This window comes from Chiloscyllium plagiosum, unplaced genomic scaffold, assembly GCF_037043375.1.
Source record: "Chiloscyllium plagiosum isolate Xiang-an unplaced genomic scaffold, Cpla_swu_hap1 HiC_scaffold_31, whole genome shotgun sequence".
NCBI classification, from domain to species: Eukaryota; Metazoa; Chordata; class Chondrichthyes; order Orectolobiformes; family Hemiscylliidae; genus Chiloscyllium; species Chiloscyllium plagiosum.
This window is the reverse complement of record NW_028270169.1, coordinates 47520875-47809232: the sequence shown is the minus strand read 5'-3', so window position 1 is coordinate 47809232 and position 288358 is coordinate 47520875. Positions and strand designations below refer to the sequence as shown.

The window sequence follows — 288358 nt, the reverse complement described above, 5'->3', positions numbered from 1 at the left end:
GTTATTGCAGTGGCGACAAGAGGAAAGCACGTTCCTGAAGAAACGCACTCACAGCAGTTGTTTTTGTGTTGGGATGAGCAGTTCTTATGTCATGCTTTTGTTTGGAAAGCTTGACGTGTTCAATCCTGCCGTTGAGGACTTGGACCAGTATATGGAAAGAATATGTTATTTTTTCTGGGCAAATGACATTGTAAAAGACAAAAAACAACGAGTTATTCTCTTGCCAGTCTGTGGAGCGCAGTATTTTTTATCATTTGGAGTCTAACTAAATCCTTTCAAGAATTCATAGAATCCCTACAGTGTGGAAACAGGCTATTCAACACATTGAGTCAGCACTGAACATCTGAACAGCATCACATCCTGATCAACCCTATCCTTGTAACGCTGCATTTCCTGTCGCTAATCCTCCTAGGCTACAAATCCCTAGACACTATGGACAATTTAACACGGCTGAACCACCTAACCTGCATACATTTAGAATGTGGAAATCCACGCAGACACTGGGAGAGCGTGCAGACTCTACACAGCAGTCGCCCGAGGGTGGAATCAAACCTGGGACCCTGGTGCTGTGAGGCAGCAATGCTAATCACTCAGCTACCATGCTGTCCTTTGACAGACATATGAAGGAATATTACAACCCCAAACCTCCTCTAATTCTGAAATACTATTGTTTTTACTTGGCAAGTTGAGAACCAGCAAAATCCGTATCAGAATTTCCGACTAGGTTAAGACAAGTGGCAGAAGACTGTGACTTCTATTTAACTCTTAATGAGATGCTGAGAGACCGTTTGGTATGTGGAATTAATTATGTAAGTATGCAAAAATGCCTACTACCTGAACCACTCCAAACAGGCCTACAACTCACTTTATCATTAGAAAATGCGGCAAGGTGAGCATATGAGAATGCATGGTATTTTGATGGAAGTGGACACTCTCACCAGTCTGACTGAGCTTGGGGATCATCATTTGAGCGCAATAGAACAATACAGTGCAGAACAGGCCCTTCAGCCCTCGGCAGGCAATTGCATAGCCTCACTCAAGACATACCCTGATCTGAGGGACTCTAGGTCAGCCCACAGCAATACCTTGCCTCAACCAAATGGTTAAAATTTTCTTCAGGATCCTGGCTGGCAAGCAATTGTACTTGCTGCCAGTATGTGGACTCAAGACAGAAAAGTGTCCTACTCAACCTAAAAGGAGTAAGATACCTCATTGGCCAGTATCCAGAAGGGTAACCAGGTGAGTTCATACCCTGGCAAGTCCACCTACATTTGGTTTGTATCAGTTAAATTGTTTAGCAACATCAAAATCAGAAACAATCAAAATAAATGGCTGGTTAAATGGTCACCCGGTTCCAATGGAGTTCGATACTGGCATGGCTGTTTCAGTGATTGCAAAGCCAAATTTTAACAAAATTTGCTCTGGACTCCAGTTCTTAACTTTGTGCAAGAACTCGGCTAGGCAGAGAACCTATACAGAGAGACTTTACAGATTAAGGGTACAATTTTGGTTCCGGTGTCTTATGAAAGCAACTTGTTCAGTTACCAGCTGAATTGTAATAAAAGGCTTGGGCCCAAGCTTGTTGGGGTGAAATTGTTTGTGAGAGATTCACCTTGATTGGCTCAATAGTTTTTCATAAGAAAATGGCTGTCTGAGCGAAGTCCTAATTAAACACACGGATATCTTCAGGGAAGGTTGAGGGACTATCAGAGGAGCCAAGCCTTGCATGTTGACCAGGAAGCAATTCCATGAGTGTGTAAGATCCACCCAGTGCCATTTGCTTTACGGGCAAAAGTAGAGGCAGAAATCAGAACGCTGTAAAATGAAGAGATCATCAAACCTAGTCCAACTTGTGGAATGGGCAGCACCAGCCAATCTGATAGTGAAGCCCAACGACTTGGTTTGCCTTTGTGGGGATTTTAAACAAATAATAGACCACTTTTCACAGCTGAATAAATATCTAGTCCCTCGAATAGAGGATTTATACACAAAGCTAGTAAGGGGGCTGTCCTTCATGAAGCTGGACATGAACCAGGTTTACTTGCAATTGTATTTAGACAAGGATTCCCAGAAGTGTGCCATAAGGGTTTGTACCAATATACGAGGCAGCCATTTGGGATATTGTCAGCCTGTTCAATTCTTCGGTGGACGATGGAGAACATTTTGCAAGGTTTACCTCAGGTCACCATTTACTTGGATGATGATGTCCTGATAACAGAGAAAACTAATAAAGAACACTTAGAGTACTTGGATATAGTCCTAAGGTGTTTTTCCAAGGCCAGCATATGTATAAAAATGTGTATTCCCTGGCCCCCAAATTACTTACTTGGGATACAAAGCCAACAAGTCTGGGTTAGACCTGTTGGAAGATAAAGTGAGCGTGATCAAAGACTTCCACATCTGTCCAGAAGCTTAGGTCATTTCTTGGGCTGGTAAATTATTATGGAAAGTTCATCATCACTTGGCCTCCATCCTGGCACCTTTGCATCCACTCCTAAATAAAGGGTCAGCCTTGAAAATATCTGCATAGACAAGCCTTAACTTTCAGTGAAGTAAAGAAACAGCTATCATTCTCTAAGGTATTGACACTCTATGATCCCAAGAAAGATCTGGTATTGACTTGTAATGCCTCCCTGTATGGCATCAGGGTGGCATTAGCTCATAGGTGGACCGATGGAGAGGAATGCCAATAGTATATGCATTTAGGACTTTGGCTAATGCAGTGCATAAATACACCCACATAGAGATAGAAGGATTGGCGATGATATTTGAAATCGGAAGTTCCACCAATACCTTTATGGATGAAACCCCTACTTGGTCTGCATAAGGAGGACAAGGCAGTGCTGCCCATTGCTTCAGGCCACGTTCAGCAATGGGCTCTAATGCCATGTGCTTACAATTACAAGTTGGAACACTATCCAGAGGCCAAGTAGTGAATGCAGATGAATTGAGCTGCCTCACATTAGCAGACACACCACCAATTGAAGAGTCTGTAATGATATCAAATCTTCTGGACACGCTCCCAATCACAGCTGACAATATAAGACTTTTGATGCAAAATTTCCAGTCCTTCCAAAACTGAAACAACTCGTGGTGATGGGGGAAACCAAAAGGCAATCACAACTAGAATTGAAACCTTTTTAGACTAAGAGACACCAGCTCACAGTAGAGGACAGCATATTATTATGGGGAGTAAGAGTGATTGTCCCAAGCAAAGATCACTGCTAAGTACTGGTTGACCTCTACCAGGGCCATCCAGAGATCTCCAAAATGAAGATGTAGGTGAGAAATTATGTCTGGTGGTAAGGTCTGGATGCAGTCACATCCGCATTGGTGGGGTAGTGCCCAGAGTGCCAACAAGGACAAATATTACTGCCAGCAGCTCTCCCACATCTATAGGAATGGCCAGGAAAATCTTTGACTCGGTTGTGTGTCAACCCTTTTATGGTTTCAACGTTCTTAGACATAGTAGGTATGATTGGGCTCATGCATTGTGTCCATTCGTCAAGCATGGAGATAACAAAGGCAAAAGCTTCATACACATTTTTCAATACAGTCAGTCCTGGAAGTGTTGGTCATAGATAATGGGCCATCGTTTACCCGCAGAGAGTTTGGGCATTTCCTAAAGTAGAAGGTATTAGACATATAAGGACAGCTCTATCCAATGGCCAATCAGAGAGAGCAGTCCAAACTTTGAAGTCTAGCTTGAAGAAACAGCCTACAGCCTCTGTAGATACCAAGCTGTCACAGTTCTTATTTGATTCTAGGACTACCCCTCATGCAACTACAGGGATAGCTCTGGCAGAGTTGCTAGTGGATAGAAGACACTGATCATCCTGAACTTGGTAGGGAGAGGGTGAAACGACTTCAGGAATGTCAACACCGGACACCCAACTCTGCCAAGGAAGAAAGATAGTTTGGTACAGGGGATGAAGTGACCATGTGTAAGAGGCATGGTCAACGCAAGATCAAGATCGGTGATGTATAAAGTTCGATTGGTGCAATGATCTGCAACAAGAATGTGGACCAAATGAAAGCTGTGAATTCACAAACAGTGTGGTGGCAAAACATGCTCTGCTCTTTGGAACAGTTAGAAAGGCTCTGGATCAGTGGTGCTGGAAGAGCACAGCAATTCAGGCAGCATCCGAGGACAGGCAAAATCAACGTTTCGGGCAAAAGCCCATCATCAGCATCTGCAGTCATTGTTTTTACCTAGTTAGAAAGGCTGCTGAGTTTACCCTCTCCATCAAGCATTGACGAGTCCTGAGAATCAGAGACGGACATTACAGATGTTACCACCTTAATGCCTTTGCTGCTGAAAAAAGACAGTGAAATTCTACTGAGATGCAGCTTAGCACGAGAGGCGAGCCCCCTTGCATTACACACCGCCTGTATTGGACATATAGTCAGCGGAACCTGACACAGTGCTAAAACACCCCAGGAGGCTTTCCATGAAAAAGAGCCAGCCTATGATTTTGAACTCAAAGGGGGAGGAATGTAGTGATTGTAATAGAATGTGAGTTAACTGATTGGGGCCGTTAATCTAGTCCAATCAGGGAGCCCTGGCTGACTGATAAAAAGGGAGTGTCATAGAAACTGAGGCTCTGAGAGCTGAATCTGAAGAGGCAGTACTAAAGTCATGCCAGTCTCTGTGGAGTTTCTTCACTTATCGTGTCAATAAAACATAGCATGGTCTGCTTTTAACTGAAGACATTCCAAATTTAATAAGACCGAATTACTGAGAAGTGTTAAAGTCTAGAGACAATATTTAGGACATACACACATTTATTTAACATACAGAGTGTCCCCACTGCATTTGGTGCCTCTTTTGGATGTTGAAGATTCACTTCCCTGTTAAGTTGATCTCCCTGAAGAAATGCAGCCTTAACACAATTGATCTAGACTCTCAAAATGTATTACTAAGAAAGCCAGGAAATCTTTCAAAGTTGTCTTTTCCTCCTATCAGTAAAGATATTGTTATATTTTTATCACCCAGTTTCATCTTAAAAATCCCATCAGGGAACATATATTTGGTGCCTAACCACATTTGGTAGGGCTAGTTGTCCCCTATCTGTCACTTCGATGTGCACCCCAAATTCTCTCAAGTTCTGTTTATTGCCATTGTTGAACTTTTATGAACTTGTCTTACAGTTTGTTAATGTTCATGAAGATTTTGTCATTTATATAAATGATTTGGATGTGAATATAGGAAATGTGGTTAGTGAGTTTGTGGATGACACCAAAATAGATGGTGGAGTGAACAATGAAGAAGGTTGTCTCAGAGTACAATGGGGTCTTGATCAAATCAGCTGATGGGCTGAGCAGTGGCAGATGCAGTTTAATTTAAATATTTGTGAGGTGTTGCATTTTTATAAGGCAAGTCAGGTTAGGACTTACACAGTTAATGGAAGAGTCCTGGAGTGTGTTGCCGAACAGAGAGAGACCTTGGGGTATAGGTTCATAGTTCCTTGAAGATGGTGTCACAGGCAGATAAGGTAGTGACAAAGGCATTTGGCTTGCTTACTTTTATTGGTCAGTGCATTGAGTGTAAGAGTTGGAAGGTGATGTTACAACTCGGCACGACATTGGTTAGGCTACCTTTAGAATATTGCATTCATTTTGCCCCACCCCCAGCTATAGGAAACATGTTGTGAAACTTGAAAGAATTCAGAAAAGATTTACAAGCATGTTGCTGAGGTTGGAGGGTTTGAGCTATTCGGAGAGGCAGAATTGGCTGGGACTGTTTTTCCTGTAACATCAGAGGCTGAAAGGGTGACCTTACAGAGGTTTATAAAATCATGAGGGGCATGGATAAGGTGAATGACAAAAAGTGTAGCGCTGGAAAAGCAGGTCAGGCAGCATCTGAGGAGCAGGAGACTCGACATTTCAGGCATAAGCCCTTCATCAGGGTGAATGGCCAAGGCCTATTTCCCAGGGTAGGGGAGCATACATCTAGAGGGCATAGGTTTACTTTTAGCGGGCAAAGATTTAAAGGGATCGAAGGGGCAAAATTTTCACGCAGAAGGTAGTGTGTATATGGAATGAGCAGCCAGAGGAAGTGGTAGAGGCTGGTACAATTGCAACATTTAAAAGTCACCTGGATGGATATATGAATAGGTAGGGTTTAGAGGGATAAGGGCTAAATGCTGGTAAATGGCACTAGATTAATTTAGGATAGCTGGTTGGCATGGACAAGCTGGACCAAAGCTGTACAACTCTATGATTCCAAATGGACTTTGCTCCTGGTGGTATTCCTGGTTTATAATATATTTCTTGTCCTAGTTAAACTAAATACTCTATCTGGCTTTCTGTCTCTTTCTGGACTGCTATTGTTTTGACCTCCCATTCCTATTAATAGGATTCCCTTTGATGATTTATGATTGCTTCCTGGGGCATGTTCATTCCTGGATCCATTGATGGAGCTTACACTGTGTTTTCTTAATATCTATCGATGTACTCCAAGTTCCCAATCAATGGGCAACTCCTCCTGCTCCTCCACCTCTGCATACATTCAGCATTTATATTTTCCAGTTGTTATGGACCAGGCCAGACCCCCTCAAAACATTTCAAGAAAGTAGCCCAGGCCTAAACTTTGCTGGTTGTTCTAAACAGGTGTGACACGGATATTCCAGGAGGGCTGCAACTGGTCAAACCACTTCGTTTTAAACAAATTTACAAGATTACCAAATGAAACACAAACAAAAGAGAACAGAATACTGAATAATTCCTGATGAAGGGCTTATGCTCGAAATATCAATTCTCCTGCTCCTCGGATGCTGCCTGACCTGCTGTACTTTTCCAGCGCCACACTTTTCAACTCTGATCGCTACCATCTGCAGTCCTCACTTTCTCCTATGGAGTAACTTAACCTATCCAAAAACTCAACAGACTATCCCAATTTGATGATATTGTTCCCAATACATGAAACAATCCCCATAAACAGCCCTTGGCCCAAAAGGTAAAATCAATCACAGGGTCTTACAGGAGAGAAGTCAGAGAGAGGGAGGGTCAACATGGACCTGTTTCTCTTGGGTCCAGCAGCTTCACAACTGTCTGACTGCTTTCAGTGACTAGCCAAACCAAACCAGAGAAAAGCTGAGCTGGAGAACTGGTCACTCCCTTTTCATTGTACAAGTGTTTTTTTTTTAACCTGAAAAGCCTTTTGTCTGAGGCAGTATCTTTTAGCTGAAATCAAATTGGCCCTAAAGCCCATCCAAGCTCAGATGTTTCAGAACCTGTGTTTTTAAGACCTCCTGGAAAAAAAACCAAGGACACCATAACCTTGTTAAAGGAGCAGCACCATCACACAGGAGACTTCCCTGCTCTACTTATAATAGTCACATTTCTCCATTGACTAGCTCCTTCTGGTAAATATTTGACTTTAGTACCCACTTTTGGCAGTTGTCCTTTGGGACCAATGGCTTCATCCGAACCATCAGAACTGATTTTTCCAGCAGCAGAGAAACTATCAATTGTGGTATAGCTCTGCAATATTTGGGCATGTAAGGTACCTGGCTCTTCATTATTTTCTATAACTTTTACAGAAATCTGCAAATTTGTAACCCATGTCAGGCAACCTTGAACTGCCCCCATAACTTGTGTTCAGTTGCTGATTAAAAATGTATCTATCTCAACCTTGAATATGTTTAATGACCCAGTATTAACAGCCCTCTAGGATGAAAAGTGTAAAACAAACTGACTATCTTCTGAAAGAAAAACGTTCCTCAACTTGATTGAGTTTTTGAAGAAGTAACAAAATGGATTGATGAGGGCAGAGCGGTAGATGTGATCGATATGGACTTCAGTAAGGCATTCGATAAGGCTCCCCATAGGAGACTGGTTAGCAAGGTTAGATCTCACGGAATTCGGGAGAACTAACCACTTGGATACAGAACTGGCTCAAAGGTAGAAGACAGAGGGTGGTGGTGGAGGGTTGCTTTTCAGACTGGAGGCCTGTGACCAGTGGAGTGTCACAAGGATCGGTGCTGGGTCCACTACTTTTCATCATTTATATAAATGATTTGGATGTGAGCATAAGAAGTACAGTTAGTAAGTTTGCAGATGACACCAAAATTGGAGGTGTAGTGGCCAGTGAAGAAGGTTACCTCAGATTACAATGGGATCTTGATTAGATGGGCCAATGGGCTGAGAAGTGGCAGATGGAGTTTAATTTAGATAAATGAGAGGTGTTGCATTTTGGGAAAGCAAATCTTAGCAAGGCATATACACTTCATGGTAAGGTCCTAGGGAGTGCTCCAAAGAGACCTTGGAGTGCAGATTCATAGCTCCTTGAAAGCGGAGTTGCAAGTAGATAGGTTAGTGAAGAAGGTATGCTTTCCTTTATTGGTCAGAGTATTAAGTACAGGAGTTGGGAGATCATGTTGTGGCTATACAGGGCATTGGGTTAGGCTACTGTTGGAATATTGCGTGCAATTCTGGTCTCCTTCCTATCAGAAAGATGTTGTGAAACTTGAAAGGGTTCAGAAAAGATTTACAAGGATGTTGCCAGAGTTGGAGGATTTGAATTATAGGGAGAGGTTGAATAGGCTAGGGCTGTTTTCCCTGGAGCATCGGAGGCTGAGGAGTGACCTTATAGAGGTGTATAAAATCATGAGGGGCATGGATAGGGTAAATAGACAAGGTCTTTTCCCTGGGGTGGGGGAGTCCAGAACTAGAAGGCATAGGTTTAAGGTGAGAGGAGAAAGATATAAAAGAGACCTAAGGGGCAACTTTTTCATGCAGAGGGATGTACGTGTATGGAATGAGCTGCCAGAGAAAGTGGTGGAGGCTGGTACAAATGCAACATTTAAAAGGTATCTGGATGGGTATATGAATAGGAAGGGTTTGGAGGGATATAGCTGGCAGGTGGGACTAGATTAGGTTGGGATATATGGTCGGCATGGACAAGTTGGACTGAAGGGTCTGTTTCCGTGATGTACATCTCTATGACTCTATGACTCTGACTTAAATGTGTGACCATTTCCTCTCAGATAATACCTGTGGTCCCAGACTCTTTCACAAGGCGTCAAAGTCTCATAAGAATAGAACATGGAAAATAGAACTGTATTGCACAGGAACAGGGCCTTCAGTGCACCATGTCTGTGCTCACTCTGATGCTATTCTAAACTGGTCTCCTCTGCCTCCATATGGTCTGTGTTCTTCCATTTCCTATCACTTCATGTGTCTGTCTAAATGCCTCTTCAACATTGCTATCATCTCTTTTTCTACTGACTCTATGGTGGTGCATCCCAGGCAGTTCATCCTCCGTGTAAAAACCTGCCTCACACATGCCCTTTACACTTCTCTCTCAACATAAAATTGTATTTGATACTCCATCTTTTGACTATTCACCCTGTCTATGCTTCTCACAACTTTATGTACTGCTGTCAGGTTGCCCTTCACCCTCCGACACTCTAAAACGAAACACCCAAGTTTGTCCAACCGTTCCTTATAGCTACAACATTCCAAACCAGTCAACATGCTGGTAAATCTCTTTTGCACCTTCTCCAAAATCTCCACATCCTTCTATGGTGTGGTGACCAGAACTGCATACAATACTCCAAATGTGGCCAAACTAAACTTTTATATAGCTCATCATGACTTACCAGCTTTGTTCTCAATTCCCCGATAGATGAAGGCAAGCATGCTGTACACCTTCTTTGTCATGTTATCCACTTGTGTTGCCACTTTTCAGGAAGTTGTGAACATGCACTCCAAGGGTCCCTTGCATACTCTTCTCTTGCATTTGACCTTCCAAAATGCAACACCTCACACTTGTCCAAATTAAACTCAATCTGCCATTTGTCCTCCCAATTTTCCAACTGATCTATATCCTGGCGTATCCATTGACAACCTTCCTCACTATCCACAACTCCACCAATTTTCATGTCATCTCCAAACTTACTAATCAGACCAGTTACATTTTCATCCAAATCATTGATATATATACAACACAACCTACACGTCCCAACACTGAATGCTGACCTTCATTTGGAACTGCTCTAACTGCTTTCCTTTTTGAAACAAAACAGAAAGAGTGGGAGAAACACAGCAGGTCTGATGGCATCAGTTCTGATGAAGGATCACTGGACTCAAACCATCAGCTCGGTCTTTCTCTTCACAGGTGTTGCCACACCTGGTGAGTTTCTTCAGCTCTTTCTGCATTTGTTTCTGATCTGCAGGCTTTAATTGAGTGATTTATTTGCTGTGCTCATTTTTCTGTATCATCTGTTCCATATCTATCCTCCACTCTTGTATGTCCGGGTTCTGTCTGACCGGAATACATCTGTTTTGACTGTTTCCATTGTGTTCTAATCTTTATAGACATGTTTTTTGTCATTTGCTTACTACCGGGTCAAAAGATGTAATTTTGACCACTTTACCACTGTGGACATTAACAAGCTGCATCAGGTATTTCCCATGAGCTCAATGTTCCCTGCCATGGGTTCCTTTTTCTTGTACCAGTTGTCCTATTTGAGGAGGCCAGGCTTTAATAAATAATTGTTTCTGTCATTGCTGTTCTCTTTATTTCTGCTCAAGTTTCATTTATCATTTTACTTCTAGTTGTACCAATCTATCCCATGCAATTTCAAAACTCTGTCAGAAGTGTTTTAAATCTTACCAAACAACAATGAATGCGAAGACACTGGAGATACTGTAAATTTGACCATAATGAATGATCGTTTAAAGCATCGTGTTTATCTTGTAGTATGTTCCTCCACAAGCCACTGCATACCAAAAGAAGTTCTGACTTTTCATTACTTCCTTGCTTTCTCTTCCCACCATTCCTATTGCTTCAGGATGCTAAAGTGTACTCTGCTCTGGGGAGATCCTTTTTTCTTTCCTTTCATGTCTATCAGAGTGCAATGCCCTCAACATCCCAACAGTAAGAAATTACTCTCCATCAAAAATTTTGCACTCTGCATTTTGGAAAGGCAAATCAGGATAGCACTTATACACTTAATGATAAGGTCCTTAGGAGTGTTGCTGAACAAAAAGACCTTGGAGTGCAAGTTCATAGCTCCTTGAAAGTGGAGTCTCAGGTAGGTAGGAAAGTGAAGAAGGCATTTGGTATGCTTGCCTTTATTGGTCAGAGTATTGAGTATAGGAGTTGGGAGAAAATGTTGCAGCTGTATTGATTAGACCACTTTTGGAATAGTGCGAGAAATTCCCTGCTTTAGGGAGGATGTTGTGAAACTTGAAATGGTTCAGAAAAGATTTACAAGGATGTTGCTAGGGTTGGAGGGTTTGTGCTAAAGGGAGAGGCTGAATAGGCTGGGGTTATTTTCCCTCAGCTGGATAAAGACTTATAAAATCATGAGGTGCATGGATAGGGTGAATAACCAAGGTTTTTTCCCAGATTGGGGGAGTCTAAAACTAAAGGGCGTAGGGTTAAGGTGAGAGGAGAACAATTTAAAAGGGACCTATGATGATGCTGCTCATTTAACAAGGTTGTGTTGGCCTTGGTTTTTTTACAGGAGATCATAGGGACACAGGTTTCAAAATGTCTGGGGTAATCTATTTGAAGAAGCTTTTAAGTTTAAAAAAAACTTGTACAATGAAAGGGGAGTGCCCAGTTCTCCCAGCTCAGCTTTTCTCTGGTTTGGTTTGGTTAGGTTTGGCTTTAGCAGTCTGATAGTTTAGAGTAAGTAGTCAATCAGTTTTGAGGCTGCTGGTCCAAGAAACAGCTGCATGGAAGAAGGTTTTCCATGCTGAAGCTCTCTGACATCTCTGTTGTAAGAGCCTGTGTTGGATTTTTCCTTTTTTGCCAAGGGGTGTTTATGGGGATTGTTGCAAGTAGTTGGCACAGTATCATTAAGTTGGGATAATCTGTTGGGATTTTGTATATGTTAAGTTATTCTGTAATCTGTTCTCTTTGTGTTTCATTCGGTAATCTTGCAAATAAATTGTTTTGTTTAAAACTAAGTAGTTTGACTAGCTGCATTACTCCTGGAAAATCCATGTTACACCTGCTTAAACCAACTAGCAAAGTAAGGGTCCAGGCTAATTTCTTGAAATGTTTTGAGGGGGTCTGGCCTGGTCCATAACAGACCTAAGGGAGAATCTTTTCACTCAGAGATCGGTCTGTGTGTGTATATATGTGTGTGGAACGAGCTGCCAGAGGAAGTGGTGGAGGCTCGTATAAAACAACATTTAAAAGGCATCTGGGTGGGTATATGAATAGGAAAGGTTTAGAGGGAGATGGGCCAAATGTTGGCAAATTGGACTAGATTAATTCAGGATATCTGATCGGCATGGGTGAGTTAGACCGACAAGTCTGTGCTGCACAACTCAATGACTCGATGAACTCCAATAAGTGCATGTTCTGTTACACCTTTGGGAATACACAATACAAAAAGATATAATGATCATCAGAAATGATCATATATAAAGGTTCAATGTAGTCTTTTTGATTAATATTGGTGTTTTATTTTGTCGAACATTTGTTTGCCTGATTATAGATTGTGGTTTTTGCAATGTTTGTCTTAGAATGCTTCAGCATTTTGGCCCACAATTGTTTTGTTAATCCACAAAATATTCCTCCACCTTCTGGGCATGGTATTTCCCACTTTGGATAGTTCTATCATTGTTTTGTCTTCCAGATTTTGATCATGCCAATATTTGTTTGGATCTGCTGGTGGGTTTGGCCACAAGAAAGACAATACTTGTTATTATCTACCTGTGCCTATGCTTTCTACAGGTTTTACTCTTGTAACAACCAGAATTTTGTTTTTCATCTGGGGACTTACCTAGCCACCAGGACTGCGATGTTTTTTTAAAATTCACTTGTGAGATGTGGGATTTGGATGTAGCTGGCTGGGTCAGCATTGATTGCCTGTCCTAAGTTACCTTTGAGAAGGTGGTGGTGAGCTGCCTTTTTGAACTACTGAAGTCCATGTTTTGTAGGTAGACCCATACTGTCATTAGGGTGAGAGTTCTGGAATTTTGACTCAGCGACAGTGAAGGAACAGAAGTATATTTCCAAGTCAGGATTGTGAGTGGCTTGGATGGAAACTTGTAGGTGGTGGTGTTCCCATGTGTCTGCTGCCCTGGTCCCTCTAGATCGTAGCTGTCATAGATTTGTGCTGTGTAAGGATCTTTGGTGAATTTCTGGAGTGCATCTAGTATTTGGTACACAGTGCTATGTTGCTCCCCAAATAATGTAAACCATCCTTTTCTATGTCCTTTGTTATATTTGAAATGTGAAGAGTGCACTCTCTACTAGTGTAATCACACAATTCCGTGGGTTAGCACATAAAATTAAACTTTATTGATAAGGGATGGTGTCTGTGCTTTGGACTCTTCGACCAGTTTCAATGTAAACTCATTTTATTAAGGTACAATACTTGTGCGATGAACAAAGGGGTCAACTTGTAACAACACAATATTGTTCACAAAATACCTTAAAGATACAAAAGGGGCCGTATAGCTGAATATTATCTAAAACTCTGCTCTTTTGCTATAAAACTCCCAATTCTTACATTAATTAATCTACCAATTACAACATTAAATCTTTGTTGCTGTCTTTATCTAAAGTACTACTGGCTCCCAGATCAGGAGCAGATACTACCCATGTTGTTGAATTGGCCAGGCTGTGTAGTCGGCTCTGATGAACTTGGGCAAAAATTGATCTCCCACGTGGTCATCTTCTCTCTCTACCTCCCTCTCTGTTTATCCCTCTCCAGACTGTCAGAGCTCCACTATGGGCCAAGTTGAGATATCACTGAGGGAATGGCCACTAAGTGTACCTTCTTAACCCTCCCAAATGCATCCTTCCAGAATGTTCTCTGGCCTTCCAGGTCAAGGTCCTGGCATCCAAAGGGATCCCAGGAAGACTCTGGGGCTGCTGTCAGTGTCCATCCGCTATGTGATAAGGGCACATTCCTCTCTCCATGCATGGTTACAATAGGAACCTGGGGCTCTGGCGAGTCTGCTTCAATACACAAACTAGTCTCATTTCCTGGGGCAGTTCCAGGTTTGTCTTTGCCTGCCTTTGTCTTATGCAGATGTTTTGTGCTTGACTTGTCCTTAAAAGTTGGAGATAGTGAGGACTGCAGGTGCTGGAGAGTCAGAGTGGGTAAAGAGTGGAGCTGGAAAAACCACAGCAGGCCAGGCAGCATCAGAGGGGTGGGGGAGTCGACGTTTCAGGTCAGAACCTTTCGTCAGGACTGATGAAAAGTTCCAACCTGAAATGTCGACTTGTCCCCTCCTCTGATGCTGCTTGACTTGTGCTTTTTCCAACTCCACTTTTTTTCCTCTCTGCCCTTACAAGTCCCCATCGAGACTGGCTGCTGAAAAGTTAATCATTCCAGTTTCTAGCTATTCAGGCCCTGGACTAACACAGGCAATTAGACCTATGTCTGTATCTATATCTATGTTAGGTTTAGAACAAAAAGATCCTTTACCAAGTTTATTTAATAACTAACAAAATTATTGATTGATAACAAGAATTTTTTGGCAAACGTAACCATGTTTGAAATATCAAACTATGAATGACTATTTAGCTTTGCCTAAATAGCATTCACACGGTAAAGAATGTTCTTGATGGCAAAATAAATGTGGGATGTTCAGATGGTTGGCATTCTGGCACATGTCTACTGTTCACTAGATACATACATTTGTCACTTGCAATTTGCAGATGCAGTCATTCAAGAAATATTGAGATGAAATTCAAAGGCTTCTCATGAAAACAGCACAACTAATGTTGCTGGTACCATTCTGGGAGCACAACATTTTCCAGAGACAGGACAGCTGAGCTGGTAAGCTTCTTTTCTTTTAGTGGGCTGGGTACAAACTCCCACATATCCAAAACGCTGTTCAAACAAAAACTAGCTCTCTGGCAATCATAAAACCCTGACAGATGACTACCTAACAAGTCTAGCGATTAGCTGGAACCAAGTTGTTGTTTTAAAAAGAGAAAGAGAACATTCCAACACCCAAAATGGTTGTTTTGGAACAAAAATCAGTTATCCCTAAACCTTGAATTAAATCAATTTTTTCCACAATGCGCCAAACCTCAAATCCTCAAAAAATATTAAATATACAACGTTTCTAATATCTTTGACAAGTTTTACCTTTGACAATCCAGTTAAGCTTTCTTAAGACTGGCTGCTGTGTAAGACTGGATTCTTACATGGTGTAATGGTTTATTTCCACGGTTTCTAAAGTCATTTATTTCCCAGAAGGAACTATCATGATTATGGCCACTAGAATGATAATAACTGTGTATACAAATAAGTGTCGGTCGATCCAAAGCTCCTATAAAAGTGGCCATTCTAAGATTGCCACTTCAGCATATTGTGCATTATATGAGCTTAGTTTCAGTAAAAAAAGGTCTGCTTCATTCATAACTTGTCTTTTTAAATTGCCTAATCCTGTCATAGCTTTTCATTCTGAGTTTTTGATCTGATCCAACTCATAACTTCTAGGGATTGATTTAAAGATATTTCCCATTTGTGTTTTATTTAATCTTCTGGATCATTGTCCTCCCACTGTGGTAAATGTCCTTAAGCAATTTTTGGATCTTATTAAATTCTAGTTATTAAATAATAGTTTTCTTTCCTTTATCAAGCTATCCCATCTTTCATATCTGGCTCTGGTTGTCTTTCTTTCAGGAATTGTCATTTGCATCAAGCTTATATGTTTGATATTTTAATCCAGATTTCAATTCTAATTTCCCTCATAAGGGTCTTATTTTAGCAAGAGTTTGAAGAACCATTGTCATAATGCTTTCTATACTCGTACCTCATTGTTATGTGGGTGGAAAATCATGCAAGTGAAATTGCATAGGAATAATTGCTCCTTTGTTGTAAAAAGCTGCTTTAGTATCTTTGTATCTAGCTTTGATATGAATTACTAAGCCAGTTTCTGGATCTCTTTGTTCTAAATCTTTTTGAACCTATTTTATGAATAGTTTTAAAATTCATAATCTTTTGCAGTAGTGACATGGCCTGCTCACTCATAGAGCTTTTCTGCTGTAAAAATGAATCCCAAATTTAAATTACCTAAAGGTAGGGCTTTCAGTTTTTTTTGGAAAGGCAACTTATCACATCTTTTTTCTGGAATCATCTAACAAACCTCTATCTCAGATTGTATTTCTCAAACCTAGGAAATGCACTTCCCTTCTTATAAAGTCTTAACTTTTAAAAAATGATTCATGGGTATCTCACTTTGTCCAGCACAAGTTCTACAATATTTAAAGGTTTTGCCAATTCAGTGCAGGAGATGTAAGTAAGGCTTCTTTGGAGAAGTCGAATCCAATAATATCAATGTTGATTAGAAGCTATCATTACTGTCTTTTTCCCATCATTTGGGTGTAAAGGATGTGACCACAAAGTATTTGCTAAATTTGTATGTTCTTGTGTAACCCTTGTAGCATCTGGGCTGACTTCTGGATTTGGGTTGCAGAAGGTTTTATTGGCTTGTTTAAAGCTGATGTGGGATTGAGCACAGATAACGACTGAAATCGGTGAGTGGCAAAAATAGCCTCGTTATTCAGCAATCACAGCACAAGTTTGAGGCGGCAATAGAATTGTAACAAAAGCCCCTTTATACACAGTTTTTACGTATCATTGCAATAGTGTTACATTTTTCATCTATAGTACATAAAGGTTTGAAGCTGAAAATGTGTTGCTGGAAAAGCGCAGCAGGTCAGGCAGCAGCCAAGGAACCGGAGAATCGACGTTTCGGGCATCAGCCCTTCTTCAGGAATGAGGAAAGTGTGTCCAGCAGGCTAAGACAAAAGGTAGGGAGGAGGGACTTGGGGGAGGGGCGTCGGAATTGCGATAGGTGGAGGGAGGTCAAGGTGAGGGTGATAGGCCGGAGTGGGGTGGGGGCGGAGAGGTCAGGAAGAAGATTGCAGGTTAGGAAGGCGGTGCTGAGTTCGAGGGATTTGACTGAGACAAGGTGGGGGGAGGGGAAATGAGGAAACTGGAGAAATCTGAGTTCATCCCTTGTGGTTGGAGGGTTCCCAGGCAGAAGATGAGGCGCTCTTCCTCCAACCGTCATGTTGCCATGGTCTGGCAATGGAGGAGTCCAAGGACCTGCATGTCCTTGGTGGAGTGGGAGGGGGAGTTAAAGTGTTGGGCTACGGGGTGGTTGGGTTGGTTGGTCCGGGTGTCCCAGAGGTGTTCTCTGAAACGTTCCGCAAGTAGGCGGCCTGTCTCCCCAATACAGAGGAGGCCACATCGGGTGCAGCGGATGCAACTCGAACTCAGCACCGCCTTCCTAACCTGCAATCTTCTTCCTGACCTCTCCGCCCCCACCCCACTCCGGCCTATCACCCTCACCTTGACCTCCCTCCACCTATCGCAATTCCAACGCCCCTCCCCCAAATCCCTCCTCCCTACCTTTTATCTTAGCCTGCTGGACAAACTTTCCTCATTCCTGAAGAAAGGCTTATGCCCGAAACGTCGATTCTCCTGTTCCTTGGATGCTGCCTGACCTGCTGCGCTTTTCCAGCAACACATTTTTCAGCTCTGATCTCCAGCATCTGCAGAGCTCACTTTCTCCATAAAGGTTTGAAGGGCTTCTGGCCTGGGAGACAGGAGATGGGTTAAAAATATGCTAACTGCTGGCTGCTACTTCTGATGGGATATCTGTCCGGTCTGCTTGCATAGTTAGAGTTGTCAGTTCTTTTGTCTTTGAAATTAGTAAATGTTTGTAAAAATTACTAGGCCTTTTTCTCTAGATAAGTGAGATATTGTAACGAAAGAATAAAGGATATTAAACTGATTACTGCAGCCGTATGGTGAGATTTGTTTACTATTTGCTATTTTGTCAGTTAATTTCTTAAAGGGATAATGGCCCATTTAAAAGGTATTTAACAGGTTCTTCTGATTAATATTATAAAGTTTCAGGGAGACGTGATAGGGGTGGCATTGTTTTGTATGCTGAATGCAGCAATGGTTTAAATTTGGAAACTACACAACCGGGGTTTTATGAACGAATGGATGAAACCATGTTATAGTAAATAGTAGGTTAGTAAAGGGTTATGAATGAATAAACGGGAACCCAGTATTAATGAATATAGCGGGCTGGTGAGTGAGTTAGTAAAGATAGCTTATAATACAATATCCCACAATGTATAGCCTGTTATTAGTCTCCCATCTTTAGTAACTCCAAACAAAGTGAAATTAGTTCAGGAATTTTGTTTTATTTGTATTCCTCAGTTCTTCAAGTTTTCTAATAGCTTCAGTTAGGAATAATTTGCCATTAGCCCATTGTTTTATGAGAGGTGCACATAATGTAAATAGCAAAGGGTATGGGAATTCAAAACTAGGGGGTTTTAAGGTGAGAAGGGTAAAATTTAAAATTTAAAAGGAACTCGAAGGACATCTTTTTCACACAGAGTGTGGTGAGTATATGGAATAAACTGCCAGAAGTGGTAGAGGCCGTTACAATTACAAAATTTAAAAGACATTTCTTTATCTGGTGGTTGAGCGGCGCTCCAAAAGCTAGTGTTTCCAACTAAACCGGTTGGACTATAACCTGGTGTTGTGTAATTTTTAACTTTGTACACCCCAGTCCAACAGCGGCGTCTCCAAATCATAAAAGACTTTTGATCAGGAATAGGAACGATTTAGAGGGATATGAGCCAAAAGCAGGCAAAAGGGACCCGTTTGGTTTGGGAAACTTGGTCAGCATGGACGAGTTGGACCGAACGGTCTGTTTCCGAGCTCTATGACTCTAAATCCTCTCTCTATTCGGTGCAGTTGACTAAATATACATGCGCGCAATGATTTGAGAATTGCAGTAGTCCTTGTGTGTTCTTATGAGGGTTTTGTTTTCATTTTGTTTTGTTTGCTTTTGGCATAATCTCATTAAATTTATCTGTTTATGTGCTTCTCTGTTATTGACTTTTGTCTTTAGTAAAAGATTGATAAAATGTTTGATAGCTGACTGTCCTGTTAACAAGACAAGAGTGGTGCTGGAAAAGCACAGCAGGCCTGGCAGCATCCGAGGAGCAGGAAAATCAACATTTCGGGTAAAAGCCCTTCATCAGGAATGCTTATGCCCGAAACGTCGATTTTCCTGCTCCTTGGATGATGCCTAGCCTGCTGTGCTTTTCCAGCACCACTCTAACCTTGACTCTGATCTCCAACATCTGCAGTCCTCACTTCCGCCCTGTCCTGTTAACAAATCTACTGAGAGGTTCTTCATCACAGCTTATGTAAACATTTAGTCTTTGTTGCGATAGTAAGCTGCAGGTTTACAATAAGGACTTGAGTGATTTTAGTTTGCTCACACCCTAACAGGTTGACATATTTTGATTATTCGGTATAATCTGTTATATTGGCTAAAATAAGTTATTTGATAACAGAGAAATCAGATGCAGTGTCATAAAGTATATTATAGGGTGCTTGCTTGTCTATATAACCCTCTGTTCAGGGGAATTTTTCTCTTGTCCATAGACATTAGATTCTTTTTTACTATATTCATCTCTGAAGGTGTAATCCCTGGAATGCTTCTGCAGTGCAATTTTGTAAGCAGTTGGGCTACTATAATCCCATATCTCCCCTACTATCATCTTGTGCAGGATTTCTCTGTTGCTTCAGTGGAGGCTGCTGATCTTAACTTTCTCTAACGATGAAATCATTCCCATATGGATTACAGAGTCCTTTTTCCCTCAAGTGGTCCATCTGTTCTAAGGGAAGTATCTTCCCTGGCTTTTGAAGCTTATATTGTCATGGATGTATCTGCCTTGTTTGTCCTGATTTTCAGGTTGAGGGTGGGGATGTAAGTAGTCTTGAAGGATTATTACTTTCTGATCTTATTCCCTCGGCTTATTGTTGTTTAGAGGATCAATTCTGTTACGACACAAGGTAACCCTCCTGCTTAATTTAAAACCAGCAACATAGAAAAGATTTATCCCGTGCAGTAATCTGTAAAAATTCGAGTGGCCAAGAACTATTTAAAGTAAAAGTTAACAACTTTTTATTTCTTAAAGCATACCAGAGAATAATTAACTAACAACTATTTACCATTTCCTCCTCTAACTTATCTTTTATCTTCCCTTCTATAATACTAGTCCAATAAAACTCCCAATTCAGATTTACAAGACTTCTTCTCTCAAAACCAGGCAGCTTTTAATCTTCTATTCAGATCTTCCTGTGTATTTTTTTCTTTTTCTTAGGAATTTCTGCATCACAGGTTACTGATCAAAAAGGTACCTTTTCAAGAGAGCTATTTCTCAGGCAGTCTGTTTACATGCTGAACTTGTCAGTTCTCCTCTCAACACTTCAATTTTCCCAGGTCTTATACCTCCAAAGCACCAGATTATGTCATTGGCGTTGAAGATTGTCAATATGCTCAATTCAAACTATATTGGAGTTGATATTTTTCAGGGTATAATTTAAACTGATTGGCTGAATTCAATTTGTTCTTGTCTCCAGGCAATGAGCTAATCAAGTTGTTTGACCAAGTGTTACATTGTTGCCTTATTAGGAACATTTGGTGCTTGTCTGGTGGTTCTGCTGCTTTGAACTCTCTTCACAACAATCCATTTGTGTTTTTTTTCTCTTTTACGTGAGAGCATATGCATTTTCAATAATTATTTGGACTTGTATGCAATTCGACTGACTATTTTGTGTATTGGTTAAAGCTTAATGTAGCGACAGCACTTCAGTTAGTATCTGTGCACTATGTGCTAATTACTGCTTTTAAGAATTTGATGGAGGCAGTAGGAGATCCATGTTCTTATTTATGTTATTTCTGCTAACATTAGAGGTAATTCAGAAATGAATGGTTAAGCATATGTTTTTTAATAGACATGGATGTTATTGCCTCCTTTGTGCTACAAATACCTACAAATGGAACTGTTGAAAGGCTTAATTTTTGGACGGCTATAGTATCCATTTCAGAACATCAGTTACCATTGATGGACAAGGCTCAGTCTTTGTACTAGATTATTCTACATCCATTCTAATTTTGTTTTGGTATTTGCCTTATTTTTTAATTTTCCTTAAGTATGCTAAATACTTTTTTTCCTCTAGCGGTTGGACCATAACTGGTATTAGCAGACCATCTGGAGCAGCTGGTTTGTTCTAAGCCCTCTCAGTAAATAAAACATTTCTGCAGACATTGAAATTATCTCTCAGGATCCAATAGGACTGTAAGGTTGTATTTATGTCACAGTTTCCGCCGACATTATCTCTAGTTGAAAGCCAGGGTGCTGAGTGTTTATACTTGTCATGTGAACAGCATATTGGTCTAATGGTTGTAAAACAACATTATTTTGCCAGTGTGTTTTTCCTATTCCTGCTTTGTCAGGTACAACTCAACCTAGAGTTTTGCTGGTACCTCGACTGGTTCTGCCTCCTTCAATAGCAAGGTACAGATAGAACATGGAATCACATCTGGATTCAAGCAAAAATGTTTGCTGGGCACCTAAGTGTTGTAAAAATTCTTAGCCTGATTATGCTATAGCTTATTTTTCACAGCCTTATCTCAACAAGAACTTTTATTTAAACAACAGATTTGAAGGAATCTCTTGTATGCAAGAGGGTAACATTATTTTGAATGTTATTTTTAAATAGTATTTGACTTATGCCCCACTGTTTTTGGGCACCAACTGTAATCATTCCACTATGTTTAACCCTGGTAAGTCTAAACGTTGCTGTGTCGCCATAGTCTTACCAGACCATAGGGGCTACTCTCTTATTAGAGAGCAGCAACTGGTGTTGATTTAACTTGAGGGTCACCAGACCTCAGGCAAGGTAAGAGATTGAGAAGGAGCATCCTTCATGGTAACCTCAAACCAGTGATGGTAAACCAACAATCCGGCCAACTGAGCTAAACCAATTCCCAAGTGACAAAATCACTCGGTTGAACCTACTCTTACTTAAGTCCTCAACTAGATGTGATGTTAAAACATTAGATTCTTACCATTATTATCTATAGACTAGGTCCTAAAATGAAATATTCCCACTCCAGGAGTATATAAGCTACCAAAGCTAGCTCAAAGTAATACTCACAAGGTATTTTGTAGCAGAGAAAGTTCCTCTGTATTAACCAATCTTAGTACATTGAATTCCTCATTGAAAAATTTAATTGACTTTTGTTGTGTCTTGAATTAAAGGCATGAGTCTATAGTTTTTAAAATGATTACTTAATCATTTATTATAAAGACCAACCTTAGAATACAATATAGAAACTGTTTCAATATTATGGTGTTTATGGTGGTTTAAGACAGCCACTTAGAGTCTTTGGCATAGTTATTACAGTCTTTATTCAGTATAGTTAAAAATCACACAACACCAGGTTATAGTCCAACAGGTTTAATTGGAAGCACACTAGCTTTCGGAGCGACGCTCCTTCATCAGATGATAGTGGAGGGCTCAATCCTAACACACAGAATTTATAGCAAAAACTTACAGTGTGATGTAACTGAAATTATACATTGAAAAATTGATTGTCTGTTGAGTCTTTCATCTGTTTGAATACCATGATAGTTTCACTTCTTTCATGCGTAAATCACAAAACTTTTTTTTAAAAGTTGCATTCTGGCATCTCCAAATCATTTATTCACGTGGTGGTGACACATTTGGTTAAAAAGTCCACCAAAGTCTCTCCCCATAACAGCATGACAATTTGTAATCTTAACTCTCACATTTCATTGCAATGTTTTACTGTCCACTTGTCATTAACTCTCGGAGTACTTATATTACATATCCTTATCAATAAACATGACTATTTTGCAAATATCCCTTTCATGTTCTCATTAACCCTGTGGGGTGTCCTTAGCACTATCGCTCTACATCCTCTCTGTCTGCTCCTTTAGCACCTTAAGGGTGTTATTCATCCTTGTGAAGGTTGTTCAGTATTGCAACTTACATTCTTAGCTAGGTTCCCACAGAATTACCTTCATATTTCATCATGCCTACAGTATTGGCTATATTTCCACTTCAAGAAAGTGCTCATAACAATTTTGTCTATTCTAAGCAGTTAGCGTGCATATAGAATAATTATAATAGCCAACGCACCATGAGTGAGATATTGGAATAATAACTCCATGCAGAAAAAATGCACAGTAACAAATCCACTTAAAATTAAGTGTGAAGTATTCACATCCATTTAAAAATAAGTGCAGGATGTACTTATAAAAAAAAATACACCATGATTATATTCACAAAGTAATACTAATTAAAGTGTCTTGCCTCAACTCAAAAGGAGTTTTTTTTTTAAACACCTTGACTTGTGTTTGTGCTCAAGATGGCAGGTCTCATTGGATGATTTCCTTTTAAACTAACCTTAGGGAAAAAAAATCTGTGGCTTTCATTGTTCTTTATTCTGTTAAAGATTTCTTGTAGGATTAAAGCAAAGTTTGAGAGTGTGTGCGCTTCTTGTAGCTTATCTCACTGATCCTCTCATGCTGGGTGTGTTTTTTGGCTAGGAGGGCATGGAATATAGGTCAGATGGTTAGCCCAGCAAGTCCCCACCCCTGAGCACACCCCCATTTACAGAATTAAGAACCTTGTTTGAAGCTCAGTTAACTCCCAATGTTATGCTACCCCATAGAATAGTTGGCACGGGCAAGTAGGCAAGAATACATTTTTTTTTAAATGTTTACAATGTGGGAAGTAAAGGGGGAGTTACAATTTTTGAGAGGTTCCCTTTGCCTCCCAAAGAAGGTGGTACCCTGTTTCATCCAGACCCCACTCCTTCCTTAAGTTGCCATTGACCTTTCTGCCTAAAAGCTCCTGAGTTATCTCACCCCAGAATCCATTGAGCCTTCTGCATTGGTCTGTCTGCAGTTCTAGCAAAAACCTCTATGTGGTTCTTTTTGCTGCCAGGAAGGCTGATTGCCGGCAGCTCCAGACAATGGCAACTTTTCCCTCTGAGTGACTGGTCTCCCACATCAGCTTAGCCCACCTGCAGAACTTTATGGCAGTGGGGAAGACTTGTTGGCTTGTCACATCACTGATGACTTTTCATACGAAATGGGGGAGTCATCTGTTTCCAAAATTTTCTATACCTGGTCTCAAAACAACGAGCTGCAAGGCTTGCATATTATTCTGCTTTTTACAAATAATCAAATCCTGCAGTTTTTATTTAAATTGTAATACTTCAAATTCACACTAATTGCATTCATTGCTTTAATGTTTCAAAAGTGGGATATTGGAGGGACAATGCTGGCTGTTCATTCATTCATAGGTGCTCTGCCCTAAGCCAGGTAGGTCCTTGGCTTATTGTCAATTGGTTCTTCATCCTGACCTGTTCCTTTGACAGTTTTTGTCAGTGGTCCATTGCTTTCCACTCTCAAGGGCACAGAAATGGGGCAAGTCCCAAATTTGCTTCAGCTACAACAGGAATAAAATCCACTCAATCTGTGTAATTCTAAATCATATGCTAACCTGACCTAAGGCTCCTCAATTTGTGGGCAGCATCATGGCACAGTGGTTAGCACTGTTGCCTCACAGCGCCAGAGACCCAGGTTCAATTCCTGCCTCAGGCGACTCTCTGTGTGGAGTTTGCACATTCTCCCCACCCTCCCACAATCCAAAAATGTGCAGGTTAGGTGAATTGGCCATGCTAAATTGCCTGTTAGGTGAAGGGGTAAATGTAGGGGATTGGGTCTGGGTGGTTTGCGCGTCAGGCCGAAGGGCCTGTTTCCACACTGTAAGTAATCTAATCTAATTAATGTTCACTCTACAAACCCAGTAATGCTGGTTTCTTGCAATCGACATCGGCTCCTCAATTTAAAGTGTAGGTTCCTTCAAGTCTTCAGAGGACTTTTAAAATATTGCCATAGCAGAGTTTAACCTTGAACCCGGAGACGTTTGCAGGCATTAGGCTAGATATTGAAGTATGGTTTTGGTAGACCAGTGATCTGTTTGGTGAATGTTAAGCCCTAAGCAATGGTTTCATGGATAATTGTTTCACTATTATTGCTACCATTTCTGAAATATCCCCACCATGATAGAGTAGTTCTCCTTAAGCAGTGCACAAAATGCCATTGGCACTTTACTGTCTCTGGTCTCATTTTGCAACCTTTTGTCATTTCAGTGGGGATTTTCTGAAATTCTAGAAACACAATGTGGAAAATTTTAAGTTGCATTGTGTTTTTCAACCTAACCCAAATGAGGGTGACATACTCTCAAAGGATTTCTAAATGCAATCCAGCATTAACAGTCATATAATTATCATGGTATTTTTAGCTCCTTTCCTCCAGGTATTATTTGTCTGTCACACCCTGCTCTCAGACACACTCTGTGTTTACATCAGGTGGCTCTGATATTTTTTACACATTTGAGCTTGATGATAAATTCTCATGGGGTGATATTTCTCCTGGGAAGGAGTCACTTGGCAGCTGTCAGGGGGTAGAGATCAATCAGGAGTGTACCATTTCAGATGTCGTCAACCTTATTCTTTGCTTCTTCTAATCTAATTTAGAAAAATTTAGGTACTAATTTAGAAAAGATACAACTGTAAGGGAATTGTCACCTCCCATTTTTGTGTCCAAGTGACCATTCTTTCATATACATTGCTATGATCAAGTCAGGAGGGGTAAACTGACTTCTCTTTTCATTTCTCCCCTGAAGTAGTGTCAAGAGAGTTTGAATTTAAAAGAAAGGTAATATTAGCAATTTTATTCATGAATACTTCACTACATATAAATTGGTGCAAGAAGTAAAAAAGCTAGTTTACTTTATTTAACAAATAAATAGTTTAACTTTTAAAACTCGCTCAAGTGAAATTGTTAACCAGAAATTTAAGAAGTGTCAGTATATCTAAATACTCACTAATGGAAAAAAAGATAATCCCCCTGAAGCAGGCAAAAAGAGAGAACTTGGTAGAGTATCATATCTTAAAAGTTAGCCAAGTAACATTTAGAGCCAGTAAAACATTATCCATGGAATGTCTACTGCTGAAGATCTGGAGGAATTGGTGTTGGACTGGGGTGGACAAAATTAAAAATCACACAGCACCAGGTTATAGTCCAACAGGGTTATTTGGAAGCACTAGCTTTCAGAGCACTGCTCCTTCATCAGGTAGCTGTGGAGCAGGACCATAAGACACAGAATTTATAGCAAAAGATTATAGTGTTGTGTAATTGAAATGATATATTGAACAAACCTAGATTGCTGTTAAGTCTTTCATCTTTTAGAATGGGTTGCAGGTTTCAGTTCATTAATATGTAAATCCCAGAACTTCTTTTGAGTCACATTCTCGAGATAACTTAAGGTTTAATTTTTGAAAAAACCTGTTGGACTATAATGCTTTGTGTGATTTTTAACTACTGAAGGGCCACTTTTTCTGTTGCTCCTGGAGTTTCTCACTGGAGCAGTTGCAGCTGTTTAATTCTTCTTTCCTACCTTCAGACAGTGGTGTTAACTCAGAGTTCTCCCATTGAGAACTCTTCACTTCGAGCAATTAAATTTTCAAGTAAAATCTACTCACACCTTAAATGACATGGGCAATGCCGTATCAATTGGGAAAAAATGGTGAGATTGTAAAAACTCGATTCTTAATGTCAGGAAGAAAGACCCAGTTTTCCATCCAAGGTTTTAACAGCTAGATGATAATCTCAGCATGTGCAGTGGGAGGACCTATTTACACACAGTACATTATTACTTAATTACACTTTCTATACAATTTGCTATTTCCCTGGGCAGTGGAGATACACTAGACAGTGACAATTCACAACATGGAAGTCAGAGCAGGTACCTGATGGACCCAGTTCACCTTTTGCTCTTCTGGGCCTTCATCATGGCCAGCATACTCCAACATCTCAGGGTGTGCTCCATGGACAGTGCTTTCGTGCGTTCTTCACCCACACAGGTTAGCATTGGACACGTACCAGCCTCACCACATCATCATGGCACATCTTTGACCCACTCAGAATACCGTTTACCATTTTAATGGTGCATGTTGAAGCTCACTAGCATCTTAGGACTCACTAACTTTGCGTCTATTTGGATACTCATCGCATCCCACTTTGCCTTACCATTTTGTTCATTGTTGCTTCATTCAGAAATACAGCCCCATACTACTTCTGTGTTGCCTTGTCTTTCAGCACAGACACAAAGTTAGGTGATTATCATTGTTGTCAGCAGTGATCAGTCAAGGCTGCAAACATGTTGTATGGCAATGTGCTACATCAATGTCATACATGCTGAATGTGCCAGCAGCTTCACTGGTAACCACATTCTGCTTTTGCCAAATGGCCGTGACCCAAAGTTGAGGGGAACTGTTGGCAATCAGGAGGTCCAACATAGTCAGTTGAAGACATCATCCAGTCTCAGTCCAGAGACTGGAGCATGGTCAGTTATTTACTTGGGGTTGGGATTCTGGATCATTACAATGTAAGTGGGCCAGAGTTAGTCCAGGTAGGTCCTGTGCAACTAGTCCAGGGATTAACAATAAGTTAATTGGGGAACTGCACAGATGTCAGTCAGGGATCTGGCCACTCGTCAGGCAAAAGTTTGACTGCAGATGCTTGAGATTAGACTCAAGAGTGTGGTGCTGGAAAAGCACAGGTCAGGCAGCATCCGAGGAGCAGGAAAATTGACGTTTCGGGCAAAAGACCTTCATCAGGAAAAGTCACTCATCAGCCAGGCCCTTCTTTCTGATTTTGCAAAGTGGATGAGCCTCAGTCAATCCTCAGGATCCACTCTCTGAAAGTCAAGGAGGTTATCAGGGGCTATCTCTGTAGTAGGGAATTTGAGAAGTCAGTTGTGGAGATCAGAGGTGGCATGCAGTGATGTGAAGGAATATAAAAGGGTGGGAGTCAATAGCACATTGAAGGAAAGAGATTGCCGCCAGAGGAATGTAATCAGCTGTCACCACTACCCTGGCTTCAATGGGGGAACAGTGTGTTATAATGATTGGCATAAATAAACTATATGCCTAGAGCTTGGGATAAAGTTGGGAGATGAAAACTTAAATGGAAAATCTGGATGGGAAAGTATAGAAGTTCAGAACTGATAGGTTGACTTAATATGTGAATAAAGAAACATGAATGTTTGGGAGATGTGAGTCACCCCCATTAACAGGCTGGGCCTATACCTCACCTTGCAAAGCATAAAACTGTGTTACCTTCCATACCCAACCAAACCGCAAACAGATAATAGAAACAAAAATTAGCTGATACTACACCTGGAGTGGATGGAGTGAGTTTGTCTGTGTGAGGAAGCAGCTGTGCTTGTGTGTGATGAGAGGCTCTACAAGGAGCAATTACATTCATCTGATATTTCGTACACATTTCAGACATCTGTGATCACAGAATTCTGCATATGAAGTGCACGCAGCAATCAACTATATTGAACACAAACCCTGGTCACAAATGATCTTTACCATGTCATTTGTCATTACAAACTGATCATAATCATCTCTGTTAAGCTGTAAGTCATCTTAGGCAATTAAAAGTATCACCTGAGGATTACAATTCACAAAAACAATCCAAGGTCTCATAGGCAGCACAGGGACATAGAACTGATTTCTCTATTTCAAACTGCAAGTACTTGCCAACATGCTCATTTGTAGTGCTGCCTTTCTAAGGTGATGTTGTGATGGGAGGAGGAGGTGTCAGAAATTATACAGCACTTAACAATCTCCCATTGTGTTCATTGGAATAAGTTTCCTTTGTCAAAGGTCCATTCCACAACTCTCCTGTTGGAGTCCTCTATGTCCCACTGTACTGAGGATTTTATAAACTGTCACTTGTGTGTGAAGTGAATGCTAACTGCTCACATTTCCAAGAATCCATTCTATTTCTGATATTCCCCACCCAGGTTAATTGGAACCATGATCATCCAACCACAGCAGGGATTATATCACTGTAGCCACAGTACAACAAAGGTGCAGAGAAGTTGAGGAACAAATGCTTCAGCAATCTCAGGACCAGCAGCAACCTCCAACAGTTGCCGTACAGCCTTCAACTGCAGGAGTCACGAGAAGATTCCCTCAGGAGACCCAGAGTTCATCATCTATCATGCTATTTTCCTCCAGATGAGGGTGGCATAGTACTACCATTGAATAAGAAAGACCCAGGGCACTGTCACAGAACTGTGTCATCTGCTGTACTTGTGACATGAAGGGATGAACGACCATCAAAGTGACAGCCCCACCAATGTTATGCAAATAGCTGCTTCTAAGGATTCACTGGGGATTGTGTGGGATCTCTTACATCTAAACCCAGAGATGTATCAAGGCTGTTACTAATGGCAATTTGTATCAGATCACACCACTCCACTTCATCATTTCCCTGGATTGAGGTCAATGCTAAGCCTGGGCAGAAGGCTTTGCAACATAGCTAGCTTCACCCAGGTCAGGGCATTAAAGACTATACATACATTGTGTTGAAAGGGCCACATCATAATTTCATCCAATCAATATAAAAGTCATCTGTGATAATTGGTACCATATCCTAAAGGTCTGTGCCAGCTACCATGGAAACTGCCATGATGCCTATACCCTTGCTAACTCTCAGGTCCTGCTTTATTTCAAGGGCCAGGTACCAGACAAGGATGGCTACTGTGAGACAGGCAAAGAGGGAATGCGGTAGAGATTGAAGAATTGAGAAAGGAGCAGCAGTCTTCTGAGGAGAAAAAAAAGGACATTGATCAGAAACATCATCTTCAGCATAGATCCAAAATTGAAGGATTCTGAAGGGTCACTGGACCTGAAACATTAACCCTGATTTCTCTTCACAGATGCTGCTAGACATGCTGCATTTCTCCCGCAATTTATATTTTTGTTTCAGGTTTTCAGCATCGACAGTTCTTTGATTTATCCAAAATTGGCTTATTGGCAAGAAGTGAATGGTGTTGGCCTAAGGCCTCAACTGCACATAAAGTGGAGCTTGCCTGATCTTAATCTGGAGGTGAGCAGGGAGTGGTCAGAGATTGGGATAGAAAACACAGAGAGAAAGAAAGTCCAACTGGTCAGCCTGCTCGGACCATGGGGAGTAAGAGAAAGCCAATCCCTGAGTTGGGAACTCCTCCTGAATGAGAGTCAAAATCTCCTGCATGGCTATGGGGCTGTTAGCATTGGTGGATTCTTCAGATGGTGTGGAGGGATAAATCCTGTCCTGTGTATCAGGATTTGAAGAACTATTTTTTGGGTCCCACTGCCTGAAGGAGTAGTCATTGCAGGAACCCTCATGATATTTAAAAAACATTTAGTTGAGCATTTGAAATACCATAGCACAGAAGGCTAAAGACAAAGTGCTGGAAAATTGGGTTAGAATAGATGCTTGATGACTGGTGAGCTGAAGGGCTTCTTTCCATTCTATCAATCCCTATTACTCTAGGATTTTTGGAAGTTTTCTATGACAAGCTACCTGATCTCTCCTAGTTCTGAAAAGAAAACCGTCAACATCGTTCAAGGAATGGATCAAACATCAGAAGATTGCATTTCCTGAGCAAGCTGTGTCTGCCAGACTTCAGAGACAATGGTGCATGATTGTTGACTTGACACCATGCATGAAAATCAGAGCAACAGATTCCAGAGCATGCTATGTTTTATCCTTTTACGTTCAAGAAATAAACCATTGACTTTCTTTAAAAATACTCTGGCCAATCATTACAAAAAAGTCTGTTTATTCTCTTTTTTCTGAAAATTCGTTGTGCTCATGTGAGGGATTTGAGGATATTTAGAGGGATATGCACTTATAATTCTGCACACTTATACTAACCATGTGCATTAACAAGGTATTGAATTGGTATTCAATACGTTTTCTTTTGATAATGAAACCACATCACTGTGTGTTTATTGAGAGATCTGGTTGGGATATCTTATTTAACTAGGAGAAAGTGAGGACTGCAGATGCTGGAGATCAGAGTTGAGAATGCGTTGCTGGGAAAGCAGAGCAGGTCAGGCAGCATCCAAGAAGCAGGAGAATCGACGTTTCGGGCATAAGCCCTTCATCAGGAATGAGACTTGTGGGCTAGAGCTGAGAGATAAATGGGAGAGGGGTGGGGTGGGTAGCTGAGAAAGCGATAGGTGGGTGAAGGTGAGGGAGAAGATGATAGGTCGGAGAGGGGAGGTGATGGACAGGTCTGGAGGATGGCACTGCGTTGGAGGCTTGGGACTGGGATAACGTCAGGGGAAGGGAAATGAGGAAGCTGATGAAATCCACATTTATCCCATGTGGTTGCAGGGTCCCAAGGCGGAATATGAGGCATTGTTCCTCCAGCTGTTGGGTGGTAACGGTTTGGCAGAGGAGGAGGCCCAGGACCTACATGTCCTTGATGGAGTGGGACATCTATTTAACATCTGATTCAGATAAGTTACTTAATTGGTTATTGTAATAACTGGAAAAAGTATTTTTATTTTCCGTTTTACATGGATTCGAGGAATGAGTGCAACAGTGCACTCTTCCATGCTTAGTCATAACAACTGCTTTTTAGCTTTTGAAATGACCTTTTCTTTCCTTGGTGAAAATGACCAGATGTGCTCTCCATATAAGCTGGCAAGCTGGTGTACTTCCAAAAATTGCTGCAATTGCTTCAACTTTTCAGCATTGACACCTTCTGCCCCCTGCCTTCTTCCTTTGTCTTTCAGTAGCACAATGGCTTTCAAAATAATGCTGATGTCATCTCAGATTATTCTGAGCAGGGGTTAAATTGTTTCTCTCTTTGCCAATTCTATCCCAAAGTCCTCTGAATAATCTTGTGTTACACTTACAAAAATTGCTAGAATAACTCAGCAGATCTAGCAGCATCTGTGGAGAGAAAGCAGAACTTGTACAGTTACTCCAGGCAAATGACCATTACTAATGATGAGAATCATTTATCTAATTTAATTGCTCTGGTATTTTACAGTGGTCAATAGCAAACATAACAGGCAGATTAACAATTGTACTTTTTTAAGGAAAAAACGTTCCTGAGTATTCCCTTTTCTGTCCAGTTCCTAAGTGATATCAGGAAATGAATCAACTTTAAAATGATAGGTTCAAGAAGTGAAATGAAAGCAAGTGCATTCGAATTCCAGAGGTTTGAGCACATACAGAAGCTTTACATTACAGTACTGAAGAGGTGTTGCATTGTTTGGAAGTGTCAACTTTAAGATTAAATGTTAGATGAGGCCCTGTCCGCCTGTTCAATGGACATAAAAATATCCCAGCACCTAAATCTAAGAAGAAAAGGAAGCTTTCTCAGCATTTTAGCCAACATTTTTCCTTCCATCAGCATCATAAAGAAAGTTTAACTCCACATTTATTTCAATACTGTTGATTGATGTTTTCTGTACAGAAATTGGTTGCTTCATTTCCTGTTTTACAACTGTACTCCAATGAAAGTATTTCATTGGTTGCAAAACACTTTGACACACCCCTTTCTTATAAAAAGTGCTGCATAAATATGAATGTTTACACTGAATCAAACAAGAATTTGATATTGGAGCTATTGTAGCAATTAACTTCTAACAGAATTCCCTTGCATTTATTTCCATTTTCTAATTATCCTAGATAATCAATATAAAGAGTATAGGAGCATCCTTAAGGAAGAAATCAGGAAGGCAAAGTGGGGATAAGAGATAGCATTGGCAGATAAGGTTAAGGATAATTCAAAGAGATTCAATTAGTACATTAAGAGCAAGGGAATAACTAGAGAGGGTAGGGTCTCTATAGGATCAAAGAGGTCATCTTTGTGTTGAACCGCAGGAGATGGGAGAGCTACTAAATGAACATTTCAGGTCAGGTTTTACGGTGGAGAAAAAAATGGAGTGTAGAGAATGTAGAGACATGAACTTTGATGTTTTAAAAACAGTTCACAAATCAGAAGAGGAAGTTCGGGAGCTCTTAAAGAATATAAAGGTGGATAAATCTTCGGGATCTGATCTAATGTATCCCTGAACATTGTGGGAAGGGAGGAAATGATGAGACCTCTTGCAGAAATATTTACATCATCTATAACTACCGGTGAAGAGCCTGATGACTGGAGGGTAGCTAATCTTGTACCTTTGTTTAAGAAAGATTGTATGGAGAAACCGGGGAACTATAGACTGTGAATCTGACTTCAGTTGTTGGTAAATTGTTGGAAGGGATTATAAAAGATAGGATTTCTGGACATTTAGAGAGGCAAAAATTGATTAGGGATAGTCAGCATGGTTTTGTGCAAGGAAAATTATGTCTCACAAACTTGATTGAGGTTTTTTTGAGGAAATTACCAAAATATTGCTATGGTGGTGCAATAGACATTGTTTGTTTGGATATTAGTAAACCTTTGATAAGGTTCTGCATGGTAGACTAATTGGTAAAGTTAGGTCACATGGGATTGAGTGTGTTTGCCAGGCAGATGCGTAATTGGCTTAATGGCAGGAGACAGAGAGTAACATTGTAGGGTTGCTTTTCAGATTGGAGGCTTGAGTTCTGGAGCCTCTTTTGTCTGTCAATTATATAAATGATTTGGATGAGAACTAAGAAGGCATGATTAGTAAGTTTGTGGGTGATACCAAAATTGGTGGCTTGGTAGACAATGAAGAAGGTTTTCTAAGATTACAAAAGAAACGTGATCAAATGGGTTGATGGGCTGAAAAACAGCAGATGGAGTTCAATCTGGATAAATGCAAGATATTGCATTTTAATTCAATTAATGGTAGGGCCTTGGATAATGTTGTAGAACAGTAGGACTTAGGGGTATGGGTACATAAGTCTTTGAAGTTTGCATCACATATAGAAGGAGATGTTAAAAAGGCATTTGGCTGTCCTTTGATTACATGAGTTAGGAAGTCATATTGAGGTTGTACACAACATTGGTGAGGCCTCATCTGGAATAGTGTGTCCAGTTACAGAAAGAATATTGTCAAGTTGGAGAGGGAAATTTACCAGGATGCTGCAGAGTACAGGGCATTAAAGAAAAGCTGGATATGCAGGTAGTTTTTTCGCTGGAGCGTAGGAGGTTGAGAGGCAACCTGAAAGAAGTTTATAAAATAATGAGAGGTATAGACAGAGTTAATGGTAGCTATCTTTTCCTTAGGTTGAGGTATTTCAAGACTAGGGGCCACGTTTTTAAGGTGAGTGGAGAGAGATTTAAAGAAGATATGAGAGATTATTTTTAACACAGAGTGGTTTGCATGTGGAATGAACTTTCTTTGGAAGTGATGAATGTGGTTACAATTACAGTGTTTAAAAGACATTTGGTTGTATACATGAATAGGAAAGGTTTGGAAAGATATGCGCTAGGAGCAAGCAAATGGGACTAGTTTAGTTTGGGATTATGTTTGGTATGGACTGGTTGGACCGAAGGGTCTGTTTCAGTGCTGTAGGACTCATAGAGTCATAGAGTCCTAAAGCACAGAAACAGGCCCTTTGGTTCAAACTAGTCCATGCTGACCAAAATGCCCATCCACACTAACCCCATTTCCCTGCACTTGGCCCATATCCTTCTAAAACTTTCCTATCCATGTATTTGTCCAAATGCTTATTAAATGTTGTTAATGTACCTGCCTCAACCACTTCTGCTCATTCCATATGCATAGCACCATCTGTGTCAAAAAACGTTGACCCTTCAGGTTCCCTTTTATTCTTTCCCCTCTAACCTTAAACTGATGCCCTCTAGTCCTTGATTCCCCAACCCTGGGAAAAAGATTGTGTGCATTCACCCTATCTATGCCTCTCATGATCTTATACAAGATTCCCCCCCCCACCCACTCCCCGAGTCTCCTATGCTTTAAAGAAAAAAGTCCTGGCTTGTCCAAATTCTCCCTATACCTCAGAGCATTGAGTCCAGACAACATCCTTGTAAATTTCTTCTGCACATTTTCCAGTTTAATAACATTAAAAATTATACAACACCAGGTTTTAGTCCAACAGGTTTATTTGGAATTAGTAGCTTTCGGAGCGCTGCAGGTAGTTGTAGAGCAGGATCATACGACATAGAATCTATAGCAAATTACGGTGTCATGCAACTGATATGATATTGAACAAACCTAGATTGCTGTTAAGTCTTTCATCTTTCAGAATGTGTTGCAGATTTCAGTTCTTAAAGATGTAATTCCCAGAAAATCTTTCATGTCACATTCTCAAGATAACTTAAGATTTTATAAAAAAAAGTGACATCTCAACTCAGATATTACAATTCTGCAATTGTAATTGCAGATACATACTATTTTTTTCAAAAAGCACACAATCTACAGGCAGTTAAACTGTGTAACATTTTATAAATTCCTACTTTGGAAATAGAACAAGTCTGACTCAAGGTTGGGATATAGACAGACTCTAACCTCACCCCTTTAATGCATCGTCTGAGCTGAGACGTCACTTTTTTTTTAACAAAACCATACGTTATCTCGAGAATGTGACTTGAAAGAATTTCTGGGATTTATATATTAATGAACCGAAACCTACAACCCATTCTAAAAGATGAAAGACTTAACAGCAATCTAGGTTTGTTCAATATATCATTTCAGTTGCATGGCACTGTGATCTTTTGCTATAAATTCTGTCTCTTATGATCCTGCTCTACAGTTACCTGAAGGAGTAAGCGCTCCAAAAGCCTGTACTGCCAAATAAACCTGTTGGACTATAACCTAGTGTTGTGTAATTTTTAACTTTGTTCACCCCAGTCCAACACTGGCACCTCCACATTAGTTTAATGACATCCTTCCTCTAGCAAGGTGACCAAAACTGAACATGATACTCCATGTGTGGCCTCACCAATGTCCTGTACAGCTGCAGCACAACTTCCTAAATTCTATACTCAGTGCCCTGACTGATGAAGGCCAGTGTGCCAAAAGCCTTCTTCACTGCCCTGTCTACCTGTGACTCCACTTTCAGAGAACTGTGCACCTGAACTCCAAGGTCCCTCTGTTCCACTACACTCTTAAGGCCCTACCATTCGCCATGAAACTCCTACTTTGATTTGACTTTCCAAAACGCAAGACTTCACACTTATCTGTATCAAACTCCATTTGACTCTATGACTCTGTAACCAAAGTTATGTTATGATTATCTCAGAAGAAAAAAACAATAAAGTTGACAAATGAAATATGATTCTAATTCTTCACTCTCAAAGATCTAGCTTCAGAGTTCTCACACAAGCCACACTGTCATGGACTTCCTCAAAACTGTTCACTTCCAGGTAGTTCAATCTCTTCTCAAGATGAAATTCCATTGGATATACAAGGCTGCACCCCAGCACCTACTCATGGACACAAGTCCAGTTCTTTGGCAGAGAGTAGACTTCACTAAACTGATATTATCCTTGGGGTGTCTGAGTTCCAGTATTTGTCAGGTTCATCAAGAACATTCTTCTTCTGGTTTTCTTTCTACTCTGAGCGCAGCGAACTATTAATGGTTTTCTGCTCCCTAATTTCCTTGAATAGAAGGTCAATGATCTTTCAACACTTTGGGGCTTCTTAGGAATTCCCTGGATCCTGACTGTCTGGATACTGCTAACACCAGCATTTCTGCTACCTGCAGCTTTTTTCATCTAGTTCAAAACACCTGAATGACAAGCCTCTCAACTGCCTCTAATCAATACGGAGTTAATTTCTCTGACTCTTTCTTACATTAACAAAGACTAACTCTAATCCTTGAACTGCTCGTCATTAACACTTGAACTGATCTGGGTAACGAATCAAAACTCTCCAAAAAAAAAAACAACCCCGTACTATCAGATAGGAATAAATGTTTCCAGCACTGGAATACTTGGTGCTTAAATGTTACAATCTTGACAGGCTGCCAGCCCACATAGCACAAACGGATAAAAATGAATTTCATCACAATTTTCTTTAAATGCAGGTCAATAAGTATCTTTGCAATGCAGTTTATACTACGCGTTTTTGACAGATTATTTTACTTTGATGAATTGTCTTCTTGAAACATTGGTGAAGGTGGTCCCACAATGCTGCTAACAAGGGAGTTCAATGTTTTTGACTCATCAACATTGAGGGAATCACTAAATAGTTCTAAATCAGGATAATGAGTGGCTTAGAAATGATCTAGTAAGCGCACTCTCATGCGCTGCACCATTGTCCTTGTAGGTGGTAGGGGTTCTGAGTTTGGAAGATGCAGTTGAGTTATTTTATTAAGTTACATTAATGAGTTGCTGCTGTGCACATTAGTACCATTGTGTATCATGATTGGAGGGAGTTAATGTATAAGGCGGTATTTTATACTAGATGGTGTTGAACTCAGTGAAGCTGGAGCTGCCCTCATCCAGGCAAGGGGAAAATATTCCAGCACACTCCTAACTTGTGCCTTGTAGTTGATGGACAAGCTTTGGAGAGTTAGGAAGTGAGATATTCAATCTAGAACTCCTAGTCTCTTTGATTTTGGTTTTATTGTCACATATACTCAAGTACAAAAGTACAGGAATACAGTGAAAAGTGTACAATATCGCTATACAAGGTGCCATATTAGGTACAAGTACCTAGGTACAGACTCTTAAGAATAAGGTAGAAATAAAAAACAAAATTAAAAGTTAAAGAGTAATTATGGGATAGTGACACCTTCTTAGTTTTAAATGGAAAATAAAGCTGCAAGTTCAAACACTACAGTCTTAAGTGCTTAGTGCAGTAAGACTGCACTTTATGGAATCACCTCAAGACTGGAAACCCATGCTGAAGCAACATCAGGCCAAAGGACCTCCACGCTGGGCCAGAGAGATTGCTATGCTAGACGGAGAGACCATCATGCCAGGTCAAGAGTCTGCCACACTGAGCTGGGATGCCACTGCGCCAGGGCAGGAGCCCACCTCGCCAGGTTTGCGTTGAGTCAGAGGCTTGGAGAAGAGAAAAGGAAAAAAGAAAGAGAAAAAGAAGGAAATGAAACTGATGGAGCAGACAAGCTCAGTCTGACCCTGCCGCCATCTTGACCTGTCTCTTGTGACGAATGTATCCCCATCCTCAATGATGGGAGAGCCCAACACATTGATGCAAAAGATAAAGCTGAAGCATTTATAACAATTTTCAGAGAGCAACGTTGAGTGGGTGATTCATCTTGGCCTTCTCTGAAGATACCCATCATGACCAATAGTCTTCAGCCAATTCAGTTGACTCCACATGATATCAAGAAAAGGCTGAAGGAACTGGATACTGCAAAAGATTTGGGCCCTGACATTATACTGGCGACAGTACTAAAGCCTGTGATCCCGGCGATCAAGTGGCAGCGGCAGTGGCTGCAACTGAGGTGATCGGTACAGCATAGCCCAGGAGGCAGCCGACTGAAACTGCAGGCCGGGGCTAGGCCCTGGGATATAAGACTTTAAAATCTGGACTTTTTCCTTTAGTTTTGGATATGGACTTTAACATGTGGACATTTTTTCTCTTGGCTCTGTTTTTTTTCCTCATCTTCTTTATTTGTAAATTTCAGGGTTTTTTAAAGATGGTGCCTTAAAATAGCAACTTTGTATACTTTTCACTGTACTCCTGCATTCCTGTACTTGAGAGCATATGACTTCATATATAATACATAATTCAAAGAATGCCACACCCCTCGCCAAGCTGTTCCAGCACAGCTGCAATGCCGGCAGATTGGAAAATTGCCAAGGTATATTTTGTAAACAAAATGTACAGCAAATCCAATCCAGCCAATTATCACCTCATCAGTCTACTCACGACCATCAGTAAAGTGATGGAATCAAATAATCAACAATGCTGTCAGTCAGCACTTGCTCAGTAATAACCTGCTCACTGATGCCCAGTTTGGCTGCTGCCAGGACCACTTAATGCTTGACCTCGTTACAACTTTGGTTCAAACATAGATAAAAGAACTGAATTTCAAAGGTAAGATATGAGTGAATCAGATTTGCATTTGATTGAGTGTGGCATCATGGATCCCTAGCAAAAAGAGAGTCTTTGGGAATCAGAAGGAAAACTCTCCAGAGATTGGAGTTGTTGGGGGTCAGCCGTCTTGATTCCAGTAGATCTCTGCAGGAGTTTCTCAGGGTGGTGTCCTCGGTCCAACTAACGTCAGCTGTTACACTAATGAACTTATCTCTATCGTAAGGTCGTGGAAGAGGATGTTTGTTCGTGATTGTGCAATGTTCAGCACAATTCACAACTCCTCCGATACCAAAGCAGGCCATGTTCAAATGCAGGAAGACATAGGCACCATGCAGGCTTGGGCTGGCAACTGGCAAGTAGCATTCATGTCACACAAGTGCCAGCTACTGACAGTCTGCAACAGTAGGCAATCTAATTGCAATGACGTTCAATGCCATTACAATCTCTGAATCCTACTGTGATTGTGTTAACTTCGGAACTTTTATACTTGTTCAGAAATTGAAAGAATCAGCAGTAACTCTTTCTGGAATAAACTCTTGAGGGACAAGGAGAAAATGGTACAAAGGAATTAAAAGCAACGTGCTAATTAGCCGTCCCGGGGAAGAAAGCATTGAAGCAACATAAACAAGCTGTTCTGAGGAAGGGTCACTGGACCCAAAACCTTAACTCTGATCTCTCGGCCCAGATGTTGCAAGACCTGCTGAGTTTTTCCAGCAACTTCTGTTTCTGGTTTACAGCATCTGCAAATCTTTCAGTTTTTATAAACAAACTGCATACTGGGAGAGGGGAGGTAACACTGCTCGATAACCTGCTGCCTCATGATAAATGGCCAATGAAAACTGACTGCAGATGGAAGTTCTTGAACTAAAAGGGTAAATTGTGAGATAGACTGTCAGACAGAGAGGCTGTGCTGAATTTAACAAGGAAAAGGGGAGCTACTGCTGATAAGAAAACAAGCTGCAGACTTGAGGACTCCAGAAGTATAATCAATATTGGGGATGAAAGAAGCTAAAGGATCATCAATAATGCCACATCACAAACTTAAACTCAGAAGACTATATAACAATTCACCTCCAGGATTCCTCTCCAGCAGAACTTCGAAGAACAACACTACACAAGTATTGAACTGTGGATACATCCTAAGACAGACACTCTTGGTTGGAATCAAAGCTAAATTCCACCATTAATTGGGTAATATCTAAGTTGGGTTGTGAGGCTTAACTTGCTTACTTGAGGGGTCTTATTTTGGTTGCTACATGTAATAAAGTTTAAGTCATAGATTTAATGTTTGATTGTAAGATTTCTGCATAAGTAGCCAAAATAAAGGTAGCTTATGATAGTTTACCTACAACACCACTTTCAACTGAGGGTTTGCCATTCACCCAAAACTGAACTGAACCAGCCATATAAATACAGTGGCTATAACAGAAGGTCAGAGGTTAGAGATGCTGCAGAAAGTAACTCACCTCCTGACTCCCAAATCTGTAAGGTACAAGTCAGGAGTGTAATGGAGTACTCCCCACAAGTCTGTTTGAGTGGAGCTCCAACAACATTCAAGAAATGTGATACCTTTCAGAACAGAGCAGCCTACTTGATTGGCACCACAGTCACAAACTTTCACTTCCTCAGGAGTAAGCAGTGTGTACCATTTATGAGCTGCACGGCAGAAATTCATCAAGGCTCCTTAGACTGCACTTCCAAACCCACAAATTCCACCATCTGGGTAAAGGATAGAGATATACAGGAACACCACCGCCTACAAATTCCCCTACTACCATCTTGACTTGAAAATATCTTCAGTGTTGCTGGGTAAAACTCCTGGAATTCACACCCTCACAGAATTAAGAGTTTACCTCCAACAAATGGTCTGGAGTGTTTCAAGAAGGCAGCTCACCACCTCCTTTTTGAGGGCAATTAGGGACGTGCAATAAATGCATGCCTCGCCAAAGACACCCACACCCCCATATGAATTTCTTAAAAAACATTTCCTGTTAAAGGCAGGAAATTTTGAAAATGTATACTTTTGTAAAACAGCCCAGCACAAGAAAATACGTTTGTAGTAGAAAGTACTACAAGGTATAACACAGCCAAGCTGAATGTCTGTCCAGTGGCATTTCAATGAGGAATCGTAAACATTCCTTGTGACCTAGACAAGTACATGTGCAGAAGCTCGAGCTACAGGGCTTGGAGCTCCATCAGCAGTTGGAGTTACCATGGTGCATCTGTCAGACAGGGAACTAAGTGGATCACACGTTCGAGAGCTGGTCACACCACAGGATAGAGATAAGGAGATAGGTAGGAAATGGGAGACCACAAAACAGTCAGAGCCAAGCAGATAGAGCAGGAGAAATGAGAACATGTGTCCTAACTTATTGAGTTTCCCATTCTTTGTACTAAAGGTGATGGTTCCTCAGAGAAGTGCAGCAAGGCCTGTGGCAACACTATACAGGAGGGAAGGTTGATGAGTGGGAGAACAGTAGTGTTACAGTATTCATTTCGGGAATAGACAGGAGAGAAACAACCGGAGGTTGTGGTCTATGTTGGTGCCAATGATAGAGGTAGGAAGGCGGATGTGGTCCTCCAGTCAAAATTTAAAAAGCTTAAGAGAAAAATTGCTAAACAGGACTCAACTTTAATAATCTCTGAAGACAGACGAACATTGGCTGAAAGGATGATGCAGGAGGGAGGGCTTTATATTGCAATGACACTGGATCATCTCTGGGGAAGGTAGTATCTGTACAAGCCAGACCAGTTGTACCTGAACAGAGCTGGGACTGGGTTCCCTGTAAGATATTTAGTTAATGCCAATGGGAGGGCTTTAAACTAACTTGGCAGGAGTGAGCAAACCAGAGATTAATAGAGAATAATACCCGATGCACAAAACACAGGGAGTGGCAGATAGCATTAGAACTGAGCTAATGAGTGAAAAATAAATGTAGGAAAACAAAACAAAAGGAAGGTAGTTCAGGAGAGCAAGCTACAAAATGAGGATGTTCCAAAGGATTCAAGGACAATTGAGTTGGCTAGAACAAAGGAACAAAAATGGGTGCAATTACATTGTGAATTGTAGTCTATACCTCAGCAAGTAGGGGGAAGGATGTAATTGAATAAATGTGCAAAGAAATTCCAGTGAGGTAGAATAGTTTTAGTTATCCAAATATAAACAGGGATAACAGTAGTGTAGAGTAGCTAGGGGCAAGTATTTCTAGATGGTAAACACTTGAGGTGGTTTCATCATATCCCACATTACTGTTTGCCATTAGGCATGCCCTAAATGAGTCCACATAATTCATTTCTTTTCAACACAGACATGAGGTGAGAGGCCTCCTTAAATTATGCATCAAAGCTCAGAGATTATACTTCCAACCTGTGTGCCAAGTTTCAGAGAGAAACATAACCAAAGTATGAAGATCTGCAAAAAAGAAATTGAAAAGCACTCAAAGTGCAATGAAAACTAGAGTAGATTAAAAAGCTCAGAATATTGTTGCCAGTCTAAGGTACTAGATTGTTACCTTTTTTCTGGTGAACCAGTTAAAGTGGTGTTCATTGTACTGTAGCAAAGCAAAAAGAAACTAAATTATGTGAATTACATAGGGAGCAATGTAGTCAGGAGAAAACAAAATCAAGTGTGTTATGTTAATATATTATCTTCCACAAAAATCAAAGTAATTAATGAAATATATTATAGTCTCAAATTGATTAGTGTAAGATTGTATTTATTGCCATCACCACCAGTATGTGATGCTGTGACCATAAGAAATAGGGATAGGAGTAGGTCATTTGGCCCCTCAAGCCTGCTCCACCATTCAATAGAAGCATGATGTTCTTCACAACCTTCTGCCCTTTCTCAATAACCCTCAAATACTCTACTGATCAAGAATCTATCTCAGCCTGAAATATAGACAAAGATGCTGCCCCACAGCTCTATGTGGAAAGAAATTCCAAAGACAATGAACCGTGAGAGAAAAAATTCCTCCTCATCGCAGTCTTAAATTGGCACCCCTTTATTCTAAGGAAAAATGGAGGACTGGAGATGCTGGAGATCAGAGTCAAAAAGTGTGGCACTGTAAAACACAGAAGGTCAGACAGCATCCGGGAGCAGGAGAGTCGATGTTTTGGCATAAGCTGTGGCTTATGTCTGAAGCATTGATTCTCCTCCTCCTCGGATGCTGTCTGACCTGCTGTGATTTTCCAGCACCACACACTTTGATCCCTTTATTGTAAGTCTATGCCTTTGGTCCGAGACTCTCCCATGTAGGGAACCATCCTCTCAGGATTTACCCTGTCCACTCAAAGAATCCTATGTATTTCAACGAGATCATGTCACATTCATCCAGTATACTCAGAAAGTGTATGTATGTAATGTATGTTATGAATTATACTGACAACCAGTTTAGGTTTGTCAGGTTGGAAACATGGTGTTGTTATACATGGTGGATAACAATTCACAACTCCTCCGATACCAAAGCAGTCCATGTTCAAATGCAGGAAGACATAGGCACCATGCAGGCGTGGGCTGGCAACTGGCAAGTAGCAATCACCTCACACAAGTGCCAGCTACTGACAGTCTGCAACAGTAGGCAATCTAATTGTAATGACGTTCAATGCCATTACAATCTCTGAATCCTACTGTGATTGTGTTAACTACAGAACTTTTATACTTGTTCAGAAATTGAAATAATCAGCAGTAACTCTTTCTGGAATAAACTCTTGAGGGACAAGGAGAAAATGGTACAAAGGAAATAAAAGCAACGTGCTAATTAGCCGTCCCAGGGAAGAAAGCATCGAAGCAACATAAACAAGCTGTTCTGAGGAAGGGTCACTGGACCCAAAACCTTAACTCTGATCTCTCTGCCCAGATGTTGCAAGACCTGCTGAGTTTTTCCAGCAACTTCTGTTTCTGGTTTACAGCATCTGCAATTCTTTCAGTTTTTATAAACAAACTGCATACTGGGAGAGGGGAGGTAACACTGATTAGATTAGATTAGATTAGATTACTTACAGTGTGGAAACAGGCCCTTCGGCCCAACAAGTCCACACCGACCCGCCGAAGCGCAACCCACCCATACCCCTACATCCACCCCTTTAACCTAACACTACGGGCAATTTAGCATGGCCAATTCACCTGACCCGCACATCTTTTGGACTGTGGGAGGAAACCGGAGCACCCGGAGGAAACCCACGCAGACACGGGGAGAATGTGCAAACTCCACACAGTCAGTCGCCTGAGTCGGGAATTGAACCCGGGTCTACAGGCGCTGTGAGGCAGCAGTGCTAACCACTGGGCCACCGATAACCTGCTGCCTCATGATAAATGGCCAATGAAGACTGACTGCAGATGGAAGTTCTTGAACTAAAAGGGTAAATTGTGAGATAGACTGTCAGACAGAGAGGCCGTGCTGAATTTAACAAGGAAAAGGGGAGCTACTGCTGATAAGAAAACAAGCTGCAGACTTGAGGACTCCAGAAGTATAATCAATATTGGGAATGAAAGAAGCTAAAGGATCATCAATAATGCCACATCACAAACTTAACAATTCACCTCCAGGAATCCTCTCCAGCAGAACTTCGAAGAACAACACTACACAAGTATTGAACTGTGGATACATCCTAAGACAGACACTCTTGGTTTGAATCAAAGCTAAATTCCACCATTAATTGGGTAATATCTAAGTTGGGTTGTGAGGCTTAACTTGCTTACTTGGGAGGTCTTATTTTGGTTGCTACATGCAATAAAGTTTAAGTCATAGATTTAATATTTAATTGTAAGATTTCTGCATAAGTAGCCAAAATAAAGGTAGCTTATGATAGTTTACCTACAACACCACCTTCAACTGAGGGGTCGCCATTCACCCAAAACTGAACTGAACCAGCCATATAAATACAGTGGCTATAACAGAAGGTCAGATGCTAGAGATGCTGCAGAAAGTAACTCACCTCCTGACTCCCAAATCTGTAAGGTACAAGTCAGGAGTGTAATGGAGTACTCCCCACAAGTCTGTTTGAGTGGAGCTCCAACAACATTCAAGAAATGTGATACCTTTCAGGACAGAGCAGCCTACTTGATTGGCACCACAGTCACAAACTTTCACTTCCTCAGGAGTAAGCAGTGTGTACCATTTATGAGCTGCACGGCAGAAATTCATCAAGGCTCCTTAGACTGCACTTCCAAACCCACAAATTCCACCATCTGGGTAAAGGATAGAGATACACAGGAACACCACCACCTACAAATTCCCCTACGACCATCTTGACTTGAAATATCTTTAGTGTTGCTGGGTAAAACTCCAGGAATTCACACCCTCACAGAATTAAGAGTTTACCTCCAACAAATGGTCTGGAGTGTTTCAAGAAGGCAGCTCACCACCACCTTTTTGAGGGCAATTAGGGACGTGCAATAAATGCATGCCTCGCCAAAGACACCCACACCCCCATATGAATTTCTTAAAAAACATTTCCTGTTAAAGGCAGGAAATTTTGAAAATGTATACTTTTGTAAAACAGCCCAGCACAAGAAAATAAGTTTGTAGTAGAAAGTACTACAAGGTATAACACAGCCAAGCTGAATGCCTGTCCAGTGGCATTTCAATGAGGAATCGTAAACATTCCTTGTGACCTAGACAAGTACATGTGCAGAAGCTCGAGCTACAGGGCTTGGAGCTCCATCAGCAGTTGGAGTTACCCTGGTGCATCTGTCAGACAGGGAACTAAGTGGATCACACGTTCGAGAGCTGGTCACACCACAGGATAGAGATAAGGAGATAGGTAGGAAATGGGAGACCACAAAACAGTCAGAGCCAAGCAGATAGAGCAGGAGAAATGAGAACATGTGTCCTAACTTATTGAGTTTCCCATTCTTTGTACTAAAGGTGATGGTTCCTCAGAGAAGTGCAGCAAGGCCTGTGGCAACACTATACAGGAGGGAAGGGAGATGAGTGGGAGAACAGTAGTGTTACAGTATTCATTTAGGGAATAGACAGGAGAGAAACAACCGGAGGTTGTGGTCTATGTTGGTGCCAACGATTTAGCTCGGAAGGCGGATGTGGTCCTCCAGTTAAAATTTAAAAAGCTTAAGAGAAAAATTGCTAAACAGGACTCAACTTTAATAATCTCTGAAGACAGACGAACATTGGCTGAAAGGATGATGCAGGAGGGAGGGCTTTATATTGCAATGACACTGGATCATCTCTGGGGAAGGTAGTATCTGTACAAGCTAGACCAGTTGTACCTGAACAGAGCTGGGACTGGGTTCCCTGTGAGATATTTAATTAATGCCAATGGGAGGGCTTTAAACTAACTTGGCAGGAGTGAGCAAACCAGAGATTAATAGAGAATAATACCCGATGCACAAAACACAGGGAGTGGCAGATAGCATTAGAACTGAGCTAATGAGTGAAAAATAAATGTAGGAAAACAAAACAAAAGGAAGGTAGTTCAGGAGAGCAAGCTACAAAATGAGGATGTTCCAAAGGATTCAAGGACAATTGAGTTGGCTAGAACAAAGGAACAAAAATGGGTGCAATTACATTGTGAATTGTAGTCTATACCTCAGCATCCTCTCAGGATTTACCCTGTCCACTTAAAGATTCCTATGTATTTCAATGAGATCATGTCACATTCATCCAGTATACTCTGAAAGTGTATGTTATGAATTATACTGACAACCAGTTTAGGTTTGTCAGGTTGGAAACGTGGTGTTGTTATACATGGTGGAATTTACATATAGTTATACACAGGGCCCTTTTTTTGCAGACAGAAAGAATGTGCATGTACCTTGCATCTGTTTCAAGTATTAGGGAATGACGCCAGCAGGAGAGCACAAATGGGATGTGGGCAGGGACCAACACATCAGATATGGATGAAGGGCTTTTGCCCGAAACGTCAATTTCGCTGCTCCTTGGATGCTGCCTGAACTGCTGTGCTCTTCCAGCACCACTAATCCAGAATCTGGTTTCCAGCATCTGCAGTCATTGTTTTTACCTCTTTTTACATCAGATATAGGACTAGCAGAAGGGTCTGTCACAATAATGTGATATCATCATCCGTACCTGCATATGCAGAGGTGACTCATGCTGTCGTGGTGCTGGCAACGCATTCCCATTTGTGTAAATACTCAAGAAAAACATCTTTGACTACACATGATGTTAAAGTAGGAAATGCATTAATGATAAAATAGCATCGTTACAGACTTGACCCAGAGAGGTTAGCTCAAGCTAGGAATGTTCATGATGAACAAATACATTATTGAACTGAGTCATAGTAGCTGCAGCTCACATTTCTGACACATCCAAAACTGGATGGATCAGAAAGCATTAGTATTATTATTACAAGTCAACTTAGTAAGATAGGCAGATTGGTTATATTAAGAGGATAGAACAAGCATTCTTTGTTACAAAATTTTAAAGGTTCCCCACGGGAGACTGGTTAGCAAGGATGGATCTCATGGAATACTGGGTGAACTCGCCATTTGGATACAAAACTGGCTTAAAGGTAGAAGACAGAGGGTGGTGGTGGAGGGTTGCTTTTCAGACTGGAGGCCTGTAACCAGTGGTGTGCCACAAGGATCCACTGCTTTTTGTCATTTATATAAATGATTTGGATGTGAACATTGAGGAGGTATATTAGTAAGTTTGCAGATGACACCAAAATTGGAGGTGTAGTGGACAGCAAAGAAGGTTACCTCAGAATACAACGGAATCTTGATGAAATGGGCCAATGGACTGAGGAGCGGAAGATGGAGCTTAATATGGATAAATATAGGTGCTGCATTTTTGAAAGGGAAATCAGAGCAGGACTTAGAGACTTAATGGTAAGGTCCTGGGAAGTGTTGCTGAACAAAGAGACTTTGGAGTGCAGGTTCATGGTTCCTTGAAAGTGGAGTCGCAGGTAGATAGGATAATGAAGAAGGCATTTGGTATGCTTTCCATTATTGGTCAGAGCATTGAGAATAGGAGTTGGGAGGTCAAATTTCAGCTGTATAGGACATTGGTTAGGCCATTTTTGGAATATTGTGTGTAATTCTGGTTTCCCTCCTATCGGAAGGGTGTTGTGAAACTTGAAAGGGTTCAGAAAAGATTTCCAAGAATGTTGTCAGGGTTGGAGGGTTTGAGCTATAGGGAGAGGTTAAATAGGCTGAGGCTGTTTTCTCTGGATTGTTAGAGATTGAGGTGTGACTTTATAGAGGTTTCTCAAATCATGAGGGGCATAGATGGGGCAAATAGATTTTTTTCCCTGGGGTGGGAGAGTCCAGAACTAAAGTGCATAGGTTTAGGGTGAGAGGGGAAAGATTTAAAAGGGACCTAAGGGGCAACGTTTTCATGCAGAAGGTAGTGTATGTATGGAATGAGCTGCCAGAGGAATGGTGGAGGCCTGTACAATTATAGCATTGAAAAGGCATCTGGATGGGTATATGAATAGGAAGGGTTTAGAACGATGTGGGCTAAGTGCTCATAAATGGGACTAGATTAGTTTAGGATATCTGGTTGGCATGGATGAGTTGGACCGAAGGGTCTGTTTCCGTGCAGTACATCTCTATCACTCTATGGCATTGGCAAGTTCAATACAGCCAAAGAAATAACAGCTTTCATAACACAGGATGGACCTTATCTATGTAAATCAGTGACAAATGCAAAGTTGCACTGTTCTTTCTTATAGTTTTCAACTGGAATTACATTAGTGAACAGCAAATTGTTAATGTACAAAGTAAACCACAAAGTAACCAGGAACATTCAATTGTAAATTAATGGAACCAGTGACCTTCGGACCAATCTTGGTCATTAACTACTTCTTATGTGTATTCAGAGTGAGTACTGATTGTGTTAGCACATGAATTGCACAAGGTGAAACTTATCACATAATGTACAGTAAACAGAATCTCTACAACTAAACAGAACTCATCCACAATCATATCAGAGTCTATTGATAAAAGTAGAATTATGTCTTTGTTGAGATGTATTGATTAGAAGATAGTTACAAAGTATAAATTGCATGTAAAATTAGAGTCATTGATGTCTACAGCACAGAAAAAGGCCCTTCAGCCAAAAACAGCCAACTATTATAATCCTATTTTCCAGCACTTGGCATCACAAGTGGATATCTAACTACTTCTTAAACATTATGAGGGTTTCTGCTTCTACCACCTTTACAGGCAGGGAGTTCCAGATCCTCACTGTGCTCTGAGTGAAAAATGTTTTCTTCACATCCCCTCTAAATCTCCTGGCCCTCGCCTTAAATGTCTGCCCTTGGTCATTGATCTCTCCACTGAGAGGCAAAGCTCCTTTGAAGCACTCGATCAATAAGAGGCTAGGTCATTTTACTGCAGTGGTGTATTTTTTAAAAAATTGTTATTGGAGTTCCAGTTGCAGGAAAAGGCTTTAGGACCATTTGGATTACAGAATGACCCTCGTGCTATCTTCTGCAAAACGCAGCCAGTTTCAGGATAGACAACATAAAGCAACAATATATTAACACAAGATCAACAAGTTTACTGGGCACACCATTCCTGTATTCCCTTTGCCACTGTTGGCTTGTGCTGAATGCAGAATGAATAAAGAAGAGCATTAATCTCTTACATTCTGGATTAGTGGTGCTGGAAGAGCACAGCAGTTCAGGCAGCATCCAAGGAGTGCCTGAACTGAAATCGACGTTTCGGGCAAAAGCCCTTCATCAGGAATAAAGGCAGTGAGCCTGGAGCGTGGAGAGATAAGCTAGAGGAGGGTGGGGGTGGGGAGAAAGTAGCATAGAGTACAATGGGTGAGTGGGGGAGGGGATGAAGGTGATAGGTCAGGGAGGAGAGGGTGGAGTGGATGGAGTGGATAGGTGGAAAAGGAGATAGGCAGGTAGGACAAGTCCGGACAAGTCATGGAGACAGTGCTGAGCTGGAAGTTTAGAACTAGGGTGAGGTGGGGGAAGGGGAAATGAGGAAACTGTTGAAGTCCACATTGATGCCCTGGGGTTGAAGTGTTCTGAGGCGGAAGATGAGGCGTTCTTCCTCCAGACGTCTGGTGGTGAGGGAGCGGCGGTGAAGGAGGCCCAGGACCTCCATGTCCTCGGCAGAGTGGGAGGGGGATTTGAAAATGTTGGGCCACGGGGCGGTGTGGCTGATTGGTGCGGGTGTCTCGGAGATGTTCCCTAAAGCGCTCTGCTAGGAGGCGCCCAGTCTCCCCAATGTAGAGGAGACCGCATCGGGAGCAACGGATACAATAAATGATATTAGTGGATGTGCAAGTAATACTTTGACGGATGTGGAAGGCTCCTTTAGGGCCTTGGATAGAGGTGAGGGAGGAGGTGTGGGCGCAGGTTTTACAGTTCCTGCGGTGGCAGGGGAAAGTGCCAGGATGGGAGGGTGGGTTGTGGGGGGGGGGGGGGGTGGACCTGACCAGGTAGTCACGGAGGGAACGGTCTTTGCGGAAGGCGGAAAGGGGTGGGGAGGGAAATATATCACTGGTGGTGGGGTCTGTTTGGAGGTGGCGGAAATGTCGGCGGATGATTTGGTCATTAATCTCTTACAGTCTGTGCTGGAAGTAATGAGTGAACATGAAGAGATAAAGGAATTCGTCAAAAACAGATAAAGTGCTTCCTTGGGCACTAGCTGTAATTGCAACTTCCAATTTCAAACCTTGGGGTAGTAATTTTGCAATTAGCTACAAGTTAAAACCTGATAAGACAAAGAATGTATAAAACACCTTTCATGATCTCAGGATTTCCCAATGCAATTAACTTTGTCTTTTGTTATTTTATGGTGATAATAAATGTATGTTCTTTAATTAGTAATTTGCCAGCCAGATTTTCTTGATTTACCTTATCAGAAAACTCTGAATTGCCCTGTCATATTTCCTCTTAATCCTTGTTCTAGGGAAAGTAGCCGCATTTCTTTCTCATAACTCATGCTCCTCATCTAGAGAATCTATGTGAATCTCTCAATACTCTGTCCCTGACCTTGACCTGATAAGGTGCTATCTCAGTGCAAGTTCTTAGTTCCTGTGTATGTAGATTTACATTGTACCATCTCTTTCAAATAGAAAGCTGTGCCAGCAGTTCTATACCCATATCCATAGCTTTATAATCTCAATGTCCACATGTTCTTTTCCCTGAAAGCCAAGAGAGTGTGCTGACAATTTTTATTTCATTCTGCCACTCTCCATTATAATCTTCATTCCTGATGAAGGGCTTCTGCCCAAGACGTTGGCTCACCTGCTCCTTGGATGCTGTCTGATCTGCAGTGCTTTTCCAGCACTACACTCTCGACTCTGATCTCCAGCAACTGCTGTCCTCACTTTCTCCTCCTGCATTATAATCTTGCCTAAATTTGACTATCCCCTTTGGTATTGACGTGCTTGTATTTGTTTTTGCTGTTTTTCTCGTATTTTCAGAGAGCCTTGAAATTTACCTTGTAATTTTCCCTTTTTTCCCACTTTTGCTTTGGATATTCTTCTACAGAAGCTTATAACACCAGGAAAAAATCCAGGGCAAAAGCAGAAAAAAAGGAAAATTACAAAAAGGTAAATTTATGGAGGCTTATATGTTTTAAAGTTTGAAGTTTGATCTAATCTCCCTTTAAATTGATTAAACCTCTGCCTCAATTAGATTCCTATTATCCTTCTAGAATATATTTGCAGTCTCTCAATTTTTATATGGGAGCAGTGTCTATACATTCATCACATATAGAAAATATTGCCTTTGCATATTCAGCATATTCTGCAAATACTTTTTGTATTGTCACATTTTTACCATAATATTTCCCTGAAATCAAAATCCAAGGGAAGAGGGAACACATAAATGAAATATCAGGGAATAAGCTAGAAAACTATGAATAAGAAACAAAGAAACTTAGGAAACAACAAACCATAGATTAATGCTCAGGAGAACTTTATAATTAACAAAATTAGAGCTAATTGAAGAACTCAAAATATTTCCTAAAAACATTTTAATCAATTACTTTGTTCCTCAGCAAGTTAAATTTCAAATTTGCAAAATAAGGTCTGAGACCTTTAACAGTGTTTCAGAATTACATATTTCACAATGTTGTGATGTTAAAGTTGTCTTTTGTGTTTTTGAATATCTTTGGTAATCTGTTTACTTGAAGGTCTTGGGCTCTCTTCATAACATGGGGTTAGGTTGGATACCTTTAAATAGAGCTGTGATTGTTAGCTGAAGGAAGTTCCTGCAGTCCAAACACCTGTCCAACTGCCCGAGATGAATGAGTTATATTTACAATCTCTACTGAAACAACTGCTTCTCTTTGGCCTCAACATTTAATATATTTTAGTTATTTATTTAATTTAAAAATTAAAATTATTTAAGGGAAAACCGCACCCAAAAAATTGATCATCCCTAACATTCCTATAGTTCAAAAATTGATCTCAGCCTTGAATAAAATGCAACAGCCTCCACAGTTCTCTGGTATAATTCCAAGGGATTTGTTACTTGACGAGAGAAGAAATTCCTCCTTACATCCATGAGGAGGACTCTTAGTCTGAAACTATGCCATATCAGCTAATTCAAAACAGAAATTGCTGGAGAAACTCAGCAGGTCTGGCAGCATCTGTGGAGAGAACAGTTAACGTTTCCAGTCCAGTGACCATATGTATCAGCTAATTTGAGCTTGCCCTAAAAGAGGAAACATTCTCAGCTTCGAACCCATCAAACTCTTATATGACATTTAATGTCACTCATAAGTATTACCCTTCTCACATGCCCCCTATTATTATTTGATCTTTACTTTGTCTTACAAGGTAGTCCTTGTTCTGGTTTACATCTGCTTCTTTATTTATGTTACCTTACTATGTCATGAAACCATAAGCTATTCCCACTAATTTTCTTTTCTTTGTTATTTCTACCCAAACTGATTCTACATATTAATCTTTCAAATCACAATCATTTCATAGCGGTACTGATCTCATCTTTTAAGAATTACCCTGCCTTTATTCTTTCTGTCTATCCTTCCAAAATGTTATGTACCCCAAATACTCAGTTCCCAGTCTTTGTAACCTTGCAACCATATCATCTTATATCCATTTATTTCTATTTGAGCCATTAATTCATCTTATTAGATAAGTTGTGTGCAGGAAGCCTTTAATTCAGTCTTTGTACCATTTTTCTTACTTTGACCCTATTTGCTGATGCTGTCTTATTTTTGTATGTTTATCCCACAAGAGAGGTACAACAGGAGCTATATTAGTACCAGGCTGACATTGGAGCAAGCTTATTCAAACTTAGGTGTCATTGCCTTGATAGATTTGAAGGACACCTTCAAGTCAACCCAGTACAGTTGTCCAGGAAACTGTTGCACTCACTTCAACATGACTCTGTAGGAATGGCGCCTGAGGAAGGTGAAGAATGTCAGACATCCTAGAAGAATCATCCTGTACATTGTAAAGTACCTATAGGCACAGACCTGCCTGTCAGAGAAACCTTCATTCAGGTGTGCTTCACTCCTGGTGCTTGCAACAACGAATGCTGACTGTTACAGTTGCTGAGCAGGGATGGAAAAAGAGTTGAGTATGTCTCATTACCCTTTCCTTTACCATATCAATCTCCCCCTTAAATGCCCTGACCTTCCATCACATACCAACATTCCCAAATTCATTACTCCCCTTCAACCACCATCTACTCCCCATCCTCCCAATATACCCCAATCCTCCAGTTCTTAAACTCCGTCCCTTTCACTCCTGATTCCCAATCCTTCTCCCCTCAATCACCGTACCTCTCCCTTCTCCCCACCTTTCCATTCTGCCTCCGATACCTTTAGCTTCCAATCCCCCTTCACCCCACTTCCCTCCCAATATCCCAGTCACTTTTTCTCCTCTCTCTTGCAAGGAGTTAATGAAATTTAAGCAGGGTTAATCAAAAATCACTTAAATACCCAATTACTCATGAGGGCTTTTGTTGCTGCTGCTGGAGGCAGTCTCTTAGGGTACATCCAATGACCAAAACTCTGAGAATTTAAAGAGGCCTTGGAGTTTGGAAGAAATCAATCCAAGATTCACTGTGGCCTCAGAACCTGCAACCCCCAAAATAGTTCAGTTCATGACATACCCAGTGTAGGAAGCACTGAATTAGATGATTTTCTTAATTAAATTCATCTCCTGTGATAGCAGATTCCACAATTCTCCAGTCACAAAGTAAAGAGCTTTCCCTTACTTCCCTCTGGATTTTACTAGTAACTGTATCATATGGGCTGTATACTTTCACCACATGCATATTGACTAACACATTTCCCACTGAGTTTTCCTCTTCTCTCAAGATAAAAGGTCCAATAAGTTCACTTTCTTAATAGTCATATGCTCAGTGCTGGTGCAATTCTTGTAAACCTGTTTTGCTCTTTCTTAAGTGCTCCTTTGTATTTTTTTATAGAATGGAAACCTGACCTCTACACAATGTTTCAAATGCAGTCTTCATGATCCTTTTACAGATTTACTATACATTCCCCACTTTTAAATTCCGTACTCTTGGAAATAAATCCAGGTGTTAGAATTCTTTTTATTGTTTTGCTGACCTAGGATGCTGCTTTTAATGATTTTTCCATCTATATCACAAAATCCCTTTGGTATTCTACCTGATTTAAGCTCCTTATTTTCTCAGGCATGGATATTGCTTCTTATTCTCCCAAAGTGCATCTCTTCACATTTATCTTAAAGTAATTTGACATTTAATGGTCAGCAGCTAATGGCTGTTCTTAGGAGTTTAGAAAGGTTCCCTGAATTCAGCAGCTGGACTAGTGTCTGTGAATATTCTGCACATTGTTATATCTCTAAATTGATATTCTCTGTGCCTATTTGAACCTGAAAGCTGGGCAAAACACACACCAATTACTATCTCGTCATCTCTGAAACCAAAACTGCTCTGTAATTAACTTCCAGATGGTCTCAAAGTGCTGTTCAGACAGGATAGATGAAACTTCCCTCACTATTTCCCTTTTGGATGAAACTCAGAATTTCAAAAAGACTATCCTCACCAATTCTGCAGAGGGGTTTGTGCATTGGTGCAACCGAAGTAGAATCTAGGATTCCCAAAACGAAAGGCCTAAAATTTCATGGTTATACAAGCTTCATGAACATGTCTTTATTACAAATAATTTAGCCAATACGTGCGAAAGCAAGGCAGCACATTTATTTAAAGCCCTTGGTCACATGGAGACAGTGTAAAAATCAGGATGTGTTCTAGAAGGAAATATTAAAGTTCATACTATACGGTTATGGTACATAATTACATGTGTCTTTTTTCAAAAAACATGCTTGTTCTTGAGCAAGTTGTTAATTAGAAATTTACAGGCCCTTGGATCTGCATGTTGACTGCACCATAGTCTACCAGGTACATCGGCCATTGCTGTAAAGAGAGGAAGATGTGACAGCATCATTGTATGGAACAGGCAGGGCATTGAGTTGAAGATTAAAACAAATCCACATTTACTCCTTCGAGTTGAGTTGAATTTATTAAATGCGTAAAGCTGAACAATAGAGTGAACTTTACAACTTACCATAGAGAGTTATGTCTTAGAAGTACATATCTGAGTTAAGAATGTAGAATAGCAAAATCCTACCTTCACCCACTGAATATATATTAAAAAGATCTACCACCTTCACTCTCCAATATGAAAATTTTCTAAGCCCTGGCCCCACTACAGAAATACACTCCCCTCACCCATGACATTGCAAGGCAAAAGTGGCTTCACCTCCATTTCAGTTCATTTAATGGCTTCTTTTGAAATTATTGCTAAGATTCTCAGATTTCAGTATTTTTCTACATTTGCTTACGTAACATAACTAAGGATAAAGAATGCCTTTCAGTCTACCTTACTTCATCCAAATCATTCTTCAATGAACAGAATTTTTGCTTCCATCGCTGTTATCAAGAAGTTAGTTCCAGGTTCCAAATGCTGTTACTGAGAAGAACTTGGTGATATTAATCTTAAATTTAATTTTTATTAATTTAACTCTAGCTCTGTTTGAAACAAACAGTTAGCTCCTTTAATACCATTCATGTCTACTATCTGTTGTATCTTTCCTTAATATACATTTTACATTTCTTAGCAGTAAATTTTGTCTGCTATGATTCTCACATAAACCACAAATTGAACAGAATAGAATTGTTGGAGTACAGTCATCTCAGCTCCAGGTCATCTCTGCAGGAGTTCCTCAGAGTAGTGACCTAGGCCCAACCATTTTCAGCTGTTTCATCAATGACCTTCCGTTCATCATAAAGTCAGAGTGGGGATGTTTGCAGATGACAAAATAATATTTAGCACCGTTCATGTTATTAGATAGCAAAGTAATTATGTCCATTTGTAGCAAGTCCTAACAATTTCTAGGTTTGTTGAGTGGCAAGTAACATTCATGTCACACAAGTGCCAGGCAATGACCATCTCTAATTAAAGCAAATTTAACCAACATTCTTGACATAATCATTGCTGAATCCCTCACTACTAACATCTGGTGGGGTTACTAAATTATGGGGCAAAACATCAGCAAATGGGATTATAATGAAAGAAAATGTGAAGTTGTCAAAGAAAACAAAAGTATTGTTTAAATACAGAAAAACTGCAGAAAGCTGTATAACAAAGGGACTTGGGGGAACTTCTGCACTAAACACAGAAAGCTAGCACACAGGGCAGTAGGTAATCAGGAAGGCTAATGGAATATTAGTCCTTATTTCAGGGAGATTGGAGTACAAGAGTAGGGAATCCTTCTGAAACTGTACAAGGTGCTAGTGAGAACATACCTGGAGTAGTGTGAGCAGTTTTTGATTCCCTTATTTAAGAAAATATATTATTTCATTAGCAGCAGTTCAGAGAAGGTTCATTAGGATGGACCCAGGTATAGAAAGATTATCTAACAGACAAAGGCTAAACAGGTTGGACTCTACTCATTGGAATGTAGAAGAATGAGAGGTGATCTCATTGAAACATATTGGATTCTTAAGGGGCTTGGACAGGATAAATACTGAAAGGATGCTTTCCCTTATGGGAGAGTCTAGGACCAGAAAGCATAGTCTAAGAATTAAGGGTCTCCATTTAAGACTGAGATGAAGAGGAATTTCTTCTCTCAGAGGGTTGAGAGACTAATGATTGGAACAAGGTCAGCCAGATGGACATCACAGAACATGAATTCCCTCTTTGGGGCTGTTACCCTGGTCCAATCAGGGTGTCCTGACTGGTAGATATAAACTGGAGTGGTGTGTCTCCCACCTGCACACACACATCATGGGTGCTGGGGAAAAAATAACCCCAACGCACTTAGGTGGTAGTGTGGGGGTTTAAAAAAAAATAAAAATAAAAAAAAATATACAGGAGTGTTATCTTCCTGGTAAAAAAAAAGAAAGAAAAAGAAAAAAATAAAAAAAAAATAAACTGGAGTGGTTACGTTAGGGCCCGGGTGTCCTTGGAGAAGGAGCACGCGGTGTCGACCAACACCCTGGAGTTGTTCAGGGAGAGGTGGGCATGGGTGCTGGGGAAAAATGAGCATTACCGCAGTTAGGCGGTAGTGTGGGGGTTAAAAAGAATAAAAAGAAAAAAAAGAAAAATAAACTGGAGTGAAGGGCACTGCTTGTCACTGGCCACTTGGGTGTTTTCTTTCTTCCTGGTGGTGGAAATTGAATAAAGATTTGTACACCTTGTGTCTCTCACTGTAAAAAAAAAGGAAAAAAATCTGGAGTCACTGTTCACTGTGAGAGCTGGTTCAGTGTCACGGACTCTCCACTATAAATAAAGGGTGACTTGGTGAGGGATTACCAGTCTCAGAGTTATTTCAGCGACAAGAGTAGGATTAATGATGTAACTATAGAAACGCGCCTTCCAGCTGAACCCCAACTGAACTTCAAACAGGCACTACAACTGGCTTTATCGTTGGAAAATGCGGAAAGTGGAGCACATGATGGAAGTGGGCACCCTCGCAGGTCTGTCTGAGCTTGGGGAACATCATTTATGTGAAGGCAACTGCATAGCCTCAGTCAAGACATACCCTGAACAAAGGGAGTCTAGGTCAGCCCACAGGAAAGCCCGAAAACAAAGCCAAACCTTGGCCAAATGATTACAATTTTCTTCAGGATCCGGGCCAGCAAGCAATTGTAGTTGCTGCCAGTGTCCTACCATGCCTGAATTGAGTAAGAAAACTCATATCTGGTATCCAGGGGAATGCACACCCTGGAAAGTCCACCAACATCGGATTTGGAACATTTACATTTCTCAGCACCACACAAATCAAAAGCAATCCAAGAACATGTCAAGTTAAATGTTCACCTGGTTCTAATGGAGGTCAATACTGGTATGGCCATGTCAATGATCGCAGAACCAGTTGTGAACCTTTTCAGATTAAGGGTATAATGTCTGGTCTAGTCTCTAATGAGTACTCTTCCAGGAAGGTCTGGGGACTATCAAAGGAGTCAAGACCACCTTGCATGTTGACCAGGAAACAATTGCATGATTCTGTAAGGCCCACTCAGTGCCAATTGCCTTCTGGTAAAAGTAGAGACAGAAATCAGAAGGCTGGAAAGTGAAGAAATGATCAAAAACTGCCCAGCTTGTGGAATGGGCTGCCCCAGTTGTCCCAACTGTGAAGCCTGACAGGTCAGTTTGCCTTTGTGGGGATTTTAAACAAATGGTAAACAGCTTTTTACACCTGGATAAATACCTGATCCCTTGCAAAGAGGATTTATATGCAAACCTGGCAGGGCGGGGCAGGGAGGGTGGAGACTATCTATCACAAAACTGGACATGAGCCATGCATATTTACAAATGTAGTTAGATAAGGATTCCCAGGTGCATGCTACAATTAAAATCTATGAGGGTTTGTACAAGATTTAGGGTATCAGCCTGTTTTCAGCAGACTATGGAGAACATTTTACAAGATCTACCTCAGGTTGCCTGTGCTAATAACAGGGAAAATCAATAAGCTGCACTTAGAGGACCTGGACACAATTCTTAGATATCTCTCCCAAGCAGGCGTAAGCCTTAGAATGGAAAGGTGTGTGTGCCAGGCACCCCAAGTAACCTACTTGGGCGACAGAACCAACAAGACTTTCTGGTATCTGTTGGAAAAAGTGAGGGTGATCAAAGGTGCCCCGGCTCCCATGTCAGTACTGGAGCTTAGATCTTTACAGAAAGTTCATACATAACCGTGCTCCACCCTGGCACCTTTGCATCAACCCTTAGGAAAGGGTGAGCTTTGGAAATTGTCACGTAGCCAAGCCATAATCTTCAGGAAAGTGAAAAAACAGCTATCAACCTCTCAGGCGTTGGCACATTATGATCCCAAATGGGATCTGATATTGACATGCGATGCCTCCCCGTATGGTAATGGGGTAGTATTAGCTCATAGATGGCCCAATGGAGAGGAATGCCCAGTAGCACATGCTCCAGGGCTCTGGCTAATGCAGAGAATCAATACGCCAGATAGAGAAGGAAGATAGAGAAGATAGATATTTGGAGTCAGGAAGTTCCACCAATACTTTTACGGACATAAACGTGTAAAAATAATAGATCACAAACTCCTGCTATGTTCACTTGAAGAGGATAAGGCAGTGCCGCCCATAGCTTCAGACGGAAGTCAGCGGTGTGCTCTAATACTAAGTGTGTATAATTACAAACTGGAACACCGTCTGGGAGGCCAATTAACAAATGCGGATGCATTGAGCTGCCTCCTGCTGGCAGACACCCCCCCCCGGTGATGGCACCATGGAAGAGTCCGTAATGGGTTTAAATTTTCTGGACACTCTTCCAATCACAGCTGGAATATCAAGACTCTGGGTGCAGAAAGATCCAGTCCTGGCAAAACTGAAACAGCTGGTGGTGATGATGTAATCCAAAGGGCCATCACAACCAGAACGGAAACCCTTTTGGACCCGAACAGACCGTAGAGGATGGCATCTTATTATGGGGAGCAAGACGGATTGTCCCAAGCAAAGATACCGCCAGACACAGGTTAAATTCCACCAGGATCATCCAGGGGTTTCCAAAATGAAGATGTTGGTGAGAAGTTATGTCTGGTAGCCAGGAGTGGATGCAGACAAAACCACATTGGTGGGGCAGTGCCCAGAACGCCAAACAAGGACAGCAATTACTGCCAGCTGCTGTCCACATTCGTGGGAATCGCTGGATAAACCTTGGATTCTATTACACGTCGATTATGCAGGTCCTTTAATGGACTCAATGTTCTTAGGCATTTTTAATGCCCACCCAAAATAGCTGGACGTGCACAGAATTCATTTGTCAAAACAGGGACATAATAGAAAAACTGCATGCATCTTTTGTGAAACATGGACTCCCTGAAATGCTGGTCACAGTTACCAGGCATCGATTACCAGTCGGGAATTTGAGTATTTTCAAAAGTTAAATGGTATTCTTCACACAAGGACTGCTCCATACTATCCATCGTCCAATGGTTTTGCAGAAAGAACAGTCCAAACTTTGGAGGCAGGCTTCACTAGGTAACAAACAGCCCTGGTTCCTATTTGGTTGTAGGACCACCTTTCATACAACTGCAGGGATAGCTCCAGCAGAGTTGCTAATGGGAGAAGACCATATAGCGTTACCAGGTTAAATCTGATTGGCCCAGACCTGAGGAGGAATTGTGTGAAACAGTATCAGGAATGCCAATGCTAAGTGAGAGAGACAGTTACTTCTGGGAACAAAGTGTAGGACCCATGAGATTGGCCCTGCATGGGTAAGGCGCATGGTTGACGCGAGGTCGGGTCCAGTAATGTATAAAGTTTGGGTAGATGAGACAGTCCTGAAAAAGCATGTGGACCATTTGAAAGCTACAAGTTTACCAACGGGGCAGGAGCAGAATGTGCCCAGCTCTTAGACTGCCTTTTGACTGTTCCGGCACATTTTGGTTCTCCCTCTTTGTCAAGCATTGAAGATACCTCCGAGTTGGAGATGGTCACAGCAGATGTCGCTGCCTTGATGCCTCTGCCACTTGAAAAGAAGTGAATTTCTTCTGAGCATCTACTGCCCTTGTCCTTCTAGATGGTAGAGGTCACAGGTTTTGAAAGTGCTGTCGAAGCAGCCTTAGTGATTTGCTTCAAGGCACAAGAGGTGAGCTACTATGTGTTACATGATGCCCATATAAGAGGCAGAGCTGGAGGAACCTGATCCTGTGCTAAAATGCCCCAGGAGGTGCTACAAAAAAACAACAGTTTATCCCCTTAGAATCAGGGAGGACAGCCAGGTGGACCCTCATTCAATATGAGTTTCCTGATTGGAGTGGGTAACCTAGTCCAATCAGGGAGCCCTCACTGACAGACAGGAGTGTCAGAGATTCTGTTCACTCTGAGAGCTGGCTCTGAGGAAGTTGGATCAGTGTCAAGAATTCTCCACATGTAAATAAAGGGGGACTTGGTTGCGGGATACCAGCCTCTGTGGAATGATTTCAGACTTGTCTTGGAACTCCTTGCCATACAGAGCTGTTGGGAGTAAGTCTTTGTGTATATTTAAGGCTGAGAGATGTACCGTACATACACTTGTAAAAGTTGAATTATTTTAGACTTTTTAATGGTTAAATTCATGGGGTCAACTTTTACATGGATACTGCTTATGAGTGGCTGAAATTCATGCTACAGTTGAAAATACCATATCATTAGCAGAAACCCAACTGATCTCTAAACGAATAAAGAAAAAAACCACAATGAATTACGGTAAGCTGAGTTGCACACAAAGGGAGGTTGTCACCGGACTCTGACCTGATGCACCTTGAACTTTCACGCCAAATTGGTGTGAATTGTACATCAAAACACATAATAGCATGGAACAAAAATCTCATTTCGTCATCGTAACATTTATGTGCAGGATAATACCTTGACTTTAAATGTTGTTTTGTTATCGGTGACAAACTGGGGTTGACTTTTACACAAGATATATGGAAAACTCCAGATTTTTTGGCCAAAAATAGGAGGTCAACTTTTACCCGAGTATTTTTGGAAAATAACTGATCGGTAGGGGAATCAAAGGTTACAGGGAAAGGGCAGGAAAGTGAACCTAAGGAATGCTGGATCATCTATGGATCCAACTGAATGGCACAGCAAGCTCAAGGGGCTGAACGGCCAACTTCTGTTCCTATTTCATGTGGTCTTATCGACCAGAAACTGAAATGGGGTCATATACGTGGTGCAGGTCAGAGGCTTGGAAATGTGAAGTGAGTAATTTGTTTCTTGTCTATCATCTACAATTACAACTCAGGAATGTGAAGGAATACTCCACTCAAGAAACCCATCACCGTCTAAGGCAAAAGCAGCCCCATCCATCACTTTCAACACTTACTCCCTCATCACAGAAGAACAGTAGCAGAATGTGTACCACCTACAAGGTGCAGTGTAGCAAATCACTCCGGCACCTTCACCAGCACCTTCTAAAACCCATAGCCTTTACCACTTAGAAGGGTAGCAGATGCTAAGGAGTACTCCCACATCCCTCCAAGTTACACATCATCCCACTTGGAACTATACTGCCATTCCTCTACTGTTGTAGGGTCTCAACACTCTGATGATTCTAAGCAGTTTCAAGTTGGCAGCTCACCATGATCTTCTCCAAGGCAATTAGCAGGTGGCCTTGCCAGTGAAGTCCACATATGAACGAATGATTAAAAAAAAAAATCAGGCAGTGATCTTGATGCAGCAGCCCAATCAGAAATTATGCCATCTAATTATGCAGGAAAACTCAGTAAATTTCTACCCAAACTAATGCAGTGTTATAGGTTATTGGAGACGTCCAACTCTTTGGCTCCTCACCAAGTGTCCAGTAGCTAAGTCAAGAAGAGTTTGTGAATTGTGTCACCCTCCATCTGATAGTAAGGGTCACTGCAAAGGAAACCAGGAACCTTTAGCTATGAGCAATTTCACTTTTTTCTTCACAAGAGAGGTTAAAGCCAATGGCTGCACTCTGAAAGCCACATTGGCCAAGATTGGTTAACCAGCTAATATCAGGCAATGCTCCTGGAATCTGGGCCTAGCTTGCTCAATGTCACGAGTGCAGCAATTACTCAGTCAGCCACTTTGTGAACCGCTCCTGCAAATCATTAAACAGTTCTTACACACAGAAGCACTGACAGAGGCTGGGGCAACAGTATCTGCATTCAGATTTGTCGCCTGTTATTAGTGTTGAATGTAAAAGTCATAGGTGGAAGAATGTCAGCACAGGAAATCAAAATCCCCTACTTAATGTATATTTAATTTTCAAAATTAATTACCACAAGAGGGACTGGATTTGGTGATACGCCTGCTTCCATGTTCGAGGATGACGGCACAATACTCCCCTCTGAAACTCTTCTTCGCTTCCGTTTGTGTACTGCATCTTGTTTGGATGCTAAACCGGATTAAAAGGTAACATACACAATATTCCAAATGTTACTATTATTCCACAGAAGTGCATTGTCAAGTTGTAAGAATCAACAACAGTTTCCTATAACATAAGCTGACACTGTGCACCTTATTCCCTTATCAGTGATCCTCCCTCCCATTCCTGAGTGTGCAGAATCATGGTGGGACCACTGGGGATTTCTTGATGTATTTTTTGTAAATTGATAAACGTCAGCCATTCTTTATTAGAACTGGATTGTAATTTCCCCCAGAGAACGCAAGTTCAAATCCCACCATAGCACCTTGAGAGTTTGAATTGAATTAAAAGTAAAATCAAGAAACAAAAAGCTGTGAGCCATGGAAGTGAGAAAATCTGACAAACAACAACTTCAGTTTGTACGGCACCTAATTATATGAAATGTCCTATGGCTGCTCATTGCAGCGTGATAAAACAAAATATGAAACGAAGACACTTTTGACGATTCTAGGTCAGATAACTCGAGACTTGTCCGAATCGGTGTAAGATTTGAGGCATATTTTGAGGAAGAAAGCAAGACCGGGAGGTGAAGACATGTAAGGAGGGAGATCCAGAGCTTGGGAACTAGGCAAATGAAAGCACAACCACCAGTGGAGGTGGGATAAAAATCTGGGCTGAGCAAGGGACAAGAATTAGTAGCGAGTGCCAATATGTTAGAGAGTTGTGGCATTGGAGGAGATAACAGAGACAGGGTGGAAGGAGTTGATAACAAGGATGAGAATTTTAAAATCAGCATGTGCTGACTAGCTGCCAGATGAATGGGACTTGACAAGACCCACTAGTTCAACAATGCCCTTCTATGAAGGAGACCTGCCACTCTTACTTCACACATATGTGACTCCAATCCCACACCAACGTGGTTCAGCCTTAACTGTCTCATGAGCACCTGCCCCCCCCCCACATGAAAACAATATGCATAAATCCAAGTACACCCACAAGTAGACAATACACTTAGACTTACATGTACATATGGAAACGCACAATTGCACCAGCTCAGCTGGTCATTGGGCAACCCTGGGAACCCTGTGCTCAGTATCGATTAGTGATTCAATAAGGCAGAAGAGTAGCCCCTGACACTACCAGATTATTCCACTGGAGCCAGACTATTTTCCAGCAGTCAATAGATAACATTTGGGAGCAGAACTCAATTATCCTTCCCCACAAACAATCTCAGCACTAGTACTGTCTCTGGGTGTAAATCAGGGATCCAAGACATGCATAATGTTGGTTTATTTGGGTAGATAATCTACCAACATCTCCATTAGGGGAGCCTGTGTGGGAACATTATGAATGTATTGATTGGAGGATTAGATAACACTTTCTCACCTGATTTTGACGCTTCATTACAAATCTCTGCAAAAGGCCTGTAAAAGATTAAAAAATGAAAACAAGTCATCACCTGCCAGTTTACAATGACTAAGGTGAATCCACTACTGACATTTACTTGAAAAGGTAGGCTTGGTGATGTGCTTCTCTTCTTCATTAGCTACTGCTGCGGTGAATTACTGGCATCCGCTCGCCGACTTCAAAAAGCAGCAACCAGGAAGACTGATGTTGCCACTCATTGGAAGTCAAGTTATAGAAACATGTGACTTAGGAGCAGGGAGATGCCATTTGGTCCTTCAAGCCTGCTCCACCATTCAATAATATCATGGTTAGTCTGCTTGTAATCTCAGCTCTTGTCTTGTCTGTCCCCATACCTCTCTTGACTCCCTTGGCTATCAAAAACCTATCAGCCTAGAAAAACTTAAAGACCCACCTCCACTATTTCAAGAGAAGAGAACAACCTCTTAAAAGAAAACAATTCTCCTAATTTCTGTCTAAAAAGGGCAACCTCCTATTTTTAATCTACCTCCCCTAATTTTAGTCCCTTCTATTACAGGAAACACTCTCAGTATGCATCCTGTGGATCACCTGCCAGTCTGCTAAATTCCAATGAATACAGGTTCTATCCGTTCAACACTTCCTCATCAGATAAGCCCTTCATTCGAGGAACGGGTGAACTTTGTGAACTGCTTCTGAAGCAATAGGTTTTTTCAAGTAAGGAGATCAAAATTACTCCAGGCGTGGTGTCAAAAAGTGTTCTGCACAGCAGCAGTAAAACCTACCTATTTTTATATTGCATAGCCCCCCAAATAAAGAACAATATTCCATCCAACTTCCCAATCACTTGCTGTATCTCCATTCCAACCTCATGTGGTTTATGTACCCGAACATCCAGATCCTTCTGCACCACCGAGTTTTGCAAGCTTTCCCTATTTAAATAGTTTACTGCTTATTTAAATAAATGTGGCTGCTAATTTGCGTACAGCAACTGCTCGGAGTCACGAAGTGGATAAATAACCAGATGTTGTATTTTGGTAGAGAAGCTAATGCAATCAGGAAATCAAGAGAATTAGGTGAAAACATCAAATGTGAGGAGGATGTAAAGAGGCTACTGGGTAATTTAGATAAGTTGAGTGAGTGGGCAAATATGTGGCAGATGCAGTGTGACCCGGATAAATGTGAAGTTGCCCATTTCAGCAGGAAAGCCAGAATGGCCGGTATAGTGAATGGAACCAGGTTGACCTTGTTGGCTACGAAATTCTTGTTTGGGTTTGTTAACCCTGGGCCAATCAGAAAGCCCTGGATGACCAATATTAACAGGGGAGAGTCACACAGCACTGCCCTTTGATGTGAAGGGCAGTGCTTGTCACTGGCCACCCGGGTGTTTTCCTATCTTCCTGGTGGTGGAAATTGAATAAAGATTGGTGCACTTTGTGTCTTTCACTGTGTCTCACACCTGCACACACACACCATGGGTGCTGGGGATAAAATAAGCACTACCGCACTTAGGTGGTAGTGTGGGGGTTAAAAAAAAAGAAACAGGAGATTTGGCGACTTGGGTGTTTTCCCTTTTGAGAAAAAGAATAAAAAAAAAGAAAAAAAAAAGAATTAACAGGGGAGAGTCACACAGCACTGCCCTTTGATGTGAAGGGCAGTGTTGGTCACTGGCCACCCGGGTGTTTTCCTATCTTCCTGGTGGTGGAAATTGAATAAAGATTGGTGCACTTTGTGTCTTTCACTGTGTCTCACACCTGCACACACACACACCATGGGTGCTGGGGATAAAATAAGCACTACCGCACTTAGGTGGTAGTGTGGGGGTTAAAAAAGAAAAAAAATAAAAAGAAGAAAAAAAAAACAGAAAAAAAAACAGGAGGTGCTGCACGCAGCAGTCCCCTGCAACCGCAGATTGCGGTGGTTCACGGACCCCCAGCCCAACTGCTTGTGCTGTGGAGTCCATGGACCACGTCTATATTGGGTGTGGGCGAAAAAATAAAAAAATAAAAACAGGAGGTGCTGCACGCAGCAGTCCCCTGCAACCGCAGGTTGCGGTGGTTCACGGACTCCCAACCCAACTGCTTGTTCTGTGGTGCTGTGGAGTCCGTGGACCACGTCTATAAAAAAAAAATTAACAGGGGAGAGTCACACAGCACTGCCCTTTGATGTGAAGGGCAGTGTTGGTCACTGGCCACCCGGGTGTTTTCCTATCTTCCTGGTGGTGGAAATTGAATAAAGATTCGTGCACTTTGTCTTTCACTGTGTCTCACACCTGCACACACACACCATGGGTTCTGGGGATAAAATAAGCACTACCGCACTTAGGTGGTAGTGTGGGGGTTAAAATAAAAAAAAAATAAAAAATAAACAGGAGAATTTCCTGGTGAAAAAAGAAAAAAAAAGATTAACAGGGGAGAGTCACACAGCACTGCCCTTTGATGTGAAGGGCAGTGTTTGTCACTGGCCACCCGGGTGTTTTCCTATCTTCCTGGTGGTGGAATTTGAATAAAGATTCGTGCACTTTGTGTCTTTCACTGTGTCTCACACCTGCACACACACACCATGGGTGCTGGGGGTAAAATAAGCACTACCGCAGTTAGGCGGTAGTGTGGGCGTTAAAAAAGAAAAAAAAAAGAAAAAAAAGAAAAAAGGGAGAAAAAAATAAACAGGAGAAAAGAAAAAAGAAAAAAAAAATTAACAGGGGAGAGTCACACAGCATTGCCCTTTGATGTGAAGGGCACTGCTGGTCACTGGCCACTCGGGTGTTTCCTTTCTTCCTGGTGGTGGAAATTGAATAAAGATTCGTGCACCTTGTGTCTCTCACTGTGTGTCACACCTGCACACACACAACATGGGTGCTGGGGAAAAAAAAGCACTACCGCAGTTAGGCAGCAGTGTGGGGGTTAAACAAAAAAGAAAAAAAAACCAGGAGTGTCAGGGGTTCTGTTCACTCAGAGAGAAAAAAAAAATTACCAGGGGAGAGATCCTAGAATCCATCAAAAAGGATGAGATTTCTGTATACTTGGAAGTATATGATAAACTGGGGCAAAGTCAGCATGGTTTCATCAAGGGGAGGTCATGCCTGACAAATCCACCAGAATTCTTTGAGGAAGTAACAAGCAGTTTAGACCAAGAAGAACCAATGGACGTTATCTACCTAGACTTCAAGAAGGCCTTTGACAAGGTGTTGCACCAGGAGTAAGATAAAGTGCTCATGGTATCAGAGACCATGGATAGAAGCTTGGCTGTTTGGCAGAAAACAGAGAGTGGGGATAAAAGGGTCTTTCTCAGGATGGCAGCCGGTGACAAGTGCTATTCCACAAGGCTCACTTTATACATTAACGATCTAGACGAAGGAACTTGAGGGCATTCTGGCTAAGTTTGGAGATGATACAATGATAGGTAGAAGGACAGGTAGCACTGAGGTGGTGGGGAGGCTGCAGAAGGATTTGGACAGATTAGGGAAGTGGGCAAAGAAGTGGCAGATGGAGTAATTTGGGAAAGGGTGAGGCCATACACTTTAGTAGGAAGAATAGAGGCATGGACTATTTTCTAAATGGGGAGAAAATTCAGACGTCTTAAGTGCAAAGAGAGTTGGGATTTCTAGTCCGGGTTTCTTTCAAGGTAAAGTTACAGGTTGAGTCAGTAGTTATGAAGACAAATGCAATGATAGCATTTATTTTGAGCTGACTTGAATATAAAGGCAAGGATGTTCTCCTGGGGTTTTATAAAGCTCTGATCAGACCACATTTGGAGTATTCTGCAAAATTTTGGGCTCCTTATCTCAGAAAGGATGTACTGGCCCTGATTGTGTTCAGAAGAGGTTCACGAGAATGGTCCCAGGAACGAACAGCTTAACATACTAAGAACATTTGAGGACTTTGGGTCTATACTCGATGGAATTTAGAATGATGAGGAGGGATTTAATTGAAACATACAGAATACTGAATGGCCTGGACAGAGATGATGTTGGGAAGATATTTCCATTGGTAGGAGAGACTAAGACTTGAGGGCATAGCCTTAGAGTAAATGGAAGACCTTTTAGAACAGAGATAAGGAGAAACTTCTTCAGCCAAAGAGTGGTGAATCTATGGCATTCATTCCCTGTGGAGGCCAGGTCATTCAGTATACTTAAGACTGAGATAAATGGTTCTTGAGTATCAAGGGGATCAAGGATTATGGGAGAAAGGAGGAGAATAGGGTTAAGAAACCTATCAGCCATGATTGAATGGTGGAGCAGACTCGATGGGCTGAATGGCCTAATTTCTGCTCCTCTGCTTTATGGTCTTATTTAGAATCTCCTCAGTTCAAGGGATTGACTCTGAGCTGGCAATCACAGCCAATGTACTGTGAACAAATAAACAAAGGGTGACTTGGTATGAGATACCAGTCTCTGTGCAGTTATTTCAGTGGTGACAGGAGAAAACAGGAAGTACCTGAAGAACATTCGCTCGCAACAGTCATTCTGGAGTAGGGGTGAGCATTTCTGGCATCATGCCTTTATTTGAGAAGCTTGACTCATTCGATCCTGTTGGCAAAGACTGGGCCCATTAGATGGAAAAATTATTATTTTTTTCCCAGGCAAATGACACTGGGGCAGATGAAAGCAATGGATAATCCTTCTGACTGCTTGCGGACCTGCAGCTTTCTCGGTTATAAAAGGCTTAACTTTCCCAGAGAGACCAGACACTAAAACCTTTCAAGAGTTGACGAATATCATGACTCCAAACCTCCTCCAATTCTGAGATGCTATCGGTTTTATTTGGCTGTTAGAGAACTGCAGGGGTCCATATTGGGATTTTTGATGAGGTTAAGATGGCCGACAGAGACATGTGATTTTGGGTTAACCCTAAATGAGATGCTGAGACACTGTTTGGTATGTGGGATTAATGATGTAACCATGCAGAAACGCCTACTAGCTGAAGACCAACTGGACTTCAAGCAGGCACAACAACCAGCTTTGTCATTAGAGAATGCGGCAGTTGGAGCATGGGAACTATACAGCATCCCAATGGAAGTGGATACCCTCACCATGGGGAACATCACTTGAGTGGAGGCAATCACAGAGCCTCAAGAAGGGCATATCCTGAGTAGAGGGACCCTGGTCAAGCCCACAGCAAAATCTCACAACAATGTTGAGCTAAATGGTTAAAAGTTCTTCAGGATCTGAGCGGGCAGGCCATTGTAATTGCTGCTGGTGTATGGACTCGAGACAGCAACGGTGTCCTATAAGGCCTGACTTGAGTAAGAAAACCTGTACCGAGAAGAATGCACATCCTGAAATGTCCCCCTACACGTGGGTTGGAATAATTAAACTGCCACTGGCGGCAGCCCCATGAGTGGGATTGGCCGGGTAAACGCAGGACTCGGTTACATAGTCACACAGCATGGATACAGACCCTTCGGTCCAACCAGTCCATGCCGAACGTGATCCCAAACTAAACTAGCCTCACCGGCCTGCTCCTGGCCCATATCCCTTCAAACCTTTCCTTTTCATGTATTTATCCAAATGTTCTTTAAACGTTGTAACTGTATCCACATCCATAACTTCCTCAGGAAGTTCATTCCACACATGAACCACCCTGTGTAAAAAAAAAATCGCCTCTCGTTCTTTTTAAATCTTTCTCCTCTCACCTTAAAAATGTGCCCCCTAGTCTTGAAATACCCCAATACTAGGGAAAAGACAATTACCATTAACTCTATCTATACCTTTCATTATTTTATAAACTATCAGGCTACCTCTTAAACTCCTACGCTCAAATGAAAAATGTCCCAACTTATCCAGCCTTTCTTTACAAGTTAAACCCTCCATACCTGGCAACATACTGGTACACCTTTTCTGAACCCTCTCCAGTAATATCCTTCCTAAAATGGGGCAATCAGAACTGGACACAATATTCCAGAAGAGGCGTCACCAATGTCCTGTACAACTTCAGCATGACTTCCCAACTCCTATACTCAAAGGACTGAGCAATGAAGGCAAGTATGATGTTGACTATGCCAGTCCTTTAATGGGCTCAATATTCCTGGTCATTGTGCATTCCAATTCGAAGTGGTTGGATGTGCATAAAGTTCATTTGGCAAACTCAGGGACGACAACTGAGAAGCTGCAGCATCACTCATGATACATGGACTCCTGGAAGTATTGTTAATTGACAATGGGATGTCTTTTACCAGCAGGGAATTTGAATATTTCCTAAAGTCGAATGGCATTCAGCATATAAGGACAGCTCCATATCATCCATTGTCCAATGATTTGGTGGAAAGAGCAGTCCAAATGCTGAAGGCAGACTCAAAGAATCAGCGTTTAGAATTAATTAGTACCAAGCTGTCCCAGTTCATGTTCGATTGTAGGACAACCTCTCAGGCAACAACATGGATAGCTCCAGCAGAGTTGCTGATGGGGAGAAGACTCTGCACCAGGTTAAACCAGATATTCACAGACTCTGGGACGGGATTTCAAACAGCAGGAACACCAATGCCGGCCAAATTCCTCCTCTAAACAAGAGAGACTATTTAATCCAGGGGACAAAGTTCAGTGGAGGAACCATGGAAATGACCCTGTATGGATACGAGGTGAGGTTAACATAAGATCAGGTCCTGGATTTACAAAGTTTAAGTTGGTGAGATGGTCCTGAGCAAACAAGTAGATCACCTGAAAGCTGTTACCTTGCAAACAGGGCAGGAGTAAAACTGTTCTGGCCCCTCAGAACAGCCAGAAGACCTGTCAGAAACTAGATTCTCCCCCTCCATCTAGTGTCAAGGAAACTTCAGAGTCGAGATGGATACAGCCTCGTTACTGTTACCACTGAAAGAGGAGGCTGGCTATGGTCTGGCACACACCACCTGTGTCAGACTCCAAATCAGAGGAACCGGATCTGGGGTAAAAACATCATGGCTACAAGAGAAAGCCCACATCTACATCCCCGGCCTTAGGGGGAGAAGTATGTAGTAATTGGAACCAGGTGGACCTCTGACTATGAGATTCTTGATTGGCCCAAATTAACAACCCCCAATCAGGAAGCCCTGGCTGACCAATATAATCAGGGAATTTAAAATCTCCAGGGGATTGACTTGGCTGGCCCACAGCCTGTGTATTGTGACTTGGTAATGGATACCAGCCTCTGTATAGTCATTTCAGCAGGATATTACTTAAATTGTGATAGATGGGACAGATTGTTGATATGCAAAGGGATCTGGGTGTCCTTGTGGACCAGCCATTAGAAAGGGTTGAATACAGGAACTCGGATGTTATTGCAGCTATACACGACCTCAGTTATACACCTGAATTATTGTGTGTAGTTTTGGTCTCCTTCTCAAAGAAAAAAAATATACCTGCCATAGAGAGAGTGCAATGAAAGTTTACCAGACTGATTTCTGGGATGGCAGATTTGTCAGAGGAGAATAGATTGGGAACTAGGCCAGTATACACCAGAGTTCAAAAGGAGATCACATTAAAACAATGTTCTGACAGGGCAGGATAGACTAAGTGCAGGGACAATGTTTCCACTGGTTGGGGCCCTAGGATGAAAGGGTCACAGTCTCAAGATTTGCAAAAGGTCATTTTGGACTGAGATTCGGAAAAATGTCTTCACTCAAGGGGTGGTAAGTCTCTGGACTTCACTACAACAGAAGACTAAGGAGATAAAGTCACTGAATATAACAAAGAAAGGAATGGATGGATTTCTGGAAGTTACATGTGTCAAGGAGGTACGGGAGAGAGCAGGGGCATGGTGTCGAGACAAAGGTCACCCATGATCATGCTGAATGGTGGATGGGCTCAATGGTTTGAATGGCCTACCCCTGCTCCTATTTCTATGTTTCTAATTTTCAAACATTTTAAAATTGGAATCATGTTATGGCCTCTCGTGTAGTCCGAAGTGAACCATGGAATCATGAAACTATTCAGCAGTCCATCTGGGCTGCTTTGAAGTTTCATTTCGAGTTAAGCCCTTTCAGTGGTGGGTGGAATGTGAAATATGCTGCCATCTGGACTACCCAAAGATAACAACACAGATGGCATCTAGGGGAAGCTAGTCACATATTGGCAAATTAAAAGAGACATTGATTTGTTGTCAATATAAACATAATTTCTGCGACAATTGGTTAGGATCTGGAACGCTCTGAGAATGTGAGGAGGCATATTCTATTCAAGGATTTTGGAAGAAAATTGGGTCATTATTCAAAAACACAAAAAAAAAATGAACAGAGCAATGGAGAAAAGCAGGAGTGTGACTTTAAGGGAATTCCTCTTGGAGAGGGGCCCAATGGCCTGTTTTTGTCCTGTATCTATTCTATGATTCTAAACACATGAGGGCAAAAAGAATAAAAGGATATACTGCTTGGTTTAAATAACTGTGTGCACAGAGTGCAGTTCTATTCACTATATAGGAGGGATGTGATTGGACAAGATAGGGTGCAGAGGAGATTCACCAGGATGTAGCTTGGGGTGGAGCATTTCAGCTGTGAACCTCCCAATCCATACAGTACAGAAGCAGATTTAGCCCACCACGGCAGCACAAGACTAGGGGTTGGAGTTGTTTATCTGTGAGCAGAGACGGCTGAGGAGGGGATTCTGATTGAGGTATACAAAATTCCAAGGGGTATAGAGTAGATGGGAAGAAAATTCTCCCTTAGTAGAAGGGTCAATAATCAAGTGGATACATTTAAAGTAAGGGGCACGATGTTTCAAACAGATTAAACAAAGAATATTTTTGACCAGGGGATGGTGGATATTTTTAACTCATTGCCTGAAAAGGTGGTAGATGAGCAATCCATCATAACATTGAAGTAGTGCTCAGATTATCAACTGAAACGTCTCAGTGTAAAAGGCTACGGGTCAAATACTAGAAAATGAGACTAAAATAGTCCACTGAAGACACAATGGGCTGAAGGGCCTATTTCTGTGGTAAAGAACATGATGACTGAACGTGAGGGAGCTTGAAACAAGCAGTAACACAAACTGATCAATTGAGCCTGCTTATCGGTGCTAGGTTAGTTGAGTTGGCTGGATGGCTGATTTGCAATGCAGAGCAATGCCAACAACGTGGGTTCAATTCTCGCACCAGCTGAGGTTACCATGAACGACTCTCCTTCTCAACCTCTCCCCCTTGTCTGAGGCATAGTGACGCTCAGGATAAACCAGCACAAATGATCTCTCTCTAATGATGGGGCAATACTGCACTCTGGTAAGATTATGGAAACTTTATATATAGATTCTTCCTTGATTCTTTGTAATACTAAGTAATTTTCACAGGTATCTACTATTGAGCTTTGGGGTAATGGTTTAAGTTATTATTTTACTGGTTACCATGACTGTTAATTCAATTAAGGCACAAAAAAAAGCACAAATGTTCAAAAATGCTCAACTAACACATGCATTCACTGATTAAAAAAACAAATAAAGATCAAATTGAAATCCCTCTTTGTGAAAACAGATAATTATCACTTCTTACAAATTGAGTTTTTCCAAAAATATGGTCTTGAGAAGTTCAGTTTTAACCAGGTGCTCAAATAAAATCAGGGCAGCCAGTAAATTTATCCCAGTAAATTCATCCAATTATTTTTAGCTATGAGCGACACCCACGTGAAGGTGATGGGGCTCCTTTAATTATGCGGAGCAATTGCCAATCATGACATCAGGACCAAATTGCAATTTTAATCTCAGGCCTGCACATGGGTGACATTATGTCAGTTAGACGGTACAGGGGTTGGAGCCAGAACCTGGTGCTAGTTGTTTTAATTTTATGTTTGTGAGCTAAGAGAGCAGGGAGTGCTCCTCTAGAAATGATGTACACCCCCCATTTTCTCTGTCCCTTCCCTGGCTGTCAGCCAGCTTGTTCCAAAACTCTGGAATTTGTTCCCTTAACCTGTGCCACTCTTTCCTGCATTAAGACACTCCTTAAAACCCACTTCTTTTGGTCACCTCCCTCTTATGTTTGGTTTATAATTACATTCCTGTAATTAATCCCGTAATTTGGGGTGATTGTGATGATGCTGAGAGATTTACAAATGTGTAATGTTGCTTACTGCAAGCTTGGGTTCTGGGAATTCTAAGTTGAACATGGATTTGTCTGTGTGTTTAGAATTAACAATCAACTTCTCAAAACTACAATACCCATAATTCCTAGCAAGGACAAGTTACCCAGAGTTCCTGAAGAACTACCCATAGAGCTTAGTGGAAGAACTTTCCAAACTTTTGGTATTTTTCGGTTTGTTCTGTGAAGTCGAGAGAAAGTGAAACATGTATCAAGCTCCAAACTGCTTCCTTTTAAAGGAGTAACATGCTAAGCAACATTCCTCATGAAATTATCCTGGAATAAAATGTTATTATTAGTCCCAAATCAGAGCTTTGAGATGCTGTCAGTGGAAAAGAAGAGACGTTAAAGTTTTGAAGCTTTCAAAATAAAAAGAAGGAATCAAAGCTGCATCAGGAACTGTATAACGCAGGAACAAAATAATAAGTTAAGAAAGAATTATCTCTAGTTCAGGCAGATGAGATTATATTTAATAATTTCAAGCCCATAAAGGTACTTTAAAAAAAAGTTTTTTTCTCCCTTTTTAAGCTGAACTAAGTCTTTCATGGGTATAGCACGAGATATTCCTAGAATTGCAACAGCATTTGGCAGCTGAACGAGAGCATACTGATTCTAATATAAAGCTGTTGTTTCTGATCAATCTATAAACAGTGCTTGGGTTATTCTTGATATGTGTTCAAAATTCTGTGAATCTGTGTTCTAAGGGAATAGAGTGGGATTTGTTTATCTTCTTGATTGTTGTTAATAAACTTCTGTTGTATTGTTAAAACAAAGACTGCAACATTGTATCCTTATGTTTTAATAAAAGTTGACTTCAGTAAAATTTATCTATCCAGCCAGGTTTGTGTCGGGGGTCTAATTTGTCTTTAACCAGACATTACCCCATAATAACTGGAGGCACTAGATCATAATAATACTTTGTATTTTAAAGGTTTGTGTAAATACGAGTTGTTATAATTGTGGTACTTTCAATTGCACTGGACAACCTGCTTTGTGCATCTCTTCAGCACCACTGGAGCAGAGGTGGCTGTAGTTGTTAGCTGGTCAGAGAAATGTAGTATCGGCAACCATCATCACATTGTTCTTCAGTAAGACACATTACATCAACCAATGACAAGAATTCATTACCCATCTGCCACTGAAGGTAGGTGAGATAATGAGATCTGGATCTTTGAACTTTTCAAATACGCTATTAAAATTGGGAGAAAGAATAAATTGAAAATAAATCTTGAAAAAGAAAGTGCTGGATTGTTTCAGAAGGTGGTAGATAGTCTGGGCTGCCAAGGCACAGTTTGTTCCAATTGTCAAGATGTGAGCAGAAGTTCTCAGACGAGGTTCTTGGACTTGGATTTACCTGAAGCCTTCTCAAAGACAGGGTATATGCTATTAAAATCATCTATTTAAAATTTGTAGCTACAGAGCCATAACCAAACAGGGAAAATACTTGAAGGAATAGCTGCGCAAATGTTATAATCTTGAGTTAACACAGCATGGTGAAGGTATACATTCTACTGAGTGCCATTTTCATTTATTTTCAAAGTAATTACATTATAGATGAAGTCTGTCACAAAGATATGCATCTATTTTTCCATCCCAAATGGTGGCAAAATTGCACAGCATTTTAGCTCCCCTCCTTATTGTGAGGAACCAACCTTTATTCACTCAACAAAATAATTATGCAACAAAGTTAGTTAATTCTTATTACATCTTATTAATGTTAGACAATGGGTTCCTACCTAAAACACAGATTCTACTTTAATAACTTAGTTCTCTATCTGCCAGCCTTCCACATTTAAAAAAAAACAGTTCCTCTGCTGATCTTTGCAGAGTTCCCGTAAACAAACTGCTCGTTACTGCACTTCCTTTTTTGAGCTGATTTTGCAGTGCTGTGAGAACCTCACGATTAACAATGACCCTGACTTGCAGTTATCTTTTTACAGCACTAAATGTAGCCTCACACTTCAAGTGATGGACATTAAACGTCCATAGACAGATTGTAAATAAACATGAACTATGAAAGAAAGCACAAACATATTCAGCAAAAAAAGCTATTCAAACAAAATGAACAGAAAACAAACACCCACATGTTAATCATTCTTTGTAAGAAATATGTAAAAACTAAAAGGTATGTCCTTTAAAGACAAAGTAATGGATAGTGACAAAAAAACTGAGAATCAGTCTGCACAGGAGGCAGCCACTACTTACATCCAGTCTTTGAAACAGCTACCCAGTTAGTCCCATTCCCCTGCTCCTTCCTCATACTTCTTCAAATTACTCCTTTTCAAGCTAATTCATCTTTGAAAGTGACAAGTGAAACTGCTTCTACTGCCCTTAAAGGCTGTGCATACCAGTAAGAACTCCCTGAAAAAGAAATCCTCTTCATCTTCCCTCCCCCATCTCTCCTTGTTTTCTTTCTGCCAATTATTGCAAATTTGTGTTCTTCGGTTAGTGACCCTCCTGCCAATGAAAAAAAGGCTTTGATTTCATCACAGCCTAACACAAGTTGAAATGCCTCCCTCAAGAAGAGAGCTCAAAGCAAACCTTTCATCTGCTCAAACTTTTTTGTATCCTGTCCTTAACCACCCAGTTAGGCCGAGCCATACAATTTAATGGGAATGTAATTCAGAGTCTTCAAAGCCGCAATGTAAAAATATCCACACGCAAGTGAAGCTCAGCTGGATAATGTAAACTAAAGGAAAATACTGTTTGCCCCTTGCACTTTTTTAGGATGCACATATTTCAGGACAGTCTCAATGATTTCTGGAAATCTCTGCCCTGGTGCAGCCATTAGCCATTTAATTAGTGAACGGCAGTTTTCTTTAGGGACAAAGTTTATTATTTGGATTCTGACCGTGAAACAAATTTCATACCTCTGAGACTCGGCTGAACAATACTGCCATACAATAGTGAACTATGAAATTTTGTTAATGATAAGGATCTGCATACTTACTGTAACTGACTCTTAATGGTCATCCTGATTCGGTCTCGGACTGTTAGAATTTTTTCCAATCTGCTAAGATCGTAGGTGGTCGGGTTCCGGAAAAGGATGTCATCTGGTAACCCAGTCACTTCAATCGCATCAGGGTTATCTCGGATTAATTTGTATGGCACCAAAACAGGCCGGTTCAGTCCCAGGGCCTCTCCTGAAAGATAACATATCATAAGTATAAACTTATCCCACTGCAGGATATGTACTTAGTTGGATGACACACATTATCCCTTCCCTCTGATATATCTACATCATGAGCAGTTTTGATTTTCTTTCACTTCTGTCCATACACTGGTTAAATGGGAGGTCATGTTGCAGCTCTACAGGACATTGGTTAGACCACTGTTGGAATATTGCGTGCAATTCTGGTCTCCTTCCTATCGGAAAGATGTTGTGAAACTTGAAAGGGTTCAGAAAAGATTTACAAGGATGTTGCCAGGGTTGGAGGATTTGAGATATAGGGAGAGGCTGAACAGGCTGGGGCTGTTTTCCCTGGAGCGTCGGAGGCTGAGGGGTGACCTTTTTAGAGGTTTACAAAATTATGAGGGGCATGGATAGGGTAAATAGGCAAAGTCTTTTCCCTGGGTCGGGGAGTCCAGAACTAGAGGGCATAGATTTAGGGTGAGGGGGGAAAGATATAAAAGAGACCTAAGGGGCAACTTTTTCACACAGAGGGTGGTACGTGTATGGAATGAGCTGCCAGAGAAAGTGGTGGAGGCTGGTACAATTGCAACATTTAAGAGAAATTTGAATGGGAATATTAAAAGGAAGAGTTTGGAGGGATATGGGCCGGATGCTGGCAGGTGGCACTAGATTGGGTTGGGATATCTGGTCGGCATGGACGGGATGGACCGAAGGGTCTGTTTCCGTGCTGTACATCTCTATGACTCTATAAACTGATGATGGCAGTAGTTGCACAGCACGTTGAGCTGCTCTCCATACGACTGGTGAAAAGCTCCTGATACTTGCTGTCTACCTTGAATGGTCTCAGCGATTATGCGTTGGCTGAGAGCTGACTAATGTTTTAGAAAAGTTAGGAGAAAGTGAGGAGAAAGAAGGGCTTATGCCCGAAACGTCGATTCTCCTGCTCCTCGGATGCTGCCTGGCCTGCTGTGTTTTTCCAGCACATTTTTCAACTAATGTTTTAGAAAAGAAAATCTCCCTGAATCCATGACTGACATGCGTTAATGATCAATGGTTGCCGTCAAATTAGCTCTTTGTGACCAGACTGATTGCTGACCAATCAACGGCAATTCACGTTTGTATAATGCCTTTGATACAGTAGAATGACTCAAAGATCTTCACAGAAAATGCTACGACACAAAATTAGACAATGACTTAAATAAGGCAGTACTAGAACAAATAAAAAGTTTGATCATAAGTTTTAAGGAGCACCTTCAAGGAGCAAAGAGGCATCAAGTTGGAGAAGCTTCATTAGAGGAATTGGGAGGGTTCAACTTCTCCTTGGGAGACAGGAGAGAAATTAGAAATCCAACAGTATGGAAACAGGCCCTTCAGCCCAACAAGTCCACATTGACCCTCCGAAGAGTAACCCCCTCCCCTAATATCCTATATTCACCCCTGAACTAATGCACCTATCCTACACATCCCCGAACACTATGGGCAATTTAGCATGGCCGATTCACCTAAACTGCACATCTTTGGATTGTGGGAGGAAATCCAAGCACTCAGAGGAAACCCACGCAGACACGGGGAGTGTGTGCAAACTCCACACAGACAGTCAGCTGAGGCTGGAATCGAACCTGGGACCCTGGCACTGTGAGGCAGCAATGCTAACCACTGAGCCACCATGCCACCCTGGGTTGATTGGGTGGGTGGGTATCCTCTTACCTGCTTCCAGATAACCAATTTAGATAATGCCTAAATATAGAATGGCTGGACAAGAGTAAGAAACCACTAGTTCACTGCAAGAGGTTAGCTGGTTAAAAACCGACAGTAGTGCCTCAGCACATTTACTTCTTGTTAGATGTACAGACCATTGACTCCCTAAAAGAAATTTGAACTTCCTGTTAATGACTGAAAGGTTGACATGACAAGATTTCACATCATAAGATTTTTACTGGAACAGTTTACCCTTATAGACAACTTGTACTTTAAATGGAAAACATTGCTGTACTTTACACTGCTCTTTAAGTCAACATTCAATTCCATCAGATCCAGTCCAAACCTATTCTTTTCTTTTCCAAGCCTGAGAGCTTTTAATCTCAAAACCATCTCTTTCACAGTAAGGGATTTTCCCTTGAGATTTGCCTTATTTGAAATTCAAAATCCCTTTTAACAACCACACGGGTGGGGTGCTGCGGGGTGGCTGACTCTCAGATAACCATTATCTGGGAATGATTCTCCACCTCAGGCAAGGCAAGGAAGCAAAAACTGTAGTCAGACATTAAGAACAGAAGTCAGCCATTCAGTCCCTCAAGTCAGCTGTCATTCAGTCAGATCATGGCTGATCATCAATCCATCCCCACTTGATCTTCCCAACTTTGATCAATAATTCTTTGAAACTTTACCTCAACAAAATCAGTCAATCACAGTCTTGGATAGTTTGATGATCCCAGCATTCAAAGCCTTTAAGGTGAGTTTTCCAGATGTGGAAAATAAGCATGGTGCTAATGACTAAAAACTTGTTAACTGCTATTATAGAACTAACATGAAGTTACAAATTATATGTCTTCAGAATTTTACTGTAATATTCACAGTGGAGTAATCAAAGATACAAATAAAACTAGATTAAAAGCATAAACAAGATTTCAAAAGGTCACTAAAACAATAATTATAACATTACCAAACACTGGAACTGGAAAACGGATTTCAGACAGGGAAAGATGTTTAACTCAATACTGAATGCTGAGGAAACATACCGTATTTCTCATTGAATAATTCCTTCACTTGCTCTCTGAGTATAACTTTCTCTCCAAGTCTGTTTGCCTCTTCATCCTCTAAATTGTGAAAAGTAACCAAAATATTAAAACAACAAATAAAGTGGTCACTAGACAAAGTGTAAGCATTCATCACACTGTGTCAACTCAATAGGGTTACAATTACAAAGCTCTATCTTGAGACTTCTGTCTGCCTGATTGAGACCCTGTAACTATAAACTTGGAAAAAGGAGATATTTTTAAATTTCCCATCTCACAGAACATTAAAGAAACCCACAAAGTTCTTCCAGTGAAAGATAATTTGCCCTATCTCCCAATGTTAACAATCCTTTAAAAACATTTCAGGATTTGGATCTGTCTGCCTTGTTACTCCTGTGTCAAGTCCTTTCTGCGTACTACGTGTTGTTGAAATGTGTTAAACTTTAAAATATATCATTTACAGACAAATTAATTAACAAACATGGAGAGAAAACATTAGATTGGAGGCAGTAATCATACCAAATGCACTTGCATAGTTGTGGTATCAAAAATGCTGTACATACCTAATATTTAGTCCCAGAGCAGAAGAATAGACCCAAAGTTATTTCAAACTTTCAATATCTGAGATACCTAACTACAAATTCCTCACTGCATTTTCACATCAATTATCCCTCTGTGCTCTTTATACACCAATAATCCCCTGACACAGTCTACATAAAGGGTTAAAATATATTTTATTTTCCCCAAAGACATTCCTGACATAAAAGGACTACTGCTTGTTTTTTTGGGAGCAATGTTTCGGCTTTCAGAGCTTCCATTTTCTTGATCACTTATTGGATAATGCAGTCACGGAGCATTTGTATTTTCTTTTCGGAGTTCCTTCTTTCAACACATAAGATAGGACAAAAGATTCCTGTCTGCTCTCAGAAATTCTACCCTCCTTAATTTTGAGGTAATCCAAATCTTTGCTGCTGTCTAAACTTGCTGTGTCCCCCTTTCCCCTGCTATCCCTGCCCTAGCTTCTCTATGTTGGTTCCCAATTAGGTATTAAACTTCTCATCTATGGTGAACATTTACAGAGCTCTGAGATGCAGAGGGGTCTGGGTGTCTTAGTGCATGAATCATAAATAGTTTGTAATTAGGAAAGCTAATGGACTGAACATATATTGTTAAGGGGAATTGAATACAAAAGTACGAAGTTATGCTTCAGTTTTGAAGGGCACTGGTACAATCACATCTGTTGTACTGTGTACAGTATTGGTCACCCTATCTAAGGAAGGATATCAATGTGTTGGAAGCAGTTCAAAGGTTTACCAGATTCATACCCGAATTGGACATCATCCTATGAGAAAAGGTTGGACAGACTCAGCTTATATCTGCTGGAATTTGCACAGAAGGAAATGACTTGATTGAAACATGTAAGATTCCATGGGGTCTTGACAACATGGTGTAGAGATCATGTTTGTTTCCACTTATGGAACAATCTAGAACTACGGGTCACTGTTTAAAACAAGGGTGTCACTCATTTAAAACAGATTAAGCAAAATGCTTTCTGTCAGAGGGTCTTGGGAACTCTCCTCCTGAAAAGTGCTGGGAGCAGATTCCTTGAATATTTTAAGGTAGATGTAGATAGATTCTTATTAAACAAGGGGTTGAAAGGTTATCAGAGTAGGCAGAAATGTGAACTTGAGGTTATAATCAGATTAGCCATAAGATTATTGAATGGCAGAGCAGGGTTGAGGGACTTAATGGCTCTTAATTCATGTATGTGTATGTTTTCAAATGCCCCATGCTCTCCCCACCCCCCACCCTAACCCTAATCCTATGTCAACCTCATCCAGTCCCACAGCTTTCAAGGTTACTTTGTTGTAGCCTCCTGTATACCAATTTTAATTGCTCTACCATTGGTGGCTGTGTCTTCAGTTGCTATCTCTCTCTGCACCCTTCTCTCTTTGACCAGTGACTTGATCTACCATTTTCTTCTTCTGTCGTTTGTATTCTAACCTACTCTATAATGCTTCTGTGAACTAGCATGGCATGGCTCACTGTTAAAGACGTTATATAGATTTTAAATTGCAATATTGGACTTCATTGACCTAAATCTAAATGTTGCTTTGTTATCCAAGGCTTTGTGTCCTTCAGACTTATTTTGCACCCCTCTCACTCCCATGTTTAGTTCACCAGCACTATAACTCAGTTCAGGTTAAGATCAGATATTGTTGGTAAAAATTTCTGGGGCGCTTGACTTTTTCATCCTCACCCCCAGATTTGGAGATGGTCTTTGACTGCAGAATATTGTACGCCATGTCTTGCGATGTCATGTGACTGCTCATATTTGCTTTTGGTTTAGAAAGAGAAAATCGTAAAACCTAAACATGGAACATGCTGGAAGAACAGTTGGAATTGTGGGGATTTTGAGAACACTGTAAGAAGCAGCCATAAATAAACAGAACAGCAGCCTGTCGCTGTGAACTGCTGGGTGGGTCAGATTGACTTTGAATTTTCCTGTCCCTTTTGCTGTGGAAATGAAAGGTGATATGAGACAGAATTGGAACCTCTTCCAATCTCAATGGCAAAACTATGAGCTGGTTGCAGAACTGAATAGAAAACCCGAACAAATGAGTATTGATTCTGTAATCCGTGCTGGGGGGGCGGAGGGTGCTATAAACTGTATTGCATCCGACAGTCTGAAGAGCAGAAAAGTCAGACTGGAGAAATATTGACAACCTTAAAGATCCATTCAAACCGTTAACTAAATGTTATTTATGAACAATATCTTTTCAGAATCAGAGCTCAGGGAGAGTGAAGAACACTGGTCAGCTTGAAACACTGCACAAAAGCTGACTCTTGTGAAGGTGATCTCATCAGAGATGGAATGGTCTTAAGAATAAAGGATTCCACCACAACAGCACATTCGCTAAGAGAAAAGAAACGCACTCAAGAAAACTAATGACATGTGCAAAAGCTCAGGAGGTTGTTGATGATCAGTTGGGGAGTATTAGATTAGATTAGATTACATTACAGATTAGATTAGATTACATTACATTAATGGGAGAACGCATAAGGCCTTAGTGGCAGTCCAGGCCTAACAAAGTAACACAATGGAAAAAATGAGGAAATATTTGCAGTACAGACATAAGATCGAACAAGGCTGGAACACAGGATGGAAACGTTGCAGAGGACACAACAGAAAATAAAACAAAGAAACACACCAAGTGTGGGGCAAACAATGTTTAAACTACCACAAGCTGAATCACTTTCTATGCAAGCATTTTGCTTTAAAGAAGTAAAGCAAGACTATGAAGATTGTTGCTGGAGAGATGTTGAATGAGGATTCTGATTAATCATTCTAGATTGACACCATCTAGCTTAATGATGATAAATGGTGGCTGCAGAAGGACAGCATCAATGATAGACATTGGTGCTACGTGCAAAATCATGAACTTCATAGACTTGTGAGAATTGCCTCCAGACGGTAATCTAAACTCAAAGGCTTCAAAGATAAAGTTGAGGCTTTATGATAGAATGATTCTCATCCCAAGAAGATATCAAAGTAGAATGGTCAGAGCAATGGAAAGATCGAAGATGGAATATCTGAGTTTCCAGATAGTATGCAAACTTTAAGTCTTCTTACCAAAAACAAGTCTAAAACTTGGACTGCTAATCTTACATGTGCCTAAAGAAATTTGTAACACTTTTCAAGCATCTAAGTCGTTGACTGCTGAACAGATGCTAAAAGATTATAAAGATGTTTGCATACGTTTTGGATATCTCCTGGGTGATTATCACATTGAAGTAGATGAGAGCATGAAACCAACTCAGCGTCCGCTGAGGAAAGTTCCAGCTGCCCTCAACTCCATTCTGAAAGGCAAGGCAGGGGAAGTAATCACGAAAGTGACAGCTTCTACAACCTGGAAGTGTAACACAAGCAGTGTAACAGGGAGAAAGTGAGGACTGCAGATGCTGGAGATCAGAGTCAAGAGTGTGGTGCTGAAAAAGCACAGCAGGTCAGACAGCGTCCGAGGAGCAGGAGAATTGATGTTTCTATGCCCGAAACATTGATTCTCTTGCTCCTTGGATGCTACCCGACCTGCTGCGCTTTTCCAGCAACCCACACTCGACAAGCAGTGTGACAACCTGGAAAGTTGAGTGTGTGTAGATCCAAAAGGATTTCACCTTTTCAAGGTCTCACTACCCTGGAAAACCTTTGAAGAAATTTTGTGAAGGAGGCCAAGGCAAAGGTGCTTGCTTTCCTAGCTGCAAGGGATGGTGACTGAATGGATGCAAATTCAAAATAATATTTCGATAGAAATCATTACGCCGGTCCCAGATTATGCCTCAGGTATGGTATAGACCACAAAATGGAAATAATTTCTTCCATTTTCAAGGTTTCACATTGAGTAATATGTTGAATCACTGTGTGAAATTCATCAATAGATGCTATAGAACCTTCATCTTCTTCGTAGAGGATTTCTTTGAAATTTTTGCACCATATTACAACTATCAGGACAGCAACAGACCCATTCAGGACAGATAATTAGAAGTCACAGTTGAGTTAACTGTAAAGGACAGTTCAGCCTCACTTAGCCTGGCTTCCCTTTAGGCAAAGTGCATAGGCCTCCACTCTGTCTTCTCCTGGTTGCTTAGCTACCATCTAAAATTTGCTGTACCAAGCGATAGTGCACCCCTCAAATCATCCATTTCCAATAAATGCTAGCCTGCCTTCCAGCTGGTTGTGCAATGCAAGTTATTGAGAGATAGACCTCATTTCCAAAGAGGAGGAAGGATTTCATACTGAAAGTACTGTACCCATATAATTAGCTTCTCTAATGATTTCAAAATCTAAGCCTGCATTAGCGCTGTAAATGGAATAGTGTAAGAAATGGAATGAATTTTAACTGTTTATTTCTTTTAAATCTGAAACTTATTGAATTAAAACACAATAAAGATGGCAGGAGAGATGCTGTGTTGCAGCTGCAGCATGAGGATACTACTGAGTACCTTTATGATCCAGTGCAACCAAATCTGTAATAACAGTCTGCAGCTCAAGGAATTTTGCCACAGAGTTGACGAGCTCAAATCTGAATTTGGGACAATGCAATGCATCAGGGAACGGGAGGTTGCCTGGATGTTATCTTCCAGGAAACAGTCAGATCTCTTAGTTTGGTACAGGTACATCATCGTAAATCCCACTATTGAAAACTTGGACACGCAAGACTGCAGAGCATGAATTTTAATTATTATTAAATCAGTAAAATACATTTGCATTCATGTTTAGCTCAGTGTTGCATTGGTGCAGTGGCATTCCGTACGAGCTATTAGGGTTCATGCGTCTATTTTCACCCACACTTTGAGTGGTGTGACTGACCTTCAACTCCACCCAACCCGGCTCGAACCGATCCGACTGTGGACTCAGTCCTGAGGTTGCTGGTCGGAGACACTGTACCTATACTTTTGATATGACCAGTGTTTGGGGCAGGAGGGTGTAGACAGGTATGACAATCAAGAAGGTATCAATGAGGGAGCCTCAGCCTTTGTACGTATGGAATAGTTTTGATGGTTTTTGTAGCTTGTTTGGACAAAGCAAGAAGGTTGAGCAAATTGACACTAGCTCCTTAGTGCCGGGGGCCATTCAAACGGGCAGAGTAACACAATGTAATTTATAATCGGGGATAGTATAATTCAGGAGATAGATACCATTCTCTGCAGGTGAGGGTGAGAGCCTGTGTCCTATCACTTGGAGCATTCATAATGAAGTGGATGAATTCATGGTGCAAAGATAAAAGATGTTAAGAATATAATAGCCATTACAGAGACATGGTTACAAGGTGACCACAGCCAGGACCTGAATATTAAAGTATCTGACATTTTGAAAGGACTGCAGGAATGGAAGAAGGTGGTGAGGTAGTTCTATTAATAAAAGAGTGAAACTATTTTGGTTCAGAGGAACAAGATGCAGAATCAGTTTGGAGGTAAGACACAATGGTAAAAGGAAGTTGCTGGTGATGTGGGTCGACAAACACTCTCGCACAAAGTATAAATGACAAAAAAAAAGCTTGTAAGAAAGGTACTGCAATAACCTTGGAAGATTTAACCTTTGTACGGAAGATGTGGGCTTTGATGGCTGGACCAGCAATTATTGCCAATCCCTAGTTGACCTTGAGTAGGTGGCTGTTGTAGTCCATTTCATTTCAGTAGACCCACAGTGATTGCTAAAGCAACACTGAACTAATAGTGATATATTTCTCAGTCTGGATGGTGAGTAGATTAGAGGGAAACTTCTAGATGATTGTGTTCCCATGTATCTGTGCCCCCAGTGAGTGTGGTTATGGTTATGGAAGGTGGTCTCTTTAGAAACTTGGTGAATGTTTGCAGTACATCTGGTAGGTGGTACATATGCTACTACCGAGTACAGTATTGGCAGTAGAAGGACTGAATGTTTGTGGATGTAATGCCAATCAAGCAGGCTGGTTGTTCTGGATGAGGTTGAGCTACATGTGTGCTGTTGGAGCTGCTCCCTCCAGGAAATTGGGGAATATTCCATCATACCCTTGAATTAGACCTTGCAGATGGTAAAGAGTTCAGTTTCTGATCAATGGCAAACACCTGAATGCTGATAGTGGAAATTCAATGATGGTGATGCCATTGAATATCAAAGAGCGATGGTTCGATTCTCTCTTGTCGGCAACTGTCATAGCTTGGCACTTATGTAACTTAAATATTGTTTGACACTTGTCAGCCTAAACTTGAATGTTGTCCAGGGCTTGCTGTATTTGAACATGGACTGCTTCATTATCTGAAGAGTCATGAATGGTGCAGAACATTATTCAACTGCCAGCAAACATCCCCACTCCTGACCTTACTATGGAGAGAAGGTCAATGATGAAGCAGCTGAAGTTGGTTGGTTCTTAGGCACCATCCTGAGGAGATATCCTGAGGCTGAGATGGCTGACCTCCAACAACCACTACCATCTTCCTTCGTGTTAGGTATGACTCCAGTCTGTGGCCAGTCTTCCCACAATTCCATTTTTACTAGGGCTCCATAATGCTACACTCAGGCTAATGTGGCCTTGATGTCAAAGGCTGTTACTCTTACCTCTCCTCTGGAATTTAGCTCTTTGGTCCATGTTTGAACCAAGGCTAGATAGACAACAAGACTTGAGTGGGCCTAGCGGAACTAAAACTGGATGTCAGAGATTGTTACTGCTAAGCAAGTCAAGCGTGATAGTATTGTTGATGACCCTGCTTTCATTTATTGATGATCGAGAGTGGACAATAGGGTGGTAATTGGGCATGTTGCGTGCACTGCTTTTGTGTCAAGAACATACCTGGTCAATTTTCCACATTGTCTGGTAGAAGCCAGTTGTACTGGAATGGCTTTTCTTGGGCTGCACATTCTGGAACAGAATTCCTCAGTACTATTGCCAGAATGTCATAAGGGCCCACATTATTTGCAGAATCCCAAGCCTTTATCACAGAGTGAATCTAATTGGCTGAAAACTGACATCTGTGATAGTAAGGACGTCTGGAGGAGGTTGAGCTGGATCACTCACTCACCATTTCTGGCTGAAGATTGTTGCAAATGCTCAGCCTTATTTGTTTACACTGTTGTGCTGGGCTCCCCCGTCACTGAGGATGTGGACATTTGTGGAGCCTTGTCCTCCTGTTTTAACTGTCCTCCACCAATTCACAACTGGATGTGGCAGGATTGCTGAGCTGAGATCTGATCCATTACTTCTGGAATCACTCAGATCTGTTTAGCACTTGGACATGTAGTCCTGTTTTTTAGCTGCACTAAATGCCTGGTGCTGCTTCTCACAGACTCTTTTATGCTCTTCATTGAACTAGGGTTGACCACTTGTCTCAAAAGGTAATTGTTGATGGAGAATATGACGGGCCATGAGGTTGCAGATTGGGTTAAAGTGCAATTTGGCTGCTGATGTCATCGCCCAGTACCTCATAGGTGTCCCGTCTTGAGTTGCAAGATCAATGGAAAAGCCACAGAGCACATTGGAGGGTATCCTCAATTAAAGTTGGAATTTTATCTCCATGAGCATTGTGCAATGACCACTCTTACTGATAGTGTCATAGACAGAAGCAGCCTGACTAGCAGACTGGGAAGGATGAAATTAAGTATGTTGTTTTTCTGTCTTGTTGGTTCCTTCACCACCTGCTGCAGACCCAGTCATGTCCTTTAGAACTGAACCAGGTGGGCCAGTAATGGTCTTGTTGGGCGTAACACAGTCAAATGTGGCAACGATACAAAACCATTGGGAAAGTAATTTGTGAGGAGGATACAAAGAGTTCCCAAAGGAATACAGATAGGTTAAATGAGGGGACAAGAATTTGGCAGATGTAATATAATGTGGGAAAATGTAAGATTGCCCACATTGGAAACAAGAATAGAATATTACTTCAATAAAAAGAGGCTGCAGAATGCTACAGTACAGAGTGATCTAGGTGTCCTTGTACATATTAACAAGCAGGTACAACAAGCAATTAGGAAATCAAATTGAATGTTGGCTTTTATTGTTCGGGGAATGTTACTGGTGATGGGAGGGTGGGGTGCAGGAGCCAAGGTAGGAAAAAGTGGACATTACAATCACAGTTAGATCAGCTACGAGCTTCATGAAAGGCAGAGTAGGTTTGAGGTACCTAATGGCTGACTGTCGCTCCTATTTTTCATGATCATGCTATCTTACCCCCATTGCATGCATTCACTGTTGTAATGACTGACAGAAGTACTACAGAATATCTGCAAAGAGAAAAAGATTATTTCACACTGTAAAAAAATGACCCATCCTGCTCAATGACAGGTAAGCACATTCCTAAGTCTTTGAGCAGTTTATCCACAGAACCCCCATCCAAATCCCCAAACACAAACACACATACATGAAACCGTGTACCCTGAAACTAAATTCTGGAGCTCAGACACTCTCTGCTTCACTGGCTGAAATAAAACTCAATGCAAAACTCAAACTCAATGCAAGTGACAAAACTGCTTCAATATTGTTTACAGATCACTAGAAAGACTGTGATCATTCATCAGTGATGATAAATTGAACCTTTGGCTTTAGGATTGTGAAAGGCAACAAGATTGTGTGTGTTGTACCAGACAGTGCAATCCTTAGCCCATATGGAGAGACCTTTGTGCTGTCAATGAAAGGAGCCAGCAGAAATATGATGCAATGCCCCATGTACATTGGATGACTGCAAGTGTTGCTCTCAAAATACAATAAAGAGAATAAAGAGAATAAAGATCTTACCCTGTAAAGCAGCATATGCTTTTTCCAATGATGTTATTCTTCTAGGTGCTTGAATTTGGAGAAAGCAGAAAATAAAAAAAAATGCAAGAATCAATTTCAGTTACAAGTTACAAGCAGACCTCTATCAGAAAAACAATAAAATATGCAGCTCCTGTTATTTTACTTTGACATTTCTGGTTTCCCTCCGATCGAAAGGATGTTATGAAACTTGAAAGGGTTCAGAAAAGATTTACAAGGATGTTGCCGGGATTGGAGGATTTCAATTACTGGGAGAGGCTGAATAGGCTGGGGCCATTTTCCCTGGAGTGTCAGACGCTGAGGGGTGACCTTATAGAGGTTTAGAAAATCATAAGGGGCATGGATAGGGTAAATAGACAAGGTCTTTTCCCTGGGGTGGGCGAGTCCAGAACTAGAGGGCATAGGTTTATGGTGACAGGGGAAAGATATAAAAGAGACCTAAGGGACAACTTTTTCATGCAGAGGGTGGTACATGTATGGAATGAGCTGCCAGAGGAAGTGGTGGAGACAGGTACAGTTACAGCATTTAAAAGGCAGCTGGATGGGTATATGAATATGAAGGGTTTGGAGGGATGTGGGCCAGATGCTGGCAAGTGGGACTAGATTAGGTTGGGATATCTGGTTGGCATGGATGAGTTGGACCGAAGGGTCTGTTTTCGCGCTGTACATCTCTATGACACTATATGGGATCGATCCATTTATTCAAACTCCATGTCATAGTAAAGTGAGAGCCAGTCTCACTCAGTGGATTATTATGCACCATACAATGATATTTAATCATCTTCAAGGTGAACCTGATTAGACACTTCATCAATCAAACCAATGTAATGATGGCTGGTTTAGTCAGTTTTCCAGTTCATCTCTGCTGAGCCGCCATGCAATGTTCCATGTGTGGTTCAACTCACCCAACTCGGATAAGCAATTTGCAGTGATTTACAATCACGACTTCCCAGGGGTGTCACATTAACTGGGGCTAATCACACTCAGATTGTGCCTCTTTCAGATTGAGGCAGAAACAGCTTTGACCTCAGACTATGATCGCTGAGTTTTTGTTCAAGGAACTTACTGGAAATAAAACAAGGTCCAAACGAATCCTGTTCCAGAGAACGTTCACACAACTAAGTGAAGTTTTATTCCATTCTGGTTTCATTCCCTATTAGATACTGAAAGATTTCATGACCTGAGGAGCACTGGCAAGCTTTTGGAATTTGCTTCAGTCAAAGGTGCCCACAATTGGATTAAAGAAACCCCACCTGACAGTGACTTATTGTTAGAAATGCACTGAGCAACATGCTTGTGAGGATGGAATACCTTTTAGTTAAATTTAGTTTATTGCGTAAGCATCTATGCAATTTCAGTCGGGTAGGAATTAGGACTTGGTGCAGGAAAGGGCACAAACTGTGGTGAGTTAAACAAACTGAAGTTCTGAAGTTGAAAGTAAGGAGATTGTCTTGGAGACATTGAGAAAAGTCAAATTAAAGGCATGGATGAGACTACCAGCACTGGTGAGGTTTGGGAGGAGTCAGAATGAAAGTAGATAAGACAACCCCCAAATTCTTGTGTAGTTCTTGTAGGATGAACGGACACTACAAATATTTAATGGCAACCAAACCTCTCAAGATTTGTAATGGACAAAGGAATGGGATTAGTGCTATCACTACAAGCCATGGCATTTTGGAATACCGCATTCAATTCTGGTCTCCCTGCTGTAGGGAGGAGGTTGTGAAATTTGAAAGGGTTCAGAAAAGATTTACAAGGATGTTGCTGGTGTTGGCGGAATTGAGCTATAGGGAGAGGCTGAATAGGCTGGGGCATTTTTCCCTGGAGTGTTCGACACTGAGGAGTGACATTATAGAGGCTTGTAAAATCATGCGGGGCATGGATGGGGTAAATAGCCAAGGTCTTTTCCCAGAAGTGTGGGAGTTCAAAATTAGACATCATAGGTTTAAGGTGAGGCAGAGGATGGTGCATGTATGGAATGAGCTGTCAGAGGAAGTAGTGGAGGCTGGTACAATTACAACATTTAAAAGGCATCTGGATGGGTATATGAATAGGAAGGATTTAGAAGGATATGGGCTGAATGCTGGCAAATGGGACTAGATTTAGGATATCTTGAAGGGTCTGTTTCTATGCTGTACATCTCTATGACTCTATGCCATATTTTCATTGGACAATGGAAAACAGATACACGTCATGTTAACAAGGAGAGTGTAGTGCTGGAAAAGCACAGCAGGTCAGGCAGCATTCAGGAAGCAGGAGAATTGATGTTTCGGGCATAAGTCCTTCATTAGGAATCTGATGAAGTGCTTATTCCCAAAACATCAATTCTCATTCTCCTCGGATGCTGCCTGACCTGCTGTGCTTTTCCAGCACCACACTCCCGACTCTGATCTCCAAGCATCTGCAGTCCTCACTTTCTCCTATGTTAATAAGGATGCTGATTGGCTAATTGAGCATACATGGGATTTGAGGATGGGTACTAAAACATGCTTCAGGTCTGGGACAATTAGTCGGCAATAAAATAAGGCCCAAAGAAATTCTCAAAACTATTGTGAAATATTCCACAAAGACAAGAGAATACAGAATCGCAAAGTGCACAGGGTTCACCCAATGTCAGTGCCAGCTCCTTGCTCTGCAACCCATTCCATTCTCCTGGCTTTTCAGTACAGTCCTGTCAATTTCCTTTTACAAGTTATCTTTGAAACTGTTCCCACCATCCTTTCAGGCAACCCATTGCAAATCATCATAACTCATTCAGTAATAGCAAAAGAATTGTGGTGAGAATTTTGTTAATTCCTTGAAATCTGTATTCTCTTGTTATTAACTGTCACTGGGAATAGTTGCTCGTTGGAACAACTAGTCATTTCAACAGTTTCCCCAAGATCTCATAGCCAAATCAGCTCATTCTTAGTGTCTAAACAAATAATAACAAAGAACTGAGTATGCTGGAAATCAGAAACAAAGTCAGAAATTGCTGGAAGACCCCAGCAGGTCTGACAGCATGTGTGGAGAGAAAGCAAGAGTTAATGTTTCAGAACTGAAGTTCTGAAAGAAGGGTTACTGAACCTGAAACATTAACTCTGCTTTCTCTCCACAGATGCTGCCAGACCTGCTGAGCTTTTCCAGCAATTTCTGATTTTGTTTCATTTTTACCATTTATTGGGCTTGTATTCAGAGTCAGGAAACTGCGAGTTGCTCTGCCTGGTTTTTTTTAAACAAAGAAATAAGTTCTGTTAAATGCATTTTTTTTAACAATGTTGCCTTCTGCAGTAGATACATGGGATCTGAAATCCAGAGGCACCCGCACCTGTGCTGCAGCACATTCTTCAGGTATCGACTCACAAGACGACTTTGCAGACTACATCAATATCAGGACCACTGAAATCAGGTCGTGGCTGCAAAGTCTCAAGGTATATAATAATCTAAGTAGAGTTGAGGTGAGGATATTGTTTCACAGGCTTGTCCTGAAGAAGGGCTTATGCCCGAAACGTCGATTCTCCTGTTCCTTTGATGCTGCCTGACCTGCTGCGCTTTTCCAGCAACACATTTTTAAGCTCTGATCTCCAGCATCTGCAGTCCTCACTTTCTCCTTGTGAACAGCAACATTGACAGGACTAAAAACTTACCTCACCCACTTTTTTTTCCAATCACCAACAATTACTACATCACATTTCATTAAAGTTTAACCACACTGCACTACCCACCTCACATACTATTAGCTGTCTACTTCAACCACTATAATCTCCGGGTAGCTTGAAAGCCTCTCACTAACATACACTACCTACCTTGCAAGAGAAGATGGCATGGAATTCAGAGTAGCAGCTTAACTGTGCAAGAGGGAGATTCTCACTTCCTGAAAGAAAGACTGCTTGCCAATTCTACAGGCTAGGGCTGAGTTGCACCAATGACTATGCAACAGCATCGTGTGTTAGTAAAACATGACATAAAAGCCTCCAAGACTTTTATAAATGGCAAACGTAACCATGATTGGGAATGCCTGATCCCACTTCTGTCATATTCCATTTCCATTGTAGGAACAGCCTTCACCTTCAGGGAGAGAGTTACAAGTTTATGCAGTAACGATAAAGGCCACGAAGGGAAGAGATGGTCTAGAACTGTCAAGTTGTATGGTTAGTTAAATTGTTAGCCCTTTACGAATTAGATAAAATGCCTACCCAGATCAGTGAGGATTGGAAAAAAATCTGTTCTGAAGTAGTTGCAATAACTATTTCTTGACACTGTCACAAGGGCCACCATGAGACCATTATTAATATTCAGCTGCTTTCAACAACCTACAATTACCCTAGCAGGGGATCATACATTTATAGATTGAGTGACAGCTTAAAGAGGCTGTTAAAAGATTAGCTGCCTTTGATCTGGGTTTCTGAATACAAGTCCGTTTATTTTATAAGAAATTAAGTACTTGAGGGTCTTTAGATGTGTTGAATAGGCTTTCACGAATGGAGGTTTTAACACTGAAATGAAGGCTGTTATGCATATTTAAACATTTTATTTCACCTCCACGTGGTTCTTTTTGTCTGCTTTTGGTACCTAGTTGTAGAGTTTGCACAGAAGATTTATAGGGCAAAGGGTGGCGGGTAGGGGATAGGCTGGCATACATGAAGCATGGGACTATTAGTAAAGGGTAGAGGTCTATTTGACAAAACAACTGGGACAAAATCCCAGGAATTAATGTGGGTGTTTTAAACAGTCCAACTCAACACTTGGAAGCCCTGGTGGTCACCCCTTGTCTGTGCCTGGGGCAGGCAGCTCTGACAATATCCCACAAACCCCCCTTCCCAACTAAAACAAGGCATTTCTCCTTGGACACATGTAGCAAATCAGGAACTTTCCCGATTCAGACAATTCACCTCAGTAGCAAAAATCTACTGCACTAAAGTAAAAGAGGTCTTAAGAAATGTGTTACAGGAGGAAAGAGAGGCAGGGAAGTGAAGAGATTCAGGGAGGAAATTCTACAACTTCGGACCTTGGCAACAAAAGGTGCAGCGCCAACAGTGGAGTCGTAAAACTGGAAATGCTGAAGAGACCAGAACTGATAGTGTGGATGTTTCAGAGGATTATGGGATTGGAGGAGATTTAAATTGAGTGATGGTAGGTCAGCAATTAGAGGTGCGAAAGGTAACTGGTTGTGATGTCCCAGGATAACAATCCAGAATCCACTTCTTCCTACCATAGGCTAACTCTTGTTCCTTTCAGCACTGAGAATGCGGAAGACCTTGTACCACCTGAAAAAGTGTAGGCAAGTCTTCAGAAAGAAGTACTGTCACCCAACCAGATTCTCAGAACCAGCCCAGACAGTGGCACACTTTCTGCACAGTATGATTTACTGGACCTACGTTTACAGGAACTGGGCAAGGGCGATGGGATGGCATAGGTACTAGCACACCAGTGGGCAAGGCTACATGCTGACTTCACTCTGCCGGACGTGGTCAAAGGGTCCAGGCTACCAAAGGGGCTGGTGGAGGTCAAGCTGGAAATGACAGAAGCATTGGGCAGGCCACTAAACAAAACCTCACGCACAATCTCCTGGGGTAGGAAGGAGTTCAGCTCCAAATTCTCGCAAGACTTCAGACAAATCATGGAGCTAATACTTCACAATATGGACTGAGTCGTCAGCTCCATTAGTACCACAGTGGAAGCCACTGTTATGCTGCCTGCTCAGACAACCTCCTCACTCAGAAGGGAGGAAAGAGTAAAGAACTTCAATATTTATATTGTGCTGCTCACAATCATAGGGCAAAATGTTTCGTAGCCAATGGATTGCAATGAGTAGTCACTGTTGGAATGTAGGAAACAGTTCAGACAGTTTTGACGAAGCGTCATAGATCTGAAAGTGTGACCCTACCTTCTTCATTTCGTTGAGTATTTCCAGCATTTTCTGTTTTTATTTCAGATTTCCAGCAGCATTTTGCCTTCTGAGGATCTTGAAGTTCTTTTGCAGGGACACAGGCAGCCAGCGGCACTGGGTGAGGATAAGGTTGATGAGTGTGCAGGCCTTGTGGGAAATGCAGAGTTGTGGATTAGCTGAATGCGTAGAGGGTGGAAGCAGAGAGGCCAGTGAGGAGGGCTTTAAAGAAATCACTCTTCACGATGAAGATAAAGTGGGCCTGTCAGGTGGTCCATAACATCAGGGAGCACTGAAGGCCTGGCACCTTGCATTCTTGGGCATGGTTCACTAAGGTCTGCTCCATGCCCAACAATGCTCCTTACACATGGCAGTGACAACCCGAAAGATTCAGCCCCACAAATGCCCAGAAAAATTCAATCATACAGGTGGCCAGTAGTAGACCCCATGAATAGAATGGACAGAATCTGTGGGGAGCTGACTTTCCAGTCACAGGCTCTTTCCCTCTTGCACTTGTTGCTCGTAGGCCCACAGTAAGCAAATAAGAGAAGCAGCCTGCAACTGGAAGTGGTGGACGGCAGCAGTGAATGAGATTGCCATGTCCCCGGCGGTGGGCGAGAAGCAAAGGGACCCTTGGGGTGGGGACATGACGCTGCGAAGGGGAGTGAACAGCTGCAAACAGGGGAGAGCAGCTGCCAACAGGAAAGATGGGCTGCCAATAAATGTCAGAGAGGGTGCTGTAAAGAGGCTGTAACAAGGGAGGAAAACAAGGAACTGGCAAGGGATTGTGGGATTGTACCAGGGTGGGGGAGGTGATGGACAGATAATGGGAGACAGGAAGAGAGTCCTTAAAGGGGAGAGAACAGAATTAAACCTTTTAACTGTAGAATATTCAGCTATCTGGGAACCAGGAAAATTTGAATTCACTAAAGTAATGAATGTCTTACAAATGACTGGAGTCTCTAGCTTATGCCTGAAGTAGTTCCAGGTCTACTATATGGGGGAAATATAGCAAATGCTATTGGAATGAACAATTAAATTGGATAATTTAATATTAAACAGTTTTATAATCAGAAAAATTTGCACCAAGTATTATCTATCACATCTCAAAACATTTCACATATTGTGAATTACTTAATAGAGTGACCATATTAGAGAAATATGCATCCATTTAGCTGTGACCTCACAGTTCACACAAACCATGTCCATAGCCTTTTTGTGTGTAGAAGTGTGTGTCAGTGTCACATCCACAAGACATGGAGAGAGATCTTCACAGCTTTTCAAAGCGCTATTTTATTGTTTACATTCTAAAGTAGACGTCTCTGGAATAAACATGGCTTCCGCCAATCACATGATTCAAGTTGACGACAATTTCTGGAAGGTTATAATCAGCAGTTACCAGGACAGAGCTCAGACTTCATTATTCTTGCAGCCAGCAAACACAAAAGAACAGTAGAGGCTGCACTCCCCAGTAGTGACTGAGAATGAAAGCTGTCTACCAAAATCCAAAATACCTGAAGTGGCACCAAGAAACTAACATCTCTCTCATAAGAAGTCCAATAGGTTTTGACTTGGCTTGGAAGCTTAACCAAGTTATGTTGTGAAGGTGCTAAAAGCCACATTCATCACTCAACTTGAATACTGAACCCCAGGCCAGAGGGATAGAGACAAATATTTAAACTGGAATTGATTGCTTCATGGAATCATCACACGTCTAAAGCCCCTCTGCTCTTTGAAAGAAAAACTTTAATAATGCATTTGCCTCAGTCTGGTTTAAAAAAATCCAGTCCTTCATTAACAACAGTTTGCTAACAATCTAATCAGTGACACCATAATCAAACATCAGGCTTAGCTAAGCTTAGTTCTCATCCAAATCCCCTTCAAAACCTCGTTTCAGAAGAAAATGTCTTTGCCTAAAAAGTAGACAAAACCTGTACACCAGCAACTATTGTGCTGTACCTTCATCAACTATACAGTGAATTCCGTAACTTCAGCCAACTGCACCCACCTGAATCTGAGCTCTTTCCTGAAAAGACCTTGACTGGACAGATTTTTGGGACTCAGACAAAAAATCATGTCAAATAACCTTATTCAAATTATTCTTAGCTGGAAACGTTTTCCTTTCTTTGCCACCCCCCTCCCCCCTTACTTCCTTGTATGCTTCTATATGCACATGTTGTGACAATCAACTCCCAAGATTGAATGCGTAATTAAAACATACTTCAGTCTTCAGGCTAAAAGAGAATTTGTTGTGGGTCTTTTTTAAATTGAACTTAACATAGATAGAGTTGGGGAAATATATCATAGCCCAATTCCAAAAGAAAAGGAAGAGATATTAAAAAAAAACACACACAACCTCTGGACAGAGGATGGGGAAAAATAAAATAAATTATCTCCATTTCCCATTCATAGCAGTTAAGTTTAAAAATAATTCTTGCTAACATATCCTTATGGTTTTGTGCCAATTTCAGTACTGTAGTATCTAGGAAATGAGTGCATCCCTTGTGTGTGTTGTGGTTTCAAATTTAATAGATTGAAGATGATTACTGAGGATAATGATGACTTATTCTAGTTCTACATCTGTGCAGGTGCAAATATCTTTCAATACAAATGCAGCAGGTAATGTTACTATATGCTTGCATTCCCTCATGAAAGAATGAGTGGGATTGAAAAAGGAACTCTTCAAAACTAAATCTTAGCCATGGAGGAAATCAAAAGTAGCCCTCGAGAAAATCTCAGGAAGAACCCTCAGAGGAAAATACTTTGACCCCTGATAGCCAATGTGCATTGTGTCTGAAATTGTAGTCGAGCACAGAGCATAAAGGCAGATTTGTGTGTTAGACTGATTTGATGCTTCATACAAATTATGGAAAGCTCTGAATGGCCTTTTAATGGTTCTTATCAAATTTGCTTTAAGTACTCTCTCATTTAAAAAAATCGACTTGTCTTCCTCCTTGAAAATCCTGTAGAGCTTTGAGTTGTTTCTTAGACCAAAAGAGCTTTAAGTATTTCTTTAAAACTATTTCCATCTACTACATCACTTTCTTGATCCAGGGATATTTCATGCTATGATATGTATATATGGGCATTGCTGTGTTTTAACAATGTTATGGAGACGGTGACAGAGGGAGAGGTTCAGAGGTGGTGATGAGGAGAGGTCCAAAGAAAACATGCAACCAGGTTAAGATGGTTTTTGTGCTGATTTAGGATTTGTCCTCATCTTGCCTATCCAAACAGGCCCCGATACCTTGAACCTGGAAATAATGGAAGATGCTTCCAAGTGGTAGAACATATTCCTGGCGCAATTATCACAGAATAAGGATCAGTCCTGCAGCCATACTGACAAAGCAAATCATAGCTGATAGGGTAACCTTTGAACTCTGATTTCACCATGTCCTTCCAAGCCATATCAGATAAATTTCCATCCAAACTTGCCATATTTGCACACGCTATTCAAGCCTTTCATTTCCACACAAACAGCACAACATGGCCCTGTAGTAAAACCCTCACTGAGAACAAGATGACATAACCAGACTTTCTGCCAACAAGTAATGTGAATGGTTCAAGCACCAAATAATCTGGTCCAACAAATGACATTGGCCATTTCCCATGGTTTTAACACACTGATGATGTACACAGCAGCCTTTTCCACTAACAACATGTGGGATTTTCCCAGATGACCACGCCTGGTTACTTTTTGGTATGTGCCAACTCTGCCAGCTTGTGGTGCTCAGTAAGGATTTTATGAGGTAGGTCACTGTCACCAATCCGCCTTTGTCTTGGGCTTATCAAGTGATTGGTAGTGAAGGATACACAACTGGACAGTTTCTACAAACTAGATACTGTTGGATAACAAGACGTTTATTCCACAATAGCAATAAATAGAACTACATTTGATCAGATATAACTATAAGGACCTTAGGAAGCTCTTAGAAATCCACAAGATGGAGTATGGCTCCCATACACTGTGTGAGATATTAATAAAACAAGTGGAGCCAATGTAACATGAGCATTAACTCCTTTAGAACCATTCCCTTACACAATGCTTCATGCTATCCAATCTCAAATTAGTGAGCACACTGCATTTCTAATTAGACCAAGTATTAGTGTTCATCAGAGATGTTGAATGCATGAACCTCAATTTCTTCTTTTTGTGAAGATATATTTTGCATGTTTTCTAATTGCTAAATAGGTTCTGCTTCCAAGTGGGGAATGTGAGATAGTGCTCACTATCCCTAGGGACAGAGGTGCTCCAGTGCTTACTTTGTAGGGTCAGTAGATGGCCCAGCGGCTACAAGTGCTAGCTTCTTTAAATTAATCCTCGCTGCATTACTTGGAGCAAGTCAGTGATCGACAGTGGATGGTGCACCAGCTCCTTCATACAGATAAGTCCCTGCCATGCAGCTGTTGCTGGGCTCAATCTGCATATCCACAGAAGAACAGCCCAGTGAGAGACAGTGCCCAGCTATGCAGTGAAGCACAGCCCATAATAATTCCAGCAAATCATGCTGAAGTTTTATTTCTGAGCTTTATTGCTGTCCACTTCGTACAGTAGAAGACTTAGTCTTTCATTGGTCAGGTCTCCAGCACACAATCCTTTATGTGAGGATCAGATATATTGTCAGCTCCCTCTGTCTCATGTCTCACTCAAAGAGAAGGTCAATCTTGTGAATGTGCGCTCTCAATGGAAATCTTCACCCACCACAAGTGCACATTGGGAATATGGGCTTGGAAATTTGTGACCTTCTGTGTTTCTAGGATTTGTTTCTTGACCTCATCTACACCAACGAGGGAGAACTGGCAGTGTAAGGGATCTGCAATCACCTTCTTGGATCCCATTCCTGAACACCAAGGATCCCTCTTTACCACAGTCCCTCAGAGATGGCAATGTTATGGATTTACGATGACCACTATGATTTACTATGATTTCAATACAATGGAAGGTGATAGTAACTTTGTGTCCTTACCAGGTTTGGGGATGAGTCCTTGGAAAGGCCTGTAAAATGACAAAAGCATACAAGTTTTACAAGATTGTGAGACCATTCATCAGAATGTAGTGTGACTGAACCTGTTAGGACATCAAGAAAATAAGTCTAAACGCTACTTGACTCTTCAATCCTGGTCAAAAACTCATTAAGATCACAGTCAATTTGCTGTCTCAATGCCACCTTCCCACAGTATCCACGTTATTCTTTGACTCACTTACACTATCCCAATTTTTTCTTAAGACAAGGAATTTTGGGTAGAATTATAATCACTGCAACTACACTGATGCCTGGAGTGCGGTGTGCTATTTTTGTCATGTTACTAAGGAAGGATATACCTGTCCTAAAGGAAGTGCAAATATGAACAGATTGGTTCCTGGGTTGAGTGCATTGCCTGACGAGGAGAGAGCAAGTCGACCATTCCTTGGATATTAAAACAATGAGAGATAATCTCATAGAAATAAATAAATCTATCATCTCTGTATCAATACATTCAATGACTGGGCATCTACCACTGTCTAGGTTGAAGACTTACAACCCCTCTGAGTAAAGTAATTTCACCACGTCTTGGTTCTAAATGGGTGGCCCCTTATTCTGAGTCTGCGACTGTCAGTTCCAGACTCCAGTGCCAGGGGATATATCCTCCAGCATCCACCTTTAGGTTTCTTGCAGATTTTATATGTTTCTGGTGAATCAGTGGAAGAGTGGAGGCACTGGACAGCCCAGGTTCATAAACCATTTCAAGCCATGACAAAAGTGGATACGGCACCAAAAACTAATTCAAAGAGTATGCAATCTAGAGATCAAAACGTAATTCTGAATCTATGTAAAATGTTAATGAGACTCAGGTTGGGATAGTGTATATAATTCTGGTTTTTACACCATCAAATGTTGTAACAGTGGGGAAAGTGCAATGCACGTTCACTTGGATGGATGGAGAAATACTGATACAATGAAATATTTGGTAAATTGTGTTTTTTTTTTGTCAGAGGGTTATTTTGATAGAGATTACCTGGTTATGGTGAACTTGATTTTGTCAGCCACGGCCAAGATCCTCTCCAGGTTCTGGGATCCGAATGTGCAGGGTTTGCGAAATGGAATGCCAGGTGGAAGCCCTTCGATTATAACAGAGCCTGGGTTGCTTTTTATCCGTTTATATGGAACTTGCACGGGATATTTTATACCTAAAGCTTCACCTATAAATAACAAGAAGCAGGGCTATCACACTTACAGCTCTGCAATGTTTATAGAGTGTACAAACCAACAGAAACAAGGTTTGGCACAGATGACTGGGACACAGAATGATGTCACACACGATGCATTACCAAACTCAACTGCTGTGTTGAAGGGAGCACCAAGCAACAGTTAGGTAATTCTCTACCTCCTTATTCAATGCTCAACAGTGAGGAAATAAAAGCACAGCTTTAACATTACTAGAGCTGAGACAGTCTAGCTTTATGATTAATTAATAAGCATCTGCAAAGTAACAATTAACTTTGAGTGGTCTTAATCAAGGATATGGAATTTGTAGCACTGTTGAGAAACATATTGAAATATGAGCTTAGAAATTATTACTGCGATGCTAGCAGTTTAATATGCAACTTCATTGCTCTGTCCATTTTGTTAGCAGAGACATTGGGTGTGTTTTCTGCTTGGAGAGACACTGCTGCAGTTACAACAGTACAAACCAACTACATTTCAAAAGTACTGGGGTGACAGTGATGCGCTTTAAAACATTCTGAGGTTGTGACAGGTGCTATACAAATACAGGATTTTATTCTGCCTTCCTTCCTTTGGCTAAGTCTGAGTCTCAGTCTCAGTTGAGAGTGTGGTGCTGGAAAAGCAAAGCAAGTCAGACAGCACCTGAGGAGCAGGAGAATCGACATTTCAGGCAAATGCCCTTCAATGAGGCTTGTGAACCTCGAGGGTGGAGAGATAAATGGGAGGGGAAGGTAGCTGAGAGTGCAATAGGTGGATGGAGGTGGGGGTAAGGTGAGGTCGGAGAGGAGGGTGGTGCAGATAGGTGGGAAAGAAGATGGACATGTAGGACAGTTCATGAGGGTGGTGCTGAGTTGGAAAGTGGGAACTGGGATAAGGTGGGGAGAGGGGAAATGAGGAAACTGGTGAAATTCACATTGATGCCATGGGGTTGAAGGGTCCTGAGGCGGAAGATGAGGTGTTCTTCTTCCAGGTGTTGGTTGGTAGGGAGTGGTGATGGAGGAGGCCCGGGACCTGCATGTCCCTGGCAGAGTGGGAGGGAGAGTTGAAGTGTTTGGCCACAGGGCGGTGGGGTTGATTGGTGCGTATGTCCTGGAGATGTTCTCTGAAGCACTCTGCAAGTAGGCCTCCTGTCTCCCCAGTGTAGAGGGGACCATGTCGGGAGCAACGGATACAGTAAATGACATGTGTGGAAATGCAGGTAAAACTCTGATGGCTGTGAAAAGCTCGTTTGGGGCCTTGGATGGAGTTGAGGGGGGAGGTGTTGGCGCATGTTTTTCAATTCCTGTGGTGACAGGGGAAGGTGAGAGAGGGATTAACATATTATAACTCAATCCCACTGATTTGAAACGACTAACAGGTCTGCTGTTCTTATTTAAATTCATTCTCCAACAACATAACAGTGCTGAATGCAATCCTTCCCAAGTCTCCATTACCATATTTGCGATTAAACAGGTCCTGGACTTGCTCCCGTAGATTATTGGCAATGTCCACTCTTGTGAGCTTTGCATCATAATTTTCTGCAAAATAAAATGTTCCAGAACTAGAGTTGCTCCACAGATCATAGAATCCAAAATACAGATACCCACCAGGAACCAACATCCCTATAAGTCACTGTATAAGATCCTCGAGCAAGATCACACTGATTATTGACTTGAGTTTTACCTGGTCATAACAAAGAAGATGGGGTTACTGGTACTTGCACCACCCTAGTCAGAGGCCTAGAGCACTGGATTTCGATAATACATTTGACAGGAGTTTATTGACTCGTTTCTGGGACACTTTATTTCTTTGGTGCTTAACAATTGCCACAAGCTCAAAGCGTAAGTACTGGAGCAAACAGCAATTCAAATTGCCTTCAGCAAGATCCCAGGGCAGTGCTTCCCAAACTTTCTCTCAGTATGATCCCACCTTAATTCCTTAGATCTTGGGTAATCCCAGAATCACTGGGAGCGATGAGAGCTGTTCAGCAATTTGTAGGGTAGAGTTTCAGTTGATGAGTGGAGGGAGGGGTTGGGGCATTGACTGACAAGTTGGAAGTAGGGAAACAAGAATTCAGCTTGGTGGTGGGGAGGGGGTGGGGGATGGAAATTGATGCATTCAGATAGGGTTTTGATGCACAAGCAACAATCAGGCCCGACAGCAGTTCATTAGGGAAGGCTCAGACCAAACAAAAACCCAAGGATTGCAAAGGGCCCCCCCGCTTGAGGGGAAAGGAAGGCACATTTTCCATTAGTAGAAGAGTCGATGACCAGGGACCATAGATTTAAGTTGAGAGATAACAGGCCAAAATAAGAGTTGCGGAGGATGTTGGAAACACACTGCCTGGAAGGATGATTCAGTCAGAAACTCTTGTAAGATTTAACCTCCATTTAGACAGCCTCCAGGCTGTGTGTGAAAACCTGAAAAATGGGATTAGTGGAGTCAGGTCTTTGCAAACTCACATGGACATGATTAATGGCCTCTCACTGAGCTGTAAACCTCTACGAGTCCTGCCAGATATCACTCTGAGTTCCACGTGAATGCAGTGCTGCATTACAGCTCACAACCAAAACTCTCAACCTCCCAACCCCCAACACAGAGTTTGGGAAGCCCTATCCTAGAGGCTAGATGGACTTTCAAGTCAAACCCAGCCTTGGATAATGGATACAGTTTTATTCTCAAAAGGAAACGGCTGCAAGCATACTAATTCGATCAATCATGTTGTGTGGTTAACTTTCAGCAATAGCTATTACCAACCTGCCTGTCTGGATATCTACTGAATATCAGCTGGTATCAAAGTCCCTAACCCTTCCAACCCCCTCTGAGCTTGCAGTGGTTTCAGGCGACAAGCTGCACTGGGATGCCTAGGCTGCAGCTTACTCAAATCCCAAGTATAACAAACCCCTCAAAAGCATTCACCATTTCATGCATTTCTGGATTAAACACCACTTTGACACCCAGCTGAACCATCCCTAAGCCCCATGTATAGGTAAAATGTCATCACAATCAAAGAGAAAATGAAATCATTCTTGTGCTAAAAGGACACAGTTTCGCACTGTGGGTGTGCAGCCAGCTGACAACTGTGATATGAGCCTTCCCCAAACCCAAATCACACGTGGAAGCCCCAGCATTAGCAAACCTACCAACGCACTCGTTTTTAAATAAACTTTGATGGCACTGTACCAGAAATCCCCTCTGTGCTTTTAACATATCTATGAATACATTCACCTCCCAATCAGTAAAGCCCAACCCTTGCGTCTGTTCTACAGGAGCGATAACTGCAGAGAGGGGCAGGGAAATGTGCAGAAAAAATCAGTTCAGAATTAGGATCTGCGCTTTTGCTGAGTTCATTCAGGTAACCCCCAAATACAGGCCAGCACTTGCTTACCTGGGATTGTCACTTCAATAATGTTGAGGGAATTGTTCACCTTATTTCCATCTGAATTTGTCAGGTACTTTACTGTCGTCTTGTCTGGTGTTTCTAGCATAAATAAAAACTGACATTAGACAGGAGGGTCAGATTGTGTCACCTGTGAAATATCAACTCTTCGTTTCTCCTCTCCCCATTAACTTACATTTTTTCCCCACCAAAAGTTTCCATCTTGTCTTTACCTGTCACTAATGGTGGTTTTTATGAGAAGGCGAGAAAGGTACATGAGAGAGGAAGAAAAATAGAAAGATCCAGGCCTGCAGTGTCATTCTATGTGTATAAGACTGAATATACAGCAATCATTTAGTCTCAGTAGTAGCTGAATTAACTCTGAAAATTCTGAACAATGCATGATTCTTTGAGCAGTTTTAGCAAAGCAACACCTGAAAGCCATACGTCTTCAAGATGTGGAGTTAAAAGAGCAAAATACAGCTTTTCTAATTGCCTGATTTTCAAGTATTTTGCGGAGAACAATGTGGAGTGTGTTACCAGGGTGATTCACGTAACAGTAGCCAGCTAATAATCAAATATCCCGTTGCTTTAAAACATTTCGGCGTTATCATCACTTTACTCAAGTTTCAGTCATGCTGTGAATATCAAGTTTTAATTCTTCTATTTCAGAATACAAAATTGTAGTTTTAGGAATTACATTATTATTTTTTATGTATAAATGGAAACACCTAATTAAGAAATTGGTATGCACCTTAAGTGAGTGCAAATCAAACAGACATGAAGTTAATTACAGTTAAAATCTTACTTATGTTTATCAGTAAGGTTAAGTGTTCGAAGTGTGAGCACCAAAGAAAGGGTGACCCATTTCTGAAACTAGACTGTCTATCACCATCGACATAAAAGCAGCTAAAAGTAGCAATTCTGAGAAAGAGGGTCACGAGACTCCATTAGAGATACATATCTGAGTGTTGAATGGAAGATAACTATAATTAGTGTGCATTTCTGTTTTAGAGTATCTTAAAGCATAGTAGGTTGTCATGGAGATAGGCTGTGGTGGTTAGATATTCCACTGTTTGATCATTGCATCCCTGGCTACTGCACTGGAACAGGAAGTCGGTGCCAGCAATATCGTCAACATTTGCCTGGAACTGAGCACCCACTTCACCCACAGACAAGCATGGTCCTACTGATGCTGGCCACTCAACTGAACATTCACCCTCACCATCTTCAGTTGCCACTCTGTTTGGTGCCCTACTCATTGCTCCACATAGCACTACACTCACTTGCGTGACAGCTGCTTTGCTCACCACTCCCTTGGCCATCCCATTCCCTCATTCTTGAGGAATGGTAAACAGTCAAGCAGTGGGTCATGAATGAAAAAGGTGGCTCTGAGGAGCTGGGAGTAGGATAACCAGAGAGATAGTGAGTGGGGCAGCCAAGTGTTGCCAATAGGGCAGTAAAAACATCACAATCACAGGATTTGAACTGAATCGATTTGAAATATTCAAATACATTTTGTTGGCACTGTAATTGTTAAAACATCTTTGCATTGTTCAATGTTACAGATGGTCCCATTCTTTGATGCAGGCAACCAACTAACAATGAAGTCATAGCCCCTTGAGCTTCATGTGTGCATTTGTAGCGGTAGCAAATACAGGTGGTTTAATGTATCTACATGTTTTTACTGATGGGAACAGGCAGCTCAGTTTGGAAAATGACAAGAAGCAGTTTCTAATTTGATCCTGCGTAAGCTATAACTCTGAGTTATGACAGCAAAAGGAAATTTACATAAGTCAGGCAAACATTTAAGCCAAGAAAACACAGTCTATTGCTCACAATGTGGAATATGGTGGGGATTCAAATTCAGTTTGGAATTCGTGAGGACGACAAATGTTGAAGTTTGCCTAAGTTGAGGCCGTAGGAAGAAATCTGCAGTGGTCCTCAAGGCCTTGGTGCAGAAAGCAGTGAGCAGAATTAGTTTGGAAGGATTTGAGAAGGTGGCTGTATTTCTTCCAACAATCAGGACAAGGAGCTGATGTCTTTTGGGAGAAGTTGAGGGCTCACTTGGCCAAAGGCTAATGTACAGTTCCTTGCAAATCTTGTACCTTGGTGCAGGCTAGAACATGGAGGTGAATTAACATGCATTCTAGAGGGCTGTGGCATACTTTTGGATTGGTCCCTAAAAGATGAAAATGAGCTTTCTTGATTTTATTTGATAATGGAAATCTTGATGAGTGGAAAGGAACAAATAGAACTGAGCAAATACTATAAGCTAGCGAGTTTTGACAAAATTTGTAGCTCAGATTGCGGTTCTGGGTGTAAGTTTGCTCACTGAGCTGGAAGGTTTGGTTTCAGATGTTTCGTCACCATGCTAGGTAACATCGTCAGTGAGCCACTGGTGAAACATTGGTGGTATGGCCTGCTTTTTATTTATGTGTTTAGATGACCTTGGGTTGCTGATGTCATTTCCTGCTCTTTTTCTCAGGGGTGGTAAATGGGATCCAAGTCAATGTGTTTTGTAGATAGAGTTCCAGTTGGAGTGCCATGCTCCTAGGAATTCTCGTGCATGTCTCAGTTCGGCTTGTCCTAGGACGAATGTGTTGTCCCAGTCAATGTGGTGTCCTTCCTCATCTGTATGCAAAGATACTAGTGGGAGTGGGTCATATTGTTCATGTATCCTGGTGGCTAGTTTTCTGCCTGTTTGTCCAATGTAGTGTTTGTTACAGTTCTTGCAACGTACTTTGTAAATGACATTAGTTTTGCTTGCTGTCTGTATGGGGTCTTTCAAGTTCATTAGCTGCTGTTTTATGGTGTTGGTGGGTTTGTGGGCTACCATGATGCCAAGAGGTCTGAGTAGTCTGGCAGTCATTTCCGAGATGTCTTTGATGTAGGGGAGAGTGGCTAGGGTTTCTGGATATGTTGTGTCTGCCTGTTTGTGTTTGTTGCTGAGAATTCAGCAGACTGTGTTCATACACTACATGTAACAAACACTATATTGGACAAACAGGCAGAAAACTAGCCACCAGAATACATGAACTTCAACTAGCCACAAAAAGACATGACCCACTCTCACTAGTATCTTTACATACAAATGAGGAAGGACACCACTTTGACTGGGACAACACATTCATCCTAGGACAAGCCAAACCGAGACATGCGCGAAAATTCCTAGAAGCATGGCACTCCAGTCGGAACTCTATCAATCAACACATTGACTTGGATCCCATTTACCACCACCTGAGAAAAAGAACAGGAAATGATATCACCAATGCAAGGAAACCTACACACAAATAAAAAGAGGACCATACCACCAGTGCTTCACCAGAGGCTCACTGATGTTGCCTAGTATGGTGATGAAACATCTGAAAACGAACCTTCCAGCTCAGCAAGCAAACTTACGTCCATATACGATAAGCCTTTAGAAACTATAGTGTCAAATTCATAGTGCTTACTTTGCTGAATTCTTTTCACGGTCAATAAAGATTGTTTTTGACTAGAAATGTAAAATCTTGTGACATAGCACTGTCATTTAATCACAGTGTTGGATTTCTTTTTAAACATTAATATTATCTGATAAGATCATAACAGTAATTTCATATGTATTGTTTTGTTTATTCCAGGTCTGCAAAGAGAAGTGATTTTAGAAAGACTCTCCAATATTTATTGCATGTTGTGTGCATTCCCTTTTAATCTTTCCTTCACTGAATTTTAAAAGAAACTGAGTTGTTGGTTACTCTCTTGTTAATTGGTCGCTAGTGAATTTCTGCACATCGCTACAGCTGTATCAAAGAGGTTTCTTGCAGGAAAGGACTTCTCTGTCCATTTAACCACTTAAGTGGAAAGCAAGAGATTTCCAATGAATTATTTATTTCAATGTGCAAAAATGTAAGTTAATGGGCCTAAGAGGATGGTGTTCTGCTTGAGGTTACAAGCTGCACAGTAATAGATAGAAATAGGTTTTCATAAAATAATGGTGATTGGGAATGTGTTTCCAGCCAGAAGCTCCTGTTTAGTTCCACATAAAAAGACACATAGTGGGAGTGACTACGTGTTGAAATCTCAATTGGCACCTTCCAACGATTTATGTATACAGGAATGGATACTTGGGGTGAATTACAGGCTGAAATCCAAACAAGGGATTCAGATGGTATTCAAATGTCAAAAACACAAGTACAGAAAATAATAAAAAGAAGCTGGTAATGAAATACGTTTTTCATAAGAAGATTAAAATCTGAGTGTGTAGAAGGCAGTGTTTCAGCTATATAAAACCCTGGTTAGGTCACACTTGCATTATTGTGAATACCAGACTTTGGAATCTATTTCAAGGCCATGGAGAGTCTAGAATGAGATCTAGACTCCAAGGGCTAAATTACCAGTAGACATTGCCCAAATTAGATTTGTATTCCCTGCAAGTTGGACAGTTATTAAAGGATTAGCTCAAGGTTCTCAAGTTATTAAGGGCAGCAGCTGGTGAGAAACTATTTCTCCCAGTTAGGTAGATTAGGACTCGTCTCGAAAATAGGGTCAGACCAATCAGAAGTGAAATTCAGAAGCACTCCTTCACCGCTTTTACATACGACAATTAATGCTAGATGAATGATTAATTCGAAGCCACAACTGATCCACTGTCATGATCTCGGTGACTGGTGGAACAAGCTCATAGAGTTAAATGGCCTACTCTGGTCTGGGAATTAGCAAGAGGTTAGTCTACTTGCCCAACTATGAACGGTATTGCACAAACCTGCTTGGATCTGCCTTTTTAGCTGTGTTGCATCTCCTTTCACATAGTCACGAGGTTCTTGTGCTGTTGCTGGAATAAACACAATGATGGTTACAATGATCCTGAAATCTAAATGATTCAAGCCACCAGTGGTACAGCAATACTTGGAAAAACAGGAGAATGTTTTCCACTCAACAACCTTTTCATCTAGAATTTCTCAGTGGGAGTAGAGCCCAGCAGATACACCATTCTCCTCCACTTATAGCACGGACTCCCATAGCTTTGCACTTGCACGATTGCCTGCCCTCTACCCATGATCTCTGCATTATGATCCCATAACTGAATGCCAAACTTGTGTTAAGAGCTGGCTAGGGACCAGTAACCTTTATTTTTAAAGCAAAGTATAGATCCAGGGGATTTGCTAAGAGCCTAAGGTCACAGGTTTCCAGTTTTAAACCAGAAACTATAAACTTCATAATAACTAGAACAGTAACTAATTGTGTGCGTATTGTAGATTGTGTTTCTAACACCCCGAATTAACATGTGATAAATGTGGATAATAAACTATTATCAGATGCCCCACAGTGCACATCAAATGCAATCAAGGCAGATCCCATGGACTTTCCAGCATTTCCACCCAGATGTTAACATCTCAGTGAATCATCAAATTTCATCGTAAACTTCACAAGGGATTACAAATTCTTCACTTTTGTCAGTCCAATCTCTGAACTCCCTTGCAAAAACTGCTCTGTCATTCAGTACCTCAATCAGTGCCCCTCTTCTGGTCCTCCTTTACCCTTGTTTCCTGGGTTTGTACTCTCTTAGACTCTAAAACTACACTCTCGTCCTCATTCAGAAGCATCTCCCCAGCTCGTCACTGACAGCGAGCTTCATCAAGCCCTAGGTTTCTGCTGGAGGGCCATTCTCACTTAGCTGCATCAAGCAGATACTGCTGATGGGCTGTTCAACCCCATCCTCTCACCTGCTCTTACCTATCAACGCCTGCAGGCTCTAAACCCCTAACTGCTTCCTCCAACAGAAAAACCAGTGACTTTTCCATTTAGTCAGCTTCCCAGGTCTTACTCACAGCTGACTCCGATACTTAGCTGCAAACTAATTCCAAGAACCTCTTCCAAAGTTCAAACAGCACACAGCCATTCAACTACTTCTCCTGAGTCTCCTCCACAGAATCTGTGTTCACTGCCTGTAGCACTCCAAAGGTGGGAGGTTCTTCTGTCTCTGTTTGTTTCTGCAACTAACATCATTCTAGGGGTGGCAGCACAGTGGCTCAGTGGTTAGCACTGCTGTCTCCCAGCACCAGAGACATGAGTTTGATTCCACCCTCGGGCGACTATGTGTGTGGAGCTTGCAAATTCTCTCCATGTCTGGATGGGTGCTCTGGGCTTCTCGCACGTCAAAAGATGTGCAGGATCGGCCATTCTAAATTGCCCATAGTGTCCAGGGATAGGCAAGCTAGGTGGCTTAGCCATGAGAAATGCAGAGTTACAGAGATAGCATCGGGTGGGGAGTTGGTCTGGGTGAGTGCTCTTCAGAAGGTCGATATTAACTCGATGGGCTGAATGGCCTGCTTCCACACTGGAGATCCTATACTTCATTAGTAATTCTGAAATGGTCATGAATGACTTAGTGAAAACCTTGCATTAAGTCCCCTCCCTGCTGCTGGATAGATTTGATTGGACCTAACATTTTCAAAACTGTCCAATGTAACACCCTGAAGGTTATGTTCTCTCAGAGGGCTGGAAATGGATTTCATCATATCTGCCTGACAGAAACGAAAGGATATTTGTGCAAGGACTCCTGCCAGGATAAGAAGAGTTGACACTGGGTGGGTCACTGCATTCAGGATGGCAACAAAGGAGCTCACCAACCTAACTAGTTAAACTGGAAATAAGGCGTTCCTGTGCATTTCAAAGCATTCTTGCACATTAGGGCAGTAGACATTATAAAGCTAATTGTAGCCTCTTTCTGAGCATATTTTAATACTTCCTCCATTTTTTTCTCTTTCCACAAGTTCAAAAGGCTTTTGTCCTTAACTTTCTTTTAAGTTTGCCTTCCCATTCATTCACTCCCTCCCGCCCCCGAATGCTGTAAACACACTTTATCCCCTAATCTGTGGAGCAGTGTGGGAGCTCTGTTTGGGTACATGCTGTTTCTAAGGAATGGTCCGGTTATATACACCAGTGCATCCCCAAACACCAACATTTGTCTAAGAGTATATTATGGAACTGAAGAGCTCTGCTGAAACAGACATATCATCTTGTTTAAATTAACACAAGAACGTGGAGGCTGGGCTCAAAATAAATCTAGCCAACAAAAGATAACCCTCCTGATTTTCCTTCAGGTTTTGTTTAGGTTTCAAAGACTCCTTTTTCAGTCTCATTCACTCACTTAATTTGATCTGCGTTTGTGTCGGTATTTGGATTGGACGTGCACAGAAGCAGAATGGATCGTGTCTTCAGTGGAAATGCCACCCATTACATTTTCCTCTTCAGACTGTACCTGAACACCTGCAGTATTCATTTACACATGAATTTGCCAAAAATTCTCCTGCTTCCAATGAGGTACAGTATTCCTCAAAACGATCTTTCTCCACTTTCAGACCCGCACCTGCCCACTTTACGAACTGACACCTCCCTATGCAGCTCCTAACCCCCCCTCTTAAGGTAGCTCTTCTCTCCCACTTTGTAGCCACAATCCCCCCCGCCCCGCCCCAACCCCCCCCCCCTCCTGCCCTTTCTTCCAGGTCACGAAAACCAGCCTTTGGTTGGAGAAGGCTCCTCACCATTTGGGGTGGCACAGTGCCTCAGTGGTTAGCACTGCTGCCTCACAGCACAAGGGAGCCATGTTCAATTCCACCTTCGGGTCACTATTTGTGTGGAGTTTGCACATTCTCCCAGTGTCTGCACCTGGGTTTCCTCCGGGTGCTCTGGTTTCCTCCCACAGTCCAAAGATGTGCATGTTAGGTGGGTTGGCCATGCTAAGTTGCCTCAGTGTCCTGGGATGTGCAGGCTGGGTGGATTATCCATGGGAAATATAGGGTTACAGGGTTAAGGTGGTGGATTGAGTCTGGGTGAGATGCTCTTTATGGGGGAGGGTTCAGTGTCGACTTGATGGGCTGAATGGCCTGCATTCACTCTGTCGGCTCTTTTGCTATTATTCCCTTCCATCCTAATTATGGGGGTGACTTCTCTGTAATTGGTCATCCCCATGGATGGACGCTCTCAGGAGATTTAAGGATTTCAGCCGCGGATTCGGTTGCCACCCCCATACATTTTGAGTGTCAGCCTGAGGTCAGGTTAGAGCAAACCTACCTGTTCTTGTGCTGCACGTAATATAGTGACTGTGACATCTCACAGCAGAAGGCAAAACTGGCATAGCATGTCAGCTATCAATTGCCAACACACCCATGAGGTTCATTAACATCCTGCAGGGAAGGAAATCTGCCATTTTTACCCAGGCCCAGGGCAACATGACTGACTCTTACCTTCCCTCTGAAGTGGCTCAACATGCTGCTCTGTTCCAGGGTAATTACAGAAAGACACAAGTGCTGGCTGCATCAGCAATGCCATTATCCCGAAAAAGAATGAAAAGGAATCTGACTTGGAGTGCGGAGACGGATGAGATGTGCAGTGACATCTCGTTCACGCGTTTCCATTGCTTTTGAAACGCACTTTACAAACAAGTCAAAAAAGGTTCAATGCTGATGCATCCAGGATTATTTGCACACCACTTCTGCTTGACCTATAGCTGAGGCTTAATCACATGACACAGCAAAATACAAGCTGCCAGAAGATTAAGACCATAAGACATAGGAACAGAAATTAGGCCATTCAGACCATCGAGTCTGCTCCACCATTCAATCACAGCTGATAACTTTCCTAACATCATTCTCCTGCTTTCTCCCTGTAACCCTTGATCCTCAAGGACCTATTTATCTCAGTCTTAAATATACTCAATGACCTGGCCTCCACAGCCTTCTGTGGCAATGAATTCCATAGATTCACCACTCTCTGGCTGAAGAAGTTTCTCCTTATCTCCATTCTAAAAGGTCTTCCCTTTACTCTAAGGCTGTGTCCTCAGGTCCTAGTCTCTTCACAACATCTACTCTGAGCAGGCCATTCAGTATTCTGTACGTTTCAATTACATCCCCCCCCCCCCCATCCTTCTAAACTCCATTAAGTGTAGACCCAGAGTCCTCAAATGTTCCTCATATGTTAAGCTTTTCATTCTTGGGACCATTCTTGTGAAAGTCCTCTGAACCTGCTCCAGGGCCCGTACATCCTTCCTGAGACACGGAGCCCAAAACTGTGCACAATAATCCAAACGTGGTCTGACCAGATCCTTATAGAGCCTCAGAAGTATGTCCCTACTTTTATATTCAAAAGAAATGCCATCATTGCATTTGGCTTCCGAACTACTGGCTCAATCTGCAAGTTTATCTTGAGAAAACTCCCAAGTTTCTTTGCACATGACTTCTGAATTTTCTCCCCATTTAGAAAACAGTCCAGGTCTCTACTCTTCCTACCAAAATGCATGGCCTCATACCTTCCCATGTTATACTCCATCTGCCATTTCTTTGTCCACTGTCCTAACATGTCCAAATCCTTCTGCAGCTTCTCCGCCATCTCAATGTTACCTCTCCCTCTACCTATCTTTGTATGCTGGGTTTAATGTGTATTCACAGCCTCGTTCAATCAATCCTTTGTCCCTGGTTAGTTGAGTCGAGTAGACAGCTGGTCTTTAGATTCAATGCCTGCACTAACTGAGGTTACCATGAAGGTCCTGCCTTCTCAGTGTTGGCCCTTGCCTGAGGTGTGGTGACCCTCAGGTCACACTCACTACCAGTCATCTCTCTCTGTTGAGAGAGGTAAGATCATCTGGGACTATGTGAGACTTTTTCAGCAGATGTGCCTGACCCATTCAAAAGAACAGAAGCATGAACAGTCAGAGGGAGATGGCTGGTAAAGTAATGCCAATGGGAGGTTTGCCAGGGTAAAGTCACTTTCATCTTCCACTACATCATCCCAGTCACCCTGTGTGAACTTTGGCAGTCAATGTGAAATTGTGCCAATCCCTTTAAGTGTCACTGTTCTCTTTCCAGTTTGCAGCTTTCACTTTAACCTCCAGGCAGTCGTTTCCTGTCATTGTGTCTCTCACTTCAACCTGTCCCATCTTTGGCTAATCTGCTCATTCAAGACTCTAACCCCATCCCGGAGACCGTCCCATTTTCCAGTGCCATCTGAGGTTGCAGTCCCTCAATTAGCCTGGCGTGATGTTGTCTTCTAGCAGGGTGCTTGACCTGAGGTGGCACTCCTGATACACTGTTCTACAATATGCCAATAACTACTTTAACCACACACGTACTGCCAAGTCTGCGTATGCTTCTGCCAAAAGCACTCACTATTGCAAAATCACCCCAGGCTGATCCCAGGTTTCTATTCTCCATGACAAAGAGTCTTTCTAAAGCTCCATAAAAAACAAAACATTCGCGGATGCTGTAAATCAGGGACAAAAATTTTCCAGCAATTTCTGTTTTCATTTCTAAAACCCCACTCCACTGCATCCTCCACCCTAATGTTCAGGGAACTCTGGGATCTGTTTGTCATCAAGATTGAGACGTCTGATCAGCTGCCTCTCCCTTTTCCCTCACTTCCATTGGCTGAAATTTCACAACAGGTTCTGATCTAGCCTTGAACTTGACGTATTTCCCAAACCTCCCTCCAATTTCCCATCATAAAGTAAAGCCTTGCATTTATATATGACCTTTCACAACCTCAGGGTATCCCGAAGTGCTGTATCGTATCTTCCATCGGCTCTGTATGTCTACAGGACCCTACCTCCTGATCCAACACACAGTTCCCCTTTTTTAGCAGATAATATTAATAGTTTCCACCACACCCCCTCAAATAATTCAACCCACCCTCCTTTCTTATCCATGTGGTATTTCAGCAACAGCTTTTTTTCACGAGGGGTTGTAAAAGACAGAGGTTCCGATTCGTCTGGTAAGGGTCTTTGCTAATGGTTAACAGATACTACCTTGGGCAACAATCAGGGAAAAGGTATTTAGGTTTTTTAAAAAAATACTTGTACAATGAAAGGGGAGTGGTCAGTTCTCCCAGTTCAGGGTTTTTTTTTCCCCTGGTTTGGTTTGGTTTGGTTGTGTTTTGGTTTTAGCAAGCAGTCTATGCAAAGCTACTCATCAAAACTACTGGGGAAAAAAGGTCCCCTTGATTCAACAGATCTCCTCGGCTGATTCCCTCGATCATCTCTCTAACATCACTCCTACAACAACCTGTGCTTGAATTTACCTTTTCTGCCAAGGAATGCGTTTATGGGATGTTGCAAGAATTGGAACAGCTTGGTTAAGTTGTGAGAGTCAGTTAGGTTTTGAAACAAGTTGTTATTCTAAATTCTATTTTTTTTTGTTTGTGTTTCATCCGGAGTGTTTAAATAAGTTCTGTTTCGCTTCAAGCCAAAAGGTTTGACCAGCTGCATCACTCCTGGGATATCTGCTCAATATCTGCCTAAAGCAACTGAAAATGTTAGGGTCTGGGCTACTTTTTGAAATATTTTGAAGGGGTCTGGCCTGGCTCATAACAGATTGGGGGCTCGTCCAGGATTTATTCTACAGTTCCAATTTGAGGTTGGGATTGCCGGATTCGAAGGGAGCAAGTGATAGGTGTTAGTCTCTACTGTTCAGGGTGCTGAATTTGGCTGGTTTAAACAGTGCTTGGTGGTGATGGCTCTGTCAGTCACAAAGCACTTTCTGGGGCTGGAAGAAGTGATAGGGGGTTTTACAAAAGGTGAACAAGGAAAAGCTGCTGCAATTGGTAAACAATCTGGAGTTGAAATGCTAGAGTCTCTGAAAAGAAGTTGTGGTTATTCCAGCAATCGCTCAGCATTTACATTTGCTGGAAACGCCGTCAGAATCTTTGGGGATGGCTAAACTTCAATTGAAAATGAAGCATCTTGAGTTAGAGGCAAAAGGAAAAGAAAAAGAAACGAAACCATTTGAATTATGATCAAAAGCAGAAGAGAGAGAAAATGAGCGTAAGGCTCTAGCAGAACTAAAGGAAAAGGAGAGAGAGTTTGAACTTCAGGAATTGGTACTTAGACAGGAAAGTCAGCTTAAAAGGATGGAGATGAAGGCAGAAGATAAGATTAGTGAGGAAGAGCAATCCCATCGTGGCCAAAGGCCTGGTGGGAATCGGTTTAAATATATTGCTGAAATTTGGTGAGAAGGATGTCACAGAGTCATAGAGATGTACAGCATGGAAACTGACCCTTTGGTCCAACTCGTCCATGCCGACCAGATATCCCAACCCAATCTAGTCCCACCTGCCAGCACCCGGCCCATATCCCTCTAAACCCTTCCTATTCATACCTATCCAGATGCCTTTTAAATGTTGTAATTGTACTAGTCTCTGCCACTTCCCCAGGCAGCTCATTCCATACATGCGCCACCCTCTGCATGAAAAGGTTGCCCCATAGGACCCTTCTCAATTTTTCCCTCTCACCTAAACCTCATTCTGGGTTCTCCCACCCCAGGGAGAAGACCTTGTCTATTTACCCTATCCATGCCTCTCATAATTTTATAAACCTCTATAAGGTCACCCCTCAACCTCCAACGCTCCAGGGAAAACAGCCCCAGCCTATTCAGCCTCTCCCTGTAGCTCAAACCCTCCAACCCTAGCAACATCCTTGTAGATCTTATCTGAACCCTTTCAAGTTTCACACGTTAAACCAAATGAAGTGGTCAGTGACCTTGCAGGTTTTGGTGATCTAAACAAAGCCTGTAGTTAGAACTAGGGAGGTACTTGCGTCACTATCAGAGGAGGAATCTGGGGCCTATGAGGAGGTAAAGAAAGACATCTTAAGTGCACATGAGCTTGTGCCAGAAGCCTACAGACAGCGTTTCAACAATCTAAGGAGGGACATTGTCAAACTTCATTGAGTTTGAAAGGATCAAACAAAGTAATTTTGATAGGTGAATAAGGGCATTAAAAATAGAGCAAACCTATGATGCTCTTAGACAATTTAGAGGAGTTCAAGAATTCACTTCTTGAGGCAGTGAGAACTCATGTGGAAGAGCAGAGAGTAAAAAGGCAAGGTGAGCAGCTGAAATGGCCGATGGTTATGAATTGGTCCATAAATCAAAGTTTGGCTTCCAAAATCAATTTCAATCCATGAGGGTTCCTGTGAGGGAAAAGAGAAATCCTCATGTGGAAAGAGAAAGGTAAATCTTGGTGAAGATCACAAGGATAAGTTACCACAAGGGTTAAAAGGAAACCTTAGCAAGTTTTGAGAAGATTTATAGCTCAGGTTGACTGTTTGGATGTAGGTTAGTTTTGCTCATTGTCTGTGTAGGGTCTTTCAAGCTAATTAGCTGCTGTTTTAGTGTGTTGGTGGGTTTGTGGGCTACCACGATGCCAAGGGGTCTGAGTAGTCTGGCAGTCATTTCCGAGGTGTCTTTGATGTAAGGGGAGATTGGCTAGGGTTTCTGGACGTGTTTTGTCTGCTCGTTTGGGTTTGTTGGTGAGAAATCGGCGGACTGTGTTCATTGGGTACCCATTCTTTTTGAATACACGGTAAAGGTGATCTTCCTCTGCTCTGCGTAGTTCAAAACTAATGTCATTTACAAAATATCGTGCAAGGATCCTAATAAACACTACATTGGACAAACAGACAGAAAACCAGCCACCAGGATACATGAACACCAACTAGCCACAAAACGACATGACCCTCTCTCACTAGTATCCTCACATACGAATGAGGAAGGACACCACTTCGACTGGGACAACACATCCATACTAGGACAAGCCAACCAAAGACATGCATGAGAATTCATAGAAGCATGGCATTCCAACCGGAACTCTATCAACAAACACATCGAGTTAGATCCCATCTAGCACCTCCTGAGAAAATGAAACAGGAAGTGACTTCACCACAGGAAATAACATGACCAACCGAAAGAAACCCAAACATATAAATAGAAAGCAGGAATTTTCAGCATTGTTTCGCATGAGGCCCACTGAAGATGTTACCTAGTAAGGTAACGAAACGTCTGGAAATGAACCTTTCAGCTCAGCCAGCAAACCTACATCCAAAAAGGAAACCCTTGAAGGGAAAGAGATGTTAAAAAGCTCTGGTGTTTTTACAGCAATAAAGTAGGCCACATAAAATTACAGTGTTGATTGGTTAGGAAAAGCACTGGGAAACCAGATGTAGGAAAACAGGATAAGCCAGTTAATTTTGTTGGAGTGGTAATGGAAGGTACAGTGAAAAAAGCTGCGCCAGATCATACCAACTAGTCAGAGGTTGATTCAGGAGGAAATGTCAGATCTTCTTAAACCATATGCTTGAAAAGGTAAAGATTACTCACATTGGCCAGCAGCAGTAGGCGAAGAGGTTACAATATTGAGAGATACAGGATCCTCTCAATCTTTGATGTTGAAAGAGGAGGAGATATGAACTTCCGAAGGAGTATTGCCGGGAAAGTTATGAGTAAGTGGAATTCATGGTGAGACAAAAGGTGCTCAATTATGTAGAGTGAGGTTAGAGACTGTCCGTGAAAAGTGGAGAAGTGAGTACTGGAAAAACGTTTAACTCCAGGAAAACGATTTGTCCTTGCTAATGATATAGCTAGTGTGCTGCCTACTGTGGATGAAAAGCCAATGGAAAATCAGGCAACTGAGCTATTACAGGAAGAATATCCTGGGATTTTTCCTGACTGTGTGGTAATGAGGTCACAAAGTCATCAGTTAAAATGGGAGAGTTACAGCAGAAAGATGAAAAACTGAAGTAATTGTATCAAAAGGCAGATACAGAAAAAGAATCTGAATGCACCCCTGTATGTTAGTCTCTTAAAAATGATGCCTTAATGAGGAAATGGAGCCCATCACATATTCAGGCAGATGAGAAGTGGGCAGAAGTTCATCAAGTTGTATTGCTAGTGGGTTATAGAAAGAAGGTGTTGCACGTGGTGTATGAAACAGGTGTACCCAAGAACTCTGTGGGAAGCTAGAGAAGTGATTGTTGGGCCTCTTGCTGAGATATTTGTATCATCGATAGTCACAGATGAGGTGCCGGAAGACTGGAGGTTGGCAAACGTGGTGCCACTGTTTAAGAAGGGCGGTAAAGACAAGCCAGGGAACTATAGACTGGTGAGCCTGACCTCGGTGGTGGGGAAGTTGTTGGAGGGAATCCTGAGGGACGGGATGTACATGTATTTGGAAAGGCAAGGACTGATTCGGGATAGTCAACATGGCTTTGTACGTGGGAAATAATGTCTCTCAAACTTGATTGAGTTTTTTGAAGAAGTAACAAAGAAGATTGATGAGGGCAGAGCAGTAGATGTGATCTATATGGACTTCAGTAAGGCGTTCAACAAGGTTCCCCATGGGAGACTGATTAGCAAGCTTAGATCTCATGGAATACAGGGAGAACTAGCCATTTGGAAAGATATTGTGAAACTTGAAAGGGTTCAGAAAAGATTTACAAGGATGTTGCCAGGGTTGGAGGATCTGAGCTACAGGGAGAGGCTGAACAGACTTGGGCTGTTTTCCCTGGAGCGTCGGAGGCTGAGGGGAGACCTTATAGAGGTTTACAAAATTATGAGGGGCATGGATAGGATAAATCGGCAAAGTCTTTTCCCTGGGACCGGAGAGTCCAGAACGAGAGGGCATAGATTTAGGGTGAGGGGTTAAAGATATAAAAGAGACCTAAGGGGCAAGTTTTTCACGCAGAGGGTGGTACGTGTATGGAATGAGCTGCCAGAGGATGTGGTGGAGGCTGGTACAATTGCAACACTTAAGAGGCATTTGGATGGGTATATGAATAGGAAGGGTTTGGAGGGATATGGGCCGGGTGCTGGCAGGTGGGACTAGATTGGGTTGGGATATCTGGTTGGCATGGACGGGTTGGACCAACGGGTCTCTTTCCATGCTGTACATCTCTATGATCTAAGTCATTTAGGGGAACGACAAACTCAAGCTAAAATACAAAAACATTTTTACTGGCCTGGACTGCACAAGGATGTAGTTGAATTTTGCCGACATAATGTACATTACTGCAGTCAGTAACAAAACCTGTTAGCACTGCTGCCTCACAGCACCAGGGACCAAAGGTCAACTCTAGCCTCGGGCGACAGTCTGTGTGGAGTTTGCACATTCTCCCTGTGTCTGCGTGGGTTTTCTCTGGGTGCTCCAGTTTCCTCTCACAGTCCAAAGATGTGCAGGTCAGGTGAACTGGCCACACTAAATTGCCCATAGTGTTAGGTGCATTAGTCAGAGGGAAATAGATCTGGGTGGGTTACTCTTCAGAGGGTCGGTATGGACTTGTTGGGCTGAAGGGCCTGCTTTCACAGTGTAGGGAATCTAAAGTAACCTTTAACAACCATTCTTACATTTTAGGAACCTTTTACAAAAGTCTCAATTGATTGTGTAGGACCCCTACCTAAAGGGAAAAGTGGAAATCAGTATTTGTTAACAATAATGGATGTGTCCATGAGATTTCCAGAGGCCGTTCCATTATACAATATTACAGCTAAAAGGATTGTAGAAAGGTTACTCAAATTTTTCACCAGACTACCCACACAGATACAATTAGAACAAGGGTCAAACTTTGCATCAAAATTACTCGAGGTGTTTATGGACAGCTTAGGAATAAAACAATTCTAATCTACTGCGTACCATCCAGAATCTCAGGGAGCACTAGGAAGGTGGCATCAGACATTAAAGACCAAGTTGAGGGCTTATAGTCAGGACTATCCGGATAATTAGGAGAAAGGAATTCCGTTTGTACTTTTTGCTATCAGAGATGCACCAAATGAATCAACCAAATTCAGTCCATTTGAATTAGTTTTTGGGCATGAAGTGAGAGGACAGCTGAAAACTGATTAAGGAGAAATTGTTAAGTCAGAATTCAGAGACCACATATTTGGACTGTGTGTCAAATTTTCGGGCACGATTAAATAGAGTAGTGCAGTTGGCTAGACAGCATTTGAAAGTATCACAGCATACAATGGAACAGGAAGCAGACAAGAAATCAAAAACTTGCAATTTTACTATCGGAGATAAGGTGTTAGTGTTACTTCCAGCGATAGGTGAACCTTTCAAAGCAAGGTTTAGTGAACCTTATCAAGTCAAAAGGAAATTGAATGAAGTGAACTATTTAATAAGTACTCCAGACAGAAAGAAATCTCACAGAGTATGTCATGTGAATATGCTCAATAGGTATTTTGACAGGGAAGGAAATCCAAAGGAGACTGTGTTGGTGTTTACAATAGAGAGTGAGAAACCAAGTTCAGAGGATTCTGAATTGGACATTCCTCAAATTAAATTGGACAATGAGGAAGTTGTCAAAAATTATTGAGTTTCCTTCCAGAGAAAAATTGAAATGACCTGAAAGAGTTATTAATATCATACGGGGAGATATGTGGAAATAAGCTGGGAAGTACTAATCGAATTATGCATGATGTAGATATAGGAAATGCTGTTCCAATTAAGCAACATCCTTGTAGGCATAACCCTCTAAAGTTGGCACAGGTTCAAAAGGAGATTGAACGCACGCTCCAAGACAACTTTACTGAAGTGAGTTACAGTTACTGGACTATCGCAAAGTCAATGCAGTTACAAAAACTGATGCACATTCAAACCCATGTTTGGAAGACTGTATTGAAAAGGTGGGACAAGCCACTTATATTTCTAAGTTGGACTTGCTCAAAAGGATACTGGCAGGTACCTTTGTCAGAAAGGGCGAAGGCAACTTTGACTTTTGTAACACCGAATGGACTGTATCAGTTTAAAGTCGTGCTGTTTGGTATAAAAAATATGCCAGCCACATTTCAGAGATTAACCAATAAGGTCATTGCCAGACAACCCAACTCTGTCATATATTGATGACCTGGTGATTTTTAGTCTCAAATGGAAAGGGCATTTGCAATATTTATCGGACTTGTTTGATCGACTTCGGAAGGCAGGCTTGTTGGTAAACCTAGCTGAAAATGAATTTGCGAAAGCTTAAGTCACCTTCCTGCGCCATGTTATTGGATATGGACAAATGCCCCACAGGATGCAAAAACAAAAGGTAATTTGGGAGTTTTCCATACCATTGACAATAAGAGCAGTTCTACAGTTCCTGGGATTGAATTTTATCGAAAACTCGTACCAAATTTTAGCAGTGTGGCTGCTCCACTCACTGAATTGCTAAAGAAGGGCAAGAAGTTTCAGTGGACAGCCGACTGTCAGAAGGCATTTGACAGTCAGAAAGCTGTGTTAACCACTGCCTCGGTATTAGCCACACCTAGCTATACAAAGCCATTCAAGGTGGCTATCGATGCGAGTGATGTGGGTGTCGGTGCTGTGCTCTTGCAAGAAGACGAAGAGAAGATAGAAAGACCTATAGAAAGACCCGGGTATTTCTCCAGGAAACGGAATATTCATCAGCAGAAATATTCAACAGTTGAGAAGGAGACTTTGAACTTGGTGTTGACAATACATTTCAGTGTTTATATTACCAATAATGTATCTGAGACAATCATATATACTGACCCTAACCCAGTGACGATCGGGGAGAAATTTAATGTCAAATATTCCAGACTGTTGTTCCAGTGATTGAATTTGAAAATTATGCATGTGGCAGGCTGACTAAACGTGATTGCTGATGCATTGTCGAGACTTGAATGAGAAACCGAGGCGTTTGGTGGCAGGAGTAAATGGACTGAAACAGAATGGGGTAGTGCATGATTATTGTCAATGTAGTGTATATACGTAATGTAGTGCACAAACAGTTTAAGATTAAAGGGTTTTAAAATGAAGCCATCTTTGGATATTGATGGTTAATTTTGTTTAAAGGGGGAGGTGTGATGCTGCTGCTCTTTTAACAAGGTTATGTTGTCCTTGGTCATTTTTCAGGATGTTATAAAGTCACAGGCTCTAAAATGTCTAGGTTTCAATGGGTTTTAGGGCCAATTTGATTATAGCTAACAGATACTGCCTCAGATGAAATGCTCTTAAGTTTTAAAAAACACTTGTACAATGAAAGGTGAGTGACCAGTTCTCCAGCTCAGCTTTTCTCTGGTTTGGTCTGGCTATTCACTGAAAGCAGTCAGACAGTTGTGAAGCTGCTGGACCCAAGAGAAGCAGGTCTAGGCTGACCCTCCCTCTCTCTGACTTCTCTCCGTAACACCGTGTTTGATTTTACCAACCAGGTTCTAAAGATTGCACCCCTCTGACCTTAAACCTATGCCCTCTAGATTTGGACTCCCCTACCCTGGGGAAAAGGCCTTGACTATTCATACTATCCATGTCGCCTCATGATTTTATAAGGTCACCCCTCAAGCCTTTAACGCTCCAGGGAAAATAGCCCCAGCCTATTCAGCCTCTCGTTTTCGCTATCTCCATTTCATCAGATTGTCTATCCAGCAGTAAATGAGCAGCAATCTTCCCCAATTAAATACCAGGAAGACTGAAGCCTCTTCAAACTGTTCCACAAGCTCCACTCATTAACTGTTGTAAAGGGTCTGAAAGCTTGGAACAGTTAACGCTGAGGAATGGATTAAACCTTACCAGATGATGATATCATATTGACATGGGCGTGGGAGCAGTTTTCTCTCTCTGGGGTCTCTCTCGTAGTTTCAGTGACAATGTGCATGAGCCAGACCCTTGTTTCTTTCAGAAATAACCTACATATTGTTTAAGATGAGAACATCTTCTCATTAGACTAACAAATGGTTTTCCTCATCTACACTGGTCCAACCAGGTTCTAAAAATTGCAGCAGTAAATCTGCCATCTTACACCAGGACAAGCAGTGGTAAGAATTCATCTTCCAACAGAACAATTGCCTTCAGGCAATTCACAGAGGCTCAGCCAGACTGTTCACTACCTTGATGCCACATCAGACGAGGAAAGCAGTTTCCAACATCCCAAGCTTCCCATCATCAAGACTGCCTGCATTTCATCACCTGATTCGACCTGTGCCTCAGCTCACTTGATGCTGAAACCTTCAGCATTCACTACTCAAATAATCCCTTGGCTAAACTCCAAACTGTTCACATTTCAAATTTCACTGCCTACCTCTCAACTTACACGGAGTCTCGTTTACCCATTACTGATCACCTCAACATGCCAAGAGCTATCTTATATAGGTTCCGGTTTAGCAACGCCTCAATATTAATTTTTGTGCCATCCTCCAACTCTGGTCTCTTTAGTAATCTGATTCACGCCACCACTGGTGGCCGTTTCTACAATTGTCAAGGTCTTAATCTGGGAATTCTCTGCATAAACCTCTTTGCCTCTTCTCTGCTTTAAGTTGCTCCTTAAAAGCTACCACTCCATCCCAGCCTTGGGTCAATTAATCTCAATTATCTTTCTTCATGTAACGTACGGTTGAATAACATGCAAATGAGCACATTGGGACTTATCTCTTCAGTAAAACATCTCTCCACACATTGTTATTTTCTCAGGTTGATTTTGGAGGCCACACCACCATCCAGTGGTGAAAGTGAATATAGCATGTGCAAGGACTCAAATGGAGTGTGCCATATAGACCTATATCGTCAAGAAGTTTAGATATAGATATGGATGTGACTGAGTTTATCAATCTCTTTGTAACTTCTTTAAAAAAAATTAGCAAACTTAGTATCTCACTACATTTCTAACTTCTGTTCTTCAATCAGGCATTCTGATCTGAAACATTGCTGCAGTGTTCCATTCCAGGATTAAAAGACCCTTAAAACTTTACACAATTTTTTATTGTGCAGAGTAAAATAAAAACACAGAAATGTAATCTCCCTGCTCATTAAGGTGCACAGTACTCGACTCCGATTGTATGTGAGTCTTTTGCCAGAGAATGCGAGGGAGAACAAATCAGAAAACAAACAAAAAAAGATGGAAGTATACAGTGATGCCTGACCATTTAGATTTGAAAGAGATAATGCAGGCCTGACCAATTAATCACACATTGGGCACATTTCATACCAGGATATTCCTTCAGAGATTTCAGAGCTCACTGTTATTTACCGTCTGACACCATTGCTGCGGACCACAATGGATCCACACCATCACCCTCTTAGTTCATGTATGATCTAAATCCCTAGGTGGAGATCATTTCACATGTGAGCAAGACAGGGACGGATTCATTGTAGACTGCCTAAGATAGGCCCAGGCAGCAGAGCAAGATCCAGGAACTGGGAGCAGATCCTTGGTATCACCTTTTAACCCAAGCACTGGAGTCAAGAAAAATAAACAAAGAAATTAGAAGCATTTTAAATTTAAAAAGCACCAATTGCACTCAAAGCTGGTATTTCTCAAGAACATGCTCTCAGAATGGGGACATTTCGAATACGGCCTTCATTTATGGTCCTTCCTAGTTTCATAGAGTTGGATCAAAATGGAGTTTGTCTCCTCATCAGGGAGGTTAGGAGCTAATGTTATTGATATGTGACTGCAGTCACAATTGGGTCATTAAAGGAAAAATCAGATTTCTCTCCATGAGGAGGGATGAGTGAATCTGTTGGATATTTACAATTACTATATCCTTGTGGCCACTTTTGCTGATATTACATTTTAATTTCCAGAAATTTATTTTAAAAGTCTGAACTCAAATTCTCCAACTGCCAGAACTGGATCTGACGGTTTGCTCCACCTGAGCTGCTGCATTCTACTTTCTTACCTACTGCATTCTTTTTCTCCTTACACGATTCTTGTCCTTCAAGTAGAAGTTGTGGTCTGCAAGCATAATTTCAGCATATTAATGAGAAACCTAACTTCAATCAAATAAAAAGCATCGAGTTATTTTCAAACCAAAAGCATCAAGGGAAGAAAAATCTCCACAAAAAGCCTGCGATGAGGAGGCTGATTTCAAAATTACGACCAATGTCCCACTGCTGGTAGGGTTTTACAGCATTTCCTGTCAGGAGTGCCTGATGGGAAGGATGCCATTACTACGAACTGTTAGAGTTTAATCATTCCATTCAGAATCCTGGATCCCAAATAAGGGAGGTGTTCGTTAGTTTTCCCACAAGTAGAAACTTGGAGGAATGTTCTTGAACGATATCAAAAGTATAGATGTCACAAGCTAATCTATAACCTCGTCAACTGGAAAGAGAAGATGGAGGCAATGAGGAGGGAGTAGGGGTGGATAATTTTATATTGCCAATGGATAGAAAGGAGATCTTCTCCTCCAGGCAAGAGATGACAAGGGGACATGATTTTTGAATTCGTGACTGGGTTCTTTCTTTTTGGGAATTCCTAATTTAGCAAAATAATGGAAAGCGGTCAGCTTTTACTTTTACCATGATTGATTCCTTGGCTAACTAGGCATTTAGTTGCTTCCAAGTGACTTTCAAATGGCATATATTCCTGAAGTAACATTCACATGCACAACCCTTTCTACTTGACACTCTGCAGCATACCCTAAATTCAACATCTTCTAACCTTTTATCAGTTTTCTCTTTGAAAGCAGCTGCTGGTATAGCAGAACAGGCTCATTAACCAGGGACGAGGGAGGGCATGAGAAGTTGTTCAAATGGTGAAAATTGATTTTTTGTTTCACATGCACTGTCCTAATGAAGGTGTGGGGCTGGGAGCATTTTTTCTATCTCAAGGCTTGCTCCAGCATCATCAAGCAGTTACTCATTCACCGCGTTTCTGACAATTCTTACTTTTTGATGATAAACTGAATGCCCTCGCTCGCTTCTAAAATCTTCTGGAGTTTCGAAATTCCAAAGCAATTGGGTCTCCTGAATGGGATACCCTCTGGCAAACCGTCCACAAGCAATTCCTCAGGATGGGACTGGAATTTCAAATAGGGGATCTTCACTGGATCAGAAAGCCCCATTGCTTCACCTGAAATAGAAATGGCAGTGGTAACACCTTTAAAGGCTGAATGAGGGCGGCATGATGGCTCAGTGGTTAGCACTGCTGCCTCACAGCACCAGAGACACGGATTCGATTCCAGCCATGGACGACTGCCTGTGTGGAGTTTGCACATACTCTCCCTGTATCTGCGTGGGTTTCCTCCAGGTGCTCCAGTTTCCTCCCACAGTCCAAAAGATGTGCAGGTTAGGTGGATTGGTCACGCTAAACTGCCCATTGTGTTCAGGGATGTTTTGGTTAGGTGCATTAATCAGGGGTAAATGTAGGGGAATGGGTCTTGGTGGGTTACTCGTCGATGGGTCAGCGTGGACTTGTTGGGCTAAATGGCCTATTTCCACACTGTAGGGATTCTATAATTCTTTATTGTGAGGAGAAGAAAGAACTCCAACAGTGCAGTCATTTCCAAGCTAAGTTTAATAATCAAGGCCTCAAGTCTCTAGTGTAGTTCTACCTGGTAAATGATATGCAATATTAACAATGCCTTCTAACTCACCGTACTTTCTGTCGAAAAGGATTTCAACCTGCTTCCTCAGTTGCGTTATCTTTTCATTCCATTCTTCTGAAGGAAAGTACAGTATCAGAAAAGTCATATAATAGCTGGGACATCAGTCAGAAAGCAAGATTAGTATCAAGGTAATTTAGTGACAGTTAGACATCAAGATCATAAAACACAGGAGCAGAAGTAAGCTATTCGGCCTATCAAGTCTTCTCCACCATTCAATGTGATCATGGCCGATTTGATAATCCTCAATTCCACTTTCCCGCCTTTTCCCCCATAACCCTCGATTTCCTCACTGATTAAAAATCTATCTCAGCCTTGAATATGCTTGATGATCGAGACTCAACAGCCCCTGTGAAAAAGAAAGCCACAGATTCAACATCCTCTGACAGAAGAAATTCCTCCTCACCATTTCCTGTACGGGCTGCCCCTTATTCTGAGATTATGCTCTCTGGTCTTGGACTCCCCAAGAAGGGGAAACAATCTTGCTGCACCCACCCTGTCAAGTCCCTAAGAACCTTTAGTTTCAACAAGGGTGTCTCATCTTCTAAACTCTAATGTGTATAAGCCCAACTGACTCAACATCTTCTGACAAAAATTCCCTTCCATATCCACGATCAACAGAGTGAACCTTCCCTGGGCTGCCTCCCTTATTTTGGTAAGGGAACTAAAATTGTCCACAGTATGCCAGCCAGTGCCTTGGATAGTTCGAGCAAACCTTCCCTCTGCGTCATTTTTAACACTTGCCATGCACAATACCAGACACCTTTGTCCTTCATTACGCCTTCATGGCTGGGTGTTCTATGACTCTCTCACTGTAGGGCTATGCTATCTCACAATGCTATTTGCTGTCATTGTCCACATTAAACAGAGGAAGAGGACAGGGCCTGTTCAGTCCAGTGTGGTAGAGAGCAGCCACCTTTCCAGTCTAACTACAGAAGTCTCTTGTAGTTAACAAGGTCTAGTTTATTGCATTGCAGCAGTTCATTACAGGTTACAAATATGATTGTCTAGGTTACAGAGACCTGATATTAGGTCTCACTCTTTCGAGATTTATATGGATTGGAGCACAGAACTATCACATCAGGTGATGTTTATGGCACCCCACAGCATTAACCCTTTCACTAACTACTAAGTCACATCTCTCAGTATCTTTGAACAGATAATTAATGCAAAACCTGAGGCAACAGCCTCAGTCAACTGGTAACATTCACATCAGAGTTAGAAGTTTGTGAATTCATGACCAACTGCAGATCGGAACTCAAAAGTTAAAACAGAAAACCGAGGGAGTGCTGCCCTGTCAGCGGTGTCACCTTTACAGAGAAGCACAACAATCTGTCTCACCTCTTGGGTGGACATAAACACCTTGCAGCAAAAAAGAGAATGCTTCCTACTATCAAGGTGAAGATCTCTCTCAACCAGCATCACTGCAAACAGATGAACTGTTCATTCTCTGTGGGATCTTGCTGTGGTTGCAGCTGCTGTGAGATTGGGACACCTTGAAACCACAAGCAGCGTTACAGAAAGACACATTCTTCTTTCTTTCAACAGATTCTTCTCCTCCTTTTGTTTTTGGGTTGCTCTCTGTGCTAAGTTCCGATACCATAATCACAAGATCATTCTCCAGGGGACTTCCTACCAGCAGCATCTTATCAGCCTCAAATGGCAGTTAAGAGTCACAAATTACTGACCTTTCACCAGTACATGTTGATCTTCATGATTAGAAGCATTGTCCTGTGCAGCATCTGAGGTCAGAAACAGGAAACAGGTCAGGGCTGCAGTTAGTCACAGATATTTTGCAGGACATTTTCAGTGATCCAGAGACAGAAAACTTTCTCTGACTGAACAATTTGGAGTATATTTGGGCTTATCTCCATGCCAATCGTTAGCTTCCAGGACTGTCCCCATGGTGTTATGAGTTAAAATGTGGCTTGTACAAAGCAGCATGACAAAATTGGAGTCACCGCGTTCAGCTATCATAAGCTAGTCATTAAATAGAGAAACTCACACTCAGCTTTCATAAGGCCAGTTGGCTTCAGTTGTAACAAAACACAAGTGCACAGGATGATCTATAATTAAAGGCAAGGGGTACGACCAAAAAGTTTCACAGTGGGTGGCACGGTGGCACAGTGGTTAGCACTGCTGCCTTGCAACGCCAGAGACCCGGGTTCAATTCCCGCCTCAGGCGACTGACTGTGTGGAGTTTGCACGTTCTCCCTGTGTCTGCGTGGGTTTCCTCCGGGTGCTCCGGTTTCCTCCCACAGTCCAAAGATGTGCAGGTCAGGTGAATTGGCCATGCTAAATTGCCCATAGTGTTAGGTAAGTGGTAAATGTAGGGGTATGGGTGGGTTACGCTTCGGCGGGTCGGTGTGGACTTGTTGGGCCGAAGGGCCTGTTTCCACACTGTAAAGTAATCTAATCTAATCTAATCTAATAACATGACCACAGGGTGGTAAATCTTGAAGAGAATAGCTGTAAATTGCAGAAAGACATCAACAGATTGGTCAGCTGGGCAGAGCAGTGGCAAAGCAGAATTAAACGTGTGAGGCAGAGAAGATTTACTCAGATGTTACCTGAAGGTTGAGTTATAAGGAGAGGTTGCATAAGCTGGGACTTGGTTTCTTTGAGTGTAGGAGACTGAGGAATGATCTTATAGAGATTTCTAAAATCATGAGAGCCATAGGTAAAATAGATAGGTGATACTTTCTCCCTGCAGTAGGGGATTCTAAAACTAGACAGCATAGGTTTAAGATGAGAGGGGATTTACACAAAAGAGTCCAGAGGGGCAATTTTTTTCACACAGATGGGTGGTAAGTGTGAACGATCTGCCAGAGGTAGTGGTGGAAGTGAGTGCAATTTTGTCATTTAGACTGGTACATGGATAGGCTAGGTATGGAGAGATATGACCAAACACAGGCAAATGGGACTAGTTTAAACTGTATGGGCAAGTTGGGCCGAAGGGCCTGTTTCCATGCTGTAGACCTCTGCAACTAAATCCATGGGGAGAGCTAACAAGGGATTTCACTATGAATGACAGGACCTTGGAAAATACTGAAGATCGAAAAGATCCTGGTGTGCATATTCACAGATCGCGTAAGGTAGCAGGACAGGTAGATAACTTGGTTAAGAAGGCATATGGTATACGTAGACTTTATTAGTTGAGGCACAGAATACAAGTGCAGGGAGGTTATGGTGGAACATTCTAAGATGCAATCAGGCCACAATTGGAGTGCAGTTCTGGTCACTACATGATAGAAAGGATCTGACTGCACAGGAGGGAGCTTTATGGGGATGGTGATGGAGTTGAAGGATTTGAGCTGTGAGGGTAGATTGGAATAGGCAGGAGTTGCTTTCCCAACAGCAGTGAAGGTTGAGAAGGGACCTGATAGATGCATATAAGATTATAAGAGGCAGAGATGGGGGGGGGGGGGGGATAGAAAAGCACTTTTCCATTAGTAGAGGGGTCAGTAATCAAGATTTAAAGTAAGGTGAAAGGGAGAGTGGAGGAGCAATGTATTTTCACCAAGAGGGTGGGTGAAGTCTTGAACACACTATCTGAAAGAGCGGTCAAGCCAGAAACCTTTGTAACATTCTAAGCAGTATTTAAATAGTCACATATTTCCATAATGTCCAGGAATAGGGACCAAAAGCTGAAAAATGGAATTAATGTAGCCAGATTTTTGTTGACCAGCATTGACACAGTGGGCTGAATGGCCTCCTTCTGTGCTACAAACATCTATGAAACTCAAGTCCACAGCACATACAGGTGCTGGGACAGCTTAGCAGTGGTTAGGAGTAGATCTCAAACCAAATCAGACGGTCTGTGCCAGCTGGAACTGTTTCCAAAAGGCCCACCTGCCAGGTTCATCCACCAACAGAGCAGCCCAATAGTGAACTATTGGGATGGAGTTGGGGCCGGTACAGCAGAAGTATAATCTTTATTTTTGAAGAATTCAATGTAAAGTCAGCTGTGGCTCAAATGGCAGCAAATGTACCTCTTAATCAACAGTTTGAGAGTTCAAGTCCTGCTCCAGAGTTGAAACACAAAAATTTTTTTTAGATTAGATTACTTTAGATTACTTTACAGTGTGGAAACAGGCCCTTCGGCCCAACAAGTCCACACCGATCCGCCGAAGCGTAACCCACCCATACCCCTACATTTACCCCTTACCCAATACTACGGGCAATTTAGCATGGCCAATTCACCTGACCTGCACATCTTTGGATTGTGGGAGGAAACCGGAGCACCCGGAGGAAACCCACGCAGACACGGGGAGAACGTGCAAACTCCACACAGTCAGTCGCCTGAGGCGGGAATTGAACCCGGGTCTCTGGCGCTGCGAGGTAGCAGTGCTAACCACTGTGCCACCGTGCCGCCCAAAAATCAAGGCTGAAATTCCAGTGCCCATACCAGCAGAGTGCTACACAGTTGGAGTTGCTATCTTTCTGATGAAATGTTAAACCGAGTCCTCGGTTTATGTAAAAGATGCAAGAGATCCAAAGACATTACTCTGTGGTTTTGGTCAATATTTTACCCTCAGTCATCATCTCTTCACAAACTATGTAGACCTTATAGCCTCATTGTTTCATTGAGGAAGTTTGCTGAGCATCTACTGATGGCCATGTTTCCTAGAATAGAGCTACACTTCACAAAAAATGTACTTCATTGGCTTTAAGGCACTTGGAGATGGCTGGTGGTCAGGAAAAGTGGTATCTGAAAGCAAGTCTCTTTTTGAATCTATCGTCACTAAGTTACAAGGAGAGGTCAGGCACCTGACGGCGATTCCAGCAATATGCTGGGTTCCTCAGAGGGGGACTTAGCCGACAGGTTTTCACTGATGTCTTCCGAGGTCGTATGTGGATCTGTCGGGAGAAGCAGAAGAACAGGTTACTCCGTGAGAGTGAACCGGCTGGGACAGTGGATGATCTACAGCTTTGTGTAATCCCACTCTCTCACTTTTTCTCTCACACACATATATTTGGTAAAATAAACAGCAAAGAAAAATGACCAATCCCTCATGTCCACTCATGAGTGTTTCACTCAGGGCTGCCACTTTAATAGCACAGCAGCATTATTTATATTTATTCACACACTGCTTGACCAATTCACTGCAGCATTCACTCCCCTCTATCAGGCTGCAGTAACTACCATACTTCCCTGCTCCTCACTGTCAGCTCCTGGCTTTTAACAAAAGTAGGACATTAATCAGCAGCAATCTCCATCAGGTGACTATTGCAATCCTCTGAAAATGTTCCTACCTGCTGTCTAATGTCACCTTTACCAATAAAAAAAAGTGCAAAATGTGGAGGAATGCTCTGAACATACAAAATGATACAGAAAATATCTGGTTATGTATGGTTTTTAAAATATGCATAGATAAGTAACATGATTGCAAAGTGCAATAAGAACAAGGACAAAAATCTGGCTGACTCAGCTCTTGCATCTGGTTCATTTTGTCCCTGAACTCGAACAACGAATAGAGAAGCAGGATGACAGTTTGGTGTCAGTACTTCCTCACAGACATCCTTGACTGCTACAGGATGCTATTTTACAGAAGCAACATGTATCTTTGACATCAACAATTTGTCTTTAACCTTTATTTACTCCTCTGCTGCTCAGTCATAATCTTGCAGAGAACATACATTCAATTCACACCTCTCTAGCAGAAGCAGAGATCCACATTTTAGGAAGCATTTTCAGAATTCACTGCACCATTGGAGACCATTCTGCCTATCATACCAGTGCTGGCCCTCTGAAAGATGTATTAGATTAGATTCCCTACAGTGTGGAAACAGGCCCTTTGGTCCAACCCACACCAACCCTCCGAAAAGTAACCCACCCAAACCCATTTCCCTCTGACTAATGCATCTAATACTATGGGCAATTTAGCAAGTCCTATTCACCTGACCTGCACATCTTTGGATTGTGGGAGGAAACTGGAGCAAACCCACACAGACCCGGGGAGAATGTGCAAACTTCACATAGCCAATCGCCCGAGGCTGGAATCGAACCTGGGACTGTGGTGTTGTGAGGCAGCAGTGCTAACCACTAAGCCACCGTGTTCCGCTTAGTATTCTGCTCCTGCCTTTCCCTCAATACCAATACTGGTTTGAAAAAGATTTATCCATTTCCTTTTCAATGACTATTCGACATTTTGTTTCCATCATGGTTTCTGGTCAACTGATCCACACCCTAAAAACCTGCACACAACGAAAAATAAATTCCCTTTATCTTTAATTGATGTCCCGATTTGTTGTTCAGTGGAAGTACTTATTGCTGATTTACCTCATCAAGAGCTTCCATAACATTGATCACTTCCACCAGAAGGGAATGAGTTTCATTCTAATTTTGTTTAAACCTCTCATTGTTGCTCCATTGCAGTAAGGTACTCTGCCTCCTCTCCACTGCCTTCACGTTCATTATAAAATGGGGCTGTCAAAATAGCGCCACTGACTGATGGCTTAAACAGACTGGCTCTGAATTTCAGACCTTTCCCCATTTTTACACCCAGCTGCCCGTTTGGAGCACCTGGCTGGTCAATATGGAAATTTGTCCCGAATTGGTACACATCCTGCCCAGGAGTCAATGACGATCAAACAGAAAAGGGGTCAGACAACGTGAATTGATGCCGGAGACAAGCAATGACAAATTTTTGTTTTTAGCAAAGATACCAATTTATTTGCAATATTGTTGCGGTGCAGAGGAGACTAGTCAGCCCATCATGCTTGCACCAGAATTTTCTGCCGTCGCCATTAATGTGGGAGCTTCAAATGTGTCTCTAACTGCATTTCAAAAGATAATCAAATCATGCAGTCAAATCTGTTCAATTGTTACTCCCCCCCCCCCCCCCAAGGTAGGGTTTATTTACTTTTTACCTTGAACAGTAATTTGAATGATTTCTGAATCTTCCGGCTCTGTCTTCACTTTTTTCATTGTTGACAGATCAATGGAGGCACCTGTGGGTGGAAGTGGAAGAGGAAATTGATCATCAGAAAGCCATTAGCTTTGTGGGCAGCATGCTCACAAACGGGTGAACAAACTCGCTGGTACAGGACGCCATGCTTTGCCACAGAATGTGTCTCATATCATTCTTTCAAGGGACGTATGTTTAAGAATCAGCTGCATTTAGAGTCAGAGAGTTACTGTGGAGTTACTGAAGCTGCAATGTTTAGACAACAATCAACGATGGTTTCACAGCCACCATTGCTGAGACTCATTTCATATTTATAAATTTATGATTTACAAATTGAATTTAAGTTTCACCAACAGCCATGGTGGGATCTGAACCCTTGTCCCCAAAGCATTAGTTTAGGCTGTGGGCTAACTAGCCAAATGACATAGCCACAATGCCATCATCTCTGCGACTCGTGGTTCCTTCCCAGTGACTTGTCACAGCTGCCTAAGTGAGGAAATGAGCCAGGCACAAGCTGGGAGGGAGAGAGGGAAGAAAAGGCAAGAGCATTTGAAAGTCTCCCTCTTGTACATCTGCCAGAAGCCCACTAGTCACCCTGAATTACTTGTGGATCCTAGGATTAGACTTTTGCCTTCCTTCTACCCTGGAAGTTGCCAGAAAAATTGAAACAAGTAGCTGAAACGATCACTAAACTGCTCCTTCCAGCAAAACCCATCATGGACTTTCCTCAAGTTATTCCAACTTCTAATAAGACCATAAGCTACAGAAGGAGAAGATGGCCATTCAGCCCATTGAGTCTGCTCCACCATAAAAACAGTGCAAAAAAGTACTCCGTTTTCAAGCATGAGTCAACAGCGAGTTTTGAGACAATAGGACTCCAGAATATAATATCAATCTTCCCCCTCCCACCTGTCAAATCTCCCCCGGTAAGCAATTTCCCCAAATGGTGTTGTAAGGTCCTATTCCTATTGATTCCACCTATCACCTATGTCAGATTTGATCTTTTGATAACCTTAACCTCTCTTTCAGTAGATGATAGAATTGAATAGATACCACATTGGGTATGGCTCACCAATGTACTTTTGCCTGGAAAGGCTAATTTCTATTAAGCTCTCAGCCTAAGGCTGTTATTACACTGATGTTCCTTAGATCTAGCACTGTCAGACTCAATTAAACAAACTTCAAGCCAGCAATGCCACATTTTAGCATACAGATAGGAATTACTAGGGTGTTATTATTAAAATCCTGTGTTTAATGCCCTGTCCTAAAAGTAGTAGAGTGATCAATACGTGTAAAAGGTGTTCGGTATGCTTGCCTTTATTGGTCAGTACATTGAGTATAGGAGTTGGGAAACATGTCGCAGCTGTACAGAACATTAGGCCACCTTTGGAATACTTCATTCATTAATGGTCTCCTTACAAGAGGAAAGATGTTGTGAAACTTGAAAGGGTCCAGAAAAGAATTAAAAGGATGTTGCCAGGGTTGGAGGATTGGAGCTATAGGGAGAGGCTGAATGGGTTGGTGCTATTTTTCCTAGAGTGTCAGGGGCTGAGGGGTGATCTTATACAGGCTTATAAAATCATGAGGAGCAGGGATAGGATAAATAGACAAGGTCTTTTCCCAAAGTCCAAAACTAGAGAGGAAAGTTTAGGGTGAGACAGGAAAGATTTAACAGGGACCCAAGAGGCAACTTTTTCCACGCAGAGGGTGGCGCATGTATGGAATGAGCTGCCACAGGAAGTGGTGGAAACTGGTACAATTGCAACATTTAAAAGGAATCTGGATAGGCATATGAATAGGAAGGGTTTAGAGGCATATGGGCCAAGTGCTGGCAAATGGGACTAGATTAATTTAGGATATCTGGTTGGCATGGACAAGTTGGACTGAAGGGTCTGTTTCTGTGCTGTACATCACTTTGATTCTAAATGGACTCATGTTAAATTAACAAAAAGAGAAGGAACGAGTTAGTTGTTTGAAGAACATTATCATGTGCAATGCCAAAATCACTAAAAGATTTTATTGACCATTAAAAGAAAGATCTTGAAACAAAACCACAGCAAAGGAAATGCAACTTGTTTTTGTATATTTAAAAATACAGAATGAGTAACAATGTATCCTCAGCTGCAGACACTTCATAGTGAGAAACAGCACCACTAAAACAGGGAGGAGCCGTTTTCCTGCACCAGACTGGCCTCGAGGATGCTCCTGTTTTTGCAGTAAGTGTCAGAGGCTGGGAATTCCGTGGCAGGTAACTTACCTCCAGTTTCCCCAAAGCCTGCCTGCTTTTTACCAGACATACAACAGTAATACTATCCATTTGTATGCAGGGGTGTATCTCCACATTGACATTATCCAGAACAAAGCAGCCCACTTAATAGGCACCCCATTCATCACCTTCACCATTCACTCTCTTCACCACAAACACACAGTATCAGTTGCGTGCACCATCTACAAGATGGACCGCAACAACTCGCCAAGACTCCTTCAACAGCACCCTACAAATGTGTGACCTCTACCAACTAGAATTGGACCAAGGGATAGAAGACACATAGGAGCATCAGCCCCTGCACAGTCTCCTCCAAGCCACACACCACCCAGACCTGGAAACATATTGCTGTTCCTTTACCATATATACTTGAGTAATTGTCAATCTCATGTAAAAGTTGACCCCCTATTTTTGGCCAATAATCTGGAATTTTCCATGTATCTTGTGTAAAAGTCGACCCTAGTTTTCACAGATCAACATTACTGAGTCAGTGTGCCGGCCGTCACGTTCCCGCTCCAGCTTTCCAGTCTGCCAGTTGTTCTGCTCCACTCCCAGTCTTCCGGTCCGCTATCTGTTGTGTTCCACTCTGGGTTTTCAGAATTACCATAAATCATTTTCTTTCCTTTGTTTAGAGAAAATTTGGGCTTCTGCTAAAGGTACAGTATGAATTTCGACAGGCATGAGTTCCAGCCCCTCAAAAGCAGTATCCATGTAATAGTCGACCCCATAAATTTAACCTTAAAAAGTAGTCAAAACTATTTGACTATTAATCGAGTATATATGATATATTGCCGTTCCTTTAAATGCCAGAGCCAAAATTCTGGAATTACCTTCCTGACAGCATTGTGGGGATTATCGACTGCCCAAGACAACAACGGCTCATCACTATCTCCTGAAGGTGAATTCTGAAGGGACGAGTGACAAATGCTGGCCTAGCCAGCTATGCCCACATCCATGAACAAATTTAAAAAGAGTAGGTGGCTGTGTGTTGGGACAGGAATTTGCTCTCATTCTGGGGCTCTCCTAACCTCGGCACTTCCAATACACTTTAATTTAAGAACAATTCAATCTCGACTGGAACATGCAGAAACAGAAACACTTGCAAATAACTTTTAAAAACTTCTTGGAAGACCGGACTTGCAACTTTCAAACAGAGGGTAAAACAGAAACGAGTTACTCACCCGTTTCACCTTCTTTCATCTTCACTGACCTGATAAGGAAAAAAAAAACACTTTTCAAATTCCAAAATGTCACTATAGAGGGTATGAGTTCATAGATGAAATAAGCAGCTAGAATTTGTCCGTGTGACGAAGATTGGATAGGGTCTGCACCATCTTCATAGTAAGCACCAGATTATATTTCTAACAATTAGACCACTTAAAACAGCACAGAAATATACCATTCAGCATAATTCACCCACTCTGGTCTCCTCCACACCATTTACTTCATCTCATTCTTTCAACATTTCTTTCTCTAATGCACTTTTCTAATTTCCTTCTGAAAAAAAAATCCATAAAATTTGGCTCAACAACTTTTTGGGGTAAAGTTCCATATTTAGCTGAGTCAGGAAATTCCTCTTCATATCCCTATTGGATTTATTAGTACAGAGGAACCTCGATTATCCGGCATTCGATTATCCGAATTTCGGATTATCCGGACAAGGTCGTAAGATCCAGATGCTTGGCTAAACTGTGTTATCCGGCATTCAATTATCTGAACATTCAATCATCTAAACAAAATACTCCTCGCCCTAGGCATTCAGATAATCAAGGTTACTCTGTAAATACCCTAACATTTTTATCCTAGTCTTGAATTCTCCCATTAGCGGAACTCTCTTTTTGACTCTTCTGCTCAACCTATTCGTAATTACATGAACTTCAATCAGAGATCCTCTAGTCCTTTTCAAAAGATTTCCCCACTTGTCCAATGCTTGCTCTAGTACAGAATCAGTAAAGCCTGTCTGTGTTAGGTAAAAATGGTACCCAGCGCTGATGGTTGTGGAACATGGACTGCAGCGGTTTGAGAAGGCAGCTCACCACCAACTCCTCCAGGGCAATAAAGGATGGGCAATAAATGCTGACCCAGCCAGTGACACCCACAATCTATGAATGAAAAAAAAAACTGCAAGGGGTGCAATCATACAACATTAAAGGGAACATATAACAGTTAAATAATTGGAGGCCCATCACAAAACTGATTGCGAATTATGTGAACGTGGTGGGAATAATGTGGAGGAGGTGACGCTGCAGATAGTTTCTACCTCTCCATCCATTTAGCCTCAATCCAAGAGGTGTTAGATCTCATTGAAGGGGGAAGAGAGAGGGGCATGTGTTAAAGAGAAACCCTTCAATAGGAGATCCCATCAGTGTTTCTGTTGTTTTCAGGAAAAAAATTGTTATCAAGCATATTAGGATTCTGTTTTCCGTTCAAACATTTTTTGGTGCAATGTGGGATCACAGGCTGAGACAGCCCAAAAGAGATGATTTGCCCCTTCATTCCTATTCTATCCAATCAGGCTCACTCTCCAACTCCGTCCCCATTGTTTTCCCTTCAGTGATATTCAACGGCCATTTCAAAGTTATTAAGTACCATCCTTTCAGACAACATATTCCAGATTGCATGTCTTTGCTCTGCAAAATGAAACATTCACGTTGCCTTTAGTCCTTCTGCCAATTACCCAAAAACATTTTTTTTTTGGGCACCGATCCTACTGCCGTTGGAAACGTATTCTCCTGAATTATATGAAAAAAACAGTGCCTGATTTTAAATACCTCTGTCAAATCTCCTCTGAACCTTCTATGCGACTTAGAGAACAACCTCAATGTTCCCATTCTCTTCACTTAACTGCTCTGCTTAATCCCCTGTTTACGTCAGGCATCAGAGCTTCCAACGGTATCATAGAAATTGTAGAATCCCTACGATGTGAAAACAAGCCATTTGGTCCAACATGTCTATACTAACCCTCCGAAGAGTATCCCACCCAGACCCATTCCCCCTACCCTGTTACTCTACATTTCCCATGACTAATGCACCTAACCTACACATCCCTGAACACTATTGGCAATTTAGCATGGCCAGTTCACCTGACCTGCACATCTTTGGACTGTGGGAGGACACCGGAGCACCCGGAGGAAACCCACGCAGACACAGGGAGAATGTGCAAACTGCACACAGTCAGTCACCTGAGGCTGGAATCGAACCCGGGTCCCTGTCACTGTGAGGCACCAGTGCTAACTACTGAGCCACCGTGCTGTATCTTCTGTTTGCTGTACTCGCCCCTGAAATTTTCAAGGTGAAAACACTTTTCACAATCAGTTACTGAAATCTGATAGTGGTATAGTTGGGGAAATGGAATCTTGGACCTGAATGGACAGGCCTAGAAATGGGGACTATCTTTAACTTATCCAATTGAAGGACTGTGAAATTACCAGGGCAGGACCCAAGGAGGAAATACACATTAGAGTGGATAATTCAATTTTGAATCAGCAACAGAAAAAGAAAAAAACTGATTATTTTTCTATTCTGTCTTTGCGCTTGACTAAAGGTATTTTTAAAAAACGTTCACATAACAATTGAAAAAGGCAACAATTAATACTCTACTGAAGGAGATTTTACCTACAATTGTTTGAAAGGGTAATTTCTAGTTCTAGAAAGGTTAATTGGCAATAATTAACACTTAGCATGTGGTTAATAGGATGTTTATGCTGGAGATAACAAACCTCTATATTCTGTGGTGAGTCTAGTCCCAATCTACCAAGTAAATTAAGCACCTACACTGCATTCAGTGTATTTCCATTGTGAGGTTTTCATTAGGCTAATGATGAAGAGGCAAAACTTGGATAAATCCAACTGTCCAAAAGTTGCTAATCACGCGTTTGCAGAAACAATGCGTTATTTATCTACAAATAACAGCAAGCACCAGTACTATCACCATTGTATTAAGACTGTAACCTCCACAACATACTGGACGAAAAGATTTGAATTGAAGGAGGGTTGACCATGTGTTTGGTACATCTCCCTTCTCTATTGGGAGGGGAAAAAATAGTCCAATAATTGTGCATTATGTTAGTTGCCTTGGCACCAAACCAGATGGCGACGCATTCAGATGGGAATAAATTACCAGGCTGTGTGCGTTTAGAAGGAAAATTGGGACAGGGAGTTTACTTAAAGCTTGAACGGTCTTGCTTTGACAGAAACAGGCAATTAATATGCAGACAAATTGCTGTGTTTACATTCACTAGGAAGTTTTTTTTGTCAGAGATGCATTAGAAATGCGAAGGAAAGGTTTTTTTACTGGGTGGGGCAGGCAACTTGGGGATGAGCAACAGGCAAAAATCCAAAATGATTCTAAACCAAGTATTCACCAAGCACTTTCTCAAAGATTCCTTTCATTCTGGCATGAATGGCTGAATGTTCGTAATAACTGGAGAAAGGCTATGCCAGGTTTGCATTAGTACAGACCACTGTGTACAAGCATCTGCCCTTTCACTGAGAAGTTGGGGCCAGGTATCACAGTTGTTCTCAGGAGCTTGGGCTGTGAGAGGGGTTAACAATCAGAACCCCAATCCCTCTTCATTATTCAATAACCCTCAGCATGAATGCACAGTGAGATCAGAATTGAGCTCTTCTCCAACTGAAGACAACTCTCATATATGAGCACCAGCAACTTGGGTAAAATACTAGAGCCTGTTAACCAGCCCCCTTTGGTTGGGCTACTAGTCACATTAGTGAAGTAGTAATCCAGAGATTCTGACTGATATTCCCAAGAATATGAGCTCAAATCCTAACATAAGAAGCTGAATTCAATTTCAGAATTGGACGGCATGGTGGTTCAGAGATTAGCACTGCTGCCTCACAGCACCAGGGACCCAGGTTCGATCCCAGCATTGGGTGACTGTGTGGGGTTTGTACATTTTCCCAGTGTCTGCGCGGGTGTCCTGCGGGCGCTCTGGTTTCCTTCCATGGTCCAAAGATGTGCAGGTTAGATGAATTGGCAGTACTAAATTGCCCATAGTGTTCAGAGATGTGTAGGTTAAGTGCATCAGTCAGGGGTTAAACGTAGAGGAATGGGTTCGGGTGGATTACTCTTTGGAGGGTCTGTATGGACTTGTTGGGCCGAAGGGCCTATTTCCACACTGTAGGGATTCCATGATTAAATTTGGAAATAACCAGTTAGTGTCAGTAAAAATGAACAGAAACCCATAAGAGCTGAACTGGTATATTCAGGTCTTTTAGGAGAAGAAAGCTGCTGTTCCGGCTGGTCTAGTCTATCCATGATTACAGTCCCACACCAATCTGACACAATCCTGTGCAGTGCTCCAGCACCTCGTCACACTGGAAGGCCACTATCACTTCCTCAGGACAGCAGGAAATGGATAATAACATCTGGTACTGCCCCTAATATCCACACTGTGAGAAGAAATGAACATATATTCAAGAAATAGAAGGCACCGTCTTCATTTTTGCTATGCCAGGAATTATTCTGGGAACACTATGAACAAAGGACATACTATGTAGTCTGGGGAAAAAACAAAATCTTTGCGATTTTGAACTAAAAGCAGAGAAACTTTTCAGCAAACTTAACTTCAGCGCTTGCTCCTGATTAAAGCCATTAGCTAGAACCAAAGAATCAAAAGGTGCTTGTGGAGCAGTGGTAGCGTCCCTACCTCTGGACCAAGAGGACTTGGTTCAGGTTCGACCTGCTCCAGAGGTATGTGATAACATCTCAGAACAGGTTGATTAGAAAAATACATTACTTTTTTTTTTAAAAAGGCCAAAGAATCAAGAACACTTGTAGCAGAGTGGTAGTGTCTCTGCCTCTGGGCCAGGAGGTCTGGGCACAAGACCAACCAGCGTCAGAGGTGAGTAATAACATCTTTGAACAACTATCTATAAATTGGCTAATGTGTTATAAAAAGTCTTTGTGACCAATGGTGTGCCATAAGGATTGGCACTGGGTTCACTGCTTTTCATCATCTATATAAATGATTTGGAATGTGAACATAGGAAGAGGTATAGTTAGTAAGTTTGAAGATGACACCAAAATTGGACATGTAGTGGACAGCAAAGAAGGCTACCTCAGAGTACAATAGGATCTTGATCAGATAGGCCAATGGACCAAAGATTGGCAAGTGGAGTTTAATTTAGACAAATGTGAGGTGCTGCACTTTTGAAAGGCAAATCAGGGCAAGACTTACACACTTTATGGTAAGGTCCTGGGGACTGTTGGAGTTCAGGTTGACAGTTCCTTGAAAGTGGAGTCTCAGGGAGAAGAAAGTGTTTAGTATGCTTTCCTTTATTGGTCAGAGTATTGAGTATAGGAGTTGGGAGGTCATGTGAATATACAGGACATTGGTTAGGCCACTTCTGGAATATTGCGTGCAATTCTGGTCTCCTTCCTATCGGAAGGATGTTGTGAAACTTGAAAGGGTTCAGAAACGATTTAAAGGATGTTGCCAGGGTTGGAGGATTTGAGCTATAGGGAGAGGCTGAATTGGCTGAGGCTGTTTTCCCTGGGCTGAGGGGTGACCTTAATAGAGGTTTATAAAATTATGAGGGGCATGGATAGGGTAAATAGACAAGGTCTTTTCCCTGGGGTTGGGGAGCCCAGAACTAAAGGGCATGGGTTTAGAGTGAAAGGGGAAAGATTTCAAAAGGGAGCTAAGGGGCAACTTTTTCACGCAAAGGGTGGTGCGTGTATGGAAGGAGCTGCCAGAGGAAATGGTGGAGGCTGGTACAATTACAACTTTTAAAAGGCATCGGGATGGGTATATGAATAGTAAGGGTTTAGAGGGATATGGGCCAAGTGCTGGCAAATGGGACTAGATTACTTTAGGATATCTGGGCAGCATGGATGAGTTGGACCGAAGGGTCTGGTTCTATACAGTTCATTTCTATGATTCTATAACTATTGATATCACAATTTATGCAGCCAAAGGGAAGGAACAACTGAATCCTGACCTTTGTCTAATTAATCAAGTCCTCTATTAGAGCTTCTTACACATCTCAGTGAAATGTTACCTTGAGAAAGCATTGAATGATTGTATTTGTAGGCATCAATGGGTTCTGCCTCATTTTAGATGGGACTTCTTTGTTAATAAAATAATTAAAGCCATTCTTAACTTCAGCTAAATCAGAATGTTTCTGTGTAAGTTTAATGACTAACTGGGGAGAAAATAGGGCCCCTCAAAGATCAGCAAGGTGGCCTTTGTGTGGAGCCGAAAGAGAAGGGGGAGATACTAAATGAGTATTTTGCATCAGTGTTAATTGTGGAGAGGGACATGGAAGATACAGAGTGTAGGGAAATGGATGGTGACATCTTGAAAAATGTCCATATTACAGAAGAGGAAGTGCTGGATATCTTGAAGTGCATAAAGTGGATAAATCCCCAGGACCTGATCAGGTGTACCCAAGAACTCTGTGGGAAGATAGGGAAGTGATTGCTGGGCCCCTTGCTGATATTATTGTATTAATGATAATCACAGCTGAGGTGCCAGAAGACTGGAGGTTGGCTAACGTGGTGCCACTATTGAACAAAGATGGTAAAGACAAGCCAGGGAACTATAGACTGGTGAGCCTGACGTCAATGGTGGGCAAGTTGTTACATGTATTTGGAAAGGCAAGGACTGATTAGAGATAGTCAACATGGCTTTGTGTGTGGGAAATCATATCTCACGAACTTGATTAAGTTTTTTGAAGAAGTAACAAAGAGGATTGATGAGGGCAGAGCGGTGGATGTGATCTGTATGGACTTCGGTAAGGCGTTCGACAAGGTTCCTATGGCAGATTAGTTAACAAGGTTAGATCTCATGGAATACAGAATCAACTAGCCATTTGGATACAGAACTGGCTCGAAGGTAGAAGACAGAGGGTGGTGGTGAAAGGTTGTCTTTCAGACTGGAGGCCTGTGACCAGTGGATTGCCACAAGGATTGGTGCTGGGTCCACTACTTTTCATCATTTACATAAATGATTTGGATGTGAGCATAAGAGGTACAGTTAGTAAGTTCACAGATGACACCAAAATTGGAGGTGTAGTGGACAGCGAAGAAGGTTAGCTCAGATTATAACAGGATCTTGATCAGATGGGCCAATGGGCTGATGAGTGGCAGATGGAGTTTAATTCAGATAAATGCGAGGTGCTGCATTTTGGGAAAGCAAATCTTAGCAGGACCTATACACTTAATAGTAAGGTCCTAGGGAGTGTTGCTTAACAGAGAGACCTTGGAGTGCGGGTTCATAGCTCCTTGAAAGTGGAGTCGTAGGTAGATAGGATAGTGAAGAAGGTGTTTGGTATGTTTTCCTTTATTGGTCAGAGTATTGAGTACAGGAGTTGGGAAGACATGTTGCGGCTGTAAAGAACATTGGTTCGGCCACTTTTGGAATATTGCGTGCAATTCTGGTCTCCTTCCTATTGGAAGGATGTTGTGAAACTTGAAAGGGTTCAGAAAAGATTTAAAGAATGTTGCCAGGGTTGGAGGATTTAAGCTATGGGGAGAGACTGAATAGGCTGGGGCTGTTTTCCCTGGAGCGTCAGAGGCTGAGGGGTGACCTTATAGAGGTTTATAACATCATGAGGGGCATGGATAGGGTGATTAGTCAAGGTCTTTTCAGCACGGTGGGGGAGTCCAAAAGTAGAGGGCATAGGTTTAAGATGAGAGAGGAAAGATTTAAAAGGAACCCAAAGGGCAACCTATTCACGCAGGGGGTGTTGCGTGTATGGAATGAGCTGCCAGATGAAGTGGCTGAGGCTGGTACAATTACAATATTTAAAAAACAGCTGGATGGGTATATGAACAGGAAAGGTTTAAAGTGATATGGGCCAAGTGCTGGCAAATGGGACTGGATTACTTTCGGACATCTAGTCAGCATGGATGCGTTGGACTAAAGGGTCTGTTTCTGTGCTGTACAGATCCATGATTCTATGTACAGACATTCAATTCACAGACACTTAAGTGTCTGGACTAATATGAAGGTATTAGATGACAGCAGAGTAGCACGTTTTCAATAGCATGTCATGCTTCAAACAATCTCAGGGTAAGGAGGAGCATGAGATTGATATATCCTTAGGTCAGATAATACCATGTAGTGACAATATCATGAGCATTTCTCATGAGATAGAACATGACAAAAAGGTAGAGTGGTACCTTTTAAATCCATGTCACAAATAGATAGCCTGCTTGTGGAGAGATATGTGTGACACTTTACCTATAATTGTAAAGCTAATCTTATTAAAAGCTGTACTGCAAATGTGGCCATTACCAAGCTGTACTGCAACCTTGGACCTTGGGATAAACTCATCACTCAACAAAGCCAGCTCATGCTGAGACTCAGATGGACCATGCTCATGTTAATAGGATTTTGATGAATTATAGAAACATATTATAGAATCCCTACAATCGTGCATCTGAAAGGAATCCTCAATCATTAACTGCCTGGTAGGAATAATGGGATCACAGAGTTTTGTCAAATAAAGTAATGTTAGGTTGATGGAATTTTGTGTTCAATGTCATATTTCACTACACTTCAGCTGGTTAACACTATGGTCTTTTTGTGATTTGTTGGCTTGGTTAAGCATCATATAATTTGGATTGCACTTTTTCAGATAGTCCGGAGGTGAACTAATTCAGGCAGTTTTATAACTCTCTCAAATATGCATGGCAGATTCAATCTTTTGCTATGAGCTTGCTATAGAGCAGGAAAGATTGGTTTGATCATCTTTAAACTCATGAAGAGTAGATACTGAAATTGCCCGTAGTGTTAGCTGAAGGGGTAAATGTAGGAGAATGGTCTGGGTGGATTGCTCTTTGGAGGGTCATTCTTCGGAGGGTCGGTGTGGACTTGTTGGGCCGAAGGGCCTGTTTCCACACTGTAAGTAATCTAATCTAATCTAAATATTACTTGTATATTGTACTAAAGTTAATATTCATCTGTGATAAGTCACATCTTTGTGGAAAATTATTTCCGCAACTCTTAATATTTTGTACCAATTTTAAAGTGCTACAAGTGTGAAAAAATATCGATAGTAGCCTATAAAGGTAATTTTGTTTAGTACAGAGTGCACTTTCGAAACATTGAGTTGTTGTGAGAGATTGGAGGCAGTTGCTAGACCTGAAAATAGACCATTTATGACACAGGAGACCATTCTGCTGACCATGTCTTTGCTAGCCATGTCTAATACTCAGCCTAATCCCATTTCCAACCCTTGCTCTTTGTGTACCTGAAGGCTGCAGCATTGAATGCAGATCTAAGATTTAATGAAAAATGTTGAGAGTTTCTGCCTCTGCCACCCTATCAGGCAGTGAATTCCTGATCCTCCCCCATGCTCTGGGCGAAAAAGAAACCTCCTCGCACTCCACCTTTTAACCCCCTACCATGAATTTAAATCATGCCTCCGAGCTACTGACCTCTCTATTCTTCCTGTCCATTTTACACAGGCTCTTCAATTTTAAACACCTCAGATAAATCTTCAGACTTATCTCTTGCAAGGAAAGTAACTCTCATCTCTTCCAACTTTTTTTAAAGCTGAAATTCTCACTTTCTAGCAACACTCCCACAAATATCCTCAGCATGTGCTGCAGTCCTGTCACATCCATCTGTAACATGATAACCAAAACTGGCCTAACTCATCTTTTATGCAGTTCTCGCATAGCTTCCTTTACCTTATTTCTCTGTTCAGACTAATATAGGAAAGTATTACACTTTCCTTCTTAAGTGCATTATACACATGCCCTGGGGCACAAGTTAGCTTGATGGCTTAGCACAGGTTCAGGAAAATCTCCAACTGCGCAGGTTCAATTTCTGTTCTGGCTGAGGCAGCCTGCTCCCCCTATCCCTGTGAAAGACATTGAAACCACCCACCAACAAAACTTGCCAAGAAAAAACAACTCATGATAAAGCACCAGCAGACAATCCTTTCTCTGGGGCAGACCACACATAAACTACTACCTGTTTTGCTACCTTCAGGGTTCTGCAGTCACATATTCAAAAGGTCCTGCTGTTTCTCTGCAATTCTCAGGATCCCACTGTTTATTGTGCATGTCACTGTCATGTTTGCCTTTCCCAAAGACATTAACTCTCACTTCTGCAAATTGCCACTTTTCTGCCTACTTGACCAGTCCATTGATACCTCCCAGGAGAAAGTGAGGACAGCAGATGCAGCAGACCAGAGTCGAGCGTGCCCTCAGATGCTGCCTGACCTGCTGTGCTTTTCCAGCAACACAATCTCGACATTGATAACTCCCGACAATCAACAGCTTTCTTCCTCATTATCAACCACAAAATCAATTTTTGCATCATTGGCAATTTTTTTTTTCCTGAGTTTAAGGCTCAGATTTTTAACCTAAAATCAAGTCATTGCACTCTGTGGAACCCCACTACAAATAACCAAGTCAAGAAACATGCACTGAACAAAACCTTTTGCTTCCATTTAACTTATTTTGGATCCAACCCTTGTCATTTACCACTGGATCTCATGTTTTGGGCTTGTCCTCCATGGACCGCCTTGCCAAAAGTCTTTCTAAAATCCATGCTACCCTCATTAATGTAAAAACGTTCAAGCAAGTTAGTTAAACAGCACCTACCCTTCACAAATCTGTGCTTTGCTAAACTGTGTCTCTCGAAATGACAGTTTGAAGTGTCCCTTAGAGGTTTTTCCAATGGTTTTGTGCAGTACTGAGATTAGGCTGACTGACCTTTAATTACACAAAAGATCTCTTCCTCCCTTTTAAGCCACAGCATTACATTAACAGCACTGTGCCTGTAGCCAGAAAGAATTGTGCAACGATGGTCAGGGTCTGTTCTTTCCTCTCTTGTTCATCTCATCAGCTTGGAATTCATGTAATCCAGGCCTGGCAATTTATTCACTCTCAAGGATGCTAACCTCTTTATCCTCCATTCAATATTTCACACTCTTCATCCTGAATGCCTGTGTTGCTCCCTTCTTAGAAACATAGAAAAAAAACAGCGCAGTACAGGCTCTTTGGCCCTCGATGTTGCGCCGATCCAAGCCCACCTAACCTACACTAGCCCACTATCCTCCATAAACCTATCCAATGTCCATTTAAATGCCCATAAAGAGGGAGAGTCCACCACTGCTACTGGCAGTGCATTCCATGAACTCACGACTCGCTGAGTAAAGAACCTACCCCTAACATCTGTCCTATACCTACCACTCCTTAATTTAAAGCTATGCCCCCTCCATACGTGGAAAAAGCTGACTCCATACGTGGAAAAAGGTTCTCATGGTCAACCCTATCTAAACCCCTAATCATCTTGTACACCTCTATCAAGTCACCCCTAAACCTTCTTTTCTCCAATGAAAACAGCCCCAAGTGCCTCAGCCTTTCCTCATACGATCTTCCTACCATACCAGGCAATATCCTGGTAAACCTCCTCTGCACCCGTTCCAGTGCCTCCACATCCTTCCTATAGTATGGCGACCAAAACTGCACACAATGCTCCAGATGCAGCCGCACCAGAATCTTATACAACTGCAACATGACCTCAGGGCTCCGGAACTCAATTCCTCTACCAATAATAGCCAGTACGCCATATGCCTTCTTCACCGCACTATTTACCTGGGTGGCAACTTTCAGAGATCTGTGTACATGGACACCAAGATCCCTCTGCTCATCCACACTACCAAGTATCTGACCATTAGCCCAGTACCCAATCTTTTTGTTACTCTTACCAAAGTGAATCACCTCACACTTACCTACATTGAACTCCATCTTCTTGAAGAACAATGGAAAGTATTCATTAAGACTCATGTCTGCTTCTACAAATTACCATGTGGACTCCAATCAGCCTTACTCGCATTCCATCAGCGTGGGAGCCTTGTACAATTAGGATAACAAAGCAAAGAGAAAGGCTGATTGGAGTCCACATGGTAATTTGTAGAAGCAGACATGATTTAGAAGCAAACCAATGTGCATTAAATTAGCCTGGGTGGCTATAATACAGGTGATATGAAAAAACTTTTACAATATAAAAGTGCTCTAATACATTTTTGGATCATTTGCTTGGTGATCGATGTTACATTAATGAATGACAAGAGGATAAGATTATCGATGGTGGGACTTCAATCATAAGAAGAAGTGATTAATTAGCTATCAGCCACAGTTTTCGTGGGAGCAGTAAAGTAAGGATTCACACCAGTGGCTTGAAAATCAAGGCTGGCTGGTACAGGACTGAGGAAGTGCTGCACTGTCAGAGGTACCATCTTTTGATGAAATGGGCAAGCTGAAGCTCTCAGGCGGATAAACAAAAATTCCACAACACTACTCAAATACATGAAAAGCTCTGGGAATTCACTACTAAATGAATTAAATGTCCTCATTAAAAACAAATCTCATTATGAATCATTGAGTTGCACTGTTTAATGGATTGGATCAGTATTTTGCCCAATAAATGATGAATACACTTCAAAGAGTAGCTCAATGGTAATATATTGCTTTGGATGTCCTGAAGTTGTTACATAAAGGCAAGTTCCATCTTTGTTAATGATTGCTCACATTAGAAGTTGATAAAGTTAGCCATTTCCTACCTGCAAATGTGGTTCTTTGGGGTCATGTCCAATGCTATTGTTCTGTGGGACTCCTCATCCAACGGAGAATGGCTGTCTGGTTTGGAACCATCCCGTATGTACTTGTTTCCTAGAACAAACAGAACATTCATATTCTTAAGCTGCCTTTGCAAGAGCTGCTTGGTTATGAGATTCCCAACGAGAGAAAACAATTGAACAAAGCAGATAGGAGAGCATTTTCTCAAAGGTTTGCTAAGTTTTGAAGAATTAATTTTAACAATGTTTTTCTGCACAGGTTGCAAGAAAGCACAACATTTAAATAAAATATTGATTCTAATTTGGTCATTAAACTGCACTAAAATCAGTGGGCAATGAGGAGAGAAGTGGACCTATTTACATTGTACTGACATTGTCAATTCAAACAAAATGATGTAATTTTGAGCCATTAGTATTAGATAAATCAGAGAAACTGACTGGCAATACTCTGTATGTGGGGACACGGGCAGATTGAGAGAGGTGGCAAATGGAGTATTATGCAGAAAATGTGAACTTGTCCATTTTAGCAGAATAAAAAAGAAACATATTATTTAAATAGTGAAAGCTTACAGCGATCAGAGGTGCAGAAGGAGCCACATATCATGAATTGTAAAAAGTTAATATACAGGCACAGTAAATAATTTGGAAAGCTATTAGAATGTTATCATTTGCTTCAATGAGAATTGAATATAAAAATCAAATGATTATGCTTCAGTTATACAGGCCATTAATGAGACCAGATCGGATAATACTGTGTACTGTATTAACAACTCCTTAAAAAAGAATAACAATACATTGGCAGCAGTTCAAAGAATATTTACTAGGCTAATATCTGGAATTGGCTAGTTGCTTTATGAGGGAAAATTAGATAGGCTAAACTGATGGAATGAGCTTCTAGAGGAAGTGGTGGATGCAGATTCAGTTACAATGTTTAAAAGACATTTGGATAAGAACATGAATAAGAAATATTCGGAGGATATGGGCCAAGCGCAAGCAGGTTGGACTAGTTTAGTTTAGGATTATGGATTGGTTGGATCAAAGGGTCTGTTTCCATGCTGCATGACTCTTATTGTATCTGCTGGGGTTAGGGAGGTGATTAACTGAAACAGGTGTGATTTTGAGGGGCTTTTCGAGGCTGATGTTGAAAAGATGTTTCCTTTTGAGGAAATATGTAGAGCAAATGGTCACTGCTTCAAAAAAGGATTGTCCGTTTAAAACACAAATGGCTCTGCCATTGTTTGGAGCCTCTCCCTTGGCTTAGTTAATTAATTTAGGAGAACGTGAGGACTGCAGATGCTGGAGATCAGAACTGAAAATGTGTTGCTGGAAAAGCGCAGCAGGTCAGGCAGCATCCAAGGAGCAGGAGAATCGACATTTTGGGCATGAGCCCTTCTTCAGGAAGGGCTTAGTTAATTAATTGCCCACCACAATTCATGACTGGATGTAGCAGGACTGTAGAGTCTTGGTCTGTTCAGTGCTTATAGGGTCACTTACCTCTGTCTAAGGCATGTTGTTTCTGCTGTTCAAGAAGCATGTATCCTGTGTTTATTTTTACTGGGTTGGCAACTCATTTCTAGGTCTGTCTGGTGCTGCTTCCCCACAATCTCCTGCATGCCTCATTGAACCAGGTTGGTTCCCAACTTGATGGTAATAATTGAGTGAGGGATAAGCTGGGCCATGGGGTTACAGCCTGTAGTTGAACAATTCAGCTGTTGTTGATAACCCACTTCCCCTCATGGTTAATGTCCAGGTTTGAACTGCTAGACTTGTTCTGAAACTATTCCATTTCACACAATATTAGTGCCAAACAACGTAATGGAGCATGTCCTCAGTATGAAGATGCGACTTTGTTGCCACAAGGACAACGAGGTGGTCATCCTGACCAAAACTGGCATAGGGTAGGATACACTTTTGGCAGGTAGATGGGTGAGAATGAGGTCAAATAGGTTTTCCCACCACCTACTGCATGCGGAGACTGGGGCTAGATTCCTATCGAAATGGGGAGCTTAGACAGGCCCATTTTCTCTATGTCTACCCTATTGAGATCCTGATATAGACAAAAAGCGTTGATCTGTTCGTTTGTTCCTCATAGTTAAAGCCTCTCAGTTAGTGTTACGATCTGCACAAAACTTCTTTGCATTTCAGCTCCAGCTAACTCTACCCTGTTTGAAAAGAACGAGACCCAAAAGGTCCATCAATTGTGTGTGAACAGAGTTAGACGCAAACTTAGTAGAACTGCTTTGTTTCCAAATTCTACCACAGAGAAAGAAACCTAGTCCTTTGTTGGCATCCTCATGCCCCTGTTAACCTGTTACCACTTCTAATGATGGAGAACCTGTATCCCAGAAAGCTCTATGACTCTTTGCCTCACTATCCAATTTAGACCCCTATTTTCAGAATATGCACCCCATATTCCTGCTACCAAAATGCACCGTTTATTTACATTTAACTTCATTATCAATAACATGTTCAAACTGCAAGTAATTTGTTGCAATTGTCTTCAATATTAACAATAGCTAGAAATTGGCATCATCCATATATTTTGAAATTTTACTTCCAGTTTCAAAACGTGAATCGTTTGTAAATTGTGAATGACATTGTTTCCCGCATTAATTCCTGTGGAACAAACCACCCTCACCTTCCAGCAACTGGAGTATTATTTATTTTAGTTTGTAACTGGGTTTTTGTTTAGAGGAGAGATTGAGTAGACCAGGACGATGTTCAGTGGAATTTAGAAGGAGGGGGGGTTGTAAAAACTTATAAAGCTATGAAGGGAATAGATAGGAGAGAAGCAGGGAGACTGTTTCCACTGACAGATGAAACTACAACTAGGGGGCATACCCTCAAAATAAAGGGGAGTAGATTTAGGACTGAGTTGAGGAGGAACTTCTTCACCCAGAGGGTTGAGTGTCTGTGGAATTCCCTGCCCATTGAAGTATTTGAGGCTACCTCGTTGAATGATTTTAAGGCAAAAGATAGATTTTTGAACAGTGAAGGAATTAAGGGTTACGATGAGCGGGTGGGTAAGCGAAGCTGAGTCTGCTATAAGATCAGCTGTGACCTTACTGAATGGTGGAGCAGGCTCCAGGGCCAGATGGCCTGCTCCTGCCCCTGTTTATGTTCTTATTGACTGCTTGATTTGACCATATGGTACCTCATTAAAGGCCTTTTTATAATCTAAGCATTTTACATTTCCCTCATTACCGTTAACTTCTCAAAAGAATACATATTTGTTTAACCATGACCTTCACTTTTGAAGTACTTGTTGACTATTCTTAATGATATACTTTTGATTTCTAAATGTTTTCTATTACATTTTGAAGTGAAGCTTCCATTATCATTCCTACTGTTAAGCTGACCTGTCTGTAGTTCCCTAGAGTATCAGAATAACATTAGCTGCCCACCAGTTCTCTGGTTCTAATGAAATTTTATATTTTTTATAAATATGTAAAGGTGTCTCTATGATGATATCCAGAGGATGCATTATCCCTAACTTAAAACAGTTTGAATATTGCTGAAAAAATTCAATGCTTTTCATCTTGCACTCATCCAGACAATTTGAAAGAATAACAATTTAATGGAAAGACAAACATTTATACAACTTGAGAGGAGTGCGCTGACTGGTTGGCAAGTGGACTTTGATTGGTAGAGGCATTTCAATGGAGAATGCAGCAATTAATGATGATTGACACTTAACTGCCATGCTTTGAATTTTAAATCAGGCAGATTGATTCTGGTTGGACAGGACATTGCCTGAAGAATTGAATTAGTGAATGATGGTTGCCTGTTTGGTTGAGTTGAAACAGGTGCAACATATATACATGTTTTTTCTGTCTACAATGAACAACGTTCTGTGTATTCTAATATGGAGCTTCTATTACACAAAGAATGTTACACCACACAGCCAATTAAACCAATTTGTCAATGAAATTAAGTTTGCATCATGGTGTCATACCTAGTTATATTGTCAATAAGAAATTATAACTCAAATATCATTAAATCATAGAAAGGTGCAATATAGCAGGGTGCTGTTTGGCCATTGGTTTTACACTGGCTCCTTTGGACAACATTCTCATTATGTTCTTGACAAATAATTCATTTCACTTGAAGGCTTCTCTTGAATTCTTTAGAACATTAGCATGGCATGGAATGCCTCACGTCTGATGTTGGCTTGACATAAACATGGGTTATATTTGAAAATCTCTTTCACAATGAATGATCAAATTACAGAACATGAAAGCATTGCCACAGCAGGTTTAACAAGATTAAAAGGGTTGTATAAACTGTGCAAGTATCAAGTTATGCTGTTTATCTGTTGTAAACCTCAGGGCGTCACACCGTTCCCTTCCACGCCTGAAATACAGCCACACCCTCAAGGGATATGAAATGACACAGAGAAAACAATTAAAGCAGCTGCCTTTTTGTGGCTGCCTGCAGGCTTGTGGAGTGAATTCGAACACGGTGCTTTTAGTGTGCCCATACCCCTGGAGTAAGGAGGCCAACTCAGCCCTTTCGAGGAGGGGAGGTCATGTCTTTCTCTGCGTCATAGTTGACCAGCAGCTTGTCATTTATTTCATTTGCTGGATAGATTTGCGATTAGATGCTCTCTTTCCCAGATTAATGCTACACAACTCTGAAGCCAGGGAGATGATTTTTGTTTTTCAGGGGACATCCAAGGAGAGTAGCAAAAAGCATCATAATGGCAAGATGCTGCTCTCATTTTCTGGAGGTCACCATCTCAGATGTTCAAGGAGCTTGGCACAACTACTTCGCAAATGAGACAATTCTAAGATCACACCTTGGGCAAGAATGTGATAAGACTCCAGGGAGATCCAAACTTAATGTTCTAAAGGATTCAAGAGAAGCCTTCAAGTGAAATGAATTATTTGTCAAGAGCATAGTGAGGATGTTGTCCAAAGGAGCCAGTGTAAAATCAAGGTTGATCTTTGTTCTCGGCCACTTGATTGATGGCTGAAGAACAATTTCCAAGAATCTCTCATACACACATATATTTCCCTCTAACTGATTCAATACAAGCCTAACCACTAACATTGACACTAACATGGGATTCCCCATCAATTCCATCTGTCAAATGTGATCGCTGAAGGGAGGCTGAGCTGAGAATTTTGATGAGGCCCGTGTCAGCAGCGCAGATCAAAAGGTCAGGGTAAGCAAAAGGCCTGAGTTTACAAGGAGACAGTTGTCTACCATCCACCTCCAGCTTACCTGTCAGAACTCGCTCATCAAACATCCTGCAGAAAAGAGAGACAAATTTACAAAAGCAAACAGATAAATTTGGCGTTTACAAAACGTACACGCAGCACAAACCTTCTGGTTTAGCAACTGGAATTCTTATGATGAGCAGCAGGCCAACAACAGAGAGGCTGCGTGTGAACTTAATGATCACAGGTTCCAGGTTAACAGCAACTGCATCTCAGGTAGGCGACCTACATTATTGTACCTGAGCACCCCAGCAACCAGAAAACAACCACTTGAGGAAAAGGAAAACTTCGGGTTTGAACTTCCTTTAGTGGCACTGATCTTCTGATGCCCCCCCTCCTCTGACTCACTGCAATAAGAGGGCAAGGTCAATCCACTGGTGGCTCAGACCTTCTGCAGGAGTCACTTCAGTCTTTACTTGGAAAGGGCTAAGCCACTGCTCAAGAACACAGACGTGAGATTATACACAAGTCCATTATAAATCAATCCTCCTCACTCTGTGACATTCAAGGTTTGTAAAATGTACTTGGATATGACAATAGCTCCTGCCCCACAATGTGCCTTGTGACTCTATGAAGGAAAAACAGCAGTACCTCTTGGTTCAGCCTGCACAGTGGGTGCTCTGTGGCTGAAGTGTTAATATTTTGACTGTTCAGTTTTAAGGTTGATGAGTGCACCTCTAAATCCAACCACCATAGGTGGGTCTTTGTCCCCACTGGGGCTCAGTATGCACACAACAATGCGAACATTCACACTGCTTCTCAGTGTGCCAGTTTGGTGACTCTACCCCACCATCAGATCACTTTTTCTGGAGATGGGATTGGAGGCAACATGTCCTCACAATAAGCAAGTAGCCAATGACAGGGTGATTTGAAGACCACCAGAAGACGATCATCATTCAGGGACCCTTGAGAGGTGCCAGGAGGTGCCCTCCCGAAGGTGTGCCTTACGGCCAGTACTCTGGATATGATTCCCTGCCACAGTGGTCGAATACTGTGGCACCAGAAAAGCACAGCAGGTCAGGCAGCATCTCAGGAACAGGAGAGTCAATGTTTTGGGCATAAGCCCTTCATCAGGAATGTGGCTGATTCCTAATGAAGGGGTTATGCCTGACATGTCGAGTCTCCTGCCCCTCGGATGCCGCCTGACTGGCTGTGCTTTTCCAGCACCGTACATTTTGACTCTGATCTCCAACATTTGCAGTCCTCATTTTCTCCCTGCCACTAACTGCAGCCAAACAGTACCCTCCACAATGGTGCCCTCAAAGCTCTGTCCCTTACCTGAACCACTGCTCCTTTGGGCTGGTGAGGCTACTATTGGACACTAATTGGTCAATACAGGGAAAATTCTTGTAGGGGACTGTATCCTACACAGTGCCAGGAATACCCCATTTACGTCACTTGGCTCCAAAATCAGAGGAAATCCAGCTTCATGTGAGCAGTTTAAAAAAGAACTGCAATTCACATTTTTAGATTTAGATTTAGATTACTTACAGTGTGGAAACAGGCCCTTCGGCAATAGGTCCACGCCGACCCATTCATTTACCCCTTCACTTAACACTATGGACAATTTAGCATGGCCAATTCACCTAAACTGCACATTTTTGGACTGTGGGAGGAAACCGGAGCACCCGGAGAAAACCCACGCAGATATGGGGAGAATGTGCAAACTCCACACAGACAGTTGCCTGAGGCTGGAATTGAACCCGGGTCTCTGGCACTGTGAGGCAGCAGTGCTAACCACTGAGCCACCGTGCCATCCACTATCTTGGGCTTGGCTCAATGCATTTGTCAGGTTTGAAGAATTCCATGACTGCTGGCAGCCAATACATTGTTGAACATCACATAGAGATTAATTTAGAGCATGAATTTGTACTGCAGTTGGTTTTTGATTAGCTCTGGCTGGATTTAAATGGACAGCTAAGAAACCAAAACTATGCTGACAGAAGTATGACATTTTTATCAAATAGTACAGCTCCCTCTGTTAACGCTAACATGGCGACTCATCTGTATTCAAGCAGAGAGAATCCCAGAGCAGCAGGGCAAAAGTGTGTGCCTGGAATGCTGCATCCGTGTGAATTCTCAATGGAACAGTGATGAGCACAGGCTCACTGCTTCAGCACAAGGTGTTAGGGAAAATTGTTCGGTTGCTGTTGAGTGCTTCCTTGTAGACTGTTGCACAGCAGAATTGATCATGACCGGGATAGAGACACCCAAGAACCACAGTCTGGTTTGCAGAAAAGTACATACAGTTTGAAAAGATAGCAATTCCGCCAGCACCTGTGAGGATCTGTCGAATAAAGGGGACTGTGGCATTCTATCTGCACAATGCAGTATGTTTTGCTTGGAATTTATTTCCACAATTAATTACCTCAGAGTGAAAGGTACCATCCAGCTTGAAACTGTAGCTTAAAAGGCAGAGGTTCTTGGTTTGAATCAGAGACTAATTATAACCAGACACACCCATTGACAATTGACGAGATTGTGCGCTTTGACATCTCAGTCAATGAAGTCAACGGACAGTAATATTTATCTGGGTATAAAACCAACATTTCCCGCCCAATGAGTTTGATTAAAGTGACCCTATGACCTCTCCTGAAATATTTTACTGCAGCTTGGATGTCAGCTGGGCAAATACAATTGGCATTGCCAACATAGAAGTGAAAACCAGCCAGGAATCTAACTCCTGATCTGTAACCCTAGAATGACTCATGCATGCTGCAATAGACTTGGCTGTGATGCCACCTGCAATTGAATAGCTTACTGGCCACACCTCTTGAACCCAGCTTACCTTTTAATAACAAACCGAACTTTGTGCCTTGCTTCCAAGATGCGTTTCAATTTGGGAACTCCATAGGTGCAAGGTCGCTTGAAGGGAATTCCTTCTGGAATCCCTATGATTTCCACTGCCTCTGGGTCACAGGCAATCTTCCTGTATGGAACAGGAACCATATGATCCAAACCTAAGGCCTCAGCTACAGGAAACACAGATGACAACAGGTTAAAATGTATTACCATTTCCCAGCTTTCTGAGCAACGCTTGGGCATTTGTAACATACAGCACAAAATCAAGTCAATCAGCTCAGCCATTCTATCCTAGTATTTACATTCCACTCAATCTATTTTTCCTCTTCTGGATCAATCAACATTACTCTATAATTCCTGATTCCCTCATGTGCCAACCTTGCTTTTCCTTAAAGTATATCTTTACTAGTCTCTTTAATCGCTTCCTGTAGGAGTGAATTCCACCTTCTCACCGCCAGTCTTGTCAGAGCGGTTTCTCCTGAATTCCCAATTGGGATTTCTTGATGATTAAATTATATTAATGTGACACTAGATTTGCTCTTCCCCACTGCTGAAAACACACTGGCTGTGTCCATCAAAACCTTCCGCAATTTTAAAAGTCAGTATTTGTTCCAGTCAAGAATGGCTGTGTGAAGAAATCACTAAGACATACAGGCACAATGACAAAGTGTAAATCAGGCAGTAAAATGGACACCTGGCTGCTGACGAGATGGTAAGATTTCAAAGCATTCCTGATGAAGGACTTTTACCAGAAATGTCGATTTTCCTGCTCCTCGGATGCTGCCTGACCTGCTGTGCTTTTCCAGCACCACTCTAATCTCGATTCTGGGCAAGATTTCAATGGCAGGCAAATTAGAGGCAGTAGGTCTTTATAATGATCTTGAATAGCCTTCTCCCCAGGGCAACCCGGCAGCATCACCAAACAGACTTACCGTCTTTTGTACCTTGCTGCACGTTTCTGGAATCTTCTTCACTTAGCCACACCTCCCCAAGATCTAGCTTCACAAATAGGTGACTTTAATCTCATTGGGTTGGGGGGGGGGGGGGGGGGGGGGAGAAATGAGTGGAGCAGAGAGAATTAATGAAACTAAAAATTTTAAAAGGAATGCAAATTCTGCACATCTGGAATGTTCCGAAATTGCTGTCAGACTTCCCCTGGCGTTCATCACATTTGGCTGGCAAATCTAGCAGGCCCCCTGAAGGGCGCTGCTCCAAGTCAAAACATCACAGGAAGTTGCTATGGCATTTTATCTGCTGAAGTCAGTCTGAGGGCAAGTGTAACTAAAGTTGCAGGTTCCAGCTCAATGGCTTAATTGTTTTTTAAAAAAACTGCTTTGCAGCACCAACAAAAACTGACACTTAGAAGCGTAGCATGTGTTGTCTGAGGAAGGTGCACATTTCAAATTATTGTTCATTTTGAATCCATGAACCTGAAAGAGATATCATTGCTGGGGAAACAGAGCTTTTTGTTCTGAGACTAGATTAAGTGCTTTCAGGTTAGTCACAAGATGAATTCATGGAGGGTCCTGCAGTGTGCAGATGAAAATAGCCTGTACTTTGTCTATTTCCCCAGGGATTCGATTTTCTGTCCTACTTTGTGAATAAACATTTTTGGGAGAAATTTTAAGTGTGTTTATTTTAACTCATTGCTTTTAATGAATGTGATGTGTGAGACAAAGAAACAGTCAATGTTTTGGAACCTATACAGTCACAATCTTTTAACATATAGTTATATTATAATCTATTTCAAGATTAAATATATACAATACATTCACAAAATATATACCAACCTTCATCTGAAACATTTTGTAAACTTCCCATTTAGTGAACAGAACTAAATAATGCTTCTTTAATTCCATATTGTGAAAAAAGGACAATGCTACACTTATCAATATGAAAGGAGGAATACTGCAGGTCTGTGGAGGGAGAAACAGATTTAATGTTTCGAGTCGATGTGATTTTTCTTCAGTTCTTCACTTCTGAAGTCATATAGGATTTGAAATGTTAAGTCTGTTTTTCCACCCACAGATGCTGCTAGACCTGCTGAGTTCCTCCAGCTGTTTCTGCTTATATTTCAATTCCCAGTGACCACGATATTTTGCTTTCATTAGAGCCCTTTATTGACTAAACTGTGTCATGACGAACACCTCACCTGACACAATCGGTGACTTGAAAAGGGTGAAGAGAAGACAGAAGGAGGATCTCAGATATGAACAGTGCTGCTGCATACAAAGATAACCAGCTGGCAGAAATAGATTGTGATATTGGTTGGGAACTATTTTTGGACGATGAATCAACATCCTTACAGCACTCGGAGCCAAAGCCTGCTGACCAATGCCCAGTGGATAATGCTTTTATATCAGTGCAAAACACACACTGGAGAAGGAGCTAGTTAATTCTATCCTGAACCTATTTAAACCAAACTGACTGTAACGAGCTCGTCTGAGCAGTCCTGCTGGGATCCTGCAGCCAGGGTGACTAAATACTGCGGCAAAAATATTTTAGATTTAATGTTCTTCTTTTTCTTGGACAATGTCAGCAAATTTCAAGACAGATAGTCATTTTAACACATTGTGCTTATTTCATTTTATACTGACTAACAGTACCACTTTCCTCCCTATCCATGGATTTGGTGGGGGGGTGGGGGGAATTACTCAGTGGAGCGTGTGGAGTAACATTGTTAAATATGTTTAAAAGAAACTTCCACTCTGTATACACAGACTGGAAAATTTCAGATAAATGGATGGTTAGACAGGGTAGTTATCATACACAGAGACTGATGATGGCAACTTATGCGCTAATTTAGAAAAGTTCAATAGGAAACTGGGGGAGAAAGGGCAGGCCAGTGTCTTCCAGAATGAATCCTTCCCCAATCTAATCTCTCATTTCCATACACTTTGGCCGGATGAGCAGAACCAGATTTTAACTCAACAGTACAATCCTGACAAAATGACATCGTGTGAAACCCAGATTATAACTGCACCAGCATTAAAGATCAGGACTGTATGTGAAAAACTGCAAAGTTGTAATCTGGGGATCCATCAGACATTTTCACATTTTCCTGGCAGCCACGTCATTTTGAAATCCTTTCCCTAAACAGCAGTATTCTCAAACAGACCAGAAACGCAACAACCAAAATTGCTGAGTCTTAAACAGCTGAAGAAGACATTCAACAGCCTCATGTCTGCATGACATAGCAATGATAGCTTTATTGGTCCCATTCCTGTTTCTCTCTGTGGTATCATCTAAGATGATCACGACTAGTATCTTGTAGATTTGGTCATCTTTTCCAGTACGTGGTGTTGGGTAAGGGTTGTTTGAGGTAATTCTCATTTGTCTTTGCTTTGTCTTTGGAATAATTAATGAATACCTATGGAAAGGGGAACATTTCTTGGATAGCAAAAAGTGTTATTACATTATAGCAACAAATACAATTACATTTGGTCAGGCATGATTATAAAGGGAACTGGTGCAGAAACATCTCAGTCATGATTGAATGGTGGAGCAGGGTCAGAGGGCTGAATGGCCTAATTCTGCTCTCCTACCATACGGTCTTATTAACATTTCCACTGAAGCTTGTGACGACAGCCTCTATATTGACAATGGTAAATAATGTTTTACACACACATATTTACAAAGTTTGAAAGCAATATTTTTAACCACACAGCCAGTAATACAATTTCAAACTTTATTGCAGAATTCAATGCTGTGCCATATTACAGAAATCGTGTTAAACAATGTGAATGGATATAGGAATACAAGCTTTAAAAAAGGTAATCCCCCCGGATTGTTTTGTCTAGTTCTGTCTTGATCCTGGGAGGCCCTACAGGACCTTCTGCTGGATTTCCCCTTTACAGGGTGGTTAATAATGGTTTGATCCTGAATCAGTATTTGGAAAGCTGCTTGCTTCTGGACCAGTTGAGTTCAGAGGCTGTCAATCTCTTCCAACTCTTTCTGATAGAGTTGAGGTGAGATGTATATAGGCTCAGAAGTGAAGTTGTTTGATTGCAAAAAGCATACATGTTATCAACACCATTTATGGGCATTGCATTCTAGTGTATCTTGAAGTATCCAAAGCTTTTGATAGTTATTTGACAAGATTCACCTTTAAAAAGTGACCAACAGTTTGCCACAGTAGCATTCCTTTGTGATGAGTGGATATTATCTGGCCTATGTGCCCTTCATGACCAGATGTTCGGCTTGTTCTGGTGTATAGGGCTCTCAGGTGCCTCGCTTGAGTGTGTCCAGACCTTACAAGATGAATAAAATCTATCGTCACTTTGATGTGGTGTTGGCCTTCCATCAGGACCAAGGAGTCACTGTGGTTTCTGCTTCTTGTACAATTTCAATAGATTTCTCAAGTTAAATCTTGGACTGTTTGAAATCTGACAAAGCTTCATCAAGAGTTCCAACAAAAATCTCTTATGACTGAGATGTTTCTGCACCAGTTCCCTTTATAATCATGCCTGATCAAATGTAATTGTATTTATTGCTATAATGTAATAACTCTTTTTGCTATCCAAGAAATGTTTCCCTTCCATAGGTATTCATTAATTATTCCAGAGACAAATGAGAATTACCTCAAACATCTCATGAATTCTCATTTCAAATCTTCATATTCATAATTTTCCACTCACCTATTGAAGTCATTGTCCGAGTGTTTTCCTGGTAGCTGAACTTTTCTGAATTCCTCCTTTTGATGAATTTTATTTAAAAGATACCTGCACTCTTTTTGATACTTTGTCTGTTAATTTCAACCACATTATGATCCCTCGACATAATAATGTACTACCTTGCTCAATTTTGTATTTAATCTTAAGAATTTTTGTCTCCATGAAGTTCAGTCTCATGTTCAGTGATATCTTTGAATCCGCTGAGTTCTTTTTTTCTATTTTCTCCTTAGTCTGCCTACTAATTTTGTGACTCTAAAAGATATCTTATATCTGTATTATTTCAATATTATTTTAAATCTGCTTTTCTTAAAGCTTGTATTCCTATATTCATTGACACTGTTTAACACGATTTCTGTAATATGGCACAGTATTGAATTCTGCAATAAAGTTTGAAATTGTATTACTGGCTGTGTGGTTAAAAGTATTGCTTTCAAACTTTGTAAATGTGTGTGTAAAACATTATCTCTGTACTCCTTCCTGTATTTTTCTGCCTTCTCCACATGTTCCCTACCTTTGAAAATGATTAAACTAGTTATTCATTTCTTCCAGAGTTTCACTTCAGCCAAGTTGAGGTTCTCCTATATCTCCAGGATAAAGTGGATGTCTTTCCACCTTTCACAGTCTGAAAAACAAACTCTCTTCCCTAAACAAAATTAAGTAACTTTTACTGGTTCTGATCTTTATAAGTAGAAAGTGAGGACTGCAGATGCTGGAGATCAGAGTCGAGAGTGTGGCGCTGGAAAAGCACAGCAGCTCAGGTAGCATCCGAGGAGCAGGAGAGTCAACAATTCGGGTACAAGGAAGGGCATAAGGAAACGTCGATTCTCCTGCTCCTTGGAAGCTGCCTGAGCTGCTGTGCTTTTCCAGCGCCACACTCTCGACTGTGATCTTTCTAAGTCTTTTTGCTGCAATTGCAGCTTAATAACCGATTCCTGGTCCGTTCGAAGCTTTCATTTTCCCTGAATTTTCTTCTACTAGCTTCTTTCACCTAATTACTTGGTTTTAGCTTAAATAAATGATGAGGCCTTTTCATTCTGTAGTTGTGTCTAAATTTATTTCTCGGCCGTTTCATTATTTTGCGCAGCTATGCCGTGTGGTTCCTAATGTTGATGATGGCAATGCTTGTTGCGGGAAGTCAGAACTCTCTCTTACAATCCCTTGCCTTCCCTTTGCACCATGTTTCACTCCCTTTTCCCTTCAGCTTCTCTAACTTTGCCTCCTGGAACCTTTAGTTGTTCATTATGGAGCCTCCTCCTCCTCCTCCTCTAAGGCTTCTGTATTTTCTCAGGATGATTGGCTTTTCTCCCATTGCCTTGCCAACACTCATCCCCCAGCACTTCTATTAACCACCTTCTGAATGAAGTTTTGCCTTCGCAGTATTGAGCTTGCCTTTTTGATGCTGGCTGATTGTCAGTGGCTTCTTAAAGTGGCAAATGCTTTTAAAGTGGTGAACACACTTCAATTTTTTTTTAAAAAGAGAAACTCAGGAGGTCTGGCAGTATCTGCAGAGAGAAAGCAGAGTTAACATTTTGAGTCCAGTGACCCTCCTTCAGAACTCTGTTGTTTTCTCTCCACTGATGTTGAGTTTCTCCAGCAATTTGTTTTTTGTCTGATTTCCAGCATCTGTCGTTCTTCATTTTTATGCTTGTGTTTTTTGTTGTTGTGAATTTCTTTCTCCTCATGCTGGGGGTCTGATTTCAACCACCACAACCATGTGGGAATTTCCCAGATGATCAGTCCCCACACTGTACCAGTATGAGATACTGGGTAAAGGTTGTTTGAGGTAACGTGCTACTCCCAGCATTCCTTTGTCTTGGCCCTGTCTAATGATTAAAGTAGAGTACACCACCAGAGACTTTGTACAGGACACACACTGCTCTGGATAACACAACGATTTATTGCATGATCACAACAAGTTCAACCACATTTGGTGAAGCAGACTTATTCAGATCTTAGGGAGCTGCTATAGATATATCTACTCCCTCCAAAAGCTGGAGTCCCTGTCTCTACCCACGGGCTGCACGGGACAAATACAACATGAATATTAACCCCTTCAGGACCATTACCTAATTCAATACTTTCAGTCAGTCTGAGTTATAAACACTATGAAATGCAAACTGAATTCAAGTAATATCGGAAAGCAATGACTCACCATATCTGCTGTTGAAAAGGATCTGCACACATTCCCTCAGAATATTGATGTCTTCTGTCTCTTTAATATACAAGTTCCATTTTTCTGTGAAATAAGATCAGAGATACTGTAAATCTCTCCCACTCAGGAAGCCTAAAGAGTAGTGGCCTGTGGGTGTTCAGGGATTCTGCCTGGATAGTGCTCCCTATGTAAGTGCTCCCTGTGCCCTTGCTTTTTGGGGCATGGGACAGGGGTGTGGGTAGCTTCATATGTCTCATTACACCTATGATGCTTGGCAGAGTTTCTTCACCATGTCTTGCCTCCAAACAGGGCCTGCCCCAGTGTGGGGCATCTGGAAAGGTGGGACCCCCCACAGTTTGCCACCATGCTCTCCAGCTGACATAGGTTAAAGGGCTCATTGTAAAACTGCAGGAGTGTCAGCTTCCATTGAAAAGTCTAGCCCTGAGGGCTGTTACTCCTGCTTAATCTCCCCTCTCAATAATCTCCCTTCAATAATCAGCTGGGAATGGCAGAACGAGAAGAGGGAATTCACAGCTTACAGAATCAGCAGCAAAAAAATGCATTCCATCACTTCATGTTGCAGCAATTAGATTAGATCTTAATTAAGACACTGTTTGGAATTATAAGCCTGGACAAAACAAAACTGAACACAGGTTAAAGCCCTTCAACGAACAAGCAGGACATCACTGTACTTGGAGAAAAGACAGGTCCCACAGAAGAATTTACATTTATATATCACCCTTCAGATCCCCAGAAAATGCCTTGATACACTACAGCAAATGGACTGTCTTTGGCTGTAGTTACTGTGCAGGAGCACAGCAAGGTTTCACAAACAGCAATGAGATAACGACCAGTTTAAGTGATGTTCGTTGAGGTACGAATGCGGACCAGGACATCAGGAGAACTCTCCCTCACCCATCTTCAAATAACATTGTCGACTCTTTTCTGGACATGCAAGAGGGCAAATGGAGCTTTTGTTTGACACTGTTTCTGAAAGGCAGCACCTCTGACAGGGCGGCACTCTTGCAACATTATGCTGAGGTGCCATGTTTGGTCCTGGTCTGGAGTCTGAATCCAGAGCTCCTCCTATCTCAGTAACAAATGGTACCTCTGAATCAAACTAACAAAGGTTCCCAATAACTGCAGGGTGTATCTAATCCCCACATGTGGGTGCTTTAAGTTGTAGGGAGTAGTCGCTCACTGCCCACTCTGTTTCTATGACAACCATAAACAGAAAGTTGATATTGGGAAGATGACTTTATTTGAGACTGCTTTTATTTCTGCCAGTAATTGTTCAAATATTTCCATATGCCATAATACAACATCTATCTTAACTCTCGCCTGGGGCTGCCTCTGTCATTTGGAAAATCCTGTGAACAGCGATGATGGAAAAAGAGCAGCCATCTTCACATCCTTAAACTAAAAGTACTCATGGACATGAGGAACTCAGGATTGTAACCCAGTACCTGAACCAACTACTCTGGGACTTTGGATAGCCTGCCAGTATAAAGCTCACTCTGCTATGTCCCGAACAACCTCCATCAGAACAGTACATAATATTTCCGATAACAGCCCATCCTGTGGTTGCTCTAAATGAAACTGCCAACTGGGAGCCAGTTTGTCTCCGTAGCATCACCAAAGCCCTGATCAGGACTAAACACAGTCTCAGTTCTAATGTTATATAATTCATTAGAAATTTCACCCCCTAAACAAAATCACACCGGCACAAACCAGCCAAGGGGCTATGCCTGTAACAGTGTTTAATAAACCTATTATAAGTGAACACAAAATGCTGGAAAAACTCCGTGTTAGCAGCTGCTGAGAGGAAAACAGAATTAATATTTGGTGTCAAGGACCTTTCTTCAGAATTGAAAGTCAGCAGAAATGCGTGGGATTTAGGCTGTGGCAAGGGGAGTAAGGAGGATGAAGGACAAACAGAATATAGGATGGAGGGTGCAAGAGACTAAGTAATAAAAGATTGAATGGAACTAAAGGCAGAGGGAGTAGTAATTTTGTAGGCTCAGAAACAACAAATTTGTCTAGAGTGGGTGGGGATGGCAGAATAACAAACAGCTCTGTCAAAAGAAAAAACATGCAAGAGTAAAATTAAGATCAGTTCATACAGAAAAAGAAACAGCAACAAAAAGCTTGTGGTATGAAATTGTTGAACTTAATGTAGAGTCCAGAGGGCTGTAGATCACTTCATCGAAAAAGAAGGTGCTGTTTGCTTGCCAGTTATCTCACCAAGTCCTATACGGATGTCTACAGATCCTGCGCTTATTATAAATCACAGCATGTAATCAATGAGAGACATCCTCGCTCAACCTATGCCAGCAACAGCATGGATCTTGTGGTGCACTGGTAGTGCCCCTATCTTTGAACCAGGATGATCCCATCTGCTCCACAGGTGTGCAACAACATCCCTGACCAGGTGTATTACAAACAAAACATTGACACCAGTAACAGAGAAATTGTTCACAAAGTAACTAAACATCATTTAAACAGATGGCACAATATCCAAAGAAAAATGCATGGACCTGTCTTTGTTAATTCTGTCAAAGGAAATCACGAGTAGCTTGCGCTGGATCCCCAGTCCGATTGACAACCCAGATCGATAACGGTACTACTCCAAAATCACTTGAAGACATTCTAAGAAAGCAACTTCTTCAAATGAGGATTTCGGGCCTGCATTTCTGGAAGGGTTTGTTTTTATTCATTCATGGGATGAGGGTGTTCCTGGCTAGGCCAGTGTTTACTAAACCAGTATGTCCCACAGCATAAGAGTCAACCACAACGTGTGTCATAGGTAGTCCAGACCAGGCAGATTTCCTGAAGGACATTCGTGAACGAGATGGGTTTGCTCTAACAATCAGATTCATGGAATTCATTAGACTCTTAATTCCAGACTTTTATTGAAATCAAATGCCACCATCTGCTGTGCCAGGATTTGAACCCAGGTCCCCAGAACATTACCTGGGTCTCTGGATTAACTGTCCAGTAATGGTACCACTAAGACCTCACCTCCCCAAGATGTTTCTTATAAAATAAAGATCCAACACACTTTGATATGAAGTACTGGGGACAGAAACATGGCATCACAGTCACAGAATACTCCAAAGTGTTTCATGGCTAATGAATTACTTTTGAAATGTAATCACTACTGGGAAACTGGCCATACTTTGTCGAGGCAGTAGGTAAATACAATAGCCAATGTGCACACTGCAAGGTCCCACTTAAGGCAACGAGATCAATAAGCAGTGCACTTCATCCAGTCAGACTACAATGATTTTTTTTGGCCAGACTTCAGGGTGAACAGCCACTTGTTTGAAAAGGTGCTGTGCAGAGTTTAATGTCTAGAAGACAGATAGGACCTGGGTTTAACAGCACCTTTGTTATAACAGACGCACTCCATCAGTGCAGCAGTGAAGCATCAACCCACATTACATCCACAAGTCTAAAGATGCAGCTACATGCACCATATTTCTAGTTCAGGAGGGGGTGTCTGATCCTCTCAGCAATTCCTTCTTTTGACTACAATGTGTAGAACTGACTAATCTCCATTTGCTCCAAACGCTGAAATGAATATTTGCAAGTTTGATTTGATTGTGGTAGAGGATGTGGCTTTGAAAGATCCGATTTCGACTCTTCAGTCCTTGCTCTATTTATTTATTGATTCTCTTTCAGATGTTGCAAAGCCTCCTGCTGTCAGATTGGTGCAGCAGCCTGTCCAGTACTCATTCATGGAGCGGTGCCAGACCATTTACCCAGACAGCAGGAACCCAGGCAGAGAGTGTTCCTTGCTTCTGGTAACACTGGTAGCTGGAACACTGGCTGATGCTTCACTCACCTCAGGTCAAAGGCATTGGGCCCCACTGTAATCTCTCAGCAGCAAGTGCTAACACAGGCCAGGTAGGGAGTGGCCCTGCATCTTACAGGCTGATCAGTGACTGACTCAGGCTCCGGGAGCACCCAGAGAGATATTCTCAGTAAACTTTCAGTGACAATCTTTGTCTTGTGATACTATTTGTCTGACAAAGTATCCCAGCTGTCACTTTTACCTCATGCACAAATAAAGTAATAATTTAGAGGAATTGACTGAACCGACTCTAACCAAACAGTACTAAAAGCTGTAGTTGCTGGAGATCTGGAACAGAAACAGAAAGTGCTGGAAGAACTCAGCAGGTCTTGGCAGCATCTGTGGAGAGAAAAACAGAGTTAATGATTCAAGCATGATGTGACTCTTCTTCGCACTGAAGGAGGCTCTGAAAAGGAGCTTTTTTTAAATGCTGTTGACAAGAGGAGCACGTGGAACAGATGGTGAACATAGTAGGAGCAAAAGATCAAGGGAACGCTAACGGTGGTAGAAGAGATTGCAATGAAGAATGTGTTAATAGCAACAAAGAGGTTATATGAACAGATGAAATCAGGAGTAGGCCATTCAGGCCCTCAAGCCTGCTCCACCGTTCAGGAGGATCGTGGCTAATCTGACTGTCACCTCAAATCCACAATCTGACCTGATGACCTTTCAACCCTTTGCTTAACAAAGACCCTACCTACCTCAGCCTTAAAAATATTCCAAGGGCAGCTCTGCTGAGAGCAAACCCATTCAAGCAAAGCACTGGGAAACAGCAGGGGAGGGCAGATATTCACAACGGAGGACTGAAGTTGTCGAATTCAGTGTCGACTCCTGAATGTTGTAAAGTGCCTAAGTGGAAAACAGGTTACTGTTCCTTTAGCAAATTAAATGGTGGCCACTTCATTTTCGGGCTTCTGTGCTCGAGGCCCGGTAATGAAGGCAGAATGAGAGAGTTTTAAGAAGAAAAAAAAAAGATGCTGTTCCTTTGGCATTGTGTGCCTGCTTTCTGAGAGAGGTTCCATTCAAACCCCATTCCCCGTCATACTAAAAAACTCCCATCTGACACGGTTACAGGATCAGCTTCCACCTATTTCCTGTAGCATCCCCGTCCTCAAAAAAAAGCACATCCTTGCATCTCTCCCTTTGCTTTTTTGGGCAGATTTTAGGGTTAGTTTGCTAAAACAGCATTTAGGAGAGTTGAGAATTTATCGAAAATAACGCTGCCCGGATCCTTATTTATTTGCAGGGGGCCCTGTTTAAAATCTGGTGTGTTCCTGTTGTGGGAGCGGGATGAAATACAGCAGCAACCCAACTGATGGACCAGTGAAACAAATTTCTCTGCAAAGAGCACGGTGAGCCAAGCAGTGTCACAGATTAGACACGTACAGAGGGGCAGGGGCTGACACACCATACTCACTAACATCCCACTGTCCTCAGGTCAGTTATTAGCTGCATCTCAAGGAAGATTTAGAACATAGAACGTGACAGCACAGTACAGGCCCTTCAGCCCTCAATGTTGCACTGACCTGTGAAATTAATCTGATGCCCATCTGAAGAAGGGCTTATGCCCGAAACGTCGATTCTCCTGCTCCTTGGATGCTGCCTGACCTGCTGCGCTTTTCCAGCAACACATTTTCAGCTCTGATGCCCATCTAATCTACACTATTCCATTATTATCCATAAGTTTGTGCAATGCCCATTTAAATGCCCTTAATATCGGTGAGTCTACTACTGTTGCAGGCAGACTGTTCCATGCCCCTCCTACTCTCTCTGAGTAGAGAAACTAGATTTTCAGAATTTGTACAATGGCAGGAGGCTGCCATTCAGCACTAGGAACAGAACTAATCTCCTGCCTTTCCACCATATCCCTGTACATCATCCCCATGCAAATAATTATCTAATGCCCTCTTCAATGCCTCAATTGAACCTGCCTCCACTATATTTCCAAACAGTGCTTTCCAGATCTTAACAATAATGGTCTTGGTTCCCTGCCAACCTTGTATCTGTAAGATCAGATTTGTTCAAACATGTATACCTGTAGAGATATCAGCTTTAGTAATATTTGTTATTTGAAGGAGTTGGCAATGGACTGAAAGCCCCATCTTCCATTACCCCTGCTGCAGACTGCGCAATGTTGCCTGGAAATAGTCCGTGGAGGAAAGAGACACTTTTGGTTGGAATGAGTCAGAAGCAAAATGAACTCTTCAAAAGTGAACACACTCCCACAAGTGAAAACGTCTTTGGGGAGATCACCTTTGCTTCGTTTGCACATCACTTTAAATCTATGCCGTGTCGTTCTCTCATTCTGGGAACAGCTCCCCTCTATCTAATCTGTCCAGTCCTCATCAGTGCTTAAGGAGGAAGATAATTCTGGAGATTGAAAAAAACAAGAACCTAAGGTGCATTCCACCTTCTGCACTATGTCACACAGCGTGGTTTAAAAAGTACCTGGAGTTGTGCCTGGGATAGGGTGAGCATTACAGGGCCGCACATGACTATTCTTGCCATCGTCCGTAATCCAGATCAGATACCACTGAGACTGCCAAATAGTCAAGGGCAGAGTGTTACACAGGGTCCTCAGGTCTAACCCTGCAGAGCAAGTCGGAGTGGTAGAACAAGCTCATGGTAAGAATTGCTGTGACAAATGCCGAGCCTTCTTACACCGTCTCTGCAAAACCCTGAGCCAGCGATTCTCAGCCGTGCAGCAGGATCAATCAACAGGTTAGATCGCACTCAGCATCAACAACTCAGCTCATGGTCCTCACCCACTAGCTTCTTGGATTGAGTTTTGCTGCCAAAACATGTATTCAGGCCTGATCCCGGGTTCAAAGGGGGAGGCAAATGACAGAACTGCACTGGAATCCATCACTTCTGTGAGGGGCGATGCCACGGCATTAGTCTGATATTGTGCTGTCTGTATTTTTGCAGTGTGGCCAGTGTACAACATCTTCTCTGGGGCAATCACTGTGCATCCAACTAAACACAGCATTGCTGGACAATATTAAATGCGATGGCACAAAATGGGTGCTTGATCACATTGTCCAATGTTGCTATCCTGCTGTCATCACCTTACCTTTACTGACAGTTATTGTTTTTGCAAATCTGTGAAGCAGATTTATAGCCAGACCGAATATGTACATTCTCCCCCAGGATGACCATTAGTACATATTGCCTGAAAATGTCTGATGGGCAAACGCAATGCATTATCTCTGCGATGATGGATGGTAGGGTCCAATTTGTGTGGCATTGCCAGAATCTGTTTGGGGATGTTCCTGCATCAGTGACTATTAGTTCCAGTTATACATTTAGATATTTAAATTAATCTCTTCTGCAACTGGTACGTCCCAACACGTCCACACGTGTCCTCAGGTAATCACATTAATCTTTGGAGCTTACCTTAGACATTAGCTAGGGAAAGGATATTTTGTACTCTTTCTGTAATGTCTATCCAGATGCTACAGCACTGAGACCCTCACTTTAATTTATGACCATCTCTGACATACTCCCTCACTTATGGATGAGTGTTCACTTTTGAAGAATTCATTTTACTTCTGTCTCACTCCGTTCAGATGAGCCACCTTCCTCCACAGACTACCGCCAGGCAACATTGCACAGTCTACAGCAGGGGCAATGGAAGATAAGGATCCAAATCCATTACTAACTCCCTCAGACAGTAAACGTTACTGAGCTGATGTCTCTGCAGGTATACATTGTGGCGTATACACATGTGAACAAATGTGATCTTACAGAAACAAGGTTAGCAGGGAGTAAGACCTTTCAGATACGACAAAAAGAGGTTTAACCCCATAGGGACGTCTCATCTGGAAAACACCAGCAGGATCAGAATTCCTTCTCTGAACATCTTGGAGTCAGAGGAAAGTGAATCAAAAAGAGAAATTGGTGCTTAAATTCATAAAAAAAAAGTTCAGTCATAAAAGTGTGGGTCATGTCAATAAACTGGCAGCAGTTAAATGCACTTAATCCCAACCCAGTCCCTTGGATTCAGTAGATGCAAACCCAGAATGAATGGAAGATCTCTTCAAATCCCAGCCGTTCTGCAGTGCTGACATCAGCCTCATTATCCTGCAGCACATGGTGTTGGTTTGCCAACAGCAAGGTGTTTCATTGAGGCTAAATGTTATGTCATCTCCCATAACATGGGGGAATGGGCTGAGATATTGTAGCATTGAAGAATCCAACAGACATTTAGTACAACTATGCACAAATCTTACATTCCACAGGCACATACACGTCTGGGTTAACATTAAATGATTAGGTTACAACAGAAGAGCAATCATCCAGCAGCATGTCATGCTTCAAGTAATCTCTGGCTAAGATGGAGTACAAGATCTTTACACCTTCAGGTCATAGTACTAATATCATGAGCTTGTTTCTTAAAGGCATACTGACCGTGAGACACGACTGCACCATGGCGCTGTGTCCCTACAACTTGAACATTCGCGAGTGAAACCCTCAGCACATTTAGAGTCATAGAGATGTACAGCATGGAAACAGACCCTTCGGTCCAACTTGTCCATGCTGACCAGATACCCTAACCTAATCTTGTCCCATTTGCCAACACTTGGCCCATATCCCTCTAAACCCTTCTTATTCATATACCCATCCAGATGCCTTTTAATTGCTGTAAAAGCCTCCACCACTTCCTCTAGCAGCTCTTTCTATACACGTGCCACCCTCTGTGTGAAATATTTGCCCCTTAGATCCCTTTTAAATCTTTCCCCTCTCACCTGAAGCCTTTGCCCTCTAGTTTTAGGCTCCTCTACCCTAAGAAAAAGACCTTGGCTCTTCAGCTTTACCATGACCCTAATGAGTTTTATAAACCTTTATAAGGTCACACCCCTCAGCCTCCGACACTCCAGGGGAAGCTAGCCCCAGCCTATTCAACCTCTCTCTATAGCTTAAACCCTACAATCCCGGCAACATCCTTATAAATCTTTTCTGTACCTTTTCCCGCGTATTGAGTCGGGTATTACAAGGGGGCATAGCTTTAAATTAAGGGGGGGTAGATATAGGACTGATGTTAGGGGTAGGTTCTTCACTCAGCGAGTCGTTAGTTCATGGAATGCCCTGCCAGTAACAGTGGTGGACTCTCCCTCTTTATGGGCATTTAAGAGGGCATTGGATAGGTATATGGAGGATAGTGGGTTAGTGTAGTTTAGGTGGGCTTGGATCGGCGCAACATCGAGGGCCCAAGGGCCTGTACTGCGCTGTATTCTTCTATGTTCTATGTTCTAAGTTTAACCAGTCTCTTTCCTATAGCAGGGAGACCAGAATTGAATATAGATTCCAAAAGTAGCCTCATCAATGTCCTGTCCAGCCGCAACATGATACCCCAACACTTAAACTCAACGTTCTGACCAATGAAGGCAAGTGTGCCAAACGCATTCGACACCATCCTGCCTTCCTGTGGCTCCACTTTCAAGGGACAATGCACCTGCAGTCCTAAGTCTCATTGCTCGGCAACACTCCTCAATTATATAAGTCCTGCCCTGGTTTGTCTTATGAAAGTGAAGCACCTTACATTTATCTAAATTAAGCTCTGTCTGCCCACATCATTACTAATAGATGCAGTGAGGAGTCTCAAAATGTTCCCAGTCTGTTGGGGGCAAGGTGAAAAGTGAGTAAAGGCAGCACATGACTCAACTATGTTGCATCTCTACTCCCAGGTAAGGAATGATGGTCTACAATTCCCAGAGCACTGGGTCTTGCCTAGGTTCTGGACCCTGAGAGTTGTGGAGGAAACTACTCCCCAAAGGCTCCATGTCAATGTCCTCGGCAGAGAAATTGTTACTTGCTGGAACAGGAAAGTTTCACCTCACTGGGCGTTGTATGTATATTGCAATATCAGTGAAGTGGCAAAAATTCCATCAGAATGTTTTTATATTTGATCTTGTGTTGTCAACATAGCTGGCAAAGCTAGTATTTACATCCATTCCCAAGTGCCCTTCAGTTCTTTAAACTATCCCAATCCACAGTAACACTTGAGCAAAGCTTCACCGTTTCCACATTTCCCCTTTTGGAAAGATTTTTTGATCCCAGCGACTGCTTCTATAATTAGCTTTGAGGTTCAGGTTCCCTTATGCCTGTCCCAGATGATGTTTCAAGATTCACGGAGGGGTAGCGCACTGGAAATTGAGACTCACTATTCCTGGAATGATCACAAAAGTTAAAAGATTTTATAAAATGTGTGCAAAATTCACTAATTTACCCAAATATCAGACCAAGTTTGACAGAAAACATGGAGTAATTTCTGTACATAGCAAGAATCATTATATATGACACACAAATAGATTCTAGCTGCAGATAAACAATTATGATTCACCTACATGTGATTCTACTATTTAAAATGCTAAGCCTCTTATAGAACTCCCCTCTACACGTAAATATTCTTTTTTACACATGGATGAAGGGAAAGACTGGGAAGGCAGCTCAGTGGTTGCTGTACAAAGAGTTCCCTGAAATCGTCCTTTTGGATTGACCTTCATTCTTCAGTCACTTTCATCAGTGTGCAAGACACATATAGCAAATGGTTCACGCTTATAACGTCTTTGATTTATTAGATTAAAAAAACCCCACAATTTGCAGAATTTGACAGAGGAAATAAACTGGCTTTTTTCAGGGTTTTTTTTAAATGCATAACAAAAAAGGCAGTTCCATTCTTCTTGGAGGGCTGATAGCTTCTAACCAAACAGTCACATGATCAAGCTATTCAGCTATCTGGGAGCCAATCACATGGTTGTTGGTAGGCAGAAGGCCTTTGTCATCGGCAGCTGGTCACAGCTCCACAGACCAATCAGCTACATGTCGCTGGCCAAAACTCACTTTGTACACAGCTCCTGTCAACATGCAGTTATTCTCCTACTGCTCAACAAGCAGCAGTATGCATAACACTAACAATGGGTATCAGGCAAGTTGCTTTTAAAAAGTGTCGCAATTCCTTGGTCTTTAAAAAACACAATAAAATAGAAAGATACATTCTTCCTACTTGCAGTTAGTTTTCCCTCAAGTCAGCCCATATTTACAGGAATTCATTCAAAACTACAAGCAGTACAGTCAGCCATGTCCCACTGTGGAGTGCAGTTGACAATTTGGCACTTGACTTCAAAGGAGTTACTGCACAGATTTTATTCAACAGGCTAACATGAACTGTCCTGCCCACTGTGTTAACCCTGGAGTATTATATCACCTCAAGGAACAGATTATCCAGAAATAGATCCTCAACTGTGATCCACTCATATCACTCACCAGGTGTTCTGGGAGATAAAAGGAGTGACCATTTGTGTAACACTGCTCACCCTGACTAACTCCAACTTACTGCCACTGCTATCTGACATCGGAAAACCAAGACCCACAGGATCTGATTTAAAATGTAGTCCAAACATTCATCTCGCCACCCTGTCTCATACAATAAAATAAAACAGCAAGCTACAGATACTAGAATGTTAAAACATACATATATGGTCAGCCAAGTCTATACTGCAGCCAGCAAATTCCAAACGCTGAACTATCACTCCACTAAAAACACATCTAAATGTCCTGTCACTTTTTCAGCACTGTCTATATCCGCCAACCAACCTGCTCTGTATCGGCACCCTCTCCCACAGGCCATCTCAACATTCTTTTTATCCTTGACAATGGTTTCAATGGTTCTAAAAATTGTAGCAAGAAATGGTGCTTAAATTCCTAAGCAACTTCCTTGTCAGTTAATTTAAAATAATATGATAATACAGTAAAAGTTCTGTTATAATATCCGCTAACCTGGTGGTCTCTTGAACATTACCATTACAAATGTATATATGTATTCATCTGACACTTGCCCTACATCCAGTGAAACCAGTCCCATTTTGCACTGCACAGATCACATTGAGTACCATCTCTTGGGTTTTCTCAGCTGCAGACGTAATTTTTAAATGTGCACAAACTTTATGAAACAATAGCAATTCCTTCTTGTGAATCACAGGAGTGTCCCACCGTACTGTACCATTTTGACATTGTTGCAACAAGGTGAGGAGGGGTACTTCTCTCTCTGATAGAAACATAGTCATCCAATATCTACTGTGGCAGCAAGGACTCGATTCTTAAGGTTTTCTTGAGTAGAAAGAAAGTGGAATTTTCTTATCTATTAATTACAAGACAATGTAATAAGTTTGTAACAATTGGCATGGACGCACACAAGCACAAAACGTAAATAGGAGAGTGCCCAGTAGGACACTGAAGAAAGATGAAAGAAATATACAGCTTAGGGTGTCATTATAGGATAAGGTTTTAACCTGAAACCACAGTTGTTTAATTGGTGTCTGGGGTCATTAGCCTTAGTGAAGAATTCTGTTGACCTTTGAGGTCTGATGTTACTTTTTAATTTGTTGTGTTACTGCGCATTCTCCTTCTGGAGAAACTGAGAAAGCATTTTTTCCAATTCTCTGGTCCCAATTCTGTGTCAAAAGTCCAGCTCCCCTATCTGTAAAAAGCATCTTCTTGAAATACAAGTTGGGGGTTTGTGTATTTCTCTGCTTAAAGTCATTGTTTCAAAGCTTGACAATTGCAAAGGATTCCTTGCATCTTCATTAAAGTGAAACTGCTAAAACAGGTGAAAACAAAATCGAAATAGGAGATGGAAATCTCTTTGTGCCCGACTAGGTGGGCTAGTTTCAGGGTTCAGTTTTAGCCCACCCCCATAAAAATATTAGCTTTAATTCAGACAATTTTGTTTCTTCTATATAAAGCTGGGTCTAATGTGTGGTCAGGTGATTACTGCAGCCATTTAAAGCCAGTGATTTGTCCTTTTTTATAAACTGTTTCAATCTATAAAATTTCCCAAAGTTAAAACCAGACCGTGGAATTCAAAAAGCTGTAGTGACTGTTTTATATTATCACCTGTGATTTATGTTAGCAATGTTCTCCTGCTGTGTATAGGCTCTGCCTCTTTATGGTAGTGAAATACTCGGGTCAGGATTTCAACTCCAGGACGTGCTGTTAGCTGAGCTAGTGAAAGTGTGAAACTACTTCCAGGGTCTCTGGTATATGGGAGAAAACAAACATATTTCATCGAGTGGCTCAAAATGGTTACAAAGTGAGTAACATACCACTGTATATCTGTGTACTTGTTAGCAAAAAGCCAAGTTGTCACAGCTGATACACTCAGCTTTAGAGTACGGACCTGGCTGCTGGTCCTTGTCAGTGAGTTACACATTAGCACGATACTTTGCTGGGGATAATGACGCACATTTTGTTTCACCCGCAAGACATATAAAAGTATTTAGATGAGTACTTCAAATGGCATAGCATGCAAGGCTCTGGGCCAATTGCGAGAAAATGGGATTAGTGCAGATAGTTGATTGATGACAGGCCCAGATACAATGGGCCAAAGGACATTTCACTATGCTTTAAAACTGTATGACTCACGTTGCAACACTGTAAATACAATCGTTATAGATCACACATCAGTTATTGATGGGAGATATAAAGCTTTATCAGTTCACCAGTTCCATTTGTAACTTGCTGTTGTGCTAAGAGTTTAAATGGACAATATACTGTTACATAACTGTCACTAAACAATCTTATTAAGCGACCAAACTTAATAGGCAATCATTAGTTATGCGGCTGATCTCTTTAAGATGTACAGTTATAGAAGTCAGCTCGACAACCTGATTTGAAACTTTATTGCTGGAACAGCACAGCAGGTCAGGCAGCATCCAGGGAACAGGAGATTCGACGTTTCGGGCACAGGCCCTTCTTCAGGAATCCTGAAGAAGGGCCTGTGCCCGAAACGTCGAATCTCCTGTTCCCTGGATGCTGCCTGACCTGCTGTGCTGTTCCAGCAATAAAGTTTCAACTTTGATCTCCAGCATCTGCAGACCTCACTTTCTCCTCGACAACCTGATACCAAACCCGCGAAGGAAATATTCGCGAGCATTGCAGGACCTTACTGCAACAGTGGGATGGAACGGCTCAGAGATACAAAGAGCACGAGATACAAAAACGTAACCATGTGGGTGTCAGAAGGAATCTCAGAAACGTTAATTAATCTCGGAGGTTAAATACAGAGAGTATTGCTGAGTTTGGTGTCACTGCTACTGTTCAGGAATCTACTGATACAGCTGGACACTTGGTTTCTGCGTGAAGCCTCCAGATCAGATAAGCTGGTAGAGGTGTTCCACTTTGAGGGAAAGGTGCTGTTTGATGTAGAACACAAATAGATGTATAGTACTGAAGGGCAGCTACACTTGGAGATAACCCAGGACCTGCCAGTCTGTGTGGCACAACCACACAATACCACATCTGCTAGCCTCACATTAGGATCTTGCTATCCCAGTGCATTAATGTCTCCCATCCCCTAACAAGCCACAGCAGAGAGTCTGGTGAGTATTATCCTGTGCTGCTCCCCTTAATGAAGGTCCCATTGCTCCACTGACCAGTGTGTTATGACCCCCTCCCGTCTATGCTCCCGAGAGAACATGTAAAATGTGTTACCTGCTTTATCGTGTACTATAGAAAAAAGGAGCCGCTTTGAAACGTGTGAATGTTGAGAGATGTTGCTGAGTTCACCAATAAACCCTGTTGTATTTTTACCTAGAAATGAGGAGAACACAGTTAGCACAGAGATGGAGTATACTGGAAATATGTCCTGAAACTAGGGAGGAAGCCAGTGCATCGATATCCCTGTCTCCACTTTGCAGGATGTGACAGAGTATCTAGATTTCCCAAAAGATTAAATTACAACTACTTCCTGCAACTCCCCTTCGCCAAGCTCCATCCTGTTTTTTTGCCCAGTATTCATGGTCATTTCTTCATGAAAGGAGATGCAGAGGGGGTTGGGAGAGCAGGAGGGCTGGGAGAGCTGGGGGGGGGGGGAAGGCTGGGAGAATGGGGGGAGGCTGGGAAAGTGGGGATGGAGAGCAGATGGGGAGAGGGGGTGGGACGGGAAGAGTGCAGCAGAGACAGGGGGGGCGAGAGAGAGAGGGGGGGCGAGAGAGAGAGGGGGGGCGAGAGAGAGAGGGGGGGGCGAGAGAGAGAGGGGGGGGCGAGAGAGAGAGGGGGGGGCGAGAGAGAGAGGGGGGGGGGCGAGAGAGAGAGGGGGGGCGAGAGAGAGAGGGGGGGGCGAGAGAGAGAGGGGGGGGCGAGAGAGAGAGGGGGGGGCGAGAGAGAGAGGGGGGGCGAGAGAGAGAGGGGGGGGCGAGAGAGAGAGGGGGGGCGAGAGAGAGAGGGGGGGCGAGAGAGAGGGGGGGGGCGAGAGAGAGAGGGGGGGCGAGAGAGAGAGGGGGGGCGAGAGAGAGAGGGGGGGCGAGAGAGAGAGGGGGGGGCGAGAGAGAGAGGGGGGGCGAGAGAGAGAGGGGGGGCGAGAGAGAGAGGGGGGGCGAGAGAGAGAGGGGGGGCGAGAGAGAGAGGGGGGGCGAGAGAGAGAGGGGGGGCGAGAGAGAGAGGGGGGGCGAGAGAGAGAGGGGGGGCGAGAGAGAGAGGGGGGGCGAGAGAGAGAGGGGGGGCGAGAGAGAGAGGGGGGGCGAGAGAGAGAGGGGGGGCGAGAGAGAGAGGGGGGGCGAGAGAGAGAGGGGGGGCGAGAGAGAGAGGGGGGGCGAGAGAGAGAGGGGGGGGCGAGAGAGAGAGGGGGGGCGAGAGAGAGAGGGGGGGCGAGAGAGAGAGGGGGGGCGAGAGAGAGAGGGGGGGCGAGAGAGAGAGAGAGGGGGGGCGAGAGAGAGAGGGGGGGCGAGAGAGAGGGGGGGGGCGAGAGAGAGAGGGGGGGCGAGAGAGAGAGGGGGGGGCGAGAGAGAGAGGGGGGGCGAGAGAGAGAGGGGGGGCGAGAGAGAGAGGGGGGGCGAGAGAGAGAGGGGGGGGCGAGAGAGAGAGGGGGGGGCGAGAGAGAGAGGGGGGGGCGAGAGAGAGAGGGGGGGCGAGAGAGAGAGGGGGGGGCGAGAGAGAGAGGGGGGGCGAGAGAGAGAGGGGGGGGCGAGAGAGAGAGGGGGGGGCGAGAGAGAGAGATGGGGTGCGAGAGAGAGATGGGGTGCGAGAGAGAGAGGGGGGTGCGAGAGAGAGAGGGGGGGGCGAGAGAGAGAGGGGGGGCGAGAGAGAGAGGGGGGGCGAGAGAGAGAGGGGGGGCGAGAGAGAGAGGGGGGGCGAGAGAGAGAGGGGGGGCGAGAGAGAGAGGGGGGGCGAGAGAGAGAGGGGGGGCGAGAGAGAGAGGGGGGGCGAGAGAGAGAGGGGGGGCGAGAGAGAGAGGGGGGGCGAGAGAGAGAGGGGGGGCGAGAGAGAGAGGGGGGGCGAGAGAGAGAGGGGGGGCGAGAGAGAGAGGGGGGGCGAGAGAGACAGGGGGGGCGAGAGAGACAGGGGGGGGGGCGAGAGAGACAGGGGGGGGGCGAGAGAGACAGGGGGGGGGCGAGAGAGACAGGGGGGGGGGCGAGAGAGACAGGGGGGGGGGCGAGAGAGACAGGGGGGGGGGCGAGAGAGACAGGGGGGGGGGCGAGAGAGACAGGGGGGGGGCGAGAGAGACAGGGGGGGGGGCGAGAGAGACAGGGGGGGGGCGAGAGAGACAGGGGGGGGCGAGAGAGACGGGGGGGGGGCGAGAGAGACGGGGGGGGGGCGAGAGAGACGGGGGGGGGCGAGAGAGACAGGGGGGGGCGAGAGAGACGGGGGGGCGAGAGAGACGGGGGGGCGAGAGAGACGAGGGGGCGAGAGAGACGAGGGGGGCGAGAGAGACGAGGGGGGCGAGAGAGACGAGGGGGGCGAGAGAGACGAGGGGGGCGAGAGAGAGGGGGGCGAGAGAGAGGGGGGCGAGAGAGAGGGGGGCGAGAGAGAGGGGGGCGAGAGAGAGGGGGGCGAGAGAGAGGGGGGCGAGAGAGAGGGGGGCGAGAGAGAGGGGGGCGAGAGAGAGGGGGGCGAGAGAGAGGGGGGCGAGAGAGAGGGGGGCGAGAGAGAGGGGGGCGAGAGAGAGGGGGGCGAGAGAGAGGGGGGCGAGAGAGAGGGGGGCGAGAGAGAGGGGGGCGAGAGAGAGGGGGGCGAGAGAGGGGGGGGCGAGAGAGGGGGGGGCGAGAGAGAGGGGGGCGAGAGAGAGGGGGGCGAGAGAGAGGGGGGCGAGAGAGAGGGGGGCGAGAGAGAGGGGGGGCGAGAGAGAGGGGGGGCGAGAGAGGGGGGGGCGAGAGAGGGGGGGGCGAGAGAGAGGGGGGGCGAGAGAGAGGGGGGGCGAGAGAGTGGGGGGGCGAGAGAGAGGGGGGGCGAGAGAGAGGGGGGGTGAGAGAGAGGGGGGGCGAGAGAGAGGGGGGGCGAGAGAGAGGGGGGGCGAGAGAGAGGGGGGGCGAGAGAGAGGGGGGGCGAGAGAGAGGGGGGGCGAGAGAGAGGGGGGGCGAGAGAGAGGGGGGCGAGAGAGAGGGGGGCGAGAGAGAGGGGGGGGTGCGAGGGGGAGGAGAGACAGAGGTGGGAGTCATAGACACTGGTACAATAGATAGCGACACTGACAAGGGACATGGGGATCCAGCACTGGCAGGATAGATACATTGCTGGAGAATGGAGCAGTGTAACAGTAAGGGAGAATATGTTATATTCATTTTGTAGGATATACAGAAACAGGCCATTTGACACAACCAGACCATGTGAGTGCTCAAACTCCACTTGAGTATTGTCCCATCTGTCATCTAAATCTGCCATCATAATCCTCTATTCCCTTTTCCTTCATAGACTCCACTAACTCCCTCTGAAACTAATACTCCCTGCGGCAGCAAACTCCCAACTTTAACTGCTCTGGGTAAGAAACTTTCCCCTGATTCCCCTTTTGGAACTCTTGGTGACTCTCTGACATTGATGGTTATTCTAGATGTTCTCTCTGTCCTACGTGGATAAGTATTCTCTATATCCACTGTATCAAAATCTTTCATAATTTTGAACGCCTTCATTAGGATACCTTACTTTTTCTTTTGAAAGAACAGACTCAGCTGTCATTTCTTTCCCGTGGGGTGTGTCCAAGCATTTCTGGGATCAACCTGCATCCTCTCCAATTCCTTTAGATCCTTTTCACAAATGCAGATAACTACACCTGCAAACAATACTCCCAGTATGGTCAGACCAGTGTTTAATACAGGTGTAGTGCAACTTCCTTATCAACTCTCTCCCTTTCGAGAAAACCCACTGCTTAGTTTGTAGCTTTTTGGCCTTGCCAATTTGTGGAGCAATTTTAGAGACTGGTTTATTTGTATTTGAAGATCCCTTTGTTCCTCTCACCCTTCGAGACTTGCACTTTCCAAGTCTTAAGTGGCTTCATTTCATTTAAATGTGCCGACTGACATTTAACAATGTTGAACTTCATCTGCTAATTATTTACTCATTCTACAATTTCATCATGTTATGCTAAATTGTTGCAGTCATCCACTGAATTGGCTAGCACTCCCAATTTAATGTCATCTACTAATTTAGAACTTGTGTTTTTGATTCCAAAGTCCAAACTATTACTGTCAATTGAAAACAGCAGTAATCCTACCCTCTATCACTGTCAATAAAAAGCCTTTATTCCCACCCTTTGCTTTTGTCTTAAAGTCAGCTCGCGAATCCTACTCCCTGACTCCAGAATCTCTGACCTTATTCATTCAGGCAATCCCCAGCTCCTTACTGAAGGCCACTTGCAAACCCAGAAAAATTACATTCACTGCTTTGCCATTGCCTCCAAAAATAAAATTTCAGTAAATTTGGTCAAAACAAAACTTTCCTTTTTGACATTCATGCAGAGTTTCACTGTTATATTTTTCATTTGTGTGTTTTTCCATATGCTCCTGCGATTGCACTATTTTCCTCCCACTGACAGTAAGCTGACTAGTCCGTAATTTCCTGATCGTTTTCTGGCCCCTTTGCTAAATATAAGCTAACCACCAGTTCTCTGGGTCTATGGACAAGCATATGGACGTACATGGAATAGTGTAGGTTAGATGAGCTTCAGATTGTTATGACGGGTCGGCGCAACATCGAGGGCTGAAGGGCCTGTACTGCGCTGTAATGTTCTATACCTTTTCTGAATAAACAGTTAATACATGGATTAATGTCTTTGCTACCTGATCCATACATTCTTTCAAAATGTGAATGTATTGCATCCAGACCAGGGTTTTATCTTCAAGTGTGTCAATTAAATCAATATAACCCTTATTGTTGTTAAATCTTAAATATACTCAGGAAGTGGTGGAGGCTGGTACAATTGCAACATTTAAGAGGCATTTGGATGGGTATATGAATGGGAAGGGTTTGGAGGGTAATGGGCCGGGTGCTGGCAGGTGGGACTAGATTGGGTTGGGATATCTGGCCAGCATGGATGGGTTGGACCGAAGGGTCTGTTTCCATGCTGTACATCTCAATGACTCTATATCAACTTGTTCTGCCTCCCTGTTTAAATGAATTATTTGCTATTTATGTCATCTCAATATCATTATCTGTGGTATTATCCTGACTTTAGTGGGTCTATTTCCATCATAGTCAAATATTTTATATCAATAAAAAATTGCTATTTTGGTTTGTTCTTTGACGACTTACTTTTGACATTCCTCTTTATCATCAGAATTTTTAAAAAATTCTCCCAATCTCTTAGCCTGCTTTCCTTCGCGCTCTATGTACTTTATGTTTACCTCCTTCTGAAGCCTTCATTCCTCCCTTTTGTTTATTTTTATGCCAAGGGGCCCAGCTAGAATTGAGTCTTTTTCTCTTCTTAAAGTGGGATATATTTTCTCCTACACTGTTTAACTTTGCTAAAAAAAAAAGATTTCCCATTGCTGGTCACCAATTTTGCTGCACTTTTATTTCCACCGAGTTCTACTCTCAGTCCCTCACAATCAGCTTTGCTCCAGTCTGTCGACTTGATCTTTGTTACAGCACATGAGTTTTCTTTGCAAACCGCACTGCAAGTTGCACAAACCACACAATAAGCTATGCGAGCCTCAGTATGCATGTGAACTGTACTATAATCTATATTAAGCATGTGTTAGTAGGAGCTCAAACTGCAATATGCATAGACCTTAAAAAATGACATCTATCACAATGACCAAGTCAAGGTGGTATAGCTTGGAAACATTTCTGGGTGTAATGCCTTTAACCTGGAATGTCATCCAGCCCTAAAGGATAAAAAACAGGGAAATAGTTCTGTTGAGGACAGAGGTTGGAGAGGAAGGCATTCATTGAGAAGGTGTAGTCCAGGCAGGAATCCCATTTACTGTCTTGATCATCACCACACCTAAAGACAACTACAGTGAATGAACAGACCTCAATTGCTTTCAATTTTGGTCTGTGGGTCTGGTTAAATGATGTATAAGGAAGGGATAGTGTAGGGGAGACAAACTGCCTTCATCTGAATATCTGACCATGAACATCCCGACTGACTGCTTTCACATCGTGTAAGTAGTAATGTAACCTCCTCCTCAAACAAGAGTGTCTCATAAACAGGATCAAGACATTAATCCAGACTCCTACCTCACATTCTCCTGATTCCAGACTGAAAACATTGAGAGGGATTCTCAGGTTTAGTGATCTGTAAACTAATTTGTAATGAGCTCTATCACCTTGGGGGATTAGAAAGGGTTCTGAGGTGGGTCAGTGTGCACCAGACAACAGACTTGGACACTTACAGTGACCTGGTTTGGAAGTGAAGGAACAGGCTCCATACCCAGCTGCTCCAGAGCTATGTACCAACAGGCTGATTAGAAATCTCTATCCTGGAGACAGAATCTATCCACTAACTTTACAATGATTATGAGACTAGAAGGAATGAATTATGAGATCACTCTCTGTGCACAGTTATAGTACCACAGTGACAGCAGCTGCATTTCTTGCCAAGTGTTTGACTTATCGAAGGGTCGGAAGGACAGCTGCATGCCGCCACATTCCCTCCCTCAGAGGAAATGAGCTCCGCCCACTGACCCCCAAAGGGAGCGACCCAGCTCTCACTTTGGTGCAGTTCTTAGCATCACCCTAAAGTAATGATTTCTATAAGCTATTTACAAACTTATTCTCCCTGTTTAAAAACCAAAAGAAGAGTGGATGCCAGTTCTCAGGAAGGGTCACTGAGAAATCTGTAGTTTCTCTTCACAGATGCTGCTAGACCTGCTGAACTTTTCCAGCAATTTGTGTCTTTACTCTCTCTGTTTTCTCATTAATAGATGTTACCATTATGTCATGGAGATGTACAGCATGGAAACACACCCTTCGGTCCAACTCGTCCATGCCGACCACATATCCTCGTCAAATCTAGTCCCATTTGACAGCATTTGGTCCATATCCCTCTAAATCCTTCCTATTCACATACCCATCCAGATGCTTTTTAAATTCTGTAATTGTACCAGCCTCCACCACTTCCTCTGGCAGCTCAATCCATACACGCACCACCCTCTGCGTGAAAAAGTTGCCTCCTAAGTCTCTTTTATATCTTTCCCTTCTCACCCTAAACCTATGCCCTCTAGTTCTGGACTCCCCAACCTCAGGGAAAAGGCTTTGTCTATTTACCCTATCCATGCCTCTCATAATTTTGTAAACATCTATAAGGTCACCCCTCAGCCTCTGACGCTCCAGGGAAAACAGCCCCAGCCTGTTCAGCCTCTCCCATGTAGCTCAAACCCTCCAACCCTGGTAACATTCTTGTAAATCTTTTCTGAACCCTTTCAAGTTTCACAACATCCTTCCAATAGGAAGGAGACTAGAATTGCACGCAATATTCAAACAGTAGCCTAACCAATGTCCTGTACAGCCACAATATGACCTCCCAACTCCTGTACTCAATACTCTGACCAATAAAGGAAAGCATACCAAACGCCACCTTCACTATCCTATCTACCTGCGACTCCACTTTCAAGGAGCTATGAACCTGCACTCCAAGGTCACTTTGTTCAGCAACACTCCCTAGGACCTTAGCATTAAGTGTATAAGTCCTGCTAAGATTTGCTTTCCCAAAATGCAGCACCTCGCATTTATCTGAATTAAACTACATCTGCCACTTCTCAGCCCATTGGCCCATCTGGTCAAGATCCTGTTGTAATCGGAGGTAACTCTCTTCGCTGTCCACTATACCTCCAATTTTGGTGTCATCTGCAAATTAACTGTACCTCTTATACTCGCATCCAAATCATTTATGTAAATGACAAAAAGTAGAGGGCCTAGCACCGATCCTTGTGGCACTCCACTGGTCACAGGCCTCCAGTGAAAAACAACCCTTCACCACAACCCTCTGTCTTCTACCTTTGAGCCAGTTCTGTATCCAATTGGCTAGTTCTCCCTGTAATCCATGAGATCTAACCTTGCTAACCAGTCTCCCATGGGGAACCTTGTCAAATGCCTTACTGAAGTTCATATGGATCACATCTACTGCTCTGCCCTCATCAATCCTCTTTGTTACTTCTTCAATAAACTCAATATTTCCCACGCACAAAGCCATGTAGACTATCCTTAATCAATCCTTGCCTTTCCAAATATATGTACATCCTGGCCCTCACGATTTCGTCCAACAACTTGCCTATCACCGACGTCAGGCTCACTGGTCTATAGTTCCCTGGCTTGTCCTTACCACCCTTCTTCAACAGTGGCACCACATTAGCCAACCTCCAGTCTTCCTATACCTCACCTGTGACTATCGATGATACAAATATCTCAGCAAGAGGCCCAGAAATCACTTCCCTTGCTTCCCACAGAGTTCTAGATCACACCTGATCAGGTCCTGGGGATTTATCCACTTTTGTGCATTTCAAGACATCCAACACCTCCTCCTCTGTAACATGGACATTTTCCAAGATGTCACCATCTATTTCCCCACATTCTATATCTTCCATATCCTTCTCCACAGTAAATGCTGATGCAAAATACTCATTTAGTATCTCCCCCATCTCCTGCGGCTCCACACATAGTCTGCCTTACTGATCTTTGAGAGGCCGAGAGTATGTTGCTGGTTCGCAAGTCAGGCAGCATCTGAAGAGCAGGAAAATCAATTTTTTGGGCATAAGCCCTTCATCAGGAATAAGGCTTGTGGGCTGGTGCTGGGAGCAGGGTGGGGCAGGGTGGAAGGTAGCTGGGAAAGCTATAGGTAGATGAAGGTGATTGGTCAGAGTGGAGAGTGATGGACAGGTCCGGAGGGCGGTGCCGAGTTGGAGGCTTGGGACTGGGATAATGTGGGGGGAGGGGAAATTATGAAGCTGTTGAAATCCTCATTTATCCTGTGTGGTTGCAGGGTCCCAAAGCGGAATATGAGGCGTGGTAATGGTTTGGCAGTGGAGGAGGCCCAGGACCTGAATGTCTCTGAGGGAGTGCGAGGGGGAGTTGAAGTGTTCAGCCACGGGGCGATGGGGTTGGTAGGTGCGGGTGTCCCAGAGAGGTTCGCTGAAACGATTCGCAAGAAGGTGTCCTATCTCCCCGATGCAGGGGAGACCACACCCCGGGTGCAACGGATGCAGTAGATGACATTGGTAGAGGTACATTCTGATGGATGTGAAAGGATCCCTTGTGGCCTTGGATAGAGGTGAGGGGAGTGGCGGCGTGGGTGCAGGATTTGCACGTGCTGCGGTGCCAGGACTGGGATGTGGGCTTGTGAGGGGGGGGGGGGGCATGGACCTGACGAGGGAGTCGCAGAGGGAATGGTCTCTCTGGAACACTTATAGGGATAGGGAGGGAAATATATCTCTGGTGGTGGGGTCCGTTTGAAGGTGGTGGAAGTGGCGGAGGATGATGCAATGTATGCAGAGGTGGAGTGGAAGGTGAGGACCAGGGAGGTTCTGTCCTTGTTGAATTGGGAGGGGTGGGATTCAAGGGTAGTGGGGCATGAAGTGGAGGAAATGCACTGAAGGACATCGTCAACCACGTGGGAAGGGAAGTCACAATCCTGGAAGAAGGACGCCATCTGGGATTTTCTAAGGTGAAATTGGTCATCCTGGGAACAGATGTGGCAGAGGCAGAGGGATTGGAAATAAGGGATAGCGTTTTTACAGGAGGTAGTGAGGGAGGAGGGTCGTCTTGGTCGCTGTGGGAGTCGGTGGGCTTGTAATAGGTGTCTATCGTTAGTCAGTCGCCAGAGACAGTGATGGAGAGGTCCAGGAAGGGGAGGGAGGTGTCCGACATTGTACAGGTGAATTTGAGGTCAGGGTGGAAGGTGTTGGTAAAGTTGATGAACTGTTCAACCTCCTCGTGGGAGCATAAGGTGGCGCCAATACAGTCATCTTTGTAGCAGAGGAACAGGTGGGGGGTGGTGCCTGTGTAACTGCTGAAGATGGACTGTTCCACGTACCCGAAAAACAGACAGGCATAGCTGGGTCTCATGTGGGTGCCCATGGCTACCCCTTTTGTCTGTGCCTCTGCCACATCTGTTCCCTGGTACTTCCCTACTCCTCACCTTCCACCCCACCAACCTCCGCTCACACCGCATCATCCTTCGCAACTTCCGCCACCTCCAGATGGACCCCACCACCAAAGATATACTTCCCTCCCTGTCCCTAACAGTGTTCCAGAGAGACCATTCCCTTGACAGCTCCCTCGTCAGGTCCACGCCGCCACAAAACCACACCCAACTCTTGACACCATTCCCTGCCACCGCAGCACGTGCAAAACCTGTGCCCATGCCACTCCCCTCACCCCCGTCCAAGGCCCCAAGAGATCCTTCCACATCCGTCAGAAATTTACCTGTACCTCTACTAATGTCATCCGTTGCACCCGTTATGTTCTCCTCTACATTGGAGAGACAGGACATCTTCTTGCGGATCGTTTCAGAGAATATCTCTGGGACACCCGCACCCATCAACCCCACCACTCAGTGGCTGAACACTTCAACTCCCCTTCCCTGTCCCACACTGTCACGGACATGCAGGTCCTGGGCCTCCTCCACCGCCAAACCATTACCACCCGACACCTGGAGGAAGAACACCTCATATTCTGCCTTGGGACCCTGCAACCACATGGGATAAATGTAGATTTCAACAGCTTCCTCATTTCCCCCTCGCCCACATTATTGCAGTCCCAAACCTCCAACTCGGCACCACCCTCCGGACCTGTCCATCACTGCCCTGCTCTGACATATCACCTTCTCCCTCACCTTCATCCACCTATCACTTTCTCAGCTACCTTCCCCCCCAACCCCACTCCCCATTTATCTCTCAGGCCCACCTGTAAGCCTCATTCCTGATGAAGGGCTTATGCCCAAAACATTGATTCTCCTGCTCCTCAGATGCTTTCTGACCTGCTGTACTTTCCCAGCACCACACTCTCGACTCTAATCTCCAGCATCTGCAGTCCTCACTTTCTCCTAGTTTGGAAAGTTGAGGGGCCCTATTCTCTCTCAAGTTACCCTTTTGTCCTTAACGTATTTGTGAAAACCCTTTGCATTCTCCTTAGCTCTATTTGTCAAAGCTATCTCATGTCCCCTCTTTGCCCTCCTGATTTCCCTCTTAAGTATACTCTAACTGCCGTTATACTCTTGTAAGGATTCTCTCAATCTCTGCTGTCTATACCTGACATATGCTTCCTCCTTTTTCTTAACCAAACCCTCAATTTCTCTAGTCATCCAGCATTCCCTATACCTACCAGCCTTCCCTTTCACCATGACAGGAATATATTTTCTCTGGATTTTTGTTATCTTATTTCTGAAGGTTTCTCTTTTTTCAGCCGTTCCTTTACCTGCGAACAGCTGCCCCCAATCAGCTTTTGAAAGTTCTTGCGTAATATCATCAAAATTAGCCTTTCTCCAATTTAGAACTTCAACTGTTAGATCGAATCCATCCTTTTCTATCACGATTTTAAAACTAATAGAATTATGGTCACTGGCCCGAAAGTGCTCCCCTACCGACACCTCCGTCACCTGCCCTGCCTTATTTCCCAAGAGTAGGTCAAGTTTTGCACCTTCTCTAGTAGGTACATACACATACTGAATCAGAAAATTGTCTTGCACACACTTAACAAAGTCCACTCCATCTGAACCCTTAACACTATGGCAGTCCCAGTCAATGTTTGGAAAGTTAAAATCCCCCACCATAACCACCCTATTATTCTTACAGATAACTGAAATCGGCTTATAAATTTGTTTCTCAATTTCCCTCTGACTATTGGGGGGTCTATAATACAATCCCAATAAGGTGATCATCCCTTTCTTATTTCTCAGTTCCACCCAAATAACTTCCCTGGATGTATTTCCAGGAATATCCTCCCTAAGTACAGCAGTAATGCTATCCCTTATCAAAAATGCCACTGTCCCTCCTCTCTTGCCTCCCTTTTCTATCCTTTCTATGTCCAAGACAAATGGAACTCTGTATAGTTAAAGATAGATTCACTTTGTACAGGAAGGTAAATGGGTACATTCTGCTCGGTTTGAATGTAAAGCTCAGGGTGAGGCAGCTGTAAATTGGCCTCCCAGCTCCACCATATCTGACAACTCGGAAATATCTTCGCTTTTCAATTCCAATCCAGCTTTCATGTGCTAGTTAAGCCAGGAAGAGTCCTTCTGATGTGAACATCTTTCAACTATGGCTCATTCAAGGAGGAAATGAGACTCCCAGTCAAAGGAAATGTCAAGCATTAATAATGCATTGTAGGCGGCTTAAAGACCAATAGGACATTTGATCCTCTCATCTGAGAATGAGAGAAACAGACAAAGTCTGAGCCACGAGACTTTGCCTCCTGTCGTACAGCCATGCCAACTTATGGCACTGTCTCAGCTGCTGCTCACAGTGAAGGGTTGTGGCTGTAATCCTCCAAGTGTAGTGAGTCTCAAGGTCTGTCTGCTTAGTGTGGTAGAGGGAAGCCACCTCCTGTTTAATTCGAAGAGTTTCTTGTATTGAACAACGAATAGTTCATTGCATGTCAGCAACTCGTTAGTTTTGACAGGAAAGACATTGTTAGAAAAACTTTGACACGACTTGATGTTACATCGCACTCATTTTATATCTTAAGCTGTTCTCCCCACGATCCATATGACATCATGCAGATGGGCTGTGCTAATGGCATGCCTCAGTATTAACCCTTTCATGTACAGCAGCTATCAGAGTCATCCTGGGTTAAACTGAACCAAGATGTGAGCAGGAAATATGAATGACATTTTGTGAAGTACTTTCAGTACACAGACTATTCATGCAGCTGGTGATTAGAAAAAAAAGATTGCTTGAGAGGGGAAAGATTTAAAAGGGACCTAAGGAGTAACTTTTTAATGTGTGGGTGGTGCATGTATGGAATTAGCTGCCAGAGGAAGTGGTGGAGGCTGGTACAATTACAACATTTAAAAGGCACCTGGACAGGTATATGAATTGGAAGGGTTTAGAGGGATATGGACTAATTGCTGGCAAACGGGACTAGGGTATCTGTTCAGCGCGGATGAGTTGGACCGAAGGGTCTGTTTTTGTGCTGTACATCTCTTTGACTCCATGCTGCTCATGTGTGCAGTTTTACTCTTCTGGACTTATTTGGTTGGTGTAATGTATCCATCACAATCATCTTGAATCCATATGGATTTCCTGACAATGTTTCCTCCATTATATAGATTCCTATGCCCCACTTTATAATCGTAACTACAACAGTACCCCTGCAGGGAAGGTGTAATTAAAAAGTGACACGATTACAAAGGGAGTTTCCTTTGACACAGGAGTTAAAAAGTTGAAATCTAAAGTAAGAACAAATTGTACAAATTCAAAATGAAAACGGAATTAAATCTATATGCCCTGGTCCAGTTCACTCCTTTACTCAATTCTTGTCTTGACCCGTTGTGTGCACCTCCACAGGAGAATAACAACACATTCTGAAGATTTCCTATTTGTCAAGCCCATTTCCTGTTGTCACAATTCAATGATGCTTTGTGGTATTGGAAATAGAGTCATTGAAATGTACAGCACGGAAACAGACCCTTCGGTCCAACTCATCCATGCCGACCAGATATCCTAAATTAATCTAGTTCCATTTGCCAACACTTAGCCCATCTCCCTCTAAACCCTTCCTATTCATATACCCATCCTGATGCCTTTTTAGTACGTCACTTCTAAAAGGTCACGACGTGACACTTTCAGTTGAGACCTCCGCTCGTTGGTGGCACTGTTGTGGGAGTCATCGATGCCAACTCACCATTATGGCTTGTTACAACAAAGACATTTCCTCTCATTCATGATAAGCACAGCCACAAAAAATTCAACCACATCTCAACAATGTAATTCTTAGTAATTGCTTCACCCATCCCATAACATACAATAGCTAAAAAGTTTTTTTTTTAAAAAAGTCCACACTACAGCACATTTACTAACCGCTCGACTGTTCTGCAGGATGTGGGGAGGCCATTCATAAACCATTCCAGTAGGCTATTCTCATTGGACCTACCTTTTGGCTTTGCTGCATGCAATAACTGTGGAGGACACTTTGTACACTGCACTGTTCCAGATAAACCTCAAACGGAGATGCATTGCAACATATTGATAATAGGGTTTTTAAAAAAAGTTTTCTGTTAAGCACTTATACAGCAATATATCTTTCGTAAAGAACCATAAAGAGTTAGATAAACCACTAACAAGATTTCTAAACCAACTGTTCATGATTTTGAATAATAATTACTGATGATTTATCCTTTCAACATTGATCCATGAGGGTAGGTTTGGTATTTCTGCTGTCGTGACAATTTGATATCTTCTGCTCCTGTCGGCTCTCAATTATCTGTCCTCAGGGCTACAACTTACATTTTTTCTTTACAGTAAGTTAAATATATTTGTTTTCTGCAACGTAAGAACTTTCCTATTGATGGGTGTTCACAATTTTCTTGTGAACGCTCTTGTGAGACCATATTCTCTGGTAGTTGACTTTTCTCAGACAGTAGGCTACACTGGATGTGAATGAAACAGTGATCTGAAGAAATACTGCTTTGCCACAAAGGTTGGGCCAGTGACACAAGGGATACAGCAGGAGCCCTCACCCAAGATTCAAGCTGAAGCAAATCTCCTTTAGATTTCCATCCAGCTTGATTGATAGCTCTCTCTCACCTCAAAGTTGGTGGTTGAGGATTGTCACATATTCCAGATCATTGATCAAACCAGAGAAACATTTCTGCCATAATTTCAGCAGGAGATCATTGGAAACCCCGTTTAAATGTATAATCAAAGTAACCGCTGATTTTCCACACAAATTTAATGGAAGAGGAAATGCCAAATGCCAATCAAGACTGGCACTTCAGTGCAGTGTTGGAAGAATGCTGCCCTGTCAAGCTGAATTGATCAGAACTTGGAGATTCCCATGGTAGGTGCTAAAGCACATGATGCTTTCGCAGTACCTCAGGCCACATTAATCCTTGCTGAGAATTTTCAAGAGAGAGATGACAATTGCTGATATTAATCTGCTGCTTGTGCAACCATGCGGTGTACAAACTGGGTGCAGTATTCAATGACATAACCTTAGCAGCAGTTACTGTCCATCCAGTAGAGTGGCTCACTCGATTATGAAATGCTGCGCTACATCCTGAGGATACAAACAGTGAAATATCAAAGCATGCTCTTCCTTTCTTGACTTACTGAGGTCATCTTTAAATTTAGCCAATGAACTGGTCCATTTCCTTAGCAGCAGGAGGGGGAGTTTTTGTTTCAAATCCTGTCTCGTGTGGCAGACTCCACATCACTCACAGTCTAGCTGAGGACGGGCACAGGCAAATAGCCAGGGAAAAGTGGAGGCATACTCTGATATACCAGGGTGGAAAGGTGGGCAGGGGCTCTGCAGCTCCTGAGAATGACAGAGACCAGCTACTGGACCGAAAGCTTGTCTGGAAGGATCAGAATTTTGCCTGGCACTGTACTTATCTACTGAACTATCGGGACAGAGTTAGTGTTGTGTCATACTTCAAAAAGACAAAGTCATTTCTATTCATTAACAGCAAAGTATGAGGCTTTAGACTGCAAGCGCCCCACAAAGTACAGCCACTGCATTGAAAATATAAAAGCTGTTGAAATAATTGTGACATACGTGAACCATTTCTGTGTAAATTAATCAAATACTGATAAGGCAGCATGCCTTAAAATTCCACTAAATGGCACAATCTTCCTCCTTAACATTTTGCAAAGCTCTGAATTTCTTCCTTCAGTGTTGGCAGGTTTTCAATTAGTATCCCATAACCACAGGAGACTACTGGTCAAACAGAACTGGCTTTGCCTCAAAGCCTTTTAAATGCTAGCTGTAAGACTGGAACGTGTGAATGGGACTGGTGTGCAGGTCGAGATGACAGCACTGGTAATAAAAATAGATTAAAAAAAAGATGGCTCAGAGGATGTTAGGTTTGTGTTCCCAAGTTCGAAAAAAACTGTATCCACGCACACAACCATTCACCTGATAATTTTGGAATATTTTGCTTCTCTTTAAAGCACTCTCGGACTGCACCATCTTGTCAAACACCCAGTTTAGAATTGGCACGAGACATAAATCAGACTCATATCAATGCCACCTAGCAGACAAAGTTCAAGTTTCTGCACCTACTCGGGCTGACCCATGGCACAATGTCTTTGCTGGCATTCAAAGCCTATCACAACCTGCCAGTCATACCACTGCACTCCCCACACTGGTCCCCGTCATGCCCTCAGTTGGGTTTGGCAGCAGGCAGCAACAACAGCAAAACCAGGGCGGTACCTGGTGATTCAAAATGTCAGGAGCAGAAGGACACAAATCACTGGTAAAAGGTGAGGTGGGCACTAAGAATTAATCTCTTGGACTCAGGAATTAAATCCAACTCAGACTAATGGGCTCTTCAGTCTCAACTTAGTTAGAATCACAGAATCCCTACCATGCAGAAGAGGCCATGTGGCCCATCGAGTCTGCACCAGCCCACCACCGTATCCCTGAAACCTCGCATTTTACCGTGGTTAACCCATCTAGTCTGCACATGCCTGGGCACTGTGGGCAACTCAGCATGGCCAATCCCACCTAATCTTTGGAGTGTGGGAGGAAACCGGACCATCTGATGGAACCACGCACAGACATAGGGGAGAATGGGTGGAGTTCGCAAAGTCGCCCGAGGGTGGAATCGAACCAGGGTCTCTGATGCTGTGAGGTAGCAGTGCTAACCATGGAGCCATCGTACTGCCTATTTCTCAACCAAAACAAATTTCTTTCAATTAGACCTAAAGCAGGTAGTTCCTTAAGCTTTGGCCATCCACTATACCAGGAAATCATATGCAAATTGCCCATCTATGCCGTCTATTTCAACTCCAGGGAGGCTGAGGAGGGGCTGGCGAAGTGGTAGGAAAAGCAGTCACTGGGGATAGTCACATTGCTGGGAGTGTATGGTAGACCCCAAACTGACAGGGAGCAATAAAGGACCAGATATGGAGACAACTCAATGAGGTGTGTAAAACCAACAAAATAGTTTGATTAATGTTTTCAACTTCCCCCAACATTATTTGGAATGGTGATAGTGTGAAAGGGTTTAAGAGGGAGCTGAATTTTTGAAACATATCCAGGAGAGCTTTTTAATATCAAAATATGGAAGGTTTAGGGCTGGAGCTAGGGGGCAGTGAGAGAGCATTTTAGTGGATTTGGATCGAGGAAGCCAGATTTTATTATAATAAGGCAGGATCTGGCCAAACTAGACTGGGAGAAACTACTTTTGTGTAAATCTATGGAAGAACAATGGGGAGGTCATTCAAAATGTGAGAGTATAGACCCAGCACATTCCCTTTAGGGTGAAACATATGAGGCCAGAGAACGCTGGATATCGAGGAATATTCAGGGCTGGATAAAAAAGGGATAAAAAGGTTTTTAATAGGTACAAACAGGAGCAAATCGACAGAAGCCTCAGTGGAGTATAGAAAGTGCAGGGAAACTTAAGAATGCAGTTAGAACAAAGGTGGGCCATGCAAAACGCTTGCTGGCAAGATTAGGGAGAATTCCATAAAGGAGATAGTTCTTTCATTTAAGCTTTGGCCATTCCATAAGGTATATCATGGGAAAGATAACCAGGGAATGAAAAGAGCCTATTAGGGATCAAGAGGGCAATCTGTGTGTGGAGCTAGAGGATGTTAGTTCAGGACATTAATACCCCCTGTCTGTCTTCACTCATGAGAAGATGACTATCAATACACAATTCAGGAAGAGGCTCTTGAGCAGATTGACACAAGGAGTGAGGAGGTTTTGGCAGGCTTAAACGTGAACAAAGCTGGATGATTCATATCCCAGGTTGATGTGGGAGGAAATCCCAGGGACTTTGACCACAGGGGCGGTGAAAGAGGACCGGAGGACAGCTAATGTGGTTCCGCTTTTCAAGAAGGGCAATAGGGATAAAGCAGAGACCTACAGATCACAGAAACATTGTTGGAGAAAATTTCTGAAAAAGAGAGAATTAATCTCCACTCAGAGGCAAGGTTTGATCACAGGTAGTCAGCATGGCTTTGTCAGAGGGAGGTCACGTTTAACAAATTTGACTGAATTTTCCAAGGAGGTGACCGGGTGTGTGGATGAGATTAGTGGAGTTGATATAGTTTATATGGATTTCAGCAAAGCCTTTAACAAGGTCCCACGTGGGAGAGTGATAAAGAAGGTAAAAGCACAAAGGGTCTCAGGTAACTTGTTAAGTTGGATCCAAAATTGGCTTAATGTCAGGAGACAGAGATTGTAGTAGAAGGCTGTTTGAGTGACTGGAGGTCAGTGTTCAATGGCATACCCCAGGGATCAGTGCTGGGTCCCTTATTGTTAACAACGTATGTGAACACTATAGAAGAAATCGTTGAGAGGGGAATTATAAGTAAGTTTGTGGATGAGTGTCTGGCTGGGTGGTTGACCATGAGGAGAGATGTGTTAGATTGCAGGAGGATATAAACAGATTGGTGAGATGGGCAGATCAGTGGCAGATGGAATTTAACCTTGATAAGTGGAAGGTGATGTACTTTGGAAAAAGTAATAAGGGAGTACTCAATGAATGGCAGGTCACTAGGAAGATTATCCACAGATCCCTGAAGGCAGCAAAACAGATTAATAGGGTCATTAAGAAGGCATAGGAGTCTATGACCTGCCTTTATCAGTCATGGCATAGATTATAAAAGCAGGGCGGTAATGTTGGAACTAGACAAAAAAATACTGGAGTATTGTGTACAGTTCTGGTCACTGCATTATAGGAAGGATGTGACTGCACTGGAGCGAGTGCAGAGAAGATTCACCAGGATGTTGCCTGGGGTGAAGCAGTTTAGTTACAAAAAGAGACTGGATAAGCTTGGGTTGTTTTCTTTGGAACAGAGAAGGTTGAGAAGGGACCTGACAGAGATGTATAAGATTATGAGGGACATGGACAGGATGAATAGAAAGCAGCAGTTCCCCTGGGTTGGAAGGTCAATAACAAGGGGGAATACCTGAAAGGCAGGAGGTTTAAAGGGAATGAGAGGATTTTTTTTCTGCATTCAGGAGAATGGTGGAAATGCGGAATGCACTGCCTGGGAGGGTCGTTGAGGTAGAAATCCTCACAAGGATGAGGACTGATGGGCCAAGTGCTGGCACTGATGGGATTAATGTACGTTTACAGTGCAGACTCAATAGGCTGTACGGCCTCTTCAGTACTGTACGGTTAGGATATGGTGGAATTAGCTACACGCTGAAACGAACTGTGCTCTAGCTGTTTTGGGTGGAGTGTGGGGGTGGAATCCAGGGGAACAAAAGAAACTTTGCAGATCTCCTGATACTGGCCAATCTGCACATGACAATCCCCCAAGGCTTTAACTGTTGTTTTCTTTAAACCAAGTGCTGCTGGTGTGAATATAAAAGGCTTTTACCAGTATCATCAGCGCAGTCTCGAGCAGGAGTGAGCTTATTCGAGTCCATCATAATTGAGGCTCCAGTGGGTGAAAGGCCGTGGTTCAGGTTTGCTGTAGGCCTCATAGTCAAAAGGTCCTGGTTTAAATCCAATGGAATCCTGGAACCTGGGAGGTCATAAAGAAATTGTGGTGGTGTCCGTCCGTTGCTTGTGTCCTGATTGGATACTTTAGCCACCGGACTCTCCCGATTAAAATCACAAGTACTTTTCCCAGGCTGGATTTCCCGATCCCGGTCCACATGGGTCCTCACCTCCTGGAGATCCTCATCGATTGACCTGGAGCAAACAGAGGGGAAGATGAGAAGTTCAGAGCTCCCATGACAATGCAGCTTTAAACTCTAAAACACATGAGATACGTACATGCATGGGACTCAGACTGGAGCTCTCATATATTGAGATTGAGGAAACACAGATAAGGGGCATCTCATACACTGGGGATTCTCCGGATTTGAGGAGGCCAGTCTACAATTCGGAAGAACTCAAAAGTACTTGTACTAATATCGCAACTCTCCGTCTCGTAATTTCACCGTCAAAAGGCAGGAGTGTGTAAAGCTACAGGTCTACAAGTATTTGCATCTCAGATTAACTTTGGCTTCAGTAGGAGCTCCTCTCACATCTGGGTCAAAAAGATGTGAGATAGAGACTTGAACCCAATCTCCAGACTGACAAATTAACCACAGCAATGAGAGTGTGTGGCACTGTCAGACTACTTTGATGGGTCATCGTGCCAAGGGGTTGTCCCACAAAAATTACGTCTTGCCTCTACCCGAGGAAGAGCAGATAGTTTCTCTACCAGTGTCCTTGCCAATATTTTGTCTGCGACCAACACCTAACGCAGATTTTGGATCAATGTTACATTGCTAAATGTCTGTCGCATTTCCTACGTTACAAATAATGTGTAACTAGTCAAGCTCTTCATTAGCTACAGAGTGGGATGCCACAGAAATGCAAGTTGGTGTTCTTTCACTACATTCTTACTGTCCTTTGTTTGCTGTCAAGTACTGTTCAAATGGGTAATGGTGTGGAACACAGTTCTGCCTCACTCAGCCTGTCAGTGTGCGAGTGAGTCAGTCTTCTCGCTCTCTCATACAACAACACATTTCACAGGCAAATACCTTTTCAGAATAAAACGAATTCGGTTACTCCGTTCCAGAATCCTCTTCAGAGTGTGGGCTTCATACTCAGATGGCCGCTTGAAGCTGACCCCGTCAGGCAGCCCATGAACCACGACAGAAGGTGGATCCTTCAAGATTTTCTCATAAGGCACAGGGACAATTGAAGACTTTTCCAGGGCCTCACCTGAAACCGAAGTGCGTTTGATCATTAATGACGAAGGAAGTCCAAACCAACACGCGATAGGTCCAAATTCTCAACGTTGTCTCACATTACTTCACAACAAACACAATTCCCTTAGTCTCACCATGATGTTATCACTTGGCACATATTTCAACAATTGTGCAGGAAATAGTAAAATGATTTATTTTAAAAATATGACTCACAGCCAAATATTTATAAGCAACTCTAGATGAGCAAGTTTTTCCTGATTAAATAATGAGAATTTTTAATCTATAAGCAGTAGACCTTGTGGCCTTACAATGAATCACACTCAGCAGTGGGTCCAGAACAGTAGGCTGACAGAGCCAGAGAGCTCCAGTGGAACAGTGCTGTCGGCAGAGCCAATGAGCTCCAGTGGAACAGTGCTGTCGGCAGAGCCAGAGAGCTCCAGTGGAACAGTGCTGTCGGCAGAGCCAGAGAGCGCCACTGGAACAGCGCCCACAGCAAAGCCAGAAAATGCCACAGAAACAGTGCCCCCAGGAGAGCCACACAGCTCCAGCAGCAGTACCCCTGGCAGAGCCAGAGAGCACCACTGGAACAGCATCCCCAGCAGAGCCATAGAGCGCCAGTGGAACAGTGCCCCAGCAGAGCCATAGAGCGCCAGTGGAACAGTGCTCCCAGCAGAGCCAGAGTGCTCCACTGGAACAGTGCTCCCGACACAGCCAGAGAGCTCCACTGGAACAGTATCCCCCAGCAGAGCCAGAAAGCTCCAGTAAAACAGTACCCTGGCAGAACCAGAGAACGCCAGTGCAACAGTGCCCTTGGCAGAGCCAGAGAGCGCCAGTAGAATAGTGTCCCGGCAAAGCCAGAGACTGCCCCAGTTAAATAGTGCCCTGATACTTCTGGAACAAGTTTGTGCTGTCTACACTGTTCTGTGTACACCTAAACCCCTATCAAAAACTGATCCAGCCGCTCTCCCAGTGTGCACTATACACAATCTCTCATACTCCACACACTCACTGTAAAGAACAGCGAACACTTCTTCGACCATTTTGCGAAGGACAAAAATGTCAGTCATGGGATCCAGCGAGTCCCTTTGGACACTCCGTCCATTGTCAGTCACCATTTTCAACATCTCCATCTCCCGGAGATGTGCGTTCCAGTTGGCTGCTGAAGAGAGAAAGAGAGATGGAGGTTTAGCTCAGAGATCAATGCTAGGTGACAATGTAAAATTCACCATGTAGTTCCCAGTGCAGGAACACGGTCCGAACTTTAACCGTCTGCTATATTAGTTGGAAGCTCTAACTCTCTCATCTACTGAAATAAGGGAAGTAGGAATTTGAGGTCAATCTTCGAAGCCTGTTGCTAAAATGAGAGTGTTAACCATACCATGTGTTTAAACTTGTTTAAGCCACATATTGAAGGAAGACCCAGAGTCAACTCCCCCAGACCAGCCCAAGGATTCAGAACAAATGCTCATACTGAAAGAAGAGGCAGATGACTGGCACCCTGACCTCTGTTTACATTGGTCCTGAGCCAGAAAGCTAACTAGAGCATTTGGCATTAGACGCAGCAGCCCACACCTGATCACACACTGCAGAGCCCTGAGAGCAACTTTAAAATTCCCTTCGCAAACTAAAAACGGAGAAGCTCAGCATCTGTGGAATGTTAACAGTTCTGAGGAAGAGTCACTTGACCAGAAATGTCAACTCTGATTTCTCTCCACAGATGCTGACCGATCTGCTGAGCTTTTCCAGCAATTTGTTCTATGTTTCTGATTTACAGTATCAGCAGTTCTTTTGGTTTTTAAGTTAATACTCCCGAGTTGTGCACCTTCTCATTGAACAAAATATTAATTTGGCTCCCTCTGTCTCAGCTGATGTGGCAGATGGGGAAAGTAGTCACAGACTGTCACTTAATTCTTTATCATTCAAATAATTTGCCCTTTGCACCCGTCTGGATCTAGGAATGGAACCTCATGACCGTTCTGGGCTCAGGATTTGGAATGATTCCAACCTCACCCCAAAGGATTCAGTAACAATTCAGAGCTTGAGCGTTTTTCTGGGACCTTTTATAAACTGGACATCACATACCTAAGGGGCAACTTTTCCACACGTGTATGGAATGAGCTTCCAGAGAAAATGGTGGAGGCTAGTACAATTGCAAAATTTAAAAGGCATTTGGATGGGTATATGAATAGGAAGGGTTTGGAGGGATATGGGCCGGGTGCTGGCCGATGGAACTAGATTGCGTTGGGATACCTGGTGGACGTGGACAAGTTGGACCAAAGGGTCTGTTTCCGTGCTCTACATCTCTATGACTCTATGCAACGTTAGCTGGGACATCAAATGAAATCCTCTTGTAAAGTAAATGAAGCATTAACTGCTCTCTCTTTGTCTATGAGCAGACATCATCACCAATACAAAATAACCTTGACTGTTCCTCAATAAGAAAGGACATGGTTTGGTATAATACCCCAAGATGCTCCAAAATCTAACACAACCAGTGTAAGTACAGCAAGCTTTCTATTAACCAGCACCCATGGGAATCAGGAGTGTACCGGTTCATTAAATATTCTGGATGATCAAGGGGTATGTATAACAGCAGCAAACCCCGACCAAGCAATGGTTCAACATCCCTCAAAAATCTAAGTCAAACACTTCCAAAAATCAATGTAAAAACAACAAAGTAAGTTAAAGGAATCTAGTGCAAGGGTTATTGTTATATTTTATTTACAGGATAAATACTCAGGACATTGCTGAAGATCGCGATATTTGAAGTATACGTTTTGCTGGTTAATAAGGTGCCGATTAAAACAATGGTTGCTGTACTGCAATGGTCACTTTTGACATAGAGTCATAGAGATGTACAGCATGGAAACAGACCCTTCGGTCCAACCCGTCCATGCTGACCAGATATCCCAACCCAATCTGGTCCCACCTGCCAGCACCCGGCCCATATCCCTCCAAACCCTTCCTATTCACATACCCATCCAAATGCCTCTTAAATTTTGCAATTGGCAATTACTTTGTACACAGCAAGGCCCCAGAAACAGAAATGAAATGATCTATAGTTGCTAATATTGCTTGTTGGATGAAATGTTGTCTCAGGCACCATCAGCACTGCCTCGTCTTTCTCCGAAAGGTGCATTGCAACTCTGTATCTCCACCTCTGAGGCAGTAGGGCTTTGGGGTAACATTTTACCCAAAAGTGGCCCCTCTGACACTCTAGCACTCCCTCATCATACTCTAAAGGCTCAACCAGTGTTAGATGCTCAAACATTGCAAAGGGACATTAGAGTGGTGGAAATATCAGTACAGAAGAAAGCACAACATTCAGGCTTTAAAGTCAATATTAGAAGCTTGCAGAGCAGATCAAGTTGTCCTAGAGTGCAGTATCCAAGTGGTGTAAACTTACTGCAATATTTGACAAATTCTTTTTGTAGTTCCCTCCTGGCATTTAAAAACAATTTTCCTTTCTCTGTTCCCAGAACAAACATGGTTTCCTCATGAACAGCAATGCAGGCCACTTCAGTGTTTAACTTTGAGAGCGCTGTGCACTGCAGAATGCAAGAGATCACAAAGAGGTTAGTGTTTAGAGAAGGCTAGAAACAAGCAGAAAGTCAAAATCCATAGACTGGGAAAGGAAATTCTGCTGTGCAATGCTCAAGAAATTTAATACCCAGAAGAAACCTCAGTGATCTCACACTGAAATCTGTCAATACAGAGATGGATCGTCAACTGTATTCACAATGTGATCTCCTTTCCATTGGGAATACAAAAGCAGACTGGATGACCATTTTGCAGAACACCTACACTCTGTTTGTAAAAATAACCTTAAGTTTCCAGTTGCCTGTCACTTCAGCACACCAGCATGCTCCCTGGCTTGAGTGTACTGTGGTGTTCCAGTGAAGCTCAGCACAAATTGGAGGAACAGCATCTGATTTTCTGCCTGGGGACCCCGCAGCTTTCAGGACTGCATGTGGTTAGCCATGGTGGCTCAGTGGTTGGCACTGCTGCCTCACAGCACCAGAGACATGGGTTCGAGTCCAGACTTGGGTAGCTGTCTGTGTGGAGTTTGCACACTCTCCCAGTGTTTGTGTGGGTTTCTGCCTGGTGCTCCGGTTTCCTCCCACAAAGATGTACAGGTTGGATTGGCCATGGTTAATTGCCCATAGTGTCCAAGGATGTGTAGGCTAGTTGGGTTAGCCGTGGTAAGAACAAAATGGGCGGGGTTACGGGGATAGGGTGCATTGCCCTTCAGGCGGCGAGTGCAGACTTCATGATCGAATCGCCTCCTCCTGCACTGCAGGGGTTCTATGACTCAATATCAAATTCAATAATGTTAGAGCTAGAAAACCTATGTCTTTTGCCCAGCCTCCATACCCCAGGTCCTATCATGACATGTTGCATTTTAGCACAGCCAACTCATTCTCACTCACTCATACTCCCCATCATCCCCTATCTATCTTATCATCTTCTCTGGAATACTATCAACAATCCCTTTGCCTGACTTAACTTGTTTTCCCTCTATCTGGGCTTCAGCTCCTACTGACCCACGCAACCCCCACCACCCCCAAACCCCTGTCATCAAAATAAATACCATTTTTTCCTTGACGCAATCAGTTCTGAAGAAGGGTCACTGGTCTCAAAACATTGACTCTATTTTCTCTCCACAAATGCTGCCAGACATGCTGAATTTCTCCAGCAATTTCTGTTTTTGTTTTGGGTAGATTTATAAGTAGCTAAGGGGAGCATCTGGATTGGAACCTCTCTGATTACCAAAAAGGTCCTGGCATCCTCTGTGGGAACATCTGGATCTGTAATAGTCCTTAACCTGTTCTCTAAAGGCAAGACAAAGGAAGGGGCTTCCTATCATTGTCATAGATACCAGACTTCATGAAGAATCACAGCATTTTACAGGATAACAAAATTCAACCCAGTTCTGAGGCATGGTCACCAGACCTGAAATGTTAACTCTGATTTCTCTTCACTGATACTGCCAGACCTGTTGAGCTTTTCTAACAATTTCTGTTTCTGATTTACAGCATCCATAGTTCTTTCGGTTTTTATTTAGCACAACCTTGAGACAGGCAATATTGATTGGAGCTCTCCATGCTCAAAATGTCAATTCTCCTGCTCCTCGGATGCTTCCTGACCGGCTGTGCTTTTCCAGCACCACACTCTTCGGCTCTGAGCTTCAGGAACGTACAAGTTTTGGCTTGTCATGAGAAAATGTTTTCTACGGATCAATATAGGGTAAGGGGAGGTGATAGCCTAGTGGTACTATTGTTAGACTATTAATCCAGAATGTTCTGGGGACCCAGGCTCAAATCCTGCAGATGGTGGAAATCTGAATTCAATAAAAATCTGTAATCAACAGTCTAATGATGAATCCATTGTCGATCATCAGAAAACCCCATCTGACTCATGTATGTCCTTTAGGGCAGGAAACTGCCATCTTTACCTGGTCAGGCCTACATGTGACTCCAGACCCACAGCAGTGTGGCTGACTCTCAAATGCCCCCTGTGGAATTAAGGTTGGCCAATAGATGGTGGCCTAGCCAGCAATGATCTCATTCCATGAATGAATTAAACAAAAATAGGATTATTTGGGAATGCTCCATTATAAATGACTTGCATAATGCAAAGGGAATTCAAAACGTTGGCAGAAAAAAAAAGTCGAGAGTGTGGTGCTGGGAAAGCACAGTAGATCAGGCTGCATCCAAGGAGCAGGAGAATCGACGTTTCGTGCATAAACCCGTCATCAGTAATGAGGCTTGTGGGCCATAGAAGGTGTGAGATGAATGGGAGCGGGGGTGGGGGAAGGGGGAAGGTAGCTGAGAATTCCATAGGTAGATGAAGGTGAGGGGGAAGGTGATAGGTCAGAGAGGAGGGTGGTGCAGATAAATGGAAAAGGTGGTGGACAGGAGGGCGGTGCTGACTTGCAGGCTTGGGACTAGGATAATAAGGGGGCGGGGGGAGAGGGGAATAGTACTTCACAGGTGTTTAACTCCTTCAGTCTTTCCTTGGTCATATTGCTGTTGACCTTTTGTGTGTCACTTAATTGTCTCATTGATTAATAGCTCAGAGCTTCACACGGTTTCCGCAGACCATGGATGTTCTACCTTTTCAGTGGGATTTGTCACCCCTTTTCTGAATTTACATCTTACTTTGTTAACGAGTGTTTGTAGAAATTTGCTTTGGATTTTTGTTGACAATTCAAAACAGCACAGGGAATGCAAGTGGCAATATTACCATATTAAATGCTATTATGATTCGACTCCAGGTTGCATGGTTCTCAGTATCTCAACGGATTTGGTGATAGCAATATTAAGCTATGAATACATGTTTATAGTTAAAACACAAAGACTCGCATTTCGATACCATCTTTTATCTCAGTTTGTCCCAAACTGTATTCTATTCAATTAAAATGGATATTTTTAATTGAATTATTGTGATGCACAGCTCTGGAGCAGGCGGGGCTTGAACCTGGGTCTGTTGGCTCAGAGGAAGGGGCACCCTCACTGCATGCCAGCATTTTGGGGACATACTCACTGTTGCAATCTGGGGAAGGCAGCAACCAATTTACAAATGTCAACAAAGTTAATGGTCAGATCATCAGCTTTAGGTACAAAAACAAATCCTGAGGAGGAGTCACAAAATTCAGATCTGAGGAACAGTCACTGTTAACTCTCACTTCTCTTCACAGATGCTGCCAGACCTGCTGAACCTTTCCAGCAACTTCCATTTTTGTTTCTGATTTATAGCATCTGCAGTTTTTTCCATTTTTTAAAAATCAGTTTTATGTGCTAGTTGAGAGTCAGATATTATACAGGCTGAAGAACTGTCAGCTTCTCCACTCATCAGAAACTTCCAGTTGCTTGTTTTAAATTATAGCGCTGTATCTCTCAAAAGTCAAAGAATAAGGAAGCTTCTCACTCATTACTTTCAATGGTTTACACTATTAGCAAATGATCTTGACAAATTAGTTCAACTCCTATTTTAAACAATATCATCAGTAAACCACTGGAAAGCTTCAATGTTAATACCAGTTGGGAGAGGCAGACTGCTGTAATGTGGAGGGAAATATTGCTTTAAGAGAATTTATCTTTAAAGATTCCATGTGCTGGATGTGTACAGTGTTACAACTCTGCCCGACAGTCTGCTTTGCATCTACAAACTATACATACAGAAATCAGTTGGACTGTTGTAGTGTCTGCATTATAACTTATAATGTGTTTTATTGTTTTAAATTAACTGGCCCGCAGAATTAATGAACACCTAATGAGGATCAGATTGTTTAGATTACTATTGACAGGTCACAGATGATACTACAAATTACAATGACAGTGCGGGTATAATCAAAATCAAAAAAGGAGAACAGTAACTTCTATAAACCATTGCTACCTCTGCTGAATTCTGATCAACCTGAAAAAAATTAACTCTGCTTTTGTCTCACCAGTGTCAATTATTTCCAGCATTTCTGTCTTATTTCAGTTTTCAGAATGAACAGTATCTTGCCTTTGTGCTACTTAGTCTTTTCAGAAAGATGTTGTGAAACTTGAAGGGTTCGTAAAAGATTTACAAGGATGTTGCCAGGGTTGGAGGATTCGAGCTATAGGGAGAGGTTGAACAGGCTGGGGCTGTTTTCCCTGGAGCATCGGAGTTTGAGGGGTGACCTTATAGAGGTTTACAAAATCATGAGGGGCATGGATAGGATAAATAGACAAAGTCTTTTCCCTGGAGTCGGGGAGTCCAGAACTAGAGGGCATAGGTTTAGGGTCAGAGGGGAAAGACATAAAAGAGATCTAAGGAGCAACATTTTCACGCAGAGGGTGGTACGTGTATGGAATGAGCTGCCAGAGGAAGTAGTGGAGCCTGGTACAATTGCAACATTTAAGAGGCATTTGGATGGATATATGAATAGGAAGGGTTTGGAGGAATATGGGCCGGGTGCTGGCAGGTGGGACGTCAGGTTGGCATGGACGGGTTGGACTGAAGGGTCTATTTCCATGCAATACATCTTTATGACTCGAAGTCATTTTTCGTATGCCTGCTATCAATTTTGACCTATTAAAATCACAAGCTGTAGTTACAGCTCACCAGCTGCAGCACAGCTTATAAGTAGTCATCTGTGCCAATATGCAGCAAGAGCTGGACAGTATCCAGGCTTGGGCTGATAAATGACAAGAAACATGTGCACTACAGAAATACCAGGCAATGACCATCTCCAGCAAGACAGAATCTCAACAATCTCCCTTGACATTTGGCATTTTTATCTCTGAAACCTCATCATCACCATCCTGGAGGTTACTAATGAGTAAGAAAACTCAACTGGATCAGTCATATAAACACAGTGACGACAAGAAGCTAGGGATTCTGCGCTGAGTAATTTACCCCCTCTCCAGCATCTACAACACACACGTCAGGAGTGTGATGGAATCCTCTCCATTTGCCTGGATGGGTGTAGCTCTAAAACCACATGGAGAAAACACGGTTATGAACACCCCATTCACCACCGTCAATATTCCCTTACTCAACCACTGACAAGATGCACTGCAGCAACTCACCCCAAGTTCCTCTGACAGCGATCTATCAAACCCATCACTGTTACCACTCAGAAGGACAAGGGAGCAGATGCATGGGAACATCACCACCTTAGGCTCCTCTAATGTTAATGTTATGTTGAGGTTGTACAGGATGTGGGGGAGGCTGTTTCCTGGGCACTGTGTCCAGTTCTGGTCTCCCTGTTATAGGAAGGATATTATTAAGCTGGAGGGGATTCAGAAGAGATGCATTAGGATGTTACCAGGAATGGAGAGTTGCTGGAACCCTTTTATGGTAGATAGATTGATAGATTCCCTACAGTGTGCAAACAGGCCATTTGGCCCAAGTCCACACCAACCCTCTGAAGAGTAACCCACCCAGACCGATTTCCCTCTGACCAACACACCTAACACTGAGCAATTTAGTATGGCCAATTCACCTGACCTGCACATCTTTGGACTGTTAAAATAGTTGAAAGGGAGAGATTTAAAAGGGACCTAAGGGATAACTTTCTCATGCAGAGGGTGTTCTGTGAATGGAATGAGCTGCCAGAGGAAGTGGAGGAGGCTGGTACAATTACAACACTTAAAAGGCATCTGGATGGGTACATGAATAGGAAGCATTTGGAGGGATATGGGCCAAGTGCTGGAAAATGGGACTAGATTAGGTTAGGATATCTGGTCAACATGGATGAGTTGGGCTGAAGGGTCTGTTTCTCTGCTGTATGACTTTATGACTCAGATGGACTTTGCAACTAAAGGACACTCAAATGCCAGGAGTGACTAGAACATTACAAAAAACCTGGAAGACCATAAGATGTTTGTGCAGAATTGGGCTACTTGGTTCATCAGATTCAACAAGATCATGTTTCAGCGCATAATCCTCAACTCTTTCCTACCTTAATCGTCAAAAACCTGAAGTCCCTTACTGACTAAAAATGTCTATTACAACCTTGAATATATTTAATGACCCAGCCTCAACACCATCTCACAGACAGTCTCCCCTCAGGATAGAAATGCTCATCTCTGTCTGAAATGGGCAACCCCATATTATGCTCTCTGCTCCTCGACTCTCCCATAAGGGGAAACAAACTCTCAGCATCTGCCCTGTAAAACCTCCCAAGAATCTTTCAATAAAGTCTTCACTCATTTAAGCTCCAACGAGTAAAAGCCTCATCTACTCAACCTCTCCTCATAAGACAATCCCTTCAGACCCAGAAAGAACTGATAGAACCTTCTCTGGATTGCCACCAATGCCGCCTCAGACAAGAAAACCCAAACTGTTCACAGTATTGCAGCTGCAGTCCAACTGGTTTTAGTAAAACCTCCCTATTTTTATCACAAACACGCAGAGAGAATTCTGAAGAAACTCAACAGGTCTGGCAGCATCTGGAACAGATCTGTGGCACAACATGAGTTACAGGTTGCCATCCTGAAAATGTCTCCTTTATCCCTGCTCTGGTCTTCTATTAGATTAGATATCCTACAGTGTGGAAACAGGCCCTTCGGCCCAGCCAGTCCACACCAACCCTCCGAAGAGTAACCCACCCTGACCCATTTCCCTCTGACTAATGCACCTAACATTATGGGCAATTTAGCATGGCCAATTCACCTGACCTGCACATCTTTGGACTGTGGGAGGAAACGGGAGCACCCGGAGGAAACCCACACAGACACGGGGGGAATGTGCAAACTCGACATAGACAGTCACCCAAGGTGGAATCGAACCTGGGACCCTGATGCTGTGAGGCAGCTGTGCGAACCACTGAGCCACCGTGCCACCCACAATTAGTTAGCCAATCGTCTATTCATGCTAATATATTACCTCCGACACCAGGGGCGCTTAATAAGTAGCCTTAAGTCAAAACATTAAGAACTTGGATGCTGAGTGGAAGTCTGGAGAGTGTTCTCCGATAGAAAGGAGAAGGCATTGATTGAATAAAAGGATGGATGGCCTCCTTCTGTCTTTTACAACTATGTTGGTGTCTGTGTCTGCAACACAGATGCTATTTTCAGAGAGTTCTGGGGTAAATTTCACCAGAATTGCTTGGACAGTAAATCAGCAAATCAATGAGCCATTTCGCAATGAACTGTAGATAGCTGTCTGTAAAAGCCAAGGGATCTTCTACCACTTGACAGAACAAGCCCTCTTCACCTCACTGTCAGTAAATTAATCACTTCAAAGCTTATAGTTTTTATTCATTCACAGGACGTGGGTGTCACTGGCTAGGCCAGCATTTACTGCCTATCCTCAATTATCAATAAACAGTCAATTGCTGTGGGTCTGGAGTCACACGTAGGCCAGAGTGGGTGAGGCTGGCAGATTTCTTTCCCTAAAGATTTGTTGCTTAAATAAAAAAGTTCCTAAATTTCCCTCATTAATGTTTGTTTGAATTCCAAAGAAAAGAAAAATTGAGAGGCCTTGGTTTTTAGTCCCAGCTGAGGCAGAGTTCTGGGGGCAGGTAATTGCTAATTATATTCTAAGTGGACCACCATACTAAATTGTGGCCCTTTCCCAGTCGCTGGGCAGATTTTGTGAAGATGGGATGGTCAGGGAGATTGTTGGGGGTCAGGGTCGCAAGATGAATGTTGTGCAGATAGCGCGTTAAGGGTCACTTAAGGCCAATTAGATGCAGGCAGTGGGAGTTTCCCATCAGCCCTCAGGTCCCCCCTGTCGGCAGGAGCCAGTTCAATCATTGGGGTTGGTGGGGATGGTGTGGTGGGGCAGGTAGGTGTGGAGGCTCCCACTGGAAAACATTCTCCATCTTAAATTTCTGCTGGCCTTCCTGTCCAGAGAAAAATCCTGGTAAAAGTGACAAATGACAAATATTGGTCCAAATTGTCTGGTCAAAATGAACCTCTAATATGATCAGTATATTTAGTTGTAAATATTACTGTTTTGGGTCAGAACATTGAGTATAGGCAGTTGGCATGTTATGTTCCAGCTCTCCAAGACATTGGTGAGGTGACATTCGGAATACTGCGTACAGGTTTATGATATAAAAATAGCCCAGAAAGACTGGGACTTTTTCCACAGGTGCGGAGGAAGTTGGTAGGTGACCTTATTGAGGTTTATACAATTATGAAGGACATAGATAAGGTGAATGACAAGGATCTTTTCCACAAGGTGGGGGAGTTCAAAACTAAGGGGCATATTTTTATAAGATGAGGGGTGCAAGATTTAAAATGGGGCTTTTTTCTTTTTTTCCATGGAGAAAGGTCTGTGTGGAGTGAACTGTCAGTGGATGTGGGGGATGCAGATACAGTCACAATGTTTAAAAGACATTTGGATAAGTACATGACAGGAAATGTTTGGAGGGACATGGACCCTCAGCAGGCAAGTGGGACTAGTTTAGTTTGGGAACATGGTTGGCGTGGATTGGTTGGACCGAATTTCCATGCTGTATGACCCTTATCCTAGTTGCTCTGCTACAGGATGGATGCTGTTAAACTAGAAAGGGTGCAGAAAAAGTGTACAAGGATGTTGCTGGGACAGGATGGTTTGAGCTACAGAGAGAGGCTAGATAGACTGGGACTTTTTTTTTCACTGGAGCAGAGACTGAAGGGCGACCTTAGAGAGGTTCATATAATTCATGAGGGGAAAGGTTAGGGTGAATAGCAAAGATCTTTTTAAGCTATACCTTTCTTTTGTTTCTTTATTCTTAAAACTATTCAAAATAGTGCCATCATAATGACAGTGGAAAATCTTTTCACTATATTTTACTGTTTTTCTCACTGAAAAATCAGATAAAATCATTTATTCTTTTTCCGAGGATAGGGGAGTCCAAAACTAAAGGGCTTAGGTTTAAGGTGAGAAGGGAAAAACTTTAAAGGGACCACAGGGGCAACTATTTCCTGCAGAGGGTGGTGCACATATGGAATGAGCTGCCAGAGGAAGTGGTAGATGCAGGTACAGTTAGAATATTTAAAAGACACTTGGACAGATGCATGAGTAAAAAAGGTTTAGAGGGATATGGACCAAACACAGGCAAACGGGACTAGTTCAGTTTAGGAAGCCTGGTCAGCATGGATGAATTGGGCTGAAGAGACTGTTGCTGTGCTGTATGACTCCATGAATGGTTCCCCCTCTGGGTGGGTGCAGGAGAAGGGAATTTCCTGCCCTGTCCATTTGAAGCACCCTTACCTTCACTTAGTTTTCCAAACCTCTGATCGATCTTCCACCATCTTCGGCACGGTGTGCGGCACGGTGGCACAGTGGTTAGTACTGCTGCCTCACAGCGCCAGAGACCCGGGTTCAATTCCTGCCTCAGGCGACTGACTGTGTGGAGTTTTCACATTCTCCCCGTGTCTGCGTGGGTTTCCTCCGGGTGCTCCGGTTTCCTCCCACATTCCAAAAACGTGCAGGTTAGGTGAATTGGCCATGCTAAATTGCCTGTAGTGTTAGGGGCAGGGTAAATGTCGGGTAAATGAGTCTGGGTGGGTTGCGCTTCGGCGGGTCGGTGTGGACTTGTTGGGCCAAAGGGCCTGTTTCCACACTAGATAATCTAATCTTCAAGAGTTTGTGCACAATCCTCAGTTGGCTAGTTGCAGAAACTGTCTGCCCCAGAAGTCTCATTGAGAGTGTCGGATTTTCACACAGCTTGGGCTTTTGAACTACATTTCAGACTGACAGCAAACGCCCAGAGGGAAAAGATCACTCAAAGTATTTTCCGCTCTCCCTGAGGCTCGGGCGTTGTTCCATCTTTTCGGGAACTATTACTTGCTGTGGGGTTTGCCACAGCATGCTGGGATATGTAATCCCCCCCTCCCGGTGCTTTCTGGGAAGTGATTTGGACAAATCTCTCCATCTGTGTTGTGCAGGAATAAATCCTACATCTTTCAAAAGATGTTGAGGCCTCTGAGTAGAAACATTGTTCAAAGTACAGAAACATAATTTTACACATAAATGTTGAAGACATTTATGAGAAAAACAGCAGCTGGAAGAAAAGAGGTCGCATGGTGCTTTGATAATGAGTGTCCAAATTGGATGCACCAACAAAAAATCCACAATCAGCACAGATAGCAATACAAGTTAATAAAGCCATTTTAAAAAGCAACACAAGCAATAAAGGTTCATTTCTGGGAGAGAACTGAAAATCAGAGACGTTATGTTGAACCTATGTCAAATATTCACACTTGTGATAGTTTGGGTTCTGCCAGAGCCACTCAGCTCCAGACCTGATCACAGTTTGGTCTAAACATGGACAAAAGAGCTGAATTCCACAGGTGAAGTTCCAGAAGGACTGCTCTTGAAATGAAGGCAGCATTTGACAGAATATGGCATGAAGGATTCCCAGCAAAACTGAAGTCAATGGGAACTGGTAGTTGGGGTGAGGTGAGGAGGAACTTTTTTGATGGCCAAAATCATATCTAGCACAAGGACATTAATAGTTATTGTTGGACATCAATCATCCCAATGTCGGCTAACTCTGGGATTTCCTCATTGTAGTGTTCGAGATGGCACTATCTTCAGCTGCTTTAGCAATCATCAATCCTCTGTCATAAGGTCAGAAGTGTGGGTGTTTGCTGATGATTGCACAACGTTCAACACCATTCCTAACACCTCAGATACTAAAACAAACCATATCTAAATGCATCAAAACCTGGGCAATATCCAGGCAAGCAACATTTGTGCTATATCTGTAATAGACAATCACCATCTCGAACAACATTGAATCTAACTATTCCATGCCATTATCATGACTGAATCCTTCCTTGTCAACATGCTGGGGGTTCCCATTGATCAGAAACTGAACTGAATTCAACATTCAAGTCCTGTGATTACAAAAGCAAATCAGAGGCTCGAAACCATGCAGCAAGAAACTCACATCTGGTCTCCTGTATGCCTGTCTAGGAGACACAAGTCAGGAGCATGATGGAATATTCCCCACTTGCCTGGACTGGTGCAGCTCCAACAACACTCAAGAAGCTCAACACAATCAAGTACAAAGCTGTCCACATGACTGGCATCATACCCACTACCTTCAACATTCATTCCCTCCTTGACTGACGCACAGTAGAAGCGGTGTGTATCATCTACAAGACACACAGTACCTTACCAAAGTTGCTTTGAGGGCGCCTTCAAAACCCAGCACTTCCAGGACCCAGAAGGAAATGCATGGGAACACCATCAACTTCAAAGTTCTCCAACCTGATTTGGAACTAATTTGTAATTTCTTCACTGTTGCCAAGAGAGAACCCTGAAAGTTCCTTCCTAACAGCACTGAGGGTGTACCTATACCACAAATACAGCAACACGCCAAAAAGCAGCAGCTCCACACAGCCTTATCCAGGAGAATCAGGACAAGGCAATAAACATGGGCCTAGCTAGCAAAGGCCACATCCCAGGAACAAACTGAAGCAAGAAATGATCCTCGCTGATGATAATCTTGGACATGTTTGACCCCAGAGTGAAACCTTCACTGATAGATGAAAAGTTTTATTTTTGCTCTTTGTTCACCATGGTGTCTATTAGTCACTGAACAGATTCACAAAGGTACAAATATACTTTCAACAAAAGAATGTAAAATACCTTTTCATAAAAGCGAAACATATCAACACATTGAGTATACAAGAGCTATTTAAAACAACCTTACTACAAACAACAGAAATAAACATTCAGTAACAATTTAACTGACACAAACCTCAGAGAAGGGTCACCCTGTAATGCCTTATAAGTTCCTTGTTCAGTTGACAAAACTGTAATTGATTTATTTTTGGGCGCTTTCAGCCCTCACTTGATGCTACCTTCTTAAGCTCATGTCTCTTCTTGATACCCTTAAACCAAGCTGCTAACACAGCTCACTTAGTTCTTTACATGGATTCCTTAACATCTCTCCCACGGCTTTTCTCCTACTGACTTTAAGACACTCAGTACTGCTTTTCTTCTGCCCTGATTCTTTTACAGAGGGTTTCACTCCCATGTTTCCAAACAATAGCAATATATCACAAATCTCCGTCAGATCAGTATGGATCTGATACGTATGTTAAAAAGGGTAGTGGAGACACTCTTGCTGAAAGATTCACAAGGAATGATATCAGAGGGGAGAAGTTATACTTAGCGGGCAAGACTGTCCTACTGGAGCAGATTGCACTGACCATTGAATCCAAGGCAGACACCAGGCTGGTGATAATGTCCTTCTTGTCTCGGAAGCTCTGTAGATGGTCATGACAGTTATTACTCCTGGCACCTTCTTCCAGACTCCCAATATGTGCCATGTTTACCTTGGGAAAGAGATAACAACAGTAAAGAATACTGAAACTTGAGGGCTTTCCTACGTATCATTATACTGTAACATCTGTTTTCTGTCACACATTTTCACTCCATTCTTTATGGGGATCATAATGAATTAGGGCGGGTGCAAATCAAATCATTCACAAACTAAATGCAGTCAATATGACGGTCTGAATGTGTCAGTCTCAGATGTTGAAAATATTTGGATGCCACAAATGACTTTGGTTGCCAAATTAATTAAAGTCAAATATCCCAATACAACACAATTATCAACTTTTCTTGGTGGTTTTGACCCTCCTGCTCTTTCCTCAAGGCAATGATCCGTTGCTGAGATATTGGCCACTGGTTAAATGAACCCTATTCGTTACCAGGTTATGAGCATTAATACCGAGGCCCGTTTTTGTTGCCATCCCAACCTGCTCTCGGGAAGGTAGCGGTGAGTTGTCACTTTTAAGCACTGTGGCCCATCAGATCAGGATAACCAGGGCTGGTAGGGAGGGAGGCCCACAGGATTCACCCCAGGTCTTCTGACAACTTTTCCAATGTCTGAAGCTCATTCATGAGTGTCGAGAGAAATTGTTGACAGGAATCCTAATGGAAGTCAATCCTGTTCTCCCTCGACCTTCATATACACATTACCAAACAGTGAGGATCAAATGGGAACAAAGACTGACTTCTACCCTTCCCATTGGGGTCTGTGTGGCTTAACGACTTATTGGCTTAGATCACTGGCAGGGTAGGGCTGCGGTTAAGCAGAGAGTAGAGAATGTTTCAGCACAGTCCTCCACCAGTGGGTTACAGTGGGTTACAATATCATTTTATTTTTATAAGCATGAAGTAGATCAGGGCACCATTTTGGCAGAATCTGTGCCCTTGTCAGCTATGGCCTGTTATTGTGTTCAATGCTGTCGAGTACTTCCAGTCCAGCTCTATCCGATTTTCAGATTTCCGGGACCTGTAGCTTTTCTGCTTTTTTGCTTCGTGCTGATTGTTTTAATTCCATTGTAGCTCAAAGTCTAACACCAACTTTTATCTATCCAATCACCATACCAGCTGTTTCAAAGGCATTAAACTTCAAACTGGGACCCACACACGAGCCTATACCAATGCTGAACACAGACATGCCCAGCTCCATGAAACAACCAGAGCTCTGTGTGGGTTATCTTGAAACCAAAATGAGGTTTCCCGGAGAGAATGCACATCTCAGGAATAATGATTTTTAAATAATCTATTTAGAAACAGCCACAGCCTTGGGCTCTAATAATCTTGATATGAGTCACCTTCTTGTTATGAAAGAGAAATGTTCCTGCTGCAATACCTGTGGATCACATGCACACTGTAACATATATGTGACCTTTTGACCTGATTCAATCACATTATATGGTCAGTGAACAGTCCCAGACAGAACTGGCTTCTTCACAGGTAACGGTGCTCTTTTAACCAATTAATGAGTTTCATATGAACGCCGCAACAACAAAACACAATTTGTTGAGAGTCTGCAATTAAACCTGTCAGTGCAAGACATACACCCAATGACAACATGAATTTATATAGCACCTCTAACAAAATAAAACATCCCATGGTCCGTCATTATCAGACAGATAACTGGTGCCAAGCAGACAACGAGACATTAGGACAGATGACCCAAAGCTAAAGGCTGAAGAAATGCCTTAAAGGAGAAGAGACAAAGAAAGGCAGAGGGGATTAGAAAGTGATTCCGAGGGCCTAGGCACCTGCAGGCATAACTGCTAATGCTGGAATTCAAGGCTGCACACAAATTCAGATTAATTTGATTTATTATTGTCACATGTATCAAGATATGGTGAGAAAATATTGTTTTGCCGTGTTAACCAGCCAAATCATACCTTACAAAAGTACATCAGGGTAATAGAACAGAGTAAGGAATGTAGTTTACAGCAACAGAGAAGGTGCAGAGAAAGATTAACTCTAATATAGGACTTATTAGACGGGGTCAAAGCTGTTCTTAAATCTGTTGCTACGTGTTTTCAAACTTTTGTATTTTCTGAAGAGGAGGGTGGGAAGGAGTATTATTGGGATGGGAGGGATCTTGGATCAGGTTGGCTGCTTTCCCGAGGCAGCGGGAAATGTTGATGGAGTCAATGGAAGGAGGCTAGTTTTCGTGATGGACAGGGCTATGTTCACAAGTCTCTGTCATTTCTTGCGGTCTTGGGCAAAAAAAAATTGGGAAGAGAGATCTTGGAGGTTGGAAGAGGGCACGGAATCTGGAAAGAACAAGGCCAATGAGAAGCTTGAATACAAAGATGGGACTGTTAAATTTCAGGCTTTGGTAAACCTGGTGCCAGTGTAGGGCAGTGAGCTTACATCACTGTAACCTCCAAGATACCACCAGGTTAAGGTGCTGAAGCCCCATCTAAAACTCTCTGCTCCATCACTGGATATACCTTTACACGGCCACACCTGTGTCAACACACCATACCATGGAGTGCCATTGAACAGTGTGGCATCAAGCTGATTTAGAATTGGGCTGCAAAATGCCAGTGCATGTCCCTGTGAGAGAGAAGGATTTAAAAACTCCTTCTGATGTGATTCTTTCAGTCCTGAAAGTTATTTCTCTACCCAAAGGAATGGTTGCGCCTTTCAGAATTTTTAAGGTCAAAAATCTCCCACTGTTCTGCTAAATTCAGATTTAACAGCATAAATGCCAGGAATGATGACACCCATAAGGCCCATAGGAAGCTCACTGTCATGACCAAAGTCACAGTAACTTCACCTTCTCCCCCATTACATCCCATGCTCAATCCACGAACACTGTCGGAACAAAGTTCATTCCCTACACAGAAGCTGCCTGAATCAGACTGCCAGGAACCAAACCAACAGGATTGGCAGAAAAATGTTCAAACCTGGAGATCAGGGGATAAAACAGAGAGTGGCAGATGGACAGGTCAGTGAAAGATTAGCTCACTCTTGGTCAGAACTTCCAGAGTGCTTTCTACCTTGTGCAGCTTTCAGCCTGTGTGTACTGCCACACGGTACAACCAGCACTTGCTGTCATGATGATACGTCACCTTGGTGACCAAGACAAGGCTACCTTGACCAACAAGCAGTAGCTGTTTATCATTTATTCTGTGCCATGTTTAAATGGTCCATGTGACAAGACAAAGTGTCCTGCTAAAACATGGACATGGTCCTGCAAGTGAAAGACGTATAAATGATTGTCAGAATGCTCCCCCTACAAATCTCACAGCAAGGTACCGTTCAACTGCATTCCGAGGCATAACTGTAAAGATGTGCACATTTATCTCATCAGCACACCAGAGGCCAACTCTCCCTCGGGACAGAATCTAACCAACACTGTCTTTTTCACACACCTTGATCCAATCAGCTCTGCTATGGCTTCAGAATGGACCAACCTCTTTCTCTCACTCTGGGAGCTATAAATGGAGCCATTCTGCTGCATCACCAAGTCCTCCCCTCAATAGCAGTGCAATTGTAAAGGGTGATAAACCACCCCTGTTTGGATACTCATAGAATCCCTACAATGTGGAAGCAGGCACTTTGGCCCATCGAGTCTACACCGACCCTCAGAAGCACGGTGGCACAGTGGGCAGCACGGTGGCACAGTGGTTAGCACTGCTGCCTCACAGCGCCAGAGACCCGGGTTCAATTCCCACCTCAGGCGACTCTCTGTGTGGAGTTTGCACATTCTCCCCGTGTCTGCGTGGGTTTCCTCCGGGTGTTCCAGTTTCCTCCCACAGTCCAAAAATGTGCAGGTTAGGTGGATTGGCCATGATGAATTGCCCGTAGTGTTAGGTGACGGGGTAAATGTAGGAGAATGGGTCTGGGTGGGTTACGCTTCGGCGGGTCGGTGTGGACTTGTTGGGCCAAAGGGCCTGTTTCCACACTGTAAGTAATCTAATCTAATCTAATCTAATCTAATCTAATCCCAACCAGACCCACCGTCCCCTAACCTAACCCTATAACCTTGCATTTACCATGGCTAACCCATCTAGCCTGCACATCTCTTGACACTATGGGTAATTAAGCATGATCAATCCACCTCACCTGCACATCTTTGGACTATGGCAGGAAACCAGAGCACCTGGAGGAAACCCACACAGACACGGGGAGAACGTCCGTGTGGAGTCTGCACACCCACCCAAGGCTGGAGTTGTACCTGAATCCCTAGCACTGGTAACCACTAGGACATCATGCCATCCATTTTGGACAACTTGACTTTACATCTGATGCATTAGCAATGTATTATGATGCGACACTATGTAAGTGAGCTGACTTTACATCCTAGGTCAGGTCCTCCACATTCAATCTGTCCCTATCGTAAGAAAACAATTAGGATTAGAATTAAATTTATTGTCACATGTACTCATATAGGTACAGTGGAAAGTTTACAAGTCGCTACTTACAGCACCATCCTAGGGACCAAGGTACGTATTTAAAGATTCCGAAGTACAAATTCTTAGGGGAAAAAATTTTTTAAAAATAAAGTAGACTTCTAGCAATATAAAGAAAGAAGAATTCAGAATAACAGTGCTTCCAATCCAAAGCATGCAGAGTTTCACACTGAGGCCGGGAGTCTGAGTCTGTGCTGGCTTTCACACCAGACACAGTCAATGCAGCCCGAGGACGGAAAGATGCAGGGGATAAAAAAGAAATAAACGCACAGAGCGGGAAAAAATAGTAAAGAAATGGAGTGGACAAGCTCTGGTCAAGAGTCCTATTCCGCTGCCATCTTGGAGCTCCCATTAACAACCCCAAACAACCACTTGGCAGAGGTCTCAAGAACGGTATTCAATATAAGCTGGCACAGCTTTCGTAAATAAATAAATGTTGTGCCAATTACCCATTGCACAATGTGTTGAGTATTTAATTTGTGTGAAGAGTGAACCTGTAACTCTATTCTTACAGAAACTTTGTAAGGTCTTGTTGTCGCTCAAGGACATTCCACTCACCGGGAAATACAATACTGCATCTTCTTACGGTCACACCATTTGTATTAAGCTTAATGAGTAAGTGTGTCATTGCTTCTTATGAAGAACTCAGTTAATTTCAGGTTAAAAAGATTTGACAAGTTCCTGTGCTCACTGATTAAACTGGTAACATGTGTGCTGCAGAAAAACCAAACAAGCAATCCACCTTCGTAACTAATGCTGCAGGAGAAATGAGCTGAGCCAAGCGATGAGAGTGGGACTACCAGGGTCAAATGGAAAGCTGTGATGATGAGAGATTTAAACACAGTGGGATTGGAAGAATGTCTGGCTGAAAGAGGGGGTGGAGGATATTATTAAGCTGTAGAGGGTTCAGAAGAGATTTACCAGGATGTTGCCAGGAATGGAAGATCTGAGTTAAAAAGGAGAGGCGGGATAGGCTGGGACCTTTTTCACTGGACCATAGGAAGTTGTGGGGTGACCTTATAGAGGTTTATAAAATCAGGAGGACCATAAATAAGGTGAATAGCAGATGACGTTTCCCTTGGGTGGGGGATTTCAAGACTAGGGGACATATTTTTAAAAAGAGAGGAGAACATTTCTTTTTAAAAAAAGGCACAAGGGGCAAATTGTTTTTTTTTGTCAGAGAATATGGTTCGTGTGTGGAATGAATATCCAGAGGAACTTGTGTATGCAAGTACAGTTACAATGTTTAGGAGACATTTAGATAAGTACATGAATAAGAAATGTTTGGAGGGATTCGGGCCAAGCGTAGGAAGGTCGGACTAGTTTAGTTTGGAATTATGGTCAGCATGGACTGGTTGGATCGAAGGGTCTATTTCCATGCTGTATGACTGATTACAAGAGGGTGATTCTCAAGTAAAATGCAAGAAACTTTATGGGAAATGAAGGAGAACAAATGCTATGTCATAAAACGCTGCAATTAAAAATTATCGAGATGAATGCAAGTGTCAGGTTTTCATGCAGTCGTAATTACCTCAGTCATTTAAAAGGAGCAGGCTTGGAATTCCTCTCCCGTGTTGGATTGGGATAAAAGGTACAGGTATCAAGAGCGCACTCACCATCCCTGACTCCACTGTAGGAGCAGCCACCACATAATCTACCCTAACAATCTGTGTTGAACCAGGCGAGCTTTTCATAGTTCACAGCCTCTCAGCGGAATCGTAATCCAGAGTCTGGATTTGACAACGTTTGGAGCCCTTACCCATTTCCCCACCTTCCCCCGCAATGGTCTTCCAAGCCAGTTCACCCAGAACGAGCTATGTACAGAGTATCGACGGTAACCATGGGGATGCTGAAAAAAGAAAGCTGATTGAGCAATCTTTAAAACAAAATGCTGATACTCTTGCAGTCCTTTAAGTTAAACAGGATAATTACAGCTTCAGTAACAGAGGTTTTAACCACTGCACAGTTCTGAATCTTACCCAAATCAACTTGGAAGACACTGACAAAAGAATTTGTTCTTTTTGCAATTTATTACAACCACAAGAGGAAGTCAATCAAGTAAGGGCAATAGCAGACTTTAATTGTCAAAAGAAACCAGATCCCCTGCTGAGGCAATGCACCTGTCAGCCTTGGCTTTCAGCCAAGCATTCATAATGTGCACAGGTGAAGAGCGGGTCTCGCTGTTTCCATTGAAACAGTAAACTTTTTTCCAAAGAATGTTGACAATTTTTTTTTAATTTCCCCCCTCAGCATTTTCAGCATAATTACTATTGTTATTGTAGGGCTCATTTTAATCTGTACATAACGAGTGAAAGGGCATTGAAAGGGTCATGAAAGGGACATGTGGAAGGTTTGAATTGGCATGCTGGGCACATTGACAATGGAAGTGGTTGGAGGGCATAAGTTGGCATAGGATAGAATGGGGGTGGGGTTTGAGCAGCACTAAAACAAGCCAAAAATGGTATGAAATAGCTGGAATAAAGCCCGTAGGAAACAAGCCAATTAACCAGTCTACCTCAAAGCATTTCAACATCCATTCCCACTACTGCTCTCAGGGTTGGTGGGCCCAGCTCCATCTGATTTAAGCTACCTGCCTCAGTCATCAAAATTCAACACTAAATCTTTATCAATCCATAGTTGAATTCCTGGAGTCAGGATTTCTAACAAGATTACAAAGTTTTATAGAAGCCAGTTGATGATTCTTAGTAACATACATCCTTAGGGCTTACAAGTTCCAGTGGAAGGAATGCTGAGCACATCCATTAGCTATTCCACTATTCCAGTACACTGTTTAACTGAGGTGATGCCTTATGTATCTTAAATGGGTTAATGCTGCTACTAAAATAGCACACATACACCTCAAACGTATTAAATGACTAACAGGTAGAAAAGATTATTTCTGTTCTGCTATCCGTTTATTAGCCAAATTCAGATAGTCTGGACAAATGAAAAGGTATCACTCTTTTTGCTTCTCAGGATTGGTTTAGGCAGTGAATAGTTGAATTTAAACATGAGTTAATAATAAATGATTGCTCTGTTAAAATCCTCACAAATCTGGAGGTTCTTCAGCTGAGTTAAGGACAGAGTTATTCTCAACAATTCTACTATGGATAGAGATGAAAATCACACAATTTCTAAGCACACAACCAGACAAAAGATCTAACAGAGTCACAAAGGGAAAAGGACATACATTCTACAATCAGTTTAGGATATCTGGTTGGCGTTAATGAGTTGGACCGAAGAGTCTGAATCTGTGTTGTATAACTCTGACTCTTAACTGTTCTCTTTAAAGCATTGTCTTTAGGGAATTACAGGATATTTCTGGCGGGTTGACAACCCCAGAGACAATGGAAAATAACTGCTGGCTAGGATCAGATATAGGTTGATCACTGACACCGAAGATCTGACAAAGGTAGAAAGTGCTCACAAGATGGCCTGTACACATAAAGTATCAATGATCTGAAATCAGTACCTTGAAGTCAAGGTACCTGAAGAAGGGCTTATGCCCGAAACGTCGATTCTCCTGTTCCCTGGATGCTGCCTGACCTGCTGCGCTGTTCCAGCAACACATTTTCAGCTCTGATCTCCAGCATCTGCAGTCCTCACTTTCCCCTTGAAGTCGGAAGGAGCAAGCTCCCAAAATGCAATCCACAACACAATCAATCTGTAAAGGTTAACTATGGTGATGTAATGTGCAATTTAGATACTTTAATGTCATTTATCTTTAGAGTTTTTGCTTCTGAACTAGTGGTATGTGGGCTTGGTGTGTGTCTATGATGGAGTTTAAGGATTGGATTGTACATATTTCTGTAGCCATGGTAATTTCTTATGCAAGTATGTAAGAGGTACTTCCTGGAGAGTAACAGAGTTTTGATTTTATTGGGTGAGTTGTATAAGTGAACAGAATAAACAGTGTACATTAGGTTTCAGTTTAGGAAGTCAAAAATTGATTTTTATTTTTGATTAGGGGATAAGCCTTGGATCAGAAAGCTCTTTTTATTTCAGATTTATAGGAGTATTGGCTGGTGCTAGATGCATGAGACAGTTGCTCCTGCAGATAGGGAGATAGCTAAGAACTCAACGTGAGGAGTTTAGTTTGAAGGTTCAAGACAAGTATTGATTGATTGTTTGATGCGTGGTCACATGTACCAAAGTGCAGTGAAAAGCTTTGTTTGCAAGCAGTACAGGCAGATCATAGTAAGCAAGGACATACAGATTGTAGAGTGACAGAGGCATACAAGAGGATATTTGAGGCTGAGAAAGCTCAGTTATATGAAGACAAAGAAAAAGCTCTCAAATTCCCAAGACTGGGTATTTAAAGCACAATTAAGCTAACCCCTATAAATGTGATGGAAAAGGGAATTCTAGCTATTGTGAACACTGCAAAAGAGTGTTGTCAGGATTAATGAGATTATATGGATGTAGGTTCGCTCGCTGAGTAGAAGGTTGGTTTTCAGAAGTTTTGTCACCATACTAGGTAACATCATCAATGAGCCTCTGGTGAAGCACTGGTGTTATATTCCGCTTTCAATTTGTGTGTTTAGGTTTCCTTGTGTTGGGTGATGCCATTTCTTGTGTTGGTGATGTCATTTCCTGTGTTGGTGATGTAATTTCCCATTATTTTTCTTAGAGGGTGGTAGATGGGGTCCAACTCGATGTGGTTGTTGATAGAGTTCCAGTTGGAATGCCATGCTTCTAGGAATTCTCCCAGTTAAAGTGGTCTCCTACCTCATCTGTATGGGACAACACATCCATCCTAGGGCACGCACAGGAATTCTGCCAACAAATACATCGATTTGGACCCCATCTATCACCTTCTAAGAACAGGAAATGACATTATCAACACAGGAAATGACATCATCAAACACCAGGAAACCTAAATACATAAATAGAAAGTAGGACATAGCACCAGCGCTTCACTGGAGTCTCACTGATGTTACCTAGTATGGTGACAAAACGTCTCAAAACGAACCTTCCAGCTTAGCGAGCAAACTTACTTCCAGAACCCCAACCTGAGCTACAAATCTTCTCTAAACTCAATAATCAGATTATATTTTACAACATTTCAAAATCTTTCAACTTGTGTAATGTGTAAATAGCTTGGATTATTCTATTATTTTCTTCATTCTTTTTACATAATAAACCTCTGCCCGATTGTTAACACTCCAAAGCTGGTTACAGTTAAACCCTGTTTAAGTGCTTGGGAGGGGAACAAATATCCAGAAAAGAGAATGAGACAGATCGCTACTGAGGGTACTTGTCAAACATTGCCGTGGTAGCACTAACATCAATTGAAGTGCCTCCTCAGAACAGAATGTCTTTTTTCAAACAGTTCCTCAGTAAAACAGAACTTAAAAAGAATAGATTAGAATTATATTTTGTTGTCACATGTACTCAAGTAGAGGGACACAGGAGTACAGTGAAAAGTTTAAAATGACGCCATTCATGGCGCCATCTTAGGTACAAGGTGTCTAGGTACAAAATCTTTGGTAAAAAAGTAGAAAACTAAAGAAATAAATTAAAAGCTTAACATTACAGTTCATCTCAGTGTAAAGTAGCAACTAAGAAATAAAGTTGAAAAGCTCCAAATTATAGTCTTTCTGTAGCCGTGGGCTTGCTATTACTTCATGCTGGGCTTTCCGCATGAGGGCGCAATCTCTCCCCAACAAGGGGTCAATCCCCATGTCTCTGCAATGCCATCTCACCGCCATCCTTCAACCGCCTCACCATACGCTGCCAGAGTCCCTCTCTGCTGCTGCTCTGGGCCCCCAGCCACCCACCAGCAGGCGTTCTGTATAGGCATAGCACCTCCCTCGCGATTGACCTCCAAAGATAGACATGTTGCTGAAGCTTTGTTTGCATTCCAAGAACAAAACACAAGAATTTCAAACAATCACAACAACTTAGAATTTAGGGACAAAACCACCAAACAGCATCCTTTTCCCTTATAAAACAGCATAGGGGGGCTCTTTATTTTTCCCAGCAACATTCCTCTTCTTTCTGGGCACGGTCAACAGAGGCATTTTAGATGAAGTTACTGTCATCCAGAAGCCTAGCCACATTCAGATATAGTCTCCCTCTACTGGATCCTTTGTTCTAACTCTACAGTTTGAGGCTGTGGCTGATATGCTTTTCCAACGCTTGCTCAAGTTCCACTATCTGCATCCTTGCCTCAATACAATTCCATTTCATCCAAGAGATAACATGTGTGCCTCAATGAAAAGACACTCACCCATTGTTTGTCCAAATGGCATTTTGGCTATTGCACACAGAGAGAAAGCAGCTCACAACCTCCTTTAGACAACTACAATATCACCAAAGGTTTGACACAAAGTCTGCTTGATCTCCCCTGACGTTCCTCATAACAAATCTGGAACGCTGCAATGAAAGTAGACTATCCCTCTAATTTTGATGTTTGTATGACTATAGTTTGACTTTAACAGAAGTATTTTGTCCTGGATTTTTTATTTTGAAAGAAAAGGTTTTAAAAGAAAGTTAATGAGCTACCTATTTGAATCCAATAAAGTATACAGCTTGAGGCGCCTCGGGATTTTTTTAAAAAGGGTGGGAACAATAGAAGCAGAGTCAAGAGTGTGGTGCTGGAAAAGCACAGCAGGTCAGGCAGCATCCGAGGAGCAGGAGAATCAATGTTTCTGGCATAAGCCCTTCATCAGGAACAATAGGAGCAGCTTGAATGGGTGGGGTCAAGCTCCACAAAACTAGGATTTTTAAATTTTAGTTTTCAATGGGGGTCATAAAGCTGGGTGGAAGCTGCAGTACATCTTTCCCTGCTTTGTCTCGGTTTTTCCTGCTGGACTGTAGAATTGCATGTAAGACAATCTATTTTTCAGAACGTGCCTTTCCCAAGGGTGTGTTTATGGGATGTTACTATATTGGAACAGTTAATTAATAACAGTTGATATATCTATTATTTTGTTAAGCATTCCAATAAGCCAATTCTTTTCTCTTATTTTTGTCTGTATTTTTAACTGCAGTGTAAAAATAAAAAATGTGTTTTGCTCAACAGTGCGTAGTTTGACCAATTGAATTGCATTTGGATCACAGCACACTTACCTTTAAATATGAAAATGTTGGGGTCTAGGCTGTCTTCTCAACATATTTTGAGGGGGTTTGGTCTGGTCCACAACATTAATTTTTGGAAAACAGCCCCAAGATGAGCAGCAGTACATGCTTTTCTATTCTGTGTACGTATTGTAAACATTTGTGGCCATAATTAATACACAAATGTTGCATTTTCTAATGAGGCACAAATGTACACTACACACCAGGAAATGTCCCACAGCACAGAATCAACATGCAGGAACTGTATTAACTTCACATTTAGAGAGTACAGCTTGAAAAACTGTTCATAAAGGGCACTTCCTTCAAATGTTACCAATAATTAGCAATTGTCTGTCCATTTCAGTTCAGATTTTTTTTTGTTTGAAAAAAGTGACTCCAATAAACATTAAACATTAGACTATCTAGTGACTCAGACTGTGAGCAAGATCATAAGCATGGGGGAGTTATAGGATTCATCCTTTGAATTCCTTTTTAAAAAAAAAACATTAACAACAGTGTACAGCTTTGGTCTCTGTATTTCAAAAAGGATAAGGTTATAAAGCAGAGGTTGACCCCCCCCCCCCACACCCCCTGAACTAAAAGTGAAACACCAAACCAGGAGAGCCTCCCCCTATAATCTGCAAAAGGGAGTGTGAAAAGTGGTGTAACCTGCTTTTCAGCAACTTCTATGGATAGATAAAATAAACCCCGACACTCATTTTAAAATTAACAAGTAACAATTTATTTACTTACCTCTTAACAGTGAACAAATTAGCTAAACTATTAACAAATCAAATAAATCCCTTCTAATTAGTAAATCTTCCCGAATAAAGCAAGATTCGAATGGTATGCTGTTCCAATAAATAGGAGTGCCACACATGTATAAAACAAATTAGAATGTAGTCTCTTGAAATTATAGTCAGGTTACATGTTTTCCAGAATGTTCTGTGCCTTCTCCATGGATTCTTCTGTCAGGAATATTAGCTAGTTGTACCATTGGTACCATTCTTATTTAGATGCTACTTTCTCTAGATGAGACTAAGAGAGCCAGCGATTCTCTCTTGACAGTGGAGGGTAGCTAGCTCTGGCAGATAGCTCTGGGGTCTTTGTCCAACTGCTCCCTTCTTTAAATACCCATGAAGACATATCAATATGTCTTACAATAGGATTGGTCCTATATTATCAAAATCACTAGACTTAGATATCAAAAACCTATTAAATTTAAGTACCTGGTTCAATTTGATTGGCTTAATTCAAATGCCTGTTGCCTTGGCCAAACAAAACTGCTGCTTGGCCTGATAACTGTATGGCCTTTTGATATAAACGCTTTCATTTCGGTGAACTCTGTGTATTTGCAAACTTTCAAGTTGCTGCCCACAGACATCCATTTTAAATCTCTAAGCACAAAAAAAATCTTTTAAAGGAACCACACAATGCTGTCCACCACCCCACACCCTAGTACTTTACAATATCAAATTCTATCTTTGTCTCCCAATCTACAAGTACTCTACTGTTATAAAGTTGAAGGTGTGTACTGTACCTTTAAGAGACAATGAAGATTGAAAAGCTGGCAAGCACCTGTCTTGTGACTGGCAGCCTGCACAAAGTGTACTGAACAATTTGAAGATTAATATTTAAGCTGTAACTTAGATACCGAGTTGTTTTCACAACAATTCGAATTTAGCTAATCCATTTAAATTGTGCCCCAAGATACTAAAACCCAATCAAATTTGAATTTTACTGTTTTGACAACATTGAACCAATGAGACGATCTGGGGTATAAAAGCAGGCATTTTGGAGAGTTAGCCAGAGAAAGAGCACCATCTGCCATTTGAACGACTGCCTGCAACCCTTCTCTCTGAAAGGTACCTTTTTCATATGAAACAGCTTTGCGGCAGAAGACCGGGGATGACCCAGGGGAATCTACAAACAGAGGAAGTTCAACACCTGAAGATGGTTTTGAAAATTGGTTGACTGTAAATTTAGAAGGGGTTTTATCGGATCACTATATTGTTATTGAGTGGGAGGTAGATAACAAATTTTTAAGAGAAAGGAGGCTTAGAGTTGTAAATAGTTGTTGTTTAGTGTTCTCTTTTGGAGTTAAAGAATAAATTGGGTATTTTTCTTTAAATAGTGGAATTTAGGTAGTTCTCTGTGACTCATACTTTAACAGATTACGAGGCGAGGTGAGTTTTTCTGTGTGTTTGGTTTAATTAGCAGAAGGGTTTACCATCATGTCATAACACTACTCAACTTCGCAACAATGTAAAGGCCATGGAAGCACAATTCAAGAGATTTAACTAGGCAGATTCCTGGGATGAAGGGTTGATTGAGTTATCAAGAGCAGTTAAACAGGTTAGAAGAATAAGGGGTGATCTTGTTTAAGCATTAAGAGATTCTGATGGCATTTGACAGGGTAGAGATGCTGACAGGATATTTCCACTAGTAGGGAAACCCTGAACAAGGGGACATATTGTTTAAAGAATGTCCCTTGTTCGGTATCTAAGATGTGAATGAATTTATTTTACAGACGGCAGTCTGAAATTCTCTATCTCACAGCAAAAAAGAGGAGGATAGATTTTTGAAAGTTAGAGGCTTTGAGGTGCTGGCACAAAGGAGGAGCTGAGGCCTGGGGTTGATCAGCCATGCTCTTATCGAATGGTAATGCAGACTTTAGGGGCTCAATGACCTACTCCTGCTCCAACTTCTGATGCTCTTGAGCCAGAATGGCTAACATATTTTAAATTTTTGGAATTTAAATGATTGGCAACATGAGGAAACTTGTTGCTTTTTTAAAAAAACATTATTCGTAGTCTGTAACCAGTCAGAAAAAGGTGGTGAAAGGATATAAGTCGTGTCAAATATAAAACATTCTTGTATTTTAAAAAAATCTTTCAGGTTTGTATTTTGATTTGGACCATCACCAATAATCAAGTGCTTCCTCACCATTATCCGCGCTTTCTGTATTTTCATTTGGAGACAGTGCATTAAATAAAGTCGCCATGAACCCAAGGGGCCTCAGGGCTGCTCCCTCATTAGAAAGAGACAATTGGTGATGACTTTAACCTGAGCGTTGCCACATCCCTCAGATGAGGGGGAGATTGAGAAGAAGAGTCCTTCATGGTAGCCTCAGCTGGGTGCAGAAATTGAACCCACACTGTTAGTGACCCTCTGCAACACAAACCAGCCAATCAACCAATTGAACGAGCCGACCCCAGTGGCAGAGGCAGTGCAACATGGTCAAAGACACCTGACAAATTTCTCAACTCTCCAGTGGCACTTCAGAAGCAGATTAGGATCTGCTCTCTTAGTATCTAAAGACTAATAGAATGCGAAATACTTTGGAGTTCAAGGTAGTGAAGTAACAGATGCTCTGAACTCATCAATTGCATGTTTTAATACATATTTAATGTCTCTTATGGCACAATGGTAGTGTTCCTACCTCTGAGCCAGGAGGTCTGAGTTCAAGACCCACCTGCTCCAGAAATGTCTCTGAACAGATTGATTAGAAAACATGTATTTAAGATGTATAAAGAATAGTCCGGGCTCCGTGGTGCATTGGTAGTTAAGGTTTTGGTAGAAATCTGAAAATTTCTTCAGGATTAAATGATCAGCCCCCAGATTAGGAACACACTATATTATTTTGGAACTTTTGAATCACTGCATGCAGACAGAAAGGCATTCATTAAAGACGAAGTCTCAGAAATAGTTCAGCAATGCCTGAAGATATAAGGTCAGGCCATTAGAAACCAGTTTCAATCAATCAGAGAGGTATGGTTCATTATAAGAGAGAGGGGCTTAAAGAATGGTGAGATGCAGGGAAGGTCATAGGCAAAGACCAAACAATTATTATTGTACGGTATGATAATCAAAGTGTTCAAGATTGCTTAATGTTGATAATAAACATGCAGATTATAAAAGGAGTTAGAGAAAATAAGGAGAGACTTCTCATATCCAAATCATACACAGTGTATAAGGATCAAACTATCACAATTGCCAGTTTGCCAGATCCTGGACAAATCAGTTTGGATGTTTAATAACAGGCCATTAATGCCAAAAAATCCCTGCCAAAAGTGGATACTAAAGTTAAATATTTACCAGAGGGGACTATTCAATGAAGAAATGCAATGAATATAAGGAAAGACCGTTGGAATTTATAAAAGGTGAATGCAAGTACCCGATGGGATCAGGACCATGGGTTGGGAAAAGATGGAAGGCATGAAAACACAACGCAGATTCAAATATAGTTCTGGGAGCTAGAACATGCCCCTAGTAAGAGATCACAAATCGTTGAATGGAATTCTGTTAATAGGAATGAGAGGTCAAACAGTAAGTGCCCCAAAACAGAGTGAAGGCAAGGTAGAAAGTGTACATTAACAAGGACAAAAATGATCGTACAAACCAAGATTACCACCAGGCGCAGAGGCCCGTGTGATCAGCAAGGTCTATATGGCCACAAACAAACTAGAAGATGCCAAACAAGGAAAATGAAATAGCTGGAGAGAATTTGGAGTGGAGGCAGATAGGGAAAACTAGCCATATCACACATATGTGGATATGCACAGAAACAGTGTCTTCTGATAGGTTTATGACACAAGATGACACAAAGACAAACCACGATCTGAGAATAGATTCATGGATGGCAGCAAAAGCCATCATCGTCCATTCAGTTGTCAGAGGTTGGGACAGCGGGCTGAGTGGAGGTAGTGAAGGGTCAGGAACAGGGCAATGAGCATTCAACTTTGAATGAGTGTTCAAGAGACAGCAGCAAGCGGAGGAATGGTGCACGTGCCACGGATAGAATGACTCACTTTCACCTTCCTGTTCAGTGTCAGGAGATACAGGGTTTAGTTCAGTCTCACCCAGTTCTGATCTGCAAGGTCAGATCAATCCATCTAATTCCCTCTCAGGTCTTTTCCCTCCCCTTTGGGTAAACTAACAGTCTTTCACAGGAGACACAAGCCCATGTTAACTTTGATACATTGGCATCAGGGTCGTCAAGTGAAGAAACAAAACCTGAGATTGTGACAGCAAACTAAGAATGAATGTCCTTGAATGAGTGCACCAACATTGTTTATTTTCTAGGCTCTGGGACAGTGTTACAAATCCCATCAGCAGGGGAGATTCTGAAATGCATTTGCCACTCATCAGGCAGAAACAAATGATGTTGAAACCTCAACTTTGAATGGTGCCTTTAAGTCATAACTGAAACATTCCAAGCCCTGCCCTAAACCACCCACCTCAATCTCTACCCTCCTCAAGGTTGGTGACACCAAGAAATTTGAACATCTGTGTTCCTAGACAGAAATGTGGCAGAATCAATCTGGAGGATTCTGGCACAGCCTAAACTGTAAATCACCTTGCCCAATTCCTTTGCTCCCTGAAACTTCACACCCCTCCAGACTTACAATCATGCCCTTATATTAAACAAGTCAAGCAGGAGACAATGTCAGTGGACTGTGTTACAGTCAGCACACCCTTGTGGGCTAACCGGCCAACAGGAATGTGGCTGTGAAGCAGTTCCCCAATAGCACTTGTCCCAAAACGACAGGAGCAACGTTAAGCAATGTAGATGTTGGCAACAAACACCTGGTAAACATAGCTCTGCACACAGATCATGTATTTGCCACATGATCGTCAGATGCCAAGCACGGTTGGAACATTAATCCCTACCTGCACCCAGTGATTATTTACCACAAAACTGAAAAACCAACAGGAAGATGCTGCAAAAAAATCCTACAGGACTGAGCAAACAAGATAAATATTGTGTTGTAAATTCCTGCAGGATACCTGGTTTATTAGAATTCTCACAAAGAAAGAAATCTCAAGGGATTATTAGAACAAAATCTGAAAAATGTTTTGGTGTGTGTTAGAAAATTAAGCAATTGTGGTTTTACTGTGTTGCTTTTACAAAGTCAGGTCAGTCTCAAGTGCGTTACAAGTCCTTTCTTTCGAGGTGTACTCACTGGGGTAAAGTGAAGGGGTTCATTTGCAAATAACAAGCATCCACAAGATGCAATGTGATAATGAGATGATAATCTGTTATTGGGAGCATGGTCCGAGAACATATTGTAACAGAATTCAGGATACATCACGTGAAGGTTAGGGGATGCAGTGGTGGTACTGAATTAATCCGATGCTGTGCACAGCAACAAAACCAGTACAACTGAACACCTTACTCTGAAAAAAAAAACAACCATCTCAAGAGTCTGCTTTGTATCTTTTTACCCCAGGAGGACACTCCACAGATCTGTACTTTGAATCACATAAAAGAAATGCTGACTCATGTCAAGGGACGGCACAGGGCAGCACTGCTGCCTCACAGCGCCAGGGACCCGGGTTCAATTCCAGCCTCGGGTGACTGTCTGTGTGGAGTTTGCACATTCTCCCAGTGTCTGCGTAGGTTTACTACGGTTTCCTCCCACAATCCAAAGATGTGCAGGTCAGGTGAATTGGCCACGCTAAATTGCCCGTAGTGAGAGGTGCATTAGTAGGGGAATGGGTCTGGGTTGGTTACTCTTCGGAGGGTTTGTGTGGACTTGCAGGGAATCTAATCTAATCAGTTTACTACATTCGCAAAAACCTTCCAAAAGGACAGAGGACTGTATACTCAGGAGGCAGAAGGTGATAGAAAGGATAATAGTTAACAGATATCTTAATCAACTAACAATGTTTTCATGATTTCTTTTCTATAAATAAAGGCAATGGAATTCAGAACCAATTCAGAAAATTGTCTTCAGAAGCCAAGTACAGGCCAGAGCATTTTTATTAATTCATAGGATGTGGGAGTCACTGCATAAATTCAGCAATTATTACCCATTTCTAATTGCGCTGAAGGAGGTGGTGAGCTGGGTTCTTGTATATGTAGGTATTCCCACAGCACTGTTAGGGACAGAGTGTCAGGATCTTATGCAGGAATGGTATTTACTTCCAAGTGAGGATGGTGTTTGCCTTGGAGGGTTAATCGTGTTCCAGGTATATAATGCCCTTGTCCTTCCAGGTGGTAGAGGTCACAAGGTTTGGAATGTGCTGGTAGAGGAACCTTGGGGAGTTACCGCAGTGCATCTTGTGGATGACACAGTGTACTAATGGTGAAGGGAGAGAAGGTGAAAGGTAGTGGATGTGGTGTCAATGAAGCAGAATGCAGTTCCTAGATTATGTTGAACTTCGAGTGTTGTTAGAGCCACCAGAGAGGTGGTGAGTATTCCATCACACCGCTGATCTGTGTTTTGTAGTTGGTTAGACATAGGGCATTTGAGTCACAGGAGGTAGGTTACCCGCCACAGAATTTCCAGCCTCTGACCTGCTCTTGTAGCCACTGCATTGATATGGCCTGTCCAGTTCAATTTCCCATCAGCAGTAACACCAGGATATTGATCATGGGCAATTCAAAGATGGTGATGTCATTAAATGTCAAGGCCGATATCTGGATTCTCTCTTGTTCATATTTGCCAGGCATTTGTGTGGCACACGTGACTTGGCAAGGCTGGATATTGTTCAGATCTTGTTACAATGAACATGGACTGCTTCAGTACCCGAAAAGTAACGAATGGTGCTGAACATTGTGCAATTCGCAAAAACCCCTACTTCTGACATTACGCTGGAGAGAAAATCATTGATTAAACAGTTGAAGACAGTTGGGCCTAGGAGACAACTCTGGGGAACTCTAGCAGAGATATTGTGTAACAGTGATGACTGATCTCCAGCACCATAACCATCTTACTTCGTGCTCAACATGACTCCACCCAGCAGCAAATCTTCTTTGGTTTACAATGACTGCATTTTTGCAAGAGTCGCTTGATACCATATCAAGTACAGCCTTCATGTCAAGGGCAGTCACTCTCACCTTTGAGTTCAGCTCTTTTGTCTATATTCAGCCCAAAGGTCTAATGAAATTAAGAGCCATGTGGCTTTGGAAGCAAATGACTTGCCACTTAACCGTTATTGTACCAGCTTCCACAACTTGCTGTGGCAGCTCAAAAAGCATTACCAAAAATGCTTGTAAGAAGGCCTATGGTGTATCAGCGTTCATTAGCAGAGGGATTGAATTCAAGAGTCGTGAGGTGATGCTGCAGCTGTACAGGACCTTGGTAAGGCCACATTTGGAGTACTGTGTGCAGTTCTGGTCGCCTCACTTTAGGAAAGATGTGGAAGTTTTGGAGAGGGTGCAGAGGAGATTTACCAGGGTGTTGCCTGGAATGGAGAATAGGTCATATGAGAATAGGTTGAGAGTACTAGGCCTTTTCTCATTGGAACGGCGAAGGATGAGGGGTGACTTGATAGAGGTTTATAAGATGATCGGGGAATAGATAGAGTAGACAGTCAGAGACCTTTTCCCCGGGTACAACAGAGTGTTACAAGGGGATATAAATTTAAGGTGAAGGGTGGAAGATATGGGGGGGATGTCAGGGGTAGGTTCTTTACCCAGAGAGTGGTGGGGGCATGGAATGCGCTGCCTGTGGGAGTGGCAGAGTCAGAATCATTGGTGACCTTTAAGCGGCAATTGGATAGGTTGGGCAGCACGGTGGCACAGTGGTTAGCACTGCTGCCTCACAGCGCCAGAGACCCGGGTTCAATTCCCGCCTCAGGCGACTGACTGTGTGGAGTTTGCACGTTCTCCCAGTGTCTGTGTGGGTTTCCTCCGGGTGCTCCGGTTTCCTCCCACCATCCAAAGATGTGCAGGGTCAGGTGAATTGGCCATACTAAATTGCCCATAGTGTTAGGTAAGGGGTAAATGTAGGGGTATGGGTGGGTTTCGCTTCGGCGGGTCGGTGTGGACTTGTTGGGCCGAAGGGCCTGTTTCCACACTGTAATCTAATCTAATCTAATCTACATGGATAGATGCTTAAGCTAGGACAAATGTTCGGCACAACATCGTAGGCCGAAGGGCCTGTTCTGTGCTGTATTGTTCTATGTTCTAAAAATTAGGTTTGTACATAGGAGGTATATAGTCTACCAAAAATTATACGGATGTAAATATGGTTATTAACTACTTAATTATTTTATAAATGTACTGCATCAGCAGATTTGGAAGGTACTGGGGAAATCATTAATACTTGGAAACAGATGTTTAAGTGGAGGTGGGGGGGGGGTTACATTTATGGAGATTTCACTGTTTAACTCAACTCTCAGACAAACTGTCTATACTTCAGACCATTGTTGAAAGATCTTGGCTCATTTCCTGATCAGCATCATGTCCTCCATTTCTGTAATGGCTGTCAGGATGGTAAAGAGAGCTTGTGGGACTTGAACCCTGGCCTTCTGGGCCAAAGGTGGGGACACTATCACTGCATGGCTAGCTCCTGTGGGTCTTTGCTTTGCTACTGACCTTGAGCGCATCAGTATCTGTGCTCACATCTTGTTTGTAACTTCTGGCCACACACGCTCTTTTAAGAGTTTTTGTTTTAAGATTAGATTACTTACAGTGTGGAAACAGGCCCTTCGGCCCAACAAGTCCACACCGCCCCGCTGAAGCGCAACCCACCCCTACATTTACCCCTTACCTAACACTACGGGCAATTTAGCAAGGCCAATTCACCTGACCTGCACATCTTTGGACTGTGGGAGGAAACCGGAGCACCCGGAGGAAACCCACGCAGACACAGGGAGAACGTGCAAACTCCACACAGTCAGTGGCCTGAGGCGGGTATTGAACCCAGGTCTCTGGCGCTGTGAGGCAGCAGTGCTAACCACTGTGCCACCGTGCCGCTCCAAGTCCAGCCAAATCACTGTTGTAACTCTAGCCTGAGCCAGCCAAGGTCATTGCAGTCAGTATAACAATAGTGGCTTCTATCCCTATTCGAGTCCCTAGACCTTTCCAATTCCGGAGAATACAGGGAGAATATACTCAAACTATCAAAGCCCTCTTCTTTACAGTCAAATTACAAATCCTGTTTCAAATGACATATTAATCAAACATCTTAATTATTTATACCTGGAATTTCGCCATTTTTCAACAGATTCACCTTGAGTCACTTACAGCTCGGAAAGCTCCATAGATTAAAACGATGCGTGCATACATTTTATGGCCATGAACATTAGCCGCCTTAAAATGGAAGTTCCAGAGCCATCATCAATTTTCATTAACCTCAGAAATATCCTGAAGATCCCAGGGTATGCTATCATTGGGGGAGTTCTTTATAAATTCTACATGCACATTATTCTCATTTAATAAACTGGAAACTGTAACTATTATATGGCTTTGATCTGATTTATTGCTCAAAACAAACTCAGCTAGTTCCCTACATACATCGAAAAGGTGAATTCTCAACAACTAAATATACAATCTTTCAGGCAGGCAAAAGCCAGAACTGTAGATGCTGGAACCCAGAATTTAGATCAGAGTGGTGCTGGAAAAGCACAGCAGGTCAGGCAGCATCCGAGGAGCAGGAAAATCAATATTTCGGGTAAAAGCCCTTCATCAGGAGCCTATAAGGTCCTCTGAATACAATCTTTCACCTCACTAATGACAGGGATCAAGTAGGAATAAAATACCATTAAGCTTCTAGTGACACTACAGGACCAGTAGCTATCCAATTAAAACAGAGATCTCCAATGAACGATTATTTCAAAGCTTTAAATGCTGCAAGGATCAGATCCTTGCAGCCAAATTATCGATTAGAAGTCACATGCTTGGTTTGGCATGCCATTGTGTTTGACTTTCTGCTCATTCTCTCCTTGGTGTCTCTCTCTCTATATATAAAAATATATACTATTCTGCTTACCTCATCCATCCTTCCTGTGGAAAATTATTTCAGTACTTCGATCCTTCAAGCCCAGTCTTTGTTCAGTGGTTTCCTCCATTCTTCCCACTCTTCACTAGCAAGTCCCTCTCCCCCTACTAAGGCTTTGCTCAGCATTTTCAAATGATAAGTACAGATCCAAGAATCATGGAGGTCACAATTTGGCACATTGCTCCCTGAAAGAGTCAACTGAGATTCAATCTGTTGGAGTCATTGCCCCACTCATAGAATCATAGCATCCCCACAGGCCATTTAGCTTATAAGGTCCTCCGAATAGCCGTCCACCCAGACCCACTCACCTGTAACCCTGCATTCTCCATGGCTAATCCACCTAGCCTGCACATTCCTGAACCCTATGGGTAATTTAGCAAGGCCAATCCACCTAACCCACACATCTTTGGACTGTGGGAAGAAACTGGAGCACCCAGCGGAAACCACACAGACATGGGGTGAACGTGCAAACTCAACAGAGACAGTTTCCAGAGAGTGGAATTGAAACGGGGTCACTGGTGCTGAGAGACAGCAGTGCTAACCACTGAGCTACCATGCTGTGTTCCTTCTCCATATCACCACAATTCTTTCATAGAGGTTACTACTACCATCACGCAAGGCAAAGTTTTATCGCATGTCTCTAAATCCTTTTCCAATACTCCTAAATTCAGTGCCCTCTGGTAGACTCCAACGGTTGATGGTTGGATCAGATTGTAACCTCCAATTGTTATAATTCCAGATGATGTTACTACTTGAATAGTCAAATCCCAGAAAGAAATCTGGCTTGATAGATCATATTATGTTTCCCTTTTTAAACACGGTGGTCTTCCATTGCAACAAGTATGCAGGCTGCAGACTTGTCTTTAACAATAAGTCAAAAGTGTTTTATAGAGAAGAGATGTTAAAGAAAAACCTTCTTTTATGATAGCTTAAAAAAAAAACCAAACCTCATCTACTTTCCAACACCGTCACTTTACAGACAGAAAATCAAAATCCAGAGGAATACCTTCCCTATCAAATCTGACGTAACTGCTTTTTCTCATTTCATGAGCTCTGAGGCCTTTTCCTTTAACCATTCACTCAACCTTGGCATTAACCTTTTGTCCGGCAGTTTCATATACTGAAAGGTTTAGTTTCAGTTAAAAACAAAACTTCAGTCTTTTTTTGGCAGCAACTATGAAGAGAAATCAGAGTTAACGTGTCAGGTCGAGTGGGATGACTGGATCTGAAATGTTAAAACTGATTTCGCTCCATAGATGCTGCCAGACCTGCTGAGCTTTTCCAGAAATTTCTGTTTTTGTTTCTGATTTGCAGCAGTCACGGTTCCTTTGATTTTTATCTTCATTATCCCGGGAGAAACTATACTTGAACCGGACTTCAGTTAGATCACTTTCAAACTGCCCAAAGGTTTTCCAGTCTCTGGGTTTGTTTTCAAAGCTAAAATCAATCCTTTATGATTCTATACCAAGCTAATATCTTTTATTGTTTTCTCTCTTCTGTCTTAAGTTGTCTACAATATAAAGTCAAGCTTCCATTCGTATTTCAAGAGGCATGGACTGCTTTAAAAATCACGGTTGCTAAAAAGAATGAGTTGGTTGAATAATGAAATCCTCTTCACAAAAATAAACCTCTAAAATTAAAAACCCAAAAACAATGAACATATATAAATCACACATGACATAACCCACATTCTCAATGACATAATTTTTCACCCTCTTTGCTTATCAAAAAAATCAAACCCGTGCCCTAAAATATCTAAGACTCTGCTCCTGCAACCTTTTCAAGACATTCTGTGGGAAGAAAATGCCTCACCTGTTTTAAATGTTTTTAAACAGTGGCTTCCAGTTGTAGATTGTCCGAGGAGATATGCTCTCAACATCTACCCCAAAATACATAATACTCTGAGGGCCCCTTGTCAGCTAATGAGAAATCGCTGTAAATCAGGAAAAAGAAAGGGCAGTAGGAACTGAAGCAAACTACAATTACTAGGGAAATGGTACTGAGCAAATCATTGGAGTCCATGATAGACTTCAAATTTGAAAAGAAGTGACTAGTAAGACAGTTGATAGATTGGTTTTAATTTTCCAAAATTCTCCAGATTCACAGAAGATTTCATTGAGTTAGAAAATAGTAAATGTGACTTCTTTATTCAGAAAGGAAGTTAACTTAACGTTTATCAATGTTCGAAGCTATTACTAAACACATTATAGCTGGGCACTTTGAACATTTGGAAGTAACTGAGCAGATTCCTAAACAGGAATCATGTTTAACCAAATTATTGGAGTTCTTTGAAGAAATACCAGGGATAAAGAGAAACTTAGCTTTCCAGAAGGCATTTGAAAAGAAGCCACACCAAAACAAAAGCTCACAGAGGAGGTAACATTCACACAGGTAGAAGATTGGCTGGCTAACAGGCAACACTGAGCATAATCAGTTCATGTTCTGGTTGGTAAGATGTAACAAGCAGTGTATCACAGCGATCTGTGCTGGGTCTTCAACATTTTACAAGTTACTTGATCACTTGGATGAAGAGACTGAAGCTATGGTCACCTTTATGAACTCAATATCATAGTAAAACATTCTAAACTACATTAATCATGGTTTCATGACCTTACTAAGTGGTGAAGAAGGCTCTGAGGGTAGAGTGGTCTACTTTGTTTGTAAATTTTATGGTGGTCCAATAGGTACTGATTTTAGACAGCTGTTTGATTGTACTAACGGCTCCATTGTGCCAAAAGTAAGATTACGTGGGAAAGAACCCACTTTTGAACACACAAAGCATTTAAAAAAAACTAAACAACACGTCCATTTTCTCAAAATAATAGACTTGCAAAAAGCAAACAAAAAAGGCTTGTATTGATGTGGCACCTTCTACAACTCTCAAAAAGTTGTAAATTTCTCTCCAGCCACCTTTGAGGTGTAGAAAGTAAGGAGTGTGGTCGAGAGTATCAATAGCAAGCTCTCACAAACAACACGACAATGACCAGGTGGGGTCTTCTTTCTAAAAGTGCACGTTGATTCAGACAATTATGACTCGCTCAAAGAAAATCCCTTACTTTTCCTTAAAATAGAGCAGAGGAATCCTTGGGCTTGCATTCCTTAGTTAAGGAAAGTAGTTGGTAGTAATCAGGAGGTTTCCTTGCCTATTTCTATGACCTGATAGCATGAAACTTTATAGGATCCAGAGTAAACCTTGAACTCCAGGGTCCATTTGCTCCATAATTTATTGCTCGATGTCACTAGCTCTGGTAGATTGGTTCTGACAGTGAGACAGGACCTACCCAGGAATGCTGGAGGAATGCAGGATGGAGGCTGTAAGGTATAATTTTGAAAAATATGGTTATATCAGGCTATTGAGTGTTCCATGGAGCAGAGCTATCCATTTGGCACAACATTTGTGGAATTTGCGTCTTTGAAGGAAAGATTTGGATTGAGTAGTAAATTTAAAAAGTGGTCGGTAAAAGATCCAGAGGCAATGAAGTATAAATTTTAGTTTCCAGTATTGCAATTGAGTGTGCACTGAAGGAAGATTCAATCACGGTATTCAAAAAGGGAATTGGAGAACTGTAGGGAGACAGGATTTGTAGGGCCATAGGTAAATGAAGGGGAATGGAATTAATGGACTTACTCCGGCAGAGAACTGGTATGGGCATGATGTTGTATTTTGTACTCAGCGTGTGATTCAATGTTAGTGAGTCCATTTTCCTGGACTTGTCATGCCTGATGATTAGGTTCATGCCGGGCAAACCATCCAGTTTTATTCTTAGTCTTTTTGTTTATGATTGCGCTTTGGTCCAACAAAAAGGCATCTCGTAGCAAACTCAACGTTACTGTCACATATAGGCCAAACCTGACAAGGATGACAGATTTTCTCCCTTTAAAGACATTAGTGAATAAAATAAGCTTTAAGAATAAAAGAAAAGGTTTCACAATTACCATCGTTAACACTAGCTTGCTTATTATGGATTTAATACATTAAGTAAATTTAAAACTCTCCAGTTGCTGCAGTGGTATTTTAACTCATGGTTTCAGATCTTTAGTTTCGACCTCTGGAGGATAGTTCAAGAACATATCGATAAGGATACCATTCTTGGACTTTGGCTTCCCTGACCGAACAAAATGTGAAGCCTTCATCCACGTTTAAAAGTAGACATTGGTCTTTTTTTCAGCTTAATATCATAATAAAGGCAATGTCCTCTTAATCTGAGCAGTTGAGGTGAGCAAGTGATTAAAAACTGATAATAAAATTGGTGTGGTGTTCTCAAATCTAACTATCCAAAAACCGGAATGATCACAATTTGAAACTTGTAGCCACTCCCAGAAAACAGCAAGATCGAAAAGGCCATTCTCAGACTGGTCCCAGAGGATAAGGTTATGCACACACACAACTCAAGTCCCTTGCGGGTTCTTTGAAGATCTGCCTCCTGTTGCTCTCTCTATTCTCATTGGGAGGAACATTCTGACTGAAGCAATCCTAATGTTTTCCAAGGACAGAATGAGAAATCAGCTGCTTCTCTCCATCCCTTTGAACTTATTAGATTCCCTACAGTACGGAAACAGACCCTTCGGTCCAACCAGTCCACACCGACCCTCCAAAGAGTAACCCACCCAGACCCATTTCCCTCTGACTAATGTACCTAACACTACGGGCAATTTAGCATGGCCGATTCACCTGACCTGCACATCGTTGGACTGTGGGGGGAAACCGGCGCATCCGGAGGAAACTCATGCAGACACGGGGAGAATGTGCAAACTCCACGCAGACAGTCACCTGAGGCTGGAATGGAACCTAGGATCCTAGTGCTGTGAGGTAGCAGTGCTAACCACTGAGCCACCATCCCGCCAACTTGAAAGAAGTGGTTACCGAATATACTCATGTATAGGTCGATCTCATGTATAAGTTGACCCCTTACTTTTGGCCAAAAATCTTGTATTTTCCATATACCTCATATATACATTGACCCTAATTCTTTACAATTACAAATCAAGATTTATGAGTCAGTGTGCCTGCCCTTTGTGCTCCACTACGGCTTTCCAGTCTGCAGGCCATAGCACTCTGTTCCAGGTCTTCCAGTCCGCTAGCCATCACGATCCGCTCCAGGTTTTCAGAATTACTGTAATGGCACGACAGTACAGGGCGACCGCCGTATCCACCAAGTCGGTTTCCATGGTTTCAGTTACCCGCAGCCCAAACATATTACACAGAACTTTCCAGAACCAAGGACGGGGGCTGCCGGGAAGGTAAATTTCCCATTTAAATGAATGGGTTTGCTACTGTCCGCGGTTTCAGGTTTCCACAGTAGGACTTGGAACACATCTCCCACAGGTACAGGGACGACTCTACCATTCTACAATAGCAGGCAGAATGGAGACTCTTATTTTGTGGATAAATATTCAATAATGGCCATACTTCTTTTTCCTTTTGTTGTTTTATTTATTTTATATAGAGATCTGGCTCTTGTTTGTCCATTTTTTTTTTACCCATACCAAGCATGAATTTCATCCCCTCGAAAACAATACCTCATGTATTAGTCGAGCCCCTAATTTCAGCTTTAACAAAAATCTTCAAAATTCGACCTTCACGTGAATATATATGGTAGTTGGGAATCCAAGATCTGGGAAATTCCAAAGATCCAACACGATCTAGCTCATGAGGGGGCTGGAGTTTGGAATTGTGGGCCAGCAATCAATTTAAAATTTTAAAAACCACAATTGATTAAAATGAATGCACACACAGTTGGCTAAATAGTCTTCTGCAGTTTAACAATCATGTGTTTCGGCATTACAAACAGAATATACAGAAATTAGTGAGAGGGTGAGATGTTATTCAACTGGCCTGTACAGTTCAATTAAACCAGCACTTCCAGATCTACCCATAACTAATCCTCAGCAGCTAATTTTGCATTGATGCCAATCTGTGTAGACTGAACCCATTGTCAGAGAAGCTGCAACATGCATGTCCAGGCAGAAAATGGTTTCCTGTATGACGACACGACAAGCACTTAGTGCACTGCAAAAGTGAGGTGGATGCACTGACTTCCCTCCAGGTATTCAATTAAAAGCAACAAGTCAGCACAAACACAACCAGTTTGCGCTCCTCACGCCTGGTTGTAACTGTGCATCAGCTTTCGGTAATGGGCAAAGATGGCACTCAGAAAATCACTCACTGCTCCAGATGGACAAGGCACAAAAATCACCTCCTGTTCTGGATGGACAAGGCACAAGAGGAAGCTTGGCGGCAAATCTCACAAAGGAGGAAAAGGAAAGTCGACTGGCTGCTGGCTTATCACTCTCTGCTGGAATGGCACAGAGAAGGTTTGGCATCTGTACCTGGAATTTTATTCGAGAAGAAATATTTTTTTCTCGTCCTGTGCCGAATGCAGTATCCCGCTGGGTTGGGTAATCCAGGAAGGAGTACACTGCTATTTACTGTTAGACCCTTATGACATTGTGGGAACACAAGATGCTCATGTTAAAAAGAGACTCCAGAGTCCTGAACAGAATATCGTAGTCTGTCAGATCTGTATGATTTCAGGGTGAGTGACTGAGCAGTCTCCTCACTAGTTTTAACCAGCAGGAGGACTGTGGGCCATTAGCATTCACCTAGCCATCTACTGATCAAGGTCAATCTCTGGCCAGTCAACAGGATGCAATTCAAGTAGAATCTCGCAAACAATGACAGTTCTCCCCTTCCTGAAGTCAGAATCTCTCATTACCAAATGGCACGAGGCCAGGTGTGGGCTATGCAAATTTGAGGCGCTGATATCATTGGCAAATAGGCACATGTGCTGTGATAGCCAAAAACAATGTTCCTGAATGGATACGATCAGATCAAAGCAGGCATTGTAAAATACAAAGCAACGGAAAATCCTACGGTGCCCAAACTGAATGGTGTTTTCCTCATGCCCTATCTGGGGTTGTGATAAAATAACCAAAACAGCTTAGATTAGATTAGATTACTTAGTGTGGAAACAGGCCCTTCGGCCCAACAAGTCCACACCGCCCCGCCGAAGCGCAACCCACCCATACCCCTACATTTACCCCTTACACTATGTAGTCTAACACTACGGGCAATTTAGCAAAGCCAATTCACCTGACCTGCACATCTTTGTGACTGTGGGAGGAAACCGGAGCACCCGGAGGAAACCCACGCAGACACGGGGAGAACGTGCAAACTCCACACAGTCAGTCGCCTGAGGCGGGAATTGAACCCGGGTCTCTGGCGCTGTGAGGCAGCAGGGCTAACCACTGTGCCACCGTGCCACAGCTTTTATGATTAAATCAACAATTAAATTTCTAATGCATGAAGCAGCAACCAGGTCTTTCTTGCATAGTAATTCCCATCACTCGGTATCTCAAATTATATTTTAACCTCAAGGTGAAATGAATTTCATATTAAACCAGTTCCAAGTGGCCATGAGTCCACAACATCCAATAACACGCCCCTCCCAAATTTTATGCAAACTTTCAATCCTACCCAGAGAGGACACGGGTTGGCTGGGCTGGAAAATGGAAAGTGTCACACTTGCACAAGCCCAGGTTCTACTTCAAATAAAAACCACAAAGTGCCAGAGAAACTCGGCAGGTCCGACTGAATCTGTGAAGACAGAAACAGGGTTAACATTCCACAGAGTCACAACCTTCCAACATAACAAACTGCTCATTTGTCTTAAATGTGCAACTCCCTATTTTTTTTTTACATTCGATTACATTACAGTGTGGAAACAGGCCCTTCGGCCCAACAAGTCCACACCGACCCGCCGAAGCGCAACCCACCCAGACCCCTACATTTACCCCTTACCTAACACTATGGGCAATTTAGAATGGCCAATTCACCTGACCCGCACATCTTTGGACTATGGGAGGAAACCGGAGCATCCGGAGGAAACCCACGCAGACACGGGGAGAACGTGCAAACTCCACACAGTCAGTCGCCTGAGGCGGGAATTGAACCCGGGTCTCTGGCGCTGTGAGGCAGCAGTGCTAACCACTGTGCCACCGTGCCGCCCACTGTAGCTTTCTCTAAATAAATAAATATTCAGCATAACCTCACATTTTCCCACATTATATTCCTTCTGCCAAGATTTTTGCCCACTCACAGTCTATCTATGTCCTCCTTCACACAATTTTTAACATGTTTTAAATAATATCTATGTCCAGTAAAAGATCAAGTTAAAAAAAAAAAAATCACACAACACCAGGTTATAATCCAACAGGTTTATTTGGAAGCACACTAGCTTTCGGAGCATTGCTCCTTCAGTAATAAAACCAAGTAATGTACCATAGCAGTAATTGACATGGACAAAATTCTAAGAAAACACCCCTTGGTCATTGTGATCAAAGGAGCTGGACTCATTCTGTAGCTGAGTTAGGTCAAATATAGACCATCACCAAGACGATAAAAACTTTTCCTTAAGTGTTTGAAGGTAATCCAAGTCTTCAGATAGCTGCCCATTTTCATCCCCTAACTCAGTTAAACAACAGCACTGGGCCAAGATCCCAGGATGAAACAATTTCTCCTGCTTTTCTTTATTATGTCCTTAGCTAATTATCCATCACTGCTCCACCTCTTCCTGAAAAGATGAGCTGACAGTCTGTCTGGAAGTTTAAATGCCTTTGTGGAGAACCTCCCTCCCCATTTCTCTGGTTTCAGGCTTACTGACTTTGCACTTGTGTCTTCAGATGTGAAGTTAAATAAACTGGTTTAAGTACATCAGCATTCTGCACAGTGTTTTAAAACATGGATCATGTTTCCTTTCAATTAAAACAAATTCAGTGTTGTTGGTTTCTCTTTATAGTGCCAAATCATCATTGTTTCTCTGAACCCTTTCCAATGGATTCTTTCCCATACACATAAACAGTATCCAAAACCGCACACAATATTCTCCAATATGTCAACCATATCACTTTCCATCACCAAGACGACCTACCTCCACCTGCAGTACACTGTCCATACCTGCCTTGTTGTTGAAAGTCTCATTTATGCCTTTGTCATCTCTTGACCTGACAGCTTCAATACACTCCTGAATGGTCTCCCACTGTAAAAGTAGACATTATCCAAACTGCTGCCCGTACCCAACCAGATACCATTCACCCACCACCTTGTGGCTCTAACCCCGCTGTCTCTCATCAGCAAATTACTCAATAAAGTTCTAACCTTGTTTTCAAATTCCCTGGTCTCAATTCTTGCAATCTCTGTAACCTCAAGCCTTCCAGAACCCTCAGCAATATCTCAACTCTTCTCAGTGACCTTTTAATGTTTCCCTGATATTACTCATTTCACTTCTTGCAGCTGTACCTGCCTGAGCTCTCGCCTTGAATTCCCTCCCTCTCCATTTCTTTACTGGTTGTTTCTCTTTTCAAAGCTTTTGGACCAAAGTAGTGTTTTGCACAAATTGATTTTCAAAGTATTTATCCAAATATTAAAATGTCTAAAATGCATACCAATGTATATTGACTTGCCCAGTCTCATATTGACTAGTCATTTGCGTTTCTTCTCTTTCCCCACCTGTATCAATACACACCTATTGTGTATATAAGCTGCTTAAATCAGTGCATAAAACTCACTCTGAATATGCAGTCATAAGTTGACAATAGCACACCCTCTTCTGAACATTGCGCAGATTGATGTGCTATGTTACGTACCGCACTGAGAAAAGGTTAACAGGCAGTGATTATTGAACTAACTTCATTTGCATCTCCCCTCAGAGAGCAATATACTCAAAGTGCTCAGATCTTGCCATAGACTATACTCCCTCCCCACTTTAAAGTAGCAACCAGTAAATTAAAATGTAAAATAGTATATGTGGATAATTTCCCAAAGTGGAATATAACTAAACCTCAAATGCAACACACTGAGTTACATACTCATTTCCAAAACACACATGACCAAAACTGCCAGAGAAATTTGCATAGTGATTAAAGAAACTATAATGACAATATATGTTTATCAGAATGACTTGCTTCTTCTTCCCTCCTTCAGGGAATATTGCTGAACAAAGAGACCTTGGAGTGCAGGTTCATAGCTCTTTGAAAGTGGAGTCAAGGGTAGATAGGATAGTGAAGAAGGCATTTGGTATGCTTTCCTTTATTAGTCAGAGTATTGAGTATAGGATTTGGGAGGTCATGTTGCGGCTGTACAGGACATTGGTTAGGCCACTGTTGGAACATTGTGTGCAATTCTAGTCGCCTTCCTATCGGAAAGATGTTGTGAAACTTGAAAGGGTTCAGAAAGATTGACAAGGATGTTGCCAGGGTTGGACGACTTGAGCTATAGGGAGAGGCTGAACAGGCGAGGGCTGTTTTTCCTGGAGCTTCAGAGGCTGAGGGGTGACCTTATAGAGGTTTACAAAATTATGAGGGGCATGGAGAGGATAAATAGACAAAGTATTTTCCCTGGGATAGAGGAGTCCAGAATTAGTGGGCATAGGTTTAGGGTGAGAGGGGAAAAATATAAGAGAGATCTAAGGGGCAACCTTTTCACGCAGAGGGTGGTACGTGTATGGAATGAGCTGCCAGAGGAAGTGGTGGAGGCTGGTACAATTGCAACATTTAAAAGGCATTTGTCTGGGTATATGAATAGGAAGGGTTTGGAGGGATATGGGCCGGGTGCTGGCAGGTGGGACTAGATTGGATTGGGATTAGATTGGGTTGGGATATGTGGTCGGCATGGACGAGTTGGACCGAAGGGTCTGTTTCCGTGCTGTACATCTCTATGACATTGTGGATGCGTTGGTGATTATTTTCCAGAGTTCAATAGATTCAGGATCAGTTCCTGCGGATTGAAGGGTGGCTAATGTTGTACCACTTTTTAAGAAAGGAGCGAGAGAGAAAGCAGGAAATTATAGACCAGTTAGTCTGACCTCAGTGGTGGGAAAGATGGTGGAGTCAATTATAAAGGACGAAACTACAACACATCTGGATAGCAGTAACATGATAGGTCAGAGTCAGCATGGATTTATGAAGGGGATATCATGCTTGACTAATCTTCTGGAATTTTTTGAGGATGTAACTCTGAAGATGGACAAGGGAGATCCAGTGTATGTAGTGTACCTGGACTTGGAGAAAGCCTTTGATAAAGTCCCACATAGGAGGTTAGTGAGAAAAGTTAGGGTGCATGGTATTGGGGCAAAGTACTGACTTGGATTAAAAATTGGTTGGCTGACAGGAAACAAAGAGTAGTGTTAAACGGCTCCCTTTTGGAATGGCAGGCGGTGACCAGTGGGGTACCGCAGGGATCAGTGCTGGGACCGCAGCTTTTTACAATATATATTAATGATATAGAAGATGGTATTAATAGTAACATAAGCAAATTTGCTGATGATACAAAGCTGGGTGGCAGGGTGAAATGTGAGGAGGATGTTAGGAGATTACAGGGTGACCTGGACAGGTTAGGTGAGTGGACAGATGCATGACAGATGCAGTTTAATGTGGATAAATGTATGGTTATCCACTTTGGTGGCAAGAACAGGAAGGCAGATTACTACCTAAATGGAGTCAAGTTAGATAAAGGGGCAGTACAGAGAGATCTGGGTGTTCTTGTACACCAGTCAATGAAGGTAAGCATGCAGGTACAGCAGGTAGTGAAGAAAGCTAATAGCATGCTGGCCTTCATAACAAGAGGGAGTATAGAAGCAAAGAGGTTCTTCTGCAGCTGTACAGAGCCCTGGTGAGACCGCACCTGGAATATTGTGTGCAGTTCTGGTCTCCAAATTTGAGGAAAGACATTCTGGCTATTGAGGGAGTGCAGCATAGGTTCGCGAGGTCAATTCCTGGAATGGCAGGAATATCTTATGTTGAAAGACTGGAGGGACTGGGCTTGTATACCCTTGAGTTTAGAAGACTGAGAGGGGATCTAATTGAGACGTATAAGATTATTAAAGGATCGGACACTCTGGAGGCAGGAAACATGTTTCCGCTGATGGGTGAGTCCCGAACCAGAGGACACAGCTTAAAAATAAGGGGTAGACCATTTAGGACAGGATGAGGAGAAACGTCTTCACCCAGAGAGTGGCGGGTGTGTGGAATGCTCTGCCCCAGAAGGTAGTGGAGGCCCAGTCTCTGGATTTGTTTAAGAAAGAATTGGATAGAGCTCTCAAGGATAGTGGAATCAAGGGTTATGGAGATAAGGCAGGAACAGGATACTGACTGAGGATGATCAACCATGATCATAATGAATGGTGGTGCAGGCTCAAAGGGCAGAATGGCCTACTCCTGCACCTAATGTCTATTGACTCTAAATTGTGAACCATTATCTGACACCAACACCTCTGGTAACTTTCAAATTCCAAAATCAGCTTCTCAAGCCCTCAACAATTTTCTTAATTGTGGCACTAGGCACTGATTCAACATTCATCCACTTGCTACAGCTGCTGACAAAAACAAGTTACTCTTTCCCTTCCCTTCCACCTCAAAGAAATTGGTGTGTGATCATACAGCAGCTTTTTTTTTGTAACCATGGAATGAAACAGTTGGATGATTTCTTCCTCTCAGACAGTCTTCACAACTTTTCACTAGTTTGTCAATAGCTCTAAACTAAATACATTGAAGACCTAAAACAAAAATACAAGCTGTTTTCTTTCCACAGATGCTGCCAGGCCTGTTGAGTTTCTCCAGCATTTTCTACTTTTGCTTCAATATTTCTATTCAGTGGGAGATACCAAAATTAACTTCCTGCTATTTTGGACTATCCCTGAGTGCTCTTGAAGTTCCTCGAACAACTTATCACTAAAGTTGACAGAATAATGACTCAAACCCCTTAGGACACACCTTTGATCTACACTCAACTAATTCCTACGTGTGATAGACTTCTGCATTGTTTTATTGTCACAATCATTAGGCTAGCCATTCATTATACTGGAGCAGTTTGCTAAGCACCACACCCTTCTGGGTTGTTTCTCAGTTCTCTGGCTAACACTGGCATGTCACTTGTACGTGGGAAGTATTTCACAGGTAACTTCAATGGCTAAAACAGAATCTGATCTCCCATTGAGTACCTGATCCAGGATGCTACTGAACATGGTGGGTGCAGTGGAACACAAGTGGTACTGGTTAAACTGTGTGTTTATGTGTATGAATAAGCTGTTCCTTGGTCTTCTCAGCTTTTTCAAATTGTCTTATCAAAAATCGAATTCTGCCTTGAATAAATTCCATGTTTTAGCCTCTACCCCTTTTTGTAGAAGAGAATTTTACAGCCTAACAACTCTAAGGGAAAAAAAAAGCACTGCACCTCACTCCAAAAAGGAAAAACATCTCATTCTTAAAAAGTGTGTTCCTGGATTTTGATATCCTGCACAAGAAGTTACATTCTCCCAAAACACACACAATAAAAGCCTGATGGAACTTAGTCTGATTCACTGAGATCTCCTCTCATTCTTCTAACATAGACCTAACCTATTCAATTAATCTTCACAAAAAGAGACTTTCATCCACAGAGTAAATCAAGTGACTTTGTCAATGCTTTTTCTAAAGCAATTATATACTTTTTCAAAAGAAGGGAGGTTATGTTTCAGTTACACAGGGCACTGGTGAAACCACATCTAAAGTCCTCAGTACAGTATTAATCACCTCATTAAAGGGAGGATGTAAATGCTTTGGAAGCAGTTCCAACATTACCCTAAGATCCAGAATGGATGAGTTGTCTTATGAGGCATGATTGTACAGGCTCAGCTTATATAGAGTCATAGAGATGTACATGGAAACGGACCCTTCAGTCCAACCCGTCCATGCCGACCACATATCCCAATCCAACCTAGTCCCACCTGCCAGCACCCGGCCCATATCCCTCCAAACCCTTCCTATTCATATACCCATCCAAATACCTCTTAAATGTTGCAATTGTACCAGACTCCACCACTTTCTCTGGCAGCTCATTCCATACACGTACCACCCTCTGCATGAAAAAGTTGCCCCTTTTATATCTTTCCCCTCTCACCCTAAACCTATGCCCTCTAGTTCTGGATTCTCCAACCCCAGGGAAAAGACTTTGCCTATTTACCCTATCCATGCCTCTCAATTTTATAAATTTCGCTAAGTTCACCTCTCAGCCTCCAATGCTCCAGGGAAAACAGCCACAGCCTGTTCAGTCTCTCCTAATAGCTCAAATCCTCCAACCCTGACAACATCCTTGTAAATATTTCTGAACCCTTTCAAGTTTCACAGCATTTTTCCGATAGGAAGACAACCAGAATTGCACGCAATATTCCAAGTGGCCTAACCAATGTCCCGTACAGCCGCAACATGACCTCCCAACCCCTGGACTTAACACTCTAACCAATAAAGGAAAGCAAACGCCTTCTTCACTATCCTATCTACCTGTAGAGTCAGCATGGACTTATAAAGGGAAAGTCATGTTTGACAAATCTATTGGGAATTCTATGAAAATGTAACTAGTAGAGTTGACAAGGGGGAGCCTGTCGATGTGGTGTATTTGGACTTTCAGAAAGCATTTGACAAAGTCCCGCTTAAGAGATTATTGTGTAAGAATAAAGCGCATGGGATTGGGGGACGTGTATTGAGATAGATAGAAAACTGGTTGGCAGAGGGGAAACAAAGAGTAGGAATTAATAAGTATCATCTGGGGTTTCGAAGAGTAAGAGGCAACTTGATTGAAAAATTCTGAGGGTCTTGCCTCCCCTGTAGGGAGGTTGTTTCCTCTTGCAGGAGTATCTAGAACTACAGGTCATGGTTTCAAAATATGGAGTCACCAATTAAAACAGAGATCAGGCGAAATATTCTCTACCAGAGGGTTGAGAGTCTGTGGAACTCTCTTCCTGAATAGGTATTGGAAACAGAAATCCTTCAATATTTTTAAAACGCATACGGATGAACATGTAGCGAGCAAATGAGGCGAAAGATTATTGGGGTGGCTGGAAATGTGGATTTAAGGTTACAAGCAGACGTGCAATGATCTTATCATTGAGCAGATGACTGTAAAGAGACCAAAGCAGTGCTCGATAGTTCAGATGTGGTCTCCTGAAGACAGTATCCAACCTAGCAAAACTTTCCTAACTTGATTGCAAGGGAAATGGAACATTAGGGACACCATTTCATTTGCTTCCAAACCACTTGCTGTACCTGCACTATAACTTTCTGATTCATGTAACAGGTCTCTCAGATTGCCCTGTACCACTGAATGCTGCAGTCACTCTCCATTTAAATAATGTACTGATTTTCTTTCGTTCCAGCTAAAGTGAAGTTGCTCACATTTCCTCACATTATATTCTGCCTGCTAAACATCTTGCTCACTCTCTCACAACTCTTCGCAGACTCTCTACCTTCTCTTGACAACTTAGTTTTAGCAAATATGCTATTATACAGCTGGTCCCTCCAGCCAAGTCATTACTGTAGATTGGAAATAACTGAGGCCTTAGCACTGATCGTGAATCTATCCACCAGCTAGTGAGTGACAACCCAAAATATCCACACATTTGCCGTTACACTTTAGTTATCTAGTATGAACCATTCTCTTATCCATGCCAATGAGAGTTTCTGAAGGCTGGATTAGGATGCTGACAGAGTCCTTCCTCCCTTCTCTCCACCTGCAACCACTCTGAGGAAATCACTCCAGCTACTTTCCTCCAGTACATGGCTCAGGAGTCACAGAACTTGAACAAGAACTTGTCTTAAGACACAACTACAAGTGCAAACAAATAAGGACAAAATTAGCCAATTATTCCTCAAACATCAACCTGATGTTCCCAAATCTTTTATCCTGCCCTACGCCTGCCAGCAAGCCAAGCTGACATCAGGAAATATTACAAATCTCTCCCATAGTTTATAACAAGCCTGTGTAAACTGCAATAGACCCAAAACAGGCCAACTGTATGGACATTATTGCTCATTCATCCTCAGGCAAAGCTTTTGCCATTTAACGCCACCTTCTACAATTTATCGTTGACCCAATTTGTAATCAAGATTACTATCTTAGAAGCTCTGAACAGCTTCTTGGATTTGGCACATTACCAACCTTGCCTTGGGGAATATAAAGTCCTATACCTCATTAGAAAAAGCAAGTTTATTACTTTATTATTGCCCTGTTCCACGTGTCGCACCATAGTGGGATACGTCAGTAAAAAGAAGATATCATATCCACCAATACATCTTGCGATATTCAGGTTCTAACTCGTCCAATCTTTAAAACTACTTATTCAAGTACTTTCTATAGGAAAGGATTTAAATTGGTCCTTAGCTTAACCAGATTTTGTTGCTGTCTGAGAGAAATGTGCGAATAAACAGCTACTTATTAAATACCAGGTCTATGTCAAAAGTAACAGCACGCCTCTCAGTATTTAAAAATAATACTTGACAGTTTGAAGTATGATGGTCATCTTCAATTATTTTATTTATAAAAAACATATTTAAAAATCGATACAATGCCTGGTGTCTTGTAGGGTAATTCTCTCTTTCAATAGTTTAACAGCTGCTTCACCAAAGTTTCCACATCTCCTGAAGTCCAGAAACTGCCTTTTCAATCAATTGCTCTTCTAGAGTTTGTTATTGGAAATACATATCTTTATATATGGACCTTGGAGAACAGAAGATATTGAATGGGTTGGACACTTTCTGGGTTAAAAGCAGTATTACCATATGATTTCTTGAGGTCAACAACTGAGGGCTGTGATCTGCCTGCTGAGTGCTTTAAGAAAGGCTAAACAAAGCATTCAGGGAGATAAAGTATGATCTTATATTGTATTGATCTTACTTGTTGGAAGAGACTATGGAGAGGGGCCCCTGTGCTGATGACTGTCCGAAAACCCATTCTGAAATTATAGAGTCATAGACTCAGAGATGTACAGCATGGAAACAGACCCTTCGGTCCAACTCGTCCATGCCGACCACATATCCCAACCCAATCTAGTCCCACCTGCCAGCACTCGGCCCATACCCCTCCAAACCCTTCCTATTCATATACCCAGACAAATGCCTCTTAAATGTTGCAATTGTACCAGCCTCCACCACCTCCTCTGGCAGCTCATTCCATACACTTACCATCTGTGTGAAAAGGTTGCCCCTTAGATCTCTCTTATATTTTTCCCCTCTCATCCTAAACCTATGCCCACTAGTTCTGGACTCCTCTATCCCAGGGAAAAGACTTTGTCTATTTATTCTCTCCATGCCCCTCATAATTTTTTAAACCTCTATAAGGTCACCCCTCAGCCCCTGAAGCTCCAGGGAAAACAGCCCCAGCCTGTTCAGCCTCTCCCTGTAGCTCAAGTCATCCAACCCTGGCAACATCCTTGTAAATTTTTTCTGAACTCTTTCAATTTTCACAACATCTTTCCAGTAGAAAGGAGACCGGAATTGCTCCAGTATTCCAACAGATGCCTAACCAATGTCCTGTACAGCCGCAACATGACCTCCCAACTCCTGTACTCGATACTCTGACCAATAAAGGAAAGCATACCAAATGCCGCCTTCACTATCCTATCTACCTCGACTCCACTTTCAAGGAGCTATGAACCTGCACTCCAAGGTCTCTTTGTTCAGCAACACTCCCTAGGACCTTACTATTAAGTGCATAAGTCCTGCTAAGATTTGCTTTCCCAAAATTTAGCACCTTGCATTTATCTGAATTAAACTCCATCTGCCACTTCTCTGCCGATTGGCCCATCTGGTCCAGATCCTGTTGTAATCTGAGGTAACCCTCTTCGCTGTCCACTACACCTCCAATTTTGGTGCCATCTGGAAACCTACTAACTGTACCTTTTATGCTGGCATCCAAATCATTTATGTAAAGAACAAAAAGTAGAGGGCCCAGCACCGTTCCTTGTGGCACAACACTGGGCACAGGCCTCCAGCCTGAAAAACAACCCTCTACCACCACCCTGTCTTCTACCTTTGAGCCAGTTCTGAGATCTAACATTCCATGAGATCTAACCTTGCTAATCAGTCTCCCATGGGGAACCTTGTTGAAAGCCTTAATGAAGTCCATATAGATCACATGTACCACTCTGCCCTCATCAATCCTCTTTGTTAATTCCTCAAAACACTCAATCAAGTTTGTGAGACATGATTTCCCACGCACAAAACCATGTTGACTACCCCTAATCAGTCCTTGCCTTTCCAAGTACATGTATATCCTGTCCCTCAGGATTCCCTCTAACAACTTGCCCATCATCGATGTCAGGCTCACTGGTCTATAGTTCCCTGGGTTGTCCTTACCGCCCTTCTTAAACAGTGGCACCATGTTAGCCAACGTCCAGTCTTCCTACACCTCACCTGTGACTATCGATGATATAAATATCTCAGCAAGAGGCCTAGCAATCACTTCTCTAGCTTCCCACAGAGTTCTAAGGTACACCTGATCAGGTCCTGGGGATTTATCCACGTTTATGTGTTTCAAGACACCCAGCACTTCCTCCTCTGTAGTCTGGACATTTTTCAAGATGTCACCATCTATTTCCCTACAGAGCTGAAAATGTGTTGCTGGAAAAGCGCAGCAGGTCAGACAGCATCCAAGGAGCAGGAGAATCGGGCTCATGCCCGAAACGTCGATTCTCCTGTTCCTTGGATGCTGCCTGACCTGCTGTGCTTTTCCAGCAACACATTTTCAGCTCTGATCTCCTGTCCTCACTTTCTCCTCGATCTATTTCCCTACAGTCTATATCTTCCATATCCTTTTCCACAGTAAATATTGATGCAAAATATTCATTTAGTATCTCTCCCAATTTCTGCGGCTCCACACAAAAGTGGCCTTGCTAATCTTTGAGGGGCCCTATTCTCTCCCTCATTACCCTTTTGTCCTTAATGTATTTGTAAAAACTCTTTGGATTCTCCTTAATTCTATTTGCCAAAACTATCTCATGTCCCCATTTTGCCCTCCTGATTTCCCTCTTAAGTATACTCCTACTTCATTTATACTCTTCTAAGGATTCACTCGATCTATCCTGTCTATACCTTACATATGCTTCCTTCTTTTTCTTAACCAAACCCTCAATTTCTTTAGTCATCCAGCATTCCCTATATCTATCAGCCTTTCCTTTCACCCTAACAGGAATATACTTTCTCTGAATTCTCGTTATCTCATTTCTGAAGGCTTCCCATTTTCCAGCCGTCCCTTTACCTGCAAACATCTGCCCCCAATCAGCTTTCAAAAGTTCTTGCCTAATACCGCCAAAATTGGCCTTTCTCCAATTCAGAACTTCAACTTTTAGATCTGGTCTATCCTTTTCCATCATTATGTTAAATCTAATAGAATTATGGTCACTGGCCCCAAAGTGCTCCCCCGCTGACACCTCAGTCACCTGCCTTACTTCCCAAGAGTAAGTCAAGTTTTGCACCTTCTCTAGTAGGTACATCCACATACTGAATTAGAAAATTGTCTTGTACGCACTTAACAAATTCCTCCCCAGCTAAACCTTTAACACTATGGCAGTCCCAGTCTATGTTTGGGAAAGTTAAAATTCCCTACCATTATCACTCTATTATTCTTACAGATAGCTGAGATCTCCTTACAAGTTTGTTTCTCAATAAGGTTATCACCCCCTTCTCATTTCTCAGTTCCACCCAAGTAACTTCCCTGGATGTATTACCGGGAATATCCTCCCTCAGCACAGCTGTAATGCTATCCCTTATCAAAAACACCACTCCCCCTCCTCTCTTGCCCCCCTTTCTATCCTTCCTGTAGTATTTGTATCCTGGAACATTAAGCTGCCAGTCCTGCCCGTCCCTGAGCGATGTTTCTGTAATTGCTATGATATCCCAGTCCCATGTTCCTAACCATGCCCTCAGTTCATCTGCCTTCCCTGTTAGGCCCCTTGCATTGAAATAAGTGCAGTTTAACTTATTAGTCCTACCTTGTCCCTGCCTGCCCTGACTGTTTGACTCGTTTCTGTTCTCAACAGTACCAATCTCAGATTGATCTTTTTCCTCACTATCTCCCTGGGTCCCACCCCCTCCCCCCATCTTACTAGTTTAAATCCTCCCGAGCAGCTCTAGCAAATCTCCCTGCCAATATATTAGTCCCCTTCCAATTTAGGTGTAATCCGTCCTTCTTGTACAGGTCACTTCTACCCCAAGAGATTTCAATGATCCAAAAATGTGAATCCTTCTCCCATACACCAGCTCCTCAGCCATGCATTCATCTGCTCTATCCTCCTATTCCTGCCCTCACTAGCTCGTAGCACCAGGAGTAATTCAGATATTACTACTCTCGAGGACCTCCTTTTTAAATTTCTGCCTAACTCTCTGTAATCTCCCTTCAGAATCTCAATCTTTTTCCCTTCCTATGTCATTGTCCACATTGGAACCAATGACCTCCTGCTGGCCGCTCTCCCCCACGAGAACATTCTGCACCCTCTCTGAGACATCCTTGATGCTGGCACCAGGGAAACAACACACCATTCTGATTTTTCATTGCTGGCCACAGAAACGTCTGTCTGTACCTTGAACTAGAGAATCCCCTAACACAATTGATCTCTTGGAACCAGGTGTACCCCTCGTTACATTCGAGCCAGTCTCAATACCAGAAACTTGGCTGTTCGTGCTACGTTCCCCTGAGAATCCATCACCCCCTACATTTTCCAAAACAGCATACCTGTTTGAAATGGGTATATTCACAAAAGACTACTACACTAGCTGCCTACCTCTCTTACCTTTCCAGGAGTTAACCCATCTATGTGACTGTCTCTGAGACATCCCCCCCCCTTCCTGTAACCGCCATCCATCACATACTGATGCTGTTGCAAATTCCTCATTGCTTCTAACTGTCTCTCCAACCGATCCATTCGATCTGATAAGATTCGCAGCCAGCAGCATTTATGGTAGATATAATCCGCAGTAACCCTTAAACTCTCTTTAAACTCCCACATCTGACAAGAAGTACATATCACTGCACTAAAGGCCATTTTTGCTCCTTCACAATCTACAGACCCAGAAAATAACACCGTCTTATTCCTCTATAAACACTGCCCCAGGTTAAATTAATAGCTATGGCTTATATTTTAAGTTTAATCAAGAGACATATCTCCAAAAACATATCAAGAAAGAACCTACTCTCCTCACTACTGCAGATTCTCTGTAGGCCACACGTCAAACAACAATTAACTTATCTGATTCTGTGCTGTGAACTTTGCCCAACAGTTCCTCCAAGATCAGTTGTGAATTTCACTGTTCGACCATTTTCCCAGGTGCACTGCGATGTCCAGCGATACACGAATTCAAACATCTAAGGCAGTATCTGTGCAGGTTCTCTCTCTCTCTCTCCTGCACTGCCCTCACCATGTGCTTCCTTTGTCTGTTCTTCTGCCTTTTAAAACTGCGTTATTTTGACTTTTTTTCCCAAAGTTCCAAAACAATGTAACAGCACATGAAACAGTTATTGTTGCTCCTGCAATTCAAGGAAATCACTTCCAGCACCTAAAACACCTCAAAAAAAAAGGAGCCAGAAATGTTTCCCGTCCACCATCTTGGATTAACTTGTTTTCTGGTTTCCTGAACCAGATGCTTCTATCCTTCAACATGTTGACTGTCTTATAAAACATGAATGTTGAACACTAGTCAAAGGCTGGAATCCAGCATGAAGTCTTATTTGGAAGATCAACCATCAGTCTCCCATAGAAATTTGATTTTAATCAACAAGAAACATGGTGGACCTTGAGAAACCATCAATTTCTATCTTTCCAGATCATTGGCCAAGGATCTTTGGTTTTTTGCATTTAAAATAAAATCTCTGCAGAGACTCTGTTGCCTTTTGAGTTGTGTCTGCCTTGGGATATAGCTCTGATTCCCGATTACAGCTTAGACATTATCCAGTTTTTCCACTTAAAAGTGTGCGTGCTTTTATAATAAATGGATGATTTTTGAGATCATTAAAGAAGGCTGGCGAAAATCCCTTTTATTCTGAATGACATGACAAAAGAGAAACAGTTGGCCATTTTGCTGTTTGAATCAAAACTTTTATATTATTGGTGCGACAACTGGAGTGGTGAGGCTTGATCACCAGCGTATTCCTCCCATCATAGTCGTGACACATGATTCAAGGATTAACAATTATCCTACTTGCAGTAATCGGTTTACTGGATTAGACATATTTTCATACTACCCTCCCTATTCATCCCAGAGTACCATTTACCAGACTCAAATCAGAATTTTGAAACTACAGAATCTATATTGTCACAACAATTACAGTATAATAAAACAAATGTGAAGAATTATATAAACACATATGGGAAATGTCAGCGGTAGGTCATTTACCCTTCATAAGGACTACCTTTGAAGAAATATGGAGGCTGTTTTAGTTACTGTTGGATTGAGCATGTTTTGTCTTCTTGTAAAACATGCGATATTGGTGTTACGTATCCAATCTAACAAAGTCACCACCCTCAGGCAGGAGGTTAGAATCAAGTCTTCTAACTGATGAACAGGCTTTGGAGACCTTTTTTTTTTAAACCCTTAATTCTTTTCTGAAATCAGGAACATCCAGAAGGAAGCATTCATTTTAAAAAAAAGTCAACAGTGCTTCATTTCTTTATATCTGAATAGAGTCAACCAATCCCAGAATTGGTAGCAGGACTCACAGCTGTACAGCTGCAATGATTCACCAGTTGACAGCTTTCCAGACAAATCTGTCCATTAGGTAAAATGGAACCAGACATTCAAAATGGACACACAAGTAGCTTGTTCAGTTCATAGTAACCCCCCTACTATTTCATCAACGCAACCAATAGCAGTTTAAAATCATGATCACATCATCTCGGAGCAAAAGGGGTAATTTCTCAAACTTAGAAAACTGAAAGTTCAATTTATGACAATGATTTTGACAGCAATGTTTCCTGGTGTAAAGTGATAGTGTGCGGCATGGGGCACTAATACTACCTTATAAATAAATCAGAATATTGTACCTTGCTAACATGTCCCATATTAATGCGTTGCACATAGAAACACTATGGTAGTTGTAGCTCTAGTTTAGTCAGATAGTGACATTAAACTACAGGATAAATGTTGGCTAGCAAGGGTTCTTCAAGTCAAGCAGCTGAGAATAAGTTTTACAGAACCTTACCAGTGCTGGGCATAACCCTGAATGCCAACACATCAGAGTCTGCTTTTGCACCCTCAACAAGACCTACAAATGTAACAATCTTACATTTAACTACTTTCTTTGCGACATTTTCAAAACCATATCACTTTGTTACACATCTCCCTCACCACCACTGTACACCCCACAGCCCCAATAATACAAGTGTCGATTGTAGATTCATATTTTTGATGGAAAGTTTCAGATATTCCATTCTGAGCATGAAACTTGGAACAGAAAATGATTTAAGACTGCAGAAGGAAATGGATTGATTTAACTGAGCAATTAGTCCCTAGCAAAGGGCAATCTGTTTCAGACCAATCTCAGATCATCACAGCGGTAACTAACACCAGATCATCAAGATGGAAAGCAGGGGGAAAGACTGAAATCAAGATTTTACAACAACAACACTTCATTATTGAAAAGTCAGCCCCGCAATTTGAAGGCAGCAAAACAGGAGGAAAAAAGGTACCTTTTACATTATTGAGGGTCAAAGACCAGTTTATTAACTAAACTGTACAAATATCTCTCCTTCTTTGAATGGCAATCATTCTTATCAGTGACATCAGACAACAGCCAAATAAAACTCATTAAACCTACAGATGCTGAAAATCAGTAACAAAAACCAGAAATTATGGGAAAAGCTCAGCAGGTCTGACAGTATCTATTGACATAAATCAGTTAAATTTTCCGGTCCAGTGACCGGAAGGGTCACTGGATTCAAACCATTAACTCAGATTTCTCCCCACAGCTGCTGCCAAATAAAGATCATTCCTGTATGATCGGGGGGCGCAATTCAAATCATCACTCAGTTCTGCAGCAATACAAGTCACAATCAGGCAACAGAGTCGGTTCTGCTGTAATGTGGTATTTCCATTCTCGCACATCCCCGTGTTATAAGAAAATGGCCTAATAGAAGCACCATTTAAACTAATGGTTTCAGAATAATGTTATAATGAATACAAGCTTTAAAAGTTCCCCTTTTCAAAACACTGGCCCCAATTCATCAATAGTGTTACAGCGCATTTGCATTAACGAAACACGCGTTACAGCAGAACGACCTGACTAAGGAAAGCTCCAGGTCCTGATAAGATTCTGCAGATGCTGTAGAATTCTGTGATTCCTATCAGCAAAATGGTACAACATCCAACAGAGCAGACAGCAGTGAGGAGGACCTCCAGATGTAGTGGCAAAATACAAACTCATGTTAACTTATGAAAGTATCACAAGCTTTTCAAAAGCAAAGAGAACCCAACCTTTGTGCCAAACAACACATGGAAATAACTTGCACAATAATCAATAAACATCAGCCGGCCTGAAGTGCTTCTGCAAACATCAAAAAAAAGTGTTTCTCTCACACACACACACACACACGTCGAGTCTTTGAGATAAGGTAAAAAAGAACAGCATTGGTGTGGGATTAAGACTTTGAGACTACAAGCAGGAAGGTGCTGCTGTTGTGTCACCAAGCGGAGCATTTCATAATCTGGAACTATCTTGTGATGCAGTGCAGCAATGTCTCTTACCCTGGTTCCTTCTCCCAAAGCCCAGAGAGAGAGCCTGACACAAACAAACACACACACACACACAGAGTTGCGTGACAAGGGTGAAAAATCGCAATCCTAATTCCAGGACCCTTTGTGTCCATGGCAACCAGTATTCATCACCTAGGAAACTAATCTCGTGGTATTTGAACAATGTAACTACGGTCTTTAATCTCTCGGAGACTGATCTTTTTATCTGCACATAACTCATTCTATCATTACACCACCAAAATAGCAAAACACAAATCCAATCTCTAACTCTCTGCTGACACCACAATTCGTGTTTTATAAAGGACTAGGACTTGAAGATTCAACAACACCAGGTTGAAAGTGATAAAAACCAAGTGTTTGCCCAACAAGAAAGAAGGAAATGCTCAACTCAGTAAAGGTATTTCTACAATGAATGAGCATATTAAAAACATCAGACTGGAGGGTTAGCTGTCAATCTAACCACTTTCACACAGTTGTGGGTCTGCAATCCACCTTTTTAAGAGGTACCGTACCCTCCCCCCCCAGTGCTCTGGGAAAGAGGTGAAATGATTGAAGGTACCAGAAAAAAAAACACGCCAGGTGACTTACACTGAAAACTACACGACTTGAGAATGAGATAAAGTTATACTGCAGCAGATTGTGGAGAAGGGAAGGCTTACAAATTTATGATCATAAACACATGAAATAAGATCAGCACTAGTCCATTTGGCCCCGTGAGACTGTCCCACCAGTTGTTGAGATTGACAGTGAAACTGTTTTGCTGGCTGGAGATCCTTTTCACCTTGCTGCCCCTGCAGCCAACAGTGGCTTTTGTAGGCAGCTCATTCAGGCCATGAACTAAGCATCTCGGCCAAAAATGGCACAATCTCCTGTCTTTTGTTTTGTTAAGAAAACAAAAGTAATTAAATTTCATGCTTCTGTCTCCGACACCAACTTCACCTTCTGCATAAAATTCAGAGACCAGAAAAGTCAACTTTTGATTAAGTTCAGCCAATGCAAATTGGCAGCTCTAAATCCTCTGTGCAATGCGGGCAGTTCTAAAATTGGAAACCTGGCACTAGGATAACTTCAGGAAGAATTGTGCGAGTTTGACAGCACAGTGCTGACTCTCCAGAATGCAGGTCACTCCACATCAGTTTGGGACAGCTGGTCAGCATGGATGAGTTGGACCGAAGGGTCTGTTTCCATGCTGTATGACTCCATCATTATTCAGTTTGTAAACTGGGCTGGTCTTATCAACACAAAAATCGGAAAGTGACTCAATCTCCTGTGCCTTGCCAAGACTGAGTCTCTTGACTTGTCATCCACCCAATCCAAATAATGTTATGTGGCAATAAACAGGACACAAACAGGCTACTGTCAGATCAGTTTAAATCTCCCAGGATCATGCTGAAGCTGGGCAGTGACCTGGTCAGGTTGTACCTGGAGAACCAGGAGCAGTTCTGGTTAACGTGACATTAGAGGGTTAACAAATACCCAGAGGCCAAATAGTGAAGAGCATTAAGGAACCAACCTCGGCTCTTCAGACTCAAAAAAAAGAGAATCTCAAAGAGAACGTTAACAGGATACATTAAAATTAATTAATGGTCATACGGTAGATTTGTAATTCTGGGTTTAATGCCTTTCTTTATCACCACCTTCCTTCAGTACCAGTGAGCAGCTCACCTGCACACACTATGACAGTGAACGCTATGGTGCTGATGGTGGAGAAATTAAAGAACACAAATAGAACCTAGAATCCCTACAGTGTGGAAGCAGGCCATTCAGGCCACTGAGTCCACACCGATCCCCTGAAGAGCATCCCAACCAGACCCACTACCCTACCCTATCCCTCTAATCCTGCATTTCCTATGGCTAATGGGAATTTTTAAAAAGAGCATCACACCATGTTACATAATGGGGGCTTAATCACAAGTCTTTCGACAAAATATTGTAACTGCTACATTAAATTCACCTCAAGAAATTGAAAAGGTGCACCAGGTGAGAGGAGGGTCTGTAGAACTGAAAAGTGCTTCAAGTAGTGATTCTATATCAAGGAATGCAAGGGTATAATGACCAGATCCAGCATCCACTTACTGCATTACAATTAAACGACAGATTCACATTTATCCTTGACAAGGCGTTAACAAGAGTCCTGCATCTTCTTACAAAACGAGATACTTGCTATGGCTCATGGATCAGCACTTTCACCTGAGTCAGTAGACTGTGTATTCAAAACTTAAACACAACGTTGAGGTTGATGCTCCTTGAGGGTGCTATGGTGCAAGGGGGTGGCATGTTTCAGAGGGCAAGTCAAATCAAGGTCCTCTAAAGCAGATATAAATAATCTCATTGCATTTCCAAGAACAGTGGAGCTCTCTCTGATGTCCTGGTCATTGTTTATCCCTCAGCCAACATCAACATATCAAGCACAACGGCTCAGTGGTTAGCACTGCTGCCTCTCAGCACCAGGGACTTGGGTTAGATTTCACCCTTGGGCAACTGTGTGTGCTGAGTTTACACGCTCTCGCCTTGTCTGCGTGGGTTCCCTCTGGGTGCTCTGGTTTCCCCCCACAGTCCAAAGATATGCAGGTTAGTTGGATTGGCTTAAATTGCCCAGTGTTCAGGGGCATGCAGGCTCGATGGATTAGCCATGGGAAATGTACGGTTACAGGGATAGGGTGGGCTACTCTTCAGAGGATTGGTGTGGATTTGATTAGCCAAATGGCCTGCTTCCACAGTGTAAGGATTCTATGATTCTAAATGATCTGCTGTCATTGATGATTGTGGGTGTTTGCTCACATTTGCTGCTGTGTTTCTTACACAATACCTGTGACAACCCTTCACAATTTACATTGATGGCTGTGAAGGACTTGAGAGCTTCCTGTTCTCTCTAGAGCTTAGAAGAATGAGGTAAGACTTCAGTGAAAAATACAATCTTCACAAACTCGAAAGGGTAGGTGCAGGACAGAAATTTCCTATGGGGGTGGGCTGGGATGGAGTTGAGAATTTTGAATTGCAGGAATCGACTTAGAGTTAGTCCATTAAGGCCTGAGATGAGGATGTATTTCTTTTCTCTTAGGAATAGTTTGCCCCTGAGTGCAGTGGAGACAAAATCATTGAGTATGTTCAACACCATCATTCCCACTAATTCCTCCACCTTCTGTGTGCTCCTCCAAGATGTTGTTCAAGATAGAGAGCGATAGGTCTCTAAGTATTAAAAACGTCAAAGGACACCGAGTGGGAAACTGGTACCAAGGTGAGGATTAACTATGATCTGGTTGAATGTTGAAGCAGACTGAAGAAGTTGAATGGGAAAGTGTGGCACTGGAAAAGCACAACAGGTCAGGTAGCAGCCAAAGAGCAGGAGAATCAACGTTTTGACCATAAGCCCTTCATCAACAATGTGCATGCATGTCAGGGAAGTAGGGGAGGGAAAGGGGGCTGAGAGATAAATGGGAGAGTGACGGTGGGCCTGGGGGCAAGGTAGGTGGGAAGGCGATAGATAGATGCTGGGTGGTAAGGGGGTGATGGTGATAAGTTCGATGGGAGTGTGGAATGGATAGGTCAAGAGGGTGGTGCCAAACTGAAGGTTAGATCTGGGATGAGTTGGTGGGAGGGGAGATAAGGTAACTGGTGAAATCAACATTGATGCCGTGTGGGTGGAGGGTCCCGAGGCAGAAGATGAGGTGTTCCTCCTCCAGGCATCGAGTGGCTAGGATCTGTTGGTGGAGGAGGCCTAGGACTTGCACGTCCTTGGCGGAGGAGGAGTTGAAGTGGTCGGCCACAGGGTGGTGGGGTTGTTTGGTGTGTGTGTCCCAGAGATGTTCCCTGAAACGTTCTGCAAGTTGATGTCCTGTCACCCCAATGTAAAGGAGATCACATCGACAGCAATGGACACAGTAGGTGAGGTGCTTGCATGTGCAGGAAAATCTCTGTCAGATGTGAAAGGATCCTTCAGGACCTTGGATGGAGGTGAGGGGAGAGGTGTGGGCGCAAGTTTTGCACCTCTTGCAACACCAAAGGAAGGTGCCGGGAGTGGAGCATGGGTTGGTGGGGAGGTGTGGACCAAGCAATGGCAGAGGATAATGTGCTGTATCTGAAGATTGGTGGGGTGGAAGGTGAGGACTGGGGATTCTATCTTTATTGGAGTTGGAGGGGTAGGGTTCAAGATGCAGATGATCTTCCTCCACTTCCCGCATCTACCTATCACCTTCCCAGCTACCTTCCCCCAGCCCCACCCTCCCAGTTACTCTCAGCCTCCTTCTCCCTCACCCCCACCCCCAACCCACATTCCTAATGAAGGGCTTATGCCAGAAATATTGACTCTCCTGCTCCTCGGATGCTGCCTGACCTGCTGCTATCCTCATTTTCTCCCGAAGGAACTGAATGGTCCATTTCTGCTCCTATTTCATTTTCAGCCATAAAAAGGCATTATATTAAAAGACATTACCTTTACAAATCCTTTACAATTTGCATCTGGGCACAAATGAGTAGTTTTGTGACTGGTCAGATATAAATTATGGTTCCGTAGGAGTGAATATTAACAGTCACTTAAGGGGCACCCCATGCTAATTTATTACTGACATGGAGGTCCCTCGCACTATGGATTACTCCCATCCTTCTGTAAATATTACAATTACTGGCACACTTTCAGAGACAAGCTAGAAATATTGAGATACCTTGCACATGCCAGGAGTACAAGAACTAGTAGCCAGGGCAGGTTTGTGTACACTGAATGCTGTATCACTGCTAAAAACTGTTGCTTTAAAGATGTAGCACTGAAAATAACAATCACCTCAACAAGAACAAAATACTCAGAAGCTGACGACCTTCAGGGACCCCTAGAGTTCACAGTTTGAAAAGAAAACTAGTCACTGGAAACCCAATTACTGAAAAAGTACAGAAACCACCGTCAAAAGGAGATAAAAACAACCCATTCACTACGAATGAAGTCAAAAGCTTGAATTGAAATCAGGAAGGAAAACCTTTCAATGCTGCAGTTACAATTAATAACAAAGTTGACACAATCCAAGTGAAACCCTTGCACTTTGCATCAGTGACAGATTTGGGAACGCAGGTACTGGAGGAACTGGGGTCCCTTTGGTGTGTGCGTTAACACTCACAAATTGCGGAAATGGGCCTCGCATGAACGTGCAAACCGACAAGGGGAGGGAGAGAGAAGAGGGCGACTGGCAGTGGCTGACCACGGCGCAGTGAAGGAGTCTCGGCCTAACGAGCAGGCAGCAGACCGCTGCAACTACCAGGAGCTGACAGGGGGGAGCCGCGCACAAAAATACCAGATTAATCAAAACAGCGGCATCCGTGAAAACCTTCTCTTTCTCTCTCTCCCCCCCCCCCCCCCCCCCCATTCCCTGCAAAATACAAGTGAAAACCCTCACTGCCTGATCTCCTGGCAGCGTGACCCAGCCAGTCACGTGTCGCCGCAGGATACAATATGTATCTGTAAAAATATGAAACATTGTTACCAGTTGCTCGTGTTTGTTTCTCTGTTTGTTACTTACACCATTCAATTTAGTCGGCCCACCACAGCGCTGATCTCTTCTTTCTCTCAAAAACCATACACACAAATACACAAGGAGTTCCTTCTGTTTTTTTTTAAATATATTTTTTTGAAAAGTCCTTAATTTCTCCTTTAGACCAAATCCGGATTTTTTTTTTCCTTTTGTTTTTAAATGTACAATCCGGAGTGTGTTTCTGATACAGAGAAAAAAAAGGGATGTCTTTTTGTCCTGATTGCAGACTAGGCACTGAAGGAGGTTTGGCAGATTTTTTTTTGCTGGCTCTGCTCAGACTAGCCTTTGTTCTCTAATCCCAGTAAAGCGGCAACTCATTCGCCCCTGCTAATCCCAGCTCCAGTCCTACACACTCCGTCATTGGCTGTAATTTACATACGGATTAAGGCACACACACATACATATGTCCCATTCTTTGTGCCAAATTACGGCCCCTTCAAACTGACAAGAGGAGGAACCAGGGGCGGTAGAGAGACGTGAAATTGACGAAAAAAAAAGTGCCTTAAACTAAGCGCACATCAATTTCCAGAATTAAAATATTCCCATTCTCCCCCAAAACAAAACCCGGGGGGGTCGCATACATTTAAATTAAACTACGACATGACTTTTTTTTAAAGGGGGTCTTTTACGGTACTGTATTGCTTTGGTTGTGCAGGATATCACAGGTTTGCAAGATTGCAGCCCAGTTTAAACCAGCCGTGTCCGTTAATCTGCAGGATTTAAAAACTGTGCAGGGGTTTTCATTTTGCTCTCCCTTTCAGGTTACAGATTAGGCAGAGCATGTGATCCTCCCACGGGACTGATAAAAGGAGACAGATATATATATACACACACACATACGCATCAAATGGCCGACTGCACGGTTACGTTTTTGCGTCTGAGGTCTATCGCTCCGTGTAGGATGAAAGGGGGGAGAGAGAGAGAGAGCAGACCAAAAACACGTACCTGCTCTGAAGCATAATTTTGAAGATTCAGCGGTAGTCCCGATTCATCGGCATTTCGAGCGTTCCTTTACAAGCATTGAAGATGTGATGCGTTTCAAAGCCATATTCAGGAGTTAAACTTTGCAGTGAAGAGGCTGCGCAGTACAGCGGCCAGCTGATAAGTAAATTGAACTCACCTCTGCGTTCATCACTTTGCTGGCGTCTCAGTTAACTCTCTGCCTGCTGTGAGAAGCCGACCAGAAAGCAATTCCATATGATTTGGCTGAATGTGGTGGGGGGGGGGGCCTCTGGATGAACTAACGCGAATTCTCCACTCAGTAATCCGGGGCCCCTTGATCATCTGGATCTCGAGCTCGCTCCCGCGGCGCAGGAGTCATGTCCCTATTTCTGGACGACAAAGCCTCCCGTTTGTTCCAGAGGTTTATAGTAACATCTCTGGACAGGCTGGCTGGGGACGATTTCCTGGCTTGTTAGACGATAAGTTTTAATTTTGCAAATTGCTACTGTGGAGGGTCAATCACTGACCATAATCCCAAGAGGCTGCCACTGTAAATTTGACACAATACATAAACGTTTATGACACAAAAACCCACAAACGTTTGTGTTTCTGATCGTCGTATTACAAATATCAGAAAGTTCGAGGGCAGCCACATTTGTTTGCACTGACTCCAAATAGAATCCTTACAGTGTGAGAGGCCATCAGGTCCACACCAACCCCCGAGACCTATCCTATCCCGGTAACTCTGTATTTCCCATGGTTAACCCACCCAGCCTGCACATTCCTGGGCAACTGAGCATTGCCAGTCCACCTTGATGGGATTCCCCAATGGGTGGGATTTCCTCCCATAGTATACCTTTGGACCTTGCAAACCAGTCTCCCATGAGAACATTGTCGAACACCATACTAAAGTCCATATACTGCAGGTCAGGTCTACTGCTCTGCCCACATCAATCCTCTTTGTTGCTTCTTCAAAACACTCAATCAAGTGGGGCGAAGCCAGAATCAAACCCAGGTCCCCGGCGCTGTGAGGCCTCAGTGCTAACCACTGAGCCTTGGCCTGCTCAGTTCACAACCAGTCCTGAGGCCAATAGATTTTGGGGCAGCACTGTAGCAGAATGTGCAAACACGCCCAGGGAGAATGTGCAAATCACCCCACACAAAATGTGTAAAACGTCCCAGGGAGAATGTGCAAATCACCCCACGCAAAATGTGTAAACCGTCCTAGGGAGAATGTGCAAATCCCACACAGAATGTGTAAACCGTTCCAGGGAGAATGTGCAATTCCCACACAGAATGTGTAAACCGTCCCACGGAGAATGTGCAAATCCCATGCAGAATGTGCAAACCGTCCCAGGGAGAATGTTCAAACCATCCCAGGGAGAATGTGCAAACCCACGCAGAATGTGCAAACCACCCCAGGGAGAATGTGCAAACCCACGCAGAATGTGCAAACCACCCCAGGGAGAATGTGCAAATCCCGTGCAGAATATGAAAACCATCCCAGGGAGAGTGCACAGACCACCCAAGGGAGAATGTGCAAACCCATGCAGAATGTATGCAAACTGCCCCAGGGAGAATGTGCAAACCCACGCAGAATGTGCAAACTATCCTAGGGAGAATGTGCAAACCCACGCAGAATGTGCAAACCATCCTAGGGAGAATGTGCAAACCCACACAGAATGTGCAAACCATCCTAGGGAGAATGTGCAAACCCACACAGAATGTGCAAACCATCCGAGGTAGAATGTGAAAACCCACGCAGAATGTGCAAACCATCCTAGGGAGAATGTGAAAACCCACGCAGAATGTGCAAACCATCCTAGGGAGAATGTGCAAACCCACATAGAATGTGCAAACTGCCCCAGGCAGAATGTTCAAACCCACGCAGAATATGCAAACTGCCCCATGAAGAATGTGCAAAGCGTCCCAGGGGGAATGTGCAAACCCACGTAGAATGTTCCAACCGCCCCAGGGAAAATGTGCAAATCCCATGCAGAACATGCAAACCGTCCCAGGGTGAATGTGCAAATCCCATGCAGAACATGCAAACCGTCCCAGGGTGAATGTGCAAACCATCCCAGGGAGAATGAGCAAATCCCATGCAGAACATGCAACCCGTCCCAGGGTGAATGTGCAAACCGCCCCAGGGAGAATGTGCAAATCCCATGCAGAATGTGCAAACTGCCCCAGGGAAAATGTGCAAATCCCATGCAGAATGTGCAAACTGCCCCATGAAGAATGTTCAAACCCACTTGGAATTTGCAAACTGTCCCAGGGAGCAAGTGCAAACCCACACAGAATGTGCAAATCGTCCCAGGGAGAATATGCAAATCCAGGCAGAATGTGCAAACTGCCCCAGGGAGAATGTGCAAACCCCACTCAGAATGTGCAAACTGCCCCAGGGAGAATGGGCAAAACCCACTAGAATGTGCAAACTGCCCCAGGGAGAAAGTGCAAACTGCCCCAGGGAGAAAGTGCAAACAGCTCCCGTCAGAATGTGCAAATCCCATGAAGAATGTGCAAACCACCCCAGGGAGAATGGGCAAATCCCGTGCAGAATATGAAAACCATCCCAGGGAGAGAGCACAAACCGCCCAAGGGAGAATGTATGCAAACTGCCCCAGGGAGAATGTGCAAACCCACGCAGAATGTGCAAACCATCCGAGGGAGAATGTGAAAACCCACACAGAATGTGCAAACCGTCCTAGGGAGAATGTGCAAACCCACGCAGAATATGCAAACCATCCGAGCAAAAATGTGCAAACCCACACAGAATGTGCAAACTGCCCCAGGCTGAATGTGCAAAGCGTCCCAGGGGGAATGTGCAAACCCACGTAGAATGTTCAAACCACCCCAGGGAGAATGTGCAAATCCCATGCAGAACATGCAAACCGTCCCAGTGTGAATGTGCAAACCGTCCCAGGGAGAATGTGCAAATCCCTTGCAGAACATGCAAACCGTCCCAGTGTGAATGTGCAAACCGTCCCAGGGAGAATGTGCAAATCCCTTGCAGAACATGCAAACCGTCCCAGTGTGAATGTGCAAACCGTCCCAGGGAGAATGTGCAAATCCCATGCAGAATGTGCAAACTTCCCAAGGGAGAATGTGCAAACCCCATGCAGAATGTGCAAACTGCCCCATGGAGAATGTGCAAACCACCCCAGGAAGAATGTTCAAACCCACTTGGAATGTGCAAACTGCCCCAGAGAGAATGTGCAAAACCCATGTAGAATGTCCAAACTGCCGCATGGAGAATGTGCAAAACCCACGTAGAATGTGCAAACTGCCCCAGGGAGAAAGTGCAAACTGCCCCAGGGAGAAAGTGCAAACAGACCCCGGCAGAATGTGCAAATCCCATGAAGAATGTGCAAACTGCCCCAGGGAGAATGTGCAAATCCATGCAGAATGTGCAAACTGTCCAAGGGAGAATGCGCAAATCCACACAGAATGTGCAAACCGTCCCAGGGAGAATGTGCAAACAACCCACAGTGAATATGCGAACAGACCTAGGGAGAATGTGCAAACCGCCCCAGGGAGAATGTGTGCACAACCCCAGGGAGAATGTTCAAACCCACGAAGAATGTGCAAACTGCCCCAGGGACAATATGCAAACCGTCCCAGGGAGAATGTGCAAACCCACACAGAATGTGCAAACCATCCTAGGGAGAATGTGAAAACCCACGCAGAATGTGCAAACCATCCTAGGGAGAATGTGCAAACCCACACAGAATGTGCAAACCATCCGAGGTAGAATGTGAAAACCCACGCAGAATGTGCAAACCATCCTAGGGAGAATGTGCAAACCCACGCAGAATGTGCAAACCATCCTAGGGAGAATGTGCAAACCCACATAGAATGTGCAAACTGCCCCAGGCAGAATGTTCAAACCCATGCAGAATATGCAAACTGCCCCATGCAGAATGTGCAAAGCGTCCCAGGGGGAATGTGCAAACCCACGTAGAATGTTCCAACCGCCCCAGGGAAAATGTGCAAATCCCATGCAGAACATGCAAACCGTCCCAGGGTGAATGTGCAAATCCCATGCAGAACATGCAAACCGTCCCAGGGTGAATGTGCAAACCGCCCCAGGGAGAATGTGCAAATCCAATGCAGAATGTGCAAACTGCCCCAGGGAGAATGTGCAAATCCCATGCAGAATGTGCAAACTGCCCCATGAAGAATGTTCAAACCCACTTGGAATTTGCAAACTGTCCCAGGGAGCAAGTGCAAACCCACACAGAATGTGCAAATCGTCCCAGGGAGAATATGCAAATCCAGGCAGAATGTGCAAACTGCCCCAGGGAGAATGTGCAAACCCCACTCAGAATGTGCAAACTGCCCCAGGGAGAATGTGCAAAACCCATGTAGAATGTGCAAACTGCCGCATGGAGAATGGGCAAAACCCACTAGAATGTGCAAACTGCCCCAGGGAGAAAGTGCAAACTGCCCCAGGGAGAAAGTGCAAACAGCTCCCGTCAGAATGTGCAAATCCCATGAAGAATGTGCAAACCACCCCAGGGAGAATGGGCAAATCCCGTGCAGAATATGAAAACCATCCCAGGGAGAGAGCACAAACCGCCCAAGGGAGAATGTATGCAAACTGCCCCAGGGAGAATGTGCAAACCCACGCAGAATGTGCAAACCATCCAAGGGAGAATGTGCAAACCCACGCAGAATATGCAAACCATCCGAGCAAAAATGTGCAAACCCACACAGAATGTGCAAACTGCCCCAGGCCGAATGTGCAAAGCGTCCCAGGGGGAATGTGCAAACCCACGTAGAATGTTCAAACTGCCCCAGGGAGAATGTGCAAATCCCATGCAGAACATGCAAACCGTCCCAGTGTGAATGTGCAAACCGTCCCAGGGAGAATGTGCAAATCCCTTGCAGAACATGCAAACCGTCCCAGTGTGAATGTGCAAACCGTCCCAGGGAGAATGTGCAAATCCCATGCAGAATGTGCAAACTTCCCAAGGGAGAATGTACAAACCCCATGCAGAATGTGCAAACTGCCCCATGGAGAATGTGCAAACACCCCAGGAAGAATGTTCAAACCCACTTGGAATGTGCAAACTGCCCCAGAGAGAATGTGCAAAACCCATGTAGAATGTCCAAACTGCCGCATGGAGAATGTGTAAAACCCACGTAGAATGTGCAAACTGCCCCAGGGAGAAAGTGCAAACTGCCCCAGGGAGAAAGTGCAAACAGACCCCGGCAGAATGTGCAAATCCCATGAAGAATGTGCAAACTGCCCCAGGGAGAATGTGCAAATCCATGCAGAATGTGCAAACTGTCCAAGGGAGAATGCGCAAATCCACACAGAATGTGCAAACCGTCCCAGGGAGAATGTGCAACAACCCACAGTGAATATGCGAACAGACCTAGGGAGAATGTGCAAACCGCCCCAGGGAGAATGTGTGCACAACCCCAGGGAGAATGTTCAAACCCACGAAGAATGTGCAAACTGCCCCAGGGACAATATGCAAACCGTCCCAGGGAGAATGTGCAAACCCACACAGAATGTGCAAACCATCCTAGGGAGAATGTGAAAACCCACGCAGAATGTGCAAACCATCCTAGGGAGAATGTGCAAACCCACACAGAATGTGCAAACCATCCGAGGTAGAATGTGAAAACCCACGCAGAATGTGCAAACCATCCTAGGGAGAATGTGCAAACCCACGCAGAATGTGCAAACCATCCTAGGGAGAATGTGCAAACCCACATAGAATGTGCAAACTGCCCCAGGCAGAATGTTCAAACCCACGCAGAATATGCAAACTGCCCCATGCAGAATGTGCAAAGCGTCCCAGGGGGAATGTGCAAACCCACGTAGAATGTTCCAACCGCCCCAGGGAAAATGTGCAAATCCCATGCAGAACATGCAAACCGTCCCAGGCCGAATGTGCAAAGCGTCCCAGGGGGAAAGTGCAAACCCACGTAGAATGTTCAAACCGCCCCAGGGAGAATGTGCAAATCCCATGCAGAACATGCAAACCGTCCCAGTGTGAATGTGCAAACCGTCCCAGGGAGAATGTGCAAATCCCTTGCAGAACATGCAAACCGTCCCAGTGTGAATGTGCAAACCGTCCCAGGGAGAATGTGCAAATCCCATGCAGAATGTGCAAACTTCCCAAGGGAGAATGTACAAACCCCATGCAGAATGTGCAAACTGCCCCATGGAGAATGTGCAAACACCCCAGGAAGAATGTTCAAACCCACTTGGAATGTGCAAACTGCCCCAGAGAGAATGTGCAAAACCCATGTAGAATGTCCAAACTGCCGCATGGAGAATGTGCAAAACCCACGTAGAATGTGCAAACTGCCCCAGGGAGAAAGTGCAAACTGCCCCAGGGAGAAAGTGCAAACAGACCCCGGCAGAATGTGCAAATCCCATGAAGAATGTGCAAACTGCCCCAGGGAGAATGTGCAAATCCATGCAGAATGTGCAAACTGTCCAAGCGAGAATGCGCAAATCCACACAGAATGTGCAAACCGTCCCAGGGAGAATGTGCAAACAACCCACAGTGAATATGCGAACAGGCCTAGGGAGAATGTGCAAACTGCCCCAGGGAGAATGTGTGCACAACCCCAGGGAGAATGTTCAAACCCACGAAGAATGTGCAAACTGCCCCAGGGACAATATGCAAACCGTCCCAGGGAGAGTGTGCAAACCCTCCCAGGGAGAATGTGCAAATCCCACGCAGAATGTGTAAACCGTCCCAGGGAGAATGCGTAAATCCCACGCAGAATGCGTAAACCATCCCAGGGAGAATGTGCAAACCGCCCCAAGGAGAATGAGCAAAATCCACGTAGGATGTGCAAACTGCCCCAGGGAGAATGTGCAAACCGCCCTAGGGATAATGTGCAAACTGCCCCAGGGAGAATGTGCAAACCGCCCCAGGAACAATGTGCAAACCACCCCAGGGACAATGTGCAAACCCATGCAGAATATATGCAAACTACCCCAGGGAGAATGTGCAAACCCACACAGATTGTGCAAACCATCCGAGGGAGAATGTGAAAACCCACGCAGAATGTGCAAACCGTCCTAGGGAGAATGTGCAAACCCACGCAGAATGTGCAAACCATCCTAAGGAGAATGTGCAAACACACATAGAATGTTCCAACCGCCCCAGGGAGAATGTGCAAATCTCATGGAGAACATGCAAACCGTCCCAGGGTGAATGTGCAAACCGTCCCAGGGAGAATGTGCAAATCCCATGCAGAACATGCAAACCATCCCAGGGTGAATGTGCAAACCACCCCAGGGAGAATGTGCAAATCCCACGCAGAATGTGCAAACTGCCCCTGGGAGAATGTTCAAACCCGCTTGGAATGTGCAAACTGTCTCAGGGAGAAAGTGCAAACCCACGCAGAATGTGCAAATCGTCCCAGGGAGAATGTGCAAAACCCATGTAGAATGTGCAAACTGCCGCATGGAGAATGTGCAAAACCCACTAGAATGTGCAAACTGCCCCAGGGAGAAAGTGCAAACAGCTCCCGTCAGAATGTCCAAATCCCATGAAGAATGTGCAAACTGCCCCAGGGAGAATGTGCAAATCCATGCAGAATGTGCAAACTGTCCAAGGGAGAATGTGCAAATCCACACAGCATGTGCAAACCGTCCCAGGGAGAATGTGCAAAGACCCCATAGTGAATGTGCGAACAGACCTAGGGAGAATGTGCAAACCGCCCCAGGGAGAATGCGCAAACACCCCATGGAGAATGTGCGCACATCCCCAGGGAGAATGTTCAAACCCACGAAGAATGTGCAAATGGCCCCAGGGACAATATGCAAACCGTCCCAGGGAGAGTGTGTAAACCATCCCTGGGAGAATGCGCAAATCCTACGCAGAATGTGTAAACCGTCCCAGGGAGAATGTGCAAACCGCCCCAAGGAGAATGAGCAAAACCCACGTAGCACGTGCAAACCGCCCCAGGGAGAATGTGCAAACTGCCCCAGGGAGAATGTGCAAACTATCCCAGGGAGAATGTGCAAACCATCCCAGGGAGAATGTGCAAACCACACCAGGGAGAATGTTCAAACTCACGCAGAATGTGCAAACCACCCCAGGGACAATGTGCAAATCTCGTGCAGAATATGAAAACTATCCCAGGGAGAGTGCACAAACCGCCCAAGGGAGAATGTGCAAACCATCCTAGAGAGAATGTGCAAACCCACGCAGAATGTGCAAAGCATCATAGGGAGAATGTGCAAACCCACACAGAATGTGCAAACTGCGCCAGGCAGAATGTTCAAACCCACGCAGAATGTGCAAACTGCCCCATGCAGAATGTGCAAAGCGTCCCAGGGGGAATGTGCAAACCCTATGCAGAATGTGCAAACTGCCCCAGGGAGAATGTGCAAACGCAATGCAGAATGTGCAAACTGCCCCATGGAGAATGTGCAAACACCACAGGAAGAATGTTCAAACCCACGCAGAATGTACAAACCGCCCCAGGGAGAATGTGCAAATCCCACGCAGAATGTGTAAACCGTCCCAGAGAGAATGTGCAAATCCCACACAGAATGTGTAAACCGTCCCAGGGAGAATATTCAAACTGTCCCAGGGAGAATGTGCAAATCCCACACAGAATGTGTAAACTGTCCCAGGGAGAATGTGCAAATCCCACACAGAATGTGTAAACCGTCCCAGGGAGAATGTGTAAAACGCTGAAGGAGAATAAGCAAAACCCACGTAGAATGTGCAAACTGCCCCAGGGAAAATGTGCAAACCGCCCCAGGGAAAATGTGCAAACCGCCCCAGGGAGAATGTGCAAACTGCCCCAGGGAGAATGTGCAAACCGTCCCAGGGAGAATGTGCAAAACCCACGCAGAATGTGCAAACCATCCCAGGGAGAATGTGCAAAACCCACGCAGAATGTGCAAACCATCCTAGGGAGAATGTGCAAACCCACACAGAATGTGCAAACCATCCTAGGGAGAATGTTCAAACCATCCCAGGGAGAATGTTCAAACCCACGCAGAATGTGCAAACCATCCGAGGGAGAATGTGAAAACCCACGCAGAATATGCAAACCATCCTCGGGAGAATGTGCAAACCCACGCAGAATGTGCAAACCATCTTAGGGAGAATGTGCAAACCCACGCAGAATGTGCAAATTGCCCCATGCAGAATGTGCAAAGCGTTCCAGGGGGAATGTGCAAACCCATGTAGAATGTTCAAACCGCCCCAGGGAGAACGTGCAAATCCCATGAAGGACATGCAAACCGTCCCAGGGAGAATGTGCAAACTGCCCCATGGAGAATGTGCAAACTGCCCCAGGGAGAATGTGCAAAACCCACGCAGAATGTGCAAACTGCACCAGGGATAATGTGCAAACCCACACAGAATGTGTAAACCATCCCAGGGAGAATGTATAAAACTCATGTAGAATGTGCAAACTGCCCCATGGAGAATGTGCAAACTGCCCAAGGGAGAATATGCAAACTCTCGCAGAATGTGCAAACCGCCCCAGACAGAATGTGCAAACCCCCACACCGAATGTGCAAACCCACGCAGAGTGTGCGTACCGCGCCAGGGAAAACGTTCAAACCCACGCAGAATGTGCAAACTGCCCCAGGGACAATGTGCAAACCCTGTGCAGAATGTGCAAACCGCCCCAGGGACAATGTGCAAACCCTGTGCAGAATGTGCAAACCGCCCCAGGGAGAATGTGCAAAGGACCCCAGGGAGAATGTGCGAACAGCCCCAGGGAAAATGTGCGAACAGCCGCAGGGAGAATATAGAACATAGAACATAGAAGAATACAGCGCAGTACCGGCCCTTCGGCCCTCGATGTTGCGCCGATCCAAGCCCACCTAACCTACACTAGCCCACTATCCTCCATATGCCTATCCAATGCCCGCTTAAATGCCCTTAATGAGGGAGAGTCCGCCACTGCTACTGGCAGGGCATTCCATGAACTCACGACTCGTTGAGTAAAGAACCTACCCCTAACATCTGTCCTATACCTACGCCCCCTTAATTTAAAGCTATGCCCCCTTGTAATAGCTGACTCCATACGAGGAAAAAGATTCTCACTGTCGACCCTATCTAAACCCCTAATCATCTTATACACCTCTATCAAGTCACCCCTAAACCTTCTTTTCTCCAATGAAAACAACCCCAAGTGCCTCAGCCTTTCCTCATACGATCTTTCTACCATACCAGGCAACATCCTGGTAAACCTCCTCTGCACCCGTTCCAGTGCCTCCACATCCTTCCTATAGTATGGCGACCAAAACTGCACACAATACTCCAGATGTGGCCGCACCAGAGTCTTATACAACTGCAACATGACCTCAGTACTCCGGAACTCAATTCCTCTACCAATAAAAGCCAGTACGCCATATGCCTTCTTCACCGCACTATTTACCTGGGTGGCAACTTTCAAAGATTTGTGTACATGGACACCAAGATCCCTCTGCTCATCCACACTACCAAGTATCCGACCGTTAGCCCAGTACCCCATCTTTTTATTACTCTTTCCAAAGTGAATCACCTCACACTTAGCTACATTGAACTCCATTTGCCACCTTTCTGCCCAGTTCTGCAGCTTATCTATATCCCGCTGTAACCTGCCACATCCTTCCTCACTGTCTACAACTCCTCCGACTTTCGTATCATCCGCAAACTTGCTCACCCAACTTTCTAACCCCTCCTCCAGGTCATTTATAAAAATGACAAACAGCAATGGTCCCAAAACAGATCCTTGCGGAACACCGCTAGTGACGGCACTCCAAGATGAACCTTTGCCATCAACTACTACCCTCTGTCTTCTTCCAGCCAGCCAACTCCTAATCCAAACCTCCAACTCACCCTCAATGCCATACCTCCGTATTTTTTGCAGTAGTCTACCATGGGGAACCTTATCAAACGCCTTACTAAAATCCATAAACACCACATCTACTGCTTTCCCCTCATCCACCTCCTTAGTCACCTTCTCAAAGAATTCAATAAGGTTTGTGAGGCCCGACCTGCCCTTCACAAAACCATGCTGACTATCCTTGATCACATTATTCCTATCCAGATGTTCATAAATCCTATCCCTTACAATTCTCTCTAAGATTTTGCCCACAACAGAAGTGAGACTCACCGGCCTATAGTTACTAGGGTTATCCCTACTCCCCTTCTTGAACAAGGGAACCACATTTGCTAGCCTCCAATCTTCTGGCACTACTCCTGTAGACAACGAGGACATAAAAATTAAGGCCAATGGCTCTGCAATCTCCTCCCTTGCTTCCCAGAGAATCCTAGGATAAATGCCATCAGGCCCAGGGGACTTATCTATTTTCACCCTTTCCAGAATTTCCAACACCTCTTCTCTACATACCTCAAAGCCATCCATTCTACTTAATTGTGACTCAGTACTCACATTGACAACAATGTCCTGTTCCTGATTGAATACTGACAAAAAGTATTCATTCAGTGTCTCCCCAATCTCTTCAGCCTCCACACGCAACTTCCTACTACTATCCTTGACTGGACCTATTCCTACCCTAGTCATTCTTTTATTCCTGACATACCTATAGAAAGCCTTAGGGTTTTCCCTAATCCTACCAACTAAGGACCTTTCATGTCCCCTCCTTGCTGCTCTTAGCTCTCTCTTCAGGTCCTTCCTGGCTACCTTATAACTCTCAATCGCCCCAATTGAACCTTCACGCCTCATCTTTACATAGGCCGCCCTCTTCCATTTAACAAGGGATTCCAATTCCTTATTAAACCACGGCTCCCTCACACGACCCTTTCCTCCCTGCCTGACGGGCACATACTTATCAAGGACACTCAATAGTTGCTCCTTGAACAAGCTCCACATATCAATTACACCCTTGCCTTGAAGCTTACTTTTCCAGGCCACACATCCTAAGTCATGCCTCACAGCATCATAATTTCCCTGCCCCCATCTATAACTCTTGCCCTGTAGTGCACACTTATCCCTCTCCATCACTAGAGTAAAGGTCACCAAATTGTGGTCACTGTCCCCAAAGTGCTCACCTACCTCTAATTCTAACACCTGGCCTGGTTCATTACCCAGAACCAAATCCAGTATGGCCTCACCTCTTGTTGGCCTATCTACATATTGTGTCAGGAAACCCTCCTGCACACATTGGACAAACACTGACCCATCTAACGAACTTGAGCTATAGCTTTCCCAATTAATATCAGGAAAGTTAAAGTCCCCCATAACAACCACCCTATTACTTTCACTCTTCTCTTGAATCATCCTCGCAATCCTTTCTTCTACGTTTCTAGGACTATTAGGAGGCCTGTAAAAAACTCCTAACAGGGTGACCTCACCTTTCCTATTCCTAACCTCAGCCCAAACTACCTCAGATGGCGAGTCTTCATCCATCGTCCTTTCCACAGCTGTAATACTATCTTTGACAAGCAATGCCACACCTCCCCCTCTTTTACCCCACCTCTGACCCTACTAAAACATTTAAACCCTGTAACCTGCAACAGCCAATCCTGTCCCTGTTCTACCCATGTCTCCGTAATAGCCACAACATCGAAGTCCCAGGTACCAACCCACGCTGCAAGTTCACCTACCTTATTTCGTATACTTCTTGCATTGAAGTATACACACTTCAAACCACTTTCCTGTTTACAGGCACCCTCCTTTGAAATTGATGCCATGTTCCTAACCTCCCTACACTCCAGGTCCTGCACCCTAAAGCTACAGTCTGGGTTCCCATGCCCCTGCAGAGTTAGTTTAAACCCCCCCCAAGAGCACTAGCAAACCTCCCACCAAGGATACTGGTGCCCCTCAGGTTCAGGTGTAGACCATCCTGTTTATAGAGGTCCCACCTTCCCCAGAAAGAACCCCAGTTATCCAAAAACCGGAATCCCTCCCTCCTGCACCATCCCTGTAGCCACGCATTTAACTGTTCTCTCTCCCTATTCCTCACGGGTGGGGGTAAAAGAGGGGGAGGTGTGGCATTGCTTGTCAAAGATAGTATTACAGCTGTGGAAAGGACGATGGATGAAGACTCGCCATCTGAGGTAGTTTGGGCTGAGGTTAGGAATAGGGCACGGGTAACAAACCAGAGACAACAACTCTGTTCGTTCTAACTCTGAGCTTCCAACCTAGCTCCCTGAAAGCCTGCCTAACATTCTCAGCGCTCCTCCTACCTATGTCATTGGTGCCAATGTGGACCACAACTTCGGGCTGCTCCCCCTCCCCCTTAAGGACCCGGAAAACACGATCAGAGACATCACGTACCCTTGCACCTGGGAGGCAACATACCAAACGTGAGTCTCTCTCGTTCCCACAAAACCGCCTATCTGTGCCCCGAACTATCGAGTCCCCAATTAGTATTGCTCTGCTCTTCTCCACCCTTCCCTTCTGAGTAACGGGGACAGGCTCCGTGCCAGAGGCCTGAGCCCCGTTACTTGCCCCTGGTAAGTCGTTCCCCCCACAAGTATCCAAAACGGTATACTTGTTCTTGAGGGGAACGGCCGCAGGGGGTCCCTGCACTGTCTGCTTCCTCCCAGTCCCCCTCACTGTCACCCATCTATCTGCCATCTTTGGAGTTACTACTTCCCTAAAGCTCCGATCTATGACCCACTCTGCCTCCCGAATGATCCTAAGTTCATCCAACTCCAGCTCCAGTTCCCTAACACGGTCTTGGAGGAGCTGGAGATGGGTGCACTTCCTGCAAGTGTTTTCAGCAGGGACGTCCATGGCATCCCTCACCTCAAACATGTTGCAAGAGGAACATTGCACTGCCTTCACTGCCATCCCTCTGAAAGTAACCTTTTGTAAAAAAAAACTGGGTCTAAAGAATACAACAAGCAAAATGCAGCACTTACCTACTTACCACAACGGGTCTTATTATTTAGGTTAGAGGAGGAGGGTGGGTGGGAGACACTACCTCTGTAGTGCCTCGGGTTCTTCTCCTGCGCCCTTTTAAAGGGAAAAAAACCTACCCGGCTGCCCCTCTGGTCTTCGTCACTTCCCCCTGCTGCTCCCGCTCTTTCTGTAAAGAGAGAAAAAAAACACCGCTGCCCGCTACCGGTAAGTAATTTTAAAACAAACTGTGTTACCTAAGCTGCTGCTCGCACTCAAAGTGACCGTTGGCGTCGAAGGGTGAGTATTTATACTCACTGCTTTCCTTCCTGGCTGCCCCTCCGGTCTTCGTCACTTCCCCCTGCTGCTCCCGCTCTTTCTGTAAAGAGAGAAAAAAACACCGCTGCCCGTTACCGGTAAGTAATTTTAAAACAAACTGAGAATGTGCAAACCATCTCAGGGAGAATGTGCAAATCCCATGCAGAACATGCAAACCGTCCCAGGGTGAATGTGCAAACCGCCCCATGGAGAATATGCAAACACCCCAGGCAGAATGTGCAAATCGCCCCATCGGAGAATGTGCAAACCATATGCAGAATGTGCAAACCACCCCATGGAGAATGTGCAAACCACCCCAGGGAGAATGTGCAAACCACATGCAGAATGTGCAAACCACCCCAGGGAGAATGTGCAAACCACCCCAGGGAGAATGTGCAAACCACATGCAGAATGTGCAAACCACCCCAGGGAGAATGTGCAAACCACCCCAGGGAGAATGTGCAAAACACCCCAGGGAGAATGTGCGAACAGCCGCAGGGAGAATGTGCAAATCCCATGCAGAATATGAAAACCATCCCAGGGAGAGTGCGCAAACCGCCCAAAGGAGAATGTGCAAACCACCCCAGGGACAATGTACAAACCCATGCAGAAAGTATGCAAACTGCCCCAGGGAGAATGTGCAAACCATCCTAGGGAGAATGTGCAAACCCACACAGAATGTGCAAACTGCCCCATGCAGAATGTGCAAAGCGTCCCAGGGGGAATGTTCAAACCCACGTAGAATGTTCAAACCGCCCCAGGGAGAATGTGCAAATCACATGCAGAACATGCAAACCGTCCCTGGGTGAATGTGCAAACCATCCCAGGGAGAGTGTGCAAACCATCCCAGGGAGAATGTGCAAACCCAATGCAGAATGTGCAAACTGCCCCAGGGAGAATGTGCAAACCACATGCAGAATGTGCAAACCGCCCCAGGGAGAATGTGCAAACTGCCCCAGGGAGAATGTTCAAACCCACACAGAATGTGCAAACTGCCCCATGCAGAATGTGCAATGCGTCCCAGGGGGAATGTTCAAACCCATGTAGAATGTGCAAACCGCCCCATGCAGAATGTGCAAAGCGTCCCAGGGGGAATGTGCAAACCCACCTAGAATATTCAAACCACCCCAGGGAGAATGTGCAAATCCCATGCAGAATGTGCAAACTGCCCCATGGAGAATGTGCAAACATCCCCGGAAGGATGTTCAAACCCAGGCAGAATGTGCAAACTGCCCCAGGGAGAATGTGCAAACCACCCCAGGGACAACGTGCAAACCTATGCAGAATGTATGCAAACTGCCCCAGGGAGAATGTGCAAAGCGTCCCAGGGGGAATGTTCAAACCCACTTGGAATGTGCAAACTGTCCCAGGGAGAATGTGCAAAACCCATGTAGAATGTGCAAACTGCCGCATGGAGAATGTGCAAAACCCACGTAGAATGTGCAAACTGCCCCAGGGAGAAAGTGCAAACTGCTCCAGGGAGAAAGTGCAAACAGCCCCCGGCAGAATGTGCAAATCCCATGAAGAATGTGCAAACTGCCCCAGGGAGAATGTGCAAATCCATGCTGAATGTGCAAACTGTCCAAGGGAAAATGCGCAAATCCACACAGAATGTGCAAACCGTCCCAGGGAGAATGTGCAAACACCCCATAGTGAATGTGCGAACAGACCTAGGGAGAATGTGCAAACCGCCCCAGAGAGAATGTGCAAACACCCCATGGAGAATGTGCGAACAGCCCCAGGGAGAATGTGCAAACTGCCCCAGGGAGAATGTCAAACCGTCCCAGGGAGAATGTGCAAACCGCCCAAGGGAGAATGTTCAAACCCACGCAGAATGTGCAAACCATCCTAGGGAGAATGTGCAAACCGCTCCAGGGAGAATGTGCAAACCGCCCCAGGGAGAATGTGCAAACCCAATGCAGAATGTGCAAACTGCCCCAGGAAGAATGTGCAAACCACATGCAGAATGTGCAAACTACCCCACGCAGAATGTGCAAACCACCCCAGGGACAATGTGCAAACCCATGCAGAATGTATGCAAACTGCCCAGGGTGAATGTGCAAATCATCCTAGGGAGAATGTGCAAACCCACACAGAATGTGCAAACTGCCCCATGCAGAATGTGCAAAGCGTCCCAGGAGGAATGTTCAAACCCACCTAGAATGTGCAAACCACCCCATGCAGAATGTGCAAAGCGTCCCAGGGGGAATGTTCAAACCCACATAGAATGTTCAAACCGCCCCAGGGAGAATGTGCAAATCCCATGCAGAACATGCAAACCGTCCCTGGGTGAATGTGCAAACCGTCCCAGGGAGAGTGTGCAAACCATCCCAGGGAGAATGTGCAAATCCCATGCAGAACGTGCAAATCATCCCAAGGTGAATGTGCAAATCGTCCCGGGGAGAATGTGCAAACCCAATGCAGAATGTGCAAACTGCCCCAGGGAGAATGTGCAAATCCCGTGCAGAATGTGCAAACCATTCTAGGGAGAATGTGCAAACCCACACAGAATGTGCAAATCACCACAGGGAAAATGTGCAAACCCATGCAGAATGTGCAAACCGCCCCATGGAGAATGTGCGAACCCCACACAGAATGTGCAAACTGCCTCAGGCAGAATGTGCAAATCCCATGTGGAATGTGCAAACTGCCGCAGGGAGAATGTGCAAACCCCACGCAGAATGTGCAAACTGACCCAGGGAGAATGCGCAAACCCACACAGAACGTGCAAACTGCCCTAGGGAGAATGTGCAAACCGTCCCAGGGAGAATGTGCAAACCACGCAGAATGTGCAAACTGCCCGAGGGAGAATGTGCAAACACCCCATGGAGAATGTACAAACGCCCCAGGGAGAATGTGCAAATCCCATGCAGAATGTGTAAACCATCCCAGGGATAATGTGCAAAATCCACGTAGAATGTGCAAACCGCCCCAGGGAGAATGTGCAAAACCCACACAGAATGAGCAAACTGCCCCAGGGAGAATGTGCAAACTGCCCCAGGGAGAATGAGCAAACTGCCCCAGGGAGAATGTGCAAACTGCCCCAGGGATCATGTGCAAAATCCACGTAGAATGTGCAAACTGCCCCAGGGAGAATGTGCAAACACTCCATGGAGAAGTGGGCGGCACGGTGGGCGGCACAGTGGTTAGCACTGCTGCCTCACAGCGCCAGAGACCCAGGTTCAATTCCTGCCTCAGGCGACTGACTGTGTGGAGTTTGCACGTTCTCCCCGTGTCTGCGTGGGTTTCCTCCGGGTGCTCCGGTTTCCTCCCACAGTCCAAAGATGTGCAGGTCAGGTGAATTGGCCATGCTAAATTGCCCGTAGTGTTAGGTAAGGGGTACATGTAGGCGTATGGGTGGGTTGCGCTTCGGCGGGGCGGTGTGGACTTGTTGGGCCGAAGGGCCTGTTTCTACACTGTAAGTAATCTAATCTAATCTAATGTGCTAAACATCCCAAGAAGAATGTACAAACAGCCACAGGAAGAATGTACAAACAGTCGCAGGGCGAATGTGTAAACACAACATGGAGAATGTGCAAACCCATGCAGACTGTGCAAACTGCCCCAGGGAGAATGCGCAAACCCACACAGAATGTGCAAATTACCCCAGGGAAAATGTGCAAACCCCACACAGAATGTGCAAACCCACGCAGAATGTGCAAACTGCTCCAGGGAGAATGTGCAAACTGCCCCAGGGAGAATGTGCAAAACCCACGTACATTATGTAAACTGCCTAATGGTGAAAGTGCATACAGCCCCAGGCAGAATGTGCAAATCCCATGTGGAATGTGCAAACTGCCGCAGGGAGAATGTGCAAACATCCCATGGAGAATGTGCGAACAGCCCCAGAGAGAATGTGCAAACCCCATGCAGAATGTGCAAACCGCCCCATGGAGAATGTGCGAACCCCACACAGAATGTGCAAACTGCCCCAGGCAGAATGTGCAAATCCCATGTGGAATGTGCAAACTGCCGCAGGGAGAATGTGCAAACCCACACAGAATATGCAAACTGCCGCAGGGAGAATGTGCAAAATCCACGGAGAATGTGCAAACTGCCCAGGGGAGAATGTGCAAACCCACGCAGAATGTGCAAAACGCCCCAGGGAGAATGTGCAAAACCCACACAGAATGAGCAAACTGCCCCAGGGAGAATGTGCAAACTGCCCCAGGGAGAATGTGCAAAATCCACATAGAATGTGCAAACTGCCCCAGGGATCATGTGCAAAATCCATGTAGAATGTGCGAACAGCCCCAGGGAGAATGTGTGAGCAGCCCCAGAGAGGATGTGCAAACAGCCCCAGGGAGAATGTGCAAAACCCACGCAGAATGTGCAAACTGCACCAGGGATAATGTGCAAACCCACACAGAATGTGTAAACCATCCCAGGGAGAATGTATAAAACTCATGTAGAATGTGCAAACTGCCCCATGGAGAATGTGCAAACTGCCCAAGGGAGAATATGCAAACTCTCGCAGAATGTGCAAACTGCCCCAGACAGAATGTACAAACCCCCACACCGAATGTGCAAACCCACGCAGAGTGTGCGTACCGCTCCAGGGAAAACGTTCAAACCCACGCAGAATGTGCAAACTGCCCCAGGGACAATGTGCAAACCCTGTGCAGAATGTGCAAACCGCCCCAGGGAGAATGTGCGAACGGCCCCAGTGAAAATGTGCGAACAGCCCCAGGGAGAATGTGCGAACAGCCGCAGGGAGAATGTGCAAACCATCTCAGGGAGAATGTGCA

The 288358-nt window shown here is 43.0% G+C and overlaps 1 protein-coding gene across 10 annotated transcripts; it reads right to left on the bottom strand.

Annotated features, from left to right (window-relative positions):
- Positions 1-54764: 54764 nt before the first annotated feature.
- On the bottom strand, positions 54765-269754 carry gtf2ird1 (GTF2I repeat domain containing 1). 10 transcript variants are annotated; one of them, XM_087977505.1, is made up of 31 exons: positions 269496-269656; positions 245963-246082; positions 216164-216289; positions 203935-204076; positions 201538-201687; positions 200358-200541; positions 199202-199518; positions 179991-180089; positions 165644-165727; positions 158805-158988; positions 156021-156046; positions 150780-150888; positions 138416-138444; positions 134931-135011; positions 132828-132917; positions 129746-129799; positions 128049-128114; positions 127342-127525; positions 126351-126406; positions 109679-109747; positions 104944-105036; positions 103010-103093; positions 101368-101551; positions 100338-100366; positions 95371-95520; positions 89487-89534; positions 80224-80301; positions 77303-77495; positions 64319-64356; positions 62847-62962; positions 54765-54996 (listed from the first exon to the last, which is right to left on the bottom strand). In XM_087977505.1, the coding sequence occupies exons 3-31, from the start codon at positions 216281-216283 to the stop codon at positions 54928-54930; spliced, it is 3126 nt and encodes a 1041-aa protein (XP_087833631.1). In that variant the 5' UTR covers positions 216284-216289; positions 245963-246082; positions 269496-269656; the 3' UTR covers positions 54765-54927. The 10 variants fall into 10 exon arrangements, with proteins under 10 accessions (XP_087833631.1, XP_043574670.2, XP_087833629.1 ...); XM_043718735.2 differs by lacking the exon at positions 269496-269656 and adding an exon at positions 268539-268804; XM_087977503.1 differs by lacking the exons at positions 245963-246082; positions 269496-269656 and adding an exon at positions 269671-269754 and having other exon boundaries at positions 128049-128111.
- Between the last annotated feature and the right edge of the window lie 18604 nt (positions 269755-288358).

Excerpts from the sequence above, each read along its gene's own strand:
- gtf2ird1 (XM_087977502.1), bottom strand. Across the intron at positions 80,302-89,486 it reads AGCATATGCTGCTTTACAGG|AGGATGAAGAGGCAAACAGA; the intron begins GTAAGATCTTTA and ends TTCACAATTTAG. Across the intron at positions 54,997-62,846 it reads CAAATCCAGTCCCTCTTGTG|CAATGGCCGATGTACCTGGT; the intron begins GTAATTAATTTT and ends CTCTCTTTACAG.